General features: G+C 49.8%; 17 protein-coding genes and 1 long non-coding RNA gene across 47 annotated transcripts in view; 11 read left to right on the top strand and 7 right to left on the bottom strand.

Annotated features, from left to right (window-relative positions):
• Positions 1-987, top strand: part of LOC121494855 (zinc finger protein 791-like) — a 21,629-nt gene extending 20,642 nt beyond the window's left edge. Inside the window, exon 5 of the mRNA XM_041761854.1 lies at positions 1-987. This exon is cut by the window's left edge and continues 2,698 nt beyond it. The gene's annotated coding sequence lies outside the window, so the exon portion shown is untranslated.
• A 73,069-nt stretch (positions 988-74,056) lies between these two features.
• On the bottom strand, positions 74,057-85,669 carry LOC121494227. The gene is made up of 3 exons (XR_005988767.1): positions 85,601-85,669; positions 75,519-75,620; positions 74,057-74,107 (listed from the first exon to the last, which is right to left on the bottom strand). It is a non-coding gene; the product is annotated as an uncharacterized LOC121494227 (long non-coding RNA).
• ACP5 (acid phosphatase 5, tartrate resistant) lies at positions 76,137-79,983 on the top strand. Of its 2 annotated transcripts, none has more exons than XM_041760436.1 (6): positions 76,137-76,446; positions 77,551-77,639; positions 77,897-78,193; positions 78,409-78,536; positions 78,629-78,974; positions 79,373-79,983. In XM_041760436.1, the coding sequence occupies exons 3-6, from the start codon at positions 77,897-77,899 to the stop codon at positions 79,643-79,645; spliced, it is 1,044 nt and encodes a 347-aa protein (XP_041616370.1). In that variant the 5' UTR covers positions 76,137-76,446; positions 77,551-77,639; the 3' UTR covers positions 79,646-79,983. The 2 variants fall into 2 exon arrangements, with proteins under 2 accessions (XP_041616370.1, XP_041616372.1); XM_041760438.1 differs by lacking the exon at positions 76,137-76,446 and adding an exon at positions 76,553-76,665.
• Positions 85,670-85,729: 60 nt separating the features above from the next.
• Positions 85,730-91,058, top strand: ELOF1 (elongation factor 1 homolog). 3 transcript variants are annotated; one of them, XM_041763514.1, is made up of 4 exons: positions 85,730-85,832; positions 89,779-89,912; positions 90,072-90,142; positions 90,430-91,058. In XM_041763514.1, the coding sequence occupies exons 2-4, from the start codon at positions 89,797-89,799 to the stop codon at positions 90,492-90,494; spliced, it is 252 nt and encodes an 83-aa protein (XP_041619448.1). In that variant the 5' UTR covers positions 85,730-85,832; positions 89,779-89,796; the 3' UTR covers positions 90,495-91,058. The 3 variants fall into 3 exon arrangements, with proteins under 3 accessions (XP_041619448.1, XP_041619446.1, XP_041619449.1); XM_041763512.1 differs by lacking the exon at positions 85,730-85,832 and adding an exon at positions 85,843-86,052; XM_041763515.1 differs by lacking the exon at positions 85,730-85,832 and adding an exon at positions 85,843-86,085.
• A 3,288-nt stretch (positions 91,059-94,346) lies between these two features.
• Positions 94,347-100,895, bottom strand: CNN1 (calponin 1). Its single transcript, XM_041763511.1, has 7 exons — positions 100,738-100,895; positions 98,532-98,653; positions 96,360-96,426; positions 96,130-96,267; positions 95,836-95,946; positions 95,198-95,344; positions 94,347-95,114 (listed from the first exon to the last, which is right to left on the bottom strand). The coding sequence occupies exons 1-7, from the start codon at positions 100,798-100,800 to the stop codon at positions 94,869-94,871; spliced, it is 894 nt and encodes a 297-aa protein (XP_041619445.1). The 5' UTR covers positions 100,801-100,895; the 3' UTR covers positions 94,347-94,868.
• An 11,579-nt stretch (positions 100,896-112,474) lies between these two features.
• On the top strand, positions 112,475-129,523 carry ECSIT (ECSIT signaling integrator). 3 transcript variants are annotated; one of them, XM_041763415.1, is made up of 9 exons: positions 112,475-112,570; positions 112,783-112,922; positions 120,929-121,047; positions 123,066-123,483; positions 123,840-124,063; positions 128,045-128,102; positions 128,219-128,367; positions 128,546-128,651; positions 129,182-129,523. In XM_041763415.1, exons 3-9 carry the CDS (start codon positions 120,952-120,954, stop codon positions 129,430-129,432), a joined length of 1,302 nt encoding a protein of 433 aa, XP_041619349.1. In that variant the 5' UTR covers positions 112,475-112,570; positions 112,783-112,922; positions 120,929-120,951; the 3' UTR covers positions 129,433-129,523. The 3 variants fall into 3 exon arrangements, with proteins under 3 accessions (XP_041619349.1, XP_041619350.1, XP_041619351.1); XM_041763416.1 differs by having other exon boundaries at positions 112,516-112,598; XM_041763417.1 differs by lacking the exons at positions 112,475-112,570; positions 112,783-112,922 and adding an exon at positions 120,438-120,493.
• Positions 129,524-129,787: 264 nt separating this feature from the next.
• On the top strand, positions 129,788-146,480 carry ZNF653 (zinc finger protein 653). The gene is made up of 9 exons (XM_041763414.1): positions 129,788-130,306; positions 136,455-136,498; positions 138,623-138,838; positions 142,656-143,273; positions 143,433-143,613; positions 143,715-143,826; positions 144,866-144,980; positions 145,559-145,658; positions 145,829-146,480. The coding sequence occupies exons 1-9, from the start codon at positions 130,008-130,010 to the stop codon at positions 146,004-146,006; spliced, it is 1,863 nt and encodes a 620-aa protein (XP_041619348.1). The 5' UTR covers positions 129,788-130,007; the 3' UTR covers positions 146,007-146,480.
• A 2,242-nt stretch (positions 146,481-148,722) lies between these two features.
• ELAVL3 (ELAV like RNA binding protein 3) lies at positions 148,723-167,436 on the top strand. Of its 3 annotated transcripts, none has more exons than XM_041762663.1 (7): positions 148,723-149,146; positions 156,693-156,909; positions 157,229-157,332; positions 160,658-160,811; positions 160,902-161,127; positions 161,883-161,921; positions 163,721-167,436. In XM_041762663.1, the coding sequence occupies exons 1-7, from the start codon at positions 149,138-149,140 to the stop codon at positions 164,070-164,072; spliced, it is 1,101 nt and encodes a 366-aa protein (XP_041618597.1). In that variant the 5' UTR covers positions 148,723-149,137; the 3' UTR covers positions 164,073-167,436. The 3 variants fall into 3 exon arrangements, with proteins under 3 accessions (XP_041618597.1, XP_041618598.1, XP_041618596.1); XM_041762664.1 differs by having other exon boundaries at positions 148,724-149,146; positions 156,690-156,909; positions 163,742-167,436; XM_041762662.1 differs by having other exon boundaries at positions 148,724-149,146; positions 156,690-156,909.
• A 386-nt stretch (positions 167,437-167,822) lies between these two features.
• PRKCSH (protein kinase C substrate 80K-H) lies at positions 167,823-179,141 on the bottom strand. Of its 4 annotated transcripts, none has more exons than XM_041762657.1 (18): positions 179,008-179,141; positions 178,482-178,633; positions 178,157-178,273; positions 177,448-177,543; positions 177,292-177,349; positions 176,082-176,199; positions 174,496-174,625; positions 171,929-172,013; positions 171,257-171,335; positions 170,522-170,608; positions 170,041-170,229; positions 169,870-169,969; positions 169,308-169,377; positions 168,948-169,037; positions 168,719-168,793; positions 168,537-168,636; positions 168,270-168,454; positions 167,823-168,169 (listed from the first exon to the last, which is right to left on the bottom strand). In XM_041762657.1, the coding sequence occupies exons 2-17, from the start codon at positions 178,555-178,557 to the stop codon at positions 168,308-168,310; spliced, it is 1,617 nt and encodes a 538-aa protein (XP_041618591.1). In that variant the 5' UTR covers positions 178,558-178,633; positions 179,008-179,141; the 3' UTR covers positions 167,823-168,169; positions 168,270-168,307. The 4 variants fall into 4 exon arrangements, with proteins under 4 accessions (XP_041618591.1, XP_041618593.1, XP_041618592.1 ...); XM_041762659.1 differs by having other exon boundaries at positions 168,291-168,454; XM_041762658.1 differs by having other exon boundaries at positions 168,299-168,454.
• A 239-nt stretch (positions 179,142-179,380) lies between these two features.
• Positions 179,381-188,275, top strand: ODAD3 (outer dynein arm docking complex subunit 3). Of its 2 annotated transcripts, XM_041762656.1 has the most exons (13): positions 179,381-180,203; positions 181,223-181,344; positions 181,464-181,541; positions 183,303-183,473; positions 183,565-183,666; positions 183,753-183,878; positions 184,090-184,212; positions 184,765-184,917; positions 185,769-185,929; positions 186,011-186,167; positions 186,786-186,941; positions 187,446-187,530; positions 187,690-188,275. In XM_041762656.1, the coding sequence occupies exons 1-13, from the start codon at positions 179,963-179,965 to the stop codon at positions 187,806-187,808; spliced, it is 1,794 nt and encodes a 597-aa protein (XP_041618590.1). In that variant the 5' UTR covers positions 179,381-179,962; the 3' UTR covers positions 187,809-188,275. The 2 variants fall into 2 exon arrangements, with proteins under 2 accessions (XP_041618590.1, XP_041618589.1); XM_041762655.1 differs by lacking the exons at positions 186,786-186,941; positions 187,446-187,530; positions 187,690-188,275 and having other exon boundaries at positions 186,011-186,655.
• A 178-nt stretch (positions 188,276-188,453) lies between these two features.
• Positions 188,454-203,276, top strand: RGL3 (ral guanine nucleotide dissociation stimulator like 3). 9 transcript variants are annotated; one of them, XM_041762645.1, is made up of 20 exons: positions 188,459-188,629; positions 189,080-189,193; positions 189,761-189,984; positions 190,119-190,172; positions 190,290-190,501; positions 195,854-195,996; positions 196,129-196,344; positions 197,017-197,120; positions 197,225-197,309; positions 198,608-198,664; positions 198,774-198,860; positions 199,062-199,094; positions 199,177-199,298; positions 200,009-200,104; positions 200,213-200,281; positions 200,369-200,465; positions 200,981-200,989; positions 201,119-201,271; positions 201,356-201,470; positions 202,607-203,276. In XM_041762645.1, the coding sequence occupies exons 1-20, from the start codon at positions 188,597-188,599 to the stop codon at positions 202,723-202,725; spliced, it is 2,142 nt and encodes a 713-aa protein (XP_041618579.1). In that variant the 5' UTR covers positions 188,459-188,596; the 3' UTR covers positions 202,726-203,276. The 9 variants fall into 9 exon arrangements, with proteins under 9 accessions (XP_041618583.1, XP_041618582.1, XP_041618579.1 ...); XM_041762648.1 differs by lacking the exon at positions 198,774-198,860 and having other exon boundaries at positions 188,458-188,629; XM_041762647.1 differs by lacking the exon at positions 200,981-200,989 and having other exon boundaries at positions 188,461-188,629.
• Positions 203,277-206,913: 3,637 nt separating this feature from the next.
• Positions 206,914-212,346, top strand: EPOR (erythropoietin receptor). Of its 2 annotated transcripts, XM_041760430.1 has the most exons (9): positions 206,914-207,046; positions 207,231-207,488; positions 208,318-208,453; positions 208,849-209,027; positions 209,106-209,260; positions 209,438-209,591; positions 209,674-209,761; positions 211,176-211,263; positions 211,357-212,346. In XM_041760430.1, the coding sequence occupies exons 2-9, from the start codon at positions 207,374-207,376 to the stop codon at positions 211,966-211,968; spliced, it is 1,527 nt and encodes a 508-aa protein (XP_041616364.1). In that variant the 5' UTR covers positions 206,914-207,046; positions 207,231-207,373; the 3' UTR covers positions 211,969-212,346. The 2 variants fall into 2 exon arrangements, with proteins under 2 accessions (XP_041616364.1, XP_041616363.1); XM_041760429.1 differs by having other exon boundaries at positions 207,041-207,488.
• Positions 212,347-213,114: 768 nt separating this feature from the next.
• SWSAP1 (SWIM-type zinc finger 7 associated protein 1) lies at positions 213,115-214,697 on the bottom strand. Its single transcript, XM_041760431.1, has 2 exons — positions 214,439-214,697; positions 213,115-213,822 (listed from the first exon to the last, which is right to left on the bottom strand). Exons 1-2 carry the CDS (start codon positions 214,685-214,687, stop codon positions 213,325-213,327), a joined length of 747 nt encoding a protein of 248 aa, XP_041616365.1. The 5' UTR covers positions 214,688-214,697; the 3' UTR covers positions 213,115-213,324.
• A 4,758-nt stretch (positions 214,698-219,455) lies between these two features.
• On the bottom strand, positions 219,456-228,101 carry PLPPR2 (phospholipid phosphatase related 2). Of its 3 annotated transcripts, none has more exons than XM_041764454.1 (10): positions 227,566-228,101; positions 226,203-226,323; positions 225,284-225,363; positions 224,391-224,579; positions 224,144-224,279; positions 223,073-223,344; positions 221,964-222,140; positions 221,274-221,396; positions 220,913-220,964; positions 219,456-220,779 (listed from the first exon to the last, which is right to left on the bottom strand). In XM_041764454.1, the coding sequence occupies exons 1-10, from the start codon at positions 227,746-227,748 to the stop codon at positions 220,436-220,438; spliced, it is 1,677 nt and encodes a 558-aa protein (XP_041620388.1). In that variant the 5' UTR covers positions 227,749-228,101; the 3' UTR covers positions 219,456-220,435. The 3 variants fall into 3 exon arrangements, with proteins under 3 accessions (XP_041620388.1, XP_041620389.1, XP_041620390.1); XM_041764456.1 differs by having other exon boundaries at positions 220,608-220,779; positions 221,290-221,396; XM_041764455.1 differs by lacking the exon at positions 227,566-228,101 and having other exon boundaries at positions 226,149-227,336.
• Positions 228,102-228,242: 141 nt separating this feature from the next.
• Positions 228,243-234,323, bottom strand: CCDC159 (coiled-coil domain containing 159). Of its 6 annotated transcripts, none has more exons than XM_041764458.1 (13): positions 234,183-234,323; positions 232,510-232,628; positions 232,175-232,398; positions 231,419-231,452; positions 231,030-231,118; positions 230,866-230,947; positions 230,479-230,674; positions 229,800-229,867; positions 229,647-229,723; positions 229,185-229,306; positions 228,891-228,973; positions 228,470-228,583; positions 228,243-228,309 (listed from the first exon to the last, which is right to left on the bottom strand). In XM_041764458.1, exons 1-13 carry the CDS (start codon positions 234,191-234,193, stop codon positions 228,305-228,307), a joined length of 1,224 nt encoding a protein of 407 aa, XP_041620392.1. In that variant the 5' UTR covers positions 234,194-234,323; the 3' UTR covers positions 228,243-228,304. The 6 variants fall into 6 exon arrangements, with proteins under 6 accessions (XP_041620392.1, XP_041620391.1, XP_041620394.1 ...); XM_041764457.1 differs by having other exon boundaries at positions 232,510-232,600; XM_041764460.1 differs by having other exon boundaries at positions 234,176-234,280.
• A 142-nt stretch (positions 234,324-234,465) lies between these two features.
• TMEM205 (transmembrane protein 205) lies at positions 234,466-236,912 on the top strand. Of its 2 annotated transcripts, none has more exons than XM_041764464.1 (4): positions 234,466-234,593; positions 235,156-235,264; positions 235,371-235,534; positions 236,545-236,912. In XM_041764464.1, exons 2-4 carry the CDS (start codon positions 235,165-235,167, stop codon positions 236,848-236,850), a joined length of 570 nt encoding a protein of 189 aa, XP_041620398.1. In that variant the 5' UTR covers positions 234,466-234,593; positions 235,156-235,164; the 3' UTR covers positions 236,851-236,912. The 2 variants fall into 2 exon arrangements, with proteins under 2 accessions (XP_041620398.1, XP_041620399.1); XM_041764465.1 differs by having other exon boundaries at positions 234,566-234,692.
• A 1,312-nt stretch (positions 236,913-238,224) lies between these two features.
• Positions 238,225-248,835, top strand: RAB3D (RAB3D, member RAS oncogene family). Of its 2 annotated transcripts, none has more exons than XM_041764202.1 (5): positions 238,225-238,374; positions 239,783-240,052; positions 240,768-240,886; positions 240,974-241,098; positions 245,936-248,835. In XM_041764202.1, exons 2-5 carry the CDS (start codon positions 239,825-239,827, stop codon positions 246,121-246,123), a joined length of 660 nt encoding a protein of 219 aa, XP_041620136.1. In that variant the 5' UTR covers positions 238,225-238,374; positions 239,783-239,824; the 3' UTR covers positions 246,124-248,835. The 2 variants fall into 2 exon arrangements, with proteins under 2 accessions (XP_041620136.1, XP_041620135.1); XM_041764201.1 differs by having other exon boundaries at positions 238,225-238,427.
• A 4,969-nt stretch (positions 248,836-253,804) lies between these two features.
• On the bottom strand, positions 253,805-270,819 carry TSPAN16 (tetraspanin 16). The gene is given in 8 exon segments (XM_041762356.1): positions 253,805-253,852; positions 257,096-257,118; positions 257,121-257,171; positions 258,775-258,816; positions 258,819-258,918; positions 261,754-261,852; positions 267,081-267,287; positions 270,745-270,819. Coding segments are annotated over 8 exon segments (645 nt in total).
• Between the last annotated feature and the right edge of the window lie 5,751 nt (positions 270,820-276,570).

Genomic DNA, 276,570 nt, shown 5'->3' with positions numbered 1-276,570 from the left:
TACCTTCACAAGTTTACATCAAAGATCCATGACAGTTTGTATTTTCCTGCAAGCCCTCATGTGTCTACCAGGCAACTAATTTGAACTTCATGGTTGTTCAGACTCCCCTCTCTTCTATACTGTATTCATATTTAAGGTCTAATTTGTGTAGTAAACACCTTGTTCTGGTAAGACTGTTAGTAACCATGTATTCCTGATTCCACTATGCTAGCTACAATGATGCAGTCCACAAGAACCATATTGGACTTTGTTCCTCTGCTGGGCTATGCAGCCACTGTTCTGACCCTGTCTTTCCCTATGAGAACTGGTACCTTCCTCATATCAGGCAGATTATGAATGTTTCCCTTTGCTCACAGCTCTGCATAATTCCTCAGTATGTTTTCAGGTATGTTTGATTGTATGTGATTAAAAGTAATGCATTTGTCAAAATCCTCTGTAATCATTTCTTAAAACATTTTATTAACTGTTTTAATACAATTTATATGCTAATACATACGGAGTTTTTCCTTTCCTAAGAGTATATATTAAATCCCATTGTAATTACGAATTTTCAGATCAGTTTTGTAATTTTGTCAAGTTAAGCATACATTGTCAATATTACCTTGTGTATCCATGTTGAGGTACTTTTCATTCTTTTATATGTACAATCTCTGTCATGAAACTTCTCATTTGGTCAGTGTCATCTTACTAGACAAAACCCACTAGGTTCATACCAGCAGTCAGCAGTGGTGTGATGAATTGTAATATGAACTGGCACCTGGGTGTTTCAGTTGGTTGAGTATCTTTCTCTCAATTTGGCTCCAGGCCGTGAGTTTGAACCCCATGTTGGGCTCCATGCTGGGCCTGGAGCTTGCTTAAAAAAAATAAAGAATGCAAACCCTGAATGATTGGATTTATCAGTAAGAGGGTATTTATTAAAAGGACTTACATAACTTGGGTTTTTGCTAGGTGATTTGATTGCTATTCAGTAAAAGCAAGAAATTTCTGGAGGTGTTGGATGCTTTGTGGAGGTGAGCTTTTTTTTTAATAATTTATTTTTTATTGGTGTTCAATTTGTCAACATACAGAATAACACCCAGTGCTTATCCTGTCAAGTGCCCATGTGGAGTTGAGCTTAATTCTACCATTGTTTTTACCTTCTAGAAAATGATTACCAGAGTAGTGGGGCTAAGCCTAATTCATAAGAAGCTCCAGTCAGTTATATTATTGAAAGGAGAATTTTAGTAATTTTTGTGATTTGGAATGGACTCTTCCATTTTGAGAGATGTGGTTACGAAATACCCTTATTTTTGTCTTGATCCATCATGATCACCAAATTGCTTTATTTGATGATGGAAATGTTTGGTATTTCTCTCTCCAACACAAATGAGACTTCACAAGGACAGTGCCAGTCCCCTAAGAACAGCTGCTGCTCTTCCTACTCTTATCTAAACATCAGTATATTTCCTAAAATAAGCTGATGGCCACTGTTTACCTCAGTATCTCAGTGAAAATGTGTAAATTTACTTCCTAGTAAACTATGTTTAGTACCTCCTTTTTGGTGTCATTGAGCCTGTAAGTTTAGGAAAACTGTGAGAGAACAAAACCTAGCAAAGGAGAAAAACAGAATTACTATTCCAATCAAGCCTTTCTTGCTCAGAGACTACTCTTTTTTAAATTATTTTTTTATTTTTAAAAAGGATTATTTATTTGAGAGAGAAGAGAGAGCACGAGGGAGAGGGAGAAGTGGGGTTTGATCCCAGGCATCCATTTTGTTTTGTTTAATATTTTATTTGAGAGCAAGCAGGCACCAGCAGGAGAAGGGCAGAGGGAGAGGGAGAAGCAGACTTCTCTACTGAGCAGGAAGCCCACTTGGGGATCAATCCCAGGACTCCCAAGTTGAAGGCAGATGCTTAACTGTGCCACCTAAGTGCCCCTCAGGGACTATTCTTGATGCTAATTTTTGAACATCCCTTATTTGTCAGACACCATAATACTCAAAACATACCCAGTGTAGCAAAAATAAAGTCCGTATAGGATTTCAATTTAGGGGCATTAAACACACATGTTCTTGCAATCCTGGTGCTCATAGATTTGTGAGCAAGAGAGATGGTTAACAAATAGTAAAATGTTGGATAATAAGATGGAAGTAAGGGCTTTGAAGGAAAGTAGGCAATGACATGAAATAAAAGGCTAGGATTGTGCATATCTATGAGGATAGAAGCCTCAGTGAGTGAGGATGTCCCTACTGACCACTTGAATTTCCACCATGCAATAGATCTTAAACACTTTCAGGAACAACTTGGGGTGTGAAAGTAAACAGAGGACAGTATAAATGAAGTCCTGCATTCCTGTGGTTAACAGTATTCATCTTTTTTGTGGTTTTCTCTATGTAGAGACTTGTCACTGATTTGGGTCACAGATATTTGTGGTATTTCTTCATGTTTAACATCATTTGAGAGCATTTCAATTTACCTGTATTTACAGTTAAATTTTGCTTCTGTACTAACTGCATAATATAAACCCTCATTAAACCCTGGAGTCTCTCCCAGTTTGAAAAAAGGTTATGATGATCTGCACTGTTCTAGCCTACCCAAAGTTTATTCTGTGAAGAGAGTGGTATTACACAAGTCTATGGTGATTTCCCAGTGGAAACACCAAAAATAGCTATGACTGTTTAGAAGGCAGTTATCTAAGGAATAATTAAGGAAAGCTGCAGGCACAAAGTATCATTTTGAGTAATATTCTAATTTTAGGTAAAAATGTGGTAAATAATGTCTTTCTGTAAGGAGTAATTGGAAGCTTTTTGTTTCATTGATCCACCATAGCCCCATAATCCACCTTACTGTCCACAGGTGTCATTTCTATATGCTTACACTTTCAGCACGTTACATACTAGAAGAATATAAAAGTAACTACTTGAAAAAAAAAGTAACCACTTGGCATTTTACTAAAGAGCCAAGGAAAGATAATCCTGTTCATTTTTTAGTACTTAATTACATTTTCTCAGCACCTTGGCAGTAATTTCATGCTTATTCTTTCATTGGATGCTTCACCAGGCATTCCTTCCATCTTAGAAAAGAGAAACTTGAGCACAAAAAAAGAGTCCAAACTCACAGAGCTCTTAGGTATGGAGGCCTAATGTGTGCCACCTATTTATTTATCTTTTTTAAAGATTTTTATTTATTTATTCATGAGAGACAGAGAAAGAGAGAAGCAGAGACACAGGCAGAGAGAGAATCGGGTTCCATGCTGGGAGCCTGACATGGGACTCTATCCTGGAACTCCAGGGCCATCCCCCTGTGCCACCTATTTAACTGAGTATTGTCAAAATTTTAAACTCAGAAGATCACTGCAGGGATCCCTGGGTGGCGCAGCGGTTTGGCGCCTGCCTTTGGCCCAGGGCGCGATCCTGGAGACCCGGGATCGAATCCCACATCAGGCTCCTGGTGCATGGAGCCTGCTTCTCCCTCTGCCTGTGTCTCTGCCTCTCTCTCTCTCTCTGTGACTATCATAAATAAATAAAAAAATTAAAAAAAAATCACTGCGAAAAAATTTCACTTTTACAAATTTTTTGAAAATTCACAACTATGCTTTATATAGTATGTGTGTTCATACTCAAAATGATTAATAGAAAGGAATAAACATGCTTTATGCTGGGAGAGTATTAAATTTTGCTGAACCCTGTCATGTGTGCAACTCTTCTTTCCACCACACTGGGATACTACTGAGGAAGAACTAAAGGACAGATGAAGGAGGACTCAGGCCTTTTCTTACAATCCCATCTGCACCTAGAGTAAATTGAGTGGGAGGGCTCTCAGGATCTAAGACTCTTCAGTCAGATCTTTGGAAATAATGTGGTTCTGAAACATAAGGGTATACCCTGCAGTTATCTCCAAGTGCCATCTGTCTGAGGACATCCTAACTCCTAAGCGTCAATATCCTATCCTTCCATTATCATCTTGAGGCCATTTATAGCTCTCAGGCTGACTTTGCCTGCTGCTTACTGGGAAGCATCTTTAGAAATTCACACCATAGAGGCCTCCTCATGAAAAGATATTGGTACCTACAGGACAGAGCAAAAAAAAAAAAAAAAAAAAGGTATTCTGGCCTATCCCACCTACAAATCAAAGTGTGTTACCCTGTCCTCCGAATGATATTCTGGAAGAGGTCACCCCTTTTCAAGACTCAACCATTTGGGGAGTCCCTAGGGAATGAATGACTAGGAGAGTTCATATACTTTATGGACCCTGTGCCACCACCCTACCTGATGAAGTCAAATGCAGAAATACTGTTTCCAGATCAATAGGCCCTCCCTGATCAAAGACTGTATCAAGCTCAGCTCAGTTACTCAAATCCCAGGCAATGGGATAAAGAACTCTAGGAATATTTTGAATCAAGGTCCCTCCTAACTGTGTACATATTAAACTTCAAGCTCCAGAGGCTTATTTCAATACTCAGGGTGATAAGTTAACTCAAATTTCTGAGACTCCTACATCTCAGACATACTATTAACGTTGGCCCTGTGTGCCCATGAAATAAAAAACCATGGAGAGACCTCTACTCGAAAGCTCTAGCCAGAATGGAAAGGACTTCTCCGACATGGCAAACGTAGTGACTGACCAATGCACCTGTTGTGAAAAATCACAGACAGCACTGGGAATATAAACAATGGACAGAATTCCCAGGCCAAGAAGGAGGTTTTAGCTGATGGAAAATAGACTTTATAGAGCCCCTTATCCCCTATGCTGGGCTATTTGATATGATCAGACCATGTCATATTAGTAGAGACATGACTCACCCTATCAAACATGCCACTGAAGAAACCAAAATGCAAGGACTAAGACATTCTAGACATTGATGTAATCAATTCATTTCTCAAAAAAATATAAATGCACACTGGGTTCCTGAAAAAGGCATTCATTGGAGCTTGCTTCATTAGCCAAGCCTTCATAGAAGCCAGAATGGCTTACTTAGACAAACCTTGCTATCTTCCAAATGGGTCTTCCTGTTGTTTGAGGCATTAGACTCAACCCTCAGACCCATTACTTTGTTCTTATCATGTTTGCAGGCATGTTTTGAGAAGAGGCCTTTCTATACCTGATATTTCAAAATGGTCATTTTCACAGACTTTTTTTTTTTTTTTTTTATTTTTTTATGATAGTCACACACAGAGAGAGAGAGGCAGAGACACAGGCAGAGGGAGAAGCAGGCTCCATGCAGGGAGCCCGACGTGGGATTCGATCCGGGGTCTCCAGGATCGCGCCCTGGGCCAAAGGCAGGCGCCAAACCGCTGCACCACCCAGGGATCCCTCACAGACCTTTTTTATTGTAATAGTGCCCAACAGCCAATGCTCCCACCTCTGGACCTTCCTCTTAACATCACTTGTACTCTGTACCCTGTGTTGTCAGATTTCTTTCTTCCTTCCTTTCCTTCCTTCATGAGATACCCTTTTACACTGTTGGGAATGCAAGCTGGTGTAGCTACTCTAGAAAACAATGTGGAGGTTCCTCAAGAAGTTAAAAATAGAGCTATCCTATGACCCAGCAGTTGCATGTCAACATTTCATTTTAGTCTCCCTCTTTCAAAACAACCTTAGGGCCATCTCAACACAAAAGGGATATTTTCCTACCAACTGCACTCATTTACTCATTGTCCTGGGAGTCACAGGCACTGTTGTGGGCACATATGAAGTCATTCAAATTCGCATCATTGATCCAAATCAGAAAATGTCCAAAACACTCAGCACATGCAGCAGACAGCTAATGTTTTAGTTGCTTTCCACAGACGAAAACTGGCAACTATGGTAGCCGCTGACTACTTGGCTTTGGACTATTTATTGGCCAGGCAGGAAGAGTTCTATTCCCTTAAAGGGGTTGCTTGCTGCATGTAGACAACACTGGCAAAGTGTCCTCAATACTCAACAAATGAGACAACAGATAAAAAGAACCAGTAACATTTAAAATGATTGAACAGATCTCTGAAAGTCTATTGACATGATATTCCTGGATCCCTCCCAAAACCTTGAGATGACTAGTTTCTGGTGAGTTTTCAAATTTTCCTCATCTTTACTATAACATGTTGCTTGTGCTTTTCACGTGGCTTTTAAAATTCATATTCAGGTTGTCTGGATGGCTCAGTCAGTTAAGCACCTACCTTTGGCTCAGGTCATGATCCCATGGTCCTGGAATTGAGCCCCCCATCAGGCTCCCTGCTCAATGGGGAGTCTGTTTCTGTGTCCCTCCCCCTGCTTATGCACTTTCTTCTCAAACAAAATCTTTAAAATTCATATTTCAATTTATGTAAATACAATGTGGCATAATTCAGTCAGCAATCATCAAGCAGTGAACTTTAATAAAGACACTGACTCCTTTTTTGATGTTTGACTACTGGCTTTAGATACCCATTCAACCTGCCTGGCCCACAATGAACAACAGAACTAAGAGGGTTCATGTATGGCCCTTTTCTTTGTGCCTATGGTAGGTGGGTTTAAACCTTAAAAAAAAAAAAAAAAACCACAGCCTCAACTCCTTGACACATTAAAGGCTCTACCTGCTTTCTCCCCCTTTGATCCAGCCACTTGAACCCACTTGTACTTGCCCTACTTTCCTAAAGTGCCTCTGAGTAATAAACCGGGAGCAGAAGCCACTTGAGCCAGTAACCTGTAAGAACATAGACTGTAAGGTAAGTTGCTTAGGTATAGTCTACCTTGATAATTAAATGGTTTGGGGAACCCAATCTTGGGGTGCTTCCCACAGTTCATAAATCCTTCCTGCAGGAGCCAAACCAGGTACTCACCGTGAAGTTTAGAAAAAATTGCCTCATGCTTCATGCAGAAAACAGGAGGAATGATATATATACAGTGCATTCTGTTCTCCATAACTTAGGACATCCTTCAAAGAAAACTAAATTGCCAAAGCTTTATCTGAGTGGGGAAAGAGCAACTGCATAACTCCAGCCTCTTCACCTTTCCTCTTTGATAAAAGGGGAGGAATAAAGGCCAAGAACCTTTTCTGGTTTTCATAGTCTAGGGATTCTATGTCATCAGAACATCACAGGTTTAATCATAATGAATAGAACATATTCCCGCTCAAAAATCTACCCATCATATCAGCAGAGCCCCAGTGTAAGAACTGAATTAAAACAGCTGCACAACACAGACTCTACCTAAGATTGAGTTGCTGGGATACCCAAACACACTGGGGAGAAAAATACAAGGATGCTGGAGGATACTGAAGCCCTTGATACCTACAGCTACAACAAACATTAAACTCCTCTTTTTAAAAAAGACTCTATCTATCTATCTATATCTATCTATCTATCTATCTATCTATCTATCTATCTATCTTCTATCTTTCTATCTATCTATCTCTATCTATCTATCTATCTCTATCTATCTATCTATCTATCTATCTCTATCTATCTATCTCTATCTATCTATCTATCTATCTATCTATCTATCTATCTATCATCATCATCATCATCATCTATCTATATCGAGAGGGACAGAGGGAGAGCAAGAGCACAAGAGCAGGGCATGAGGGAAACGGACCCCCTACTGAGGAGGGAGCCCAATGTGGGGCTCAATCCCAGGACACTGGGATCATGACCTGAGCCCAAACAGATGCTTAACCTAGTCACCCAGGTGTCCCAAACATTAAGCTCCTATTCAAGAACACACAAAACCTCCCATTAAAGGCCTATTTTCTTCAAATCCTAACTGATACACATGTCTGGCTTTCAACCAAAAATTGGAAGGCATACTGAAAGGGAAGAGAAAACCCATTCTGAAGAGATGAAGCAATCATCAAAAGAAGACTCAGGTACAGGGGAGACTTTGAATGACTGAGCTAGGAATTTTAAATAACTATTAGTTTCACACAAAGCCAACTTCAGAACAAGGAAGATTATTTGGGAGAAAGAGGAGCATTACATAGTAAATGTGCCAATTCCCCATGAAAACATACTAAACCTTAATATATATGTGCCAAACAGATTGTCAAAATAACTGATGCAAAATGTACAGAACTGCAAGATAAGATAGACAAATCCACAATTTTAATTGAAGACTTCAGCGTCTCTTTATCAGTAATTGACAGACCCAGCAGGTAGAAAATTGGTAAAGGTATTGTTGAAGGGAGCATTACCATCAATCAACAGGTCCTATATATTTATAGATGTCTTCATCCAACAACAGGATAGACATTCATCTCAAGATAACCTGGAACAGGGCAGCCCCGGTGGCGCAGCGGTTTAGCGCCACCTGCAGCCCGGAGTGTGATCCTGGAGACCCAGGATGGAGTCCCACATCGGGCTTCCTGCATGGAGCCTGCTTCTCCCTCTGCCTGTGTCTCTGCCTCTCTCTCTCGCTCTCTCTGAATGAATAAATAAATCTTAAAAAAAAAAAAAAAGATAACGTGGAACAGATAGACTATATTCTAGGCCTTAAAACAAACCTGTGGGCAGCCCAGGTGGCTCAGCGGTTTAGCACCACCTTCTGCCCAGGGCGTGATCCTGGGGACTCGGGGATCGAGTCCCACATCAGGCTCTCTGCATGGAGCCTGCTTCTCCCTCTACCTGTGTCTCTGCCTCTCTCTCTCTCTCTCTCTCTCTCTGTGTCTCATGAATAAATGAATAACATCTTAAATAAAATAATAAAACACACCTGTAAAGAAGTAAAGCCTTTCTAGAAACTCTACAAGTATGCTCTCAGACCACAATGGATTTAAACTAGAAATCAGTAGCAGAATGGTAGCTGGAAAAACACCAAATAGAAGACTGAGCCATATGCTTCTAAATAACGCATCAAAGGAGTCTTGAGAGAAATTTTAAAATATTTCAACTGGGGCTTATGGCTGGCTCAGTTAGAAGAATATGTGACTCTTGATTATGGGGTCATGAGTTCTACTCCATGTTGGGTGTAGAGATTACTAGAAAAATAAGTAAACTTTAAAAAAATATTTCAGCTAATGGAAAACAAATCTATCTTATCAAATATGTGGGATGACGTAATAGTGCTTAGGAAGAACTTTTTTTAATTTTTAATTTATTTATTCATGAGAGACAGGGAGAGGGAGGGAGAGAGAGAGAGAGAGGGAGAGAGAGAGAGAGGCAGAGACACAGGCAGAGGGAGAAGCAGGCTCCATGCAGGGAGCCCGACATGGGACTGGATCCCTGGTCCCCAGGATCATGCCCTGGATTGAAGGTGGTGATAAACCACTGAGCCACCCAGGCTGCCCCTTAGAGAGAACTTGATAGCACTGAATGCACACATTAGAAATAAAATAATGCAATCTTCCACTTTTGGAAACTACAGAAAGAGGGGTTAGAAGAAATAAAGAACACACAAACCAGTAAAATTGAAAACAGGAAATCAATAATCAGAGCAAATAAATAAAGATGTTTATTTGAAAAAAAAATCAGTTAAGTTGATCAAGCTCTAGCCAGGGTAACCAAGAAAAAGAGAGGAGACAAACTGTTTAATATAAACGAAAGAGAAGCCATCACAACTGCTTTCATGGGAATTAAAGGGATAACAAAGGAATATTATGAACAACTCCATGCCCACAAATTTGATAACATAGAGCAACTGGACCAATTTCTTGAAAGACACAATCTACCAAAAACCACACACACACACACACAAATGTATGAATAGATCTTTATCTCTTAAAGTAACTGGATCAATAACTAATTACCTTCCAAAAAAAAAAAAAAGTACCACGCCCAGATGATTTTACTGGTGAATTCTACTAAACATTTAAGGAAGAAGTATATCAATTCTCTTCCTTCTTTTCCACAAATTAAAATAAAAGGACTTAGGACCACAATTATTTTAATACCAAAACCAGACAAAGACATTATTAAGAAAGGAGAAATTGAGATTAACATTCTCATGAATGTAAACGCAAAAACAGGAATTAACAAACTGAATCTAACCATATACTGAGACCAAATGCAGTTTATCCCAGGTAGGCAAGAGTAGATCACTTGAAAATCAATTAAAGTGATACATCACACCAACAGGCTAAAGGAGAAAAAGAGTCATAGGATATATAGATGGATAAAAAGAATTTGACAAATCCAACATCTGCTGATTTAAAACTTCTGATGTTCTAGAAATAGAGTGGAAACTCAACTTGATAATGAACATAATATCACAATGATATCATAGAAAATAAAAGGAAACATACCTCTTCTTCCTTTTCCTTGTATACTCTCCTCTATAACATCTTGTATTAGTGTGAGGCATTTGTTCTAATTGATGAACCAATACTGGTGCATTAACTAAAGTCTGCAGTTTATATTACAGCTCATTGTGTTGTATGCTTCTATGAGTTTTCACAAAGGCATGATGTATATATAAAACATACATATATCTCCACATTTTCTAGATACTATTTACTATTCCAAAAATCTCTGCTTCATCTACTCACCTACCAACCCCTCTCCCCTGTTTTTCAAATCCTTGGCATCCACTGATATTGCTTCCATAGTTTTGCCTTTTCCAGAATATAAGTTAGAATTATACATAATGCAGCCTCTGGGGATGGGATTTTTAAAAATTTATTGGAGTTCAGTTTGCCAACATACAGCATAACACCCAGTGCTCATCCCAAGTGTCCCCCTCAGTGCCCATCACCCAGTCACCCCAACCCCCTGCCCACCTCTCCTTCCATTACCCCTTGTTCATTTCCCAGAGTTAGGGTCTTTCATGTTTTGTCACCCTCACTGATATTTTCACTCATTTTCTCTCCTTTTCCTTTATTCCTTTCACTAAGTTTTATATTCCCCAAATGAATGAGATCATATAATGTTTGTCCTTTTCTGATTGACTTACTTCATTCAGCATAATCCCCTCCAGGTCTATCCACATTGAAGCAAAAGGTGGGTATTTGTCGTTTCTAATGGCTGAGTAATATTCCATTGTATCCATAGACCACATCTTCTTTATCCATCATCTTTTGATGGACACCGCAGCTCCTTCCACGGTTTGGCTATTGTGGACATTGCTGCTAGAAACATCGGGGTGCAGGTGTCCTGGCGTTTCACCGCATCTGTATCTTTGGGGTAAACCCCAGCAGTGCAATTGCTGGATCATAGGGCAGATCTATTTTTAACTCTTTGAGGAACCTCCACACAGTTTTCCAGAGTGGCTGCACCAGTTCACATTCCCACCAACAGTGCAAGAGGGTTCCCTTTTCTCTGCATCCTCTCCAACATTTGTGGTTTCCTGCCTTGTTAATTTTCCCCATTCTCACTGATGTGAGGTGGTATCTCATTGTGGTTTGGATTTGTATTTCCCTGATGGCAAGTGATGCAGAGCATTTTCTCATGTGCTTGTTGGCCATATCTGTGTCTTCCTCTGAAATTTCTGTTCATGTCTTTTGCCCATTTTATGATTGGATTGTTTGTTTCTTTGCTGTTGAGTTTAATAAGTTCTTTATAGATCTTGGATACTAGCGCTTTATGTGATACATCATTTGCAAATATCTTCTCCCATTCTGTAGGTTGTCTTTTACTTTTGTTGACTGTTTCTTTTGCTGTGCAAAAGTTTATTGATGAACTCCCAAGAATTCATTTTTGCTTTTGTTTCTCTTGCCTTCATGGATGTATCTTGCAAGAAGTTGCTGTGGCCAAGTTCAAAAAGGGTGTTGCCTATGTTCTTCTCTAGGATTTTGATGGAATCTTGTCTCACATTTAGATCTTTCATCCATTTTGAGTTTATCTTTGTGTAGGGTGTAAGAGAATGGTCCAGTTTCATTCTTCTGCATGTGGATGTCCAATTTTCCCAGCACCATTTATTGAAGAGACTGTCTTTTTTCCAGTGGATAGTCTTTCCTGCTTTGTCACATATTAGTTGGCCATAAAGTTGAGGGTCCACTTCTGGGTTCTCTATTCTGTTCCATTGATCTATGTGTCTGTGTTTTTGCCAGTACCACATTATCTTGATGACCACAGCTTTGTAGTACAACCTGAAATCTGGCATTGTGATACCCCCAGCTCTGGTTTTCTTTTCTTTTTTTTTTTAATTTTTTTTAATTTTTTATTTATTTATGATAGTCACAGAGAGAGAGAGAGAGGCAGAGACACAGGCGAAGGGAGAAGCAGGCTCCATGCCCTGGGAGCCTGATGTGGGATTCGATCCCGGGTCTCCAGGATCGCGCCCTGGGCCAAAGGCAGGCGCCAAACCGCTGCGCCACCCAGGGATCCCTTTTTTTTATTTTTATTTTATTTTTATTTTTTTTTTTATTTATGATAGTAACAGAGAGAGAGAGAGAGAGGCAGAGACATAGGCAGAGGGAGAAGCAGGCTCCATGCACCGGGAGCCTGATGTGGGATTCGATCCCGGGTCTCCAGGATCGCGCCCTGGGCCAAAGGCAAGCGCCAAACCACTGCGCCACCCAGGGATCCCTGGTTTTCTTTTTTAAAATTCCCCTGGCTATTCGGGATCTTTCCTGATTCCACACAAATCTTAAGATGATTTGTTCCAACTCTCTGATAAAGTCCATGGTATTTTGATAGGGATTGCATTAAATGTGTAAATTGCCCTGGGTAACATTGACATTTTCACAATATTAATTCTTCCAATCCACGAGCATGGAATATTTTTCCATCTCTTTGTGTCTTCATCAATTTCTTTCAGAAGTGTTCTGTAGTTTTTAGGGTATAGATCCTTTACCTCTTTGGTTAGGTTTATTCTTAGGTATCTTATGCTTTTGGGTGCAATTGTAAATGGGATTGACTCCTTCATTTCTCTTTCTTCAGTCTCATGTGTATAGAAATGCTATTGATTTCTGGGCATTGATTTTGTATCCTACCACATTGCTGAATTGCTGTATGAGTTCTAGCAATCTTGGGGTGGAGTCTTTTGCGTTTTCTATGTACAGTATCATGTCATCTGCGAAGAGGGAGAGTTTGACTTCTTCTTTGCCAATTTGAATGCCTTTCTTTTTTTTCCCCACTTAATGTGTATTTAATGTTCTCCCCATGTTTTTTCTTGATAGCTCATTTCATCACTGAATAATATTCCATTATCTGGAATGACCCACAGTTTATCCATTCACCTCTCGAGGGGCCTTCCAATTGCTTCTATACATGTGTGTGCATGCACATTTTTGTTTGAACATAAGTTTTCAACTCATTTGGGTAAATAACTAGAGGCACAGCTGCTACATCATATGGTAAGACAGGAATCTGCCAGACTGCCCTCCAAAAGTGGGCCTCTCAGGTCCAAGATATATGGTTAAGAATAGATGTAATTAGGGGCATCTTACATCCTCTCCCTTTTAACCCATATCTCTGCTCTCCTTGGGAAGCCTGAGTTAGATTGTTATTTCAGTGTATACTTCCGCTTGTACCCAAGGTGGTTTAATGGAAGTTTTGTACATTTCCAGGCAGAAAAGACCTCTTGTTTTTGTCTTTTTAAGGTATTATTTGTTTATTCATGAGAGAGACACAACAGAGAGAGGCAGAGGCAGAGGGAGAAGCTGGCTTCCCCCAATGTGGGACTCGATCCCAGAACTCTGGATCATGCCCTGAGCCAAAGTCTCAACTACTGAGCCACCCAGGCATCCCATTTTTTTCTATTTCTACCTTTTTTTTTTTTTAATTTTTATTTATTTATGATAGTCACAGAGAGAGAGAGAGAGAGAGAGAGAGAGAGAGGCAGAGACACAGGCAGAGGGAGAAACAGGCTCCATGCACCGGGAGCCCGACGTGGGATTTGATCCCGGGTCTCCAGGATCGCGCCCTGGGCCAAAGGCAGGCGCCAAACCACTGCGCCACCCAGGGATACCTCTATTTCTACTTTTAAAATGTTTTACTTTGCATTGTCATCTGGGAATATTTTATTAATATTTTTGCATTATGGAAATATTATCTTTTAATATAGGATTTTTGTGAATGTCATGTGACTTAAGAAAAACGTGTATTCTTTATTATTAGAGTGTTGTCTTTCGTATATATTCATGAGATATAGCCAATTCAGAAGTGTTATATCTTCATTGTGAATTGTGGATTGTAGATTTTAGCATCAAAAAGTGTCCTCCAAAAAATAAAGTAGAAAAAAGAAAAAAAATTTATTCTAAAAAACAGTGTCCATTGTTATTACATTAAAGTACTTTAGGCTTCACTTCTACTTTGTCTTCTATCAGAAACACTATTTCTGTTCTCTTTTAAAAATATTTTCCTGGTACAACTTGTGTGTTCCCTTATTTTTTGCCTAACTTCTCATTATAGACATGTCTTCTGTATACAATATGTATCTGCATTGTGTTTTAGGAACCATAATAAAAGTATTTTTCTTTTATTAGGTTCGTCAAACCTATCCATACACAAACGGTGTGTTTGGTTTATGCCTGTCATAATTTTCAGAAAACTTGCTATTTTCTAATGATTTCATTTACTTATTTATTTTTCTAATGATTTTAGACTTAGAGAAGTTTTTTGAAATTGTCTACCTGTGTCCATCTTACATTAGGAGGGGAAATGTGTCACACTGAAGGACCAGTACTGATAAGTATTAATAATGTCCATTCAATTTTCCTTAGTTTTTCTTCTTTTTATTTTTTATTTTTGTTTTATTTAAAGATTTATTTATTTATTTATGATAGAGAGAGAGAGAGAGGCAGAGACACAGGAGAAGGGAGAAGCAGGCTCCATGCCGGGAGCCCGATGTGGGACTCGATCCAGGGACTCCAGGATCGCGCCCTGGGCCAAAGGCAGGTGCCAAACCGCTGAGCCACCCAGGGATCTCAGTTTTTCTTTTTTTTAAAAGATTATGCTGAGTGAAATAAGTCAATCAGAAAAGGACAAACATTATATGGTCTCATTCATTTGGGGAATATAAAAAATAGTGAAAGGGAATAGAAGGGAAGGGAGAAGAAATGGGTAGGAAATATCAGAAAGGGAGACAGAACATGGAAGACTCCTAACTCTGGGAAACGAACTAGGGGTGGTGGAAGGGGAGGAGGGCGGGGGGTGGGGGTGACTGGGTGGTGGGCACTGAGGGGGGCACTTGATGGGATGAGCACTGGGTGTTATGCTATATGTTGGCAAATTGAACTCCAATAAAAAATAAATTTAAAAAAAGATTATATTTATTTGAGAGAGATAGCAAGAGAGAGCATGAGCAGGGGTCAGCGAGAGGGAGAAGCAGGCTCCATGCTGAGCAGGGAGCCCAACTTGGAGCTCAATCCCAGGACCCCAAGATCATGACCTGACCCAAAAGCAGATGCCCAACCTTTCATTAGTTTTTCAATGATGCCACTTTTCTCCCCCAGGAGCAGATGCAGGATATCACATTACATGAAGTCATCAATCTGCTCAGGTTCGTTGCTGTGCCAGTTTGCCAGCTTCCCTGTTGACTGACTTGAGAGCTTTGAGGAGTACTGCTTAGGTATTTTTTTAAAAGTGTCCCACTGGCATTTTTCTGAAATTCTTTCTCATCATTAAACTAGGATCATGGGTTTTATGGGGTAAGAACACATAGATAAAGTGTTGTTTTCATCACATCACATCAAAGGTATGGATTCTCAACATGACATCACTGGCCATGGCAACCTAGGTTGTCTTTCTGAGTATCTGTATTATAAAGTTATTTTCACCCCTCTTTCATACTATACACTTTGCAAAGTAGACATTATGCAGAGATCATTCTTAAGAAGTGGCAGTGATACCTCACCCTCTTGAAGGGAAATTAGCTACATACATTATTTGGAATTCTTCCGTATGAGAGTTTTACTCCTCTCCCAACTTTATTTAATCATTCATTTATATCAATATGGATGATGGACATTTATTTTATACTTGGGGGGTTACAACATCCCAATACTACGTTATTTACTCTGTTGCTCAAATTGTTCCAGCTCTGGTCTTGGGGAGCTCTTCTAGTTGGCTCCATGTCCCTTTGTCATACTTTTTTTTAAGCAATTGCTGGGATAAGATGCTCCAGGTACATCTATTATACAGGCACATCTCAGAGATATTCAATAAAGCGAATATCAAAAACGATGTACATACTGCAATTTTAAAATAATTTGTAGCTTAAAAATGTTGACCATCCTCTGAGCTTTCAGTGAGTCATAATCTTTGCTGGTGCAGGGTCTTGCCTCCATGTTGATGGCTGCTGACTGATCAAGGTGGTGTTTGTTGAAGGTTGGGGTGGCTATGGAAATTTTTTTTTTTTTTAAGATTTTATTTATTTATTCATGAGAGACAGAGAGAAAGAGGCAGAGATGGGGAGAAGAAGCAGGCTCCATGCAGGGAGCCCAATGTGGGACTCAATCCCGGGTCTCCAGGATCACGCCTGAGCCAAAGGTGGCGCTAAACCCCTGGGCCACCAGGGCTGCCCTAGAATTTCTTAAAAATAAGACGACAATGACGTTTGCTGCATTCATGGACTCTTCCTTTCACAAATGATTTCTTGGTCTCATACAATGCTGTATGGCAATATTTTACCCACAGTAGAACTTTCAAATTGGAGTCAACCCTTTCAAACCCTGCCACTGCTTTATCAACTAAGTTTATATAACGTTCCAAATCCTCTGTTGTCATTTTAACAATCTTCACAGCGCCTTCTCCAAGAGCAGGTTCCATCCCAGAAACCACTTTCTTTGCTTTTTCCTAAGAGGAAACTCCATTCTTTAAAGTTTAATCATGAGATTGCAGAAATTTAGTCCTATCTTCAGGCTCCATTTCTTTTCTTTCTTTTTTTTAAAAAAAATCATTTATTAGAAAGACACAGAGAGAGGCAGATACATAGGCAGAGGGAGAAGCAGGCTCCCTCTGGGGAGCCTGACATGGGACTCAATCCTAGGACCCTAGGATCACAACCTGAGCCAAAGGCATATGCTCAACCACTGAGCCACCCAGGTGCCCCTCTATTTATGATTCTAGTTCTCTTGCTCTTTCCACCCCACTTGGAGTTATTTCCTCCACTCAAATCCTGAACCCCTCAGAATCATCCATGAGGCTTGGAATCACTTCTTACAAACTCCTGCTTATATTGATGTTTTTACCTCTTCCCATGAATCACAAATGTTCTTAATGGCATTTAGGATGGTGAATCCTTTCTAGAAGGTTTTCAACTTAGTTTGCCCAGATCCATCAGAGGAATCTGTCTATGGCAGCTATAACCTTGTGAAATGTATTTCTTTTTTTTAAATTTTTATTTATTTATGATAGTCACACACAGAGAGAGAGAGGCAGAGACATAGGCAGAGGGAGAAGCAGGCTCCATGCACCGGGAGCCCGACATGGGATTCGATCCCGGGTCTCCAGGTTCGCACCCTGGGCCAAAGGCAGGCGCCAAACTGCTGTGCCACCCAGAGATCCCCCTTTTTTAATTATTATTTTATTATTTTATTTTTATTTTTATTTATTTATTTATTTATTTTAATTTTTTTTTAGTGAAATGTATTTCTTAAATAACAAGGATTGAAAGTTGAAATTCTTTCTTGATTCATCAGCTGCAGAATGGACATGGGGTTAGCAGGCATGAAAACATTAACCTCATTGCATATCTCCTTCAGAGCTTTTGGGTGGCCAGGAACCTTTCGTCTTCTGAGCAGGAGATCTCAACAGTGAGCTTGAAATATTCAGTAAGCTATGTTGTAAACAGATGGGCTGTCAACAAGGTTTTGTTCCATTTATAAAGCACAGGAAGAGTAACTTAGCATATTTTTTTTAGATTTAGCATAATTCTTAATGGCCCTAGGATTTTCGGAATGGCAAGTCAAAGTGACTTCAAGTCACCAGCTGCATTAGTCCCTAACAAGTCAGCCTATGCATTGACTTCTCCTCCCTAGCTGTGAAAGTCCTACATGGCATCTCCTTCCAATAGAAGGCTGTTTTGTCTACATTGGAAATGTGTTGTTTAGTATAGCCACCTACATTAATCATTTTAGTTAGATCTTCTAGATAACTTGGGGCAGGTTCTACATTGGCACTTGCTACTTCGACCTTCCACTTTTATGTTCAGGAGAAAGAACCTCATGAACCAACCTCTTCAAACTTTTCTTCTGCAGCTTTCTTACCTATCTGAATCTTCACAGAACTGAAGAGGGTTAGGGCCTTGCCCTGGACTAGGCTTTGGCTTGAGGGGATGCTGTGGCTGGTTTGATCTTTTATCCAGACCGCTCAAACTATCTCCATCAGCATTAGGCTGTTTCACTTTCTATTATTTGTGTATTCACTAGAGTAACACTTTTAATTTCCTTCAAAAACTTTTCCTTTGCATTCATAACTGGCTAACTGGCCAAAGAGGCTTAGCTTTCAGCCCATCTCAGCTTTCAACATGCCTTTCTCACTAAACTTGATCATTTCTGGCTTTTAAGTGAGAGACATGCAGTTCTTCCTTTCACTTGAATACTTAGAGGCCACTGTAGGGTTACTCACTGGACTAATTTTAATACTGTTGTGTCACAAGGAAGAGAAAGGCCCAAGGAGAGGGAGAGAGATCGGGGGAATGGCCAATCAGTGGAGCAGTCAGAACACATTTATCATTTTATTAATTAAGTTTTAGGTCTTCTGTGGGCATAGTTTGTGGCACCCCAAAACAATTACAGTCATAACATCAAAGATCCCTGATCGCAGATCACCATAACAAATATATGAATGAAAAAGTTTGAAATATGGGAATTACCAAAATGTGACACAGAGACATGAAGTGAGCAGATGCTGTTGGAAAAATGGTGCCAAGAGACTCACTTGATGCAGGGTTGCCACAAAGCTTGAATTTGTAAAGAATGCAGTATCTGCAAAGCACAGTAAAATAAGGTATGCATATAGTCCCATTCCCAGTTCTAAAATCAGTAATTTCTCCAAGAAAGCGTACATATTGTTTTTTTTTTAATGAAATCTGTATTGGTTTTTTTTTTTAAGATTTTTAAAAATTTTTTTTATTTATTCATAGAGACAGAGAGAGAGAGAGAGAGAGAGAGAGAGAGGGGCCGGGGCTGCCCTTCTTTGTTATTTTTACAACTTTAGGCTTCCATATTTGTTCTGGTTGTTATCTTTGTACTTATCCCTTTTTAATACCTTTGTTTCTGTTTCCTTATTTAACTAGTCACTATCTGGTTCATTATTAAGTTTATTTTTAGGTCCTTTCATGCCCTGCAGTTGACTATACATCTATGAGCTTATTCCATTTTTGTATCTTCCTTTCCTCTCATTTATAGTTACATCATTTCTACCTTGTTGGAATATGTAATGTTTGCTTGTATATTTGTCTTCCACTCTGATTCCCTAGTTTGCCTTAGTCTTCTTATGTATATTTACATATCTTACATGCTCGCCATTAGTTCTTTTGCTGTAGTTTACCAACTGTCAACTGTCACTTGGTTGCATGATGCCCGTTCTCTAGTAGAGGTAGGAAACACTGATGGTGCTGAATACTCTATGATCTTACATGTTGCAAACTGTTTTTATACGCAGCCTTGATATTTACAACAAAGCATGTAAAATCCTTGCTTCACACATGCTAAGTCTCATTTAAGACACTGCTTGATGGGGCACATGGCTGGCACACGGCTGGCTCAATCGGTAGAGTATGCAACTCTTGATCTCAGGGTTGTGAGTCTGAGCCCCACGTTGGGTGTACAGATTACTTAAGAAAAATAAATTCTTCGGGATCCCTGGGTGGCTCAGCGGTTTGGCACCTCCCTTTGGCCCAGGGTGTGATCCTGGAGTCCCGGGATCGAGTCCCACGTGGGGCTCCCGGCATGGAGCCTGCTTCTCTCTCCTCCTGTGCCTGTGCCTATCTCTCTTTCTCTCTCTACATCTATCATGAATAAATAAATAAATCTTTAAAAAAAAAAGAAAAAGAAATTCTTAAAACACCGCTTCATTGTTGACTTTTTTTGTACAAGAAACTGATAAATTATCTAGGTACTTTCGGTCAAGGAAACAGAACTGTGAGTTGACATGCTAAGGGCAAATCTTTAGGTAGACTTAACATGTCAGGCTGATTATTTAAAACTTGACATCAATATTAATCTATAATAAACATTTATATTAATCATATAGAATGTTTAATTTTACAAGTGAAGTGAGGTGCCTGGGTGGCTCAGTTAAGCATCTGCCTTTGGCTCAGATCATGATCCCAGGAAGGAAGGATCCTAATGTTGGTTTAAGCTGAATCCTGGGATCAGCCCTGTGTTGGGCTCCCTGCTCAGCGGAGAGTTGGCTTCTTCCTCTGCCTCTGCCTGTTCCCCTGATTGTTCTCTTTCTCTCTCTAAAATAAATAAAATCTTTAAAAAAAAATAATTTTACAAGTCAAGTTAGCTGGGCCATGGTGCTCAGATATTTGGTCCAATTATTGTTGAGCATACTTCTGTAAAGGTGTTCTTTGGAGGAGATTAACATTTAAATGAGTTGACCTTGAGTAAAGTGAATTACCCTCCCTCCATAGAGCGGATGTACCTCATCCAGTAAGGTGAAAGCATTGAAAGAAAAAAAAAGGTGACATACCCTGAGCAAGAAGGAATACTGCCAGCAGACAGCCGCTGGAGTTGAACTGCAAATCTTCCATGGGTCCCCGGCCTGCCCGCCTACCCTACAGGTTTTGGATTTTGAATCATGTATTTCCGTTCCTTAAGATTAATTAATTAATCTCAATCTCAAGTTCTCTCTGTCAGGTCTCCTCCTTCACCTTCTTCTACTCCTCCATTTCCATATATACACATATATACATGTTGTTGATTCTGTTTCTCTAAAGAACAAAGACTAACACAAATATTGGTACCAAAGGTGGTTTTATTTTTTTTTTTCCAAAGGTGGTTTTAAAGGAGTAAAATCTTTTTTTTTTCTTTCTTTTTTTTTTTTGTAGGCTCCACACCCAAAGTGGAGCCCAACACAGAGCTTGAACTCACAACCCTGAGATCAGGACCTGTGCTGATATCAAGAGCCAGTCACCTAACTCACTGAGTCACCCCTAAAGGAATAAAATCTTAAAGAGGAGTTTTCTCAGTTGGCTATGAAGTCTCCAGAATTGGCTAATATGATTAGATTTAAAGAGAATAAGACCCTAAGGTGAGGTACAATGTATGACCCATGAAAAGGTACACTACACTCCAAAAGAACTACTTTTTCAAAAAAGATTTATTTATTCATGAGAGATACACAGAGAGAAGCAGAGACATAGGCAAAGGGAGAAGCAGGCTCCCTGTGGGGAGGCTGATTGGGTACTCAGTCCCAGGACCCCAGGATCACGACCTGAGCCAAAGGCAGACGCTCAACCACTGAGCCACCCAGGTGCCCCAGAATGACTTATTTTATATAACTTACAGAAAAAGAAATCTGGAGTATATGTGTGTGAATGGAGATAAAAAATGTAGGGTAATAGTGGAAGGAACCTAAAGTTGGTTTACGCTGAATTTATTGATCTGGAAGTACTTAGCAGAGAGTCTGCCCTAACACTGCACCACGGGGATTAGCTCTACAGGTAAAGCTCTACCAGTTTTGTTGGCTAAGTGAGCGAGATCAGGTATGGGGCAGGTGCTGTGGACTGAATCTCTTGCCAGTGCCAAAGCAGTGAGCAGCCACAGTCTCTCATCGCTGTGTACAGGTGTGCGGCACAAGTGGAAGGGGGTGTGTGAGCTTTAATAGTGTCAGCAAACAACAAAAAAAGTGAAATAAGAGACTTCTGGTTTCTGATTTGGCATGTAAGGAGCTTAGAATCTGGCATTCTCATCCTCACAGGAAAAAGAAAATCAAACAACTTGAAGTCAACAATATTTCTTACATCCATCAGAAAATTATGGTCAGAAGGCAAACTGCTATCTCCAAAACTGGAAAGAAGGACAGAGAAGGAGGCATCTTGAAATATGCCCAGAATATTATTCTTAACGAGGCCTGTCCCTCAAAAGAATCTGTTACGCCAGAGCCTAATCAACGGGGCCTTTACCAGAACCCAACTGTTCTGGAAGTGAGGATAGCCAACCTGAGTTCCCTCTAGCCTTCCTGTCTTACCTAATGTGGGGGTAGGGGCCTGAAAAGCAATTGTAAAGATGATAGTTTTTTCCCTTTTTGATAGAAAACACGTGATATCTTTTCCAATACCACTTCTCCATCTCTTCAACACCAACCTGGTGTCCTACATCCCAAATCAATTCTAAAACTACCTGGAGTCAGCATCGGACTCCACACATTAAGGGCTCAATCCCACAAGACTGCCCCCACTTCAGATGCCAGCCAAAAATAGAGTGCTTGGGCTACTCACATTTCTGTTCAGTCAACTAAAAATTTGGAGTCTTCCTCTACACTGCCTCAGGTTAGATTGTTCATTAAAATAGCTCCCAGAACATGGGGGCGGGGGGGGTGGAGAACACAGAAAACCACTTTGCTTACTATCACCAGTTTTTTAAAAAAGATACAATTCAAGAACAGTCAAATGGAAAAAAATGAACGGAATGAAGTTGGGGTGAGGTGGGGTGGATACAGGCCATGAGGCATCCATGTCTCCTGCAAGCATGCCACCTGCACCTTGATGCATTCACCAAACCAGAAGTTCTCTGAACCCTGACACTTAGGGGAGTGTTTATGGACGTTTCATTATGTAAGAATGATTGATTAAATCACTGACTGTTGGTGGTTAACCCAGCCTCCTGGCTTTCTCCATTCCCGGGGCGCTGGGGGCTAGGGCCAAAAATTCCAAGCCTTTAATAAAAGCTGGTCTTATCGGTGACCTACTGCCAACCTGAAGCCATCTAAGGAGCTACCAAGAGTTGCCTTGTTAGAAGGAAAGATGCTCTGGGGCACCTGGGTGGCTTAGTGGTTGAGCGACTGCCTTCAGCTCAGGTTGTGATCCCGCGTCCTGGGATTGAGTCCCACATCAGGCTCCCCGCAAGGAGCCTGCTTTTCCTTCTGCCTTTGTCTCTGCCTCTCTGTGTCTCTCGTGAATAAGTAAATAAAATCTTTAAAAGAGGAGGAGGAGGAGAAGAAGAAAGAAGAAAGAAGAAGCAGAAAAGATGCTCCTCTCACCCCTATCACTCAAGACATTCCAAGAGCTTTGGGAGGTCTGTGCTAGGAACCAGGGACAGAGACTAAGTATCTTTCCTATCCTACCACAGAAGGTCACAGCACAGGGACACAAGCTCACTAACAGCCTGAACCCAAATCACAGGACTATAAAACACTTTCCTTCCTTCCACAGGGCTACTATTTAACAACAATGAAATATGCAGAACTTGAACTGCATTTTTCAGACCTTTTAAAACTCCAAAGACAGGGGAGACAAAAGGAAAGAAGAAACCAGAAGAAATTTTAGCCTCTGACACAGGTATAGCAAAGAGTAAACACAGACTAGCCAAATAAACGTAAAACATCACACTAAAGGCCTATTTATCTCAGTTCCTTTTTTTCAGTACTTCATGTTCTTCCAACAAAAAATTACAAGCCGTATTAAGAGAGCTAATCTTGAAAGGAACCAAAAAGGAAAAAACAAAAACAAAAAAACCTCACCTGTTATAGAGAAAGATAAGAAATTAAGTCAGACTTCCTTTTACTTCTTGGGTTTTTTGTTTTTGTTTGTTTGTTTTTAGTTTTTATTTAAATTCCAGCCAGTTGGGGGGGGGGGGCAGAGTTAAGATGATGGAGGGCTAGAGGGGCCTTAAGTCCCTAAGTGTGTTTTATCCCTTGAATACAATTAGATAGTTATCAAATCATTCTGAACACCCAAGAAATCGATTGGGGGTCTGAGAAAACAAAAACTGCAAGTCTACAAATAGTCTACATTTTGGAAGGTAGGAGGTGCGGAGAGTTGACTTGGGGGAGAGAGAAAGCTGAGGGGGGTGGGTGGCGCCGAGCTTAAGGAGGCTACTGCAAAATATTATAAGGAGTGGAGCACAAAATCTGAACTTTAAGAAGTCCTCTGCCACGGGGGAGGTGCCTGGCTTAAAGGAGCTCAGGTGGCAAAGCAGGGCAAAATCCCGGGAGTGACAGCGGGGTCTGAGGATCCCCCACCCCTGGTCAGGAGAAGAACAGGTGCTGCCAAGGTGCTGCACTGTTCCCAGGCAAAGGAGTCAGCGGGCTGCGAACAGCGAGTCTTGGCGCCAGCTTTCTGCTCTGTTTTGCTATAAACCATGAACCACTGCCCAGTCATTTGACATCTCCCCTGGGATGTCAAGCAAACTGCAGAAGTGTGGCGAGACCCTCCCCAGGTGGAACCCATGTCCGGGACATGGGAGTCCCTAAAATTTAGAGTTTGGAAATTCAGTCGTGCAGCTGAGATCAAAAAAAAAAAAAAAAAAAAAAAAAAAAAGCTCAGACACAGGCAGAATGGATGCAGGGTTCAGACAGAAACTGGGGACACAAGAGGGGTGACTGATTGTTCTCCTGTGAGGACTCATGGGGGTGGGGGTGGGGTAGGAACTTCAGCTCCAGCTCCGAAGAGGAGGCAACGCCAGACTCATTCTGCCCAACAGCTCGGAAAGCCTTTAGGGAGCAAAACAGCGCCACCTAGTGGAGGCCAGAGTCGCTTACAACAAGCCTTGCCCAGAGGCGCCCTGAAGGCGCATATCCGCTGAAAGAAATGAGGCTGAGAGTCCTGTAGCAGGCGCCTTTCCCAGAAGACTAGCACAAACAACTCACATCAAGTCTACTGACCATAGAGTGCTGTAAAGCTTCAGCTCTAGGGGAAATAGAATCTAGCTTCCTTTTTGCTTTTGTTCTTTTTTTCAATTCCTTTAAAATTATTAATTTTTAAAAATTTTATATATACATTTTTGGCTATATATATTTAATTTCTTTCATTTCATTTTTTATTTGGGGAACTTATGACCCTCAGATCAAGACCTAAGCTGAAATCAAGAGTCAGATGCTTGACTGAGGCACCCAGGTGCCCTAGAGATCTAGATTCTTCTACCAAGAAGACCAAAACACACCTAGGATCTAGGTTTTCTGCGGTTTTGGAGGGTTGTTTTGTTTGCTTGTTTTTCTTTTTTTCTTTTTTTTTTTGTCTGGACAAAATGATGAGTTGAAGAAATTCATCCCTAAAGAAAGAAGTAGAATTCAGGGCCAGGGATTTGATCAATATAGATATAAGAAAGATGTCTGAACTAGAATTTAAAACAAGGATTATAAGGATACTAACTGGGCTTGAAAAAAAGTATAGAAGATATTAGAGAATCCCTTAATGCAGAGATAAAAGCACTAAAATCTAGTAAGGTCAAAATTAAAAATGCTATAACCAAGATGCAAACCCAGACTAAGGCCATAAAAACAAGGATGGATGAATTACAGAAGTGAGTCAGTGGTACAGAAGATAAAATTATGGGAAATAGTGAAGCTGAAAAGAAGAGAGAAAGATAATGGATCACAAATGTAGACCTAGGGAACTCAGTGACTTATTAAAACATAGTAATATTTGTATCATAGGAGTCCAAGAAGATGAAGAAAGAGAAAAGGGGGCAGAAAATTTCTTCAAATTATAGCTAAAAACTTCCCTAATTTGGGCAAAGATACAGACATCAAAATTCAAGAAGTACAGAGAAATCCCATTAAATTCAACAAAAACCAACCATGGCCAAGGTATATCACAGTCCAATTCAGAAAATACACAGACAAGGAAAGAATCCTGAAAGCAGCAAGGAAAAAAAAGTCCTTAACCAAAAAGAGAAAAAGAGATGAGCTTTCCAGCAGATTCGTCCACAGAAGCTTGACAAGCCAGAAGAAAGTGGCAGGAAATAGCCAACGTGCTGAATGAGAAAAATATGCAGCCAAGAATTCTTTATCCAGCAAGGCTGTCTTCAGAATAGAAGGAGATACAGAGTTTCCCAGGCAAAAACTAAAGGAGTTTGTGACCACTAAACCAGTCCTGCAAGAAATTTTAAGGGGGATTCCTTGAGTGGAGGAAAAAAAGACCAAAAGCAACAAAGACTAGAACAGACCAGAGAACACCAACAGAAATACCGACTCTACAGGTAACACAATGGCACCAAATTCATGTCTTTGAATAATTACTCTGAATATAAATGGACTAAATGCTCCAATCAAAAGATAAAGAGTGGGATGCCTGGGTGGCTCAGTGGTTGGGTCCTGGGATCAAGTCCCGTATTGGGCTCCCTGCATGGAGCCTGTTTCTCTCTCTGCCTGTTTCTGCCACCCTCTCTGTGTCTCTTATGAATAAATAAAATCTTTTAAAAAAAGATAGAGTGTACCAGAATGGTTAAAAAAAAAAAACCTAAAAAAAACAAGATCCATCTATATACTGTCTATATGAGACTCGTTTTAGACCTAAAGACACCGCTGGTTGAAAGTGAGGGGATGGAGAACCAGCCATCATGCTAATGGACATCAAAAGAAAGTTGGAGTAGCCATACTCATATCAGACAAACTAGATTTTAAAACAAAGACTGTGACAAGAGATGAAGAGCATCATATCATAATTAAGGGGCCTATCCATCAAGCAGACCTAACAATTGTAAATATTTATGCCTCCAACTTGGGAGCACCCAATTTTATAAATCAATTAATACATATAAAAAAACTCATTGATAACAATACAATAATAGTAAGGGAATTTTAACACCCCACTTACACCAATGGACAGATCATCTAAGAAGAAAATCAACAAGGCAACAATGACTTTGTTTTTTCTTTTGAATTTTTTTAAAATTTTTATTTATTTATGATAGTCACAGAGAGAGAGAGAGAGAGGCAGAGACACAGGCAGAGGGAGAAGCAGGCTCCATGCACCGGGAGCCCGACGTGGGATTCGATCCCGGGTCTCCAGGATCGCGCCCTGGGCCAAAGGCAGGCACCAAACCGCTGCGCCACCCAGGGATCCTGGCAACAATGACTTTGAATGGCACACTGGACTGGATGGACTTAACAGAGTCAGAACATTTCACCCTAAAGCAGCAGAATACACATTCGTTTTGAGTGCACATGGAACATTCTTCAGAATAGATCACATACTGGGTCACAAAGCAGCCCTCAACAAGAACAAAAAGATAAGATCATACCATGCATATTTTCAGACCACAATGCTATGAAACTTGAAGTTAATCACAAGAAAAAATTTGGAAAGACCACAAAAACATGGAAATTAAAGAACATTCTACTAAAGAATGAATGGCTTAACCAGGAAATTAAAGAAGAAATTAAAAAAAATACATGGAAGCAAATGAAAATGAAAACACAACAGTCAAAAACCTTTGGGATACCCATAGGCATACTTCCCCTAAGAAGGAAGTATATTGCAACACAGGCCTACCTCAAGAAGCAAGAAAAGACTCAAATATACAACTTAGACCTACACGAGCTAGAAAAGGAATTACAACTAAAGCCTGAAGCCATCAGAAGAGGGAAATAATAAAGATTAGAGCAGAAACAAATGATATATAAACAACAACAACAACAACACCCAGTAGAATGGATTCAGGAAACTAAGAGCTGGTTCTCTGAAAGAAATAATAAAACTGATAAACCCCTAGCCAGACTTAACAAACAGAGAAAGGACCCAAATAGATAAAATCACAAGTGAAAGAGGAGAAATCACAACCAAACACCGCAGATATACAATTATAAGAGAATACTAGGGAAAATTATACACCAAAAAAAAATGGGCAACATGGAAGAAATGGACAAGTTCCTAGAAATTTATAAACCACCAAAACTGAAACAGGAAGAAATATAAAATCTGAACAGACCCATAGCCAGCAAAGAAATGGAATCAATCATAAAAAATCTCCCAACAAACAAAATCCTGGGCCAGATGGCTTCCCAGGGGAATTACAGCAGATATTTTAAGAAGAGTGACTACCTATTCTTCTCAAACTGTTCCAAAAAATATAAATGAAAGGAAAACTTCCAAATTCATTCTACAAGCCAGCATTTCTCGATACCAAAACCAGACAAAGACCCCTCTTAAAAAGGAGAATCAGAGATGCGCTTGAGTGGCTCAGTCAGTGAAGTGCCTGACTCTTGATTTTTTGGCTTAGGTCATGATATCAGGGTCACGTCATGAGCTCAAGCCCTGCATCCAGGTCCGTGCTGAGTGTGGAGCCTGCCTAAGATGCTCTCTCTCCCCCTCTCTTTGTCCCTTCTCCCCATTTGTACTCTTTCTCTGAAAATATAAATAAATAAGAATTACAGGCCAATACCCCTGATGAACATAGATGCAAAAATTCTCAGTAAAATACTAGCAAATCAAATTCAACAGTACATTAAAAGAATCATTCACCACAATCAAGTGGGATTTACTCCTGGGCTGCAGAGGTAATTCGATATTTGCAAATCAACCAACAGGATACATCACATTACTAAAAGAAAGGATAAGAACCATATGATCCTGTCAATAGCTGCAAAAAAAAAAAAATCTGACAAAACACAGCACCCTTTCTTGATAAAAAACCTTCAACAAAGTAGGGACAGATGGAACATACCTCAACATCATAAAGGCCACATATGAAAGACCCATAGCTAATATCATCCTCAATAGGAACAACTGAGATCCTTCCCCCTACAGTCAGGAACAAGACAAGGAAGTCTACTCTCACAATTACTATTTAACATGGTACTGAAGTCGTAGCCTCAGCAATCACATAACAAAAGAAATAAAAGAGATCCAAAACAGCAAGGAAGTCAAACTTGCACTATTTGCAGATGACAAGATACTCTATGTAGAACACTCAAAAAACTCCATCAAAAAAAAAAGGCTAGAACTGATAAAGGAATTCAGTGAAGTTGCAAAATACAAAATCAACATATAGAAATCTGTTGAATTTCTACACACCAATAATGAAGCAACAGGAAGAGAAATCAAGGAATCAATCTCATTTACAATTGCACCAAAAACATTAAGATACCTAGCAATAAACCTAATTAAAGAGCTGAAAGACCTGTACTCTGAAAACTATAAACCACTGATAAAAGAAACTGAAGAGGTCATACTAAAAAATGGAAAGGCCTTCCATGCTCATGCATTGGAATAACAAATATTGTTAAAATGTCTATATACCCAAGGCAATCTACACATTTAATGCAATACCTATCAAAATACCACCAGCATTTTTCACAGAACTAGAAAAACAATCCTAAAATTTACCTGGAACCACAAAAGACCCCGAATAGCCAAAGCAACCTTGAAAAAAGCAAAGGTGGAGGCATCACAATTCCAGACTTTGGGTTATATTGCAAAGCTAAGGTGATCAAAAGAGTATGGTACTGGCACAAAAATAGACACATAGAACAGCAAAACAGAATAGAAAATGCAGAAATGGTATAGGGTCAATTAATCTTTGACAAAGCAGGAAAGATTATCTAATGGGAAAAAGTCTCTTCAACAAATGGTGTTGGGAAAACTGGACAGCAACGTGCGAAAGAATGAAACTGGATCACTTTCTTACACCATATACAAACATAAATTCAAGATGGATGAAAAACCTAAATGTGAAACCTGAAACTACCAAAATTCTAGAGAACAGGAGCAGTAACATCTTTGACATTAGCTGTAGCAATTTCTTTCTAGATATGTCTCCTGAGGCAAAGACAGCAAAAACAAAAACTATTGAGACTTCATCAAAATAAAAACAGCTTCTGCACAGTGAAGGTAACACTCAGATTTCCTTTTAGAAATCATGAAAGCAAGTAGAGAGTGAAGAGTTTTAAACAAAGTTTTAAGTGTACTTGATATGTGAAAACAGGAGAAAAAAATGTAATCACATAAAATGCTTCTCAACTAGAAGGCAGAGAAAAGAGGTCAGACAAAAGAGAAGCAAAGAACAAACTCAACAAATATAAAATGGTAATGATTATGGTAATAGTATCAATCCAACTATATCAACAATCATTTTAAACATTAATGGTCTAAATATAAGAAATGAAAAATAAATACTGTCATAGCAGATAAAAAAAATAACAACTAATTAACTGTGGTCTATAAGAAAGTCACTTTAACAAAAAAGATAGGTTAAAAGTAGCAAAATGAAGATAAATGCACCACATTAACATTAATAAAAAAAAGCAGGCATAGATAAGTTTCAGGCAAAGGAGACTCCAGAGGAAGGAAAACTGACAAGGACAAAAATGGGCACTACATAATGATAAAGGGGTCAAGACTCAAAAAAGGCACAGCAATCATTTGTGTGTATGTGCGTAACAGCAGAGTGGCAAAATATATTAGGCAAAATTTGACAAAACTGCAAAGAGAAGTTAGTGAATCCACTGGTGAGGTGAACAGCCTTCTATCAGTAAGTAGGAGTTCCAGCAGGGAGAAAATCAGGACAAGTAGACTTGAACTGAAGAACACCATCAGTCAATTGGATTTGATTAAAATTTATTTAATATCATCCAAAAAGAGCAAAATAAAAATTCTTCTAAGCTCACTTGGAACACTCACCAAAATAGATCACATCCTGGGACATAAAACACACTTTTAAAAATTTGAAAGACTAGAAATCAGATTATACATGCCTTCAAACCACAATTAATCTAGAAACCAAAACATAGTTGAAAACCAGCCCCCATACTTGGAGAATAAACAATATACTACTAAATTACACATGGATAAAAGAAGTCTCAAGAACAATTAAAATTATATTAAACTAAAAAATTATATTAAACTAAAAGCAAACGAAAATAAAACATCAAAATTTGAGAGATGCGGTAAATTAGTATCTACAGAGAAATGTTTAGCATTGAATGCAGACACTAAAAAAGAAGAGCTATAGGCAAAAAAGTCTAAGCACTTACTTTAGGAAACTAGAAAAACAAACCCAAAGTGAGAAGAGAAATAACAAAAGTTAAAGATAAAACTGTGGACAAGAAAGGATAACCAAGAAAAAGAAAAGCAGGTTCTTTCTAAAAAGCAATAAAATAAAAGAGGAAAGACAGATTAATTTCAAGAATGAAAGCAGGGAAAATGAAATAGCATTTAAGAAAATACAACAGCCATTTATGACAACAAACGAGAAATAGAGGGAAACGTTCTCTTCTTGAAAAAGAACATCGACAACAAACCTACAGCCAACACCATATTTAATGGCAAGAAACCCTAATGCCTGCCCCACAAGATCAGGAACAAAATAAAAATATCCTATTGCTTCTTTTATTCAACACTGTACTGGAAATCCTAGATAATGCAATAAGACAGGAAAAGGTATACGGATTGGGAAGGAAGGATATAAAATGGGTTTTTTTTTAAGATTTAAAAAAATTTTTTATTTATTCATGAGAGACATATAAAGAGAGGCAAAGACACAGGCAGAGGGAGAAGAAGCAGGCTCCATGCAAGGAGCCCAGTGTGGGACTCAATCCCAGGAATCTGGGACACTCAAACGCTGAGCCACCCAGGCGTCCCCATAAACTGTTTTTGTTGCATACATCATGTAAGCAGAAAATCTCAATCCACAATAACAAAGAAAATTTCTGGAACAAATAAGAATATATAGCAAATTTGAAGGATAAAAGGTTAATAAACAAATGTCAGTTGCTTTCCTATAGATCCGCACAAATGGAGTCAACCAATCTTTGACACAGGAACAATGGCAATTCGATAGAGAAAACATGGTCTTTTCAGCAAATAGGACTGGAACACTGGATACCTATGTACAAAAAGAAAAATCAAGACACAAGTCTTACACATTTCACATAATTAATTCAAAATGGATAATAGATTGGGATCCCTGGGTGGCTCAGCGGTTTAGCACCTGCCTTTGGCCCAGGGCCTGATCCTGGAGTCCCTGGATGGAGTCCCATGTCAGGCTCCCTGAATGGAGCCTGCTTCTCCCTCTGCCTGTGTCTCTGCCTCTCTCTCACTGTCTCTCTCATGAATAAATAAAATCTTTTAAAAAAAATAAAACAACAACAACAAAAATGGATAATAAATCTAAATGTGAAATACAAAACTACAAAATGGCAGGATGCCTGGGTGGCTCAGCAATTGAGCGTCTGCCTCTGGCTCATGGTGTGACCCCAGAATCCTGGGATCGAGTCCCACATCAGGCTCCCTGCGTGGAGCCTGCTTCTCCCTCTGCCTGTGTTCTTTGCCTCTCTCTCTCTGTGTGTCTCTCATGAACAAATAAATAAAATCTTAGAAATAAAAACCTACAAAATGTCAAAAAGATAACAAAAGAGAAAAATCTAAATAACCTTGGGTTTGGTGAATTTTTATTTACAACACCAAAAGCAAGATCCATAAAAGAAAGAATGTTCAGTCTAACTCGCTGAAATTAAAAACTCCTGCTCTGTGGGGCGCCGGGGTGGTGCAGTTAAGCATCAGACTCCTGGTTTCAGCTCAGGTCATGATCTCAGGGTCATGAGATCAAGCCTTGCATTGGGCTTCTCACTCAGCAGAGAATCTGCTTGGGATTCTCTCTCTCCATCTCCCTCTGTCCTTCCCCCCTTAAAAATAAATCTTTAAAAAAAATAAGCAAATGGATAAACAGTAGAGAAAATATCCACGTAATGAAATATTATTCAGTGATAAGAAGAAATGAGGTAACAAGCTATGAAAAGACAAGAAGGACTTTAAAATCATATTGCTAAGTGAAAGATGTCAATTTGACAAGGCTACATATATACCATAGGATTCCAAGTATATGACATTTTGGAAAAGACAAAACTAGGAGATCATTAAAAAGATCTTTGTTTACCAGGGATTTGACAGTGGGAGGGATGGGTGAAATCAGTGAAGGGGATTAAGAGGTACAGATTTTCAGTTGTAAAATAAGTCATAGGGATGTAATGTGAGGCATAGGGAATATGATCAATAATATAATAACTTTGGTGACAGAAACTAGATTTATTGTGGTGACCATTTCATAATGTATGCAAATATCAAGTCACTATGATATACACTTGAAACTAATAATATTGTATGTCAACTACATACAATTAAAAAGAAGAAACAGTAATAGAAGGTTTAAGGAATGATCAGCTTGGGGTGGGTGATGTTGAGGATGCAGGAGCAAGAGCACTGGAGGGGACAAGGATATGCCAACAAGGAGTCTTAAGTTTTACTTTATCTTACAAGTATTTTTTAACATTCACATGCATTATTTAAAATAGTGGTTTATCACATATTTTATTATTTAATAGCATGCATTTTTAGTTATTTTACTTTGTTTTTTTGAAATTCATTTAATGTCAGGGCACCTGGGTGGTTCAGTTGACTATGATTCTGACTCTTGATTTTTGGCTCAGGTCATGATCTCAGGGTCATGAGATCAAGCCCTGCGTTGGGCTCCATGCTGGGCATGGAGCCTGCTTAAGATTCTCTTTCTTCCTCCCCCCCATGCCCCTCCCTTGACTCTCCACGCAAGCTCTCTCAAAAGAAATAATAATAAAATTCATTTATCTTCATAGGAAACCATTCTAAGATTTAATCCCTTAAACACTTTAAAAACTAAGATTTTAGGGATCCCCGGGTGGCTCAGCGGTTTGGCGCCTGCCTTTGGCCCAGGATGCGATCCTGGAGTCCCGGGATCCAATCCCGTGTTGGGCTCCTGGCATGGAGCCTGCTTCTCCCTCTGCCTGTGTCTCTGCCCCTCTCTCTCTATCATAAATAAATCTTAAAAAAAAAAAAAACCTAAGATTTTAACACTATGTTTTTTTTAACACTATGGTTATAAAAGTCGTAAGGAAGTTTCAAAGTGCTTCCTAATTAAAATAACGAGAAGCAGCATAGTTTGTACTTATATACCAAACTTATATGTGAGCAGCATATTATAATGCACTAGGGTCTTGAGCCTAATCTCATACATGTCATAGGATTTTCAAAGATTTATATAAGATTTGAATTTTCCTCACCTCAATTAAAACAAATGTATTTGCCTTAAGAATGTATAGCTTTTTAAATGTCGAAATTCTCAGGGACATGCACATAGAAAAACTGATCTAAAAATAAAAAATGTGATAAGCCCCAGGTGATATATGAAATGTGAGTCACTATGCTCTACACCTGAAACACTAACTGGGATTAAAATAAAAACTTCAAAAATAAATAAAAACTCCAACCTATGTCTACAAACAGGCCCAAGGGTACCTCAGTTACAGCCACGGAAAGCCATGACCGCCTCATTCATCACCCCACCCACCACTGTGGGTGCATCCTCAACTTTCCAGGGATTTGTAGCTTCTCTCAATAGAAAGGGCTCCTCGAGTAGGTGTGACCAAGTACAACATCTGCAGGGGGAGATCTCCCAGGAAGAACCAAGTGGTACTTCCCTTTGCATCTCATGCAGAGAGGGGGCTTAGCTTAGCTTAGAGACACAGACCTCAGACCTCTGCCCCCAGTCCAGTTGCTTTGTATCACCACTGATATTTTTATTTTTTAGAAAGATTTTATGTATTTGAGAGAAAGAGCATGAGAAGAGGGGGTAAGGTAGAGGGAGAAACAGACTTCCCCTAGAGCACAGACCCTGGGATCATGACCTGAGCTGAAGGCAGGCGTTTAACCGAATGAGCCACCCGGGTGCCCTGTACCACTGACATTTTAAAAGTGTAAGCCCACTGTTTGAAGAATCCAGTAAAACCACTCAAACCCAGTGTTTAAGTGTAAAGGGAAGAAAACTGTAAGCCACTTTCTCTAGTTGAACTAGAAAACTCATAAATATCTATTCCTTTCAGAAAATAAAGATGTCAATTAATTGTTATTTCCATGGCAAGAACTTGCTTGGAAAACATTCCTACTTGAACGCTTCTAGGTGCCGCAAGTCTAAGCCCCAATATTCCATTTAAAAATCACAAAACGAGGGCTCTGGGGTGGCTCAGTCAGTTAAGCATTTGCCGGCTCAGGTCATGATCTCAGGGTCCTGGGATCTAGTCCTGCATCCGGCTCCCTGCTAGATGGGCAGCCTGCTTCTCTCTCTCCACCACCTGTGCTCTCTTGCATTCTCTTTCTCTCTCTCAAATAAATAAAATCCTTAGGAAAAAAAACAAAATAATCAAACCAAAAGAACTTCAGAATATTACCAAAACTTCCCAGGGGGGGAAAAAAAAAGGAAACAAGAATTTTTTAAAACAAATGTAATAATACTGGAATCCATTGTTTCATTTTTTAGTTTTTCTTTAAAGATTTTATTTATTTATTCATGAGAGACAGAGAGAGAGAGAGGCAGAGACACAGGCAGAGGGAGAAGCAGGCTCCATGCAGGGAGCCCAATGTGGGACTCGATCCCGGGTCTCCAGGATCAGGCCCTGGGCCGAAGGCAGCGCTAAACCGCTGAGCCACCCGGGCTGCTCCATTTTTTAGTTTTGAAATTTAATTCTTTCTTGCCCCTTTGAAAATAAATATTTTATGTTGTTCTTGCTTCAAGACTTATTGCCTTAATATATTTTTATTTATTGAGAATAGAACTCAAGTGAATAAATCTTTTCAAGGTGACAAACCTAGGGAGGGGCAGTGCTGGCAGGAGAGATCACCCAGAAAAGTTCACAAAAATCCACTTCCACCCAACGCACTCCTCGGCCCAGGAAAGATGAGGGGGTGGGGAGGGAAGGCACACGACTTCATACAGCGTAGCTCCGGGTGGTTAATTCTCTGCTTCTTCCCATGTAACATTTCCACAAACAAACAAATCTTTTAAAAACAGCTATAGCCCTTGACTGTGGGAAACTGGTAAACCATTAAAACACGGCCTCAGCTTGAAGTGCGGCACGGAGCATGGTTGCTGACGCTGTCAGAGGTTGGCTCGGGGAGGCGAGGAGGGATCTCGAAATTTAGGGATGTACTGCTAGCCCTAGGAGGGGCTAGGCTGGCGGCAGCGTCGTGGATTTGAGACTCTGCTTCCCAAACATCTGGAACACTTGGGGGAAAACGGGCGCCCCTCGGGGGTAAGGATGGACAGGGGACCCCACCGACCACAGCACCCCCTAAGCACGAACCCGGGAGACCGAGTCACGACTGTCCCCTGACGACCCTCCCCGTGGTCACGCGGCGCGCCGGAGGGGACTGAGGTCCGAGCGGCGCCCCCGGGGACTCGGCGACACCCCCGGCCCCGCACACTCACCGCTTCCCGGCTCCTCGGTCCGCGGGCGTCGTCCCTACGGCGCCCGCAGCAGGTGCATCAATCTGCGCGATCGACGCCGCAGCAGAACCACACCGGAGACCGCTACGCGCAGGTGAGATGCGATCGCGAGCAAGGCCCCGGGCTCCACGCGGCTGCGAGCGTCGCCACGCCCACCCGCCCCTGCTCGCCCCTGATTGGACAGAGTAACTGCATCTGGAGGTCACGTGCTAAGCAGAACCCGCTTCCGCTCTCAGACCGGTACTCGGCCGCCCGGAGGTTGTTGGCGCTTAACCGCGCGGGCATGGGACACAGGTGTGCGCAAGGAGTTCAAGGCCGTTTCTAGCGGGACTGACCCCTGGTGGAGGGAGAGGGCGATCATGCCAGGCCAAACTGGATCAGGAGGATCTCTTGTCCTCCAGACGTCAGGGGCTTGGCATATATATTTGATAATTTAAAGACTCCTGTGGCCTCTTAATAGGAAGTTAGAACCACACACCCACCCCCAGCCCTATCCTAGGCACAGGGACTCTTCTCGGAACAACCACGAACTAGGAGCTGTGTTCAACAGGTTCTCAGGTGTACGTTTTACAATAAAAGGAAATTTATATATATATTTTTTGAAAGGAAATTACTTTAGATCAGTTTTTGAGTGTGTGCCTAGAGAACTTTGACCTGTGTGAATGGCTATAATATCCCTAAAGCAATTTTTATTTTCACTGATACAAGAAAAACAAATCATCCTGCAAATTAGGGATGCACTCGGAAACTATTAATATGCTTAACAAATTGGATGGCAAGACTCTTGCACTGTAAAAATTTATCCATTAATTTGAAGTTTATACTATACAATAGACCCCTTTAAGGTGTACAGTGGTTTTCAGTACAGTATATTAAAAATATGTGCAATAATTACAATTTTAGAATATTTCATCATCTCAAAAAGCCCTTACCATTTCCTCCTCCTGCACTCAGCCCTGGACAACCACTAATCTACTTTCTATTTCTATACATCTTATTGATTTTTAAAGATTTATTTGTGAGAGAGAGCACTAGTGCACTAGCAGGAGGGGCAGAGGAAAAGAGAATCTCAAGCAGGTTCTGCTCTAAGGGTCAGTCCCACATGGGGCTCTATCTCACGACCAAGAGATCACGACCTGAACCAAAGCCAAGAGTAGGATGCTTAACTGACTGTGCCAGTCAAGCGCCCCTCTAGCTCTATAGATTTTAATATTCATTGACTTTCTTACAAATGAAATTATGTAATAAGTAGTATTCGTGGTTAATTAACTTCATTTACTCTGTTGACTTCGTTTACATTTTTCGCACAATTTTTTCAAAGCGTATCCATGTTGTAGCAGGAATTAATACTTCATGTATTTTTGCATGAATTTTTGCATGAATAAGAGTCCCCTGTGTGGATTATTAGCCTTAAAAATAAAACTGGCAGTTATTTTACCAGCAAAAGTGATATTATTGAGGATCCCTGGGTGGCTCAGCGGTTAAGCGCCTGCCTTTGGCCCAGGGCATGATCCTGGGGTCCCAGGTTCGAGTCCCATGTCAGGCTTCCCATGTCCTGCATGGAGCCTGCTCCTGTTTCTGCCTCTTTCTCTCTCTCTCTCTCTCTCTCTCTCTCTAATAAATAAAATCTTTTTTAAAAAGTGGGATTATTGAAGAATAGCAAAGAATTGCAATTTGGAATAAGCAAGGTAGGGCAAAACCATAGGCAAGGGGCGGAAGGCTCTTTTATGGAAATAAGGGGAGAGTGGGAGGGCTTTTACTAACAAAAGTCTATCGGAATAAACTGGGAGTTCAAAGTATAGGGACTTTTCATTGGCTGAGTTGTGACGGTATCTCATTGGCTATTGCCAAGGGAGGAGAAAAAACTTTCTCCCTGCTTCTGGAATAGTAAAGCAGCTAAAGTAGTCTGAATGTGCAAGGTGCACCTGTTCCCGTGGCGTTTGCAATTGATCACGAGCGGTAGGGCCTGAGAGCTCCCCCTGCTGGCCTCCTGGCGCCATTGTAAGCGAGGTTTCCTTTTACTAATTTTCACAGGATACAGCAGGTTTTCTTCATCCATTTCATCCATTAATGGTCATTTGGTTTGTCACTATCTCGACTATTATGAATGCTATTGCTGTAAGCATTCGTGTACAAGTTTTTGTTTAGACATGTGTTTTTATTTCACTTGGGCATATGCCTGGGAGTGGAATTGATGGCTCATATGGAAATTCTACATTTAATCTTTGAGGAAATGCTAGACTGTTTTCCAAAGTGGCTGTATCACTTACACAAGTTCCACAAGCAGTATATGAGAGGTCCAATCTATCCATATCCTTGAAAACAACTTATTATTGTTTTTTAAAATGTTTTGTTTATTTATTCATGAGAGACACAGAGAGAGACAGAGACATAGGCAGAGGGAGAAGCAGGCTCCCCGCAAGGAGCCGGATGTGGGTGGAACTTGATCCTTGAACTCCAGGATCACACCCCCAGCCGAAGGCGGACGCTCAACCGCTGAGCCATTCAGGCAACCTGAAAACTTATTATTCTCTCATTTAAGTCTAGCCAGTCTAGTGACTGAAGTTGTATCTCATTGTGATTTTGACTTGTATTTCCTTGACGTGTGATCATGTCCAGCAAATTTTCTTTTTTTTTTTTTTCAAATTTTCATATACGCTTGGCCATTGGTGTATCTTTCGTGGAAAAATGTTTGGATGCCTTGCTATCTTTAAATTGGGTTATTTGGCTTTTTGTTTTTGATTTGTAGTTCTTTACACAGTATATACTTGATACAAGTACCTTATCAGATATATTATTTCCAAAATTTTCTTCCATTCTGTGGTCATGTTTTCACTCTCTTGTTTTAAAACATTTTACTTTTATTTTTTTAAGATTTTATTTATTTATTCATGAGAATACACAGAGAGAAAGAGTGAGAGGCAGAGACACAGGCAGAAGGAGAAGCAGGCTCCATGCAAGGAGCCCGACATGGGACTCGATCCTGGGTCTCCAGGATCAGGCCCTGGGCTGAAGGCAGGCGCTAAACCGCTGAACCACCTGGGCTGCCCCAACATTTTGCTTTTAATTGTGGCAATATACACATATTGTAATTTAACATCTTAATCATTTTAAGTGTACAGTTCAGTAGCATGTGGTACGCTGACATTCGGAAACCAATCTCCAGAACTGTTTTCATTATGCAAAACTGAAATTCTATACCCATTAAACAACTCCCCATTCACACCTATGTCTAGCCTCTGGCAACCACGATTCTATTTTCCTTCTCTCTGAATGTAACTACTGTCAGAACCTCATATAAGTGGAATCATGCAGTATTTGTACTTTTTGGACTGGCTTATTTCACTTAACATATTGTCCTCAAGGCATGCATATTGTAACAGGGTTGGGATTTCTTTTATTGTTAAAGCTGAATAATATTCCATTGTATGTATGTACTACAATTTGTTGATCCATTTATCCCCTCATGGACACTTGGGTTGTTTCCATTTTGGCTATTGTGAATAATGGTCCTAGGAACAAATGTGCATAACGCTCCTATTTTCTTTTGATCAAATAAATCTTGTGCCTTTTACTTAAAAAAAAGTTTATAAATATCTGAGTCCATGTTTTGAATTCTTTGGGGTATATATATAGGGGGGGAATTGTTGGATCATATATTAACTGTAATTTCTTTTTTTAAAAGATTTTATTTATTTATTCATGAGAGACCCAGAGAGAGAGAGAGAGGCAGAGACACAGGCAGAGGGAGAAGCAGGCTCCATGCAGGGAGCCTGATGCGGAACTCAATCCTGGGATCCCAGCATCACGCCCTGAGCTGAAAGCAGCACGAAACACCTGAGCCACCCAGGCTGCCCTTAACTGTAATTTCTGAGAAGCCACCATATTGTTTTCCATATTAGTGATACAATTTTACATTTCCACCAATAGTACACAAAGATTCCAATGGATATGTTCATTGTCTTTTTAAAAAATATTTATTTATTTATTTATTTATTTATTTATTTAGGAAGAGAAAGAGAAAGAGCATGAGCAAAGGGAGGCGCAGAGAGAGAGGGAGAGATTTGCAAGCCGACTCCACACCAAGCATAAAGCCTAGGGCTTAATTTCATGACCTGAGCCAAAATCAATCAAGAGCCACCCAGACACTCTGGATGTGTTCATTTTTTTGATAGTGTCCTTTGAAGTACAAAACTTACTAATTTTGATGAAGTCCAAAATATCTTTTTTCTTTCTTTCTTTTTTTTCTTTTTCTTTCCTTCCTTCCTTGTTTTTGCTTTAGGTGTTGTTGGGGAGGAAAACTTTTTATCTATCCTTTAAGATTGTTCTAGGTGGTCTAAGAATTAAATAAGAGACAAATTAACAAGAGAGAAAACAAAGTTTAATTACATGCACATGGAGGTCCAATAATAAATTGAGACCCAAAGAAAAGACAAAGGTATACAGCTTTTAAGTTATAGACAAAGAAACATAAATCTTTGAGAATTTAAAGTAGAATGATAACTTATTTTGGGAGCCTAATTAGTAAGTAATTCTAAGCAGTATTTGGACTGGAGTAGTAAATAAGTAAGGGTAACAAGATTTGTTTATATAGGCTTTTATATAGGCTAAATTCCTTGTTTCTGACAATAAGGATGTCTCTCTACCTACTACTGCAGGGAGGATACTTTTCACTTGGGAGATTTATTTCACACTTTCTGAAGACAAAGGTGGGTCAGAGTGTTCTTGCTGCACTGGCCATGTCTTAAGTAAATAATTCAAAATAATCAATTGGGGGGTGGCCTGTCCTGGGCCCCTACAATGTCATATCTAAGAATTATTTGCCAAATACAAGGTCATGAATATTTCCTATTTTTTAAAGAGTATTAGATTTGGGCTTCCTGGGTGGCTCAGTCAGTTAAGCATCCAACTCTTCTCAGCTCAGATCTTGACCTCAGAGTTGTGAATTCGAGCCCCACATTGTGCCACACTGAGCATGGAGCCTACTTAAAAAAACATAGAGTGGGGATACCCGGGATTGAGTTCCCCATCAGGCTCCCCGCAGTGAGCCTGTTTCTCCCTCTGCCTATGTCTCTGCCTCTCTCTGTGTGTCTCTCATGAATAAATAAAATCTTTAAAAATAAATAAAAAATTAAATTAAAAATTGGAGTATTATAGTTTGATCTTATGTTTGGGTCTTTGTTTCATTTTGGGTAAATTATTGTATGTTCTGTAAGTAAGAGTCAACTTCTTTTTTGGCATATAGCTATCCAGTTGTCTCAGTACTGGGATTTTACACAAACCTTATCAGAGGCCCACATCCACTTGATCTTCATAGAGTAAATTTGTCCTACCCTGACCCCATGTGGCAGAGGAGAGTCTCCTGGCCCTCAAACCAATGCCCAAAGGTGGATTTATCCAAATGACTTGAAAATTTAGGTCTACACAAAAACTTGCACATGAATGTTTATCACAGCTTTATTTATAATTGCCAAAAGTTGGCTGCAATTGAGATGTCCTTCAGTAGACGAATAGGTAAACAAACTACTACATCCAGACAATGAAATATTGTGTAATGCTAAAAAGAAGTGAGCTATCAACCCATTAAAAGACCTGGAGGAAATTATTTAAATGCCTGTCATTAAGTGAAAAACCAATCTGAATTTTTAAAAAGATTTTATTTATTTATTCATGAGAGACAAACACAGAGAGAGAGAAAGGCAGAGACATAGGCAGAGGGAGAAGCAGGCTCCATGCAGGGAGCTTGATGTGGGACTCGATCCCAGGATCACGCCCTGAGCCAAAGGCAGACACTCAACCGCTGAGCCACCCAGGGATCCCAAAACCAATCTGAATATTATATACTGTATGATTACAACTGTATGACATTCTGAAAAAGGCAAAGCTATGAGACAGTAAAAGATTAGTGGTTAATGATTGTAGGAGGGAAAGAGGGATGAATAGGTAAGCACAGAGGATTTTTAGGGCATGAAACTAATCTATATGATACCTTAATGGTGGTATCATTATTCATATCAATATATTTGTCAAAACCGATAACACATACATCATTAGTGAATTCTAATGTGATCTATAGGCTTTGGGTGATAATAATGTATCAGTGTAGGTTCATTGATGGTAACAAATGTACCACTGGGGTGTAGGATGTTGATATTGGGGGAGGTTATACACGTATGGAGACAGGGGCATATGAGAACTTTGTACTTTCCGTTCAATTTTGCTGTGAAACTAAAACTACTAAAAAAAAAAAAAAAAAAAAAGCTTGTTAAAAGCAAAACAAAAACCAAATTCCAGGCAGTTTCACTGCTGAAATCTACCAAACACTTAAAGAATTAATACCAATCCTTCACAAACTCTTCCAGAAGATTAAAAAAAAAAAAAAAACCCTAGGGACGCCTGGGTGGCTCAGAGTTTGAGCGTCTGCCTTCAGCTCAGGGTGTGATCCCGGGTCCAGGGATCAAGCCCCACATTGGGCTCCCTGAGAGGAGTCTGCTTCTCCCTCAGTATATGTCTCTCTCTCTCTCTCTGTGCCTCTCATAAATAATAAAAAATATTTAAAAAGAAAAGACATTACAGAAACACACACACACCAATTTCTTATAAATATGGGTGTAAAGTCCTCAACAAAGTACTACCAAACTGAATTCAGAGACATATATAAAAGAATTATACAATATGACCAAATAGGGTTTTTTTTTTTCTGTAACCAAGTAGGTTTTATTCCAGGTATACAAACTTTGTTTAACACCCCCAAATCAATTATTGTAACACATCATATCAATAGAAAAACATCACATGATCATCTTCATAGACACAGAAAAGCATGTGACAAAATCCAACACTGTTTCATGATAAAAAACTTACAGCAAACTGGGGTGCCTGGGTGGCTCAGTCTGTTAAGTGTCTGCCTGTGACTCAGATCAGGATCCTAGGGTTCTGGGATTGAGCCCAATGTCGGGTTCCCTGCTCAGTGGGGGAACTGGCTTCCTCTCCCTCTGCCACTCCTTCTGATTGTGTGTGTGCTCTCTCTCTTTCTCTCTCAAATAAAATCTTTTTTAAAAGTGCATCAAACTATTAACAGAAGGGAACTTCCTTAGGCTGACAAGGGACAGCCAAGATCCTAATTAATGGTGATAGATAGGATGCCTTTACCCGTAAGATCAGAACCAGGACAAGAATGTCCACTCTTGCTATTTTATTCAATATGGTATCAGGTGTTCTAGCTAGGTCAGTTAGGCCAGAAAAAAATAATAATTAAGGCATCCAGATTGGAAAGGAAGAAATAAAACAATTTTGACACAGAATATCCTAAGGAAACTTCTAAAAAACTATTTGAACAAATAAATGACTTCAGCAAGATTGGAAGTAGAAAATTAACACATAAAAATCAATTGTTTTCTTATACACTTGCCATGAAATATATTGAAAATGTAATTAAGAAAACAAGCCTATTGTAAGAGTACTGACAACACTGACTCAATCTTTGGCTCTCCCTCTTGTTCGTGTCCATGCAGTGACCTCTCTCAGGCTATGAGTTCCAGACCCCTTATAAGTTAATGTATGCCCTGACTAGAATGTGGGAAGACTTGTTCTGATCTTCCCTAAAGTGGCTCATGGAAGGCCTCACTTTAGATAAGCAGTAGGGATGCCTGGTGCATGGATGGTGCCATTTTATTCTTTTTAAATATTTATTTATTTTATGGAGAAAGAGAACAGGGGGAAGGGCAGAGGGAGAGAGAGAGAATCACAAGTAGACACCCTCCTGAGCATGGAGCCTGATGTGAGGTTTAATCTCGCAACCCTGAAATCATGACCTGAGCTGAAATCAAGAGCTGGACGCTTAACCAATGCTTAACCAACTGAGCCACCCTGACGCCCCTGGATGGTGCCATTTTAGATAACTACCCTGTGGCCTCATCACCATGTCCCTTGCTCTATAAAAGCTGGGGATTAAGGTCCAGGCTTAGCAGAGTACCTGCACAGCACCAGGATCATTTGTCCATCCAATTCCTCCTTGTCAGTAAATTACCCTTAAAAAACCTCTGTGTAAACAGTAGGGAGTGCTTTGCTTCATTTTTTGTTCTTAAAGTACCTTCTCAGTCTGGAGGATACATTACTGACCCTCCTTCACCTTCTAACATCTACTTATAATAGCACCTAAGGAATAAAATACATAGTAATAAATTTAATCAAAAAACTTATACTCTAAGAACTACAAAACCTTGTTGAAAGAAATTGAAGAAGATCTAAATAAATGGGAAAACATTCCATGGTCAGGGATCTGAAGGTTTAATATTGTTAAGATGTCAGTTCTCCCCAACTTGAGCTATAGATTCAACATAATCCCAATCAATATCCTAGCAAGTTATTCTGGATAACGACAACTGATTCTAAAGTTTATATAGAAAGGCAAAAGGCTCTAGGGTGCCTGGGTGGCTCAGTCAGTTAGGTGTCCAAATCTTGATCTCAGCTCAGGTCTTGATCTGAGGGTCATAAATTCAAGCTTTGCTTTGGGCTCCATGATGGCCATGAAGCTACTTAAAAAAAGAAAAGACAAAAGACAAAAGACTCAGAATAACTGACACAATACTAACAAAGAACATAGTCACAGGTATGTCCCAATCTGACTTCAGGACTTATTATAAAACTGCAGTGGTCAAGACAGCGTGGTTTCGCAAAAAGAGAAATAGATGAATGGAGCAGAATAGAGAACCCAAAAACACACATATATAGTCGACTGATTTTTGACAAAGAAGCAATGGCAACTCAATGGAGAAAGTCCTTTCAACAAATTGTCTTTTCAACAAATGGTGATGAAATTCCTGGACATCCATGTGCAAAGAAATCAATTAAACACAGACTTTGCAGGGATCCCTGGGTGGCGCAGCGGTTTGGCGCCTGCCTTTGGCCCAGGGCGCGATCCTGGAGACCCGGGATCGAATCCCACGTCGGGCTCCCGGTGCATGGAGCCTGCTTCTCCCTCTGCCTGTGTCTCTGCCTCTCTCTCTCTCTGTGACTATCATAAATAAATAAAATTTTAAAAAATATATTAAAAAAAATAAAAAAAAACACAGACTTTACAATATTCATAAAAATTAACTAAAAACAGAACCCATAAACCTAAATGTAAAAAGCAAATTTTAAAACTTCTCAGAGTTAACATAACAGAAAATCCAGACGACTTGGGTTTGGCAATGAGGTTTTCAGATACAACACCAAAACCATGATCCATGAATGAAAAAATTGATAAACTGAACTTCACCAAAATTAAAATTTTCAATACTTCAAAAGAGCTTGTTAAGAGAATGAAAGAACAATCCAAAGATTGGGACAAAATATTTGCAAAGTACACATCTGCTAAAGGACTGGTATCCAAACTATACAAACAATTCTTAAAACTCAGTAAGAAAACAAACAACCTCATTTAAAGATGGGCAAAAAATCCAGAAAGACAGCTCACCCAAGAAGATACTCAGATAGCAAATAGGCACATGACAAAATGCACAACACCATATGTCACTGGGGAATTCCAAATTAAAACAGCAATGAGATGCTGCTTACATCTAGTAAAGTCCAAAATAATGACAATACCAAATGCTGGTGAAAATGTGGAGCAACAGCAAGTCTCATCCATTGTTAGTATGAATAGAAAATAGTACAGTCGCTTTGGAAGATAGTCTGGCCTTACTATACAAGCCTTACTATACAACTCAGAAATCTCAGTCCTAGGTATTTTACCCAAATGAGCTGAAAACACACAAAAGTCTTCACGCAAATGTTTATAGCACGTTTAGTCACCACTGCCAAAAACTAGAAGCATCCAAGATACGCCTTTCAATAAACAGATAAACAAACTGTGGCACATCCATATAACTAAATAGTATTCAGTGATAAAAAGAAATGAGCTATCAAGCCACAGAAAACTCAAGGACATGGAGAGAGCTCAAATGCATATTAATAAGTAAAAGAAGCTGGTATGAAATGACTAGACACTGTATGATTCCACCATATAACATTTTGGAAAAGGAAAAACTATTGAGATAGTAGAAAGATCAGTGATGGCCAGGGATTTGGTGAGGCAAAGCAAAGAAGGGGCAGAGAGAAGAATAAATGAAACACGAGGGATTTTTAGGGCTGCAAAACTACTGTATGGTACTCTGATGGTGGGTATATGACTTCATACATTTGTCAAAATCCATAGAACTATAAAACACAAAGAGTGAGCCCTATCATGAACCATGAATTTAGTTAATAATGCTGTATTAATCAACTTTAATCATCATCGAATGTAATACGCTGTTTCATCAGTTGTAACAAATGCACTACACTAATGCAAAATGTTAAAACTCAGGGAAACTGTGAGCCAGGGGAAAGGGGTCATGGGAACTCTGTAAGAGCTGCTCATTTTTGCAGGAGTAAACCTAAAACTTCTCTGAAAAATAGTCTATTAACTTAAAAAATTAACAAATAACCATTCCGTGGATGATTCATAACTGTGTAAAAATGAAACCTGATATATAACAGTACATACATTATGATGCGATTTGTATAAAAACACACAAAAATAAAATATATTGACATAGGGATGCATACACAAGTTATAGAACTATGAGGAAAAGCAAGGAAATTATCTTATAATTCATGACACTAACTCCATCTGGAGAGAGATGGAGTGATTCCTCCCTTAAGTATCATTTTGAGGGCAGCCAAAATGGCTCAAAGGTTTAGCACCGCCTTCAGCCCACGCGTGAGCCTGGAGACCCGGGATGGAGTCCCACATCGGGCTCCCAGCATGGAACCTGTTTCTCCCTCTGCCTCTGCCTCTGCCTCTCTCTCTCTCTCTCTCTCTCTCTCTGTCTCTCATGAATAGATAAATAAAATCTTTTAATCTTTTTTTTTGTTTTAAAAGTATCATTTTAAGTAGGATGGGTGATATGAAACCTTCTTCCAAGTCTTGGCCTGCCTGACATTATACAGATTCCCTTTATGACATTTCAGTTGACTGTGCAATTGTTTCATACATCTTCTACATATGTAATATTCTATACGTTTCTAAAATGTAAAGCTCAATATAAAAATAAATCTTGGAGTGCCTGAAAGCCTTAGTCAGTTGAGCGTCTGATTCTTGATTTTGGCTCAGGTCCTAATCTCAGGGTCCTGGGATCAAGCCCTGGGTCATGCTCTGCTCTCAGTAGAGAGTCTGCTTGAGGACACTCTCTCTCTCTCTCTCTCTCTCTCTCTCTCTCTCTCTTCCTCTGCTATACTCCTATTGCTTGCATTCTCTCTCTTTCTCTCTCAAATAATTAAATGAATCTTTTAAAAAATAATAAATCTCAGTGCAATTTGAATTACTAGCAACAAGACACTGGAAGTAAATTTTTAGAGGATATCATAGCCACAGTTTTAACTAATTTCTATTAAAAATAATTTTCTTAAAATCCTAAAATATGTCTAATGAAAGCTATTAAGTGGTTATAATGGGGGAAAGTATACATTGAAAGGCATCAAAGTATCATGAAATAAGTGTTAGACAGGAGACTGAATATCACAATGATGCAATCACTCCCCACATAGATTTGGTGTTTTAGCAAATTGCTCTGAATTCACAATAAGGTTTTGTTTTGTTTAAAGATTGTATTTATTTATTTATTTATTTATTTATTTATTTATTTATTTATTTGAAAGAGCGAGTGAGAGAGAGAGAGCACACCAGGAGGAGTGGCAGAGGCAGAGGGAGAAGCTCCACAGAGCAGGGAGCACGACATGGAGCCCGATCCCAGGACCCTGAGATCATGATCTGAGCTGAAGGCAGAAGCTTAACCGACTAAGCCACCCAGGTGCAAAAATCAGGTTTTTGTTTTGTTTTGGTTTTGCTTTAAGAAAAATTAACTTTAAGTGATCTTTACACTCAATGTGGGGCTCAATCTTACAATCCCGAGATCAAGAGTCACATGCTTTACCAACCGAGCCAGCCAGGCGCCCCTGTTTTGTTCTTGAACTTAATTAAAACTCCTTTTAAAAACCAACACAGAAGACAAATATCTAAGAATAGCCAGTATTTTGTACAGAACACTGTTAGAGAGTGTCATGGGACTGAATGTTTGTGCCCTCCAAAATTCACATGTTTAAATCCTCCCCTGCTCTGTGATGGTATTAGGAGGTGGAGCCTTTGGGAAGTGATTAGGTCATGAGGGTAGATAGAAACCTCATGAATGGAGTTATAAGAAGAGACACAAGAGAGTTTGTTTCTCCCCTCTGCGCTCTACCATGTGAGAATACAATGAGATCACAGCTGTATGCAAATCAGGAGGCAGGTCTTTACCAGATACCAGATCTTCTAGCATCTTAAACTTGGACTTCTCAGCCTCCAGAACTATAAGAAACAGATGTTTATTATTTAAGCCACCCAGTCTATGGTAATTTGTGATTGAACCCCATCAGACTAAGATTAGGGAAGTATTTTCCCTAGCATACGTCAAGGCTTTTAAATCTATAGTAATCAGGACAATATGATATTAGTAGAGATATGTACAAACAAACCAATGGAAAAATAGGAATTTCTGGAACAAGGACATCTATTTAAGTTACATGAACCCATGACAGAGCAGGTAATGATAGAAATGATAGACATTTTAACACAGAGAATAGACAAGTGTTTATCTACAGTAGAATAATGAATCATCTCCTATCATGTCCATATACAATAATTACTATAGAGCTACCTATGAAAGATGAAAATAGAACACTCTAAAAAATTACAGGCGAACATTCTTTATAGCTTCATAGTAGGGAGAGATTTTTTATATAATAAAATAAAGTGGGCTCTTTCTACCTTTGTGGTGTGTGTGGTTGACTCACCACGTCTTCTCACAAGATTTTTAGAATCAAGTGACTCCTGGCCAAGAAACAAAAGCAGAATTGTCCACTTTCCCAATGGATTCAGATGAAAACTGGTAATAAAACCAGATACAATTCCAAGAAAAGATGGAGAAAAATCAAGCTCGATCAATAAGGAAGCACATGTGAGATTGCCCATGTATTTATGCTGCACCACAGTCACTACATTTTACTATGTCACAATGAAAACATTACCACAATCTCTGAATTGTTGGTCATGTTTTATTGGGGAAATCATTTTTCTCTTTGTTTCTATGCTTCTGCACTAGTAGGGGGTTCAGAAATAAATATGTGAGAACTTTCATTTGGAGGGAAGAAAAAGGAAGAGGGGCGCCTGAAGACATCTGCCTTCAGCTCAGGTCATGATCCCAGGGTCCTGGGATGGAGCCCCATATCAAGCCCCCTGCTCTGTGGGGAGCCTGCTTTTCCCTCTCCCTCTGCAGCTCTCCCTACTTGTGCTCTCTCTCTCTCTCTGTCAAATAAATAAATAAAATCTTTAATAAAAAAGGAAGAAAAGAAAGTAGGCCCAATAGAGATGGACAAATTCAATTCTATTAAAATTAAGAAAAATCTGTCAAGGGGCACCTGGGTGACTCAGTGGCTGAGCATCTGCCTTTGGCTCAGGTCATGATCCTGGGGTCCTGGGATTGAGTCACACATCGGGCTCTGGGCAGGGAGCCTGCTTCTCCCTCTGCCTGTGTCTCTGCCTCTCTCTCTGTGTCTCTCATGAATAAATAAGCTCTTTAAAAATAAATAAAACTACAGTTTTTAAAAAAGAACAATCTGTCAAAATGTAGAATTGAGTGAAAATTTGGGAGAAAGTGAATTTGGGAGAAAACATTTTAATACCTACAGATAATAAAGGATTAGTGTGCAGATAGTAAAGAATGGTAAGAAATCAATAAATGTACAAATAAATTAAATATGAGAAAATGACCTGAAACTTTCTTCAGAAGATGAAAGACCATATAGGAAAAATGCTCAATACCAATGATAATAAAAAAAACAATATATCATCACATACAGATTCTATTTAATGCCACATAGGCAAAAATAAAAGCTGTTGGCAATTGCAAAGAATAAATAAATGCACATGCATGAATCGTAATATAGTAATAGCATTTCCTAGCAAATTTGAATGTATCCATGATTTATAGCCCAGCAATTTTTCCCATGTAAAAAATTTAATAATGCACTAGCATTATTAGTTTTTTTTTTATATGACAGTCACAGAGAGAGAGAGAGAGAGAGAGAGAGAGAGAGAGGCAGAGACACAGGCAGAGGGAGAAGCAGGCTCCATGCACCGGGAGCCCGACATGGGACTCGATCCCAGGTCTCCAGGATCGCGCCCTGGGCCAAAGGCAGGCGCCAAACCGCTGTGCCACCCAGGGATCCCGCATTATTAGTTTAAATCCTAAGCGTCACATAGCTTTCTCTTTCAAGCGATCTGAATCACTGCAGGTTGAATCCACCTATGCCTTTCTAGTTTCCCTTAATTTCCTTCTTTCCTTCCTTCATTTATAGTAAGCTCTATGCCCAACGTGGGGCTTGAACTCATGATCCTCAGATCAAGAGTCACATGCTCTACTGCCTGAGCCAGCCAACCGCTCCTACCTCAATTTATTTATTTTTTAAAAGATTTTATTTATTCGTGAGAGACACAGAGAGAGAGAGGCAGAAGTAGAAACAGAGGGAGAAGCAGGCTCCCTGTGGGGAGCCCAATGCGGGACTTGATCCCAGGACCCCGGGATCACCACCCGAACCAAAGGCAGACACTCAACCACTGATCCACCCCTCCTACCTCAATTTAAATTATTAATTTGAAATGGTCTTCCAAGATAGACTGTGATATCTTGGGTAAGTGCTACATCCATTTTCTTTGTTCCTGTTCTCCCTAACCTGTAACACCACCTGCTTACTGAGGGCACACAGAGAGTATTTTAAACTATCTTCTGCTCTAAGAGTGATGGATAGTAATGTTGCCCTCACCACAAGAGGGAGCACCACTGCCTTTCCATTTTTGGAATATGGTTTAAGGAGTTTCCTGGAGGACTTTTTTTTATAAATGAGCATACAGTTAATAGAAGTAAAAGTAATGCTGTTCAGCTTAATTTCATCTACACTATTTAATTTTTCATAAGTTCTTAAGAAAGCAGTAAACCTTATGAACCTTAACTTCCCTGATTGTGAAAAGTGTGATTTAAAAAAAAAAATCACACTTGGAAAGTAGTCGGAGTAACTGAAGTGGGAGAAAGGACACTATTGGAGGAGTTCACATTAGAGAAGAGACCTGATATAATTGATTAGTATAAGAAAAAAAGAGGATGCTGGGAAGATGGCACAGAAGGAAGCACCAGGAATGTCTCCCTAGTTAGACAACAATTACACTGGTAATATCTGTCTGATATAAGCATTTGAATTCTGTAATCTATTGAAGGCTTTCAAATTCCAAGGCATGGCTTGAGAGGTAAGTTGAGGTAAAGTTAACTTCAGCTCTTAGCAAAGTAGCAGCCATCCATTCCCTACCCCCAGCCTGATGGCAGTAACTGTGCATATGTTCCTGGAGCAGCTTGCACACAGATTGTGGGAGAAAGGGTGGGCAAAAAGGACCTTGTTCCCCAAATACCAGGAATCTGTGCTCTGATGGTTGACTACTGCTTCTGATCACATAGGTGCAGACAAAGAGGCAGTGGTCACTGTTATTGCAATTCCTTGCATTATTGTAAGCCCTTCCCTCTACAGGTGAGATCATTTCCAAGGTATTTGAAGTGTGGGTGCCCTTTTTCCTCTTTCATTTCCCCCCTTTTTTCAGGAGCTGGACTAGAATATTAAAAATCAATTATTTTTATACGGAAAATTAGAAAGTCAGTTGGGCATGCTCAAGGAAAGGCACACACTGAGAAAAGACTTAAATTTACACATGCTGATCCTTGGCACAGAGATAGCTTACAACAATAAAATAACAAAACAGTTTTTTTAATTTATTAAATAAGCTCTATGCCTGATGTAGGTCTTGAACTTACAACCCTGAGATCAATAGTCACATACTCTATTGACTGAGCCACCCAACAACCCCTAAAATATATCCCCAAAACATTATAAAGCAAACCCTGGAAAAGGAGGAGAATCTGATTTCCAGAGTTACAACATTTTTAGATTCAGTTGTCCAGATTTCAACAAAGACATCACAAGGTGTACAAAGAAATGAGAAAGTACAGCCATTTCAAAGGAAAAAATAAACCAACAAAAACTGCCCCTGATGGCAGATCTACTAAACAAAGACTTTAAAACAATTGCTCAGAGGACTAAAGGAAGGTGTAGAAAAAGAAAACAGGGATCCCTGGGTGGCGCAGCGGTTTGGCGCCTGCCTTTGGCCCAGGGCGCGATCCTGGAGACCCGGGATCGAATCCCATGTCGGGCTCCCGGTGCATGGAGCCTGCTTCTCCCTCTGCCTGTGTCTCTGGCTCTGTCTCTCCTTCTATCTCTCAAGAATAAATAAATAAAATCTTTTAAAAAAAAGAAAAAGAAAACAATGTATGAATTAAATGGATATGCCAATAAGAAATAGAAAACATAACTGGAGCACCTGGGTGGCACAGTCAGTTAAGCATCCAACTCTTTATGTCAGCTAAGGTCATGACTTCAGGGTCATGAGACTGAGCCCCAAGTCGGGTTTTGCACTCATTGAGGAGTCTGTCTGAGACTCTTTCTCCCTCTCTCTCTATCCCTACCCCTGCTCTCTCCCTCCCTCTCTCTAAAAATGAATACATTAAATAAAATTTTAAAATAAAAAAAGGAAATAGAAAATATTTAAAAAGTCTGGTTACAATTTTTAAAAAGATTTTATTTATTTATTCATGAGACAGAGAGAGAGAGAGAGAGAGAGGCAGAGACACAGGCAGAGGGAGAAGCAGGCTCCATGCAGGGAGCCTGATGTGGAACTTGATCCAAAGACCCTGGGATCACGACCTGAGTGGAAGGCAGATGCTCAACCACTGAGCCACCCAGGTGTTCCTGGTTACAATTTTTATTTGTTAATTATATGTCAATAAAGATGGAAAAAATAAACCTAGTTTGGAGGAATATTCTGGAGCTAGAAAGTACAATAACTGAAACGAAAATTTCACTAGAGGGATTCAAAGGCACATTTGAGCAGACAGAAGAAAGAATCAGCAAACTTGAAGAAAGATAGGAAAATGGAAATTATTGAGTCTGAGGGACAGAAAGAAATAAGATGGAAAAAAGTGAACAGAGGTTAAGGGACCTGTGGGACACTATTGAATGGACCAACATTCACATTGTGGGAGGCCTAGAAGAAGAAAGAGAGAAAAGGAGAAGAGAGGATATTTGAAGAAATAATGGCTTAAAACTTCCCAAATTTGATGAAAGACACAAATATAAAAAACATACAAGCTGAATGGACTCCAAGTAAGATGAACTCAAAAAGACTCACACCATGACACATTATAATCAAACTATCAAAGCCAAGGGCATAAAGAATTTTGAAAGCAGCAAGAGAGAAGTGAATCTAGGGATCCTCAAAAAAATTGTTAGCAGAGTTCTCATCAGAAGCTTGGAAAGCCAGAAGACAGTGGGCTGATATATTCAAAATGATAAAAGAAAGCAAAACAAAATTATCAATCAAGAATCCTATATCCAGCAAAACCATCCTTGAAAAGTGAGTAAGAAAAAAGTTGTGGGGCGCTTGCCTTTATTCATGGGAGACCCAGAGAGAGAGAGAGAGAGAGAGAGAGAGAGAGGCAGAGACTCAGTCAGTTGTGTCTGCCTTTGGCTTGGGTCATGATCTCAGGGTCCTGGGATCAAGCCCCACATCGCATCGGGCTCCCTGCTCAGTGAGGAGTCTGCTTCTCCCTCTCCCTCAGCCTCTCCCCCTGCTCGTGTGTGCTCTCTCTCCTTCTCTCTCACATAAAGAAATAAAATCATAAAAGAAAAAGAAAAAAGTTGCAAGGCATATACAAAGCAAATAGCAAAATGACAGAAATCCATCCTTATCAGTACTTATTTTACATGTAAATGAGTTAAATGTTCTAACCAAAAGACAGAGATCAGACTTTGAATTTTTTTTAAGTCGGTTCCATACTCAGCATGGAGCCCAACTCAGCACTTGAACTCATGACCCTCATACCAACACCTGAGCCGAGATCAAGAGTCAGATACTTAACCAACTGAGCCATCCGGGTGCCCTTGGACTTTGAATTTTTAAACATTAAGGTTTCCCCATCTTTTTATGAATTATAAGTACCATATATAAAAGCATTGTGAATTGGATGCTGAAAACCATGGGGAAAATAAGGAGACCAAACATCCAATGGTCATTAATTAAAATAATATCTTTAATCTACTTACAATAGTTGTAGCGTTTACTGCCAGGTCAGATGGGCATGTTTGGAAGATAAGACAAAATGACTGAGTTTAATGAATGAAAAATGATCCCATTTCCTTAGAAAATTACATGTGTATGCATGCACACGCACACATGTGCACACACACACACACACAATCTAATATCAGTGGACACTGTACCATCACTGAAGAATAAAATAATCACGCATGCTCCTTTCCTTTCTCCTCACATTAACTGCCTCAGGAATAATGTTATGTTTACTTGTTCTTAGAAAAGTGTTTAGAGAAAGGGCAGTATATCCCGCTAAGTGGAAGGGGATGTTTACTTACGGCTCTTGTATATTTTTAAAGATTCCAACAATTAAATAGCTGATTATTGTATTGACTTAAATATTTATGAAAGCTTTCAGGAAAAAATAAACTTTCGTGTTACCACAATGTGGAAAAAAGGTCAGAAATAGTTATTCTTGGGCAGCCCCGGTGGCTCAGCCGTTTAGCGCTGCCTTTGGTCCAGGGCATGATCCTGAGTACCCGGGATTGGGTCCCATGTCGGGCTCTCTGCATGGAGCCTGCTTCTCCCTTTGCCTGTGTCTCTGCCTCTCTCTCTGTCTCTCTCTGTTTCTCTCTCTGTCTCTCTCATGAATAAATAAGTAAAATCTTAAAAAAAAAAAAAAAGAAATAGTTATTCTTGTGAAAAAAATATAAAATAAATCCAGAAAACCTAGAGAAACTTAGGGAAGCTCTGAGAGACCACATTTTGGTGAGGAATTTTGGGACCAAAACATACACATCAGCATGTGCTTTTGCATTAGGATATTTCCTTTTGGTCTTCCTTTAAAACAAACAAACAAAAAGCTTCTTCGCTACCCCTCAGTCACAAAAATATTCTCCTGCATCTGTTGATAACTTTATATTTTTACTTTTCACCATTTCAGTATGAGTTAATTTTACTGTATGATGTAATTTAGGAGGTCTCAGTTCACCTTTTTGCAGGACAATATGTAACTGTTCTAGCACCATGTTGAGTAGACTTTCCCCGTTGAATTATTTGGGGCTGTATGTCTAAAATCAATTAACCATATTTTGGGATCCCTGGGTGGTGCAGCAGTTTGGCGCCTGCCTTTGGCCCAGGGCGCGATCCTGGAGACCCGGGATTGAATCCCACATCAGGCTCCCGGTGCATGGAGCCTGCTTCTCCCTCTGCCTGTGTCTCTGCCTCTCTCTCTCTCTCTCTCTGTGACTATCATAAATAAATAAAAATTTAAAAAATAAATAAAAAATAAAATAAAATCAATTAACCAGAACACCTGGGTGGATCAGGCAGTTAGGCATCTGACTCTTGATTTTGGTCATGATCTCAGGATTGTGAGATCGAGCCCCATGTCAGGCTCTGTACTGGGCATGGAACCTGCCTAAGATTCTCTCCCTCTACCACCCCTCTCTCTAAAAATAAAAAAAAAATAGAAATTTAAAATAAATAAATTAGCCAAGAAGGTAGGGAATTCTTTCTCATTGATCCATGTCTTATCTTAACGCCAGTCCCACACTGTCTTGGCTACTGTAGCTTTGTAGTATGTTTTGAAATGTCCTACAGTCAATTTCTTCCTGTTCTAGACCCTGTTTATCTCTGAAACCTAGTGACTTTCCTTATCCATACTAGTCCACCCAACTGGGGTCCTGCTCCTCCATCCTACGTAATTCCTCCCACTCTGGTCTCCTACTCCCCAATACTTCAGGATTTTGCTGTTTCTCCTTCTGGGTCTCTATTCTTCCTCTCTCTGGAAACCAACTCTCTGCTTCAACATTATACCTCTTTACTCTCATTCCCATGGACCCCTTTCCTCCTCAGGCTACCGGTCTCCTCTTCCTGGGGTGGTTCCCCTTCCTTGGGCAGAAGTCTGCCCTGGGTTTGCCTCTGTCTAGGTCTGTAGGGGTGCATTTGGTATCTTCAGAATGTCCCAACTGGGGTGGGCATGGTAAGCACTTGCCTCAGGTGCACAGGACTCACAAACATTTCTGGGCTCTTTGCCTCAACTCCTACTTCCTTCTCTTGTCCCTCACAGGATATCCTGGGGCTAATGTGGGGGTAGCCCTAAGGGTTTAGGAGAGGGCACCTTTTATCAAGAAAAATGAAAGGGGATGGAAAAATCATATGAATGTTCTTCTTACAGAAGACAGCACACATGTGAGTTTTTACTTAATAGAACAGTTCATTTGTAACACAAACTTTCACCAGCACTTAATCTGTGCATTGCCACCAACTCAGGGGATTATATCCTCCAGGGAGAGTGGAAGACCATGTACTTATTAAACTACTATCTCTTAGCTTTGATCCCATCCTTAAATGCTTTTTCATGTGTTACTGGAATGGGGCCTCAGAAAATCATGTTTCTGCTTTCCAGAGGTTCCTGGTTAGGCACCACCAGTTGAAGGTGGTAGAGACAGACAGAAAGACTATAGGCAGGAGAAGGGACTCACTCCTTCCTCTTTCCTGTCACACCTGCTTCTTCACTCTGCAGAGGCAATTCCTCCTGGCATCAGCTGCTGACCCCACTTTGCAGCTCTCCCGTCACTTGCAGAAGCAACCTCACGGACACTCCTTAGAAAAACTAGTACAAGCCAAGCTGCACTGCTTTCTCGGGATTCTGATTTCCAGCGCCACAGGACCCACCCTCCAAGATTAACGAGACTTTCTCATCTTCTTCCCTTTGATTCCCCAGTCCTAAAGAGAAGCAAACTCTTCCTATAGTTGCTACCTCTTCTCTACCCTTGAGTTTTCTGTTTTTCAGTTCTTCAATAACTGGTCAATTTTTATATTCAATTCTCATTATTAATGTGACTTCTGACTGGGCCATGGATGGTATGAAGACCATCCTCCAACTCCCTAAAGTTCATGCCTTTCTTACCAGCACAAGATGCCAAGGTAGTTTGAGCTCAGAGATAGACCCCCACCTCTACCAAGCTAATCTCGTGACAGGGGCCTCTGATCCCTTGTGTTGGCCAAACCTGCATCTTGGAAACTTCTTCCCTCTCCATTGTAGCCTCTGCCTCTCCTTGATCTTATACCATGCCTCTCTTCTCTTTGCACTTCATCAGTAGCTCATGTGCCATTTTTGGGAGCTGGCCCTTGAACTGGAGGAACAGAGCAGACCTTGTTTACTAATTGATGTGTAAGACTGTTCTAACCTATTTGGCAGATATCTGAAGGACTGGTGTAAGGTGCTCACATTTCATTAACCAAACTCAAATCTCAAGTGGGAAAAGAAGCAGGCACTGCTCATAAAAGCTGCATGGCATTATAAAGACCTACAAATATCCGGGGCAAGAGTTTAGAAGATTAAGACATAACAATAGACTGCCTAAACTCTAGAGAAGCTAGAGTTTCCTTGAGACTTTAGGACATCTAAAAGCAGCTGCATAGAAAGTGATGTCAGGGCAGATGGTGGAGTGGGATGTACCAGGAATCTTTTTTTCCACCTACACAATTATACTGCCACAAATTGTCTGAAGTTAACTATTTTGAGACTATGGAGTCTATTTGAATTTGCACTTCCAGTTCCAGTTTTTCAACTTTCCAGGCTTTGAACTTGTGGCTGGTAAATTGCAGTTAATTTCAGTCAATTTCAGCCCTTAGTGCAGGAGTAGAGTGACTACCTATTACCCACCATCCACCCATGGCAGACAGCTTTGGAGAAAGTGGCCTATGTTCCAGGTGTGTCTTGCTGGAACGCAGGTAGTTCAAAAAGACTTTGTCTTCCAATTATCTGGGTTCTGCGTTCTGATTGCTGCATACTGCTTTTGATCACTGAGGTACAGACACCAAGGCTGACTGCCATTGTTTCAACCCCTGCCAGATAAAGTGGCTTCCAGATTTTTTTTAATATTTTATTTAATTATTTAAGAGAGAGTGGGAGGGGGGTGGAATCCCTGGGTGGCTCAGCGGTTTAGCGCCTACCTTTGGCCCAGGGTGCGATCCTGGAGTCCCAGGATGGAGTCCCACGTCGGGCTCCTGGCATGGAGCCTGCTTCTCCCTCCTCCTGTGTCTCTGCCTCTCTCTCTCTCTCTCTCTCTCTCTCACTCTCTCTCTCTCTCTCTGTCTATCATAAATAAATGAATAAATAAATAACTCTTTAAAAAAAGAGAGAGAGAGAGAACATGTGCAAGCACAAGCAGCAGAGGGAGGAGAGGAAGAGGGAGAGGAAGAAGCAGACTTCCCACTGAGTAGGGAGCCTGCCTGATGTGGGGCTTGGTCCCAGGACTCAATCCCAGGATCCCCGGATCATGATCTGAACCAAAGGCAGACACTTAACCAACTGAGCCACCCAGGCACCCTGGCTTCTAAGATATTTTAAGGAATAGCATCTGTTGGGTTCCCCCCCCGCCATCTCTTCTCCTTTTGGGAGCTAGGCATTTAAGAATTATGACACTCATAAGCAACCAAATATATGGGGGAATTTGGAAAACCGCTGCACACAGCCAAAGAAAAACACAGGTTCAGAAAAGACTTCTGAAGCCCTTAAGCTTCTCCCTTGGGTTGATCTACAGAACAGACTCCTACCACAATTTAAAAAAAGAGAAAGAAAAAAGAAAACCCTGGAGAAAGGGTGAGGGTCAAATTTCCAGAGTTATCACATTATGTTTCAATCTTCAGTTTCAACAAAACACAGCAAGGCAGACAAAGAAAGAGGAAAGTATGATCCATTCAAATAAACAAAATGAACAAAAAACCAGCCCTGAGGAAACTCAAATGTTGTGCTTACTAGAAAAAAACCATAAAACAACTATGTTAAATATGCCCAAAGAATGAAAGGAAAACACGGTCAGGGATGGAAAAATGATATCTGAACAAAATAAGAACATTAATAAAGATAGAAATTATAAAAAGGAACCAAAGAGAAATTAGGGAGCTGAAAAGTACAATAACTGAAATGGAAAAAAAATCTATGAAATTGGTTTATAGATTTAAGTAGGAAGAAGAAAGAATCGGCAAACTTGAAAAATGGACAATTGAAGTAGTTTGAGTATGAGAAGTGGAAAGTAAAATGAAGGATGCCTGAGTGGCTCAGTAGGTTAAGTGTCTGCCTTCTACTCAGGTCATGATCTCAGGGTCCTGGGATCGAGCCCCAAGTTGGGCTTCCCTCCTCAGCTGGGAGTCTGCTTCTCCCTCTTCCTCATCCCCTCCTCTCTGCTCCTGCACTCTCACTCTCTCTCTCTCAAATAGGTAAATATTATCTTCTAAAAAAAAAAGAAAGAGGGCACCTGGGTGGCTCAGTGGTTGACCATCTGTCTTTGGCTCAGCTCATGATCCTGGGATCCTGGGATCAAGTCCCACATCAGGCTCCCCACAGGGAGCCTGCTTCTCCCTCTGCCTATGTCTCTGCCTCTCTCTGTGTGTCTCTCATGAATAAATAAACAAAATCTTAAGAAAGGAAGGAAGGAAGGAAGGAAGGAAGGAAGGAAGGAAGGAAGGAAAGAAAGAAAGAAAGAAAGAAAGAAAGAAAGAAAGAAAGAAAGAAAGAAAGAAAGAAAAAGAGAGAGATAGATGAATAGAGCCTAAGGAATTGGTGGGGTGCCATCAGGTAGACCAACACCCATATATGGGAGGCCCAGAAGGAGAATAATGAGAGAAAGAACAGAAAGAATCTTTGAAAAAATAATAGCTGAAAACATCCCAAATTTGATTAAATAAATGTATCTATGAATCCAAGAAGCTCAACTAACACCAAGTAGGATAAACTCAGAGACCCACAACAAAACACATTATATTCAAATTGTCAAAAGACAAAGAATCTTGAAAACAGCAAGAGGGAAGTGACTTGTCACATACAAGGGTCATCAATAAGATCACAAGCAGATTTCTCTTCAGAAACCTTAGAGGCTAGAAGGTAGTGGGCTGATATATCAAAAGTGCTAGGGAAAAAAACTTTTTATACAGACTGTCAACTGAGAATTCTATATCCAATAAAAACTGTCCTTCAAAAACTGAGGTAAAAACTAAGATATGCTCAGATAAATGAAAGCTGATGAGAGTCATTACTACTAGACCTGTCTCGCAAGAAATGCTGAAGAAGCCTTCCAGGTTGAAATGAAAAGACATCAGACAGTAACTTGAGTCATATGGAGAAATAAAGGTCTCCAGCAAAGGTACCTATATGGGCAAATATTATAATTACGGTTTAACTCTACTGATTTTTTAAAACAAGATAAATTTTAAAGCAATTATAAATCTATGATATTGGACAAAATTTATGTATTTATGTATGTATGTATGTATGTATTTGTTTTTAATTTTATCTATTCATGAGAGACACGGAGAGAGAGAGAGAGAGAGAGAGAGGCAGAGACACAGGCAGAGGGAGAAACAGGCTCCACACAGGGAGCCCAATGCGGGACTCAATCCCGGGTCTCCAGGATCACGCCCTGGGCTGCAGGCAGCGCTTACCTGCTGAGCCACCCGGGCTGCCCTGGACACAATTTATAAAGATGTAATTTGTGACATCAATAATTCATAGGGTTGGGGCACCTGGCTGGCTCAGAAGGTGCAGCATGCAACTCTTGATCTCAGGGTTGAGTTCAAGCCCCAAGTTGGGTGTAGAGATTACATCATACATACATATATACAGCATAGGCTTATGGACCTGTATAGAAATAGAATATATGGGGATCCCTGGGTGGCGCAGCGGTTTGGCGCCTGCCTTTGGCCCAGGGCGCGATCCTGGAGACCTGGGATCGAATCCCACATCGGGCTCCCGGTGCATGGAGCCTGCTTCTCCCTCTGCCTGTGTCTCTGCCTCTCTCTCTCTCTGTGTGACTATCATAAATAAATAAAAATTAAAAAAAAATTTAAAAAAAAAAAAAAAAAAAAAAAAAAAAGAAATAGAATATATGTACTTTATTAAATTTAAGCTGGTATTAATTCAAATTAGATTTTTATAAATTAGAATGTTAAATGTAACCATAAAATATCTACAGGAAAATACATAAAAGGAAATGAGAAAGGAAACAAAATGTTTCACTACAAAAAAATAAATAAACACAAAAGAAGGCAGGTACCTGGGTGGCTCAGTCCTTTAGGTGTCTGTCCTCTGCTCAGGTCATGATCCCAGAGTCCAAGGACTAGAGTCCCATATCAGGCTCCCTGCTCAGTGGGGAGCCTGCTTCTCCCTCTCCCTCTCCCTCTCCCCCTGCTTGTATTCTCTCTCTCACTCACTCCCTCCCTCTCTCTGCCTATGTCTCTGCCTCTCTCTGTGTCTCTCACGAATAAATTAAATCTTTTTAAAAAACACACAAAAGAAGGCAATAATGGAAGAAATAAAGTACAAAAAAGCTATAAGACGTATAGAACACAAATGGCACAATAGTAGAAATAAGTCCTTCCTTATTAGCAATTACTTCATAAGGAGATGGATTAAGCCTGTAATCAAAAGGCAGAAATAGAATGGAATTTTAAAACCTTTGGCCAGGGTTGGGGGGATGTGTGTGCTGCACGGTGGAAGAGTGCTGGCTCACTGACCCACTCTCAGTCAAGGCCAGGGCATTCTCAGCCCAGCCCCCGACACCCCTTACCTGAGCCTCTCCTGGCTCAGTCCCGCCCCCTTCCCCTGCAGTTCTGGGACCTGCATTGACACCCTCAGTATGTCTGCTCACACTGGTGCCAGGAAACATGCTGCAGCACTTGGAGCACCAGTTCACCTTCAGGGAGAACTCAGGCGGCATCCTGAGTTCTCTGGTGACATTGGACTTGAGAATGGGGAGGGCAGAAGTGGGAAGGAGACAAGGCAGCGGCAAAGAGAGAAGGGAAAGAGGAAACCATGCTTTGCTCCCACTCAGCCCAGGCCACTCACTGCCTACAGGACTTGTTCTCCTTCACCATCACCTACTTGCCAAAGACCACACTGTCATCCACCCAGCTTCAGGCTGGTGCCTCCAGGCTCAATGTAGAAGGGTGAAGTTCTGGAGATGGTGTCTGTGAATTGGTGGAGGAACTTGAATGGTTGGAGTGTGGCTCTGAACCTCAACACAGAGTTTGAGGAATATCTGGTGAGTCTAAGCTCCAAAAGTGGTTCTTGTATCTCTTGAGGAGACTTCCAGACAAGGAAAAAGGTCTTGAAGGTCTGGGTTGGTATCTAGTGCCTCCTTGGTGTGGATTGGAGGGTCTGACTTTATCAAAATCATAAAAAATATTTGCTCTCCAAAAGACCCAGGAAGACATGAAAAGAATCGGCAGACTGGGAGAAAATATTTGTAAAACATGTATCTGACAAAGGACTTTTATCTAGAATATATAAAGAACTCTCAAAACTTGGGGCACCTGGGTGGCTCAGTGGTTGAGCATCTGCCTTCAGTTCAGGTTGTGATCCTGGGGTTCTGGGATCAAGTCCCATATTGGGCTTCTCCCTCTGCCTAGGTCTCTGCCTGTCCCTGTCTCTCATGACTAAATAAATAAAATCTTAAAAAAAAAAAAAAAAAAGAACTCTCAAAACTCAACAATTTAAAAAATGTCCAGTTAAAATATGGGCAAAATGGAGGTGCCTGGGTGGCTCAGTCAGTTGAGCACCTGACTCTTAATCTCAGCTCAGGTCTTGATCTCAGGGTTGTGAGTTCAGGCCCGCATTGGGCTCTGCACTGGGCATGGAGCCTACCTAAAAAGAAAAGAAAAGAAAATGGACAAGATATATGAACAGACATTTCACTGAAAAGGATATAAAGATGGTAAATAAGCACATTCAAAAATATTCAACATTATTAGCCATTAAGGAAATGCAGATTCAAAGGAGACATTACTATACACCTGTTAAAACAGCTAAAATCATAAATAGCAATAACACCAAATGCTGGTGAGGATGCAGAGAAACTTAATCACTCATACTTTGGTGGTGGGAATGTAAAATGATATAGCCCTTTTGGAAAATAGTTTGGTGATTTCTTACAAAGCTAAACATGTTCTTACCATAAGACTCAACAATTACACTCTTAGGCATTTATCTTTAAAAATAGGGGTGCCTGGCTGGCTCAGTGGGAGAGGCATGTGACTCTTGATCTCAGAGTCGTGAATTCAAGCCCCACATGGGGTGTAGAGATTACTTAAATTTTTTTTAATTTAAAAAACAAAGAGAGATGCCTAGGTGGCTCAGCGGTTGAGCATCTGTATTCGGCTCAGGGTGTGATCCTGGGATCCAGGATCAAGTCCCACATCGGGCTTCCTGCATGGAGCCTGCTTCTCCCTCTGCCTGTGTCTCTGCCTCTCTCTTTGTGTCTCACATGAATAAATAAATAAAATCTTTTTAAAAAGTAAAAAATAAAAATAATAAAAAATAAATAAGTTCACATAAATATCTGTACATAAATGTTCATAGCAGCTTTATTCATAATATCCCAAAACTGGGAACAACTCAAATGTTCGTCAGTGGGTGAGCAGTCACATAAACTGTGGTACATTCAAATCATGAACTACTAGTCGGCAATAAAAAGGAACTAGGTATTGATCCGTTAGCAACTTGGATGAATCGCAAAGGAATTGTTTTGAGTGGGGGGGGGGAGCCAATCTCAGAGATTACGTAGGTTATAGTTCCAGTTATATAGCATTTTTCTTTTTTAACAGCTTTATTGAGATACAAATTCACATACCATACAATTCACTCATCTAAAGTAGACAATTCAGTGACTTTCAGCATAGTCAGAGAATTGCGCACCGCTTACCACAGTTTTAGTACATTTTCATTACCCCTACAAAAAAATCCCCACCCCTCTTAGCTATCCAACAGCTCTAGGCACCACTAATACCCTTTCTATCTCAATAAATTTGCCTATTCTGGAAATTACATGCAAATGGAATCTTATAGTACATGGTCCTTTGTGATCGGCCTTTTCGCTTAGCATTGTATTTTTTAAAAAGACTTATTTATTTATTCATTCAGAGGGCGCGAGAGAGAGAGGCAGAGACACAGGCAGAGGGAGAAGTAGGCTCCATGCAGGAAGCCCGACGTGGGACTCGATCCGGGTCTCCAGGATCACACCCCGGCCTGCAGGCGGCGCTAAACCGCTGCACCACGGGGGCTGCCCAGCATCGTATTTTCAAGGTTTACTCATATTGTAGCATTTTTCAGGACTTCATTTCTTCATACGGCTGAATAATATTTCATTGTATGGATATGCTAGAACATTCTTGAAATGGCAAAATGATAGGCAGGGAGAATTGATGGTTTCCAAGCTGGAGGTGATTGCAGCCATAAAAGAGTAACACAGGGGTCCTTGTGATGGAACTATTGTGTACAACTGGAATAATCATGCAAATATAGCCCTGAAAAACTAGAAGCAACTACATGTGCCTGTACACACACACACACACACACACCAATGCATGTAAATCTGAAGAAATCTGAGTAAGGTCAGAATTTGCATCAATTTCCTGGATAGGATATTGTACCTGAGTTATGCTACGTGTTACTATGGGGGGTGGGGGAGGAATGGGTGAAGAGTATACTTGATATCTCTCCTACAACCACATGAGAATCTACAATTATAAGAAAATAAAAAGTGTTGGCTTTTTTTTTTTTTTTTTTTACTGAGTCACTAAAGTCTGGCCCACACTCAAGCAAAGCAGAATTAGGCTCCATCATTTGAAGGAAGGATGTTTTGGGCTAAACATATGTGTCTCTCCAAATTCATTTTTTTTTAAGATTTTATTTATTCACGAGAGACCCAGAAAGAGAGGCAGAGGGAGGAGAAGCAGGCTGCATGCAAGAAACCCAATGTGGGACTCGATCCGGGGAATCCAGGATCACGCCCTGAGCCAAAGGTAGACACTCAACCACTGAGCCACCCAGGCGTCTCCTCCAAATTCATTTGTTGAGGCCCTAACCCCCAGTGTGATGGTATTTGGAGGTGGAGACTTTGGAAGGTGATTAGGTTTAACTGAGGTCATGAGGGTAGGGCCCTCCTTCTAAAAGACACCAGCGGGGCCTACCCTCTTTGTCCCCCCTCCCCCACCATCTCTGTCCCTGCCATGTGAAGGCACAGCAAATGGTGACCATTTGCAAGCCTGGAAGAGAGTCCTCATCAGGAATTGAACTGGCTAGCACCTTGACCCTGGACTTCCCAGCCTTCAGAATGGTGAGAAATAAATGTTTGCTGTTCCATTAGAGTGGGTTGAGTGACTAAGACAGAGGAACAGCAAAGAAAACCCAACACACCAGAGATGTGTCATAGAGGGGACAGAGCGTTGGGGTTAAGCCTGAACTTCGGAGTTGGAAAGAATTGAGTTTAGACCCAGGCTGGACACCATGGACAAGTCCCTTGAGTTCTCTGAGCCTCAGTACACCCTTTTGTAAAATGGAGATGATAAAGCCATTGTGAAGCCACCTTTAAACTACGTAAGACTTGGCATCAGGTACATATAGGTAACTGCTGTTATAATGTTATTATTGTTCATGTAGTTGTCCATGCTAATGATGTGATATACCAAGATGAAGGGTGTGGACTTACTCTCCAAAGCACTGGGGAGGCCAGGGAGGGGGTCCGGGGGTGGAGGGCTGAGCCGGGGAGAGACAGGGAAAGGTCCCTTTGGAACTGCAGTAGATGATTAGGAATTAAAGGCTGGGACAGCCACCCAAGCAATGGTGTCTGGCCATGGGATGGAAGGAATGAGATCAAGAGAGGAATTCAGGACTAAGTGTGGGTCTCAATGGTGACCCCATGAACCAGGCTGAGAGGAACCACCCTAAGGGAAGGGTGAGGGGAGGGGGGATGTATCAGGAATTCAGTCTTGACCTTGCTGTGCTCAGGTCCTTCCTTCTGCCTAGAATAGGGTTGGGTTTTTGTGTTTTTTTTAATTTAAGGATTTTATTTATTTACTCATGAGAGACAGAGAGAGAGAGGCAGAGACACAGGCAGAGGAAGAAGCAGGCTCCCTTCAGGGAGCCTGATGCAGGATCAGTTCCAGGACCCCAGGATCATACCTGAGCCAAATGCAGACGCTCAACCACTGAGCCACCCAGGTGTTCCTGGGATGTCTTTTCTTATTGTGCCTTTCTGATGCTCCCCCACGCCCCTGAAGATGCTGTGATAGACACCTCCTCTGAGAATGTCTCTGGAGCAGATGCAGTGGGCAATTTCCCAAGAAGCCGACTGCTCATCAGCTTCTCCTGAAAGCATCTGAATCCCCAGGAATCTCATTCGAAGTTTCTCTGGAGCAATCCTTGGACGGAGGCACCGCAGGACTCTCCAGGCCCTGCACATGGGAGCTCAAAGGAGCCTTTGCTCACCAAAACGGAGACGCTGCCCGCAGGCTGCTGCTGCAGTTCAGGCTGTGGCCACGCGGAGGCAGAAGTGCACAGATCCAGGGTCTGAGAAAGACACCCAGGCCTTGTCCCCTGAGCTTCCCAGGCAAAGACCTCTGCCATTTGGGGTTGAGGGGTAGAGGAGAAACACCGGCCATGCAGCTTTTTTCCCACCCACCCAGTGTCTGAATCCTATGTCCAACAGTTAGTGGAAATCATGCAAAACCTAAGTTAGATCAGTCCCTCTGCTGAGAATTCTCCATGGTGGCCACCTCACTGTGAATAAGGCCCCCATCCCCGCAGCCCCCAAAACCCCAGACTGTCTGTCCCACACACCCCCTCTTCACCTCCTGGCCCTGCTCTCCTCTCACTTAACCCCTCACTCCCTCTGCTCCAGCCACACTGGCCAATAGGTGCCTAGAAGCCAGCAAATTCAGGGCAGCACCTGGGTTTCAGACAGCTATGGTGCCTAGAAAACCCTACCACTGTGATTACTTTGTAAATGTACAGTCAATGGAAATGATATTTTTAGAAAGTTTCCCTTAAGGCTTTGGTTCCAATTACAGCTATTATGTTACTTATATACCTGGGTAAGTGGACTGCTACTTGCAGAGAGGCCACTGGGCACGCTTTTGGATCCATCTAGAAATGTCGTGGGATGAAATCACTTAAATGCTGTATGAGGCATTTACAAAAGTGATATATCTGATTCTGTAATTTTGTGAAATGCCTCCACCAAGCAAGCTCTTCTGAAATCCTTAGCAGTTATTGTGAATCTAAAAATTAAATATAAACAGGGAGAAATATGTTCTCATTCCGATACTACTTCTAAACCTGGCCAAATCATCATGCAGTTTCCAATTTAGTTATCAGCCTGAAATTAATTAATCATCTCTGCAAGGAGACAAAAATCCGGTAACTCTTGCTCCTTCCAAAGGGGGGTGGGAGATAATATTATATACTCTTAGGGTCTCTTTTGTTTTTGTTTTTTTTTCTCTTTTTTATTTTATTCTAATTTTTATAAATTTATTTTTATTGGTGTTCAATTTGCCAACATATAGAATAACACCCAGTGCTCATCCCCTCAGGTGCCCCCCTCAGTGCCCATCACCCAGTCACCGCCACCCCCCGCCCACCTCCCCTTCCACCACCCCTAGTTCGTTTTTAGGGTCTCTTTTGAATTATAACTATGAGGGTGGGCAGCCCGGGTGGCTCAGCGGTTCAGCACTGCCTTCAGCCCAGGGCCTGATCCTGGAGACCCAGGATCGAGTCCTACATCGGGTTCCCTGCATGGAGCCTGCTTCTCCCTCTGCCTGTGTCTCTGCCTCTTTCTCTTTCCCTCTCTGTGTCTCTCATGAATAAATGAATAAAATCTTTAAAAATAAAATAAAATAGGGGATCCCTGGGTGGCGCAGCGGTTTGGCGCCTGCCTTTGGCCCAGGGCGCGATCCTGGAGACCCGGGATCGAATCCCACATCAGGCTCCCGGTGCATGGAGCCTGCTTCTCCCTCTGCCTGTGTCTCTGCGCCTCTCTCTCTCTCTCTCTGTGACTATCATAAATAAAAAAAAAAATAAATAAATAAATAAAAATTAAAAAAAAAAGACATTTAAAAAAAAAAATAAAATAAAATAAAATAAAATAACTATGGGGGGGGGAGCATTCAAACCTATTTTCTTCTTTTATAAAAGGAAAATGTAAAAAAAAAAAAAAAGGAAAATGTGTATCTGAAACAATTACAACCAGAAGTTAACTTTTGCTTCTTCGTGTAGCGGTACAGGGCTATTTGGGTGATTATATTCTGTCCTCTTCTGTTTGTCAAATTTTAATTTTGGTAAAATACGAGTAACATAAAGTTTACCATCTTTACCATTTCTAACTGTACAGTTCAGTGGCTTTCAGTACATTTCACATGGTTGTGCAACCATCACCACCGAAATCCACCTCCAGGACTTTTTTTATCATGCAAACTGAAACTCTGTCCCTGTTAAACCTTTACTACCCCCCTCACCCTCCCCAGACACACACACACACACACACACACACACACACACACACGCAAACTCTACTTTTGATCCCTATGGATTTGACCACCCTAAGAACCTCCTATGAGTGGAATCATACAGACCTTTTGTAACTGGCTTATTTCACTCACTCAGCATGATGTCCTCAAGGTTCATCCATGCTGTAGCAGGTGCCAGAATCTTGACTGTTTTTCAAGTTAAATTTGAAACAAAAATAAAAGAGCATGTGCACATGATTAAAATAAATGAGATCTTTTGCAGAGCGTGTAATGAATGGCAAACACCTGTGGAATCTGGTCATTTCCACCATTCTGGTTTTTTTTTAATTTTTTTTTTTTTTATTATTTATGATAGTCACACAGAGAGAGAGAGAGAGGCAGAGACATAGGCAGAGGGAGAGGGAGAAGCAGGCTCCATGCACCAGGAGCCCGACGTGGGATTCGATCCTGGGTCTCCAGGATCGCGCCCTGGGCCAAAGGCAGGCGCTAAACCACTGCGCCACCCAGGGATCCCCATTTCCACCATTCTGAATGTGCCGGCTCCCTCTCTTCACCCATAGGTGAATGGAGCTCTTGCCTGCTGATTTTCTGTGGTAGTGGATCAGGCTTTAGCTAACAGCTTCTTCCTTCCCCAACTGCCTCCTCACACAGTTCCTCTGTTGGCCATTTTTGAAAATTTTCAGGAACATACTTACCTCATTATTTCTTCTTCTACAAACTATGGTTCCTTTGAGTGTTCCAACTGGGTAATGTTAAAAGTGGGTATTTTTAAGGCACTTCCTAGGGCACCCCCTCAATATTTCTACATAGATTAATTCATTTAATGTCCACAATAACCATATCTGACCTCAGATAGGTGCCTTTACAAGCCCATTTTACAGATGAGAAGCTGAGGCCCAGAAAGCGTAAGTCACTTGCTCTAAGTCACAGAGCTTAGCAAGTGGCAAAGCCTGAGCTGCCTTTCGTTATTTTGCTTTTTTGTTTGTTTGTTTTCAATCTCACTGGGAGTGAATAAGTTGTTTCTTTAATGACTATAGTGAGGTTTATAAGAACTCAGGCAGTGTACATTTAAGATTTGTCCACATCATTGTATGCAAATTCAACATCAAAGGAAAGAGCTGTAAACAAAGACTGAACTCTATTAATAGTATAACTAGTATAACCCAATACTGCAGTATTGGGAGGGAAGTGTGCGGGTGTCTGTGACATATTAAGATGAGTAAAAAGTGGGGCGCCTGGGTGGCTCAGTTGGTTAAGTGCCCAACTCTTGATTTTGGCTCAGGTCATGATCTCAGGGTTGTGAGACTGAGCCCAGAGTCAGGCCCTATGCTGAGCAAGGTGCCTGCTTGGGATTCTCTCCCTCTCCTTCTGCTCCCCTCATCCCCACTGTGTGCATGCTCTCTCTCTTAAAGAAAAGAGTAAGGATGCCTGGGTGACTCAGCGGTTGAGTGTCTGCCTTTGGCTCAGGGCATGATACCAGTCTGGGGATCAAGTCCTGCATCGGGCTCCTCACAGGAAGCCTGCTTCTCCCTCTGTCTGTGTCTCTGCCTCCCTCTCTCTGTGTCTCTCATGAATAAATAAATAAAATCTTAAAAAAATAAAGAGTAAAAATTAAGATGGATGAATGGGTAGATATTAGAACAAATACATTCAAATGTTAATTGCAGTATCTGTACAATTGTACAATTCTTTTAAGATTTTATTTATTTGAGAGAGAGTGTATGTGCACACAAGTGGGGGGGAGGGGCAGAGGGGGAAGTGGACTTCCTGCTGAGCAGGGGCCCTGATATGAGGCTCCATCCCAGGACCCTGAGATCATGACCTGAACCAAAAGCAGATGCTTAATGGACTAAGGCACCCAGGTGCCCCTACAATTATACAATTCTTTTTTTTTTAATTTTTATTTATTTATGATAGTTACAGAGAGAGAGAGAGAGGCAGAGACACAGGCAGAGGGAGAAGCAGGCTCCATGCAGGGAGCCCGATGTGGGACTAGATCCAGGGTCTCCAGGATCACGCCCTGGGCCAAAGGCAGGCAGCAAACCGCTGCACCACCCAGGGATCCCCCAATTATACAATTCTTTTAGCTTTGCTGTATGTTCGGAATATTTCAGAACAAAATGTGGGGACCTCTGTCCTGAGCTTCCACGGGAAAACCTGTCCTCTCTCACCCAGACAAGCAAGATGTCCCTCAAACTCAATACATCCACATTTGGATTTGTCTACTTCCCCAAAAATGGTTCCTCTCCCTCAGTCTCTTCCTTGGGGTGCTTCCCATTCACGAGGCCCAAAAGCTGAGAGTTGCCAGAGATTTCTTCTTCTCACCATTGGGCCCCAAGATTTATCTTAGTGTGACCAACTGTCCTCCCATTTTACCTAAGACTGAGGGTTCCCGGGCTGTGGAATATTCTGTACTAAAATCAGGCAAACTGAGATGAGCTGGTCTCCCAATCTATCATTTCTTCTTCTTAAACACATTCAGGTTATCCAAATTGCCACTGCCCTAGTCTATACTAATAACACACATAAAACAGCAATGACAGAGGTGCCTGGGTGGCTCAGTTGGTTCAGTGTCTGCCTTCAGGTCAGGTCATGATCCCAGGGTCTTGGAATCAAGCCCCGCATCAAGCTCCTGGCTCAATGGGGAGTCTGCTTCTCCCTCTCCCTCTGTCTCCTCCTTCCTGCTCATGCTCTCTCTCTCTCTCTCTCTCTCTCTCTCTTTCTCATTTGCTCTCTCTTTCTCAAATAAATAAAATCTTAGGAAAAAAAACAGCGATGACAATAAACTGTGGTAACTGCTTATATCGAGTGCTTGTTGTGCACAAGGTGAGGTTCTGCGTATTTCATCCGTGGCAGGTCTTTTGATCCACACAACACCCTGTATTGAACAACTAACTGTAATATCATCTGTGTTAGAGATGAAAGAATAGAGAGGTAAAGTCACCAGCCGCTAGTCACACAGCTAAATGACAGCAGAGGGGCTGGAATCTGAAGCCAGGCAGATGGCCACAGAGCTCCCCACCTCTCCCCCAGGCTCAACCACCTTTGAACACCCACCCTAAATCACTGACTTGATCACACCAGCCCATGGAGGTTCCCCTCACTGTGGGCTCACCCTCAATCAACCCAGTCATCTGTGCTTTCATCACATGAATGATTATTTAGGTAAATATTGTTTCCCTTACCACACACATATTACCAGCTTATAATTTTTAAAGGTAAATTCAGTAAAGAAACAAATAAAGTAGAAAGTAATAATTTCCTATAGCAATCCTCCCCAGGGATATCACTTTTTAAATTGTTTGAGAGAGAAAGAGAGCACGCTCCAGAGAGAGCGCAGGAGGAGCAGAGGGAGGAGAGAAGCAGACTCCCCACTGTGCATGGAGCCTACCTCGCCTGGGAGCTTGGTCCCATGTCCCTGAGATCAGGACCTGAGCCAAAATCAAGATTCAGGTGCTTAACCGACTGAGCCACCCAGGTGATCCAGGGATACCACTTTTAATTGGGTTCCTATTGGGACCAGAATTTCTTCTTGGCATATAGCAACCAGCACATGTAGTTCTGAACCACAATATAGTGTGACAGATGGATGGATATATAGACAGACAGATATAGAGATGGATAAATGAATGGATAGCCAAATGGATAGATACAATCTAATATAGATAAATAGATGATATACATACAGATCTAGCTTTGTCTTGCTTTTTTGCAAACTGATCTTGTAAATACACAACTTGGAATCCATCCTCCAAATCTGTCACCACCAGATCAAATCCACTCCATGGCTCCAAGCCCTTGGTCCTATGTCCCTGTTTAACTCCTTATCTCTACCTCCTGATACTGTCTATTTGCCTCCCACCTGGGACTATCCTCACCACACATGGTAGTCTGGTGCACAGCGTCCCTCCCTGACCCGCACTTGCCAGAGGTCATGTTAACACTGTGCCCCCATTGCCCCCGTTGTGTGTACATTGCCTGACCATTCAAACCTGTTTTCACAGGAACTCCCAGTGGGGAGGTTGGAAGGGGTGCCTGACAACAGTAGAGACTGGGGAGTGGGTGATACGCATAGGCTAATTGAGTCAAGAGGTCAGGATAGTATGAAGAGATGGCATTTAAGCCAAGTACTCATTGACAAAAAGATGAGGGAGAGTGGCCCAGTGGAGGGAACAGCAAGTGCAAAGGCCCTGAGGTGGGAATTAGTTGTCCTTAGTGTCACTTGAGCACTGTGACCTAGACATGAGAGAGATGCAGAATGTAATCAGGGCCATTGAAATTTCTCCAAGAGTTTTGCCCTGGGCAGATTACCACCACCACCACCAACAGCATCAATAATAACAATAACAACAACAAGGTTAGAACTTAAGCAAGCTGTAAGGGAGTTGGTGGAATTCACTCAAGGGATGAAGCCAAGACAGTAGGGGGAGGAGGCTAGACACTCAGACAGGAGGGAAGAGTGTGTCCTGAAGGCATTCCTTCATTCCATCATTCCCCAAATAATTCCTCAGCAATGGCCCTTGTGTGCTCCAGATTCCAGATGCCAAAGAAAATAGCAGTGAACCAGACCAAGAAAGTTCTTGTCCCCTAAGAGCTCATTCTGGTGGGGAGACAGACAGAAAATGAGATAAGCCAGTATGTGGTTTGTCAGTGATAAGGGCTACAGAGGGTGAGGAGAATGAGAGGGGGTCAGCTGGGGGTGGGGTGCATTTTAGATAGGTTACAGGAACTTGGATATAATGGGGAGGAGTCACAGAGTATCTGGGGAAGGAAGGGTCTTTTAGGCAAGTGGAATGGCAAGCGCCAAGGCCCTGAGGCCAGAGTGAGGCTCTATTCCAGGAAGGGTGAGAGGGCCCAGGAGTGTGACCACAAGGGGAGAGGGGGAAGCGGGGAGGGCAGAAGCCAAAGGAGGAACTCAACCATAGGATTGACGACGTTGGTGTTGGGAAGCAAGGCAAGAGTGAGCCAAATCCTGATCCACCTGCATAGAAAATGAGCAGAACAGGGCTCCATTGTGCAAATGGAAAGATAAGAGCTTATTCAGAACTCACAAGGTGACCACAGAGATAAAACCAGGAATCCACAGGTTTCCTGATATGCTCAGCACAGTCTGGTTTGTTTTAATCATGTGCTCATGCTTTTGCACTTTTTGATTATTTTTTTAAAGATTTATGTATTTATTTATTTGAGAGAGAAAGTGTGTGTGTGTGTGTGTGTGTGTGTGTGTGTGCAAGCACGGGGAGGAGCAGAGGGAGAGGGAGAGAGAGAATCCCAAGCAGGACCCACTCAGATGAAGGGCTCAATCTCATGACCCTGAGATCATGACCTGACCTAAAACCAAGAGTCAGACATTTAAGCAACTGAGCCACCCAGGTGTCCTTGCACATTTTCTTTTCTTTTCTTTTTTTAAAAGATTGTATTTATTCATTCATGAGAGACAGAGAGAGACAAAGAGGCAGAGACACAGGCAGAGGGAGAGGCAGGCTCCACGTAGGGAGCCTGATGTGGAACTCGATCCCGGGACTCCAGGATCACATCCCGGGCCGAAGGCAGGTGCTAAACCGCTGAGCCACCCAGAGATCCCCTTCCTTGTACCTTTTCATTAAAAAAAAAAAAAAAAAAAAGAAAATGTTAACACTTGAAAAGGCTACAAAATGATATGTATCACTAGTATCTCATTTTTCTGAAGACAAATGTAGGAATAACAAAATTGAAAGGAAAAAATATATTAATGGATAATGACTCTCAGGCAGAGGTATTACTGGTGAGTGTAATGGTTTTTGTTTTTCAGTATTTTCTAACTTTTTTATAAAGACCATGTCTTTAATAATAAATTTTGTGTGATCTCAAAAAATAAAAATAAAAAAACACAGAAAGCAGAGAAGATAATCATTAAAACACCCTGGGACCCTCCATTTAAAGAGAAGCCAATGTTAACACAGTCCTAAATGCTTCAGATATTTTTTTCCCTTCTCCTTTTCCTTCTACTTCTCCTTTTTTTTTTTTTTTTTTTGTTATTGTTGTTGTTGAAAGAAAACATTTGTGGCCCCTGGGTGGCTCAGTCAGTTAAGTGTCTGTCTTTGGCTCAGGTCATGATTCTAGGGTCCTGGGATCAAGCCCCAGATTGGACTCCCTGCTCGGTGGGGAGCCTGCTCCTTCCTCTCTCTTAGTGCTCTCTCTCTCAAATAAATAAAATCTTACAGAAAATAGTAAGGATCAAGTAGAAGCCCCCTTCCCAGTCCCCTTTGTTCCCAGATTCAATTCCATTCTCTCCCTGTCTCCCCAGAAGACACCTGTTGCCCTGCCTCTGGAAAGGGGTTTTTGTTTCCTGGGTTTACATTTTCACATTTAGGTATGTTAAGAGGAAGTCAAGCAAAGCAACTAACAAGACTTTTCAAGCAAAAATCCAAACAGTACATAAAATATAAAATAGAGAATGCCCCACCCCATCCCCAAAGAAAGTAATTAACAGCTAGAGCATAAATTTCCCTGTCCCAACAGAGCAGGTTTTCCTGTCTGTCTTGTTCATTGCTGTGTCAGCCAGTACTGGGCATACAGTGGGTGCTCAATATGTGTTAAATAAAATTTTAGGTTTCTTGGGTCATGTTTTTTTCTTTTTCTTTTTTGTTTTGTTTTGTTTTTTTCTTTTTTTAAAAAGATTTTTATTTTTATTTTTTTTATTTATTTATTTATTTATTTTGAGAAAGAGAGAGTACAAGCAGGGGGGAGAAGCAGACTCCTGGCTGAGCAGGGAGCCTGATACAGGGCTTGATCCCAGGACCCAGAGATCATGACCTGAGCGGAAGGCAGACGCTTCACCAACTGAGCTACCCAGGTGCCCTGGATCATGCCTGTTTTCAATGTAAACTTTTGTTTAGTTTAGAATAATTTTAAGATTTCCAGAGAAGTTGCAAAAGATGGTGCAGGGCACTCCATGATAATTCAGGCTGTATTTGGATGTCACCAGTTTTTCCATAAATACCCCTTCTCTGGCCCAGGATCTCACATTTCATTTTGTTCTCAGGTCTCCTGAGTCTCCTCCAGTCTGTGACAGCTTTTCTCAAACTTTTCTTCTTCATGCTTGGGACATCTTTGCAGGTCAGGTATTCTGTAAAATATCACCCAATTTGTGTTTCCTTGGTGCTAATTTTTCTCATCCTTAGCCTGTGGTTGCACGTTGCTGGAAAGAAACCCACAAAGGCAAGGTGCCCTTCTCGTGCCATTATGTCAGGGCCACATGATGTCAGTGAGACTGATCACCAGGGATGTCAGCCTGGCCCATTCAGTTAAGGTGGTGTCTCCAAGTGTCACCACTGGAAGATTCCTGACTTTTGCTTTTCCGTCCTATATTCTTTGGATGGAAGTCACTAACTCCTTTGAGTCCAGTCCACACTCAAAAGGAAGTGGGAAGGGTTGAGTTTGATCTCCTGAAGGGGCCTTTCAACTTGGGCTATTTGGTGTTGTTTCTAGGGAAGATTTGATTTTTCTGCCCTCACACCCATTTCAAAGACCAGGAAGCTGGGGTTGAAGAGACCTACTTCCTCACTAGAGGGTGACCCGGCCCAGGATGAGGCCCTACCCAGGTGTAAAGGAAGGGGGCGACTCAGCCTGCCTGGGGTGGAGGGGAGGCGGGAGGAGGCGCAGGGAGGAGCTCTGGTCCCTGGGCCCGGGCCCCAGCCCGAGCTGGAGCCCGATCGCCGGCCTGGGCCGCCCCTGGGGTGCTCAGCCCCATTTTACAGATGTGCCTGCCGCCTGCGCCCCGGAGGAGGCGTGGCGGCACTGGGTGGCCCAGCCGGATCCAGGGCCCGGCAGTCCGGGCCTCGCGCCCGCCCTCCCCGCCGGGGATCAGCTGGGCGCCCGGGTCCCGCACCCCGGGCGGAGGGCCGCGGCCTCCTCCACAGCCAGCCGTCCGCCCAGCGCCCCGCCGACGGCAGGTGAGACCCGCGGGGCCGGTGCGATCGCTGCGGGGGGCCCCGGGGGAAGGGGCTCCGCCTGCCCGGGTGACCCACTTCCTGTTTGTCCGGGCTGCGGGGGCGGGAGGCGCAGCTAGCTGGGTGACCCGAGCCAGGTCACCTCACCTCGCTGAGCCGGTGACCTCCGCGCTCCCCCACCCCCACCCGGGTCGGCCTCGAAACCGACTGGAGGGAGCCGTCGTGAGTGTGCAGGGAGGAGCCTGGGCGGGAGGAGGAAGGCAGGGAGGTGGGGGGCAGGTGGCCCCACTGCCCTGGCGCCCCACCTGCATACCCCTAGGGGCAGCCCGCCATCGGAGGGCCTGCAGGCAGCTGCTGAGAATATGAGGGTCAAAACTCAGTGGTCACATGATGTGTCACCAGCTGCCCCCGCCTGGGTTCCTCCTGTGGGGAATGGGGGTGGGGAGCAGGGGAGGGTGTGGGCAGGACTTCCTGGAAAGGGGAGACCCTGATGTTTGGGGGAAGGTGGTGATCCTGGGACTCAAGCCCAGATGTCAAACACACACCACCCAGCAGGCACACAACTCACGTGAGACACAACACAGCCCCACAACACCACTCCAGCACAACACAGGGACACAAATCAGTTTCCCACACAGTTCCACTTTAGAACCCAGGCAAATGTCACAGGCACACCACTCCGGCCTTGTAGGCTCAGTGCGCACCTCTACAGGGACAAAGGACTCCCAGGCACACAGCAGACATGTGACCCAGGCAGGCACGCTTGGCTACACACAGGAAACAGACACACCCAGACACAAGCAGACAAACACGTCCTGGGAGTACATGGACACACAAGATGTGTCTGGCTGGGGCACACAGATACAGCCCCATCCACAGCACACAGAGGATAACGGGGTGCCTGGGGCCCCGGCCATAAACAAGCTCATATGGCCAAACACAGAGGCTGTGATGGAAGGCACGGCTGCACTCGTGTGCCAGACTCCCACCCGAATCCCGTGTCCGGCACTGGGGAACTCCAAAGCTCACATGACCCAAGGGGAGGGCTTCTGGAACAGTCTTCGGAGAAACTGCATCATCCTCACTAATGATCCATTTCCGCCCCAGGGAATAAAGGCTCAGTGACCCGCCAGTTCTGCCCAGGAGCTCACCTGCCTCTCTGAGCCCCCCGCTGACTGGCTAGTGCCTCCCCCAGGGTGAGTGCTGGGTGTGGGATGAGGGCAGCCAGAACTGGGCCTGCACAGCCACCTTTCCCTGCCTCTGGACCCCGCCTACCCTCTGACCCTTCCAGCTGGCTCTTGCCCTCAAGTCCTGGGAACTAGGGACTCCCCCGGGGCTTCCCCTAGGGCCAGCCCTGCAGGGAGCTGTCTCCCCTGATCTTGGAGCAGGGGTCCAAGGGTCCATTGCCTAAGCCTCAGTCCTGGGCCCTCCCTGCTGCTCTCTCCCTTCCCAGATGGACACACGGACTGTGTTGCTTATCCTACAAGCCTTGCTGATGCTCCCCCTGGCTGACGGAGCCAACCCGGGAGCCAACCCGGGAGCCAACCCGGGAGCCAACCCCGTCCTGCGCTTTGTGGCTGTGGGTGACTGGGGAGGAGTCCCCAATGCCCCGTTCTACACAGCCCGGGAAATGGCCAATGCCAAGGAGATTGCCAGGACCGTGCAGATCCTTGGCACAGACTTCATCCTGTCCCTGGGGGACAATTTCTACTTCTCTGGTGTGCAGGATGCCAACGACAAGAGGTTTCGGGTATGTGCCACTGGAGCGGGGCGGGGGGGGGGGGGGGGGGATGGGAGGGGACCTGTGGAAAAGCTGTTCGACCTTTTGACTTTGGAGAGGGCAAAAGCAGATGTGTGGGTACCTAGAGCACTCAGTGTCTCCCTTGGACCCGGCCCCTGACTTGGTGGAAGCACAGGGGTAGCTGCTTGACCCCGGGGTGGGGGTGTCCCTTCTGTGTGTTGCAGGAGACCTTCGAGGATGTGTTCTCTGCATCTTCCCTCCGTAACGTGCCCTGGTACGTGCTGGCTGGCAACCACGACCACCTGGGGAACGTCTCAGCGCAGATAGCCTACTCCAGGATCTCTAAGCGATGGTGAGCTGGCCCCCAACCCCCTGCGCCCCACCACGCTGACCTCAGGCTTGTATGCTCAAGACGTGTCCCCACTGCCTCTATCTCTTCCACAGGAACTTCCCCAGCCCCTACTACCGGCTACGCTTCAAAGTCCCACGGTCCAACGTGTCTGTGGCCATCTTCATGCTAGACACAGTGACACTGTGCGGCAACTCGGATGACTTCCTCAGCCAGCAGCCCGAGAGGCCCCGTGACCTGGGGCTGGCGCGCACACAGCTGTCCTGGCTCAAGAAGCAGCTGGCGGCGGCCAAAGAGGACTACGTGCTGGTGGCCGGCCACTACCCCGTGTGGTCCATCGCCGAGCATGGGCCCACCCACTGCCTGGTCAAGCAACTGATGCCCCTGCTGGCCACGTACAAGGTCACCGCCTACCTGTGTGGCCATGACCACAACCTGCAGGTGAGGGGTCTGTGGGTGAGGTGGGGAGGGGGTCCCCAGCCCAGCCAGTGTGCCACATAGCGCACTTGGACTTTCCTGCTGCTTGGTGGGGGAGGGTGTCTCCCAAATGTCCCTGAAGCTATATGCTGTCTAACCTGGAAAATAGCCCAGAGTTTCCTAAAAGACATCATACTAGCTACCAGTTGCCAATTGCTCACTCAGTTCTCAGGCTGTGAAGTAGGACCAATGCACTGCTAACAGGTAAAGAAACTGAGGCCCAGAGGGGTTTTGGTCCTTGCCCAAGGTGACTCCATGGCCAGGTACAGACCTGACCCTGGACTTAAGACTCTGCACAAAGCCCATGGTCAGCCTCACTGAGGGGCTGAGACCTCCACTGACCCGGGGCTCTCCGTGCACAGTACCTTCAGGATGAGAATGGTGTGGGCTACGTGCTGAGCGGGGCTGGAAACTTCATGGACCCTTCGAAAAAGCATCTGCGCAAGGTCCCCAACGGCTACCTGCGCTTCCACTATGGGGCCGAGGACTCGCTGGGCGGCTTTGCCTACGTGGAGATCAGCCCCAAAGAGATGAGCGTCACTTATATTGAAGCCTCAGGCAAGTCCCTCTTCAAGACCAGACTGCCAAGGCGAGCCAGGCGGCAGCAACCACGAGTGCACCACGCTAAGGCCTGAGGCAGAGGGGCCTCCCTGCCAGGCAGTGGGTGGGCCTTGCTGGGACCCGTGCCCATGGGCAGGCTTTCTCATGGGCCCACCGTGCCACAGCAGAGCAGAAGGAGAACCACAGATGAGGGGGGCTGTGGTACCAGGTGGCCCTTGTGACAAGGATGCTCACATATGTGAAAGACACATGGACACGTGTGCCAGCTGGAGTGCCATGCCCTGAAGCCAGGCTTGTCCGACCTGCGCTCTAGGCAATGGGGGTGGGGGCAGGGAAGGAAAGCTTTCTCCTGAATCAAGCATCTTTCTATCACTGCCCAATATTCAATAAAAGAATAGTTGCAGAGGCTGAACGTGTGTCTTGAGCGTCTCTTTCCTCCCCTACTGGCACGTCCCATCACCTGGGTCCGAGAGGGGCGGGGCTCTCCCACTTGCTGCTCTGTGCCTCCTTGTCTCAGCTGGCCTCATACATCGATGTGATTCTAATAAAGGCCAAACAGAGGGCACCTGGGTGGCTCAGTTGGCTGGGTGTCTGCCTTTGGCTCAGGTCATGGTCCCAGAGTCCTGGGATTGAGTCCCATGTTGGGATTCCTGCTCAACAGGAAGTCTGCTGCTCCCTCTGCCCTTACACCCCCACTCCCACCCCCGCTCATGCTTTCTCAAAACAATAAAAAATCTTAAAAAAAAATAAAAGATCAAACAGAAAGAGGGGTGACCACGCCACACAGGCCTTCCTCCTATGTGCCCAGCTCCCCAGGATCACCCACCGCCCCGCCCCTCATTTTTTTCCTGTCCCAATTGATGCCTCCATAATAAAAACACCACCCACCAACTTTCTTACACAAAACAACATGATATACACAACACAGTTCTGCACATGCTCTTTCTGCTAACCACAACTCGACTGTTCATAACAATATTCCTTTTTCCTCATCTCAGTATGGAATTGGTAATGCAATCACGTGGATTGAAAATCTAAAATTTAGAGGCACCTGGGTGGCTCAGTGGTGGAGTGTCTGCCTCTGGTTCAGGTGATCCTGGAGTCCCGGGATCGAGTCCTGTATCAGGCTCCCCACGGAGAGCCTGCTTTTCCCTCTGCCTGTGTCTCTGACTCTCTCTCTGTCTCTCGTGAATAAGTAAATAAAAATCTAAAAAAAAATAAAAAGAAAAAGAAAGGTGCAATATCTCTTTCCCTCCCTGTTCTTCTGTCTCCTGCTCTGGAAGGAAATAACTTTTTATCCATGCCTTGTTTCCTTCCAGGATTTCTCTATTCAAATAAAAGCATATGTGAACTTTTTTTCTCCCTCCTCCCACTGATCTGCACCTTATTTGTTGTTTCCCAACCAACTTTATGGACGCGTCATTGACACATCTAAAGTGTGCAGTTCACTGAGTTTTGACACAGGCACACAGCCACAAACCCACTACCACAATCAGATATGAGCATTTCCCACAGCCCAAAGATTCACTTTGCACTGTTATTGCTGCCTGTTATACCTGGAGATCTGCCCATCAGCTCTTAGGGGAGCTTCTGGCTCTTTCTACAGTTAACAGAGGTCTTGACTGATTCCACTGTCTAACTAACCAGCCATCTAGTGAGGTTTGCCTGAACCACTTTCAATAATTTTGCTATCCTCAAATGCGTCGCTGCAGCAAATACCTCTATAAATTCATTTCCTATATGTACAAATACATTTGTAGGACAAATTGGATACATTCCCAAAAGTAGGACAGCCCTTCTCTATGATAGTTTCCACCTTATGCCCCGGGCTCCTGGCTGGAACCCATTGAAATCTTTTCCAGCCTTTCCCTCTTTCCAAAACAGCTTCAGCGGATACCCCTGGACCCGTGCTTGTGTACATCTGTGCAAGTACATACGCAGGAAAACTTCCAGAAGCAGAAATATGTCAGGGCCTGTTTCTTACAATAAGTGCTGAAAGCAGAATGTTCATCCTGAGTCGAAAGCTGCAGAGAAGCCCAGTTCCCCGGGGGGGGGGGGGGGGGGGAGTTGAGTAACACCCACCCACACATTGCCTGAGCCATCCAGCCAGAGGCAGGTCACAGAAACTGCTCCCTTGGCCTGCCCTCAACTGTCACTTCAGCTGCTACCTGGCAGGGACCCACTTGTTTGGCTCCAACTGTCAGCCCAGCTGACTGAAATGAAATAACAACTTGAACAAAATATAACTGAATTACCTCCAGGGAGAGGAACTTGGTGGAAGTGGCATCTTCCATTTGCTACTTTATAGAAGTTGTTGAAGTTGTTACAGATGCCCAGGATCCTATTAACATTAAGCAAAGCGCTCTGGCCAAAATGCCAGTCTTGGGTTCCTTCCAGCTCACGTTTACCTGCCTGGCATTACTACCAGCCAAGCTCTGTACCAAAAAACACCATCACTTCTAGCCCTGACCCATGAGGCAAGGGCCAGAATCATCCTTGCTTCTCTGAGGACATTAGACAAACTTGACAAATTAAGCGATGTGCCCAAAGTCTTGCCCAGGAAGTGGCAGGCCCTCAGTCTTAACCACAACAGTGAAGGTGGTTCACAGCTACCCTGCCTCTTCCCACTGACTCAGAGGCTCCAGGCAGGCAGGGATCTGAATCAGAAGTCAGTCAGGACATTGGTCCTTGTTCACAGGGCCCAGAGTGTGGAATTAGCCCAATGTCCCTGTTCACAGGGCCCAGAGCATGGAAAGGAGAAGTGACACATCCAAGATCACACAGGGAATGAGTGGCAGGGAGCAGGATTGCCACCCAGACCCCCTTCTCCACAACGACCAAGTACTGCTGCCAGTACTAAGCCCTGTGCCAGGCAGCTGAGGACCCAAAGAGCACCAAAAAGAATAAGGCAGGGTGGACACTTGCCATCAAAGGCCTTCCACCCAGCTCAGGGGACACCGCCAGCTAGCACGCAGCCACTGTCAGAAAGATGCCTTCTAAACGTCAAAGAACAGGATGGCAGAGCTCCTCAAGCCACTCACAGGTTCTCACCTCCTCTCACTCTCCCCAAGCAACCTCTTGTGATTCAACCATCATGGATATTATCATCTTCCCAACTCCAGTCTTCACCCCAGGTGCCAGGACAGTCAGTAGCAGCATTCTCTTGCGGCCAGCAGCTTGTCGTGGAGGTCAGGCCACACCCTCAACAACCGTGCAGGCCAAGAATCATAAATAAAAAGGTGAGAGACCTGCCTTACAAAACGCACCATCATCAAAACAACAGGACATGAGCTCAGAGAAAACATCCAGAGGACATCCAGAAACGTATTCAAGAACACATGAGAACGTGATTAGGTTGAAGGCGACGCTGCAACTTCACGGAAAGGTGTTATTTGCCTGGTCAGTTTTCCCAGAAGACAGAGCCTGAGCCCTGCTTCAGACCGTATACAAAAAAATAGAACCCAGAGGGGTCACATGTTTTAGTATAGAAATAAAACACAATAGATGAAAACAAAGATCTCAATGAAATGGTTCAGAGTACTGCTATTTGTAACTGCCCCAAACTGGAAACAAACCCGATGTCCATCAACAGGTGCAAAGATAAATAAACTGTGGTCCATCCACACAATGGAATATAAAACTCAGCGATCAAATGGAATAAACCACTGATAGACACTATATGGACAAGTCTCAAGCTGAATTAAGCTCAGCAAAAGAAGCTGAACCCAAAAGACCATACATAATGTATGATTCTGTTCACAGGACTTTCTGAAAAATACAAAGCTATAGGAACTGAAAACGGATCAGATGGTGCCAGGGGCTGGGGGCAGGCGCAGGAACTGACAGCCAAGAGACACGAGGAAACTTTTCAAGGATGATGGATATGTTCACTATCTTAATTGTGGTGATGGTTTCATGGGTACATACGTATGTCAAAATATGAAATTTCATAGTTTACATACGATTTATTGTCCGTCACTTATATCCCAATAAAGCTGTGAAGGAAGGAAGGTAGGAGAAAGTGAGAGAGACAGAGAGAGAGAGAGAGAGAAATAGAAAGAAGTAGGATGAGAAAGAAAAGAAACAAGCAAACCCGGCAATCCTAAGCAAATATGGGATTGTCCATATTGTCCAACTCCATACAGCCGAGTTGCAACATGAATTGTGTAGCTACTAAAAACGAAAGCTACTTGTGTTTTGACTATTCAAGGTAAATAGCAAGTTGCAAGGTAACCTATGGTAGGATCCCATCCTCCTCTGCAAGAGTCTGTATCAGCTCTGAAAAAGGGTCCGCTAGTCAGTTCCAAAGGTAACACTGCCCTCTAGGGGATATCTTGAAAATAGCTCAACTTAAAATACATCTCATTACAAATTATTTTCCTGAACACTCCAATGAAACAGTTCTAATCAAGGTCACCAGTGACCAAACACTTGCGGAGTCAACAGACTCAATTCACTTTCCTCATCTTAGTCAAACTCTCAACACATGTGACATAGCTGACCACCCTCCCTGTCTTGAAATACCTTCTTCTGGAGGCTTCTGGGAAAGGACATCCACCTCTCTATCCTCCTACCTCACTGGTCTGCCCAGGTTCTTGCAGACTCCTCCTCCTAACATCTAAGGATGGGGTGCCCCTGATCTCCTTATTAGCCCTCTTGTTTTGCTATACTTTGCCCCTCACCCTGAAACCAGGCGACCTCCTCTGGATCCAAGGCTTCAAATAACCTCCATGGGTGAATGATTCCCAAAATCACATTCAGATCCTTCTTCACCTGAGCTCCAGATTTCACTTCCAGTGGCCCATTCCACACCTCTCTGCTTGTTTCATGGCTAGAGCACAACCCTTTATTTCTCCTCCGAATCATCTCCCTGAGAGGCAGCTCCAGACACAGGAGCTCCAGTGGGAGTAATTTTTTTTTTTTTTTATTCCCTTCTCTCCTTCACTCCATTAGACGTTCTGCAGGTACTATTTCTGTGTAACTCCTACTCAGTCTTCGATTTCAACTTGAGGCTCAGCCTCCCAGAGCAGCTTTCCCAAGCCTCTCAGACCAGTTTGGCAGCCCCCTCCACCATCATACCCTCTGAGATCCACACATTCTTTTATGCTGCACCGCAGAGCATAGTAATCTATCCTTTATGTCCAGCCTCTTTCTTAAATTGTGGGAATCATAAAACCTTATTCCTTTCTCCCCCAACTCCTATACAGTCCTTAATATGGCCCACAAGACGTCACGTGATCTGGTCTTTGTAGGCCTCTTCAACCTTTTCTATCATAACTTCAGCACTCAGGGCAGTCCGGGTGGCTCAGCGGTTTAGCGCTGCCTTCAGCCCAGGGTCTGATCCTGGGGACCCCTAATGGAGTCCCACTTCGGGCTCCCTGCATGGTGCCTGCTTCTCCCTCTGCCTGTCTCTCTGCTTCTCTCATGAATAAAATCTTTTAAAATAATAACTTCAGCACTCAGTGTGGTCCACGGACTAGCAGCATAGACCTCATAGAGAGCTACTTAGAAGTGCAGACTTTGAGACCCCGCACCTGACCTAATGGGTCAGACCTAAACTTTACAAAGCTCCGCAAGCTCTTATCAAAGTTCAAGAAGAGAGGCGCCTGGGTGGGTGGCTTAGTGGTTGAGCACCTGCCTTTGGCTCAGGTCATGATCCCCAGGGCCTGGGATCAAGTCCCACACTGGGCTCCCCCCAGGGAGCCTGCCTCTCTCTCTCTCTCTCTCTCTCTCTCTCATGAATAAATAAAATCTCTTAAAAAGAAAAAAGTTTGAGAAGAGCCTCGGGCAAGCCCCCCATCACCCTGACTCAGGCATACTGGTATTTGCAATTCCTAAGCACTGAGATATTGGAATGTGTCCTCATGCGGGGACATCCAGGTGGCCTGCGAGGGGCTGGGGCTCCAACTGGGAGAAAAGACAAGTGAAGACGCTGCGGCCAAGGGCGGGTTGGCCTTTCCAACGCCGGGAGGGCCCCGCCACCACCTCTCACTCCCGAAAGGCGGTAACCGCCGCCCCCGGGAACTCACCAGAAGCGCGGGGGCGCACTACCAGTCAGAAGCGCAGGCGCCCTCGCGCAGGCGCGCTGCGACCCCGCCGCCGGCCCGGAACGCGAGTACGCACGTGCGCTGGGGAGGCGGGGCTGCTCGGTGGGCGGTCCTGGCCGCGGGTGAGAAGAGGTGAGGGGTTTCCGCTTCCGGCGGGAGGCGGAAGCCGCTGTCTCCCGGGTGAACGAGGCCGTCGCAACGAGGGGAGAGGAGTGTAGGTGACGGTTCCCGCCGGTGGGCGTTGGGGCCTGGCGTGACGGGGAGCTCGTCTACTCGGGGGCGCAGCCGGGGCCCAAGAGGAGGCGTCGAGGACCCCGGGTTTGGGGGGTGGACTGCCGGGGAGCTTGACTCCCCCGGACCCCAGCCCGCCAAGCGCCGCTGCTGGGTGGCCTGGCTCCCACCGGCGCCCGGCGGGAGGCGTCGCGGAAGCCTCGGTGAGCTTGGAGGGACCGCTCCCCCGCCGTCTCGTGAGTCACGGCAGGGCTGGGGACTGATCCCTTTTCCAGGCGACTTAGGCGCTCTCGGACCTACGTCGCCACGGGGCAGGCTAAGGTCCTGGAGCTTTGTGTACGGCCAGACCCCATTCTGGTGTGGGGTCGGGGGTACTGCAGCCGCCGGGTAAGAGGAGATTCCGGGACCCGTCCATACCTTCTGATTCAGGAGACTTACTTATTCATTCAACAAGTAGTTATTGAGCGCTTAATGCATACCAGGCACTACCCACGCTGGGGATTCAGCAGAAGGCAAATAGTGCGTCCCAGCCCGTTCCCCTCGGGGCAGATCTGAGATGAGGTTCAGAATTTGCATTTTTTTGAGCAATCCCCACCCCCACCTCATCCCCCCGCAGATGATTCTGTTACAGGTGGTACCTTTCCCAGCCTTTGGGAAAACAAAACACCGCTGGGAGCAGGTGAGAGCGTGGGCTGTAGAACTGGCCACACCTTTGGGGTCCCATTTCCTCTGCTGTCCTATTTCGTACCCTTTTCTCCCCATGGCTCACTGAGCTCCAGCTGTACCAATCTTTCTCTTTATGGTGGAAAAAAAGCTGCCTCTGCCCCAGAGCCTTTGCAGTTGCTGTTCTGTCAGCTTGGACTATTTTGCGTGGTTGCTTTCTCTCATCATTCGGCCTTCAGCTTAAACGACGTTTACCCCAAGGGTCCTTCGCACCCCACTCTTTTTCTTTTTTTTTAATTTTATTTATTTATTCATGAGAGAGAGAGGCAGAGACACAGGCAGAGGGAGAAGCAGTCTCCATGCAGGGAGCCCGACATGGGACTCGATCCTGGGTCCCCAGAATCAGGCCCTGGAGCAAAGGTGGGGGCTAAACCACTGATCCACCGGGGCTGCCCTCGCACCCCACTCTTATATGAAATCGCCAGGTTCCAGAAGTATTCGCTTAGTGCTGATTGATTAATCTTATAGCACTTACTGATAATCGAAACTATTTCACTTATTAAGTTAAGGGTCTTTCTTCCTCTACTAGAATAGAGGTTCCACAGTAGTAGACACTTTGCCTGCCTTGATTGCAGCGTTGCTGTCATGAGCGGAGGGCCTGGCATTGGTTCCTTCATTCATCCATTTAAGGTTTGTTGAGTGCCAGCTCTGGGCCACCAAGCAGTTCTTGGCTCTGTTGATACAAAGGAAAGACAGAAATCCCTGCTACCATAGAATTTACATTTGGAGGGAGGTGAGTGGGGTAGGAGATGCAGGGAGACCAACAGGGAGGCTGTGTGAGCATGACTAGGACTCCGACTATAGTCTTGGTGAGAAGTGGGCAGACTCTGGATGTCTTATAGAGGTAGAGCAGCAGGATCAGGATCAGATAAGGGGTGTAAAAAGGAGAGAAAGGAATTGAGAGTGAGTCGAAGGTTTTTAGATAGAGGGATTTGCTATCTGTTGGCATGGGGAAGACTGAAAGAGCGTTGAGGTGTCAGCAGCTTGGTTTTGAATGGGTTATATATGAACGTGTGTTAGCATCAGGTGAAGGTGTAGCTGAGGCAGTTAAATGAGCCAGTCTACAGTTGAGAGGAGACACTGAGGATGGTAAATTGGGGGGCATCAGTATAGCAGGGGCATTTGAAGCCCTGAGGCTGGGTGAGATCTCCATGCAGGTGAGTGCAAATGAAGTGGACCCCAAAGCTTGAGCTTACGGGCTCATGTACCATTAGAGAAGTTGGGGCTGGAGGGCGGGGGGAACAGCAACAGCAGAAACTGAAAGGAGCCCCCATTGAGGCTTGAGCAGAGTGCAGAATCCTGAGAACCACATGGAAAGGTTAGGACGAGGGACCAGTGTGTCCAGTGCCCTGAGGGTCAGGGGGCCTGCCCCTTGGGGTGAGCAGAATGGTGGGGAGGTAGAGGGAGAACAGGAGGAAACAAATGAACACAGTACAGACAGCTCTACTAGATAAGCCCCCATTATCTATCTACTAGATAGATAATGAAGAGATGGTTGTGTTTTTTTTGTTTTTTCTATTTTTAGAGAGAGTGCGGGAGTGGTTGGAGGGGCACAAGGAGACACAGAATCCCAAGCAGACTCTGCACTGAGTGCAAAGTCCTACATGGGGCTCCATCTCTGGGTCCTGAGATCATAACCTGAGCTGAAATCAAGAGTCATCATCCAGGCGCCCCAAGAGCTGATTATTTTTAATGATGTGTTTAATAGCTGTGTCTGTTAATGATCTAATTGAAAGAGAAAATGTGATGTTGGGATCCAGAAGAGCATGGACATTCTTCCATAGCAAAAGAAGGAGGGGTCCTGGGGGCTTGTGGATGTTCTCCACTGACTACTTCTGTTTACTCAAAGAATTGGGAACGCTCCAAGTTAAGAATGAGGGCGGGACATAGAGAGCAATTGCTAAATCTGAGTGAAAGTCTGGTGGTATTTTTCTGGTAGGCTGCCAGCCTCCCATGTCAGAGTGGGATGAAGCTAAAGCCACCCAGGTAGGGGGTGGAGGGGGGGTGGCAAGAGGGGAAATCACCTTGGGAAGACACTCCCAGGTCTGGTGCTCGTAGAACCCTGAGCACAGTGCCTGGTGTGGGATATGTGCTCGGTGTTAGCCCCTGCTTCCAAGATATCTGTCCCTCGATGTCTCTCTGGCACTTGACCCCATCATTTCCCCCCCAACATCTCGTTCTTCCTGTACATTAGACATCAGAGAATGGTGCCACCTTCTCCCCCACCCACCCTCTCCATCCCCCACCACCTTAGGAGTCATCCTGGACCCCTCCTCCTCTCACCACACTCGCTCCGCTGATGTGTCTCAGTCTCACCTACTCCTTCAACAGCCCTGTCCTAGTTCTGACCTCATCTGCATCCAGATCTCTGACCTGTTCTCCTCGATGCCTTCAAAAGGCAGTGATTCCATCCTTTCTTTCGCTGCCCCCAGGATCCATCTGAATCCCTCCCACCTATCCCTGCTCTCTCCTTAGCCTGCCCCTCACCCCTGCCTGTGTGGTCCCCAAATCCTGGCTGGCGCTCTCAGATATGTGTGCTCAGTCTTGCTATGTGGCGTTCCTCTCCTTCAAGTTGCCTGTCCCCTCTTCTCTGCCCAACAGCTCCTTATCCATGGAGAGGCAGCTCAGGAGTTCTTCTGGAGGATCTGCCGGATGCCTTGAGTGTCATTCCTCCTAGGTGCCACTGGCATGTCCCTTTGACAGGAGGAGCAGCTGCTCCTAAAATCACCAGCTTCTGAGCACTTAGGCCCTGCCCAGCCCTGTGTAGCTGGTCTGTCAGAGTCTCTTATGTCATCCTCACCAGGAGCAGCGGCATCCTGTGTGGATGCCAATGATAAATGGGCCAGGTCCTGTGCTCAGCCCTTGACTTACCATTTGTCGCAGCAGCCCCACAAGACCCCTCTGAAATACTTCAGCTCTATTTTACTGACAGGAAACTGAGGCCCAGGGAGTTTAAGTCACCAATGTGGGGTCACCTAGTAAGTAGCGGGCCGTGATTAGAACTCAGGCCACCTGATGCCAGAGCCTACTCCCATCCCCCCTGCCCAGAGTGCACCTGATTGCCCGCCCACCTGCAGTGGGGACTGGGGCTTCATCCCGCAGAGGCAGAGCCTGAGGGACCAGCCAGGCCTTCTTCCCAGCCTGCCTCCTAGAACCTCAATCTGGGGGGGCCCCCCTAGTTGCTGACTTTTGCCCCTGTCCCACAGGTTTGTCCTCCTACAGACATGGGGCGCAGAAAGTCCAAACGGAAGCCACCCCCAAAAAAGAAGATGACCGGCACCTTAGAGACCCAGTTCACCTGCCCCTTCTGCAACCACGAGAAGTCTTGTGACGTAAAGATGTGAGTGGGGGACAGGGCCTCCTCTCTCCTCCCAAAGTCAGAAGGCAGCTTCCCTGCTCCCACTGTCCTCCTTCCTGCCCCAGGCCATCCCAGTTGGGGGGATCACCACCCATAGATACGGGCTTCTTGACTCACCAGTCCCTCCACCTCCTGTTCCAGGGATCGTGCCCGCAACACCGGAGTCATCTCTTGTACCGTGTGCCTAGAGGAATTCCAGACGCCCATCACATGTATCCTTGGGAAACCAGGCTTTTTCCGGAAAGTGGGGTGGTGAGGGTGGGGGGCAGTCAGGGCTCCCCTTCCCCGGTGGGCTGCCCTAGGGCACCTGGCCAGGACTCTAGTCTCTGCTCCTCTGGCCCTGCTGTTTGCCCTGGTGCATGGCTATGACTGCCCAAGAGAATAGGTGCCACCTGCTGACTTCCATAGGGTGCGGGGCAGGGATCTGGCTGACACCAGTGAGAGGTGTATACAGGGAAGGGGTCCATGCCACCAGTTGCCCTTGACCTCAGCGGCCCAGATCTGTCAGAACCAGTGGATGTGTACAGTGATTGGATAGATGCCTGCGAGGCAGCCAATCAGTAGCAACGCAGAGGACCCACTCCCTTGGTGGTGCCGCCTGCCATGGACCTGCCCCACTGGCTACCAGTCCAGAGACATTCCAGGGTCCAGGGTGTGGGTCTAGGGCCTTCACGGCCCTCTGTGTGGATGGTGTGGGTGTGGGTGTGAGTGTGTATGGCTGTGAGTGTGGCCATGGCAGCGTGCTTGTGGGCACTGACTGGAGGTGAGGTGGACCCCCCAGGGGCCTGAAGTGCTTCACTTGGCTCTGAAAGCCTTTAACTTGCTTGCTCCTCCTCGGAGCCTGTGTCCTGACATTCTGGACAAGGCCAAGGCCAGCAGAGGCTGCCTCGGGACTCTCCAGCCTCCTCACCCACCTCACCAGCACCTTGCCCATTTGAACTGGACTGCCCTCCCTCCTCCCCTGCCTTCCAAGGCCTGTGGCCTGAGATTCAGAGCCACAGTCCCATAGTCCCCTTGGGCCCTAGCAGAACAGCCCCTTTCCCATTTAGTTGCTTTTGTAGAGGAGGACGGGGCGGGGCCAGGGATAGCTGTCAGTCACCAGCCCTTAAATAAAGCAGCGGATGCAAACTCCTGCCTCTCTGTTATTTCCTGGGTTCTGGGTCAGGCCCAGGGGCTCAGTGAGGGAGAGGAGGAGACTGAGGCATTCGGAGGTGGCCTAGCAGGCCATCAGAAATCAGGTTTGGTTAGCCCAAACTGCCCATTTTGTCTACCCAACAGGCATTTGGGGCAAAACCAGGCTAGTGCTGGACCCAGGGAACATGGGCCATGAACCAGCAGACATCTGGCCAGGCAGACATCTTCAGGCACAACAAAATGGGGCCAGCGGAGCCTGGGGTGGGATGGGGGGTTGGCCAGGGTAATTAGAGAAGGCTTCCGGGGTCTGGGGCCGGGGGAGGGGCGGCAAAAGGAGCAACACTCAAGGCCCACCCTGTACCAGAAGCTGCTGTCAGGCTTGCCCACCTTACCCCACTGTGAGGCAGATGCCCCAGGCTCACAGGTGAGGAATTAGGCCGAGATGGGAAGTCACTGGCCTAAGGTCCCACAGCCAGAAGGCTGCAGAACTGGGCCTTGAACCCAGGAGGCCTGGCTTCATAACCCTGAGTCTGTCTTCTGAGTCCAGGGTCCAGGCTGAGGGAACAGCTCATGGCCTCCTTGGGGTAGAAGAGTAAGGGTCTCTGAAAGGGATTTTTTTCTCTAAGGGTGGCGAGAGGTCACTAAAGGCTGGAGGTGGGGCCAGATGCACGTGTGTGATACAATAAATATTGGCCTTTGTCCTTAGTTCCTGGCACAGAGTTCCTCAAATCCTTGCAACTTTCTAAATGATAGGAATGTCTTTTGTCACTCAAAGGTGCCCCTTTTGATCACACCTGAGTTGATGCTGGTCACCAGAAAGAGTGATCACTGCATGGGACCCTCTGTAACACCCACAACCTCTGAGGAAGGGAAGCAGGAGCTACAGGTTAAGCTGTATAAAAACTTCAGCAAGGGGTGCCTGGGTGGCTCAGTCACTTAGGTGTCTGCCTTTGGCTCAGGTAATGATCCTGGGGTCCCGGCATCGAGTCCCAAATTGGCTCCCAGCTCAGCAGGGAGTCTGCTGCTGCCTCTCTCTCTGCCCTGCTAATGCACTTGCTCACTCTTTGAAATCTTAAAAAAAAAAACCAAAATCTTCCAACAAGATTTGATGAGCTCGGGGTTGGGGGCCGTGGTGCTGCTGGGAGAGTGGGCACATGGAGAGGGTGTGGGAGCTCCACACCCTTCCCCACACTGTCGCCCATGCACCTCTTCCATCTGGCTGTTCCTGATTTATATTCTTTTCTAATAAATGATAACCTAATAAAATACAATGTTTGAGTTCTGTGAGCCACTCTAGTAAATTAATAAAATCTGAAGAGGTGGACACGGGAATCCCAGATCTCTTGCTGTTCAATCAGAAACACAGGTGACAACCTGGACTTAGCAATGGACCTGAAAGTGGAGGGACAGTCTCCTGAGCCTTTATCTTATGGGGTCTGATGCTGTCTCTAGGTCGTGTCAGAATTGAGTGAATTGCTTGATGGTTTTGGAAAAAAATGCATTTTTGAACCTGGCTGTTGGTGAACACCTGTGCATTGCATGGTGCCCTCAGATGGCCTTACAGTTATGGAGGTCCCGATGCTCTGGCAGCCGGGCTGATCAGCACCTGCATCTGGCCTCGAGCCAGGGCAGCAGGTAACCTGCGCTTTGCATTCCTTGTTAGAATCGCAGGAAGGATAATGGAACCTTCTGGGGCTATACTGAGGCTAGAGGGGCCTAGCACAGTGCCTGGGTTTGAGTGACACTGAGACCCACTCAGGGCAGCAAGGGGTGTGAACAGCCGAGGGAGATGTCGAGCTGGCTGAAAGCCTTGGCCACTAGGCCCTGGGTCTGGCATGTGCCCCTTGCCCTGACATGCCCTTTCCTGCTGTCCCCACATCCGCCTCCAAAGTCCTGGCTAAGGTCCTCTGGCCCAGGCAGGAACCAGCGGGCATAGGCAGAGCCTGGGTGGAGGGTGTCCTCAGGGGTCCAGCAGAAAGGGGGCTCATGCCTCCGGCTTCCAGGGCCCGCCTACCCCAGTCACACAAGCCAAGTGCTAATATGGTGCTGTTTTCCCGAGGAGGCAGGGCCCTGGGCCAGGCATGGATCCTCCTCAGCATAGCTTCCCCATGCCGGCCCTGGGGGAGCAGGACTTGCACTAGCCAGGCCAAGAGCGCCTGGAATCCCTTTTACGAGGCCCCAGGGGCTGTGTGCGTCTGTGCATGCGGGTCTTCTGGTGTCTGTCTCTGCAAGTCCCTGTGTTCCAGCTTCATCCCCTGTTATGAGGAAAGCAGAGGGACCCCTGTTCTGTAACCACCACCACCACCACCACCCTATCCCACCCCCCTACTCCGGCATGGCTGCATCCTGTCCTCAGGACAGCTAGGGCCCACATCCCGGGGAGGACAGGATCCCCTCTGAAATGTGGGTAAGTTGGGGCTGTACACATTCCTGGGGCCCTGGGCTGGCAGGCCAAGCTTGGGAATCAGCCCTAAGCAGAGGGCAGAGAGTGAGCTGGGCACACAGGGCCACCGCGCCAGGCAGTCTGCTACTCACCTGCTCTGTGCCAGTCTTTAAAGGGCCATTGCTCTGGGCCCCCAATATGCTCATCCTCCACTGCCTTGTGCCCCCTCCCCCCACCTGCCCACAATCCACTTCTGGGTGAAACGGTTCCACCTGCCTACACCGGCCTCCAGGACTCGGCTTGTCCATTTCTCCTTGATCAGTGCCAAATGTCATCCTGTCTGGAGGCATGGTTTCATTTTTAGCTTCCCCATGTCCCCTGGAGGCTCTCTGTCCTCATTTTCCTGAGGGGGAAAACAGGCCTAGGGAGGGCGAGTTGCCCCAGGTGACCCAGCTAGTGGGAAGCAGGACTGTGATCCCATCTAGCCTGTCCCAGTGCTTGGGCTCTTTTTCACAACCCACAGGCTTCCCAGAAAGGCACATGAAGGCTGAGCATGTGTGTGTCAATATTGCGTATGTGTGCAAAGGTGTGTGTTGATGTGTCCTGAGTGGGAGTGCATATTGTATGTGTATATCTGAAGGGGGAATATGTGTGTATGTGTGCCTAAGGCTGCAGAGTATGCACACACCATATACACAAAGTAATGCGTGAGTGCAGATTTTGTTTGTGAGTTCCTGTCCTGGGTCCAGCCAAGTGGCTGTGAGCTCCATAGGTGTATCTCATAAGTTTTTGTGTGTGCCTGTGACAATGTGCATGTGGGAGATGCAGTGTATCTAAGCAAGGCTGTTTGCACGTGTGCAAGAGCCACCCAGGCTCCAGGACAGAGCAGCCCTGAGACAATGATTTTACAGCCATTTATTGTGCTCCAGTGAAATAGAAAAAGAAAGTGCTCGCGTTAACAAACGCCGCTGTCACATCCACATATGCCAGTCGCTGCAAACCAAACCGCGTGTGTCCGCTGGGTCTCTGGGCATGCAGTTTGCTCCCACTGTGGGAATGGGGTGGGGGCAGGCCGAGCCTGGGCTCTGGGGGTTCTGCTTGGGGGGGACCTCTTGTCCTGGGGTACCCACCTGTGAGGGAGTGGGGGGGACAGCTGGGGTAGCTTTGCTCAGTGCGTCCTTTGGGTGCTGTTGGGAACACCCGGCTTGATGGTGGATCCTGCAGCGCTCCAGGGAGGAGGGCCCCCTGCCCCCCCACATGCCCCCCCAGTCTGTCCCCCCGAATGCTAACCCTGTAGGCAGGTGCCAGGGGGCTGGAGGACGCCATGCAGGGGGAGGGGGTTGGCAGGGCCAGCTCGGCCCTGCCAAGAGCAGCAGCCAGCCTCCCTGGGGGGAAGGCGGGGGGGAGGGCTGCCCAGGGCCCTAGGCAGAGTTATAGTAGTTGTGTGGGTGGTGGTTGTGGGCAGGCTCGCCCAGCTCTGGGTACTCAGGCGTCAGGCAGTACTTGGGGTCATAAACCTGGCGTGGCAGCCCATACACTGTCATGCCCCGCTGTGAGGCCCCCTTGTTGCTGCCCATCTGCAGGCTGACGTTGAGTGTGTCACAATGCTCCATGCCCAGCCCTGGCTCGAAGATCTGTCGCTTGGTCCCGGGTGCAGTCATGCCGGCCTGTAGAGGGTGGATCAGTCAGGCTGTGGGGACAGTGGAGGGCAGGGGCACCCCCAACAGCCCCCCAAGGCCCCCACACACACCTGGCTGGCTCCCTTGTTGGTACCCATCTGCAGGCTGATGGTGGCCTGGTCCAGGGGCTGCTCCGTGCCCAGCTTGGGGTCATAGAGGTGGCGCCGGGTGCCATAGGCCGTCATGCCCTGCTGGCTGGCAAATTTGTTGGTGCCCATCTAGGAAGCCAGAAGGAGAATCATCCCAAGGCTTGCAGAGCCTCACCACGGGCCATGAGACATAACATGTCAGCAGAAACTTGCTCGGCCCTCCAGCGAGGCGCTGCTTCCCCTCTCAGGCTCCAGAAGCTGAGGCCCAGAGAAGGCATGTCACAGGACCTGTAAGTGGCTCAGAGCACCAGGGCCTGACTTCCAGGGTTCGAGCCCCAGTCCCGCCACTTATTACCCAGACAGTCCTGGCAACTGACCTAGCTTCTCTGGGTACCTGTTTCCTCATCGGTGTAAAGGGTGTAACGATAACGGCACCCACTCCTTAGAGCTGTCGGAGGAGTAAGTGTACCGAAAATGGCAGGCACGGTGCCCGGCATACATCTGCGTTAAAGCCAAATATCCTGTGCCCCAAAGCCTGCAGGGACCTGGGTGCCCTCCTGGCCTCCTTGACCTCCCCGCTCAGCACAGTGGCAGGACCCAGGTGAGGAAGGGGCCAGTACCTGCAGCCCAATGATGTTCCGTCCTTCTCTTAGCTTCTCGGGCTCAAATTTCCGTTCCTGCTTCTCTGCGTACTTCACCCCCACATTCACCTTGTTCCCTTTCGTCTTGGCCTGGGGAGGGCGAAGGGAGCAGGGACTCGACTAGAGAACCTCCAGGCCACACTGTCCCCTCCTGGCACCTGCTCTCCCCCTGCCACCTCCACCGGACTCGGGGGCACAAGTGGCCCCACTCGCAGCTCAGACTGTCCGCAGCCCCCCACCCCTGCGCCAGACCCTCCTCCAAGCCACACTTACCATGCTGGCCAGGGCCAAGAGGGTGGACTGCACCTGGGTGTGGTTGGTGTTCTCAAACAGGTCGTTGGCCTCAAAAATGTCATGGGGCTTCACCCCATACTTGGTGATAGCCTTGATGAAATTGCCGATGTTTTCCAGCTGGAGGGGGCAAGCAGCAGTCAGCGGAAGGGGGGGTTAGCAGAGGGGGCGCGGGGGGGGTAGGAAGAGTTAAAAAGGATGTCTGGGCTCACCTGGTGCCAATTTTGGGTCGACTCGTTGACCTTCTTCACGGAGCCTGGCTGGAGCTTATTGATGAACCTATAAGGTGTCGGGGAGGGCAATGGGAAAGGTGAGCTCCCCTCAGCACCCACGCCCAACCCCAGGGGAGAGGGGTCAGGATGACAGCGACTGGTCAGTTTTTGCCATTTCCTACCACCTCCAGCTCAGCCAAGGCCCCAGTGATCCACCCCAGTGGGGATCCCCTGCACACCCAGGGAAGACTGAGACAGGAAAGTAAGCCCAGGAGCTGGGCTCCGGTCTCTAGAGGAAAGTCCCCTCATCTCTGCCATGCGGGAGTCTCTCCCTGGCAACTGCATCTCAGTCTCCTTGTCCCTTGGGGGCAACTGCACTGTGGAGAGCCCGCAGCTCAGGGCCCCAACTTCCCTCCCTGGCCTCACTCACCCCCTCAAGCTCCTCCAGTCTCTTGACTTTAAAATGCCACCCATATGCCAACAACTCCCCAGTATTTCCCCGCAGCCAGGCCTCACTCTCCATCCAATCCAGCTCCCTACCTGGCATCTCAAATCAAAGGCACCCCACCCCAGACTCCTGACACCCACTTTCGCCACCTCAATTCTTTCCATCCTCCCAGGCTCAGTAAACACATCCTTCCAGGTGCTCACCCTCAGACTTGCTCTTGACTCTCCTATTCGGTTCTCCCATTCTTTCGACACCCAACCCCACAGCGGGTTCTTTGGCTCTGCCTTCTGAGGACATCCAGAAGCCCCTGGCTCCTTGCCACCTCCATGTTGCTCTGAGTTGTCTGAGCCTCAATCCTGGGCTCTTGCAGGGGCCCCCTGTGGCTCCCAGGTTCCGCCTCGACCCCTGCATACCCTCATAGCTACAATGGCCTTTTCCAAATAACTCCAGCTACTCCCCAGATCAAAAGTGCCCCGGTTTCCCTTCAGAATAAAGATCCTAAAACCTTTAGCATGACTGAAGGGCCCTACAACATCTGGCCCCCAGCACAGCTAACTCCCTCCACTTCCCCTAATCTCTCCTCGCTGTTCCTTGAACACACTATGCTTGCTGCCACCTCAGGGTCTTTGCACTGCTGCTCTCCCTATTACCTACCCCCTGCCTGGCTCACTCCTTCCTCAGATGCCCTCCCAGCTCCCTCACTCACTTCATCCAAGATTCTGCTCAAATGTTACCTCTTCTGAAAGACCTCCTAGACCATTCTCTACGAAGCAGCAAACCTTTTCCCCACCCCAGCCCTCCATCCTTCCCCCCTTGACTCTTCCCATGGCACTTCCCTCCACAGGCAAGTATGGGATTATTTCATGGATTGATCAATCTCTCCCACGAGGACCCAAGCTCTATGTGAGCTCAGAGTTAAATCTGTTCTGTTCATTATCCCCAGTGCCTAGACCTGCACACAGCAGGTGCTCCGTAAATTCTTGGTGCACGAATGAATAACTGAGTGGGTGGGTAATCCTGTCTGAGCTAGAAACATCAGTGTCTCCCTATTCCTTATTCCCAGTGGGTATGCTAGAATACGATCCCCCTACTTTGCCCTTTCCAGCACCTAGATCTTGGTAAGGCTGCACCTTCGGGAAGCTTCCCGAAAGGCACTCTCTGGCCATCACGGTCACCCTGTCCTGGGTCAGACTCAGAGATGCAGACAGGACCCTACTGGGCTCAGAGTCCTGGATCCAGTATTAGTGTCGCCGTGGACTCTGGAACCAGGGCTCAGAGCTGTGTGGATTTTCATTCCTCCTGGTGATTTAAGTTCTGAGAAGAGTAGAAAACCAGGGCCTACTTAAGTTACTGTGGCATAACTCTCGTGTCACCAAGCCAGCAATGAACAGCCAATGTTGCCTTGTTGCCTTTTAGCTGTGACCTCTCTTTCTCAGAACTCTGGAGGCCATAAATGGGCCTGCCCTGTCTGCATGGTGATCAAGCCTAGATTCTGGTCATTTCTGTCAGAACAGCATAGGCCTCTGGGCGATATGTTTTACTTAACTGGGCCTCAGGTTTCTTTCCTGTTAAATGGGCACAATGTTGCTGTGCCAATGCTATTTCAAGGTCTCAGATATCAAGTGCCTAACCCAGCTCTGAGCTCATAGTTATTTGAAGGGTTGAGGGGGTAAAGATGAATGCCCAGGTTGGGGGCACCCCAAGGCAAAGTCTGCCCCACTCACTCGCAAAGAATGATGCCATCTTTGAGACCATCCATGAAGTTGTTCCCAATGCGGCGCCCAGTCACCCCCTCGATCCACTCTCGAAGCTCCTGCTCTCGCTGGTGGTCATACTTCTGGGCCAGCTGGGGATGGGGGACACAGAGAAGGTGGTAAGGATGGAGTGGGGAGCAGAGTTGGTTCCAGGGACCCAATCTGAGGTCCCCTAGGCCTGATCTTCTCATCCCTTCCCAACTAAGGCAATTCTGCTCCAGCATCCATGGGGGGGCTGAGTGGGCAATGGGCCAGGACTGAGGTGGCACCTGCCCAGGGGGCCATTCCGGACATTCTGAGGTTTGGCACCAGAGAATGCAGACAAGGGGGGTGGAGAGCGGGGTACTCAGAGCTGGGGGGGCGGTGCCTGGCCTCTTGGTTCCCCCTCCAGGCCAAACTTGGGGCTTAGCTTCCCCTGGTCCTGCCCCCCACCCCCCTGCAGGAAGCCTGGGCGCCTCAGGCAGGGGAGGAGGAGCCCTAAGGAGGTGGCTCTGAGTACTGCCTTGCAGGGGACTGTTCTGTCTTGCAGGTCTGTCTGCCTCAGTGTCTCTCCAGGTCCTGATCCTCTGGGCTGCGGCTCTGGCTGAAGGCTCAGGGGAGGAGGGGGAAGGGACAGGACAGAGGACAGGACACACTTGTCTTTGTCTTACTCCTGGCCCCATGCATGCTCGGTGGTATTTCTCTCTCTCCCCCCAACCCCGCACCCTCTGTCTCTGTCTCCCCAGCTCCAGCTGTCCTTCCTCGGCCTTGCCTTCCTGTCCCCATCTCCCCGTGTCTGGCTGGGGGGTGGGGCTCGGGGCTCCTCTGTCTCCTCTCTCTCGGCCTCTCCATCCCCTGTCTCGGTCTTATCTGGCTCCTGGCTCACCCTCCCCATCGGTCCCTCTCAAGTCTCAGGCTCCCAGAAGCTCGGCGTCTCTCGCTCGCTTCCCCCCTCCCCATCCTGCCCCCCCCCCACCTCCCTTTCTCCAGAACCCTCCGCCCCAGCCCAGACAGGTTCCAAGACTGCGGGTGGAGGGGGACGGGTGGAGGGGGACGGAGCTGCCCCTTCCCCTGGGGGAGGAGGAGGAGGTAGGAGGGGGCGGCCCCTCACCTGGCCCCGGCCCTGCCGCCCCCCTCCCCACCAGCCCGGCTTTATAAAGCAAACCGGCCCTTATATAGCGCGGCCCCGCGGGCCGGGCTCCCCGAGGCCGCCTTATATGGCGCGGCGGCTTCGCGCGGCTCTAGGGCCGGCGCCGGGGGGAGGGGGGCGGCGCCGGGATCCCGCCCGGGCCGAGCACCCGCCCCCCCAGCCCCCTCCTCCAGCCTCGAGGATCCCCCGACCCAGGATCCAATGCCAGCTCCCCCGCTTCCTCGCTATACGCTGGGGAAAGCCACCCCCGGCCCTCGATGTTCCCCTCTGTCAAATGGGGCTGGGACTCCTGTCCTGGCAGCGCTCACGGAGCATTCCAATGAGTTGGAAGTTCACTGCCCCCGAGAAGCTGAACCCCACTCCGGGATGTGTGTGCCTTGGTGGCCGAGTGGCAGCAGAGGGCGATGCCAGGATCCTAGCTCTGCAACTCCCTTATGTCGAACCCTAGCTACTCGCCTCTCCTCTCTGAACCTCAGTTTAGCCATCCATAGCACAAGGGCGGTACCCGGATGTTTTCCCAGCTCAAAATTAGGAGACCCCTGCCAGGTCCCTAATGCTCACTCTCTGTCTCCCTCTCCCTTCAGGATCTCCTTCGCCATGTGGGCCTCACTTCCCCAGAACCCCAACTCTCAAGCACCCCCCGGTTTCTTTTTGAGATGGGGGTGTGTGTGAGGAAAATCGAGTCCTTTCCCAGCCCCCCAGGAGCACAAAAGGAACAGGGGACGGGTTAACAGGAGACTCTGATCAAGTGGGGGTCTTTACAGGGGACAGATCACCTCAGTTTACCCGTGGTTGCTTGTGTGCCCTCCATTTTACCTGTCCCCCAACAGTAGCTGAGGGCTCTGGGATGCTCAGGATGGGGAATAAGGCAGTCCCGACCCTAGATTTGTCCTTTTTCCCTCTCTGATTCCAAGTCACACGGGATAGGCAAGAGGGGGTCCAGGGAACCCCAAGAGCAGGGCCTCTGGCCTGCCAGGGTCTGTGGGCCAGGCAGAGGCCCTATATTGTTCTTGACCTCAGCTGACAGCCCATAGATGGGAGCCTTACCTTGTTCTTGACCTCAGCGGACAACCCATAGGCGGGGCCCCGGTTGAAGTGAGCAGAGGACATGCTGGCTGGTGGTGGGCACGGGTGGCAGTAGTGCCGAGGACAAGGCAGCAGCTAGGCTCCGTCTGCAACCTCTTCCCTCCTCACACGTTTTTGAAGCTCCGGAGGCGGCCCGGGCCTCTTCCAAGGCCGTCCCATTGGCCAAAGTGGCCTGCCAAGGGGCGGGGCACCCCCCACCTCGGCCACCCTCCCCCCCGCCCCTCCCCCCGTGATGTCAGGGCCTTGGTATTGGGAGCTGATTGTGTCATTGTTTCCACCTAAGGGGGCGGCCTGGTTATTATTGGGGGCGGGGGGCGCTTGGTCAAAAGAGATGAAGCTTTTCCCAACCTTCCTGACCCTCCACTGTTCATTGGCCTTCTAGCTGGGGCTCCTGGTTTCCTCTGTGTCCATTACTGAGCCCATCTCTCCTCGTCGTTGAGGTCATCTTTCTTCCTCTTTCTGCAGTCCATGGTAGCTTAGTGAGCACCATCCTGGGTTTAACTCCAGACACCAACAGTCTATAGTGGGCCTCTGTTGCCACATCTGTAAAATGGACTAATGGATACTGCATGTCCAGCATGCAGTGCCTGGCCCAGGGAAGGCCTCAGGATAACAGCAGTATTTCCAATGAGCATCTGACACCCCACCTCTGTCCTTTCCAGCCCCTCAGAAGGATCTGGGGGAACAGAGATCCTGGATGTTATCCTCTCCAACTACCTGTGGGGTTGCCATGGAGTCACTGTGTTAGCAGGTTTCAGGCCATGGACACCCCTGTATTTCTCTTGTCCCAGCCAGGGGGAGCTTTAGAGGGGACACCTGCAAACAGTCCCATCTGGCCAGATCTCACCCCTGGACCACACAGAGGTGGATGACATGACTACACCATAACACTTATGACAAGGCGATGTTAGGGACACTTGGATGATATGTCAGCAAACTGCCATATACCGAGGATACGTTAAGGACATGCAATTAATTTGGTGTCCACATGCTAGGGGCGCAGCTGTGATATGCTAATGACAGCAGCCCCTTATGTCAGGCCCTGTTACAAGTACTATACCTGTAACAACTCATGCTTCACAACACCCTCAGAAATGGATGCTGTTATCATGTGCACTTTACAGATGGGGAAACTGAGGCACGGGGTGTGGAATCCCTTTCTGAGTGTCACACAGAGTCAGTGACAGAAAATTTGAAGCCAGACCCCTGTCCCTAATGCTACCAGTCTGTCAGGGTTCCGCACCCTCAGCGCTGTCCACGTCAAGGCTGGATCATTCTTCCTGGGTGGAGGAGTCTCTCCTGGCCCTCCTAGGACTTTAAGCAGCATCTCCAGCCTCTACCTATTAGATGCCTAGAACACCCCCTTAGTCTTGCCAAGCAGAAATGTCTCCAGACATTGCCGAATGCCCCTCCGGGGTGTGTGTGAAGCAGATCTATCCTGTTCGAGAACCACTGGGCTAAACCAATATGCTAAGGACAAGGTGACTAAAATAGATCGAATGAGCTAACAGTTAGCTCCTGCTATATTCTAAGTGCATCGGGTCGTCAACTCATTCCTCCCAACAGCCTTCTGGGTTGGGGTCTATATGAGGCACAGAGAGGTGAAGCCCACCGCCTGGCGTTACACAGCACGACAGTGACGCAGCCAGGACTCGAACGCGCAGATTCCGGGATCCCGTCCACGCTGAGCGGCCCCCCGCGGGGCCACAAGCCGCTACTGCGCGAGTGAGAACCCGCGCCTCGGCGGAGCAGGTGGCTGGCGCCCCCTGGCGGCCGAGGAGGGGCGGGGCCGGCGGCGGGGCCTGGCCGGGGCGGCCGGCGGTGACGCGAGGCCCTGACTCACTCGGCTCCGCCCCCGGCCCGCGGCCGCTTGGCCATTTATAGAATCCGCGCGGACTCTGAAGTCACGGCCCAGGCACGACGGGGGCGGGGTGGGGGAGCTCTTGGCGCGTCCCCCGACGGGGCAGCCCGGGGTCTCCCTAGGGGGTGGCCCTTTCTGGGTCTGTCCTGTCCCTCCCGTTCTAGGTCTGTGTCTCTGTCTCTTGCTCTGTCCCTAAGTTGCCATATGCCGGTCTCAACCTTGCCTACTCTTTTTCTGTCTTTGTCTATGAATCTGCCTCTCTCTCTCTTTCTCTCTCTCTCTCTCTGTCCCCTGTCTCTTTCCATGATCTCTCCATCTGTGGGTCTCTATTTCACCTCTTAAGTCACTGCTTTTCTCACTCGATGTCTGTCTATCGTTTCTGTCTTTGTCGGTTAATAGGGGTAGAAGCAGAGAGTCGGGGCTGATCCCATCCGCAGGCCCGGCCCCTGGGGACTTCCCCATTACTGGCTGCCCCCTGCGCAGTCCCCTACTTAGCTCCTGTCTAGTATTTCCTCGCCCCAGCCCTTCTGTGCCTCCCTTTCCCATCTAAATGAAAAGTGGGGGGCTCTTGGAGGACCCAGGTAGTTAAGCATCTGCCTTCAGTTCAGGTCATGATCTCAGGGGTCCTGGAATTGAGCTCAGTAGTGGGCTCCCAGCTCAGCAGGGAGTCTGCTTCTCCCTCTGCCTCTCCCCCTGCTCATGCTCTTTCTCTCTCTGTATCTCTGTCTCAGATGAATAAATAAAATCTTTAAATAAATATATGAAAGGTGGGATCTTGTAAGAAATGGAGTTGCCCCGAATGGTCCGGGATGGTCGTGAAAGAAAACCTCTGCCTCACCTTAGTATTTGGAGACCCCCTAAAACCTTAGTGCCTTTCAGAGCCATCTAACACACACACATACACCTCTGTATTTGGTGTCTCCAGGAGACAGTGGCAGCCCCCTTCCCCCTGCCTGTCTGGGCAGTGCCACTTGGCCAGCCCCCTCTCACCCAGCTTTCCTCTCCTGAAAACAGACAGAAGCTGTTGTTCATAATGGCTTCTGTTTCTGGAGGGCTCACTCCATGCCAGGCACTGTGCCAAGCACAACCATTTAATCCTCACTGCCACCCTCTTGGGGTGGAAACTTGCAGGCCCATTTAACAGACAAGGAAACTCAAAGTTCAGAGAGACCAAACCACTCAACACCACTCCTGCTGCTCCCAGATCCTTCGACATGTATTTCTTGAGCACCCAAACACACTCCCACCTCAGGACCTTTGTACTAGCAGTCCCCTCCAGTGGATACATTTCCAAAGAATGCCTCCATGGCCTCTCCCTCACTTCCTCTGCTCAAATGTCACTGCTTTGGAGAGGCCCTCCCTGACCTCCTGCTCTAAAATAATAGCATCTCCCACCCCTAGACTGATTGGGAGAGGATAGGCATGAAGGAATTGTTCATTTAAGTATTTGCACCTGTTAGTAACCATGTCTGCCTCCATAAAAACCTTCACTTCAGGGCAGCCCAGGTGGCTCAGCGGTTTAGCACCGCCTTCAGCCCAGGGTCTGATCCTGGAGACCCTGGATCGAGTCCCGTGTCAGGCTCCCAGCATGGAGCATGCTTCTCCCTCTGCCTCTCTCTGTGTGTCTCTCATGAATAAATAAATAAAATCTTAAAAATAATTTCACTTTAAAAAGTCATTTTCTGTGGGGCACGGGGTGCATCTGGGTGGCTCAGTCAATTAAGTATCTGCCTTTGGCTCAGGTCATGGTCCCAGGGTCTTGGGATTGAGCAGGAGTCAGTCTCCCTGCTCAGAGGGGAGTCTGTTCCCCTCTACCTCCTCTCAGACTCTCTCTTTTTAAAAATATTTTTTTTATTTATTTGTTCACGAGAGACACAGGCAGAGGGAGAAGCAGGCTCCCTGCAGGAGGCCTGATGTGGGACTCCATCCCGAGTCTCCAGGATCAAGCCCTGGGCTGAAGGCAGTGCTAAACCGCTGAACCACCCAGGCTGCCCTCTCTCTCTCAAATAAATAAATAAAATCTTTTAAAAAGTCAATTTTTAGAGGGGATGCGCCTGAGTGGCTCAGTTAAGCATCTGCCTTCACCTCAGGGCATAATTCCAGGGTTCTAGAAATCCTTGTTTCTCTCTCTCCTTCTGCCGCCCCCCCCCCGTGCTCTCTCTCTCTCTCTCTCTCTCTCTCAAATACATAAAATCCTTTTTATTTTTTTATTTATGATAGGAACACAGTGAGAGAGAGAGAGGCAGAGACATAGGCAGAGGGAGAAGCAGGCTCCATGCACCGGGAGCCCGACGTGGGATTCGATCCCGGGTCTCCAGGATCCCGCCCTGGGCCAAAGGCAGGCGCCAAACCGCTGCGCCACCCAGGGATCCCATAAAATCCTTTTTAAAAAAATAAAATAAAATATTTTTTAAGTCATTAAAATAAATAAATAAATAAACAAACAAACAAACAAACAAACAAACATTTACAGGCAGCCCGGGTGGCTCAGTGGTTTAGCGCCGCCTTCAGCCCAGGGCATAATCCGGGGGACGGGGAATCGAGTCCCACGTCAGGCTCCCTGCGTGGAGCGTGCTTCTCCCTCTGCCTGTGTCTCTGCCTCTTTCTCTCTCTCTCCCTGTGTCTCTCATGAATAAATAAATAAAATCTAAAAAAAAAATTTACAGCTGAAACTAGTAAAACATGGTATATTAAGTGTACTTTAACAAAAAAAATTAAATCAATAAAAAGCCCCCTCCACTATCTCCTTCCCCTGCTTTCTTTCTCTTATCATCTCCTATTTGCTTAAATCTATCTCATCCTCGGAGAATAAAAGCTCCACAGAGGCATATCTGCTTGTTTTGTTCACTGCTCTGTCGCCAGTTTCCAGTATACCACCTGCACACAACAGGTGCTCAAAAAAGGCTCACTGGATAAATGGAATTAAAGTTGGTGAGCCAGGACCCAAACTGCATTTGTTTGAAATGTTGGTGTTTAAGCACACACAAAGGAAGGGCATAATTTCCAGGCACTTCCTGGACTAAGGACAGTTGAACTGAGTGTCTTCTTTGGGTTTTCATTCCAACCTTCCCCAGAAGACAGTTGGAGGGTGGATAGGGGGTTGAGCCACAGGCTGCAGCTGGGGACATGTAGGTCATTCTAAACCTGCCCACTCCCTTGTCCAGCCAGGAGCTTTGCAAAATATCTTGAGGGAAAAAAATCTGGTTGAACAAGGGAGCCTTTAAAAAAAAAAAAGTAGACTGGTGACTATCAGATTGGCAACATTCAGAACACCTGACAACATGTGGTGCTGGGGAAGCTCGAGAGAATTGTTGATGGGTATGGGCAATTTGTTGATAGCCTTTTTTAAAAGATATTTATTCATTCATTCATTCATTCATTCATTCATTCATTCATTCATTCATGAGACACAGAGAGAGAGAGGCAGAGACACAGGCAGAGGGAGTAGCAGGCTCCTCGCAGGGAGCCCAATGTGGGATTCATCCCGGGCCGGGATCATGCCCTGAGCCGAAGGCAGACGCTCAATCGCTAAGCCACGCAGGGTTCCTCTTTTTTTTAAGTTGTATGTATTTGAGATAGAGCAAGAAAGAGAGCACAAGCAGGAAGAGGGGGGCAGAGAGAGAGGGAGAAGCAGGCTTCCCACTGAGCAGGGAGCTTGATGTGGGGCTCGATCCCAGGACCCCCAGGACCATAACCTGAGCCAAACAGAGATGCTTAACTGAGCCACCCAGGCACCTCCGTTTGTAGCTTTCAAAATGACAAGTAGTTTTTACCTTTTCTGATGGTTAATTTTATATATCAAATTGATTGGGCCATAGGATACCCAGATAATCAAACATTATTCTGGGTGTGTCTGTGAGGCTATTTTGGGATGAGATTAATAGCTGCATTTATAAAAAGTAAAACAGATTGCCCTTTCCAGTATGGATGGGCCTCACTCAATCAGTTGGAATTCTGAAGAGAACAAAAAGGTGACCCTTTCCATCCTAAGAAGAAACTCCTCATAGGGTGCCTGGCTGGCTCAGTTGGTAGAGCATGTGACTCTTGATCTTGGGGTTGTGAGTTTGAGTCCTATGATGGGTGTAGGGCTGACTTAAAAATAAAATCTTTTAAAGAGAGAGAGAGAAGTAGAAATTCCTCATATGTGATTGCTTTGAGCTGGAACATTGGTCTTTTCCTGCCTTAAGCCTGGAATTGAAACATCAGCTCTTCTTAGGTCTCAAGCCTGCCAGCACTCAAACTGGAATTTTGACCCATTGGCTCTCTGGGTTCTCAAGGCTTCAGACTCAGACTAGAACTACATCGTCTGCTCTCCTGAGTCTCTAGCTTGCCAACTGCACATATTGGAGTTCTCAGCCTCCACAGTCATGTGAGTCATTTCTTTATAATTACACACACACACACACACACACATACTGTCTTTGTTTCTCTCTATTCTGTTGGTTCCGTTTCTCTGGAGAACCCTGCTATCTAATACACATTCTGATCCAGAGAAACCTCTTTTTTAGGATATACCTAATAAGTACAAGTAGGTGTGAAAAGAACATTTATTGCCGTGGCCTTTTAATAACAAGGTACCCTGTAGATCCATCAACAGAGTGAGACAGACACAGATGCAGGCAGGTGAGCAGCATTTTGTCTCAATGACAAAAAACCACTGTGGTGCTACAGTTAAGAGTAGGGGAAGGGGGGCTCTGGATCCATATTCCATGGGTTTGGGGCATCCTTTGGTGCTTTCTGGCTGTGTGACCTTGGACAGGTATCTTAACCTCTCTGTGATTCAGTTTCCTTCTCTGGAAAATGGGCATATTGATAGTGCCTGCTTCCTCGGTTTATTTTTTAACTTTTTATTTTGAGCTAATTTTAGACTTACAGAAAAGTTGCAAAAATAGCACAGAGAGTTCCCCATACAGCCTACACCTTGCTGCCCCTACTGTTAACAACTTACATAAGCATAGTACATTTGTTAAAACTAAGAAATTAACCTTGGTACAATACTGTTAATAAACTACAGACTTGATTTGGGTTTCTCCAGGTTTTCTACTTGTCCTTTTTCTATTCCAGGACCCAATCTAAGATCTCTCATTGCATTTAGTTGTCATGTCTCCCTAGACTCTTTCAGTCAAGTGACAGTCCCCTTGGTCGTTCATGACCTGACATTCTTGAAAAGAGCTGGTCAGTAACTGTGTAGACTACCTCTCAGTTTGATTTATGTTGATCAGATTGAGGTTTTCACATTACTGGGAAGGATACCAGAGAGGTGATGTTCCCTTTTCATACCAGGAGCTTATGATGTCACGGTGACTCATGGTGACTTTAAACTCCGTCCGTTGGTTGAGGAGCTGTCTGCCAGGATCCAGCACTGTGAAGCTGCTATTTTTCCTCGGGTTGTTTTGAGGACTCTGCGTTAAAGGGTCTACATCGGACCCCACACATACTGTGGTGCTCTGTATTAATAAAAAACCAAAAACAAAACCAAAAACAAAAAACGTAAGCGCCTGTGTTTGAATCCACTACTTCTGCAAGGATAAAAAAGAAAATGAGAGCCATAACTGCCTCAAGAGGAGAAGGGGCACTGGGAGCTCTGAAGGTGGTGGCCAGGTCCGTGACAGCGCCGCCACCACGCACGCGCGCCCTCGCCCAGGTCCCAGCCGAGCAGAGCGAAGTGCGTCTGCGCAGAGCTGGGCTGCCGCGCTGAGGGCCTGAGCCCTCCCAGCAGCTTCCCACGTGGCTTTCAACGTGCTGGGGTGGGATGCACGAGCCCCTGGACCGGCGGCTGATTGGCTGCAGCTCTTCGCAGCCTGGCCAATCACAGGAATCTGGATGAGGCGGAAGTGCTGCGGCTGCGCAGAGTCTTTGAGGCATCCGGCCGGTGGCGGAAAGGAGCCTCCTGTCCCCAGGGAAGTGCCCGGCCTCACGGAGGCCGAGGGACTGCAGATATGGCTTCTCGGGGGTGGACAGCTGTCCTCGCCTGGAGCCTCTGTTAACGGCCAAGCCTCCGTTTTATGAGCTAATCCACTTAGGTTAATAGTTTTTTTTTTTTTTTTTTTAGGTTAATAGTCTTCAACTGGGACTCCCTACCCCGCCCAAGACCAGGAGCCTCTAGTACTTCAATCTGATTTCATCCTATCCTTTGTCTTTAATTTTTAAAAATTACGGTAAAATGAACATAACACAAAATTTACCATTTAAGTGTACATTTCTGTGTTAAGTACATTCACATTGTGCAACCATCACCACCATCCATCACCAGAACTTTTTTCAATCTTCCAAAACTGAAACGGTTGCCATTACATGCTAACTCCCGGTGCTCAACTTCCTCCAGCTCCTGGCAACCACCATTCTACTTTCTGTCTCTGTAATTCGCCTTTTCTAGGGACCCCATATAAATGGAATAATATAGCATTTGTCTTTTTGTGGCTGGTTTACTTCACTTAGCACCATGTCCCCAAGGTTCATCCATGTTGTACCATGGGTCAGAATTTCCTTAATCTGGGGATCCCTGGGTGGCGCAGCGGTTTGGCGCCTGCCTTTGGCCCAGGGTGTGATCCTGGAGACCCAGGATCGAATCCCACGTCGGGCTCCCAGTGCATGGAGCCTGCTTCTCCCTCTGCCTATGTCTCTGCCTCTTTCTCTCTCTCTGTGTGACTATCATAAAAAATTAAAAATTAAAAAAAAAAAGATTTTTCAAAAAAAAAAAAAAGAATTTCCTTAATCTTTAAGGCTGAATAATATTCCATTGTATGTATATATATTTTGTTTATCCACTCATCCATCCATGGACACTTGAGTTGCCTTGGCTATTGTGAATTATGCTATGAATATGGGAGTATGTACAACTATCTGTTCAAGTCCCTGCTCTCAATTCTTTTGGGTATATACCCAGAAATAGAATCCCTGAATCATATGGTAACTCTATTTTTAATTTTTGAGGAAACGCAATACTATTTTTCTTAGTGGCTGAACCAGTTTATATTCCTACCAGCCGTGTACAAGAATTCCACTTTGTTCAAATCCTCACTGATGTTTGTTTAGACTTTTAAAATACATTATACATACAGAAAGATGTATAAATTATAACTCAATGAATCAATGATCATGTTTTAAAACTTTTAAATTGAGGCATTACATAAAATAAAATGTACAAATCTTCATGGAGAGCTCGATGAAATTTTACATACATATAAACCTGTGTAATCATCACATAGCTCAAGCCATAAAATATTTTTATTTTATTTATTATTTATTCTTTATATTTATTTTTAAAAATATTTTATTTATTAATGGGAGACACAGTGGGAGCTCTGGACAGGGCAGCTGCGGTCTGGCATGGAGGGGTCAAGGCCCTGGGCCAACCTCTGCCTTGGCTGGGTAGAGAGAGACAACAGGCTGGCCAATGAGTCTCCTTAGCTGGGCCAGCTTCAATCTGAGAACCTTCCTGAAGAGGTCCCTTCATAACCTGGCTATCCTCAGCAGTGTCCATCCCACTTCCCCATGCTGCCAGCTCCCCACACCCCCAGGGGTGCAGAGCAGGGGCAGGAGTGGAGAATGTCCCCCTCCCCAACCCAGGCCCCATTGACTCTTACAGAGCAAGGCTGATGTAAATGCTGATTGTCTCCGAGGAAAGCGGGTTGTACCTGCTGAGAGTGCTGATGCCCAGGGAGAGGAGGATGAATACACACCAGCAAGGGCAAGTTAGGCCCCGCCCCTCTCTTGCCGGTGGCCCTTTCGGCCCTGCCCCTGGACTACCTGAGGTCCCACTGGAGGCATTTGCTTGAGTCCAAAGCACTCCTAGGCCAGCCAGAGGTTGCTGAATACACGCTGGCTGAGTGCCCAGGGGCTCATTCGGTGCAAGATGAAGTCAGAAGGCTGAACCATGGGGCTGGGGGTGCCATAGGGATGGCCTGGGGTGGCCATTGTGCTGTGGCCAAGTGCACGCCCCTGGTACTGCCTCTGCCAACTGCCCAGGTCCCACAGCGAGTGGGAGAATGCCAGCTGCACTATCTCCAATGTTGCCATGACCCGAGGCAAGGGGATTATCTGGGATCACAGGCCTGTTGCACACAGAGGAAGAGAAGTACAAATCCAGGGATCCAGACACTGCATCTCTCACACACACCTAAGGATACAGCCAGCCAAGTGAAGACCCTGGGGGTTGGGGACACACAGTCACACACAGAGATACACATGGGATGCTACAAACACAGTGACAGCCCCCACTAAGGTGGGTGCGCAGTCATACAGAGAGGCATAGAGACATACCATTGTCAGAGACATGGCCCCGTAGTCACAGAATCAACTGAAACTGAGGCACAATCAAAGACAGTGTCCTGTACGGTCACTGACATGCCAGTGGTGGGGGACAAGCAAACCCATACAAGTTAGAGACACACAGGGTGTTAGAGACACATACCAACAGGTGCAAACAATCACATCAGAGACCGTCCCAGGCTTGGCATAGGCAGACCCATTGCTGGGACACAGAGTCACACACAGAGATACACAGGGTGTCATGAGTACAGTCATGCATATACAGAGTCAGAAACTAATACAGTCACACACAGAGACAGGGGTGAGGTGTCACACTTGCATGTGTGTCTTGACAGTGGACACTACTGATGGTTCATCCACAAGTTGGGAACACACAGAGCATCACAGTCAAAGACTTTCCAGTGTTCAAGTGCAATCGCATACACATTATGGCATGGGAATGGTCACAGAAATGTTGACACACCTACTGCTAGCCCCTCAGAGTTGTGGGACAAAGTCCACACCCTTCCACATGCACAGAATCACAGACACCCAGAAGACTGTACAATTACAGGTGCACATGCAGCCACTGACACGTGGACACACAAGGACCCACATACAACCATGCCCAGACAGGCTTGCTTCCCACTGCCACACACATACCTACACACCTTTGCTCAGTTCTGAAATGCTATAAAAATTTACGAAAACCTCCACACCCTTAACACCCCAGCAGTACAGTACACACATACGTGCACACCTGGGGCCACAGGACAAAATCACAAAAACACTCAGAACCCCACTGGACCCTAGGGCCTCAGTGAGGTTGGCTCAAGGTGTCAAACCAGACTCTATGCCCTCCCAGTGAGGTACGTGAAGGGAGGTGTTAGGGTGAATTTCCCATAACAATGGCACTTACATGGCTGTTTGGCATAGATTAGCTCAAACTTCGAAAAAATCCCCTGAGGTTATTATAATTGGCCCAGGGTGAGAAAACCCTGGGCACAGATGAGTTAGGCACTAGCCCAGAATCACGGAGCCAGATGAGCAGAACTTGTCTCATTCCCTGCTGTCAGCTCTGTATCCTCACAGCGCTTAAAACTGCGCCTAGCAGGGACGCCTGGGTGGCTCAGCGCTTGAGCGTTTGCCTTCGGCCCAGGGTGTGATCCCGGGAGTCCCGCATCGGGCTCCCGGCGTGGAGCCTGCTTCTCCCTCTCCCTGTGCCTCTCATTAATAAATTAAATCTTAAAAAATAAAATAAAATAAAATAAAAATAACCTGCGCCTAGCACACGGTTAGCGCTCAGTAAAGGTTAGTTGAACAAATGAAGGAATCTCATCACTTCTACCTTTAATATTTCATTCCCACATTTCAGGTGGGAAAACCGGAACCTCCAGGTGGATTCACAGGGCCTCCAAGCCCAGCTTCCCAGCGGGAACGGTCCACTCACTCTCCCCACCGCCCGGCTCTCTGGCCGTAATGGGGGTGGGACCTGGCCCGGTATGAGGCGGGACCAAGGTCTTTCTGCCTTCCTATTGGTGCTCCTCCATTTTGGGCGGGATCTCTCTAAACCCGCGTTCTTGATTTGCTGCTCCCTGGTGGCCCGTGACCTGGAAGCAATCTGGGTAAGATGGCGGCGCCCAGAGTCAAGACAGAGCCCGGCTGGAGTCCGCGGCTTGCCGTGTGAGTATGTAGGTCGCGCGTGGGGAAGGTGAGCTCGAGCTGCTGGGTCCAGGGGGGACCGGTTCTGGGCCGGCAGGGCGGGAGGGCGGCCCAGGGCGACGCAGCTGCAGGGCCAGGGCACCATGACCTTTTGAGGTGCGGGGCTGGGACGTGCTGGGAAAGGACGCTTTCAATGTACTCACGTCCCCACATCCCTAATTTCCTATTTGCAGATGAGACAGCTGAGGCCCAGAGAGGTTAAGGCCCTCTCCCGAAGTCACGCCGCTAGTTGGCAGCTAGGCTGGAATTCGAACCCACGTCAGTCCTTTTCTCCTAAGGAACCCAGAATCCTGACAGCCAGCCCAGAGCTGCCGTAAGTACTCCCTGCCATGGGGTTCAGACTTATAAATCATAGACGTCTTGTAGAAATTTAGCTCTTCTCCCCCTTCAACTGATAGGCACCTACCATATACCAGGCACTGTCCAGGTGCTGGAAACACAGCAATGAAGAAGACAAATAAAGTCTCCGATCTCCTGGGGGAGCCAGGCGTTAAAGTCAGAAGTGGAGGGAACAGGTGATTTCAGATGTTAATAATTGCTAGTAATTCATTCATCAGGGCGATAGGGGCTTTAAATTGGGAGTGGAGTTGTGGTCAGGGGAAGCCTCTCATTTGAATATAGACCTGAGTGACCAGAGACAGGTGTGGACTGATCTGGGGGGAGAAATTTCCAAACAGAGGGAAAAGCAAATGCAAAGGCTCTGAAACTAGAATAATTTTAACTTGTTTGAGAAACAGTGTAGCTAGAGCTGCCAGTAATGAGTTGAGTTTGGAGAAGGGGCACCTGGGTGGGTCAGTCGGTTAAGCATCTGCCTTCAGCTCAGGTCATGATCCTGAGGACCTGGGCTGGAGCTCCTGATCGGGCTCCCTGCTCCGTTAGGGGTTGGCTTCTCCCTTAGCTCCTCTCCCTGCTCATGTACTCTCTCAAATAAATAAATAAAATCTTAAAAAAAAAAAAAAAAAGACAAAGAAGAAGAAGAAGAGTTGAGTTTGGAGGGGTAGACCCTGACTGAATATTTTAAGTGTGACACTAGCAATTTCTAGTCAGAGAACACTGAATTTAGTTTACATTCTGAAAAGCTCCCTCTGGCCATGGCAGGGAGAATTGACTGGTGGGAAGGCTGGGTAGGTATTAAGGAAAGATCATGGATTGAGGTGGTGGCTTGCAGATGAAGAGAAATGGATGGGTTTGAAGTACTCATCAGTACTACTTGGTGAATTGAATGAGGGACATAGTGGACTCAGAAATGACTCCTAGGTCTGTGGCCTGAATGACTAGGAATGGTGGTGTAATTGGGTAGGAGGGGAAGAACAATTTTAAGCAGAGACATCATTCTGAAGCAAATTAAGTTTGAGATGGCCAGGTAAATGCTTAACTGACTGAGCCACCCAGGTGCCCCTGGAATGCTTTAAAATGCTGATGCCTGGGCCCTACATTTAGGTACTTTGATTTATTATATACAGGGTATATGGCCTGAGCATAGGGATTTTTTTTAATGGATTTTTATTTTATTTTTAATTTTTTTTTTTTTTTTACGATAGTCACAGAGAGAGGCAGACACATAGGCAACGAGAGAGAGAGAGAGAGAGGCAGAGACATAGGCAGAGGGAGAAGCAGGCTCCATGCACCGGGAGCCGGACGTGGGACTCGATCCCGGGTCTCCAGGATCGCGCCCTGAGCCAAAGGCAGGCGCTAAACCGCTGCGCCACCCAGGGATCCCCCAGCATAGGGATTTTTAAAAGCTCCCCAGATGATTCTAATATGAACAAAGTTTGAGAACCATTAGTGCTGCCTAAAATAATATAGAGAAGAGAGGAACAAATTGAAAGATACCTCAGACAAATCCAGAATGTAGGACTCTTTGCAATTTTACTGCTCAAAGTGTGATTCCCAGACCAGCAGCAGCAGCAGCATTTGGAAGCCTGTTGGATGTGTAAGGTCTTTAGCTCTACCCCAGACTTGCTGAACCAAAATCTTCATTTTAACAAGATCCTGGGTGATTTATCTGCACATTCAAATTTGCAGACATTGCAAACTTTTTTTTTTAAGATTTTATTTATTTATTTATGAGAGACCCAGAGAGAGAGGCAGAGACAGGCAGAGGGAGAAGCAGGTGATGTGGGACTCAATCCCAGGACCCTGGGATCATGAGCTGAAGGCAGAAGTTCAACTACTGAGTCACCCAGGTGTCCCAGACATTGCAAACTTTTTTTTTTTTTTTAAGATTTATTTATTTATTTATTCATGATATATATATAGAGAGAGAGAGAAGCAGAGACACAGGTAGAGGGAGAAGCAGGCTCCATGCAGGGAGCCCGATGTGGGACTCGATCCCAGGACTCCAGGATCACACCCTGGGCCGAAGGCAGGTGCTAAACCACTGAGCCACCCAGGGATCCCCCATTGCAAACTTTAAAGAAGGGAGTGGGTCTTGCTTATTGACTGAGAAAAAGCCTGGATTCTAGGAAAATCTAGAATGCCAAGAAACTGGGAGGAGGGTCTCACCCATGGTGCATATTTCTGAGAAATTGAGCAAAATGAGGCCTAAGAAATAATCATTGGCTTTGGTAAGTGTAAAACACAAAAGGGAACTTTATAAATGATGTCAGTGAAATGGTTGGGGCAGCAGCCAAGCTTGAGAGAGTGAAGAAGCATAGTTTGTATATGTATATACCTCTTGGGAGAAGCTTTGGTGTGAAAGGTGCAGAGATGTGGAGCAAAACCTGGAGGGAGTCTTTGGGAAAAGATGGGAGATGCTAGAGAAAGTTCAAATGGTAATAATAATCCAGACACTTCCCAGCTCATTTTGTGAAGTCAGCATTCCCCGATACCAAATCAGACACTCAAAGAAAACTACACACCATTATCTCTTATGAATATAGATGTAAAACTCCTTAACAAAATAACTAGCAGACCAAGTTTTCGCAACATACAAAAAGGATTATACACCATGACCAAGTGGAATTTGTCCAGAAATTGCAAGATTAGTTTAAAATCTGGAAATCAGTTAATGTAATATGCTATATTAATAGAATAAAAGACAAAAACTACATGATTGTTTCCACAGATGCAACAAAAAGTACTTCACAAAATCTGCTACCCTTTCTGATGAAAACCGTCAACATCTAGGTATAAAAAGGGATTTTTTTTTTTTTTTAAGATTTGTATCTATTTATTCTAGAGAGAGAGAGAGCATGAGAGTGGGTGCAAGCTGGGGAAGGAGCAGAGGGAGAGGGACAAGCAGTCCCCACGCTGAGCACAGAGCCCAATGCAGGACTCAATTCCATGACCCTGAAATCAAGACTTGAGCTGAAATCAAGACTCAGATGCTAGACTGACTGAGCCACTCAGGCACCCCTAGAAGGGAATTTCTTTCACCTTATAAAGGCCATTTATGAAAAACTCACAGCTCACATCATACTTAATGATGAAAGACTGGATACTTTTCCCCTAAGATCAAGAATAAGAAAAGGATATTTACTCTTGCCACTTTTTTTTTTTTTTATATTTTATTTATTTATTTGAGAGAGAGAACATGAGCAGGGGGTGAGGAGAGGGAGAAGGAGGCTCCCTGCTGAGCAGGTAGCCCAACTTGGGGCTCAGTCCCAGGACCCTGAAATCATGACCTGAGCTGAAGGCAGATGTTTAACCAACCGAACAACCAGGAGCCCCTATTCCTGCGACTTCTATTTGACATTGTACTAGAGGTTCCAGCAAGGGCACTGGGGAAAGGAAAACACATCCAGTTTGGAAAGGAAGAGGTAAAACTATATTTGCACATGATGTGATCTGGTATATAGAACATCCTAAAGAATGCAGTAAAAAACTATTAAAACTAATAAGTGAGTTCAACAAAGTTGCAGAATATAAGATCAATATATAAAAATAATTTGTATTCATATACGCTGACACTGAACAATGCAGAAATGAAATTAAGAAAACAATCCCATTTGTAATAGCTTCATAAAGAATGAGACATGAATAGGGGCTCCTGGCTGGTTCAGTTAGTAGAGCATGCAGTTCTTGATCTCAAGGGTTGTGAGTTCAAGCCCCATGTTGGGTGTAGAGATTACTTAAAAATAAACCTTAAAAAAAAAAAGAAATACAAATAAATTTAACAAAATAAGTAAAAGATTCATATGCTGCAAGCTATAAAATATTGTTAAGAGAAATTAAAGATGATTTAAATAAATGGAGAGGTAGCTCATGTTCATGGATCAGAAGACTTAATATTATTAAGTCTTATTATTATTATTATATTATTCCTAAACTGACCTATAGACTCAATATAATCCCTATCAGAATCCCTCTGACTTTCTTCAGACATTGACAACTGATTCTAAAACTTATATGCAATAACAAGGGACCCAGAATAGCCAAAACAATTTTGTTAAAAAAGAACAGTTTGAAGACTTATAGTTCCTGATTTTAAAACTTAACAAAACTAGGGATGCCTGGGTGGCTCAGCGGTTTGGCACATGCCTTTGGCCCAGGGCATGATCCGGGGTCCCGGGATTGAGTCCCACATCAGGCTCCCTGCATGAAGCCTGCTTCTCCCTCCACCTATGTCTCTGCCCCCCCCCTTCTCTCTCTTTGTGTGTGTCTCTCATGAATAAATAAATAAAATATTTTTTAAAAATTAATAAAAAATAAAACTTACAAAACTTATAATAATCAAAATAATCAAAATCAAAATGGTGTGGTGCTGGCATAAGATCCAACATACAGATCAATGGAATTGGGAGCCCAGAATTAAGCCCTTACATTTATGGTCAATTGATTTTTCAGCAAGAATGCCAAGACAAAAGAGTACACACTTATGATAAGTACTGAGTAATGTATAGAATTGTTGAATCACTATATTGTAGCATGAAAACTAATACAACTGTGTTAACTATACTGAAATTAAAATTTTAAAACTTAATTTTAGAAAAAGAATGCCAAGACAAAAAAATGGGGGAAAGAATGGTCTCTTAAACTAATAGTACTAGGACAACTGGATATCCACTTGAAATGAGTACCTTTTCACATCATACATAAAAATTCAAGGTGGATAATAGGCCTAAATGTAAGAGCTAAGACTAGTAAACTCTTAGAAGAAAATATCAATAAATCTTTTTTTTTTTTAATTTATATTATTTGAGAGAGAGGGAGAGCATGGGGGGAGGGGCAGAGGGAGAGGGAGGAGGAATCCCAAGCAGACTCTACACTGAGCATGGAGCTTGATGCAGGGGCTCAATCTCGACCCTGAGACCATGACCTGAGCCCAAACCAAGAGTCAGACACCTAACCAGCTACACCACCCAGCCACTCAAACATACCAGTTAGTATATGACCCTGGTCTCAGCACTGGTTTTTTAGATCATAGCTATGAAAGAAAAATGTAAATTGAACATCATTAGAATAAGACTTGTGCTGGAAACAGGAACATCAAGAAAGTGAAAAGAGGACCCAAGGAATGGGAGAAAGTGTTTGTAAACCACAAGGGTTAGTATCCAGAATATATAAAGAACCCTTACAACTCAATGAATAAAAGGTAAGCAGCCCAACTTGTTAAATGGACAGAGGATCTAAACACACATTTTTCCAAAAGAGAAACCCGATGGCCGGGCAGCCCAGGTGGCTCAGCGGTTTAGTGCCGCCTTCAGCCCGGGGCGTGATCCTGGGGACCTGGGATCGAGTCCCACATCGGGCTTCCAGCATGGAGTCTGCTTCTCCCTCTGCCTGTGTCTCTGCCTCTCTATCTGTTTCTTGAATAAATAAATATAATCAGGAAGGAAGGAAGGAAGGAAGGAAGGAAGGAAGGAAGGAAGGAAGGAAGGAAGGAAAAAAAGAAAAGAAAAGAAAAGAAAAGAAAAAAGAAAAGAAAAAAGAAACCCAATGGCCAATAAGGACATGAAAAGATACTTGGCATCAATTTTTAGGGAAGTGCAAATCCAGCCTTGAGATATCACTTCACACTCACTAGTGTGTCTAATCAATAAGACAACAGGGGCACCTGGGTGGCTCAGTGGTGATCCTGAGGTCCTGGGATCGAGTTCCGCATCAAGCTTACTGCAGGAAACATGCATCTCCCTCTGCCTATGCCTCTGCATCTCTGTGTGTGTGTGTGTGTGTGTCATGAATAAATAAATAAATATATTTAAAAAATCAAAAAGACAAAAGAATTGGCAAGGGTATAGAGAAATCGGAACCCTTATGTATTGCTGGTGAGAATATAAAATGGTGTGGCCACTTTGGAGAACAGTTTGGCAGGGGCGCATGGCTATGTCGGTTGCTAGAGCACGTGACATTTTTTTTTTAAGATTTTATGTATTTATTCATGATATATAGAGAGAGGCAGAGACACAGGCAGAGGGAGAAGCAGGCTCCATGCCGGGAGCCCGACACAGGACTCGATCCCAGGACTCCAGGATCGTGCCCTGGGCCAAAGGCAGGCGCTGAACCGCCCAGCCACCCAACACGCAACTCTTGATCTGGGGGTCATGAGTTCAAGCCCCATGCTGGGTGTAGAGCCTACTTAAAAAAAACAGTTCAGGGGATCCCTGGGTGGCGCAGCAGTTTGGCGCCTGCCTTTGGCCCAGGGCGCGATCCTGGAGACCCGGGATCGAATCCCGCGTCGGGCTCCCGGTGCATGGAGCCTGCTTCTCCCTCTGCCTGTGTCTCTGCCTCTCTCTCTCTCTCTCTATCATGAATAAATAAATAAAATCTTTTAAAAAAAGGGGGGGGGGGATCCCTGGGTGGCGCAGCGGTTTGGCGCCTGCCTTTGGCCCAGGGCACGATCCTGGAGACCCGGGATCGAATCCCACATCAGGCTCCCGGTGCATGGAGCCTGCTTCTTCCTCCGCCTGTGTCTCTGCCTCTCTCTCTCTCTCTGTGACTATCATAAATAAATAATAAATAAATAAATAAATAAATAAATAAATAAATAAATAAAACAGTTCAGCGGTTCCTCAAAATGTTAGACATAGAATTACCATATGTCTCAGCAATTTGACTTCTATGTATATACCTAAGAGGCATGTAAACACCTGTTCACACAGAACTTCCACACAAGTGTTCATAGCAGCATTAGTCATAATAGTCAAAAAGTGGAAACAACCCCAAATGTCCATCAATTGATGAAGGGGTAAACAAAACATAGTTATATTTGTATAATGGAATTTTTTGGCAATTAAAATGAACGAAGTCTGACACATGCTACAACATGGATAAACCCGAAACCCCTACTAGACTCTGTTTATATGAACTACCTAAAGTAGGCAAATTATAGAGACGGTAGGTTAGTGGTTGTCTGAGGGAAAATGAGAGGTACTGCTGATGGGTATAGGTTTTTTTGGGGGGGTAATGAGAATGTTCTAAAATCAGATTGCAGTAATGGTTACATGACTCTTATTATGCTAAAAAACCATTGAATTGGGGCACCTGTGTGGCTCAGTTGGTTGAGTGTCTGCTTTTAGCTCAGGTCATGATCCTGGGATCGAGCCCCACATCGGGCTCCCTGCTCAGCAGAGAGCCTCTCCTTCCTGCTGTGCTCTCTCTCACTTCTCTGTCACTATCTCTTTCTCTCAAATAAATGAACAAAATCTTAAAAAAGGAAAAATTGAATTTTACACTTGAAAAAGATGAATTACATGATATATGAATAAAGCTGTTTGTTTTTTTTTTTAAAGTGTTTGGGTGGCTCAGTTGGTTAAGCCTGTGACTATTGTTTTTTTTTCTTTTTTTTCTTTTTTTTTTTAAATTTTTATTCATTTATGATAGTCACACAGGGAGAGAGAGAGAGAGGCAGAGACACAGGCAGAGGGAGAAGCAGGCTCCATGCACCGGGAGCCCGACGTGGGACTCGATCCCAGGTCTCCAGGATCACGCCCTGGGCCAAAGGCAGGTGCCAAACCGCTGCGCCACCCAGGGATCCCTATTGTTTTGTTTTCGACTGAGGTCAGGATCTCCGGGTCATGAGATCGAGTCCAGAGTCGAGCTCTGCACTGGGCATGGAGCCTGCTTAAGTTTCTCTCCCTTTCCCTCTGCCCCTCCCCCCCACTCATGTGCATGCTCTCTCTAAATTAAAAATAAATAAATCTTAAAAACACAAAAAAGATCCAGTAGGGAGGGGGATCATGGCAGGGGCAAATTCCTCAAGATACTGGAGCGTTTAGCCCCATAAAGTAGGGATGCTTGAAAACAGCGGTTTAAGTCCATCTTGGGGATGAGACCAATGGGGATGGTGAGTTAGAACATGGTCTCTGCCCATGAGGGGACTCATTTCTGTTAGCAGGTCGGGTTCCAGGCTGATGCTGTCTTTCTTCTCTTGGCCAGGTGGCTGTCTGACGAGCAGCGGCATGAGCTGGGCCCAAGCCATCCTGCTGGCCCGGGGCCTCTCTTGGGGCTGGGGAGGCATCTGTGGGGCTGCCCTCACCGGAGCCCCCTTCTCTCAGGTAACCACTGACTGAACAGTTGTCTGGTCCCATCAGCTGGCCTATGTGCTCTGAGGGTCAGATGAACTGCCTTACTCATTTTAAGAAGTGCTGCTGCCCATGTGGGTAAGGGGGTTGAATTTGGAAATGATATATAAGCTAAATAGATTCGGGTGGTGACTGTGGGTAACTCCTATATCCATTTGTAAAGATGTGAGCAGAACACTGAATTTCCATCCCTTCCCAGAGTGACCAGATGGCCCAAGCCCATCAACAGGCATAGACAGCAGCAACAGTGAGGATGGCAGTAATGATAATAATCAGGCATACCTTGCTGTATTGTGCTTCATGGATAATGCGTTTTTTGGGGGGGCTTTGGGCTTTTACAAATTGAGGGTTTGTGGCAACCCTCCATCGAGCAAGTCTATTGGGGCCATTTTCTGACATTTGCTCATTTCACATCTCTGTGTCACATTTTGGTAATTCTTGCAGTATTTCAAACCCCCTCATTATTATCATGTGTGTTATGGCCATCTGCAAGCAGCGATTATGACCTGCTGAGAGCTCAGATGCTGGTTAGCATTTTTAGCCTATTTTTTAGTTAAGGTACATACGTTTTTGTAGAGATAATGTTATTGCACACTTTTATAGACTACAGTATAGTGTAAACCTAACTTTTCTGATGCATTGGGAAGCCAAAAAACTCATATGACACCTTTATTGTGATATTTGCTTCATTGTGGGGGTCTGGAACTGAACCCTCCATATTTCCAAGATGTGCCTGTGCCAGGCCCTGCTCTCTGGTGTTTATTTACATTATCTTATTTGTGGTTGTGATGTCTCCCTTTCCTTTCAGATTTTTGACCTGTGTATCTACCACCTGTAGAGTTAGTTGTGTACAATTTCATTTTAAATGGACACTTTTGGTAGGATACTATCCACACAGGGGTTAGCAAACATTTTCATAAAGAGTCAGATAGTAAATACTTTTGGTTTTACAAGCTACACAGTCTCTGTTAAAACTACTTGACTCTGCCAGTGTAGAGCAAAAACAACCCCAGACCGGACATGATGAATATGCCTGGCTGTATTCTAAATACAACTTTATTGACAAAAGCAGGCAGCTGGCCATATTTGCCCCACAGGCTGTGGCTTGCCCCCAGCAGCCTCCGCTCCCCACTCTGGGGAACAAGGTCTGCTTGACCCAAGGGAAACACCATCATAACAGATGGGGAAACTGAGGCCTGAGCAGTGAAATGAGATGTGGCGCCGCCTAGCAGAGGACAGTCAAGCCAAGATTCCCGCTGACTCCAAAGTCTGCATTTTTTTTTTTAAGATTTTATTTATTTATTCATAAGAGACACATAGAGAGAGAGAGGCAGAGACACAGGCAGAGGGAAAAGCAGGCTCCATGTGCAGTAATGATAATAATCAGGCATACCTTGTTAGCAAGTTGGTAAATTTGCAACTAGTGAATCCACAAATAATGAAGACCTATTGTATATATAAGGTGGTGAGGTTTCCTTACACCTCTGGGAACTTATTCTACACATCGTGTCACATGTCGCTTTTTTTTTGTTTGTTTCATGATATACCTTGGACTTGGGTCACACACAAGACCCTCCTCAGGGGCTCTCATAGATGCAGGGGCTCCTTGTCCAGGTTCATGGCCATTTGCTGAACCATTTCCTTGCTGATGCACATTGGGACCATTTCCACTGCTACAGTGGACATACAGAAGTCATTTGGCACAGGTTTGTTTAGACCTGTCAGATTTACAAACCAGACACAGGGTCACTGCCTCAGAGGGTGTGTGTTTGTCCTGGTGATTGTGGCCAAGTGGCCTCCATAGGGGTTTCACTGTTGTTTTCTCACACTTTGTAACGGTGACTAATCTTAGGCTTGGAACCACAGTACCACACTTCCCCAGAGGCACTTAGGGATGTCCATTGGCATGTCCTCCAGGAGAGAGCCAGCCTGGGAGTCCCCCCCGGGGCCCTGGGAGGTGCCAGATCCCAGCAGCGATTTTCTGTCCCCAGGCACCTCTCTGGGCCCCACGGGGCCTTCACCGCAGCGCAACCGCCTGTAACTCTGACTCATGGCTGGTCCCTCCCTCACCTGAGCCCCCGAAGGGACCCCCGAAGGCCCTGGCCCCCCACGAGGAGCTGTTTACACAGGCACTGGGAGGCACGCGGGACAAGGCGAACTTTGTGCGGGCTGTGCAGAACTTTGGGGAGCATAACGTGTACAAGCGGGGCCACGTGGACTTCATCTACCTGGCCCTGCGCAAGATGCGGGAGTACGGTGTCGAGCGAGACCTGGCCGTCTACAACCTGCTGCTCGACGTCTTCCCCAAGGAGGTCTTCCGGCCTCGAAGCATCTTCCAGAGCATGTTCATCCACTATCCTCGGCAGCAGGAGTGTGGGATTGCTGTCCTAGAACAAATGGAGAGCCATGGTGAGGCCAGCAGGCTCAGGGGTGGGGAGTGTGTTACTTCCTTCTCCCAGGCCTTGGGCCCCTTCACCACTCCATGGCTTTGACTTGTCTTTTCTCTCTCCATCTGTCTGTTTGGCTGGGCTGCCCCTCCTCCCCCTCCCTCATCTCTCCTGTTTCTCATGTCTTTCCTGTCTCCCTCTGACTTTTCCTTTCAATTCTAATTCTGTTCCCCCTTGTCATCCATCCCCTGCCTTCAATTCTTCTGTCTCTGGTTCTTTCCATCTGGCCCTACTCACAATTCCTTCTTGGTCCTGGTTCCTCTGCCCCTCTCCATATCCCATGTCTCTGTCTCCCCTTCTCCCTTCTGCCTAATGCAGGTGTGATGCCCAACAAGGAGACCGAGTTTCTACTGCTTCAGATATTTGGACGTAAGAGTTACCCTATGCTCAAGTTCATACGCATGAAGCTCTGGTTCTCCCGCTTCAAGAATATCAACCCTTTCCCTGTGCCCCGGGACCTGCCCCAGGACCCTGTGGACCTGGCCAAGCTGGGCCTGCGGCACATGGAGCCCAACCTCAACGCCACAGTCACCATTTACCAGGTACCCACCCCTGTCCCACACCTGCAGCCACAGCCGCACTTCCAGGCTGGGTGGGCTCCCTCACTCACCCTGAGTGATTGTGGTGAAACATGAGCCCTCACCAAAGTCCCCTGGCCCTCACTCCTCACTACAGCTTCACCTCTGACCTCTGCTCCTACCTTTCTCCCCACAGTCTATATCTGGGCATCTGTCTTCCTTTCTGGTCCTCAAGCCTTCCTTTTTTTTTTTTTTTTTTTTTTTAAGATTTTATTAATTTTTCTTTCTTTGAGGGTGGTTGGGAGAGGGGGAGGGGGAGAACCTTAAGCAGACTCCATGCTGAGCAGGGAGCCTGACACGGGGCTTGATCCTACAACCCCAAGATCATGACCTGAGCCAAAATCAAGAGTTGACACTTCGACTGAGCCACCCAGGCATCCTGGTTCTCAAGCATTCTAGCCTTAGTGCTCACAGCTCCCTCTGCCGGGAACATCCCTCCCCAGGACTTCATGTTCTTCCAGTCTCAGCTATGCCATCCCTTCCTCAGGATCCCCTTCATGACCACCCTGGCTGGGGCACTGGGTGCCTGGCTTGGTTGCTCATTCTCCATGACTCAGTTTCCCCTGTGTCTCCCAAGGCTCAGCACAGGGTCTGGCACAAAGCTGAGCTCAGCAGCTGTTTGTTGAATAACTAAATGAAATAGTCCACACACACATACACACACCCAGTGTCCTAGGGGCCCCACTCATACCAGACCACATGGAGGATCCTGTGGTCCTGGAGGCTGACCCTAGATAACAGACAGTTTCTCTCAGAGCTACTGGTTCAGAGATGGAGCACTGAGGGCTGTGGGAGCCCAGAAGAGACAGAAGGAAGGGGTTCCTGGAGGAGGTGAGGGCGAGCTGCACTTGGGCGGGACAAGAGAGGCAAGGAGAGCATTCTGGAATGGGGAGGAAGGGGGAGCAGCATGGGCTTGGGTTCAGAGGACAGCTGGGGGATGCAAAAAGGGCTTCCTCTAGCCAGTGCAGGGGGTCGGGGTGGGGGAAAGGGGCATGGTTCCACCAGGCTAAAGAGTGTGGTTTGAAACTGTTGGTGGGGAGGGAACCACCAGGAAGTTTTAAGAAGAGGAAGGACTGGGTGGGAGCCATGTTTCTGGAAGGAGTTTGGGTTTTGGAAGCACCCTCTGGTGGTCACATGGATGGTATTTGATGGGGGGCAGGGGTAGGGGTGGGCAGAGGACCTGAGGGATTAGGACAGTGGGTAATGTGATGTCCAGGAGAGAAAGGACAGAGGGACAGGCTTGGCCTGGAGCATAATGCAGAGGAAAGGTAGTCTTTAACTCATTTTTTCATTTTGAAAAGTAAAGCATTAGAAACCAAACTGTACTCAAGAACACACAATGAAGACTCCTCTCGTAGTCTGGCCCCTCAGTCCCCAGGCTCCTTCCCCAGACATGACCACGTCTATGTCTCCTTCCAAAGAGGTCCTATGCATTTGCAAATAGATATATTCTTTGTATGTATTCTTATCTCCCCTAATTATGAACAGTACATACAAAAAGATTGGAAACATGGTAAAATGATCACCAGCACCACCTAGATTTAGAATGGGAACAATCCAAGACCCCATCAAGAGGGCATTGTCTATGGAGATTATTACACCTCAGTCAAATTGGTTAAAAAAAAAAAAAGTGAAAAGTTGAAGTTCATTCAGTGGTACATTAAGCTTCTTCAGTGTGAAGGGAGGGGAAATAAATGTGTACCTGTTTGCCTATTTTCAGAAAAATAAATAATGCAAAGAAATCTGAAATGGATAGAAACAATTATCTCTGGGCAGGTGAAGAAGATAGATAGAACAGGAGTGGAAGAAAGACATCTATTTAATATGGATTGACTTTTAAACTATGAAAATGTTTTAGTGTATTTTTTTATATCAAAATGGGGAGGGAATTCCATCAAAACTGAAACAAAAACAGAAAACTTCTTCCAAGTCTGTTGTCCAACTGCCCATCCTTAGTAGCTTCTGTTCTAAGAACAAACATATTGTATAGAGAAATCTTAAGCTTAATCTCATAGCGTTACGGTTAGTAGTAATATTTTTTTTTTTTTTTTTTTTTTTTTTTTTTATTTATGATAGTCACACAGAGAGAGAGAGGCAGAGACACAGGCAGAGGGAGAAGCAGGCTCCATGCACCGGGAGCCCAACGTGGGATTCGATCCTGGGTCTCCAGGATCGTGCCCTGGGCCAAAGACAGGCGCTAAACTGCTGCGCCACCCAGGGATCCCAGTTAGCAGTAACATCAAAACTATTTCTGTAGTTTGATGGATAAGTAAGTGCATTACTGTTGATAGGAACCAAGATTTCTAGTGTGAGAAAAAGAGAGATAAAAATATACAAACAAACAAAAAATATATATATACAAACAAATGTTAAAGAAGAAAAAAAGAGAACTCCATAGTGTGAAATTTATTTATTTATTTTCATAGTGTGAAATTTAAAATGAAAAAATCAGTATTGGAGCACCTGAGTAGTTCAGTCGGTTAAGTGTCTGACTCTTGATTTCAGCTCGGGTTATGATCTCAGGGTTCTGAGATCAAACCCCCATGTCAGGCTCTGAGCTGGGTATGCGAAGCCTGTTTAAGATTCTCTCTCTCTCCCTCTCCCTCACCCCTCCCACTCCCCCACCCCACCCTGCGCATGCTCTCTTTCTTCCTAAGAAAAAGAAAAAAAAGGATAGGTGCCTGAGTAGCTCAGTTGGTTAAGCGTCCAACTCTTGAACTCAGCTCAGGTCTTCACCTCAGGGTTGTGAGTTCAAGCCCCGTGTTTGGCTCCACAGTGGGTGTGGAGCCTACTTTAAAAAAAAAAAAATCAGGGCAGCCCGGGTGGCTCAGCGGTTTAGCGCCACCTTCAGCCCAGGGTGTGTGATCCTGGAGGCCCAGGATCGAGTCCCACGTCGGGCTCCCTGCATGGAGCCTGCTTCTGTCTCTGTCTCTGTCTCTCATGAATAAATAAATAAATTTTTAAAAAATCAGTATAATTATATTACTCAGTAAAAAGGCCCAGGAGCAAAACATACTTTTTCCTTCCCCAAGAAACTGATACTTTATTTATTTATTAAGATTTTAATTTATTTATTCATGAGAGACACAAACAGAGAGAGAGAGAGGCAGAGACACAGGTAGAGGGAGAAGCAGGCTCCATGCAGGTTGCCCAATGTGGGACTCATCCCAGGACTCCAGGATCATGCCCTGAGCCAAAGATAGGCACTGAACCGCTGAGCCACCCAGGCATCCCAAAACTGATACTTTAAAAATGTTTCTCTAGTAGCACAGCATTCTACACGTGTTCTCCACCTTGCCTTTTGCTGTTTTCCCTTAAGAATATGACTGGGAGCCCGTTCTATGACTATGCCCGTTGACTCACCTCAGTTCTTTTTAACTTGAAAGGATGGATGATCGTTGTCTACTCTCAGACATTTCAATTAAAGAATATATGCATTTTTAAAATTAAATTTCATTTGGTTTTTGAATCATGGCAGTATGTAAACTCAGAAAGATATAAAAAAGATTTTCTTTCCTCCCTCTTTTCTACAGAGGCAAAAACTGATTTGCTCCTGTGTCTCCTTCTTGGAGTAAACTGTACATGTGAAATTATTCTTTTTAAAACTTCACAGTAAGCATGGAGCATTTACTATGTGCCAGGCACTGTTCTCAGCATTTTAGAACCATCTAAATTAAGTGCTGTTATCCTGATTTTGCATCTGGAAAAACAGGCACACAGGTACACTGACTTGACCTCAGTCACAATGGCAGTGGCAGATCCCGGATTTTAGCACAGGTAGGCAGACTCCAGGGTTCCCTCTGTGTGCACATCTGAAATGTCCGCAGCTAATGCCAAATTGGATCAAAGTGAGGAAGGGATGGGCTTGAGGGATGGGTAGGAGTCCCAAAGGAGCCCTGAATTCATGGGCTGGGAGTCACAAGCTTCCACCCCTACTCCTTGCAGATGCCTTCTTCCAAAGACTCCACAGGTGCAGCAGATCCCACCGAGCCCCACATTGTAGGTAAGGCTCTGGCATGAGGTGGCTGGATTCTCACCAGGCCTGCTGGGTGGGCTCCCTAGGCCTTTGGGCAGAGCCCATCAACCAGGGCCCCCTGGCCATATGTGTCTCCACACCAGGAATCCAGACTCCTGATCAGCAGGCTGCCCTGGCCCACCACAACCCAGCCCGGCCTATCTTCGTCGAGGGCCCCTTTTCCCTTTGGCTCCGAGACAAATGTGTCTATTATCACATCCTCAGAGCTGACTTGCTGCCTCCTGAGGAGAGGGTAAGGGCCCAAAGCATGTATGGGGGGCATAGGTGTGTGTGTGGGGGGGGCATCACCCCAAGGGCTCCTGTGAGGTCTCAGAGGTGCAGGTGAAAGGGGAAAGGATAGCTCCTGGTTTGGGGAGGTAGGCTGCAAATCCTGAGCCTCTGACCCTGCTGTACCTGCCTCCCTGGGGTAGGAAGTGGAGGAAATTCCGGAGGAATGGAATCTCTACTACCCGATGCAGCTGGACCTGGACTACGGAAGGAGTGGCTGGGATGACTACGAGTTTGACATCCATGAAGGTAAAACTGGGATGGGCAGTGTTCCAAACACTGGACATGATGAGGCCTCTGGGGTGGAAGGATGGCACCCAGGCTGATACCCAGAGCAGTTGCCACATGCAGACCCAATAGATGTCCAAGTACACACACACACACCACTCCCCAGGGGCTCCAGGCCTGTCAGCCCTTGGTCATAGAACATCTCTGTGCTGGCTACTGAGTATGACCAGGACAGGCCAAGTCCAAGCTCTTGAGCAGCTCTGGGCCATAGGGAAACAGGCAAATTAAGTTATATTCTTGGAGCCTCAAGGGAGGAGCACACCCCCCAGCATCGGGTGGGATGCAGGGAGGACTTCTTGGTGGAAGGCTGAAGAACCAGGAGGCATCACTCAGGTGAAGCATGGGGTTGGCAGTTTAGGCATAGGGGATATCTTGTGCCAAAGCTTTGACGCACAAGAAACATCCCACCTGTGGCCTAGAAGGGGTGCAGGCATCGGGATGCTCCTCCAATCCACACTGAACAAACTCTGAGCACCTGTTTTTTCCAACAGTGGAGGAAGGCCCTGTCTTCGCCATATGCATGGCGGGTGCCCACGACCAAGCCACGCTGGCCAAGTGGATCCAGGGCTTACAGGAGACCAATCCAGCCCTGGCCCAGATCCCTGTGGTCTTCCGCCTGGCAGGGTCCACCGGGGAGCTCCTGGGGTCATCCTCGGGGCTGGAGGATCCGCCCCCGCCCCCACCAGAGGGCCAGGAAGAAGAGGAAGACAATCAGCAGCGGCAGCAGCAGGGCCAGAGCTGAGCTTGGGCCATCACCAGCACAAGCTGTGGACTGGTGTGATAGCATGAGATGCCTTTTGAGTGTACAGCAAATAAAAGTTTTCCATCTTGGGGCTGCCCTCTCTCTTCTCTAGCAGCGTGGCGTCTCTGTCCCTTTAATGCCTGGTGGCCTGGCTTTTCAAGGGATCTGCGGCATTCTGGACCGACAGATCGGACCCAGGCTTTCCCTCTGCCTTCACCTGACAGCGCCTACCCTTCCCGTCATCCCCAGGATGCATTCAGGATGAGGCGTGGCGAGAGGAGCCCCTACGTCCCAGGGTCTACACGCCCATCTAGGTCTTTCTTCCCGAGGCAGGCCTCAAACCTCAGCCCCTCTCTCGGTCTCAGCAAAGTCAAAAAGTTTAACCGAGAAAAAGAGTAGGGGAAGAATGGGTTGGTGAGAGCGCTTGCGCGCATGCGCAGTTTCTGCTCTCGGTCTCCTCTTGGCGCCGTGGGGCAGTGAAAGTCCGTGAGAAATTTCCCGTCGGCGCGGAAGATGCGCGCCACTTCCGGCCGGGCTCCTAACAACGGGGGAGGTTGGTAACCAGGGAGGGGGGGATGGCGGAGCGGGTGCCGGAGCCCGAGGCGGAGGCGGAGGCTGAGGCGGGCGCAGGCGGGGAGGCGGCGGCCGAGGAGGGCGCGGCGGGCCGCAAGGCGCGGGGTCGGCCGCGGCTCACGGAGTCCGACCGAGCCCGGCGGCGGCTCGAGTCCCGGAAGAAGTACGACGTGCGGCGTGTGTACCTGGGCGAGGCGCACGGGCCCTGGGTGGACCTGCGGCGCCGCAGCGGCTGGAGCGACGCCAAGCTCGCAGCCTATCTCATCTCGCTGGAGCGCGGCCAGCGTAGCGGCCGCCACGGGTGAGGGGGCCCGGCCCGAGGGAGGGAGGGAGCGAGAGAGGGAGGAGACGCCCCCATTCCCCGCCGAGCCTGGTCCCGCCCCCTCGGCCCCCGGCCCCGCCCCCGGCACCTGTGAACCCCGCCCAGTGGCCGGGCTGCTGGCCTGGGTCTCCTACCGCGGGTCCTGGGACGCGCCGGGCTCGCGGCCCCGCCTCCCGTCTTTCCGGCTGCCCAATCCTGGGATGCGCCCAGCCTCTCGACCCGCCTCCTGGCGCTTGGCCCCGCCCGCTAGAGTCCTGGCTGCCCAATCCTAGTACGGGCCCCACCTCCAAGCATTCTAACTGCCCAGTCCCTGGAGGGGCGTCCCCGCCTCCTGAGACCTTAATGCCCCTTCTAAATTGCTGGTCCTTGGGATCTCAATTGCCTCATCCTCTAAAACCCAACAGTGTAGCCTGGGGCTGTGACTGGACACCCTGGGCCACGCAGCCCTGTCCTATGAGGTCCTGGCACTCCTGGGGCTGTGTGTGGCCCCATTCCTACAACCGTCCATCCCAGACATAGGAAGATTCCTCGCAATCCAGATCTCATTCCCTTAAACCTCCTGGCTCCTGGGGAGCACCTTAGCCCATGGAGACCCAGGAAGCCCCAAGTTACCTGCTCAGGTAGAGGACAGAGGCCTTTGCAGAGTCTCGGCCTTGAGAGTGAGGAGTGTGGATGGAATTTTTCCCTCCGTGCCTAACAGGTTGGTGTGATGATTAAATGAGTTAAAATACAGCAAAAAGGCTTAGAACATGGTTGGCACATAGTGAGCACACCAGGTATTCGTTGATATGATGATATTTGTTCCCTGTCACAAGCTCTGCTGCAACAGAATCCTTGCTGTGCCCTGGTTTTTATTTGCACACATTGGAATGTTTCTCTGTGAGGAGATTCTGAGGGTCAAGAATCAACCAGATCCGTCTGAATTGCACCCACTGCCTCCCTGGGGTGTCAGGCTGGCTTATATGCCTGAGAGTGTAGCAGGAAATGCTGAGCATTTAAAAAAAAACCAAAAAACTCAAGCGAGTGCTCCATTATTAGAGTTTCTTTCTTTCTTTCTTTTTCTTAGAAAGAGAGAGCACACAAGCATGGGGAGGGAGAGAGGAAAGGAGCAGAGTGAGAAGGAGAGAGAAATCTCAAGCAAGCTCCACACCTGGCTCAGCATGGAGCTCAATCTCACAACCCTGAACTCATGAGCTGAGCTGAAATGAAGAGTGCCACACTTGACCAGCTGAGCCCCCCCCCCCCCCGGCACCCACCATTATTGGAGTTTCTGATCCAGTTAATCTGGGTAGAATTGCAGACCTTGTGTTTTTTTTCTGCAAAACTTCCAGGGAGACATTATGTGCAGCTGGAGTTGAGACCCACTGGCCAGAGGGAGCCCCTGGAGGTCCCTAAGCTGAAAGTGGTATTTGCAGAAGCTTGGTTTGTTTAGTCCTGCAGGACTGGGGCCAGGACACTGAGACAACCCAGGCAGTGCATGGCAAAAACAGGACCCCAGACATATGGGTGGTGGAGAAAATAACTAACCTGAGTGAGGGGTCTCCTGTGGGAAATGGATATGACCAGAGATGGGGGGGGGTCTCTTATTTCAACTCTTCATTTATTTGTAACTGTCTTGTATGCAGAAGGATTTCAGGTCAACAGAAGACAGAAATGAAAAGAGGGAGGAGGGGCACCTGGGTGGCTCAGTAGGTTAAGTTTCTGCCTTTGGCTCAGGTCCTGGGATTGAGCCCCACGTTGCATCGCATTGGGCTCCCTGCTCAGCGGGGAGTCTGCTTCTCCCTCTCCTTCTGCCTCTCCCCACTGCTCATGCTCTCTCTCTCAAATAAATAAATAAAATCTTAAAAGGAAAAAAAAGAAGAGAAGGGGAAAAAAGGGATGCAGTGGGCCAGGATTGATGCTACTGGATTGAGGCATAAATCACAGGGGACATAACAGGCTTATAGGGGACATGACAAGGGCACTCTTGTTGCATGGTGAGTTAAAAACCTGACCAGAGGAGTTCAAAAGACATGAAGACATGGGAATGGAGATGGGCCATGAATCTGCCTCAGAGCCATCCTAGCTCTTTTTCCCTGGTGGAAAAAGGGAAACCGGTCAATAGTGGAGTCTTCAGTGTCCACTTGTTTAAGGAACGCTTTGCAGCACCTCCTGTGTGCCAGGCCCTGGTATTTATGCTGAAAATGCAGCAATGAACAACAAAAAAATCACTGCCCTATGGAGCTGCCATTTTAAAGGGCAGAAGACAGAGACTTGTCCACTGTGCAAAGGCTTGTATACTGTATTATCATATATTTACTACTATTTCCTATAATAAATTATGTAGTATGTGAGAGATCGATAGGAGCTACATAAAGAAAAAAGTGAAATAGGGAAAAAGGAGTCAGAAGGATGTGCTAGAGGTTTAAGTAGGGTGTTGAGTGGGCCACAGTGAGAGGATAGCATTTGGGGTAAAGACCTGAAGGAGGCCAGGGAAAGCCATGCAGATACCTGGAGGAAGAATGTTTGAGGAAGAAGGAAAGGCAAGCACAAAGGCCCTGAGGCAGGACCCAGCCTGGTTGTGTACATGGGGCAGCAAGGAGGCCCGTGTGGCTGGAGCACAATGAGAGGATGAAGAGTGGGAAAAGGTGAGGATATAAAGGTGACACGGCCTTGTGGACTGCATGGAGGACTCTGGTTTTTCCTCCCAGTGAAGCGGTAAGGCCTGATAGGATTTCTTTTTTTGGCGGGGGGGTTCTTTAAGCACAGAATTTTTGACAGAGAGGTCCCATACCTGGCTTATAATTTTAACAGAAGCATCCTCCAGGGTGTGTGTGGCCGGAGGATTGGATGAAACCCGAAACGAGGTTGGCTAAGAGTTGGCAGTCTTTAAGGCTGGTGATGGGCTCAAAGAGGTCCACTCTTCTTCTAACTTTGTATGTGTTTGAATTTTCTTTTTATATCTTAAAATGTTAACAAGAAAATCAAAAGTATCACACAGACACCTGTGCTGAAGCTATGGGAGGGGAGGGCCGTTGCTCGCATACAGGAAGGAGGTGACTGCCCTGGTCTGGGTGAGTGCTGACATGACAGGGCCGACCTGGGCCCAGGTGCAGCCATGCAGAAGTGGACAGAGTGGTTGAAATTAGGGCCAACAGGGTTTGCTGATGGGAGAGACACCCCTAGGTATGAACCTGAGCACCCGGGAAGTTGCAGGTGCTGTTAAAACTGAGAAGAGACAGGTCAGGGAGCAATATGACAGCTCACGTTTGAGACATCTTCAACACCCCTAATGTTGGGCAGGGGTGGTGGTGGTGGTGGTGGTGGTGGTGGTGGTGGTGGTGGTGGTGGTGCTATATGGTCAGGAGAGGGCCAGGCAGGAGTTCTGGATTTGGGGGTCACCAGGCCAGTGATGGTATGGTGATGGAGGTTGCCAAGGGGGCACAGGTAGACACACAGGTCTGAGCCCAGGGCTTGTGCTCTATGCTTAGAGAAGCCCGGGGGAAGGAGATGCAGCAGCCATGAGGCTGGTGGAGAACCCACCAGGGCAGTGTCCTGGAGGCCAAGGGAAGGATCTGCCATCAAATACTGCTGAGCCGAACACTGCTGAGCCGAGCGCTTGACTCCAGGGGCTCAAGGGAGGTAGAGGAGACAGGAAGACTGAGCAGGCATATAGACAACTCAGAGGCAGGCAGAGGAATGGGCGGAAGTTGGCAGGAAAGCCCTGGCTCAAGAGCATTTAAATCCAGGCTAGAACACACAGCAACTCCACTTCCCAGATGAAGACCCTGAGGCTCAAAGGTGACAAGACCTGCTTAAGGTCACACAGCTGGTCAATAGCAGAGAGGAGACTTGAACTCAGATCTGACTGGCACCCAGGCCTGTCCCCACTGCTAAGCGGTGTTCCCAGCATCCCAGTCCTGGCCAGGCTGTGAGTGCATGGAGGTGGCCATGGGCATATGGACTTGGGTTTGGGTGAGGATCTGGGCAGCCAGCCTGCCCCCTTGGAGGGGAGGGGAGAGCCATGGGAGGGGATGGAGGCATCTGGGATGAGTGAGGGCGGGTAGGGACCTGGACAAGGGCAGAGGGGCAGAGGAACCCAGAGTAGCTGTCCTGGGACCAGATGTGGGGTTTGGGGGCTGAGAATTATTATCAGGCTGGACAGAGCTCAAGTGGGGTAGATGGTGAAGCTAACAGGAGACCTTGGACTGCCTGTCAGGATGACTTGTGGTGAGAGCATGGTCTGGGCCATAGCAGGGAGGCTAGCGTTCCAGGGCCAGGCTCTGTGATCACATTGATAATTAGAATGGTCATCTCTACCACTTGCTAAGTGGCTACTAAGTGCCAGGGGCTGCACCAAGCTTCTTTCAATGCCCATAACGTCATGCCAGTCCCACAAGGAAGGTATGGTTATGATCCCATGCTACTGATGGGGAAACTAAGGCATGGTCACCCAGGGTCTCAGGGCCTCCTGCTGCAGCGTAGGAAAGGAAGGATGGGGGTGCCAGGCTGGCTCAGTCGGAAGAGCATGCGACTTCATCTTGGGGTCATGAATGAGCCCTACGTTGGGTGCGGAGATTACTTCTTTTTTTCGTAAGATTTATTTATATATTTTACAGAGACAAACGCATGTGGAAGCAGGGGGAAAGGCAGAGGGAGAGGAGAAAGAACTTCAAGCACACTCCCCACTGAGCACAGTCTCTTCCCCCTCATGCCCTCTGCCAACTCAAGGCTCGATCTCATGACTGAGACCAGAGCCAAAATCAAGAGTCTGATGCCTACCCAACTGAGCCACCCAGTACTCTGGGTATAGAGAGTATTTAAATAAATTAATTAAAAATAAATAAATAAAAGAAAGAATGAAGAAGCCTCCAGAACTGGTGGGCAGACCCAGAAGCATGGTGTCAGGAAGGCAGAGGGAGGCCCCTAGCAAGTCCAGGAGAGGTTGCCCTCAGCACGTGTAGAGCCAGTGCTGGGCCACAGCCAAGTGGCTTATAGGGGTCAGGATCCCATTTGGCAGTTCCAGTGGCCATCCAGGTGTGGGAGGCCTTGGGCAGCCCCCAGTGTTTGGGTCCGGCTTCGCCCTGGGCTCCCTGAGGCCTTGGTCACTGGGGCACACAGTCCGGGTGTTGGCTCCAGCCAAAGCAGGGAAGGGCCCAGGGGCAGGTGGGCATGATGGCCCCGGGCACGGGGACCTGAGCTGGCTGCAGGGGTAGTTAGGGGCTGGGGCCCACATAGAACAGGCAGTTAGGGGCTGGGGCAGGGGCAGGGTCCTTACCAGGGCCGTCCCCTCAGGACTCTCAGCCAGCATGGGGTGGGGCAGCGCAGGTTTTGAGGCTGACTCCACAAATATCCTATTGCCGTGTAACAAATGACTACAGACTTAGTGGCTTAAAACCACACAGATTATCTCACATTTCTCTGGATCGGGAGTCTAGAATGTTTTAGCTGGATCCTCTGCTCAGGGTTCCCAGGGCTGAAATCAGGGTTTTAGCTGGCTTCATCTTCATCCTGAGGCTCACCTAGGGAAAGAGCTGTTGCCAGACCCCCTAAAGGTGTTGGTAGAATTTGGTCCCACCTGGGCTGGACAGCTAAGGTCCCCGCAGCCTTGAGGCTGTCCACGGGTATTGCTCTCAGCTCCCAAAGACTATTCTCAGGACTCCGCTCCTCAGGCCTCTCATATCCTCAGCCTCCAGGCCAACTGCATTAGGGCCCCTTTAAGAGCTCCCCTGATTAGGTCAGGCCCACCTTGAAAAAGCTCCCCCCTGATTCATTTCATTCCAAGTCACCTAGCCACAGGACCTGTATCCCACCATATTCCCAGGCTGCCCCACTCATAGAGAGAGGGTTATAGAGGGCGGGGGGCCCCGGGGCTAGGAATCATTCTGTACTTTTCTGAGTTCTCCACTCCCTGGCTACGGGCCCCTGGGCAGGTAGGCTCTCTCCTCAGCCTCACTTTCCTACTTGGTGAAAAGGGTGGTGATGCCAGACTGCGGTCCGAGGGCTTGTGTCAGGGGAGGTGAGAGTCAAGCAAAGACCCCCGGGGGAACAGAAAAGCAGCTCCAGTTTGGCCTGGGAGCAGGGTGCTGTCATTAGCTCAGCATCAGCCAGGTCCTGTGTTCACTCCTCCTGCCTTTCTCTCTTACAGGAAGCCTTGGGAGCAGGTCCCCAAAAAACCAAAGCGGAAGAAAAGTAAGTAGGGCCATAGCCAGTGGGGACGGGAGGGGCGTTGGGAGTACGTGGCTCACTCTTTCTCAGGCACCATTTGTGGAGGGCCTGCGAGGCCAGTGCTGTGCAGGCCAGGACAGACCCAGGCCTGCCCTCAGAGAGCCCATGGCCTTTGCGGAAGACGGGTCAGGCCCAGCAGGGCCGTGCAGGGGAAGTAGGGGCACTGGGGGCCCAGGGCAGGGGACCGACCCAGCTGTGTGGGGCAGGAAGGGGTCCGGAACCTGTGCTGTGCCCAGTGTGGCTGCCCCCACCACCCCTGTCTCACACCTAAAAGGCCAAGTCACCACCCCATGCTGCACAGCTGGAGAGTGGCAAGGCCAGACCCCAAACCCAGTGTCACCTGAGCAGTCCCCTTAGCCCCTCCACGGTCTCACCTGGTGCATGGGACTCACCCAGGGAAGAGCTGGACAGGGCAGAGGGAACAATTTCTGTCAGGGTCTAAAGAGCGTGTCATGTGCCAGGCTGAGGGGAACTGGGTGTGAGCAGTCGAAGTGGAGGCCTGGAGCATGTCCCTCCCACCCCTCGGCCATGACCTCTGACCCCTGGCGTCCTGGATCACGGGCCTTGTCCAGCAGGGTGAGGGCCAGCAGTCCGGGAACAGCGATCTGGTGGCAGTGAGTCCTGCCCCTGCTCACAGTTGTCAGAGGCAAGGGCCAAGCTAAATGTGACCTCCGAGTCCCAGAGGGGTGAGGAGGGAGATAAGGAGGCGAGTGCCAGACTGGAGGGGCGGCTAGGGATGGCGCCCATGGTTGTCTCTATTGTCCCCATGGTTGTTACTGGGCTGGAGGCCCCAGACAACATCCTCAGGCCCAAGGACCCTTCTGGGCGCCCTCCTCATCTCCCAGCCTGGAAGATCAGGAGGACAGTTTCCTCCCCCTTGGCTGCAGGACCAGCGTCATTAGACATATCACAGGCTCCATTCCCTGGGCGCTCAGAGTGTGCCCAGCCTTGTTCCATGCCCTGTCCATGTCTTCACTCCCTCCTCTCTGGCAACCCTCAAGGAGCAGGGACTGTTATTCTCCCCTGGCCCAGAAGAGGCAGCTGAGGTTCAGAGAAGCCAAGTCACTTGCCTGAAGCCACCCAGCTACAAAGCGGCAGTCAGGATTTGAATCCCACGGCCTGGCTCCACTGGGCCCACATCCTCAAAGCATTTACTCTTCCAGCAAACATTCACTGAGCACCCACTATGTGCCAGGCCCTGTGTCGGCACCGGGGCTACAAGAGGAGCAAGAGATGAGTGTCCCTGCCCTTGGAGGGCTGGCATTCTAGTAGGAAAGACAGAAACACGGACACAGATAACCACAGATAGCGTCTTGGTGCTACCTTTAGAAAAAAGACAGCAAGTCAGGTGGGCTAGAAGGACAGTGGGGAGGGGGTGGCCGACTGAGGGGAAGATGTGAGTGAAGGGGGCAGGGTAAGGCAGTCATCTGGAAGAAGTCACAGCCGAGTAAAGGCCCTGAGGCAGGACCATACCCTGCTCATTCCAGGAACAGGGAGGAGGCCATGAGGCTGGAATGAAGTGATCAGGGAAAGGGGCAGGAGGTGATGGAGCAGAACATGAAGGGCCTGGTGGATCTGGGGGGGTACTTTTGGCTTTTACCCCAGCCAGGTGGGAGCTCTGGTGGATTCTGGGCAAAGGAGGGCCATGGCCTGGCTCAAGTGTTTGCAGCGGTGCCCTCCATCTACCGCAGGCAGAATAGACTAGTGGGACAAACAGGGAAACAGAGAGACTGGGGCAGAGGGACTCATCTGGTCCAGGCCAGGGACGCTGTGCAGATGATCTTATTAGCAGGAACCTAATAACCACTGCGCCCCTAGCATGTGCCAGGCTCTGTAGTTGATGTGGTTTCACTTATTCAGCGAGGACAGTCGGGCCCGTCTGTGTTATCACCAGGGTGTATCTCACCTCTCAGAGCCTGTTTCTTGATTTGTAAACTGAGGCCGGGCCTGGACAGGGTGCACGAGGGTTCTCAACCCCCCACCCCCCACCCAGGAGCCATAAGGCCGGGGTAGGAGTGTTCTGGGACCCTGGGTGGGGCAAGGGCGAGCACTACCCCTGACTCTGGGCTGTGCCCCGTGTGTGTGTAGGGAGGCGACGCAACGTGAACTGCCTGAAGAACGTGGTGATCTGGTACGAGGACCACAAGCACCGCTGCCCATACGAGCCACACCTGGCCGAGCTGGACCCCACCTTTGGCCTGTACACCACAGCCGTGTGGCAGTGTGAAGCTGGCCACCGCTACTTCCAGGACCTGCACTCACCCCTGAAGCCACTCAGTGATTCAGACCCCGACAGTGACAAAGGTGGGCCTGAGGGGTGAGGGCTCCTCCTGGGGTGGGTCGCCCTGGACTCCCTGTCCTCAGGGGTGGAGGGGCTTGTCACAGCAAGGAGACTGGCACGGGCGCTGGCCTCAGGGGCAGTGTCCAGACCCGGCAGGCTGGGCTGCAATCTTCCAAGTCCTTATGGAGCTGGGGGGGGGGGGGTGGCATTTCCCAGAGGGACTACTGGGAGAAGCTGGGAGAGCTTGGCCCACTTATGTCCCAGGCCGTGCACAGGCAGGACTGGGTGGGGGGATTTGGGAAACCTGGCTCAGGCTGGAGGCAGGGGTGGGTGCTCTCCTGACTTCCTCCTCTGTTTTCTCTGGCCCTTTCTCTTTCAGTGCTGGGCTTTCTCCCAGCTTCATCCTCTTCCCCTCTCTGCCCTGGTCTCCTCCTTCCTCCCCACTCTCCCGCTCTTGAGCCCTCTCTCATCCCCCCTCCCTCTCTCCCTCATCTCTTCTGTTTGATCCTCTCCCTTCTGTGTCCTGCCTTCCCCCTGCTGCCAGCCTCTCCCTGTCTCCCCCCATCTGTCTCTCTGCCCGCACTGTCCCTGCCCCCTCTTCTGTCGGCCCAGGTGGCCCCGGTGGGGGAGCAGAGGGGACGCTGTGGGTGGCAAGGGGCTGCCTGCCTGCCTGCCGGCCAGCCTCACAACCTCCACTTCAGCTGTGAGAAGGAGCATGGGGCCTACTGCCAGGTGCCCTGCCAGGGCTGAGGGTGAGGTCAGTCGCCAGGGCTGAGCCCGTGCTGGCAGGAATCTCAGAGCAGGTGGCGTCCCAGCTGGCCGAGGGGAAACCGTGGGCGAGAGGTGTTCCAGGTGGGCCCCCTGGCCAACGGCTGCCCCGTGTGAGTCAGCCAGACCCCAACCTGAGGCTGGCCAACCCCTCAGCTGGCCGTTCTCTCCTCACTCTGGTCCCACCCCAAACTACCCTAAGTGCTCCCTACAGCTCTTCATTAGCCCCACTTGGCAGTCGAGGAAACCAAGGCCTGGGACTAAGGTGGCTGACCCCTCTGGTGATGGATCTGCTGGAACGGGGAAGGCACGTGGAGGAGCCCCCTTGCATTGCGCCGCCACCCAGCTTTGACACCACTGGCTGCCCCATGTGGCTCTCGGGAGTGAATGCTGGGTGGAGCAGGGGTGGGGGGTAGGGGGGAGGGACTGTGTCCCTGTCCCAGCCCTGTGCCCTCAGCAGCACCCTTATCAGCTCTCTGCCTGGGGTGGCCTTGCTGCTTCTCACTCTGGTGGAGCCTGTGAGAGGCCAGGGGTTGTGCAGCCAATTTTGTGGTTAATGTTATGATCAACAAGCAGGAAGTGCTGTCTGGCCTTCACATCTAGACACTACAGTTGGGGATGCAGGCGCACACCCTGGCCATGCCCCAAACTCACTAGGTGACTGCCGGCTGCTTCAAGGTGGATCCAGGGGGCTCAACCTACCCTGCAGATTACAGGATGTTACAAGGAAAGGCTAGTCCCCCTACCCCACCCCTGCTGCCATCCCAGGGCTGAGTCAGGATTGGGGCATTGTGATGAGAATAATAATAGAAACACTGACAGGGTGCTTCCTCGGAGACTGGTACTGTCCTAGGCCCTTTATATATATTTACTCATTACCCGAGACACCCCTGGGAGGAGGTGCCAAGTTATCCCCAGGCCCAGAGAGGTCACATCAGGCCCCCACATGCACACAGCTGAAGGGATGGACACCAAGATCCTGGCTCTGGAGGCTGTGTGCATCATGTGGCCTTCTGGGAGTGTAGGACACATGATCCCCAGACAATGTGCCCCGATTCTGTCACAAGTGTGTCACTGGAGGGTCATGTCTTGATTTTCCTGTCACGCTGTTTTCTCCCCATGTGCAGGCTTTAGCACAAAACATCTGGGTGAAATGTTGGTGGTCTTGACCTGCATCACAACATCGGTCTGAGATACATTCATTTTTACAACTGTGTGCCTGTGCCTGTGCGCAGGGCCCCCCATCCTTGCAGAGCTTATGATCCAGAGGGAAAGCAGAGAGCAAACAAGATGAAAAATTAAAATCTAGAGTAAAGTGGAAGATGGTATTTGGGGGGGAAATAAAGGAGAGAAAAGATTGCTATTTGAGACAAGGTGGTCCTGCCTGAATAAATACCATTTTAGGAAAGGGTCTGATGGAGATGAGGGAGGGAGCCCCTGCAGGTGTCTGAGAGAACAGTATTCAGGTGGAGCAAACAGCAAATGCAAAGACCCTGAGGCAGGAACCTAAATACATGGGCGTACTGCCAAAGGGTTTGCTGACAGACTGAAGGGGATGTGAGAGAAAGAGAAGTTAGGGGCAGCCCTAGGCTTTGAAAGCCTGAGCAACTGCAAGGACAGAGCCGCCATCATCCCCGGAGATGGGGATGTCTGGGAAGGGTGTGGGCTTTTTCTAAGAGAAGATTCAGAACCCAGAATTGCTAAGCAGACTCTGAGGTGCCTATGAGACCCCCTCCCTGGGGCAGCAGAGGAGGCAGTGGGATGTTAGAGTCCCCAGCCCCACATGGCATCCAGGCAGGGACTGTCCACAGGGAGGCATCAGAGTATGGGTGGTGGCAGTATGATAAAGATCAGTATTCGATCTTTGTCCAAGGTTCCTGGCTCAGAGCTCCTAAAACCCTTGGAGTCTCCCACGTGATGGAAATGTTTTTCATTGTCCATAATGAACCCCTCTCATAGGGAACACACCTGAGGCGATGCTAATGAGGTGACTCAGGCAGGGTCCCCGAGATAGCTTTAGGAGGGGGGCTGGTCACCAGAAAGACCAGACACCTGACTGGAACTGGGGAATCTCAGCCCCACCCCTGACCCCCTGGGAGCAGATGGGCTGGAGACTGGGTTATAAAAACTCTTGAACAACAAGGTCAGGGAGCTTGCGGGTTGGTGAACACCTCGGGGTGCTAGGAGGGTGGCGTGCCTGGAGAGGGCATGACAACTCCTGCCCCAGCCCCCACACCTTGCCCTGTGCCTCTCTTCCATCTGACTATTGCTGAGTGGCATCTTTTGTGATAAAACTAGCCATAAGTAAAGCACTCTCCCGAGTTCTGTGAGTCCATCCTAGTAAATTAGCCAACCTGAAGAGGGCGTTGTAGAAACCCACAATTTATAGCCAGAATTACAATGGCCCGGTTCTTTTTTTTTTTTTTTTTTTTTTTAAGATTTTATTTATTTACGAGAGACACAAGAGAGAGGCAGAGACATAGGCAGGGGGAAAGGCAGGCTCCCTGTGAGGAGCCTGATGTGGGACTCGATCCCAGGACCCCGGAATCACAACCTGAGCCAAAGGCAGATGTTCAATCACTCAGCCACTCAGGTGTCCCAGTGGCCTGGGTTGTATGACTGGGTGCCTGAAGCAGGGGCAGGCAGTCTTGTGGGACCTGAGCCCCTAATCCGTGGCATCTGACACTCTCTCCAGATAGAGGGTGTCAGATCCGAATTAAATTGTCGGACACCTAGCTGGTGTCAAGAATGAGGGTAGCATTTAACACCATCATGCTGGCTGAGACCCTGGGGTGGGTGGAGCACTGTGAAGAGCCCTGACTAGAACCTTCCAGACCTGTAAGAACCAGCAAGACTAAGAAAGAGCCACCAGGGAGGGGCCAGAAAACCAGAATTCAAGTCTGGATGCTGAGAGAAGAGAGTATCTCTGAGGAACAGGGTGGTCGGGGGACAAGGAAGGCTGAGAAATGACCAGTGTTTGTGGCACTGAGGGGGTTACCATGCCCAGCCCTTAGTGATACTGTTGCTGCCACTGTTGCTCTTGTGACTGTCCCCTTCTCTTTGTCATCACAGTGGGCAATGGCCTGGTGGCCGGCAGCTCTGACTCTTCCAGCTCTGGCTCGGGCTCTGACTCTGAGGAGCCCCCTGAGGGCCAGCCGGCCAAGGTGGCAGCAGCGGCAGCAGCGGCGGCGGTTACCCCCACCAGCCCGGCAGGCAGCAGCGGGCTCATCACTCAGGAGGGCATGCACATCCCCTTTGACGTCCACCATGTGGAGAGCCTGGCTGAGCAGGGCACCCCGCTGTGCCCCAACCCTGCAGGCAGCGGGCCTGAAGCCCTGGAGACAGTGGTGTGCGTGCCAGTGCCTGTGCAAGTGGGCCCGGGCCCCGGCACCCTCTTTGAGAACATGCCCCAGGAGGCTCTGGGCGAGGTGGTAGCCAGCTGTCCCATGCCAGGCATGGTGCCTGGCTCGCAGGTGATCATCATCGCAGGCCCCGGCTATGATGCCCTCACAGCCGAGGGCATCCACCTCAACGTGGCAGCTGGCAGCAGTGCCCCCGCCGGGGGCCTGGGTGATGAGGTGCCCTGTGCCATGATGGAGGGTGTAGCAGCCTATACCCAGACGGAGCCCGAGGGCAGCCAGCCCAGCACCATGGACCCTGCCGCCATGGCAGGCATCGAGACCAAGAAAGGTCTGGGGGTCGCGCTGGTCCAGGGGGGCAGCCGTGATCTCTGGCAGGGGAAGGGTTGGGGCCTGGGAGGAGGAGGGAGAGTGGAGGGATGGCCCTGGACCCAGTTCCTCGATCCCAGAAGTCCCCCCACGGACACCCGCCCTGTGTCCACCCCCGTAGAGAAGGAGGACCTGTACATGCTTAAGAAGGAGGAGAAGGAGGAGCCCGTGGCCCCAGAGCTTGCAGAGCTGACGGCAACAGTGCCTGAGAGCGCAGAGCCCGAAGCAGAGGTGGATGGGGAGGAGTTGGACGGCAGTGACATGTCGGCCATCATCTACGAGATCCCTAAGGAGCCGGAGAAGTGGGTGCCTGGGCAGCTGGGGGCTGGGACGAGGAGCGCCCCATGGGCACATAACCTGCCTGGTGGGAGAGCCCTGATGCCATGGGCCCCTTCCCCTCCAGGAGGCGGCGGAGCAAGCGGACTCGGGTGATGGACGCCGATGGCCTGCTAGAGATGTTCCACTGCCCCTACGAGGGCTGCAGCCAGGTGTACGTGGCCCTCAGCAGTTTCCAGGTGAGGCCACCACCCAAGCAGGCTGAGCAGGGCCTGCTTCTGTTTTCCGCTGCCTGTGTGCTGGCATCTGGGCAGTGTGGCTCACGGAGCACCCCACTTGGTCCTCCCAGGTGCCACTGGCTTGCCTCCCACATGCCCACCTCTCAATAGCTTCTCACTGACCCTGCCTCGGCCACAGGGCACCAGGCATCACCTCACCACTTCCCCTTCCTGCTCTCCGGTACAGTTGCCTTCTCAACCGGCCTGAACTCATCCTGCTTTGGCCGAGGCCACCTTCTTGGCTCCGGATGCCTCGTCTCCAGGCTCAGCTCAGGAGGCCCCCTCTACCAGGAAGCCCACCCTAGTCCCCCAGAGCTGGTGGGGCCGGCGAGCCCCAGGTCACTGCACCACCAGGACATACCTATAGTTTGTCCTCTGGAGCCTGGACGGATGCCCCAGGGGCAGACAGGCTCCCGTCACATTCCCACTTGTGGGAGGCGGCACCAGTAGGCCTTTGAATCTGCTGAGTTTCATTTTTATTAAGCCACGTGTTGAGCACCTACAGGGTACCAGGCCTAGTGCTGGGCGCTGAAGCTATGGGTTTGCTGGTGAGTTAAAGAATAAAAGAGCAAAGGAATGACTGACAGGAGGTGCCTGTTCCAGACATTGGGAACAGTGTAGCTCCGTGGCAAAGCGTGCTGTGGGACTCCCGGCCCTGGAATCCAGGGCCTGCCCCTGCCCACCTGTGGGACGTGGACCACAACCTAACCCTCTAGAGCCTCCTCCCCCATCCATAAGCTGGGCGAATAGCAGGGCCCCACCACATGGTTATGACAAGGCCCAGGCCCTGGCTATAGTAGGTGCACGCCGAAACTGCGGTGCCCCTGGGCCCTTGCTCAGAACTGGGAGTCCCTCCCAAGGGCAAGGGCACCCCTCTTCCCTACTCCAGAGAGGCTGCTCCCAGCCTGCCTCCTAGCTACCCTTCTCTGTCCCCACACTGGAGAGTCCTGGAGGTGGGCCCAGGCACCCACAGCCCCACTCCTGCCCCTTTTGCCTACAGAACCACGTCAATCTTGTGCATCGGAAGGGGAAGACCAAAGTGTGTCCACACCCTGGCTGCGGCAAGAAGTTCTATTTATCCAACCACCTGCGGCGGCACATGATCATCCATTCAGGTCAGGCCCAGGACGGGGCTGGCAGCACAGGGCGTAGGGCCATGGGCGTTGGATCTAGGGCCGGAGCAGCCTGGCTGAAACCCCAGCGAGCACTGGGTCCCCAGGCTTAGGACTGCTCCCTCCCGCTTGGGAGTGCCACCCAGGGCATGGGCGGCTGACTCAGTGGGTAGCTGTGCTGCCTGTGTCCAGCGGGAGGGGACGACTTCAGATTTTTCAAGAGGCGGGAACTTTGAATTTTTACATGAAATCGCCCCGAAGTTCATACATTGGGGTCATATTCAGACCCACTTTGGCCTGAGGGCTTGCTCTGCGTGCCTCCCATGGAGCCTAGCTCCCATTCCAGCTCCGCCCCGACGCCCTCCCGGACGGACAGCCTCTGAGCCCCACACGGGGCCGTCGGTATTAACCGCCCTCGTTATCAGCGTCGTTATCAGAGTCGAGGCTTCCAGGGCTCCCGGGGCTGCCTGCGTCCAGAGGTTCGGGACACCGCCGGGGACACCCGGGTTCGGCTGCGCCGGGGCGACGTCCCGCAGCCTCCGCCCCCGACGGCGGTGTGCTCAGCCCCGCATCTCCCCCAGGTGTCCGTGAATTCACCTGCGAAACCTGCGGCAAGTCCTTCAAGAGGAAGAACCACCTGGAGGTACACCGGCGCACGCACACGGGCGAGACGCCCCTACAGTGAGTGACCGGGGGCTGACAGGGAGGGGGTCTGGGCCTGGGCGGGCAGAGGGCGGGTCCACCCCTCGGGCTCCGGGAGGCGTCGGGTCTTCGGAGCTTGGGCCCCGCCCCCAATGCGGCCCCACCCCAGTCTGACCCCGCCCCCGGTGTCGCCCGCCGGCTCCCGGCAGGTGCGAGATCTGTGGCTACCAGTGCCGGCAGCGCGCGTCGCTCAACTGGCACATGAAGAAGCACACGGCCGAGGTGCAGTACAACTTCACGTGCGAGCGCTGCGGGAAGCGCTTCGAGAAGCTGGACAGCGTCAAGTTCCACACGCTCAAAAGCCACCCGGACCACAAGCCAGCCTGACCCATCCAACCACTGACCACCCCTATTTATTAGTCCGCTCGGACACCACGCCCGGGCTGGCCGGGGCCGGACAGCCGCGGGGGCCTCCCGGACCGCGGGCCGGAAGGAGGCGCCCCTGCCCTGCCCCAGGGCTGGGCCCCCGGGGCTGGTCCCCCCCAACCCCGCCCTATTTCTGGAGGTGGCGCCTGGGGCTGCTAGAACTGTGTCAAGAGAGCAGAGTGAGATTAAAGAGCGAGAAAGGAGACGCCCTTCCCCTAGGCCTGGATGATTTGGGGGGCCGGGCCCCTCTTTGTCTCCATCCTGGTCCCTTCCTGAGAAGGCCGAGACAGGCCCTACCTGCTGAACAATGCCCTTTCCTGACAGCCTCTGCTATGCTTCAGCTATCCGGGCCTGGTAGCTCTGAACACTGTCACAGGCCCAGGGGCAGGAGGTTGGGAGCCCGGGAGGCCACTGGACCTCTCCCAAGACTCAGGATCCTGATGCCCACTCCTAAGTCCTTCACGGAACATACATTCTCCACCCTCAGAGAGCTCAGGGACCAGTTGGGAAGATGTTCAGTAGACCCCCGAGGAAGACCTCTACAGCCGTGACAACACGGCTATTTCCTGTGCAGGAAATAGAGTGATGTGTTAGTTTCTGGCTGTTTAAATCGGTGGTCAGGGAGGTCCTCTTTGAAATGGTGGCATTTGAGCATAGACCAGAATGACAAGGAGGTTCCGTCCCTGAAGAAAGCTGGAGGAGGCAAATCCCAGGCCGAAGGAACAGCCAGTGCCAAAACCCCGAGGTAGAACGGCTCGGCGTGTTCCTGGAACAGGAAGCCGAGGTGGGGGAGGGGGGAGTTGGCAGCGACGGGGCGGCTGCCCTGGCCCCATTTCCCGGAGGAGGATGCTGAGGTCGCCGCCGCCTCCTGCTGGCCGCCCGCAACAGAGGCGGGGAGCAATACGAGGCCGGCGGCCGCCAGGTGGCGCGCAAGCTGCGTGGGCCCTGGTGGCCGCAGCCACGTGACCCGGGGGACCGCAGCCGCGAGCCCGGGCACGTGCCCGAGGGAGCCCTGTGGCGCCACGCGCAGATTGGCCCCTTGGCTCCTCACCAGCTCGTGGGGGCGGGGCCGCAGCTAGGCTTTATTTTACACTTTGGACCAGGGGTTATCCAAAGCAGGGACGGGAGTGTCGGCGAGGATGAGCAAGTCCGGCCGCTGGGGCCACCCACGCGAGCTCCCTAAGTCCCCCAGGGCTGAGTCCCCTTCGCTATCCCCGCACATCCAGAGCCAGCAGTTTCCATGGAAACCGCAGCCGGGTCTGCGCGCCCCGGAGGAGCGCCCCTCCCGGCACAGGCACAATTTGCAATCCGGGAGGAACACCGGGTGGGGAACAAGTCATCGCTCGGTGTCTCTAGGTTCGACAGCCAGGTCGCCCGGGCAGAACCAAGAGGGGCCACCCGGGGACCTGCAACGCCACCGCCCAGACTGCGCGGGCCACTGTGATTGGCCTGTTTTCTCCTTTGGCGTGTCAGTGCTCTCTGCTGCGCGCTCTCTCATTGGCTCAATCTCGAGGGCATCCTCCCGCAATTGGTTCTCTCGAGGGCAGTCCCTGATTGGTCCAATTAGGCTCTCCTCGCTGGGTTTGATGGCATTCTCCCTACAGTCTGGAACCTAAAAGGGCGTGCGGGGACGAGGATAGGGTGGAGGCTGCGACTCCCAGATAAGGGGTCCCGTGCTACCGAGCCCGCAGAGTCCTCGGCCAGACCGTCGGGCCGCTGTCTGTGGTGCTGAAGTCTCAGTCGAAGGCGACCCTGCCCTAGTAAGAACACTTCCTCCCGCCTGACAGCCGTCCAGACGACGTAAACGTGCCCTTGAGCCCGCGCACCAAAGGAGGCTGCGCCAACCGCTACCTCCTAAGAGAGAAGCCAGGTTCCCCCTAGCTGAGAAGAAGTACGACTCCACAGGCAGGCCAATCACGAGCCCGGAAAGCCAGGACGTTTATACAACAGATCCGCCCACCCAAAATTTATGGGGCCTGAGAAGAACCGGTGCTTTCCCGGAACCTCAGGGCGCCAGTGGGTTTTGCCTGGAATCCTAAACCCCAAACTTCTTTACCCCCTTTGGAGAAGTGCCGAGTGCCCTTGGGTACCAGTCCCCACCTTTCGAGCCAACCTTTGGAACCTAACTCACTCAAAAGCCGCAGGGTCCCAGTTCCTTTTGCAGGCAGATGAGAGCCCCTGCCATCCCCACCTTTCTCCATTGGGAGGCTACACCTGCTGCCCCCAAATCTGGGGACCTGGCCTCTGCTCATAGAAATCTTGGTTCCTCGACCCTTTCCAGTCTTCTTGGTGGACAGCAACTCCGGAAGTTCTTACAATCGGGCCACCGGTATCTCCTCGCTCTCCTCGCTCCAACCGCTCAGGGTGTTGGACACAGGAGGGAGCCGTCCCTGTCTTTCCGGCAGAAAGCCCGCCCGAGAAGGGGCGGCAGTGCAGGAAGCAGGGCTCACGGGGGCAAAGGGGCCTGAATCTGGCAACCCGGGCCCCCAGGGCGTGCTTTCTGGGGGTGCCGAGTCCCAGCCAGCGCGCGCTCGCTTCCACCTGCCGCGCCGTCGGGCGCCGCGAGGAGGCGGGGCTCAACTGCCGCAGCCAATAAGCGACGCCGGCTCTGGCAGCTGCTCCTATAAAGGGCTGGGGGCGGCGGCGGCGCGGCCCAGAGCGCGGAGCGCGCAGCGCGGGCTGGAGGGTGGGAGGGAGGGCGGGCGAGGGGAGCGGACTGAGCATCCAGGACCGGACAGGCCCGGCCGAGGGGCGGCGGCGAAAGACAGAGCGCCGCGATCTCTGTCAGGAAGCGCAACCTCCCCGGGCCCCGCGGGGCCGCGCAGGGGGCGTTCTCAATCCCGCGCCCGCTCCCTCTTTCCATCCCCTGCCGCCCGCAGGCCACCCCGGGGCCCGGCTATCCGCGCGCGCGTCCTCGGGCTCGGGCCCGTCCCCGGCCCTCGAGGGAGCCGCCGCCTTCATCTACACCTCTGCAGCGGCCGCGCCAGAGGCCGCCCGGGCAGGACCCCGGAGTGAGCATCGAGCGCCCCCCAAGGAGTGCACGACCCCCGGAGCCGCCCTCAACACGGACCGCGCCCGCCGGGCACACAAGAATGGTCACTGTAGGTATTCCCTTGTCGCTGAGATGAGATGGAACCTGGTTGGGGAGGGGTTAGGCACAGGCTCCGCGGAGATGGCGGGGGGGGGGGGGGGGTAGGACCAGGCCTAGCTAGGCCCCGGTGGGGGGGTAGGACCGAGCCTCGGGGCCTGAGAGTGGGCAGGGCCGCACCCAGAGTGCTGGGGGCGCATAGAGTCTGGCCTGAGAGGCCTTAGGGAGCCGAACTCCGATTCGGGGAGGCGTCCTACAGCGCCCTGGGGGCGGGATTGCCCCCTTCCAGCAGGCCTGATGGGGGAGGGGCCGCAGCAGCGGAGGATGCCTTCTCCATCCAGGCCCGGACCCCGCAGGCCGCCCAGGCAAACGCAGGGCCCCAATCACTGGTGCTGGGCCAGGACAAGGCGGCAAGCCGTCCCCGAGAACCCCGGGAAAGCGGGTGGCGTCGGATCGCGCGCCCTGGGCCGTGGCCGCGCCCGGGGAGCCGGGCGTCTCGTCCTCGAGCCCGTCGACCTTGCGGCAAGCGGGGAGGGGAGAGGAGGGGGCGCGCCCGGAGGCCCCGCGGGCCCGCCGCCGCTGCCGCCGCGTCCCTTTGTTTCTCGGAGCTTCTTAGCGGGCCGTAGCCTCGCGCGGGCGCCTCAGGCTTCGGGGAGGGGGAGGGGAGAGGAGGGCCCGCGGGGGGGCTTCCTGACTGCTGGGCCCCCGCCCCACGGGGGATGGGGTAAGGAGCTCAGGGATGTCCCCTAAGCCAGGTCCAGGCGCCCCACCCTGCCAGGGCTCTGGGCCTCGGGGTGACCTTGAGAGCGCCCGCCCGCCCGCGCCGCTCGCCCCACTCCCGGTGCTTTCAGCAGCCACCGAGCTGGTCAGCTCCCGAACCCGCGGCCACGCCCGGCCACGCCCTGTATAACCACGCCCCTGCCCCGCCCATCTGGACCCCGCCCCCTGGGGCCCCCAGGGCCCGGCCTCGCCCGAGCCCTCGGATTTCCACTCGGCAACCCGGGCGTATCCCGGGGGCGGGGCTGGCCAGTTCTAGCCCCACCCCGGCTCCACCCCCGCCCCCGCCGCGCGACTCCGCTCCCCGCGCCGCCGCGCGTCCTTTGTCTGGTCCCAGCGCCCAGGCCTCCTTCTTCCGTACTTACTGCCTTTCCGGTCTGTGTGTGTGCGCGTCTCTGTGCACTGTGTCTCTTTCTGGGCCTCTTCTTGGAGTGGTGGCGAGCACAGTGGGTGGAGGGATGCTCAGCGCTCCCTCCCTACAGGGGACCCTGGGACCCGCCCACCTGGCTCGGAGAAAGGAGGCAGGAGAGGCCATGCTTCTCTGCTGTGTGACCTTAGGCCGGCTCCCTCCCCTCTCTGGGCCTCAGGCTGCCAACCCAGGTGCAGGAACGCGAGTGCAGCCTCCTGAGGACTCTCAGAACCCCCACAACAGCCCAACATCCATTCCTCTGATCTGTTCCTTCATTTGAAAGAGGGAAACTGATGCACAAAGGGGCAAGGGTGTGGTCAGAGGTCACACAAGGGCCTTGAAGCCCTGAAAGGCCTGGTTACTCCACTGGAGGGCACTCAGGCAGAGGTCCACCATGCGGACAGGCTGGGAGGAAGTGAGGGGATAAACTGAGACAGTGAGGGCCCGACATGGAGGGAGAAGGACCCAGAAGTGGGAGGCCTAGTTAGCACCACGTGGTGGCCCAGCCTCACCATGCATAGCCACTCAATGCCCTATTGTCGCCAGCATCCAGGCATCTATCACTGTGGCTGAGGCCAGGGGGCACAGCTGGGGCCAAAAGGGTCAGACACAGGAGGATCTACATGGCAAGTGACTGTAGGTGTTCACTGCAAAATCCTTATGTCATATGTGTGTGCAATGGTGCAAAAGAGTTGAAGAAACAGTGGCAGAGAAGGGGGGAAGACAGACGGGTTCAGAGGGCAGAAGAGGACAGAGAAATTGGCGGAGGGGGGGGGGGAGGAAGAGAGAAACAGAAAGAGAGATCCAGAGGAAGAGCTGGAGAGACTGGGAGGGAAGGTTCCATTGCCCCCAGTTGGTCTCTGCCTCTCCATCCTGGATCTACCCTCCTCCTCTCTGAATTCACCTCTTCACTCCTGACCTGGGACAGCCCTCCAAGGTCCCTGCGATCCCCCCGAGTCATCCCAGGCCACGCGTTTGCTGTGGGCTGGGGCAGGGCGGGTGTGGTCTCCACCAATCCGATCCCTATTAGCGGCTCAGCCGGCTGAGCTGCAGAGGAAACGCGACACTGATCCTGCTAAGCTCTGGCACAGATGGGAGGGAGATGGGGTGCTGGGGAGATTAGTAGGCTGGTTCTCAAGATCCCAATTACCTTTTAACCCCATCCAAGTTGAGGATTTTTGGGGTGGCTCTGTAGGCTCTGGGGTAGTCAGATCAGTAGTCAAACTTCATCACTACCACTGCCTCCCATCACTCCCCAGCAAATCACAGGTCCCTCTGACCCTCAATTTCTCCATCTAAGAAGTGGAGAAGATGATCTCCAGCTTTCAGTGTGCTTGTGGGAAGTCAACGAAACCTTTGCACCTGCTCAGTGCCTGACACATAGTCGGGGTTCCAAAGCTGGAACCTGCTGTGTCCTGAAACAGTGGCTTGTGTACTGCTAATTATTGGGGGAGGGGGTTCCCATAGAAGACGTCATCAGCCAATCACAGAACTCTAGTTTGCTGAGCCCAGAAGGGAATTCAGAATCCATCTTTGTGTTAGGGAATCTCTGTGCCATATCCTTAGTGGAGGGACAGAGGCTCAGAGAGGCAGTATGAGTGTCGGAGGATACACAGTGAGGAAGGTGGAGCCAGGAGCCGGCATATGGTGGCACCCAGTAAACATTTGTTGAATTGAATGGGTAGACTCGGCCAACAGAGTGAGTTTAAATGTAGTCATGCCTGGACTAGGTGTAGAGTTAGTGCTTGGTTTCACTTTGCTGTTGTTTTTACTATTATTAGCCTTTTTTGTTAGTAAAGTAGGTTCTGATGTCCAAGCTCCAGATCTGAATTCTTTTCTTTTTTTTTAAGATTTTATTTATTTATTCACGAGAGACACACAGAGAGAAGGCAGGGACATAGGCAGAGGGAGAAGCAGGCTCCCTATGAGGAGCGTGATGTGGGACTCAATCCCAGGACCCCAGGATCATGACCTGAGCCAAAGGCAGACGCTCAACCACTGAGCCACCCAGGGGTCCTCCAGATCTGATTTCTAGATACGCCATTTGCATGCCACCCAACCTCGTGGAAATCCCCACCCCTTCACTGAGATCGTTTCCTCTTCTGTTAAATGAAGAAAAGAGTCCCATAGTGTTCAATGTTGGAAGAATTGCCCGGAAATTTTCACATAAAGAATTTTGTCTGGCACATAACAGGCCACCCATACGTGGCCATTGGTGAAGTATGAATCTTATGAAACTGGATGCAGACCGGTAGTGTGCGTTACTGCTTTATCACAGGCACCCGGGACAGACATTGCTAATCAACCCAGTGTGTGTTCCTGCTCAGTCTGGACGAGGCTTCAGAATAACTCTCCCGGAAGCCCCCAGACAGCCACTCTCAGCCAACTGGAGATGCAGGGGAGTTGACCCTCCATTGCCATCCTTTTGATAAGAGTAAACGGAAAGGAAACAGAGGTCCAGAGAAGAGCTAAGATCATCCCTGAGGACACACACCTATGAGGTGGCAAAGCTGCCCCCAAGCATTGATCACTGTCTTTAAAACCAGCTCTGAAGTCCATCAGAGCCAGGTTTGAAATCGAATTCCCCATTCATATCCCTTGATGTCTGAGCTCAGTTGGCCTCACTTATAAAATGGAGAATGTGTTGCTGTCTCTAAAGATGATTGGGAGTAATAAGTGAAATGATGCCTTTCCAGGCATCACTTCACACAGTGCCTGGCACACAGAAGATGTCAATGGAGCAGGACCAGTATTAATAGCAGTATTTACGAGGCAGGGATGACAGACATGATAAGCTGCTTCCTGTGATTGTGCCCATGGCAGACCTGATCCCGAATGCTTTGCAGCTGCACCCATATGTGACTTTAGATCCTTCCCTGGGGTCACTGTGCCAGTAACTTGGAGTTTGCCGCAAAGTGGAGCTGAGGCCCAGAAGCTTTGTGAAGCCTACCCAAGGACACACAGCTGAGAAACGTTAGAGCTAGCACTATTCTTCATTGGCAGTGAAAGTTGAAAATACAGACTGTAGGGATCCCTGGGTGGCACAGTGGTTTGGCGCCTGCCTTTGGCCCAGGGCGTGATCCTGGAGACCTGGGATCGAGTCCCACATCGGGCTCCCGGTAAATGGAGCCTGCTTCTCCCTCTGCCTGTGTCTCTGCCTCTCTCTCTCTCTCTGTGACTGTCATAAATAAATTAAAAAAATAATAAAAAAGAAAATACAGACTGTAGATCAGAAAAACTCCTGTGCAAATCCCTGTCACGCCATTTATAACCTGCGTGACCGTTAGTAATTATTTATTTATTTATTTATTTATTTATTTATTTATAGAAGATTTTATTTATTCATTCATGAGAGACACAGAGAGAGAGAGAGGCAGTGACACAGGCAGAGGGAGAAGCAGGCTCCTTGCAGGGATCCTGATGTGGCACTCGATCCCAGGACTCCAGGATCACGCCCTGGGCTGAAGACAGGTGCTAAACCACTGAGCCACTCAGGGATCCCCAGTAATTTTTAAAATATTGCTGAACTTCGCTTTCCTCATCTGTTGTCTTAGCTCGGGCTGCTCTAACAAAATGCCGTAAACTGGGAGACTTAAACAGCAGACATTTATTTCTCATAAATCTTCTTCTGGAAACTGGGAAGTCCAAGATCAAAGTAGCAGCCAATTTGGTTTCTAGTAAGGACTTGCCCCCTGTTTTGCAGATGGATATCTTCTTGCTGTGTCCTCACATGGTGGAGAGATCATCTCTCTCCTGTCCCTTTTTGTAAGGACATGAATACCATTCATTCGGGCTCCACCGTCATGACCTAATTACCTCCCAAAGATTCCACATCCAAATACCATCACATTGGGGATTAAGGTTGCCACATATAAATTTGAGGGGACACAGGCATTCAGTTCACAGTGTCTGTTAAGCAGAAAAAATTAAGAACTCTTTTCAGGGCAGTCGAGAATAAGGAAAAAAAACAACAACAACCTTTCCTGTAGAGGGCTTTGCACGGTGCCTGGCACACAGTATGCCCAATATTTGGGAACAAGTATGGTATTGTATTTTGGGTCAGGGATGGCTGAGATGAAGTGTACCTGCTGACACTTTCTAATTCTGTGGTCACAAAGATGTTGCTAATCAATCACAGTGATCTCTCCTGCTGAAACTGAATATGGCTTCTAATCCTTCCTAATTCATCCCTTTGTGAAAACCCTAGCAATCAATTTGATTTTTCAAGTGAGGGTAACCCATCTGCCAACAATGCCATAGGAGAAAACCTAAGGAAATGGCTGGGTACTTTACCTTCCCATGCCCATGACAGATAATCCCAGCTCTGTTTCCTGCTGAGCCCGGATGTGGCTTTAAAAGTCTTCTCTGTGTGGTCCTTATGTGTAAAATACATGTAGAATGTTTTTGAAAATTGCTAAATACTTCTAAGAAAGTAGATCTTAGAAGTTCTCAACACAGGAAAAAAATTATAACTATGTATGATGATGGATGTTAACTAGACTTATCATGGAGATAATTTTGCAATATATACAAATATTGAATCATTGTGTTATACACCTGAAACTAAATGTAACATTATATGTCAGTTGTTTTAAAACTAGATGTAAGAAAAAAAAATAGATGTAAGAAATAAGTTAAATAAAATTCAACATCTAGGGGATCCCTGGGTGGCTCAGTGGTTTAGCGCCTGCCTTCGGCGCAGGCCGTGATCCTGGAGTCCCTGGATCTGAGTCCTACATCGGGCTCCCTGCATGGAACCTGCTTCTCCCTCTACCTGTGTTTCTGCCTCTCTCTCTCTCTCTCTCTCTCTGTGTGTCTCTCATGAATAAATAAATAAATAAATAAATAAATAAATAAATAAATAATCTTTTAAAAAATTCAACATCTATTCTTAAAAAAAAATCTAGTTAGGATACTAGGAATAAAATTAAACATTCATAACATGAAAACCCACAGCAAAAGTCAAATTTAGCTGTGAAATGTTTAAAGCATTTCCTTTAACATTATGAATAAAGAATCCATTACCACAATGTAACCCCTGCAATAAGACAAGAAAAATAAATAACAGGTATAGATTGGAGATAAATAAATAAAACTGTCATTATTTGCTGGTGTTATTATGTTAGTTATACATTTAAATAGCTCAAGGGCACCTGGCTGGCTCAGTCAGTAAAGCATGCAACTCTTGATATCAGGGTTGTGAGTTCAAGCCCCACACTGGGTGTAGAGATTACTTAAAAATCAAACATTTTTAAAAAGTAATGGGGGGGGGAACCCTGGGTGGCACAGCGGTTTAGTGCCTGCCTTTGGCCCAGGGCGCGATCCTGGAGATCCGGGATCGAATCCCACGTCGGGCTCCCAGTGCATGGAGCCTGCTTCTCCCTCTGCCTATGTCTCTGCCTCTCTCTCTCTCTCTCTCTCTCTCTCTGTGACGATCATAAATAAATAAAAATTAAAAAAAAAAAGTAATAGGGACTTCTGGGTGCCTCAGTCAGTTGAGCACCTGACTCTTGATTTCAGCTCAGGTTGTGATCTCAGCGTTGTGGGGGATTGAGCCCGTGTCAGTTTTAGTGCTGAGGGTGAGAGGGACATCTCCTTGAGATTATCTCTTTCCCTCTCCCTCTGCCCCTCTTCTCTCCCTTTCTCTCAAATAAATGAAAAAATTTTAAAATAATAAAAATGAGGGACTCCTGGGTGGCTCAGCAGTTGAGCATCTGCCTTCAGCTGGGGGCGTGATCCTGGAGTCTGGTGATCCGGTCCCATGTCGGGCTCCCTGCAGGGAACCTGCTTCTCCCTCTGCCTATGTCTCTGCATCTCAACCTGTGTCTCTCATGAATAAATAAATAAAATATTAAAAAATAAATTTAAAATAAATTAAAATGATAAAAAATAGCTCAGTGGAAAACCTGGGTATGGGAGGGTAATGAATGCCTAGTGGGAAAATTACGGATGAAGCAAAAGAAATACTAACACATTTGGGATAGGAATTACCTTTGGTGGCAGGAGGGCAGTATGTGGTCAGGGAGAAGCTTATGAGGACTTCAAAGCTACTAAAAATATTATATTTTTTATTCTGAAAACAAAAGTGTTCATTTTATTATTCTAGAAATGCACAGATTGATTTTAGACAGGCAAACATAGCAAACAAATATATGGCATCTATATATGGAACTTCTCACAGTAAAATCACATGTAAGGTGCTTGCCTAATGCTGGAGGAATGGTAGGGATTATTAGAATAATACTTGTCCTCTCTCCATGTTTAAGCCCATGTCAGACATGACTGATCCATCACCACTGAGCCCCTCCTCAATCCCACTGATCCCTGAGTAGGGACTGGGCCGTGAGCGGGTGTGGCCTGTTGTCTCCAGCAGATACTCGGGGCCATGGAGTCTCAGGTGGCGGGGGGCCCGGCCGGCCCGGCCCTGCCCAACGGGCCACTCCTTGGTACAAACGGAGCCACTGATGACAGCAAGACCAACCTCATCGTCAACTACCTGCCCCAGAACATGACCCAGGACGAGTTCAAGAGTCTCTTCGGCAGCATTGGTGACATTGAATCCTGCAAGTTGGTTCGAGATAAGATCACAGGTGTGGCTGCTGGCAGGTGGGGAGGGAGGAGACAGAGGTGGTAGTCTCAGGTGTGATGGGGGCAAGTAGCACCCTGGGGGATCCGAGGTATAATGGGGAGACAGGTGTGATCCCTGGTGGGGTATCTCAGGGGTGATGGGGGCAAGCAGGACTCTGGGGTATTTGAGGTGTCCTAGGGACAGGGTAGTACTCGGGGGGGAACAGTAAGATGGGGATCTTAGTTCTCACAACCTTGAGCAATGGCAGTCAGCCTCTCAGGACTGGGTCTGGGAGGACACGGGTACGTGTGGGGAGGTCATCATCCTGGTCCTGCCCACAGGGCAGAGCCTTGGTTATGGGTTTGTGAACTACTCTGACCCCAACGATGCAGACAAAGCCATCAACACCCTCAACGGCCTCAAACTGCAGACGAAGACCATCAAGGTTAGTGCCCTCCTCATCTCTCTCTGCTGCCTGTCCCCCATTACTGCCCATCTATACTATCCCCAATCTCCCTTATTACTGCCCACTTGAATCCCCCTTCACTGCCACTTAATGCCTACAGCCACCTCCCCTGCCACAAACCCCTTTTCCCACCCACCCATCTTCTCCATGGTTCATCCCCTCAGTGGTTCAAACTCTCCCCCAAGAATTCCTAGCTGGGCACCCAGGCCCAGACTCTTCCTCTCTGAAACTCAGTTTCCTCATTTGTCAGAGAATATGAGCTCCACATTCTCTGGTGGCTCAGGGAAGTAGCCATCCCATTGGCAATAGAAGAGTGACCAGGGTCTGATGGGCAGTCCCCTTGCCTTTGTCATGGAAATGGAGGAGGGGTGGGGGCCCATCTGCCATCTGGAGCCTAATTAGGGTCTGGGAGGGCGGGATTAGGGGCGAGCCCCTCCCCCACCTTTGTGCAATGCCCCTCCCCCCACAACCTCCCCTCTCAGCAGCTGCAGCTGGGACTCTGCTAGCCCAGGTTCCCTGGGGGGGGTCGCCATGGAAACCCCCCTCTCTAGGTTTGCCTGGGGGTGTCTGGACTCCGCCCCACAAATCTGCTCTGGAACCTTGGGGGAGGCTACACTGGGGGTGCCCATCTGGCCCCAGTTGTCTCTGGGAAGTGAGGTGCAGGAATCTCTTCCTCTTATTCTGCGTGGTGGGGGAGGATGAGGTCATGACCTGATGAGTCTCTCTCCATGGCCAACTAGACCCAGAAGCCCTGGAGCATGAGGGTGACAAATCCAGAGGCCATTATGCATGTGATGCAGTGAGCGTGTGTGTATGTGTGTGTGAGATACCCTGGGCTGTGAGCCATTGTGTTTGTGGGACACCGCGGCTATGTGTCTGTTGTCGCATGAGTCTGGCTGTTAGAGACTTCGAGTGTGTCACTGTGTGTCTGTAGGATGTGTTTATTTCACAGGTGCTTTGTGACACACTGGGACTCCGACTGTGACCTGGTGGGGCTGTGTGGGTGTGTCTGGCTGTGACAAGGTGTTTGTGTGGCAGAGTGAAGTTGTGTGGGTGTGTCTACCTGTGCCCTATTCGGGATGGAACGGGTGTGACGTGGGCTTGTGCAGTGGTGACAGGTGTGTGGTTCTGCAACTCTTACTGTAATTACTGAAGACCCCCAGAGCTTCTGTGAATGTCTTAGCAGCCTTGAGTCACTGTTTTGCTGGTGCAGTCACTGGGGCTGTGCAGTGGGTGGCACAGTGTGGCCTTGTGTCTGTGTGTCTGCCTGGGTGGCACTGTTGTATGGCTGGTCCCAACTGGGTGCTCTGGCAGATTTTGCCCTAGTCACGTCTGGCCAAGAGCACACCCAGGTGAGGGACCTGGGTCAGCCCCCATCATGTGGGGATGGAGAAGACCTCTGAAGCCTTACTCGGTGCCTCAAGTGACTTCTGACGCCAAACACCCACTCAGAAGCTCAGGCTTGCCTTCCCCTCACCCCTAACTTTGATTCATCAACAAACCCTCACCCCTCAAAACTCACAGCCCCACAGGCCAGAGTGGAAACCATCAAGTACATGGCTATGATTTTTAATTATTACTACAGGAAAAAGAGCAGCTGCAGTGTTTGTGTTTGTTTCCTGGAGGACCCCAGGTGCTCACAATTGCATTAATTAGAACCCCTCTACCTCCAGCCCATGAGGCTCTCACCCAGACCCACCCCTGGCCCCATTGACTCCTTTGGTTAGTTTTTTAATTACTCATCTCTAATGAAATGATATGCCCTCACAACTCACCACCCCAAACGAAAGCCAGACCCTTGACAATGACCCTTATCTACCTAGAGGTTAATTTAGAAAGAGACAGAGAATAGACCCTGGCAGAAATAGAGACGCTCATGCCCCAGCCCGGTGCCCCTGGAAGCTATAGGTCAACCTGTTAGCATCTGGGGGCCCCTCCAGACTGTGTTTCCAGGACACTGATAAGCACACAATGAGATGGGGTCACACAACTGGCTGCTCTGTAAATGGACTTTTCTTTCCCTCAGTTTACAATACTCGCCACTGTTTCGGGGAAATAAATATACACGTCCAGCATTTTTTAAACAGCTGCAGAGAGTTTCATTGTTGGGCTGGACCATAATTAATGACACAAATCGAAAGATTATACTAAAACGTGTCCAATTCACGACTGAGAGAAGTGCTTGGAGAGAGTGACGGGGGCGGGTGGGTAGGGGCGGAGGACCAAATTCAGATGGGAGAGGACAGGGAGGACATTTGAGCTGAGACAAAAGAAGAGCGGAGAGGAAGGATGTTCCCGGCCGAGGGGAACAACCAGAGCAAAGGCCTTGTGGCTGAAGTGTGCCTGGTGTGTTTGGGGAACACAGAGACTGGTGTGGCTGAAACACAGCGATCTGGGCAGAGATGGGAGTGAGGGGGTGGTGTGATGGGCAGGTTGTGTGGGGCCTTGTGGGCTGTGAGAAAGACTTTTACTCTGGAGAAAGTGGGAGCCACAGAAGGTTCTGAGCCATGGAAGGATGTGCCCTGACTCAGTTGCTCACAGGCGCCCTCTGGCAGCTGTAGAGGAAAGAGATGGGAGGTTAGACTGGGGGGTGGGGACCGGGGTAGAGGCTGCTGTACTGGTCTGGGCGAGCGATAGTGGGAGGTGGGCCAGGGTGGGGCAGTGGAATTGGGAGTGTGTGGATTCCAAGTAATGAGGAAGGATCCGTGGTGGATTGGGTGTCTATGTGAAAGACAGGCACTGGGGATAGTTACTGAACTGGGACAAGTTGGGAGCAGTTGGGAGCTGGGTGCAGCCTCACAGAGTGTGACCGCCTGTGAGACCTCGTGGGGCGCCCAGAGGCAGGTGTCACACAGGCCCACACTAGAGTCGGATGTTTGGGAGTCATCAGCATGGAGCTGGTGGGTAAAGACCTGGGTGGCCCTGTGGGCCCCGATGTGGTCAGAAAGAAGGGCCACAGTCCTGGGCTCACCTTCCCAAGGAGCAGGAAATTTCATGTTGATGGAGTGTACGGCGTGAGCTCAGGGGCTGGGGGCTCGAGGTCCTGGGGAGACATCTGACCCCGAGGCCCAGCGGATGGGTCTCTGCCACCACTTTATGCAGGCCGGGCCTCATTGTTGGCCAGGGCCACGTCCCCTCCCCCAAGCCCTGGCCAGCACCACCCAGGGAGGTGACTTGAGAGATATTTGTTGAGGGACCAGATGAGGCACCTCTGCAGCTCCTGGTGGTCGGGACGTGGCCTCCCTCTCCCCATCTGTGAACCGGGTCCTCCCCTCACCTCTGCCCACCTGGGCCCCCACTCCAGGTGTCCTATGCCAGACCCAGTTCTGCATCCATCCGCGATGCTAACCTGTACGTCAGCGGACTCCCCAAGACCATGAGCCAGAAAGAAATGGAGCAGCTCTTCTCCCAGTACGGCCGCATCATCACTTCTCGCATCCTGGTGGACCAGGTCACAGGTAGGCTGCAGGGACGCTGCACCTGGCAGGGCACTGGGCCGGGGAGGGGCGGGTGACGTGCCCTCCTGACGCGCCCTCACTCCCTGGCAGGTGTCTCTCGGGGCGTGGGGTTCATCCGCTTCGACAAGAGGATTGAGGCCGAGGAGGCCATCAAAGGACTGAATGGGCAGAAGCCGCTGGGCGCGGCCGAGCCCATCACGGTCAAGTTCGCCAACAACCCGAGTCAGAAGACTGGGCAGGCCCTGCTCACTCACCTCTACCAGTCGTCGGCCCGGCGCTACGCAGGCCCCCTGCACCACCAGACGCAGCGCTTCCGGTGAGCGCCCCGCCACCCAGCCCCGGGCACCGAGACCCCCATGCTGGGGGCCCCAGCCTTGCAGCCACCCTCCCTGAACCCCGTTCCTCCAGGGCAGAGGGACCCTGGGAGGGGTTCCACGCTGAGGGCAGCAGATAGGAAATGTGTGGGCCGGTCAGAGGCTGAGGCCAGGCCCTTGTACCCGGCAGGCCCTCAACGGACGGAGCAGGGCACTAGGAGTGGCATTATCGGTGTTGGGAGTTTTTAGAGTCAAAGAACAAAAAAAAAAGTGCTTTAGAGTCACCTGATGGGGGCCCCCATCTGTCGGGGATGGGGCTCCAGCCCTCTGTGCCTCCTGGTGTCTAGACCTCATGAGCACGGAGCTTGTGTTGCCTGTATTTTACCAACAGGGACCCTAAGGCACAGAGAGGTGTTGTCACTCGCCAGGCCGGGCTCTGCCGAAAAAAGGCTTGAACCTTCCCTTCTGGGGCCCCGAGCCCCGCAGGGTGGGGGCAGGCGAGTGGGGCTGGGCAGGCTGGGATGGGGAGGACAGGACGCGGGCACAGGCCAGGCAGCGGCAGGGCAGGCGAGAGGCAGCGCCCGAGTGACCACGGTTCCGTGCCAGGCGGTGTCCAGCCGGGCGGGGAGCAGGCGGGTGGGGGCAGGGCTGGGCTGCTGGCCTGCTGGGTGGGGGCAGGGAGGGCAGGCCACCAGCCAGCGTCACAGCTGGGGGTGTGCCCGGAGGCCACCGGTGACCACCCCTTTTGCTTCCACAGGCTGGATAATTTGCTCAACATGGCCTACGGAGTCAAGAGGTAACAGTGCCCCCGCCCCGCTGCCCCCAGCCCCCCAGTGTCCCTCCTTGGACTGTTGCCCCAGTGGGCCCCCTCCCCACCGCCACCACCAGGACTGCCAGCTCAGCTGTGCGTCTGCCCCTTGCCCCAGAGTAGCGTGTCCATTTAGAGAATTAGGGGCTACGGAGCCTAGTGAATGCCTAGAAAGAGCTACTACAGAACTGGGGCCCTGGGAGGGGCTGTCCAGGGGGACCCACTCCAGCCCAGGGAAGGGTGGACCATGTTGCCTGGTCACACCCATGCCCCCTGGTTCCCACGCTGAGTCTGAGTTGCATCTGCCAACTGTTGATGGTCTTTGCTGAGGGTCACAGAATACCCCCCTTCTGCCCCATAGTCCAGGATGGACCTTGAGGCTCGCACAACGTTGTCCACCTCCCCGACCCTGTGAAGGTCCCTGTGGGTTTTTTGTTTTGGGTTTTTTTAAGATTTTATTTATTCATGAGAGCCACAGAGAGAGAGAGGCAGAGATGCAGGCAGAGGGAGAAGCAGGCTCCCCATGGGGAACCCAGTACAGGACTCAATCCCAGGACCCCAGGATCACGACCTGAGCCGAAGGCAGACAGTCAACCACTGAGCCACCCAGGTGTCCCTAGGTCCCTGTGTTTCTTGATCGTAAGCTGTTGAGCACACACTGAGTGCTGGCCACTGGCCTCGGGCTCGGGGACCCAACAGGGCCCAGCCGGACTTGGTCTCTTCTCGCGGAGAAGAAAAAGCATTGAGCACAGGGCTTGGCACATAGTGGGCGCTCAATAAAAGGTAGCCACTCTCATGATTATCATTACTGTTATTAATTATCTCAGCCTAGGGGGGGAAAGAGACACTTTTCCCCTGCAAGTGAACAGGGCTGTGAAGCGGGCCGGAGATGGGGTGATGGGGACCCCGCAGAGACTCCTCACCTGTCCAAGGTGCCAGAGCCTGGGCAGAACGGGGCAGGAGGGAGCAAGCCGTTAGTCCTCAGTGGTCAAACTGACCGAGTCAGACTCTGGGGCTTCCCCTGAGCGAGCAAGCGAGGCCTCGGGAGGCAGGGAGGCCCTGAGGCACATGGGCAGAGCAGACCCTGCGTGTTCATTCATTCAGTGGTTGGTCAGTCAGTCAACAAACCCTGCCAAGTGCCTGCTGCGCTCAGAGCTCTTCTGGGCTGGAGCACCTTGGAGTGGATCATCCATATACAGCTTGAACAGGAAAAGTCTGGCAAGGGGCAGGGGCAGCAGCGGCCCAGTTACGAGGCGAAGACCTGGTAGTGGAGGGTGGTGCTTGGCCAGCTGCACTCCCCTCCTGGCCCCGAGCACTGCCCTTCGGGCGGGCCTCTAGCCTGGAGGGGCGGCCAGGGGGCAGGGGGGGAGCGCTGCTGAGGGCAGGGGCAGGGTGGGATCAGTGGAGGGAGGGCAGGAGTTGGTGGGAAAATGTGCCAAGGGAGAGGTTAGTGGTCAGGGGTGGGGAAGGGGCCAGGGTCAACTGGAGCTAGCGGGGTCAAAGGTTATGGGGTCAAGGGATAGATAGGGGCTCTCGGCAGGATTGTGGGTGAGGACCCAGTGTTCAGGGGAGGTCAGAGGTCAGGCCAGGGCTACAGCTCAGGATGGAGATTGGGGGCCAGCATCTCAGAGCAGCAGGTCACAGTGTCAGGTGGGGTCAAAGGTGGAGGTCATGAAACTGTCCTGGTGGGGAGCATGGCACAGCCAGCAGTCACAACGGTGTCGGGGTTCACGGGGGTCAGGGGTGTGCCGGGGGTCAGGGCAGAGCCCGCGTGACCCCCAAAGTAGTCCCCTGTCGCTCATCGCCAGGTTCTCGCCCATCGCCATCGACGGCATGAGCGGCCTCGCGGGTGTGGGCCTGTCCGGGGGCGCGGCGGGCGCTGGCTGGTGCATCTTCGTGTACAACCTGTCGCCGGAGGCGGACGAGAGCGTGCTGTGGCAGCTGTTCGGGCCTTTCGGGGCCGTCACCAACGTCAAGGTCATCCGCGACTTCACCACCAACAAGTGCAAGGGCTTCGGCTTCGTCACGATGACCAACTACGACGAAGCGGCCATGGCCATCGCCAGCCTCAACGGCTACCGCCTGGGCGAGCGCGTGCTGCAGGTGTCCTTCAAGACCAGCAAACAGCACAAGGCCTGAGCCGCCGCCGCCCTCCCCACCCTCCCCGGGCAGCAGAGAGAGAGAGAAAGAGAGAGAGAGGGGCCCCGAGAGAGACAGCGCAGGCCGACCACCGACGGCACGAGGGCCCCGCGTCCCTGCGGAAGCCACAGGGTGAGCACTTGGGGTGGGAGAGTCTGCAGGGAATGGGGGGTGCCTGGGGGTCCCCCACCCCGTCCTCCTGCCCCCACCCCAGGCTGGGCTGTTCACTCTCTCGTCTTGGTTTTGTTCACGGCGATGGTTTTTGTTTCTTTTTTCGGCTAAAAAGAAAGCAGAGACGTGCCCCCACCCCACCTTCAACCGCCCTCTGCGGGATGGCTTTGCGGGGGCGCTGGGGGTGCCCTCCCAGACCCCCTTGTCCAGGCCTCCCCAACACCTAGATGAGCCTGAGGGGAGGGGGAACAGGTTTAAAAATCCCCAAAAAAGCAAAACGGAGGAGGGGTGTGGGCATTCCTGGCCCAGAGCCCCTGGATAGAGTGTGAGGAGCAGGGGGAGGGGCTGGAAACAGAAACAAAATGAAAAAAAAGGGGGGGGTGGGAGGGGAAGAAAAACTCTATTTTTGTAAAAAGGGAAAAAAGACCTCGTGGAGAATTTTTACTGGGGATTCTTGAACTTGAAAAAAAAAAAAAACACAAAAAAAGACAAAAAAAAAAAAGAAAATATTTTGGCAGGTTATGTTTACCAACTGGGGCAGGGGCAGGGAGCAGGGCTTGGGGGCCGGGGGTCCACGGGGCCACACAGAGAAACACAGCCACGCGAAGACACGCGGGGGACACGCGCACACACACACACGCACACACACACCCCACAGGGACACACAGAAGCACGCACGGACAGACCCAGAGACACGTCCCGGACACACCTTCAGGAGCTCGTTGGCCAGACCCAGACAGGCAGACAAACACGTGGATAATCACAGGAGACTCGGAAGCGTGGGCTTACACAAATGTGGCCACGGGCAGACATCATCGGGGGCTAAGGCGGCCGCAGGTGGCTGCGGAAGGCGAACATTTCCACGTGGACATGGGAGAGCGGAGACAGACACAACTGGACACACAAATCTAGACACCCAGTCCCGGAGAAACCGGAGCTACGATACCCAGGAGACAGACACGCGCATAGCATCCCTTAGGCCCAGGGGAGACGTGGTAGCCCAGACCCTGGCCCAGTCCACTTCCTCCAGCTAGGCCACCCGGGGCTCCCCCGGACGCATGGCCCCCCTCAGCCCAGCTCCAGGTTCTCTGCTCTCTCCTGGCTCATCAGTGGTCCCTGCCGCCCACGAACACAGGCGTGCACACACAGCATCCATGCATCCAAACACACGATACCTCGTTTCACTTTTGGCATCATTGTGGGCTGGAGGCAGCCCCCGCCCCCCAACACTTGAGGCCAAAGGACCCCCTGTCCCCGGGGCTGAACCTCCCTGGGCCGAGGCCCTGGCCCAGAGGCTGAGGGGGGAGGCTGGGCCCTGAGCCTTCCCCCTCCCCACCAAGGCCTCCCCAGCAGGAAGTACCCGCTGTTCCCTGCAGGCCCCCTCCAACCTCCCCCTACCCCGGGGGTGGACGGGGGCCCAGGGGCCCAGCCCCGAATTCCCTCCCCACCTCCTTGTCACCCCCTTTCGGTTTGTTGGGTTTTTCCGTCTTTCCAAACTCCTGAGGGCCATGGATGCAGCCCCCATCCTGAGGCCCAGCCCCGGCTTCTGTCTGGAAAGTCCAGACGCTTTCCATTCCCCTAGTTTTCATTCTTTGTAAAAAAAAAAAAGAAAAAAAAAGAAAAAAAAGAAAAGAAAAAAGAAAAGAAAAAGAAAGAAAAAATTTCCAACAGAAGCCGATGGCCGGAGCCCCTGGGAGCCCTCGCAGCCCCCCACCCCCCGCAGCGGGCCCAGTCAGAACTGAGAATTGCAAACCCCAGTTCAGCTTCAGTTGCCCTTCCTCCCGTGTCCCTGCGTTTGGTGTCCGGCCACGGCCCCATCGGACTGCCCAGCTCTCTCTCCCCCACCCCTCCCGGTGTTTGTTAGTAAACGTCTGTGGAGCTTCTGCTGCAAGGAACAAAAAGAAAAAAAAAATCAAAAAAGCGACAAAAACACACAAACAGAAGAGGAAAAAAAAAAAGCGACAAAAAAAAGGAAGAAAAAAAAACACACAGAAGAGATTAAAAAAAAAAAAAAAAGGAAAAAAAAAAGACATAAACTGGCACCAGTTAACTTTCTTGTACTTTTTTGCCGAATTTAGCTTCTTGTAGTTTTAACTTATTGCTATGTTAACTATTTATTCTTGTTGCCCTGTAAGGACATTTGTGTATATTTCTGTTCCTTCATCCAGTTTGCAAGTTTAAAGGAACCACGATGTTCTCTTTGTTTCTTTAAGTTTTGCTGAGACGTGGTTATGCCTAATTTATTTATAAAAGGGGAAGTGGAATCATTAAAGTAATAATAATTATTAATAACAGTAATGGTAGCCGAGCGGCGCCCGGGGGGCGTGTGCTCTGTGGGGCGTCCCCGCGGCCAGCGACGTCCGGGGTCTTAATGGGATTATTTTTGCTCGTCTTGAGAATTTTTTCAGTCCTCTTTAGCTGGTGAAAACCCTAGCTTGTTCTTGATACACGAACCTATTTATTCTTGTGGTTTTTAAAGTCCTTCCCAACCTCCCAGCACCCCTCCAGCAGGGCAGGCACCCCCAGCGGGTCCACCCCTCTCCCTCTGCTGTTTCTTGGGGCTCTCTCCCCTCCGCCCTCCGAGCGCAGGGACACGTGTGCACACGTGTGCACACGTGGGCAGCGTGCAGGGGGCGTCTGTGAGCAATAAGGGCTGGGTCTGTCCCCGACCCTGGGGCAGCCAGGCTCTGCAGAGGGGGCACCTCCCCACACCACCCCCCTCCCCACTGAGGCCTAGGCCCCTGACACCCCAAAGTCTGGGAGGGGACTTCTTTTTCTAAAACACAGAACTCAGCCCAGCCAGGCTCCCTCCCCAGAGGCCAGCCCCTCACCCCAGGGGCCAGGGGGCCTGGGGTCTTCCACAACCCTGGGGGGCAGGGGCAGGGCCCGTGGGATGGGGGCTCAGCCCCCTCCAGCCCTCCCTTCATCCTGTTATTTATTCAGAAGGTTTCAAATCACGACAGAGTCCATGTTGGAGGTGATAAAGAACTGTAAAAAAAAAAAAAAAAAAAAAAAAATCGAGAAAAAGACAAAAAAAAAATCACAAAAACCCAAAACCCAACAAGAACACTTTGCGTTGCGTTTAGACTATTTATTACCGGGATTACAGGCCTGGCCGCGGTAACAGACTTTTACATGGAATTGTTTAATTATTTGTACTTTTCATGCCAGAAAATAAAAGTTCAGAATCTTACGGCCTCGGCTGTCTGTGTGCTGGCAGGTGGGGAGTGCTGGGAGTGTGTCACTGGTCCTGGCCGCGGCCACACCTGGGCCTGGCTCTCATCGGGAGCCCCCGCCCCTCCCCACTACACACACACACACACACACACACACACACACAACTTGGGGTGGGTGAGAAACCAATGCAGGCGTTAGCCCAGATGGAAGTGGCCTGGGGGGTCCATCTGCCCTGCGGCGCTGGGCTTACTCCAGGGCCCACCGGGCAGCTCAGATGTAGGCTCTGATGAGACCACAACCCTGACAGGGGAGGTGGGTGCTGGACCTGCAGAGAGCCGCCTCTCCTGCATTCCACCCTCTGCCCATCCCATACCTGAGGAAAGCAAGGTGGACATAGCCTGGTTGGGGAGAGGGAATCATGTTTATTGTTTTGAGGTCACAGGTCAAGTCACTCATCCCCACCAGGGAGGGAGGCAAACACCCTGGGCGGGGGCGGGGGGCAGGCGCCCAGAGGGTGCGGAACTCCTTTATTCCACCTTTGGAGACCACCGGGGCCTGGGAAGGCGGCTGTGCCCTGCCCAGCCCCCCTGAGAGCAGGGCAGAGCTCCACACGGATCCCGCCCCTGCCCCCACCCCGGGCCCCGCCCCCAATGCCAGGGTGAGGAGACTGGAGGGGCAGGCCTTGGTCCCCTGGCAGAGCGCTGGGTGGGCGGGTGGCACCGTTGGGGATGTTTCTGAGCCTTGAGGTTCTGGAACCAGAGAGAGACCAAATGAGAAAGATGGAGAGGGAGGCGGAGGGGTGAGGAGAGAAGAGGTGCCTGCCTAGCTCTTCTTTAGAGCGTGCTGTACCCCCAAAGTTGAGGTGGGCACCTCCGCACCCAGGAGGGCTAGAGCTCATCGTGGTCACCATCAGTGGGCAGTTCAGGTGGTGGCTCTGGGCAGGCGGCTGGCGTCATCAGCTCCATGAGGTACTCGCAGCGACTGGGCTCCGTGGTGCTGGTCACCACTGTCTCCTTTCCACACAGCAGGCGCACCTGGGGCAGGCAGGTGAGCGCTCAGGGGGGTTTGGGGGGGGCCTGGACCCCCACCCCCAGCCCACGCCCTGCCAGCACTCACGGTGGTGGAACGGTTGGGGCCCTGCCAGCAGCCCGTGCCCTGCTCGTACTTCATGGCGCTGAACTTGTCGTGCTCGGGGCCAGCCCATGAGCCCCAGGTGCTGTAGGAGAGTGAGGTGCTTAGAGTGGGGCTGGAGGGGACTGGGGAGCTGGGGGAAAGAAGTCTGGTCTACACCCACTCACCCGAGGCTGGTGGGGGAGCCGCCAAGTTTGGGCTTCTGAGAGACGAGCTTGAAGGGGCAAAGCCGGTAGATGTACCTGTCACAGGATGGGGATGGTGAGCGGGGGACATGGGACCCCAGCCTCCTCAAACTCCCCTGACTGTCCGTAAGCCCACCCCTTCACCCCCCTGTCCTTGCCCAGGACCCCACAAGTCCACCCCACCCGCCCCGCGGGCCAGTGGGGGGCGCACTCATTGGTGGTGAGCTCGTAGCACTGGCTGTACAGGTAGGCAAACTCTCCGTTGGGGCCAAAGTCAAAGGAAATCTCCTGCTCCAGGTTCCTGGAAGGGGAGGCCAAGCAGTTAAGGGGCAGCTGGGGACGCCACAGCCTCGTCGGGATCACATGGGGAGGCCCACTCCAGCAAGGGAGGGCCACCTGGGGGCTGGGCTCAGGCTCCTCGCTGTCTGGGGACCCTCCCTGCAGGAGCCGCCACCGCCTCAGCAGAGGTAGCCTCGGCAACTCCCCATTACCACCTCCTCTGGGGAGCTCGGGGCAGGCGGCTACATGGCAGGTGCAAACATGGCCTTGTGTGGCCAGACACCCGCCTTACCTGATGGACTCTTCCATGTCCCTCAAGGACCGCTCAGCCTCCTCAAACTTGTTGCGGGCCTCCTGGGCGGCTGGAGGGGGTGGGCAATGTGGGAGGAGGTCAGAGGTGCCCCAAAGCCCCATCCAGGAAGAGGGAGGGGGTGCCACGGACACACCCACTTCGCCCAGCTCCCAGCCTGCTCCGAGTGAGGACTGGGCCCAGGAAGGCCCTGCAGGCCTCCAGTCCCAGGGCAGACCCCACTCGGCTGCCCAGGCTCTGAACTCCTGAGGGAGGAGGAGGGCCAGGGCTCTTGGGGCCTAGCTGGCTCCTCACCCCAGCCTGGGGTGGCACAAACAAGCAGCAGCCTGAGGCAGGAGGGCCCCTGGGGCTGACGAGGCTAGCGATGGTTTCTCTAGGCCCCAGACACCCCCTCCAGGATGGCCCACACACCCCAGGTTTGCTTGGCGCCAACGCAAGCCCATCTTGGGAACCAAGTAAGGCCCATTCCATGGGCCCAGGCAGGTGCCAGGCACGGGAGCTTGGATTCGGGCAGGGTCCCCTCCCTCCCCGGCTTGGCGCGCACCATCAATGAAGGCCTGCGTCTGCTCATCATACGGAGGCATTTTGTCCTCTTCAGTGGGGCTGGCCGCAGGCTGCGGGGGCACCAGTGGGGGTGGGGCCTCCTGGGGGAGGGGCAGAGTTAGCAAGTGACCCAGCCCCCACCCGGTCACCCCCTTCTCCTCCAAACACACACCTTGGGCTGCTCCCTTGGCACCTGGGAATCTTCTTCCTCCTCTTCCTCCTCCTCTTCCTCCTCCGGCTCCTCTTCTTCCTCCTCCTCTTCCTCCTCTTCCACTGGTGGTGAGGGCACTGGAGGCTTCTCCTCCTTGGGCTCCGTCAGGTCAGGCTCCGATGGTGCAGGCGGGGGGCTGGTGGGTAGCACCTGGCGGGTGTGTGGGTAGCAGGTGCCGTGGGCTCCGTGGTCCACCCCCGCCTCCCCAAGGCTCAAGCCCAAGCTCACACCATCACCCAGTGGGCAGCCTCTGTCTCCGCCCCTTCCAAGGGGCCTGAAGGGAGGGACAGACAGCTGGCAGGGGGGGCCCTCCACAGAGGGTGCTTGGGTTACCCAGCTGGCCAGGGTGGCCCTGTGCCAGAACCAGAGGCAGTTCCTTTGTGAGGCATTTGGGAGGGGGAAGGCTGGGAGGGGGGACTGCCTCTCTTCTCCCCCGACTGACCTCAGACCGGTATTTGTCCCTGATGGCAGCCCAGAGGCGGTCAGAGAAGGCAGTGGCGTCGGCGTGCACGTCTCCCCCAAGGAGGGCCTGTGTACATGTTGGGGGTGGTGTCAGGATTGGGGCCTCCATGTGCCCCGCTGTGTGCCAGGCACGGATGTGCCCTGACCACCCATGACCAGGCCCAGAAGGGGGCAGCACAGGCCTGTGGGAATAAGGAGGGGGCCCAGAGGAGGGGCGCAGGCGGGGGCAAGCAGCCAGGGAGAGAAAGTGAGAGACACAGAGGAAGAAAGAGCTAGAGGGCACTGCAACCAGAGGTCGCTGGGCGCTTGGGAAGAGGCGGAGGCCCAGGCAGGACAGGGAAGAGGCCAGCAGCAGGGATCCGGACTGGTGAGGACAGGAGGCCAAGACCCACACCGAAGGACGAAGGATGGTGGGGCGAGGGTTGGGGGGACGAGGGGGAGCTGCATCTGGGGCCCGGTGGGCAGGAAATCTGGCGCTTTCCTAACCAGATGCCCCCGTGGCACCTGTGCGCTGCCACTGGGTCCCCAAGAGCAGGGAGGAGAGCTGGGCTGTTACCCTCTGGCCTCACCCAGGCAAAGCCAAGTGGCGTCAGCCATGCCGGGCTTCCCAGCGACCCTGGGAGCAGTCCATAACCAGCCTGGCCCCGCCGCCTGGCCCTACCGTCACCCTGGGGCAATGCCCTCTCCAAGTCCCGGGGCAAGAAGGATGGGGTACCTGAGCTTCCCCTTCAGAGAGAACCCCATCACCATCGGTGTCCAGCTCCGGATGGGTCTGCAGCTCGGTGACCGAGACCCTGCAGGGGCGAGGGCAGAGGCCCAGGCAGAGGCCCAGAGAGGTAAGGCCCACTGGCTCAGGGACCCGCTACTCCCCCTCCCCGTTCTGCCCCAGAACTTATTTTAGGACCTCAAAGGGACAGGCAAAGAAGTTGGGAGAAGTGAGCTCTGGGGTTGGGGTTGGAGTGGGGCCCAGTCTCGTCTCCTACCCAGTCCTGAAGACCCCACAACCCTCAAGGGTCTCAGAAGAGACAGAGACTCCATGTTCCCACAGCCCACCCTGCCTTCAGCCGTTAGCCTGGGCCAGCCAGCAAGGGCAGGGCCACGGCAGCACTGAAAGGGGTCTGGCTGTTGTCAAAGTGACCCAGGCCACAGAACGGGCTTAGGAAAAGTAATGGGGCCCCCCAGCTACCTCACCTGGCTCCTTGGTGTTGCGGGGGTGGTTTCCCTCATCTACCCTCAGATTTTTCTTTACACTTGAGCAAGCAGAGGCTTGTCCAGAATTGGTTTAGGACTAGCTAAGGACTCACGCCGGGGAGGTGGGGCTCAGGCACAGGGTAGGGGGAGGTGGGAGGAGGGAACCCCAGGCCCAGGGCAGGATGGACAGACTCACGCCCCATCCTTATCGTCGTCCAGCTCCTGGAAAGCATTGGCTGCCAGCTCCTGTTCCCGCTGGGCCTTGGAGGCAGCCTGCTGCTCTGTGGAAGAGCCAGCTCCATCACCCGCCACCCTGAGGCCTGCCCTGCCCCGACACCCCATGTGGCCCACTGTGTGCGAGGCCCTACACTGGGTGCCATGTTGGGCCAGTGTAGAGCACAGTCCGGGGATGGGAGCCAGGAGACGCCAAAGGCCGGCCAGGGTGGGGGCCAAGGCAGAGTCGAGAAGTGCCAGATAGTGGGGAGACTGAAGCAGGGAGTTAAGAGGTTTTGCAAGCATGGGGGCTGGGCTCGAGAACACCCTAGGACTTTGGGTCTGAATAAGCAAGGGGCTGGCAAACGCCATGCCAGGGTGGGCGGGACATCATGCATAGGTCGGCCACGTCCAGGAGGCCCCCATGAGAAGCAGCCCATGCACCCCATATGGGCCCGCTCTCTGACACAAGGGTCAGGATGGAGACTGGAGTCTGGTGTGGCCAAGTCAGGAAGGCTTCCTGGGGGGCTCTGGGGAGTCCCAGGAAAAGCGAAAGCCAGCCGCACATGAGAGGGAACTGGGCTATGGCCACCAGGGAGAGGCCTGCAGCTATGCCTCTGCTCTGATGGTGCCTCCTCTGCTGGCCTCATCCCCACCTAGTCTGGCTGGAGGGGACAGCAGCTCCGGTGACCAAGCTCAGAGCATACACCGGACCTCAGCTCAGCCATCTACAATGGGGTAAGTGGGGCTTCCTCTGCCACGCTGCGGCTCAGCCCGGGGATCCCACAGCGCCCCAGCAGAGCAAGCCGGCACTATAACCTCTCACAGACGAGGGCGTGAGGCTGGCTGGCTGCAGGGACCTGCCCATGGTCACCCAGCTGGCGAAGGGCAGAGCCGGGGCAGAGCCACAGAAAGGTTTAGGAGGTCAGCCTCCATCGGGATGAACAGAGAGACTTTCCAGCACCGGAGAGGAAGGCAGAGCTTGGGGCGGCTGTTTGAGTAGCAGAGCCTGAGTGTGATTCTAGGTGGAGGGAAGGTACCAGCTAGACACCACCAGGGAAAGAGGGGACATAACAAAGCCCGGGGTCTCTGAAGAGCAGCAGAGGGTGGAAGTCAGAGTCTGAGGGCAGAAACAGCCTCTGCAGAGGGAAGGAGAAAGGGAGTCTACAGGTGCCACTGGGATTCTGGACTGGAGGCGCCTCTGCTCACCTGACCCAGGGCCACAAAGCACCAGTCTGCTTTCAGGGAGTATCCAGAAGCTGCCCACTTCTCTCTACCTCTGTGCCCCCTACCCTGGTCCCAGCCCATCGCTTGCCTGGACCAATGTGGCCCGCTCCTCCCTGGTTTCCTGGCTTCTGTTCCGCCTCTGCTCAGAATCCTCTATGGCTTCTACCTCACTTGCGGTGAAAGCCTAAGTCCTCCCCATGATCCCCAAGGCCTGCCTTTGTCTCCACGACACGCATACTCCCTCTGTCCAGCCACACGGCAGTTAGCTGCTCCTTAAAAACCAGACATGATGCGGCCTCAGGGCCTTTGCACCTGTGCCTTCTGCCTGGCTCACTCGTCCTTCAGCAGGCAGGGGCTCTCTCCGTCTCGATCAGTGCTAAACTAGTGGCACCTGGGGTGTGCAGCCACTCCATATACACTGGGTGACCTACTGGATTATGGATTCTGAGAAATGAGGGCAGAGAGAGGAAGGGACAGAGAATGCAGCAGGTGCCCAGGGAGACGGAAAAGACCAGCAGTGCGGACTCAGAGACGGGCTGCCCGCAGCTCCTGGTTACCAGCCCATCACCAGGACCACGCTTCCCAAATCCTGCAATGCTTGGTCCTTTAGCTAGTCTGGAGTGGGTTTCTGCCCCACCTCACCCTTCTAGCCTGCTGCCCCAGGGTGACCCCCACTGGAGAGTCTGAGGCCGAGGGCCAAGGCTTCCGATTTCCCAGAATGCAAGTATAACCTGCCAAGGGCAAGACAATGCTGGATGGAGCACAAAAACCATCTTCAACCAACCAAAGTGATACTAACTGCCAAGGCAAAGAGCAATTCGGGAAGATAAAAGAACTTGGAAGCACCTGGCAAATTTGGACATCTGATCTGATGAGAATTTGTAAGACAAGGGAGAGAAAAATCAAAGCCCCAGGTGGAGAGAATGGGAGAGCCCCCCCCACCTCATAACTATGCTATGACTCTGGCAGGGGCTGTCCCCTTACAGAGGCTGGACCAGAAATCACGCAGCCTGTGCTCACACCTGAGCTCCCATTGCCTGACAGGTTGGAGGGACCTCCAGCCTTTGCTCTGGATTCAGGGGATCCCCCAATGGTTCTGTCCCCACGTGGCTGGCAGGAAGAAGAGCCGCTCCTCTCAAGAGAAAAAAAATCACTTCTGCTAGACTGCAAATTATTCCTCCAAACGACTTCTGAATACAATGACCGATGCACAGGGCAAGACAACTAGATGCGTGGGGGTGCTGAGGTGCTGTGATCAAAAGTCAGGAGACATAGGAGCCAATAGGTCATGAGCGAGGCTCCCGGGGCCACCCCATGACGTACCTTCCCACCGCTTCTGGTGCTGGTCTTTGGCCTCCTTCTCGGGCTTCTCGGCCTCCTCCTTCACCATTCGCAGCATCTCCACCTGGTCCTCCAGGGACTTCTTCCCGGCTTGTAGCTCAGTGAGCTTTTCCTGGGTGGGCAAGAGACCAGATGCCACTTCTCCTTCTGCCTCTACGCTACAGGGTGGCCACCAGGTGACCTCTCCAAAACACACAACCCCCTGGGTCTCCCCCTCCCTGGGGTCCCCCAGAGGTCACTAGAGGGAACCCTGAACACCTCGATGTAGCCCCCACAAGGTCCTGCATAACCAGGATCACCTCTCCAGCCCCGTCTGTGCCACACCTCTCTTAACCTGTAGGCTCCAACTACCCCAACATTTAGGTCCCCAAATGCTCTGCTTCCAGTTCGTCACACGTGGTGTTTCTAGAGTATTTCTAGAATACTCTGCATGGCTAACTCTGAATTATTCTAAGATCTGAGTTAAGATAGAGGCCTTTTCCAGAAGCCGTCCCTGCTTCCTGCCCCCACAACAGGTGGGGGAAGGAGGGAGACTGGGGCACAAGTCCCCTCTATGCCATATAACCCCAACCCAGATACCCCTTTTCCCAGTGGCCCTGGGTGTCACTTTGTCACCTGTCCCTCTCAGCAGACAATATGCCCCTGAGGCAATTCCAGGTCTGCTTCCAGTCTCATGCCCACTATACCACACCCCCTGGGCCTCTGTGGATATTGCAAGAAGGAATGAGTGTGTGTGTGGATGGGGCCCCAAGCTGGAGGGTCTTAGCCCAAGCCCCGCCACAGGATCATTTTCCTCCTATGACCTTGACCCCCACCTCAGCCTGGCCTGCTCCCATGATCCTCCTACTGCCCCAGGAGGGCAAAAGTCACTTGGAACCAACCTCACTCCATGGCTCCCCAACTGTCTTCTGAACTCAGAAAAGACTTCACTGCCTCTCCACCTCTGAACTCAGGAGGGGCCTCACCAGCCAGGGCATGGAAGTATGAAAAACCCAGAACTTTCCCTGGGCAGAAAAACAGAGCTGAGCCCTCCTATGGAGGATCTGGCAAAAGTCCACGAGCAGTGTTAAGGACTCTGACCCGTCTAACAGTCCAGGGGGTGGCAGGTAGGGGAGGAAGAGACACATGCCTAGGCACACAATTTCTTCCAACCTCTGCAGAACTCACCCTGTTGAACTAACCCTGCCCCTCTGATGTCTTGAATCCTCCCCCAAAACTGGGAGGTCACATGGTCATCAGCCTCATCTTACAGATGATGGCACCAGGGAACCAGGATGCAGAGAGGTGTCCCTCCCATTCTGGGATGCAGGAGGGGAGCTCCTCTAAGCCCACTTCAAGCTGCCACCCAAGGCCCTGGTCAATACCTGTGCTGCCCACCACCTGGTAACAACTTAACCAATGACTAAACAGCCAGTGGACAAATGAGTAAACCACAGCACACACAAACAGTAACTGGCCCTAGGACTCCACTATTCAGGGGCATGTGTCAAGGCCACCCAACCTCACTGGCCCCTGACTCCAGGCCTCAGGGCCCAGACCATCTTCGGCCAGCCCCACAGGGTCCTCACCTGCTTCTCCTCCCGAGCCTTCTTCCAGTCCTCAATGAGGATCTTCTTTAGGCGGAACCCCTCTCGCGTGACCTCTGCCATCTGTTGCAGTGTCTCTCTCTCCTTCCGGCCCTTCTCTCTAGTGTGGAGAGAACACACAAGCACCGCCAAGGAGGCCTTTAGGGCTCACCAGGTCTGCCTCTTCGCAAAGGGCTCAACCCACCTGCTGCCCGCCCCCTGTATTAGGAAACATGAAGAGCAAATCCTCCTCCCCTGACTTCCCTGGGCTCTCTTGGCCTCAGAGCCCTTCATCCTTGTCCTTGAGAGGAGGGACAGCACTCAGAGTTCGCTCATTGTAGGCGTCCAGGAAAGGGGCTAGGAAATGTCTGGATGTGGGGGTTAGAAGCTGCTCCCGAAAAAGGAAGAAAAACACAGAAATCCCAGACTCTCAAGCAAGAAGGCCAAGGGTTGTCCTTGACCTACCCTGTAGTTAAAAGATTTTCCATCAGGTGAGTTTAAAAAAGTATTGGGACTTTCAGGTTCCCTAAAAAATGAATCTAGCCTGGCCACTTGCCCTTAAGACAGAAGTCAAGGGACAAGTGTTCCTTCAGATGCCACAATGCCCACCACACCCTACTGCCTCAGACTCAGCTGGCTTCTGCCGTTTATACTACTTGCCTATGGGCGATTCAAGTTTTAGGTCCTGCCACAAGAGCATAGCAATGAAAAGATTGGAGTCTCAGGATCAATCAGCCTGGGTACAAGTCCTGATTCTGATGTGTCCTAGCTGTGGGAACCTAGGGAAGTCACTTTTTATCCTAAACTTGAGTTTCCTCATCTATTGAACAGGCAACAATTGCACCTGGTTCTGGACCAGAGATGAAGTGGCAATGTGTTCATTCAAAAGGCACCTGGCACAGAGTGAGCACTCGACAAACAGAAGCAGAAAAGAGGGACACCTGGGTGGCTCAGTGGCTGGGCGCCTGCCTTCCGCTCAGGTCGTGATCCTGGGATCCGGGATCGAGTCCCACATCAGGCTCCATGAAGGGAGCCTGCTTCTCCCTCTGCCTATGTCTCTGCCTCTCTATCTGTGTCTCTCATGAATAAATAAATAAATCTTTTTTAAAAAAAAAAAAAAAAGGGCAGAAAAGAGAAGGGCGCTTGGTTCACTGGGTATAGTGAGGAAAGGGCTGGGGCGTGCGGTGGGGAGCAGCAGGTGCCAGCCACATACTTGCAGGTGTTCTCACAGACGATCCCGCTGTTGTACTCATCGGTGCCGTCACAGCAGTCTAAGAGCACAAAGCAGGGATGCGATGAGACCGGCAGTGGCTCCTCCCTACTCCCCCACGACCACCTATTTTCCCAACCCCAGTGTGATCTCATTCACCACAAACTCCATCGTTGACCCATCTGGAGGAGATGTACAGGGGCTTGTAGCCAGTGTTGCTGCAGTGGAAACTGCCATTAGGACAGGCGGCTGTACCTGTGGGAGGAAAAGAGTTTCTGGGGTGTGCTCAGGAGAAACATGTCACATTCATCCACAGGCAGATCCCCGGACACAGGTGTGCATAGACAGCCTGGGAGCACAATCAACGCTGAGAAAGGGAAGGAAGGGCAGCTGCCTACCCAGAGCCTGAAGTAAACCCCTCCAATGTCCGCTCCTGCCTCTCCCCAAGGCCCTCAGAACAGGGCCTGGCCAACTGCTCCAGCCCTTGCCTCCACTTCTGTCTTTGCTTTTTGACCCTACCTTGTCTCCCATCTCAGGGTATTTGCACATGCTGGCACCTCCATTTTTAGCACACTTTAGGATTCAGGAGAGATCTCACTTCCTGACCCCCAGGCTGGGGCCAAGGGGATGGGGGGGCTCTTGGGGCTCCTCTAGGAGCTATGGTCTTCCTCACCAACCCACAAACCACTCGCTTCTATGCCTGCTTTCCCCCACTCAACAGAGAGCCATGTGAAGGCAGGGCTGGATTTGTCTTGGTCACCACCATGCGGCCTGGCATTTCCCAGGCACTCAAAACAACGTCAAATGAATGAATGAATGAATGAATGAATGAATGAATGAATGAATAAGTGAACAGAGAAAAACTCACCTGGCTCATCTGAGCCATCCTTGCAGTCACAGTAGTCATCATTGACCTGATCGAAAAGGATGGTGGCAGAGCCATCCAGGCAAGTGAAAGGCTTGGACTCGTCATAGAAGTGATGGTCTGGGGACAGAGGCAAGCGGCTCAGCCCAGGGCAAGGAGAGGCCCGCTCAACCGAAAGGCAACCTCTGTCCCCACCTCGCAGCCGAGCATTGCCATCTTCCCTACCCGGAGGCCAGGAAACTGAGGCAGAAGGCCCAAAGCATCTATCCCGGGGGCCAAGTCGGCCCCTCCCACACCCTACCCTGACCACCTCCAGTGGGGGACTCACTGGTGAGGGAGACGCCCCGGGGCCTCTTGACCTCCACGGCCCAGCACTGGGGCAGCAGCAACAGCAACAGTAACATCTCGCCGGAAGCTCGCAGACCGGAAACAGGTTCTGGGGAGGAAGCGGGCTGCGGGGAGATGTGCTGTGCCCCCACGCTGCGGCAAGAAAGGGACGCCGGTCAGGGGAGAGGGCTGCTTGCAGCCAAAGGAAGTCACCTCTTCCTCCAGCCAATTGGACTCTTCCATCGCTTCCCGGCAATGGGAGCTCACTTTGCCTCCGACACGGTGGGGGCTGGGGGAGGTGGTCTCCCCGGTCTTGCCCAGAGGGAGCCTCACTTTGCTCTTATCAATGGTGGGAAGCTCAAAACCTCCACTCCCAATCCGGGGGGTGGTGGTGAGCTGTCCGATTCCCGCCAATCGGCGGAAGGGGTTAACAGTCCCCCACTCTACGGACGAACACCCTCCAGCTGCCCCCAATAAGAACCTGGGGTCACCGCCTCCCCCCGCGCGCGCGATAGTTCACCACCTACACGAGGCTGGGGCAAAGGTCAATATCCACCGCGCCCCCCAGCCCAGCAGCCAACCGTTCCTCCTGAAAAAAGAAAGCGGAAATCGGTGGGATCCGTCATTTCCGGCATCACGCCGCGCGTGCGGAGCGGCGCCTCAACGGTGCCATGTTGGGAGTGGCGAGTGGGGGAGGTGGCAGGGCTGGACCCCAGGCGGCCATCTTGGATAGGACTGTGATGCCCTAGAGGGGCATCGTTCTCACGGTGCGCGCTTAATGGCGGCGCTAGGCTCCTCCATCTTGGGAGTGGCAGGTCCTACAGCCGGAAAAAAAGGTTCCTGAAAAATGCCCAGGAAACCCAGGGGAGTGGTGGTGGTGTAGAGAGTGCTTTAAAAAAAACAAACAAAAAACAAAAGTGTGTGTGTGTGTGGGGGGGTGCCTGGCTGGCTTAGTCCAGGAGCGGGGCTCTTGATATTGGGGGTTGGTTGTGGGTTCGAGCCCCATATTGAGTGTGGAGACTACGCAAAAATAAAATCGTAAAAAAAAAAAAATAGGGGCGCCTGGCTGATTCTGACTTAGAGCGTGTGATTCTTAATCTCAGGGATGTGCACTCCAGACCCAAACTGGGTGTGAGAATTACTTAAAAATAAAATAAAAAAACATTTTTTAAAGATGAGCACGTGACCCTAAAGTACCCTCCCCCCAGCATCCAGCAGAGAGGCTGGGCCCCTGGCTATTGGACCGCCCCCTGCACAGCGCTGGCCAATGAGAGAGGTGGTGTGGAACGCGGGTGGTTTCCATGGGAACACGGGAAGGAGGGGGCGGAGGTTACCGAGCAACCGGAGATGCTGCGAGGCCCCGCCAAGCGGTGGGAAAGTGCATTCTCCCAGAGCCGGAGGAACTCACGCTGACGAATCCCAGATAGGGGCAATGGCTAGTTGCCTCCTTAATCCTCAGGAACCCTAGGCCTCAACCCCGTCATGACGTCTCCCCTGTGCTGGCCGGCCTCCACCAACATCCTGCCTCCTCAGGACCAGGCTTTGACTTCCTCCAAGGCCAAGGGCAATCCGACTCAGACCCAGCGCCACCACTCCCAAGGGAAGATTGTGGCCCATGCCTGGCCCCCACACCATTCCAAGTCAAGACCCCTCCATGCCCACAGGGGGAAGTCTGCTGTGCAAACGCAGGTGGCAGAGTTACAAAAGAAGATACAACTGTTAGGTAAGATGGCTGGAAGAGGAATAAAGAATCAGGAGTCAGCAGTGTCCACCCAGCCCTCTGACCAGGCACGGTGTGACAAGGGCCTTTCACCACCATTCATCCAGGTGACCAGTTTCTGGAAGCAAAAACTCGTACTTCTTCGTGGTTTTCCTCATCTCTCTTATAAAATCTTTCCTGGACGCAGAACCAACGGGATTGTGTTTCATACATTTGTATGATTTCAGCTTTTCTACCATGCATGGGGGCAGGGGTGGTGGTGGTAAAGAACAAAGATTCTAGAGCCAGATTTTCTGGGTTCAAATCTTGGCTCTGCATATACTGTTTGATCTTGGGGGACTGTGAGTAGCCTAATTGATCTCAGTTTCTCCATTCGTAAAATGGGGTTAGTGAGAGTACAACCCTATAGGAAGTTGAAATATATAAAGTGGTAAGAACAGTGCCTGACACATAGTAAAGCACTATAAAGGGTAAACCAATGTTTCTCAATGGGAGAGGGCTATTTTGCTTCTCAGTGAACATTTGGCAATGTCTGGAGACATTTTTGATGGTCACATTGTTGGGGAGGGGGTGCTGCTGTCATCTAATGGGTGGAAGTTAGGGATGCTGCTCACCATCTGACGGTTCATGGGACAGATCAAAACAAATAATTGTTCGTCCCAAATATCAGTCATGCCAAGGTTGGAACATTCTGATGTGACCCATAATTATTACTGTTTTGTCATTCTTAGAAGGTAATCTTGCACAGTAGTTGAAGGTTTGGGCTCAGGAATCAGACTTCTTGAGACCATGAACGTTGTAATAAGCCTGAGCCTCATTATTCTTGTCTGTAAATGGGTAGGATATGGATATGCACCTGTTAACATACAGCATTTGATACCTGGAAAGTTCTTTGTCCAACATCCAGCATATACTAAGTGCTCAAACTAGTGTATTGTTATAATATTAAGTTAATGATAACAAAAACAGCTTCCCTCTGGGAAGACCCCAACACCCTGCTTGTGTACCTTACATGACCTCAGAGGGTGACCGGAAGGCCTTTTATGAGAACAGCCAGTGGAACATCAAGAAGAATCAGGAGACCATCAACCGTCTTCGTGAGGAGACCAGGGCGTTGCAAGTACAGCTGACAGACCTGCTCCAGGTGAGGGTGCAGAAGTGGGTGAAGGGTTTCCAGGAAGCAGGGCAGCATCCCCAAGGGCAGGGTGCTGCCTCAAGTGGGAGTGGTCTGGGTGAGCGGTGACTGGGCTCCTGTCCTTGCAGGGAGATGAGAAAGTGGTCCAGACCGTGATTCGGGAGTGGAGGTCAGAGAAGCCATACCTGAAGAACAGGACAGGACAGGTTTGCCCCACCCCACCCCACTATCTCCCTTCATTTCCAGCTTGTGTCCCCTCCTTGCTGGACTCCCTGTCTCATCTCATCTTCTCCAGTCCTTTCTCCACACCAGCTGGCATTCATCTATTCATTCATCTATTCATTCAGTTAACCTTTATCACACACCGACCATGTGCTAGGCATGGTATTAGGTATTGGTGACTATGCAGTCAAAAAAACAGACCAATCTGCACTCCTCAGAACTTCATATCCTCCTGGGGAAAAGACAATGGGGGGGGGGCACAGGAGGGGAACAAGAACAAATACAGAAAGTAATTTCCAGTAGTGATAAGAGAAATGAATAAAAGAGCAGAGTGACTTCCTAGAGATGGATGGGGCAGAAGTTTGCACTTTTTTTTTTTTTTTGAAGATGTTTATTTGAGAGAGAGAGAGTGCACACACGCAAGCATGGGGTGGGGAGAGCAGAGGGAGAGGGGAAGCAGACTCCTGCTGAGCACAGAGCCTGCTGTGAGGCCCTGGATTCCAGGGCCCAAAATCATGACCTAAGCCAAAGGCAGACACTGAACCAACTGAGCCAACCAGGTGCCCCAAGGGGTTTGTACTTTAGATTGGGGTGGGGAGTCAGCAAAGCCCCCTCTCTCTAAGAAGGTGATACTTGAGCTGAGAATGAGACAGGCAAGAAATGATTTTGGGAAAAGTGTTCTAGGCAGAGGGAACAGTGAATGCAAAGTCCCTGAGGTAGAAACAAGGGGTGGAGTGTTGGAGATGATAACATCTCCAGTGCGGCAGAGGAGTGTGTGAGCGGGGCTCCATAGGAGGTGAGCATCAGGAGAGTCAGCAAGGGGGCACCTGGGTGGCTCAGTCAGCTAAGAATCTGACTTCGGTCCAGGTCATGATTTTGAGGTCCTGGTGTTGAGCCCTGCTTGTTCCTCTGCCCCTCCTCCTACTCATATTCTCCCTCTCTCAAATAAATAAAATCTTTAATTAAAAAAAAAAAAAAAGGATCAGCAGGGGCTGAATCTTCCAGCAGGCTTAGCTGGCCATGATAGAGTGCAGGTTTTATGACAAATCAGAGAAGTGGGAAGCAGAGAGTGAGGAAACAAGAATGGAGGTCAGATGGTGAAGATGGTGTTGGCTGTACTCAGACAAAAGTGGTGGAAATAGGAAGAAAAAGGTATCTCTGGGAAAACCTTTGAAATAGAACAAAGCATTGCTAATGAATTGGATGTAGGTGGGAGAAGAAAAGGTGAGGACATTGAGCTGTTGGACTGAGCACCTGGAAGGATGAAGCTGCTATGAGCCGAAATGGAGAAGATTCAAGGGAGGCCAACTTCGGGGAATCTCACACACTCAATTTTGGACATGATAGTTTCGAGATGCCTGTGGAGATGCCTGGAAGGCAGTGTAGATAGATATGGGTATATGACCCTCTAGTTCTGGGAGTGGGGCAGGGCTGGGGGGTTAAATCTGGATGTCTTCAGCCTGTGGTCCAACCATGAGCCTGGATAGGTCCATCAAGGTGGTGGGTATGAACAGAAGTGAGAAGAGCCTGAGTCCGTCCCTCCTGGGGGCCAAGGAAATGGAGAAGGGACAGCCAGGGTGGAAAACTGGCGTCCTGGAAGCCACCAAAGATGACGATCTGCAGGGGATCAGCTCGGTCAGATGCTGCTGAGACCCCGGGTGATAAGAAACAAGATGTGGGAGAAGAAAGGGAGGAAGGATTAGGTGGGAGGGTTGAGACTGCCGCTGGGGCTCACCTCCCCCCAGCAGGCCCTGGAGCACCTGGACCACCGACTGAGTGAGAAGGTGAAGCAGCTGAACACTCTGCGGCACCAGGTGGGCCTGCGGCAGAAGTGGCTGGATGAGCTCCAGCTGCAGCACAGCCTCCGCGAGCTGGAGATTGCAGAAATGCAGAATGGCAACACGGAGGTGGCCAAGGTGAGGCTACCCAGGGGCGGGAGGAGGGCAGGGATATCCTGGGAAGAACTTGAGAGGGGAAGAGACTCAGCCCAGCCTTGCCTCCCTCTAGACCATGCGGAACCTGGAGAACCGCCTGGAGAAGGCCCGGATGAAGGCTGAAGAGGCTGAACACATTACCGGTGTGTACCTGCAGCTCAAGGCCTATCTGCAGGTGGGGACCAGCAGGGCTCGGGGGGCAACGTGGGAGGGCCAGCTGCAGAGGCACAGTGGTCACAGGCCCCCCACCCCCACCCCCAGGAGGAGAGCCTTCACTTGGAAAACCGGCTGGATTTCATGGAGGCTGAGGTGGTGAGGGCAAAACGTGAGCTAGAGGAGCTGCAAGTGGTGAACCAGGAGGCGTTCAACGCCCAGGATATCGCCAAGGTGCCAGCCCGCCGGGCCCCGGGGTTCCTGCCCAGACGCAATGGTCTCCTGGCCCCCAGAATCCGGACCCCAGCTGTCCCCGAGCTCCTCCCGCCTGTCTCCCAGATGCCGCAGCCTGGCCCAGCTGCTTGAAGTTGTTGGGCCAGGCTGCTCCGGCCCTGAGCCACGGTGGGTACCAGCTGGTCCCCCTGTCGCCCTGCTCTTCCTCCAGAACCAGCTGCAGTATCTGGAGGAGACCGTGTTCCGAGAGCGCAAGAAGCGTGAGCGCTACATAACTGAGTGCAAGAAGCGGGCGGAAGATAGGAAGCTGCAGAACGAACGCATGGAGCGCAAGGTGGCCCTGTCTGGGGGTGCGGGGTGCAGGGGGCGTTAAACCCCAGCCTGCCCCAGCCTAGACCTGGCCCGGCCCCACCCCTGCCCTGCTCTTAACATTTCTCCGGACTCCGCCCAGCGCCACCTCCTCTTGATGCCAGGGTTCCTCCGACGAACCTGCCCTCGCCCTCCTCCCCTCAGATTGCCTGTCTGGAGGAGCCTCCAGATGTCCCCTCACTCGCTGGTGGTCCCCATCCTTACCCACCTGATTACCAGCCCCCCCAACACACACACACTTAAATCTGATTCAGCCTCTAGCCCCCCCCCCTTACTCGAGGCCCCGCCCCTGCTCTCTTGACCCCGCCTCTTTGCGCAGCCCCCGTGGCTGCCCCTCGCTGACCAACCCTTTCCTGCCCTCCTGACCCCTAACTGGGTGCCCCAAGACTTTACTCTGGCTCCCCAGTCAGGCCCTGCCCCCTCGCGGTCCCCTGTCCTGCGACCCCTCTCTCTGGCCCCTGCCCTCAATCCTTGCCTGAGAGCTGACTCTCCCGCCCTGGCCTCAACCTGTGAACAGACCCAGCGTGAGCACGTGCTGCTGCAGTCGGAAGATTCGACCCAGGACAGCCTGCGCCTCAAAGACAAGGAGCTGAAGCAGCGCTGGACCATGTACCAGACAGAGATGCTTTTTGGCAAGGTCAAGGATGCCACCGGTGTGGCCGAGACCCACGTGAGTGCTGCCGGCGGCCCGCAACGCTCTCCGCCCTCTAGTTGCGCTCAAGCTGAGCCCAGGCCAGTGAAGCCAACCCAGCCGGCCTCCCCATTCCCTGGGCTCAGTTCCTCAGCCAACACAAACCTGCTCTATTCGTAAAAGACACTTCTTCTGCCTCTATCTACTGCCCCGTTCTCCTCACAGCAAAACCCACATGAGCTGTCTACCCTCGCCATCGTTCCCTCTCCTGTTGGCTCTAACACTGGCGCTTTCCTTGGCATGTCAGCTCTGTGAGAAGTGTGACCTTTGTCTCTTCTGTGTTTACGGCGCCTGTACCATGGTCTGGGGCACTGCTGACTGCCCACTGCCACTCTTGGACCCTAGCAAGCCAGACCCCTGTCCAGTTTCTGCCTTTTGGGCAGTCTCCCAGTGCTGCTGCTTTCATAGGATAACCCCCGAGGAGTTCTGGGAGTCATCTGGGGCGCTGTGGCCAGGCACCTTTCCAGAAATTGGCCTGGTGGGCAACTACCTCTGAGATTGGCCATATTTCCTCACTGGATTGGGTGAGATTCACAGTCACAAGGTGGATGGCAGGTTGATTTTGAAGAGCAACTATGCTCACTGCTACCCTGCACCACACGCTGATTTTGGCTGATTCAAATTCCTCATATAGACAAGGACCTTGCAAAAATTATGTGTCAGGGGCTTAACATCCTTGAGGCACCTCTGAGTCTGACTCACAGAGTCCCTAAACATTGCTGTGCAGAAGCCACCGGCTTAGGCCATCTGTCCTGCACACCCAGGGGAAAGTAGGAGGAGGTGCACTCAGATTTGCCCAGGCCTCCCTCTGACGGGCTGGTGGCCTGCAGGCGGTGGTGAGGCGGTTCCTGGCACAGGGGGATACGTTCAGGCATTTGGAGACACTCAAAAGCGAGAACGAGCAGTCGCTGCTGAGGCTGAAGCAAGAGAAGCAGCAGTTGCAGCGAGAGCTGGAAGACCTCAAGTACTCAGGGGAGGCCACGATTGTGAGGTGAGACCCCGTGCCCAAGGAAGAGAATGAGGGGTCCCTGGGCTCAGGTTTCTCCAGTGGTGACCTCCCCATTGCCTGTAGTCAGCAGAAGCTGCAAGCTGAGTTGCAGGAGCGCCTCAAGGCCGAAGAGCTGCGCCTTGCTGAGGCACAGGATCAGTTGGAACGGACCAAGCGGGCAATGCAAGTGACCAAGGAGAGCCTTGAACACCTGGCGGGCAAGCTGAACTGCATCACAGTGGTAGGCCCCCCCCCAAGGAAGCTCAGCCCAGAGCCTCCCACAACCCAAGAGGGTGTGGTTCCTGCCCCTACTCAGGGGAACCTGCTTGAGAGGACCAACCCTCTGCCCTGTCCAGGACTTCAGAAGCCTGCCTACAGAGGACACCCATCCCCCCTCCTCAGAGTCCCCACCCCCATCTCCCTAAGGGAAACCGCCTTAGTTCTCAAGAGGCTCAGGACTTCAGAGACGCTGTCCCATCTTCATGGGAAAAATCCCACCTTGCCTCTCCATCCCAAACCTCAGAGACCCCACTGCAATCTTTGGGCGGCCCGAGACAGGGGGAGCCCCACCGTGCCTGCAGCAGAGTCCCATTTCTTCCGAAAGTCACCCCTGAAATGGCTTCTCGAGTTATTACCCCCTTCCCTCCACTAAAACCCTTCATTCCACCCATTGCTTTTGTCTCTGGAGTTCGGAGGCTCTGCCCTCACCCGGGCGTGGGCCTTGACAATAGAAGCCCCACGGGGATAGATAGCATCACCCCTGTTGGCGGTCCCTCACCTTCCAAAGGTCCTGCATGGGTGGAACGAGTCCCAAAGGCCCGCCCCCTCCAGGCTGATTCAGCTCCGCCCCCGGCCGCAGGTGGATGGCCGCTTCGCGGGAAAGGAGCTGGATCCCAAGGCAGAGGACTATCTTCCAGACCTGCTGGGCCTCGTGGAAGAAAAGCTGCTGAAGCTGCAGGCACAGCTCGAGAGTCACAACGTGCCAGGGATGCTGCGCCACCTCAGCGACGACGAGGTGCGAGTACAGCCGGGGGCGGGGCTGAGGAGGCGGGACTGGGGCCGAAGAGCAGGGAGGGGCGGGAGGAGGGGGACACCAGGGGGGAGGCCTATGGGGCGGAAATGAGTTCCAGGGACAACGTGTGAGGTTTGTAGAGTGAGGAAAGCTTCCAGAGGGTCCGGGAGGCCAGTAGGCAGGACTGGGGAGTGAGTGAGTGAGTGAGTGAGAGAGAGAGAGAGAGAGAGAGAGAGTGTGTGTGTGTGTGTGTCCCCGCGCGCGCATCAAGGGACTGGCCCCCAGAACCAGGGGCGGGCCTACGGGCAGGGGGGCGGGGCTGGGTATCCGGGTACGCTCTAAGAACAAACAATTCCGCTGGTCTCGAGAAAAACTAAACTGGAAGAATGGGCAGAAGTGCATTTGGAATCAGGGTGTACCTTGGAATGGGGTTAGGAGGAAGGGCCACAGGACTTCCCTGCAGCCTCTACACCACCGTCTTCTCTCCCGCTCTGCCCCCCCCCCCAGTTCTACTCCACCCTAGAGGGAAAGCTGCCCACGTACAACACCCGCATCGCCCTGCCCCTTGCCAGTCTCAAGGACAAGTTCTTCGGTCAGTATGGTCATGGAAAGGGGGCGGGGCTGGGGGCCGAGCTGACCAACGGAAAGTGGTCGGAGGCCGGGAGTGAGGCCAAGTTGGGGGGTGGTAAAGGCTGGGAATGGAAATCTGAGCCAAGAATAGGAACCCGGATCCCCTCATTGCCCTGCGCAGACGAAGAGGAGAGTGAGGACGAGGACAACGACGTGGTGACCCGTGCGGCGCTTAAGATTCGTTCCCAGAAATTAATCGAATCCCGCAGCAAGAAACGCAGTCGTTTGAAGAAGTCCTAGACTCACCCTCGCGCACACCTGGCGCTGCCGGGCCCCTGAGGAGCTCCCAACCCCTCTGGGCCCAGCCTCAGGCCCACGGGGCCCCCTCAAGGGCTAAACGCGGCCGGGACAAGGGAGCAGAGCAGGGCCCGTGGCGCCGGGAATAGAGAAGGGGGCCGGACTGCCGGACGTTCCCATAGTAAATCTTACAAGGCGAGCCCGAGCTGGCCTCAGGATCATGCAATAAACGTCACCAACCAGCCCCCTGGGTATTTGCCTCTCCTTGATTCTGCACCAGGGCAAAGACTGCCGCCCCTAAAATCCAGGGCCCACACTCCACCTTCTCCGTCAAGGGGAGTGAGTACTCCCCATCAGCTGGGGATGCAGGTTGAACACTCCCCCGACCTCCAGGAATGAGAGATACCCCCACACCTGGAATGAACCACCCGTCCCCACTTGAAGACAGGATACTTTCCTAGGGAGGCAGAATGGCCCCCACTTAACTATACACACTAGTTCACCCACCCCCGTTAACAGAAAAAAACCCTTCCGGGGAGAGAGGAGTGTCCCTTCTCCTGGGCACAGATTGATACACACCTACGGGGAGAGCCGGGACCTCACCTCTGTGGGGCCTGGGCTGGGCGCTGGGGTCCAGCTGGGGGCATCCGAGAGCCGCGGGTCCCGCCCCGCCCCCGCACAGCCGGGTCGCCCCGCCCTGCCCCGCGGGCCCCAACGCCCGGCCACTGCCCGCCGCCCGTCGGCCCTTCCGCCTCATTCAGCCGCGCCGCGGAGCGGGACAGGCACGGGCCATGGATCGGACAGCGGGCAAGGAGCTCGCCCTGGTAAGGGGACCAGGGGGCCCGGGCCCCACATCCCTGGCACCCTGGGATCCAAAAACTCCATGTCCCTGCCTTCTGGACCCTATCTCCCCGCAAATCGGACCCTTCGTATCGGCCCAGGGGTCCCAACCTTGAGCCTCCCGGCCCCTGCCCCGGTGAAGTGGCTGGTACCTCTGAAGGATGGGGGGCGTCTCTGAGCTCGTCTACAGGGACAGAGACAGGTTCCGTGAGCCCGGACCCTGGGACGTCCCCAGATGCCACTCCATCCTCTCAGGACCGGGGTGTAGGGTCCCCGCGGCGGCGAGGGGATCGGCCCCAGCCCCCGAGCCTCGCTGGGTCTGATCGGGAAGGGAGATGGTGCTAGAAGGCCCTCTCGAGTCCGCGCGGGACAGGTGGGGGCGAGGTCCCGGGGCCCGTCCCCCCGCGGCGCCCTGAGCCGGTCTCCGCGTCCAGGCGCCGCTGCAGGACTGGGGCGAGGAGACCGAGGACGGAGCAGTGTACAGCGTCTCGCTGCGTCGGCAGCTCAGTCAGCGCCTGAGCCGGGGGCCGGGGCCCGCGGGCAGCCAGGTGAGGCTGCGGTGGAGGGTGGGGCGGGGCGGGGCCGAGTGCGGGGACCTGGAGGCAGGAGGCGAGGGACAGCCGGGGGGCGGAGCTGAGGCCCGAGGGAGGGGCGGGGTTTGCAAGCGCCCAGGTGAGGGTAGGAAGCGTCTGACGGCAGCCGGGTGAATCGGGTTGACCACTGCGACCGCCCAGTGACCGCGTGGTTCCGGACTGGGACTTGGGGACTAACCCGGACGGCGGGGCCTGGGTCGGCCAGGTTTAGTGGGGCGGAGCTGGAGGGAGGGGTGGTCTTTGGAAGCAGCCGGGGGAGAGCCGGCTGGGGACCTGGGAGGCGGGGCTGGAGAGCTGGGAGCCCTAAGGACACGGGCGGGGTGGGGCCTGGGAGGACCGTGGTGTCCCGGGGGGGTTTCGAGGATCATTTAGGTAGGGAGCAGAATAATGAATCCAGGAGGCAGGGTTCAGAGAAATGGGCAGGACCAGACGCCAGAGTGGTGTTTAGCGATGGGCGTGGTTGGAAAGGGGGTGCTGGGGGGCCACTCCTCGTGTCTCTTTGCCGCCTGCCTTGCCCCGCAGGCCCCCCGCCCCGCTGCGGACGCCTTCGTCCACTACCGCACCAGCAAGGTGCGGGCGCTGAGGGCGGCGAGGCTGGAGCGGCTGGTGCGGGAACTGGTGTCTGGAGACCGTGAGCAGGACCCCGGCTTCGTGCCTGCCTTCCTGGCCACTCACAGGGCTTTTGTGTCCACTGCCCGCGTGCTGGGCCTTCTCCTGCCGCCACCGCCACCGCCCTTGCCTCCAGGGTCAGTACCTCCGGGGACCGGCAGCCTCCAGTTCCCACCCGACTCTCACCTGGGTTATTGGATCCTGCAATCCCTCCTCCCCTAAGCGCCCCCTAGTCTCCCTCTTTACCTGATGGGGGAGTTGCTTTTCCCAGGATAGAGATCGAGAAGACAGAGGGAGGAGGTCTGCGTGTCAACAAGAACTTAAGGTTGGTCGCCGGGAGGTGAGGGTGGGGGTCCTAGAGGTCCAAGGTCACATCTGGGGTGTAGGGGCTCCCGAGGTCCAGAGCTCTGGGCTGGGCTCTGAGGCCCCCCACTCTGGCCAGGGCTGTGGTATCCGTGCTGGGCTCCTGGCTTCGGGATCACCCTCAGGATTTCCGGGATCCCCCTACCCACCCGGACCTAGGCAGCGTCTGCACCTTTCTGGGCTGGGCAGCCCCAGCAGGGCCAGAGGCCCAGGAGGCAGAGAAGCTGCTAGGAGATTTCCTGGAGGAGGCTGAGCGAAAGCAGGAAGAGGAGCAGCCTGAGTCACGGACAGGTGAGGGGTATTGGGACACTAATTGTTGCCCAGAGCAGGCCTTTTCCTGCATGATCCGTCCCCCAAACAGGTTCTCCCCTCACAGAGCAACAGACCTCAGAGCCTTAGTTTCCCCACCTGTATAATGAGGCTAATGACCCTTTGTCTAACATATTAGTGTTCGTCTAGCGCTTCGCCCTATGGTTCCATCCTAACTACAAAAATACTTTACCATTGGGTCAGGATGCCTTTTGTGTCTAGCTACAACTATTTCCATTGCTACTTATGTTAGGAGCCACCAGAGACCTGGGTTCAAATCCCAGTTCTGCCATTTGCTGACTGTGTGACCTTGGATAAATCACTTCCCTCTCTGAGCCTCCATTTCCTTATCTGTGAAACAGAAATGATAATAGTCTTTACCTCGTTGATGTCTTTTATTTATTCAAAAAAAAAAAAAACAGCTACTGGCAAACAACTAGACAGGAGCTCCCACAGTTCCCTAGGAAAGACAGCAGGATATAAGTAAATAATAAGGAGGACTGTGCAAATAGTGTTATTTCTATCTTAGTTGTTATCACTGATTCTTATTAGAATCTACCACTTAAAATGAAAAGACATAGGAACCCATACTAATAGTTTCTTCCACCTTTTTTTAAAGATTTTATTATTTCTTTAAGATTTTATTTATTTATTCATGAGAGACACAGAGAGACAGTCAGAGACACAGGCAGAAGGAGAAGCAAGCTCCCCACAGAACCCAACGTGGGACTCGATCCCAGACCCCGGGATCATGCCCTGAGCTGAAGGCAGACGCTCGACTGCTGAGCCACCCAGGCATCATCCCTCTTTCTTTTGTTTTTAAAGATTTACTTATTAAAAAAAAAAAAAAAAAAGATTTACTTATTTATTCGTGTGAGACACAAAGAGAGGCAAAGACATAGGCAGAGAGAGAATCCTGACTGGGGACTCGATCCCAGAACAACGGGATCATGACCTGAGCCAAAGGCAGATGCTCAACCACTGAGCCACCCAGGTGCCCCTTGATATTTTCTTGTAAAGTAGGTATCAGCAAATCTGATCCTTTATAGAGTTTTCCAATCTCTGTCGTAGAGAGCTTTTGGGGGGAGGGAAATATATCTATGTACTTCATTCGGGTCTTTGTTCAGTTTGTCACTTCTCCAGACATGCTTTCTCTGATCTCTCAGCAAATATATCTTCCCACTCTACATCCTCGCCTGCCTTATTTTTCTGCCTAGCACTCATTGGCCTTGTTCCTGACTCTGTCCCCAGGGGCGGGAACAACCAAGATTTGTTGATTGAATAATTGCATCCTGCTTATAAGGTATCATCTTTCACCCATCTGTGTTGGACCTGATCCCTATCACAAAAGCATCTAAGTCCCTAATCCCCATCCTTTAATCCTCAGATTAAAGTGGGCATATTCCTCTCTGCTTTACAAAGTAGCAGCCACTTCTTTCTCCCTGGTGACAAATATTTCATTTACGTATATTTTATTCCTCTGTCTTACCCCCTTTTTTTTTTTTTAAGATTTTATTTATTTATTCATGAGAGACAGAGAGGGGGGCGGTGGGCAAAGACACAGGCAGAGGGAGAAGCAGGCTTCACGCAGGAAGCCTGATGTGGGACTTGATCCTGGACCCCTGAGCCAAAGGCAGATGCTCAACTGCTGAGCCACCCAGGCGTCCCATTTCCCCTTGGTTTTTAAGTGTCTTTCTTCCTCTACCTGCAGGATTTCACCAGCTGATTCCAAGTCACTTGAGCTGCACAGTCCAATGAGGTAGCTGCTAGCCACATGTATTTATTGAAATTGAACTAAAATTTTTCAGTTCTTGCTCACACTAGCCACATCTCTAGTGCTCAGTAGCCACACTGGAGAGCATGGGTAGAAAATATCTCCACCAGGGGCGCCTGGGTGGCTCAGTGGTTGAGCATCTGCCTTCTGCTCAGGGGGTGATCTTGGGGTCCTGGGTTGGAGTCCCAAATCAGGCTCCCTGAGAAGAGCCTGCCTCTCCCTCTGCCTATGCCTCTGCCTCTCTATGTCTCTCATGAATAATAAGTAAAAAATCATTTAAAAAGAAAAGAAAAGATCTCCACATTGCAGAAACTTCTATTGAAGGTACTGTCCTAGGCTGTGAGGTCTTGAGGTCAGAGGAGTATATGAACATTTATTGAACATCTACTGTGTGCTCTGCTCTGGATTACACTTTAACATTTTTGTTTTGGGATGACTTTTTACTATGACTTTTTGCTATGAAAAATTGCAGGCCTACAAAAAAATAGAATAGTATAAAGAACACTCACCCATTGTTCATTTTCAACCATTATGAATTTCACCCAGAAATTTTTTTTTTCAGGATGATTTGAAAACAAATCTCAGACTTATGTCACTTGACCCATAAATACTTTGCACCTTAACTGACAAGGACTTCTTTTTAGTTTTTTTTTTTTAATAACAAAATCTCATGTGCACAATCATCTTCAACAAAATCAGCAACAATGAGACACCTGGGTGGCTCAGCAGTTGAGCATCTGCCTTTGGCTCAGGGCGTGATCCTAGATCCTAGTCCCGGGATCAAGTCCCACATCGGGCTTCCTGCATGGAGTCTGCTTCTCCCTCTGCCTGTGTCTCTGCCTCTCTTTCTCTCTCTCTCTCTCTCTCTGTCTCTGGGTCTCTCATGAATAAATAAATAAAATCCTTTTTTAAAAAATCAGCAATAATTACTTAATATCAAAAAATACCCAGTCCTGGGGCACCTGGGTGGCTGAGTCAGTTAAGCATCCAACTCCTTTTTTTTTTTTTAGATTAAGATTATTTATTTATTCATGAGAGACATACACAGAGAGAGGCAGAGATATAGGCAGAGGGAGAAGCAGACTCTCTAAGGGGAACCTGATGTGGGACTCATTCCTGGGACTCCTCCCAGGATCATATCCTGAGCTGAAGGCAGACAGTCAACCACTGAGCCACCCAGGTCCCCCTAAGTGTCTAACTCTTGATTTTGCCTCAGGTCATAATCTCAGGATCATGAGATGGAAACCCAAGTAAGGCTCTGTGTACTGGGCATGGAGCCTGCTTAAGATCCTCTCTCTCCCCCTCTCTCTGCCCCTCTCTGCCCCACTCCCTCTCTCTCTCAAAACAAAAACAAAAACAAAAAAAACCCAGTCCAGATTCAAATCCCCTCCCCCTGTTGTCCCTAAATTGTCTTTTTTATGGTTGTTTCTTTGAAATCCAAACATCTATTCAAGCCACTTGGTCTTTAATTTCTTGTCTCTTCTATTCCATGACAATCTCACTTTGCCTTTTCTTTAATGTCATTAGGAGGAAAAAAATGTGTCATTTGTCCTGAAGAGTGTCTCACCTTCTCCATCTATTCACCTGTTTGCTGTCCCATGGTGACATGTAGCATGTTCCTCTATCCCCGTATTTGCTGGAAGCTCCACAGATTTGATTAGGTGCAATTTTTTTTCCAATGCCAACTTTTTAAAACTAGTATTTTGCAATGCCATCTGTCCTAATTTGAAATGAAAGATAGATAATTGGGGTACCAGGGTGGCTCAGTGGTGGAGCATCTGCCTTTGGCTCAGGTTGTGGCCCTGGATCCTGGGATCAAGTCCCGCATCGGGCTCCCCACAAAGGAGCTGGCTTCTCCTTCTGCCTATGTCTCTGCCCCCCTCTCTCTCTGTGTCTCTCATGAATAAATAAAATCTTAAAGACATAAATACATGGACTTACAAAGATAATTTAAAAATAATAGCATGGTGCTGTTACTATCATATGAAGGAGAAATAAAGTGAAAGCAGGTTACACAATAATAAGTCATGCTTGTCGCTGTGTCAGCACTCGGGCATGTCTTACTAGGATACATGATGAAGTCGTCCAGAGCCTTTGTCTCTTTGTCGTCATGGTGAATATGACAGCCAGAAACACCAACTAATGCAGGGGTGAACAGTGGCCACACAGGTGTAGTAGCATAAACATTGGTGACATCCCTTTCTAGAATGGTGAACAACACTCATAATTTCCCAAACAAAACAGAGCCCAGACTTTGACAGTTCTTGTATTTCTGGAGCCATGTTAATGAGTGTTTATGCGCACAATAGTTGGGTTCTAGGTGCAGATTATTGTAAACAGATTTTCCAAGGACGCAAATGTCTTGGAGGGACACTTGGAGGCTGAGTGGCACAAATTTCACTGTGCAGTGGCCCCCTTGTGGCAGAGTTCAACTTCAAAATGTTCCCTAGGGGAGGTGGGTGGGGAAAAAAAATGTTCCCCAGGGGGCGCCACCATAGAATCCCATTCTTTATAGCAGTCTAGTATGTGTGATCTCAGTTGATCTTTAAAAATCCAGATGAAGGGCAGCCCCAGTGGCTCAGCGGTTTAGTGCCGCCTGCAGCCCGGGGTGTGATCCTGGAGACCCTGGATCGAGTCCCATGTCAGGCTCCCTGCGTGAAGCCTGCTTCTCCCTCTGCCTGTGTCTCTGCCTCTCTCTCTCCTCTCTGTGCATACTCATGAATAAATAAATACAATCTTTAAAAATAAATAAATAAATAAATAAATAAATAAATAATAAAAATCCAGATGAAGAAATCAAGGCACACAGTGGTTAAAGGGTTTGCTTTAATTCACATAGCAAGCCCGGGGGACAAGTTTGGATTTAAACTTGGGCCTTCCCTTAACTATAAAGTTCTACTACCTCGTACCACAGGAATAGGGCAGACAGGTCTTATTTTAATATAGGTTCAAAAATTATATATATATATATATATATATGTTCAAAAACAAAAACGCCTCTCTGTTCTACTCTAGCCCTTTAACGTCTGGCTTCAAGTCCTTTCCCTGCCATTTCCTGAAGGTGTGACCTAAGGCAAACTGTTCCTGCCTCAGTTTCCCCATCTGTGGAAGGCTGATAATAGCACCTCCCTCACCGGGTTAGTGTGCTGAATCACCTAGGATGGATTACCACCTTAGATGCTAAATGAACATTGCAGTTGCTCCGAGACACTTAAAAATACCCGGGGACAGGCAGCCTGGGTGGCTCAGGGGTTTTAGCACCACCTTCGGCTCAGGGCCTGATCCTGGAGACCCGGGATCCAGTCCCACGTTGGGCTCCCTGCATGGAGACTGCTTCTCCCTCTGCCTGTCTCTCTCTCTCTCTCTCTCTCTCTCTCTCTCTCTCTCTCTCTCTCTCTCTCTCATGAATAAATAAAATCTTAAAAAAAATAACGAGGGACGTTTCCATTTTGCATATTAGGAAAGTGAGACCCAGAGACGCTAAGGAACTTGTCCAAGGTCACACAGCTAGTCCCCAATCCCAACTTCAGAGTTTTTAACCCGTTCCCGTTCTCCCTCAGGACCTCCTGGCGCTGCCCAGACCCCTCGCCCCGACTCCCCGGAAGGCTGCTTGGAAGAGGAGGAAGGACTGGCGCGGGAAGGCCCTGAGCTCCTAGACTTTGGCGTAGATGAAGTGGCCGAACAGCTGACCCTGATGGATGTGGTGAGCACCCAGGCAGGCCGGGGGGGGGGGGGGGTGGCCAGGCCAGGCGGGGTGCGGCTGTGGGGCAGATACCATGGGCACAGATCCTCCTCACTCCCCCCACCACCACCCTCCCCACCTCCCTCCGCCCAGGAGCTCTTTTCGAAGGTGCGGCCCTGTGAGTGCCTGGGCTCCGTGTGGTCACAGCGGGACCGTCCAGGGGCCACAAGCACTGCGCCCACTGTGCGTGCCACTGTGACCCAGTTCAACATGGTGATCGGTTGCGTGCTGGGCTCGGTGCTGGGAGAGCAGGGCCTGGCCGCCCCGCAGAGGGCGCAGCGGCTGGAGAAGTGGATCCGAATCGCCCAGGTATGCGTAGATGGGGAAGAGAGGAGGTGAAAGCCTGGCTTGGGTGGGTGGCTGGGAACAAGGCCTGGTGAGAGGCAGGGGACCAGGGTCTGGGAATGACAGGAGGGTTGGGGTTAAGAGATGCCCCTAAGGGAAGGCCCTGGGCCCCTCGGCTGCAGAAGGATGCTGGGTGGGTCTAGGGAAAAGAGGGTGGGGTGGGAGAGGGTAATAGGGAGGGGGGTGGATTGGAGGAGGAACCCAGAGAAGGTGCCCAGAGAAGGGGGCCACGTCCTGAAAGAGACTGGATAGGGGCCGGGCAAGAGTCTTAGGGCTGAGGGAAAGAAAGAAATGGGGGCCCAGGAGGGTGGGAGAGTGGGGAAGTGAAAAGGGGAAGGGGGTGGTCGATACCCAGAGTGAGACATAGATTTAGGAAGGAGAGGTCTGGGTCCAGGAGAGATCCTGTGGGCACGTCTAGGGCCCGGGGGAAAAGTAAGGAGTAGGGACACAGGTAGCCAAGGTGAGAGGTAGGGAATGGAGGGGCAGCTGGGGGAGAGGACCTGGGGCTGCAGGTGGGGAGGGGGGCGGGTCCTGAGGGAGGAAGAGGGGAGGCAGAGTTCATACCTGGGGTGGGAAGGTGAATGGCAGCTGGGGGTAAGGCTAGGCGTGTGACCCCCCCACCGCCCCCCCTCGCAGCGCTGCCGGGAACTGCGGAATTTCTCCTCCCTGCGCGCGATCCTGTCCGCCCTGCAGTCGAACCCCATATACCGGCTCAAGCGGAGCTGGGGCGCTGTCAGCCGGTGAGGGGCGTGGGGGGAGCCGGGGCAGGATGTCCTCCCGGGGCAGCTCCGGCCTCCCCAGCCGCTGATCCCTGACGCCTCTCCTGCCCCCCTCCGATCCCCAGGGAACAGTTATCCACTTTCAGAAAACTTTCGCAGATTTTCTCGGACGAGAACAACCACCTCAGTAGTAGAGAGATGCTTTCCCAGGTAAAGATGCGTGTGGACACGCCCCCCCCCGGGGGTCCCAGACCCAAAAAGGGGACCTGGGGCCCGGCTAGGGCGCCGCTTGTCATTGTGAAAACATTCAGTGTCCTTTGCACTTCAGCAAATGACCTTCCCCTTGTTTGTGGGCAGCCCGCTGGGTTTTACTGCCTCTGCTGCGCTCATGTTAGCTCACACTCAGCAACTGCCTTATTTATTCATTCAACAAATACCAGAAGTTACATGGAAAAGGTCACTTAAGGCCAGAGTCATAGCAAAGAGGTAAAAAAAAAATGCAATTTTCACTAGGACTCGACTTTGACAAGCAAAACTAAAAATCGTGTGCCAGGAAGTCTGACTTATTGTAGACAAGACTTAGATTCTCGTTGTAATTAGGCGCCGCTTCTTAGGGTGAATCCAGAACAGATGGAATGTGAAGCCTGTTCCTTCAGCCCAGAACATTCTTCACATTCATCTTGTGCGGGTCTCGCTCCACTTGCTTCTGGATTGCCCTTACCTCCGCCTGGTACATGTGTAGCTTGGCTGTTGCTGTCTCTCCCCCGCTAATGTCTGCTCTGTGAGGCCAGGATTTCTGCCCCTTGCTCGCTGCTGCCTCCCTAGCACTCAGAACAGTGCCTGGCCGAGCAGCTGCTCAGTAGAGAGTTGTGAGGGAATGAAGGTCTCAAATCAAGATAAGGGGTCAAGGAACCCCTAGCTCTGAATTCAGCACCTCCTGTGTGCCAGGCAGTGGGCCAGGAGACTCCACTGTGATCCAGACGGACAGGGTTCCTGCTCTGGGGGAAATCAGGCCCTAAATAGGGAGACGCATCGTGCATTAATAACTGCCTGGCGGGATCCCTGGATGGCGCAGCGGTTTGGCGCCTGCCTTTGGCCCAGGGCGCGATCCTGGAGACCCGGGATTGAATCCCACATCGGGCTCCCGGTGCATGGAGCCTGCTTCTCCCTCTGCCTGTGTCTCTGCCTCTCTCTCTCTCTCTCTGACTATCATAAAAAAAAAAAAAAAAAAAAAAAAAACTCCTCAGAGAATTAAAAAAAATAAATAAATAACTGCCTGGCAATTATGTAGTTAATTACCAGACAGAGCAATGCTATGAAGGCAAGGTTCAGGGCATCTCCAAGAGGGTGGATGACAGGCCTGTTGTTCAGTTTTCCTTGAGTTTGACCTTTACAACTGGCTGGTGGTAACTGAAAGCAAAACAGGTATATATGGTGGGTCTTGAGGCATCTTCCCAGTGGGAAGTGTAAAAGAGATCCCAAGACTGCTCAGTTCTTCCCTCCCCCAGGAGGAGGCCGCAGAGGGCCCCCAAGAGGAAGACACCATCCTAGGAAGCCTGCCCTCAGTGAGTGAGATGGTTTGGGGGGGGGGCGGAGCAGGATCCTCACAGAATGGGGTTGGGACATAGTGGGGTCAGTGATGGCTGACAGTGACTGAAGTTCTGGGGACCACAGAAACTGCCCCCGGGCCCTGTCCCCTACCTTGGCACCTTTCTCACGGACCTGGTTATGCTGGACACAGCCCTGCCGGATATGCTGGAGGTCTGACCCCTGACCCTTGACCCCTGACCCCAGTACCACTTACCCTCAGCATAGTGGGCCTCCTGACATACCACCCTTGACCCTGTCCGCACTCCCTACACCATCCCCCATAGCACAGTGGGCTCCTGACATCCTAGCCCCTGACCCTGACCCTCAATCCTTGATTCTGGAGGCTCCAGTTCAGACAAAGTTTGCCCCCAGGGGGATCTCATCAACTTTGAGAAGAGGAGGAAGGTAGGTGGCAGGGGGGAGGGCATGGGTCAGGGGACAGGCTGGGGGCAAGGCAGGGGTGGGTTCTGAGAGGCCACCCCCTCAGGAGTGGGAGATCCTGGCCCACATCCAGCAGCTGCAGAAGCGGTGTCGGAGCTACTGCCTGAGTCCCCGTGCACCCGTCCTGGCTGCCCTGCGCGACCAGCGCCAGCTCAGCGAGGAGCAGAGGTGACCATCCTGTGGCCCAGCCCAGCCCCGCCCTGGCTGATTCTGGATGGCACACAAGACCCACTTACCGCATGTACCTCTGCAACTCCTAAGACACCCTCCTGAGCCCTGACTCCCAACCTGTGACCTTATATTTTCTCCAGCCCAGTGAGGGCTCCAGTTAACCTCTGACTTCAAATTCTGACCCCTTCTGACTTTCTGACTTCAGCCTTCAATGTACAGCTGGCCATTTCACACCCGGTCCCATCTGTTCTCTTCCCCACCACCTGACCCTGTCTGACCTATGACCCCACTTCTAACCCCAATCTGAATCTCTGAGCCCGATCATTGACGCCCAGTTCTGAATAACTGACTGCAACTTTGATGTATATTTGACCATCCAATTCAACTATTCCATTTGTTTCTTTTCATTCTGTTGAATCGTTACCCTAATCATTGACCCCAATGATTACTTGACCTTGAACTCTGCCTTTGACCAAATTTTACTCCTCGATTCCTGTGTGACCTGCCAACCAGGCCATTCCATCTCATCCCTAGTAAGACCCTGATACCATAATTACCACCCCCTTTGCTACCCTGACCCTGACATTCAGTACTCAGCCCCTGCTGCTTCCTCTACAAATGCACAATGCAGCTCCCAACTAATTCTAGCTTTCATCTCATCCCTTGCCACTTCCTGGCCTCAATCCACCCCCATGTGCATTGCTCAGCTACCGTGTCTCCCGTGTCATTGAGCCACCCGCTGCCTCCTGCCCCAGCTCCCCACGTATCCGGCGGCGAATCAGCCTCACCAAGCGCCTCAGTGCGTGAGTCTTGGGGTGTGCCTGAGGAGTGATGTGGGCAGACATGGAAGGCTGCTCCCGGGACTGAGTCTGGGCTCATCCTCATCCCTCATCCCTTGTCTCTGTCTTTAGAAAGCTGTCCCGAGAGAGGGGCTCATCCCCTGGTGGGAGTCCTGGAGACCCCTCATCTCCTGCCTCCAGGTGAGCATCCCAGTTAGTGAAAGGACTAGACATGGCAGGGTCAGAGGTCAGGGCATCGCTTGACCTCAGGCTCTACATCTCCCCCAGTCTTTCCCCAGGGTCCCCCCCATCTAGTCCTAGAAGCAGAGACCCTCCTCCAGGCAGTCCCCCGGCCTCTCCAGGGCCCCAGGGCCCCAGCACCAAGGTACTAGGACTACCTATATGAATGTGGGACTGTGGATACTCAGGGCTGTGTGTGTGTGTGTGTGTGTGTGTGTGTGTGTGTACATACATGGGATTTCATGGCCAGGCATATACGTAAGAAGCTGTACCCATGCCTGCCTGAGCACTCTGGGGGTCCGTGCAGGATACCATGTGCACGTCACGGCCCTATTTGAGGGATCCTCCTTCAGTAGTCTGGCTTGCATTCAGATCTAGACCCCCATGAGTCGGCTCACCCACAGAGCACTCCAGGGTGTGATTATACCTTTTGCAAGGAGGTGTGTGTCCCCAGGAATTGGTGTACCTAAAGAGGGACACATGGGCATAAATCTCCACAATATCCCTGGGACCACGAATGGAGCTGTTCATGGACTGGCAGATGTACAGCACTTATAAGCATATGTGTATACCTGCTGCTCTCTGTGTACATAGGATTGCTTGTGTGTCATCATAGCTTTGTGCGTTTATGGGTCATGCGTACATTTGTTTTTGTAACAGGGCATGAAGGTCTGTATGTGATGGGATTGCATGGAGGTGGGTCTGTGAGTGTGCCCTAATTGCCTGTCCCCATTCTCCGCTTGTGTAGGGGGACATGTAAGTCTCCCACTACTCAGTGCCCCCCCACACTGCCTACAGCTGCCCTTGAGCCTGGACCCGCCAGGCCCCCGCCCCTCGGCTCTGCCCCTGAGCAGCCCTCACATCTCCCTACCGGGGCAGCAGGGATCAGAGGCTCGAGTCATCCGAGTCAGCATTGACAATGACCACGGGAACCTGTATCGGAGCATCTTGGTGAGGGTTTGGGCCAGGAACCTGATGGGGTGCTCCACCCTCCAGGCTTGGCAGTCACACCTCACCACCCACCTTCTTTCCCAGCTCACGAGCCAGGACAAGGCCCCCAGTGTGGTGCAACGAGCCCTACAAAAGCACAATGTGGCCCAGCCCTGGGCGCGTGACTACCAGCTCTTCCAAGTCCTTCCTGGGGACCGGGGTGAGCAGGGACTGCTTGGATGCTGGGCTAGGGGATTAGCTAGGAGGGCAGCAGACTGATTAGGGTTGTGGCTGGCGTAAAGGGCCATGAGGTGGTTCTGACACAGAGTAGGGGTAAGGTGAAACAGGGTGGGGGTAAGAAGCAGTAAAATGCTGGTGCCTCGATCTTGTGGGGTCATGAGGCTGCCTTGGTCATGTAAAAGAAAGGGTCACTAAAGGTGTCTTAGGATTTATGGGGAAATGAAATTGTCCAGGGCCAAAAGGGAGGGGGAAAGGAAGGAGGTTGTCTTGGCTTAAATTTGTAGGACCAAAAAAAAAAAAAATTTGTAGGACCATGAGGTTGCTCTGGCTCAGCCTGGTGGGGCAGGTGTCTGAAGGGGGTCTGGGCTTGAATTTGTGAGGAAATGAGTTTGTCCCAGCTCAGAACAGGGGCTTTGAAGTTGTCTGAACTTGGCACAGGAGAGGGCCACGTGGTATTGAAATACAGGGTAGGGGAGCATGATGTCATTCAATACAGATGCAGGGGGATGCCTGGGTGGCTCAGTGGTTGAGCATCTGCCTTCAGCTCAGGGCGTGATCCCAGGTCCAGGGATCAAGTCCCACATCAGGCTCACCGCAGGTGAGCAGGTAGGAGATCCCCCAGATCTCGAGAAGGAGAGGCAAGAGGACATGACCTGAGCTTGGTGGGACATTAGGAAGGAAGGAATATATGAGGCTGTTCAGCTGTCAAGAGTGAGGGCTGCAGATTGTTCAGGCTGGATGGAGGAAGTCAGAAGTTGCCCAAGTCCGTGGTGAGAGCAGCCTGAACTTGGCTGGGAATTGGCTGGGGGGAAGGGTGAGTGAGCAGGAAGTCATTTGGGATGGGTGACCGGAGTTTGCCCAATCTTGCAGCCCAGGTGGTCTAGACCCTAGAAGGAAATAGCAGGACACTCCCAGGTCCGTGGCGGGAGAGCTATGATGCTGTGTAGGCTTTGAGTGGGAAGTTGTCCTGGTTCCCAAGGAGAGGACGAGGTTGACTTTAGTGTCAGCCGAAGGGACCCATGGTTGTTGGGCAAATAGCAGAAGGTTACCTAGGTCTTTTGTGGGGTAAGTTTGAGGTTGTGTACGCCTTTAACCATCACATCCACCCTTGGCCAGAGCTCCTGATCCCTGACAACGCCAATGTCTTCTATGCAATGAGTCCAGCCGCCCCTGGAGACTTTGTGCTGCGGCGGAAGGAGGGGGCCCGGCCCACAACCACAGTCTCCACACCCTGAGGGGGCCCTCTTCTCCCTCTAGGACGCAGGCCCCACCAGCAGCTTGGGGCCTGGCTTCTGTCACTATGGGAGAGGGGAGAGGGCTCCTCTCCCAGAAAGGTCCCATTCTCCAGCAGAGCCTACTGTGCTCTGTAACCCATGACCCCACCCCTGCCCCCAACTTCAACCCATTGGACACCATCTCTCTGACCCCCATGGCACCGGATCCTTATTCCAAAGCCCAGACCACAGGTGAAGAGCTTCACCCTGTAAACAGAGAAAGCTGGTATGGCGCTGGGAGGTGGGGGTGGAGTGGGGGGTGCAGTCAGACCCTTCCCCCTGAGAAATCTTGTAACTGATGGAGACATATCAGAACTGATAGAAGTGGATTGTCCTGAGTGATGAAGATGAAGCAGGAGGTCTGTCTTGTCCGTTCTGACCTTGTGCCTCATGCTCTCTCTCAAGATAGAAATTAAAAACCAAAAATAAGGGGGCACCTGGGTGGCTCAGTGGTTGAGCGTCTGCCTTTGGTTCAGGTCATGATTCTGGGGTCCTGGGATCAAGTCCCACATCAGGCTCCCCACAGGAAGCCTGCTTCTCCCTCTGCCTGTGTCTCAGCCTTTCTCTCTGTGTCTCTCATGAATAAATGAATTTTTTTAAAAAACACAAACTGAAAAAAATCTAAGAGCCTTCTGAAAGGGTTTGACATGACCAGTTGTTGGAGGCTGGGGGCTGTCACACACAGGGTTGGGACTCCCCAGCATTTTGGGGGGCACTATGCTTCTTTTCTGCCATGTGTATGGGAGAGTGAAGAAATGAAAATCCATGGGGCACCTGGGTGGCTCTGGGTTTTGGTTGAGTGTCTGACTCTTGGTTTCTGCTCAGGTCATGAACTCAGGGTCCTGAGATTGAGCCCCACATGGGGCTCCACACCCAGTGTGGAGTCTACTTGAGCTTTTCTCTCTCCCTCTCCCTAATCCCCTCCTGCTCTCTCGCACTTTCTCTCAAATAAATAAATAAATCTTAAAAAAAAAAAAACAAAACGAAAATCCAATGGGATCAGAGACAAATATCATCAGCACCCATAAGTCAATAGGGTGTGGAGACAAAAGGAGAGAGGTGCACAGTCTCTCTGTTCTGGGAAGAAGAGGAAACAGAGAAGGCAGAGACAAAGGGAGCCACAGGGCCACCTACAACACAATCATAACAGTAATGTGTTCACGAGGAACTTCTACTCTGTGCTGAACATCAACTAGGGGCTTTATATCTCACTGTTAATCAGGGTTCTTTGTGCTTCAAGTGTCCAAAACCCCAGATCAAGCAGATGTGCAAGCAGGAAACTAATGACTCACACAAATGAAAAGTTCAGTGGGCCCAGCTTTAGTCACCATTGGATCCAGGGATTCGAAAGATGTCATCAGGATTTTGTTGCTGTCTCTGGGCTCTGATTTGCTGAGAATGAGACTGTGTCTCCCTCCCACCGACACCCCCCCCCCATACCTCACCAAATCCAATCACCCTCTGTGGCAATAGAACAACCCCTGATTTTTTAGCTGGCCACCCAAAGTAGAAAAAAACATTTTCAGTCTCCCTGGCAGCAAAGTGTGGTCAAGTGACTAAGTCTTGGCCAATAGGATGTAGGCAAATTCTAGACCTGCCCTTAAAGAGAAGGGGTGTGCCCCCTCCCCCTTCTCATTAGAACAAAGCAGTGGAGTGGATCATCTTGGATAGGAGGGGTTCATGCCCTTCGAATAACTGAGCAACAAACTTGAAGGAGCCAGGCCCTCTGAGACCAGGCAGCAGCCATATGGTGATGCTGCTACTTGGATTGTAACATAAGAGAGAAATAGATGCCTATCTTACTTTAGTCACTATTATTTGGGTCTCTGTTACAATAGCCAAAATAACATCTAAATTAACAGAGCCCCACTCCAAGGCAGGCTCACACCTTCTGGGGGCAGTGCCAAGCTGATATCCTACCAGTTCCACCTTCCCAGGGAAGGAGAGGCCCTTCTTCCCATCAAGTCAAGCAAAAGTCCCAAAGCAGATGCCCATTGGACCAATTCGTGTCACGTGGCCACCCCTGACCCAATCACTGTGCTCAGAGAAATGTAATATGCAGATTGGCCAGGTCTGGGTCCCACGCCCATGCTTTGAGCTGGCAGAGAAATTTCGAGTCACATGACTGGAGTCTGGGGACGGGGCACATAAGTGGAAATTACATTTGGGTACTGCTACTAGGGGAAGGGAGAGTTCTGGCAAATGTGGGGGGAAAAAAAATCCTTAGAGTTCTAAACATTGTCCCATGAGCAATGACGGGGGATGCCCTGGCACTGTGTGAGCTGGGAAGGGAGAGAGAAGAATCTGAGCCTCATGTACAATCTAGTAAATGACAAATCACAGAATATGACAAGATATTTTACAGGCTGTTGTCACTTTGAGTATTAAGACCTCAGGAGCAGGGATCCCTGGGTGGCGCAGTGGTTTGGCGCTTGCCTTTGGCCCAGGGCGCGATCCTGGAGACCCGGGATCGAATCCCACATCAGGCTCCCGGTGCATGGAGCCTGCTTCTCCCTCTGCCTGTGTCTCTGCCTCTCTCTCTCTCTCTGTGACTATCACAAATAAATAAAAATTAAAAAAAAAAAAAAAAGACCTCAGGAGCAGTCAGAAGAAAATAACTTATTTTTACTGAGTGCTTACTATGTGCCAGGTACTGTTTTAAAAACTTGACTTTATCTCATAGAATCCTCCTATTAGCTCTGTGGAGTAGGCACTGTCATTACGCCCATTTTACACATGAAAAACTGAGACTGGGATCCCTGGGTGGTGCAGCGGTTTGGCGCCTGCCTTTGGCCCAGGGCGCGATCCTGGAGACCCGGGATCGAATCCCACGTCAGGCTCCCGGTGCATGGAGCCTGCTTCTCCCTCTGCCTGTGTCTCTGCCTCTCTCTCTCTCTGTGACTATCATAAATAAATAAAAAAAAAATTAAAAAAAAAAAAAAAAAGAAAAACTGAGACTAGTGAGGACTAGTAATTTACCCAGGGTGGCATGGTAGGTGGCAAGGCTGGGGTGCAGACCTGAACTATGGGTTATGTGCCTGAACGCGTGCCCTTAACTGCTGGGCCACTTTGTCATTAGCACAGCTTACGCTTCCTGCCTCTTTCACTCGCCTTCACACACAACACAAGTGCCAACTTCCTGAGGAAGAGATTACCTTGAATCAGTATTGGTTTTTGAAAGTTCAAGGGTGCTCAGGCACAGCTGTATCCAGGGACTAACAGTATCACCTGCCTCTTTACATCTCATGGCTGAGTTTTTCTCTGATCTTTTGCTCCACAAATATTTCTTGAGCTCCGACTGTGTGCCAGGCCCTGTTCCAGGCGCTGGGGATGCAGAAGTGAACAAAAGGAACTAGCGAGAATCAGTGACAGAACATTAAAGATATTTTAGGTGATAGTAAACAGAGGAAATGCAAAATGATCATCATCATCATCATCATCCATTTAAGGGCGATAGGAACGTGGGATGCGAGGGTTGCTCTTTTCAATGAGGTCACCACAGAGGGCTTCACTGAGGAGGTGACACTGGGGCAGAGGCCTGACAAAAGGGAAAGAGTGGGCCTGTGGATATTTAGAAGAGTTCCAGCTAGAGGGAACAGACGGTGCAAAAGCTGAGGTTAGCTTCACCTTCGGGCAGTGTCTCCCCACCTTAGGAGGGATGATGTCTCCGGATACGCCCTCACAGCCCAAAAGAAAGGGCCACCGTCTTCCCAGTAACTCCGGGGAAAGTCCCAGGGTGGAGGCTCATGGGATCCATTTGGGTCACACGCCCACCCTGAGCCAATCGCTGGGCTCCAGGAAACAAAGTGTTCTGACTGGCTGGTCTCCGGAGGGCAGGTGCAAGTACCCACCCCTGCCCCAGGCAGGTACCCCTCTGGGGCTGTTTACCCTACTTTGAGCAGCTCAACCCAAGCGAATGGCTTTCCCGGTATGTACTATAATTACTTCCTAGATTATTAAAAGAACAGCACTTTCCTTGTAAAATAAAATCCCAAGGGGAAAAACAAAACAAAACAAAAAAACCTGTTTTTTAAAAAAAAAATCACAGATCTTGACATCCAGAATATGTATTATTTTACTAGTACAGGATCACATGGTACATTTCGTCTGGCCACACTGCCTAGCATCGTGCAAACGCTCACCCGCCAGTCAGTTATGATCATTTATTCCTACCCAAACTCGGAAGAGATGTTGATTAGCACGATAATACCAGCGTCTTACATTTTTGGAATGTTTGCTGAGCACCCAGCCCGATTTTACAGATGAGAAGGCTGAAGCTCAGGTAAGTCACCTGTCCAGGGCGACACAGGAAGAAAGTGTGTCTGCCACAGAACCCGGTGCCGTTCTGACCCCCAAGGGGCCGCGGGGGGCCCCTAAGGGCCCCTACCACCTCCCGCGGGACCAGCAGGACGGCCTCCCTCCCCCTTATCTCAGCTCAGGCTGCGTGTGGTCCCGCCCCCTCAAAGGAGCTGCCACTTGGAGGCGCCTGGCCGGGAAGGGCCTGGTCAGCTGAGTCTGGAGGAGCCAGCTGCCGACCCAGCTGTGGACTGTGCCAGGGGCGAAAGGGGGCAGGGGCCCTGGGCCCCCCGTCGCCACGGGGGGCTGCATCATGAATCACCTATGGGCGCACCTGTGGCCTGGAGTCGGCTCTCTCTGTCTCTTGCTGGCTGGGGCCGCCTGGGCTTCCCTACCCAAACCCCTGGACCCCAAGTTTGAAAGTAAAGGTAAGGGTGGATCTGTGTGGGATCCCCGCACTAGGTCCCGGAGGGCGATGCTCAGGCCTGGACTTCCAGCCTGGGGCCTGGGGGTCAGGTCGGGTTCTGTGCCTCCAGCGTAGGTCCTGGGGGCCAAGCCGGTTTCTGAACCTCTTAGACGGGGACCGCTGTATGCAGCATGCTGGGATCTAAGACTCCAGACGGGGTCTGGAGGGGAGACGTAAGGTGCCCGTTTTTCTCTTCTCAGGGAGCCTGGGACATGATAAATCCTAATGGGGCGGGGTGGGGGGGGGGTGCTAGGTCTAGGCCTTGCCATCAGTCCCCGAGGAGAGGGGACCTAGCCGACCCTTCACTGAGGGAGGACGAAGCCCGGGTCCTGGCAGAGGGGCCGGGCTGCTGGCGACTGTAAACACGGCTTGTACGCGGGCGCCCGATCCCTGGCCCGCCGGCTTGAGGGCAGGGGCGGGGGCGGGTGTCACGGTTGGCGTTATCGGGCAGCCGGCAGCCTGCCGGGGCCGATAGGGGGCCGCCACCTCCGCACACATCCAGCGGCACGCCTGGCCTGGCCCGGGGCGGGGCCGGCCGCGGGGAGCAGAGGCCTTGAAGGCTGCGCGCAGTCCCGCGGGTCGTGGGGTGGGCGGGGACGCGCTTGGCAGCTCGGGGGGCGCCACCGCCGTGGACCCTCCGAGGGGGCCCGCTCGGGGTAGAGAGCGAGGTGGGGCTTTTTTCTTATCGGTTCGCGCAGGCGGCGGGAAGGGGAAGGACGCGAGGGAGGGGAAGGACGCTGTGGCCCGAAGACTGGGCTCCCCTGACCCCCTCCCCTTGTCCCCCCCGCCAGCGGCCCTGCTGGCCGCCCGCGCGCCCGAAGAGCTTCTGTGCTTCACCGAACGGTTGGAGGATTTGGTGTGTTTCTGGGAGGAAGCGGCAAGCGCCGGGGTGGGCCCAGACAACTACAGCTTCTTCTACCAGCTGGAGTGAGTGCAACGGGGCAGGTGGAGTGGGCCTCCGAGGAGGGGGCGGGTGCGCAGGACAGAGCGCCCCCGAGCTCACGCTTTGGGGTGTCCGCTCGTGTCAGGGGCCGCAGGGCACCTTCCCTGGTGGGGTCACTGGTGCGAAGGCTGCGGGGTCAGGGCTGACACGCCCCCCCTGGTGGCGGGGGCTGGAACACTCCCGTGACTCCGTGGGAGAGCGATCCCAAATAGTAGCGCGGGGACACCACCCCTAGAATAGGCCTAAGGCGTCGCGTGCGTCGGGGCTGGGACGCCCCCTGGTGTTCGCGTCCAAAATGTGTCCACGGTCCGGGCAATACGAACCCTCGCGTCCCCACCCCCAACTTGCTCCCTTGCCTCTCTGGCCCCTTGGCGCACAGGGGTGAGCCCTGGAAAACGTGCAGCCTGCACCAGGCGCCCACGACTCGCGGCGCTGTGCGCTTCTGGTGCTCGCTGCCCACGGCCGACACGTCGAGCTTCGTGCCCTTAGAGCTGCGAGTCACAGCGGTATCGTCGGGCGCTCTGCTCTATCGCCGCATCATCCACATCAACGAAGTGGGTGAGTGCTCAGGGAATGGGGACTTTGTCCGGTGAGGGAGTCTCGATCACCGCCCACCTGATCGACCCCCCTCTGCAGTGCTCCTGGACCCCCCGGCGGGGCTGCTGGCGCGGCGGGCGGACGAGGGAGGCCACGTGGTGCTGCGTTGGCTCCCGCCTCCCGGGGCCCCCGTGGCCAGCCTCATCCGCTACGAAGTGAACATCTCAGGCAGCGTCGCAGGGGGCTCACAGAAGGTGAGGCCGCCCTGACCGCCAGCCGCGAGGGCTCCACTGGGGCGGGCAGCCCCGCCTCCTCCCCCAACTCCCCCCAGTTGGCCACCACCGCACGCCCTGGCCACGCCCCCTTGGGCCCCGCGCTTTCTCCGCTCGCCCCGCCCCTGGCCCCGCCTCTCACCCAGGCCCCGCCCCCAGGTGGAGATCCTGGACGGGCGCACCGAGTGCGTGCTGAGCAACCTCCGGGGCGGAACGCGTTACACCTTCATGGTTCGCGCGCGAATGGCCGAGCCGAGCTTCGGAGGCTTCTGGAGCGCCTGGTCCGAGCCTGCGTCGCTGCTGACAGCTAGTGGTGAGGCCCCAGGCAGGCGTAGGAGAGGCTGGGGCGGAACATGGGGCAATCCCACCGCCCTGACCGACTCCCTGCCCCCCAGACTTGGACCCCCTCATCCTGACGCTCTCCCTCATCCTCGTGCTCATCCTGCTGCTGCTGGCCGTGCTCGCCCTGCTCTCCCACCGCCGGTGAGCGCCCTGTTTGGGCACCTAGCCCAGACTCCTCCCCACCAACTTTCTCCTTTTGCTGTGGAAAGCTAAGCTCGGAGACAGGCAGGCACTTGCCCAGGGACACACAGTGAGGAGTCAGTGGCAGGGCTGGGGTGCAAGCCAGACCAGACCCAGACTCATATTTAAAATCCCCTGGGAACGTTCACCTGGTTTACCTTCAACTTCAGTGGCTACTTCTTGAATTCCTTTGCTGGTTCCTTTTCCCAATTGCACCAACTTTTGTAAAATCCCGGGATGGGCTTAATGGAAAGATTTAACACCTTGAGTGCCTCCTGCCCTTGTCATGAAACGCCTTAGATTCTTCATGGTAGGACCAACCATCCTGAGGTTTTTATAATTCCCAGCACATACCATGTGGTTTCACACCCTCAAGGCTTGGCACATGCTGTTCCTTTTGGCCAGAATGCCCTTCCTGCCTTGTCTGCCAAGCAGTCTTCTAGTGGTCTTTCAAGGCCTTGTTTATTTACTTGGTTGGAAAACACATGGGAATGCCAGCTGTGTGCTAGGCACTGGGGAGAAAGTGGAAAACAAACATGTCTCCATGACCGTATGGATTTCATAGCTGAGTCAAATTACAAGGGAATCAACAGATTTTTTTAAAGATCTTATTTATTTGACAGAAAGAGAGAGAGAGCACAGCAGGGGGAGCGGGAGAGGGAGCCTGGCATGGGGCTCAATCCCAGGACCCTGGGACCATGACCTGAACTGAAGGCAGACACTTAACTGATTGAGCCACCCAGATGCCCCATTATCAAAGATACTTGATTATGCATTGTGATAAGTGATATCACAGAAACAACTAGAGTAGGGGGACACGACAGGATGATCAGAGAAGGCCTCTGGGCATTGACATCAGAGTGGAGACCTGAATGTTGGAAGAAGGCAGCCACATGAAAATGGAAAAGAAAGAGCAAGTGCAAAGGCCCTGAGGCGGGAATGAGCTCGAAACACTGAAGTAGCTGCCAAGATGGGCTCTCTGGCTAGAGCAGAATGTATTAGGAGGAAGTGGTAAATGATGAGGTGAGGGAGGTGACAGGGGTCAGAACATGCCAGACTGCTGCAGGGTGGTAGGGACATGTTTGGATTTTATTCTGAGTACAGTGGGAGAATATTACAGAAAGGAGTAAGAAGGGAAGTAACATTAGTGATATTGAACTCCTATGCATCCTTCAAAACCGGGATCTAGTCACCTACCTGTAAGCCTTGCAGATGCAAGCCAGAGCCTCTGTTCCTCTGCCTCTATGCACCTCTCTGCTTCCACCGTCATCGCAAGGGGCTAGGACTATCTGTGCCTCTGTGATTCCTCCTAAGAGGGTACTGGTGGGTATTCAGTGATGCATACCCGTGTTTGTGGTCCTTTTGGCTTCACCAGGACTCTGAAGCAGAAGATCTGGCCTGGCATCCCAAGCCCTGAGAGTGAGTTTGAGGGCCTCTTCACCACCCACAAGGGTAACTTCCAGGTAGGTGGCATGGTTGTCCCCTCAGGGCCTGGCGCTTCCCTGCTCCTGTGGCTGAACCCCAGGTCTCTGAGCAGACTGGTGCTATTTCCCCAGCTGTGGCTGTACCAGAACGAGGGCTGTCTTTGGTGGAGCCCCTGTACTCCCATTGCAGAGGACCCACCCGCACCCCTGGAAGTCCTCTCTGAACGCTGCTGGGGGGCACCACAAGCAGTGGAGCCAGGGGCAGATGATGAGGGGCCCCTGCTGGAGCCAGTGGGCAGTGAACATTCCCAGGACACGTACCTGGTGCTGGACAAGTGGTTGCTGCCCCGGAACCCATCCAGTGAGGATGTCTCACAGTCTGGTGGCAGTTTGGACATAGTAGCCATGGATAAAGGCTCAGAAGCATCCTCCTGCTCATCTGGTTTGTCCCTGAAGCCTGGGCCAGAGGGGGCCTTGGGTGCCAGCTTTGAGTATACCATCCTGGATCCCAGCTCCCAGCTCTTGTGCCCAAGGGCACTGCCCCCTGAGCTGCCCCCCACCCCACCCCACATAAAGTACCTGTACCTCATGGTGTCTGACTCTGGCATCTCAACTGACTACAGCTCAGGGGGCTCCCAGGGAGCCCAGGGGGACTCATTGAACGGCCCCTTCTTAAACCCTTATGAGAACAGCCTCATCCCAGCCCCTGAGCCTTCACCCCCCGGCTACGTGGCCTGTTCCTAGGACTCCAGTCTTCAGATGCTTGGAGACTCAGCATGACCTCTAGTACTAGTCCAGGCCTAAGACTTATGGAGCAGGGTTGGTGAGGCCTCCCTCAGGACTAGGGACATGGCTAACCCTGGCTTTCGCCCAGCCCATCCTGCTCAGTACATCCTTGCAGTATTTTGAAATGTATAGAGTTGTGTGTGTGTGTGTGTGTATATATGTGTGTATTTTTTGTTCCTATCATGACTTCTACAAACACCCTGTAAGCCCCATCCTTCCCTAGACCCAGGCCATAGGGGCAGCAGTAAAAGGTCTCGAGCTCAGTCTGAAATTCTGGACCTGACCACCTCAATAATAATCATAATAAAATGAATTAGTCAGTATATGTTATACTAGCTGCCATAAGAAAAAACTCCTAAATGTGACTGCTTAACACATCAAATGCTTTCTCTCTCATATTTCAATGCAAACAAGTGGGCAGCCATCTCTGGGATGAGTCAGCAGCCCAGACTCTCTTGGTCTATACCTTCACCATCCCCCGGGACCACCCTAAATGGATCCTCTGCATCTTGCCAACCAATAAGCAAAACAAATGGCAGAAGATTTGGTGGGCCATTTTAGGGACTTAGCCTAAGAAGCAGTATCTATTTCTTTTTTACAAATGCCACTGGCCAGAAATAGTCACAGGACCTCAGCCAGAACCATGGACAGCAGGGGAAAAAATGCAGTTTAGCAGTACAGCCCAGGAGAGGAAAGTCATTGAATGAGCCTCTAGCTAGTCTCTGCCACTACGAATAACAATAATAATAATTTGTAAGGCTTTATTCTGAATCAGGCCCTGTTCTAAGAAAGTACTCTGATGGGACCAATGTCATCAGGTGGCTCACTGGCAGTTCTGGTTTAACCACTTTTTAAAAGTTTGACATAACCAAGGGAAGATGAACACATGCAGAACTTCTTTCCCAATTCCACTTCTAGGTATATACCCTAAAACCCCTCATACACACGAACCAGGGCATGTGTGCAAGAAAAAGTGAGAAGCCTGACCTGGGGCTCGATCCCAGGACCCAGAGATCATGACCTGAGCTGAAGTCAGATGCTTCACCCACTGAACCACCCAGGTGCCCCTGAACTAATCGTAATAATAATGCTGAGTGGGAGAAGAAGTCTTAGAAGATTATATTTATCATGAAACATTTTATAAAGTTCAAAACAGCAAAACAGTATGTTGATTGGGCATAATAGGTACATGGTAATGCTCTGTTTCAAGAGAAAAAGCACTGTTCTTTAGGTCTTTGAATCTGTACAAGTCCCTGAAGTAAGTATTCCAGCCAGGGGCAGTTGAGGCACAAAGAGGGTGTCACACATCAAAGCTCAAGGCTGGCCTCCAGAACTTGAACCTTTATCTGAGTTGGGGTTACCAGCCTGGGTAGGCCATGGGGTGATTGTCATCTTTCCATCTGGTCGGAAAGCCACCCACCACTCTGCTCTAGGGCCCAGCCCACCTGGATCCAGGCAGGCTCGGAGGCCGTGCTGTCCTGGGCCTGGTGCATCCACCTGCAGCCAACACTGGGCAGGGAAGTACCGCTGGAGCAGCGACAGCTGCAGGCCATCCCCACTCTCTTCCTCTTCCTGGATCTGGAGGGCCACAATGAGCCCACAGCCCTGGCCAGGCGCAGTCCGGTGGCTGAAGTGGGCAGCTGTGTCTAGAAGCAGGGCAGCCAAGTAGGCCGCTTCTTGAGAGTCTTCCACTAGGTACTCCTCCAGGCCATCCAGCAGCAGGAGGGAGGGGGCTGGGCCCTGGGCCTCATGGGCAGAGCACAGAAGCTGAAGGAGTTCATGGGTTGAGGGTGGGTACTGGAAGCGTATCTTCTAAAGTGAGTTAAGAGAGAAAACACTAGGTTCAGCTCAGGAAGCCAGGCTCCCAGCTCCAGCTGCCCTGCTTCCCTGTATTTCCTGTGCTCGGCGCTCACACCCCACCCGGGTAGCTGGTTCCAGAGTGAAGCAGCTCAGAATTGGTGGAATACTCTTCCCTTCATCCCCGTCCCCCTTTTTGGGACGGTTTCCCGACCTTTTAAAATTTTTAAAAAAATATTTTATCCATTTATTTATGAGAGAGAGAGAGGCAGAGACACAGGCAGAGGGAGAAGCAGGCTCCAGGCGGGGAGCCCGATGCGGGACCCGACCCCGCGACTCCGGGATCACCCCCCCCCCCCCCCGAGCCAAAGGCAGACGCTCAACGGCTGAGCCACCCAGGCGTCCCGCTTTAATTTTTTTTTTTTTTTTTTTTGATGGTTTCCCAGTCTTAGCAACGCCTGCTCTGGTCCCGCCCCCGCCCTCCCGTCCCGGCTCCTTCCTGACTCCGCCCCACAATGGCCGCCCCGCCTCGCTCTCCCGTCGTCCCTTCCATTGGTCTGTCTGACTGTCACTCGAGCCTTGATCCGCTCAGGTGCGAACTAGGCCGCCTCCGGTCCCACCCCTCGGTTACCTGTAGCCGCAGGGGGTCGAGCGCCGCTCCGGTCCCGCGAGGCAGGCTTTGGAGAGGCCTCCGGGTCAGGAAGAGGACGGGGCCTCGGCCCTCTCCTGCCGCTTCCAGGGCCGCCGCGAATAGCAGCGCGGTCTTTCCGGAGCCTGGGCCGCCGAGCAACAGTAAAGGCGGCCCGACCTCCGCTGTGTACTCCTCCCCGGACTCTGCCGAGCTGCCCTGGTTTAGCACCCGCCTCAGCGTCTCCGCCATTCGCAACGTGCCTCTGTCCAATCAACGACCCGCCCCCGCCCTTAGTCCCGCCCAACCCGGGTCCTCATTGGTTACAATGCACTTAGCTTCTCCATTGGCTCATGGATCTGCCATCAAAGTTAGATTGGCCTGGACTAGCTTCTCCCCTCGTGAGGGGGCAAATAACAACAGTCCGAGGGAGGAGGAATGGTGGCATTTGAGGGAGAAAAGACCCTTCCCTTGCGCAAGTCGGCCGAGGGAGGCAGCACGACTATCATTATTGTGAACTAGTCAGCTAATCAAACAAATATAAGTGTTGGGAGTTGAAGGAAACAGGCCCTAATCAGTAACACATTACTTAAAGTCTCCTAGCCTCAGTCTGCTCATCTGTTAAATGGAGCTCCGGACATCTCAGAGGAATATTGTGATGAACGGGTCTGTGTGTGTTTCTGCTGATGTCACCAAATGACAATTGGGAAGGTGAATAATGGAGGAGCTTGTGTGCTTCCTTTTCTGCACCTTAGTATTGGCACAAGCTTGTGTTGGAGGCTGCAGGCTCAGGAACATCCTCGTGCAAAACAGCAGCAGCCACCTCTGAGGGTCTGTGAGAAGAGGAGTCTCAGCTGGCTTTCTCTTTGGCCTGGGAGCTGCTTGGGTTTTACCTGGGGCAAGGGGGTCGGGCATGACCATCAACCAAAGAAAGTGCAGGTAGACAGTCACACAGGGTGGGAGATTGAGGGACAGCCAAGGCAGAGATCTTGTCTTGTTCACTTAAGTGTTTCCATCGCCCAGAACAGCGACTAGATCGTTGTAAATTTTCAATATATGCTTGTTAAACGAATGAATGAAGAAAGGAAGTAGGACTGACGAGAAACTGGGAAAGGAGGAGGAACAAGGTGAGTGGTTAAGTGATGGCTGGCTAGGTCTCCTCACCCAGACTTCGCCCTAGAGCTGCCACTCAGCCCCGTTGCTCTGGCAACTCTGTCTCCTGGTAACTTCAAAGTGGTGCTGTTGCCAGGAGACCCAGGGGCGGCGGAACTGATATTTCCTGGGCTCTCTCCCTCTGGGGCCAGAAAACAGATCTACAACATCCCCCAATACACCCACCCACACAGCCAGGCACCTCCACAGCCCTCTACACACATGCACGAGTGCTTGCGCGCGCGCACACACACACACACACACACACACACACACACACACCATGGCATCTCTGCATATATTCTACTTTCAGAACCCCCATCACCCACATGCTGACAGTCCTATCCTACCTTGACACAAAGCATCCCATATCCACTTCCTCCCACATTTACGTCCCCACATCCTTTCCCTTGTACACAGATTAGGACACACTCTGATACAACCAAACAATTGCTATTACACACACACACACACACACACACACTTCCTTTCAGCTAATGTGCCTGCAGCTCTTTTGATACACACATACACAAAGCACACTGTTACACTTCTTGTGAAACGCAAAACCTCAATCCCCCCACCAAGAGACGCACAACCCATGTTTCACCTCAACTTGCAACACTCCAAATGCACAAGCACCCAGTAGTGACACCGGTATCACATGGTCGTGCAGTTACATACATGGGAGCATGCCCAACACAGCCCCACTGGACTCGATATTCCTTTGCTGGGAGCACTCAGCTCCTAAATTTCCCTGTGGCTCATTTTCCAACTCCATTCAGGTCTTGGTCAAATATCACCTACTCAGAGAGGCTTTCCCTAATCACTAGTGTAAAATTGCATGCCCTACACATTTTAACTGCTTATCTATATTTCTTTCCAAATTACTTGTCATTTCCAACGTTATGTTCTTATTGCCTCTCTCCTCACTAGAATGTCAGCTCCACCAGGGAGGTTCTTTCTTTTGTTCATTGCTGGGCCCCTAGCTCCTGGAACAGCATTTAGCACGCAGCAAGTGCTCATAAATGTAGACTGAGTACATGGGCAGAGATGCAGATGTTTGGCATATTTCTTGTACACATAGTACTCCTCTCACGTCTCAGAAGCCTGTCTTCATGTCCTGATAGAAGGACCCTTACCGTAGAGAAGGTCCCAGGAGGAGGGAGGATCAAAGTGTGAAGGGACAGGGGAGTGGACAGCTCAGAGATAGTCTCTGTTTCTCACTTGTTTTTCAGCAACAAGTGATTAAGTAATCCATTTCATAAAATTTTATTGAGTACCTATCTGTGTGCCAGGCCCTGTTCTAGGCACTAGGGCTTCAGAAGTGAAAAGACAATTAAGTCTCTGTCCTCGTGGAATGGACATCCTAGTGAGGGAGAAGATAATGACCACTAAACATAATGAGTTTAAATAGCCTGTGAGTGAATGACAAGTGTATGCAAAAAAAAAAAAAAAATTGCACAGGGGATAAAAAGTTGGAAGGACCAGTTGTTTGGTTTTTGCAATCTGAAATAGGGTGATAGGGGCAGGCCTGAGAAGGTGACACTTGAGAAAAGGCTTGAAGGAGCTGAGGGAGCAAACCATGTAGATGTGTGAGGGAAGAGAATTGCAAGTGGTGGCACCTTTATGTGCAAAGGCCCTGAGGCACCGGGAGAACTTTGGCTTTTACCAGGATGCATGGTGGGCAAGCCACAAGAGGGTTTGAGAAGAGGAGGGTTGTGGTCTGACTTACATTATAAGCCAGAACTCGGTTTTTTGTTGAGTTCAGTTAGATTCTGTGAGGCCTACAGGGGCACGTCAAGAGGTCTTTTGAATAAGCACATATACCTTAGTCTAGGTTTTCTGCCTAAAATTATCCCTGGGTTCCTAGGATGAGGGTGTGGACTAGGTGAGGCGGGCCATCACCACCCTCTCTACAGGCCCTAACGTTTCTTGTGTCTGGCAACCCCTACTTTATTTACCCTTTCGTGGCCAGCATTTAATTTCAGGACCGCGGACAGCGCTGGCTGGTTTGGCTGGAGCGCTGTCCGCTGTGCTGAAGTTTTGCTTCTTTCCTGGCCCGCAGAGAGGTTAGCATGCGACAGAAGGAAACATGGCTCTCAGGGGTGCGATCCCTCGAAATAGGAGCTCTGTTTGGTGAAGAATGGGGCTCCGTGTCCTATCCCTCCTCTACCTTAAGCCCTCTCATTATGACCTTCCATCTCATTTCCCATGGCCCACAATCAGACCCACCACCCACCCCACCTCCTCACCCTCTATCAGCCTCCTTCCTGGCTCGAGCTGAGCTGCACAGGCCTCCTCACTGTTCCCTGAGCACAGTGGGCTGGTTGCCACCTCAGGAATTTCATGCTTGTTCTCTCTGCCTCTAATGTCCCTTCCCCCCCTGACATATTTACATGGCTCTCTTCTCCCTCTTTAATGTCTCTTTATTTTTTTAAAAAAGATTTATTTATTCATTTATTCATTCATTCATTCATTCATTCATTCATTCATTCATGAGAGACACAGAGAGAGAGAGGCAGAGACACAGGGAGGAGGAGAAGCAGGGTCCTCGCAGGGAGCCTGATGCAGGACTCGATTCCAGATTGAGTGATCTGAGCCCCAGATCACAACCTGAGCCGAAGACAGGCGCGCAACCGCTGAGCCACCTAGGAGTCCCCTCTTTAAATTGCAAGCTGTCCCCATCCCAAAGTTGTCTCATTGTCTTTTCTAGCTGTAATTTTCTTCTCTCACTTATCCGTATCTAATATATCAGAGGTCCCAAACCCTAACCTAAACCCTTGATCCTAGAGTTTGGAATTCAGAACTTTTCAGGTTTTTTGAAAGGTACTATGGTATAATACTATGCATTACATAACATCCCTAGTGGGGCCTGGGATAACATCTCAAAATCAAACACTTTTCTTTATCTGCAATGACACATAAGAATGTTCACATCAAATTCAGTAGATAACAGCTATAATAACCTTATGTCAGTAAAGGTCAGGTTTTGCCACAAATGGGTTATGAAAAAATTTTGGTTTTCAGGCCTTTTTGGAATTTGGAATTGTGACTCTAGCTTATTTACCTTGTCTGTCTCTCACATATTAGAATGTTAGCTCCCTGATGCAGAAATGTGTGTCTGTTCTGTTCCCTGCTACAGCCTCTTGTGCCTACTACACAGCACCTGGCACACAGTAGATGATCCACAGTGTTTGTTGAATGAATGAATGAATGAATGAATGAATGAATGAATGAATAGAATGAGGGGGGAAGAGAAGTACATAACTCTTTCCTGGTTCCTGAATGACTCCATGCCCCAAATGGTCAGTCTGATACCCCTCAGACCCACCAGTTGGTTGTGGGGAGGTCTATGCCTCTGTGCCCTTCCTACCATCCTGGTTTCCACTGGGTCCTCAAGGGTTGGGTCTCAGCACAATGTCACAATCAGAACCCTTGCTCTCATCCATGCAGCCCATGTGGGGTTGGCATGGGGGGTTTCTAGTGCCCTCGCCCTATTCCCTGTGTCCTCTGCACCCTGTCCACAGTCAGAAACAGGCCAGCTGCCTGGAGGAGACAGTCAGGTGAGGTCTCTCACCATGTGTTTGTGTGTCTTACATGTAGCTTGTGGGGCTATCTGCATTTGACTGATGAAGAAACAATAGAACAGAGAGGTTAACTAACTTTCCTGAAGTCATGCAACCAGGAAATGCTAAGCCAGGATTTAAACCCAAGTTGCTGGCTCAATGACCCCACACTGCTTTTCCATGATCACCTCATATACAGTGACAATAAACACACTCCCCATCTCACCTTATCTACGTACCCATAATTAAATTCTTCCACACTTCAACACCTGGGGGAGGAGGAAGGCAGGTGGCCAAACTTCTGTTACAAACAGGTCTTTATTAAAGTTAAGGATGGGGCAGGAAAGGGGGGCAGTGTCTCCTCTGCCCACTGCCTTTGGCTGCCTGGAGCAGGGGAGTCCTCTCTGCTCCACCCATGCCCCCCACCAAGGTGGCACATCTGCACGAGGCTGGGGCCCAGGGTGGGGGCAGTGTAAAGAACAAGGGGAGATTCCAAGGCAAAAAAAAAAAGTCCCTTCCCATAGCCCTAATAACAGAAGGGTTTGGGGCAACCTGGGCACAGACAAGGGGAGACACAGCACCCTGAACCCCAAAACCTCTGAACTGGGGCAAGCCCTGTATAAGTTGGGAGTTGGGAGGGACTGAGCGAGAGGTTGCACATGAGGGAGGGGCTGAGAGAGGAAGGGGTGCCCCAAGGACCCTGCCATGGGGGAACCTGCCCCCATGCTCCAGCTGGACTCTCTGACTTGGAGAGAGGATTCGATGACAAAGGATGACCCCATCTCCCTCCTCTCCTTTGCTCATGCTTGGGCATTGGCGGTCCCCCATTGACTGGAATCATACCCACCCATCCTAGAAATTCTGAAAACCAAGGACTCCTATTGGTTGTTCAGACGCTGAACACTAACTGGAGTTACCCTCTAGCCTGAGGAGTCTAAGATGTGAGGGGAGGCCCCCATTGGTTGGTGTAAACGCCTTTTAAGTAGAAATTTTAGAACTGGGGGCTCCCATTGGTTGAACAATGGCCAATGGGGTCAGGTTTTGGCCCTTAAAAGAGCAGTCCTGGGGCAAGGGCCCACCTCCCAGTTATGCCCACTTGGATGTCTCAGAGGGCAAGAGAGGCAGGGGGCGCCCCCCCCCATATGTCCTTCCAGCCAGCCTCTAATGTCCAGGCTTGGCTGGTTTGTGCACAGAGGGCTTTGGCACTCACATGGCACACGCACACACACGTGTGGCAGGGAAGGAATGGGGGCCTGGCTGATTCTGGGAGGGTGGTGGGGCCTCACAACAGGTGGTCACGGCTGGCAAACAGGTAAGGACTGAAGTTGTCCCGATGGAAGGGGGAGGGATAGAGTCCACTAAGGGTGTACAGGTCCCGAAGCAGGGGCGTGGGCAGCAGTAACTTCCGACCACGTCCGCCACCCCCACCCGGCCCCCCAGGTCCAGGGGAGGAGGGTGAGGGGCCCTGGCTGGGGGCTGGTGCGGGCAGGGGCAAGGGCAGGGGCAGGGGCGTCGGCTCAGACCTCAATCGAGGGCGGGGCACACGGGGCGACGAACACATGGCTGGAGCCCTGGAGGACACGCAGCTGGGGATCAGGTGGCCACGGCGGGCACAGTTCTGCGACTCTGGGGGTCAGGGTCAGAGGTCAGGGGATCAGAAAGCTTGGGAGAGGGCCACGAGAGCATAGGCGAGACCTCTGTGGCAATGACTGCGACCTGGAAGTCCCCCCGGTTATCCCCCCACTCCCTCGACACTCACTGGATGGGGTGAGCCGTGCCGGTGTCGAATGCGGCCTGCAGGCCTCGGGTTCCTGAGACAAAGAGGCAGAGGGAAGGGGCTAGCGGCCCCCTGGGCCCCACTGGCCACAGCCATGGGGGGGCTCATCAGGCGGAGAGCCCGGTGGAAAAGGCAACTTGAATTTTCCCGGATTAACCACAACATATCCTTCTCTTTGGGGTGATTGTCCCCCAGGACCTAGGTCCACAGAGATAAGCAATCCCTCTATCTCCCCATGGCCTGAAGAACCCCTCCCCCCAACATTTTGCCTGACTTCCTGTCTCCTTGGCCCCCCTCCACCCGCCACCCTCTCCAGCCGGGAGGAGACCCCGGCCCCCCTTACCTGGGCCACACTTAACTTTTCGAGGGGGCTGTCCATGGTGGGGGCTTGGCCCAGGTCCTCCCATGGGGAGAGCCTTCGGCCAGAGGGCCGCCGGCTCTGGAAGTTGTGTACGACACAGGTGACCTGGGACAGAGCGAGAGAGACATGTGAGGCCCAAAGCCAATAACGTAGGAGTTGTGTACATACCATCCCCATTTTTCAGATAAGGAAACTGAGGCTCAGGTTTTTAGTCAACATTTTCTCAGGACATTTATGTGCCATTTTACTAAGAGGTAGGTACTACTGTTATTTATTCCACAGGGCCCTGACTAGGGGGAGGCAAGTAAAGCCAAATGGTACAAAGCAGGATCTGATCCTGTCATTAAGTTTTTGATATTTTGGACATTATGTTTTTGCATGAATTTTGGTTTTTAAATATACCTCATTCAAACATTATTAATCTTGATTACGGAGTGTTTGGGCAGCCCTTTAGATTCTGCCCTCAAAGCAAGGACCTCAGTCATCTTGCCCTGGTCCTGGCCCTGTCACCCCACTTCTCAGATGAGAACATCTAGGCAGACTAGTAAGGCTAAGGGACTTGCCCAAGGTCACCACAGGGTCCACACCCTTCACTATCATGTGGTCCTGCTTCCAGGGTCAGAGAGCTGATAGAGGGTCTCCCACACTGGAATGGATGGCGAGGTGGCTCACCAGAAAGGTTGCGATGGCAGCACCCGTCAGGAAGCCCGCCAGCACGTCAGACCAGTGGTTGCGGTACTCGGCCACGCGGACCACGCCCACCAGGAAGGCAGGACACAGCAGGGCCAGGCAGAGCGAGGGTTTGACTAGGCGGGAGCCCTTCACGCGGAATACCAGAGTCACGTACATCTGCGGGAGCCAGACCAGTCAGGGGACACACAGCAGCTCAGTTGCGGAACCCAAGTGGACACTGCCTTCCAGGCTAGAGGCCGTGGCCAGAATCCCTAGGAGTGGCATTGGGCCTGGAGGCTGTGGCGAGGGGCTCCAGGGGACAGGAGGTTGGGGATGGAATCGTGCACTCCAGTGGGCCTTTCAGGGATGGGGGCATGGCCAGGGCACCAAAAAGCAGTGGACAGAGTTGGGGACCCAGGTGTCCCCAGGACCATTTACAGATCGGGAAAGATGTCTGCTAGGTTAGACACAGCTTCAGAAACCAAGAGGGTGGAGTCAAAGCCCAAGGGGCTGGTCCAGGAACTCCAGGAGGTGGAATCCCCAAACCCCAGGAGACCACTGACAAGAACAGAAGCTAGTCCTGGGCGCCAGAAAAAGAAGTCAAAGCCACAGGAGGTGCAAACCAGGGAAAAGCTGAGAACAGGGGATATCCCAAGTGGGTCAAGTCAGGGGCATGGCCAGATCAGGAAAGGGCAAGGACAAAGCAGGGGCTCCTCCATCCCAGGCTCCAGGGGTTGAAGCTGGAAGCCCACCCATCCAACCTCCCAGCCAATGGCTAAGACCTGCAGCATCGTGGGGACATGGGTAGGCTCCAGGGAATGGAGTCCAGTGCTCCAGTCCAGTTTTGGTCCCACAGGGCAGAGCCAACAGCCTCCTTTGGGTGTGGCATTCCTAGGCCAGGAGGCACGGCCAGACCCAAAAGAGATAGTTAAGAACACAGCAACAAACTCAGACTCTGGGAGGCCAGCAGAGGAGTGGGGCCACCCTAGGGACAGTGTCACAGCACCAGGGAATGACTTTACCTTGGGAAGGAATCAGAGGTTCCATCCTAGAGTGGCCTCCTGCCCACTGGCCACCCCCCACTTTTGTGCCCCTATTCTGGGGCTCACCGCTGTGTAGGTGACTGCATAGGCGCAAAGGGCGGCATCCTTGCAGGGGAAGGCACGGCGCGCAGCGGCCACCAGGCTGGGGCTGCCGGCACAGGCACCCTGGTCAGTGACGAAGCGGTCGGGCCCTGGCCTGTCCGGTGAGGGCGGTGGGCAGCCCAGAGCCGTGTAGTTGGGGCGGCACACGGACAGGAAGTGCGGCGTAGGGTTGCCAGTCACCACCTGCCCCGCATTGGCGAAGATAGTCGTGGTGAAGAGGCCGAAGGAGTAGACCCCTGGGGGTGGGGTGGGAGAAGGAGTTCATGCTGGGCCCCTGATAGTCCAGGGCCCTTCTCCTGTGAGCCCCTATGTGGGCACCTTGTTCCTGTGACCATCATTAACACAGCTGGGAACCCCCCTAAAGCCATATACCATTATCACTGGGTCAAGGTCCTCTCCTCTTGGGACCACCATGAGGGTACTTTGAGCCTCTTGCTTCTGTCCCCCTTGGACTACTATGTCAGGAGAGGATGCTCCCTGGGAACCCTAATATAGCTGGGATATGATCCCTCAACAGCATTACATCAGGATTGGGCCCATGTCTGGAACTTCCTAGGACCATCCTGATGGCATTTCTGGGCCTCTTTACACCTGCCCTGGACTCACTAATACTGAGTTGATCACTTTTTCCCTGGACCCACAATCAGCCCTTGGTCACAGGAACTACCATTTTGTATGAGCTCTGCCCTTCTCCTGTACCATGGCCACCAACTGTGGCTGTGACCGCACAGTAGGGTCTCCCCTTCCTGCTCGGGGTGAGGTGGAGGGTGGGCTGGTGTTTGGCCTGGGCCTGCGTTCCCCTTTTCTGCCTTGAGACTCTCCTTGTAGCAATCTGGGGCCCTCACAGTTGCCACCAGTGTTGGCTTAGGCCCGACCATTGTCCCTAGAACCTCCATTCTGCCTGGCCTTTGCCACATCCCTCTTTGCCTCAAGAAGTCACCATCATGGCAGTTCTAGGCCCTCTTCCCTATAAAATTATTATGGCTGAATCTGACCCATATCTCCTCTGCTGAGCCCCCTGGCCGCATCACTCACCCAGAAAGCGGACCAGCCTCCGCAGTGGGGGGCTGAAGCGGCAGCAGGCCCCAGACACGATGGTGCTCTCCCCGATGATGGGGATGGCTGAGGGTGGCGCGGGGGAAAAGGCACGCGCCAGCTCCCCCAGCAGGATCTGTGGGCAAGATCAAGGCAGGGTCTTCCTGGCCTTCAAATCCAACCCTCCTCCCACTTCCACCTGGCCCTCCTGTCACCTGGGTCTGACCAAGGCTACCCCCAGTCTCACCGTGAGGGTGGGTCCAGCAGTGACCAGGGCATAGATGAGTGCAGGAGGCACTCGGCTGGCAGCCTCAGGCCCTGGGTAAGGCTTGGCATAGGTACTGTCATAGCAGAAGAACCCTTGGGTGTGTACGGGGAAGGTGTCCGTGAACTCCAGGCGGTAGGCAAGCAGGACCACGATGCCCAGAAGCACTGACTGCCACCCAGTCACGGCAGGGAGACAGAGAGAGGAGAGACAAGTTCAGGTCCAATCCAGGGCCATGGTGAGAGAAACAGAGATGGAGAAAGACAGAGATGGGGAGGAGAGACAGAGAGATCAAGACTGGAGATACATAGGCTGAGAGAGAGAGAGAGAGAGAAGTGGGGAATGGTCTGGACCTGGGAGGCACAAAGAGAGAAACAGAAAGAGAAGACAGGAGAGGAGGAGGGGAGAGGAGAAGAGAAAGAGAAGGGGCTAGTAGAATGGAAAGGAGAGATGGGATGGGAGAGAGCAAGGGAGGACTGGGCCAGGGCTCAGATCAGAAAGAGGGATTAGCAGGTTTTGGGGCCCAGACCAACAGGGGGAAAGATAATACTACTAGTAGAAGTGCTAGCAGCTCCCAGAAGTACAACCGTTAGTGGGGGCAGGACATATTAAACGTCTTCCATGAATTAATACATTTTACTTTCATAAGTGGCCTGGAAGAAAGGGACCCTAATTATGCCTATTTGACAGCCAAGGAAACTGAAACTCAAGAGGGTACGTGAGGTGCCCAGAGTTCTGCGGTCAGGATGCGCAGAGAGGGATTGGAACTCTGGGAGTGTCACTTCTAAACACTCCTCCTCCCTGCTGAGGGTCTGGGAGGGAGCCTGGGGGTGTGCGGGGGGGGGGGGGGGGGGGAGAGTTACTGTGTTCCTCACCTCCACGAAGACAAAGCAGGGAATGATGGAGAAACTCCTCTTCGGCTGGGGTCTCCCTCCTGCCATGGTGAAGGCCGGGCCTGTGGAGGTGGGGAGGGAATGGGACGGCCAGGGAGGGGTCTAGGGGGAGGCTCTGGTCACCTGCCTGAGTAGAGTCCTCTGGCCACATCAGGGCCCCAGAACTACTACAAAGGAGCCTGAGCTCCACCCACTGGGCCTTCTGGCCATGACTCTGAATATCCAGGCCCCTGCCCGTAGGAGGCCTCCCCTGACACCACCAGCTCAGCTCATCCTCCGCCAGGGATCCCAGAGATTCTATAGTGGTGTTCTCCCCCGAGAGCCCACATAGGAGATTCGGACCCCAGGCCTTTCAGGAGGGCCACTCCTCCTTACCATACAAGTCACCTCCCCTCAGCCTTTAGAAGACACTTCTCCAGCTTAATGGGACCCCTCCCATTAAGAAGGGCCCATAGAGAAGGACCCACTTAGAAGTTTTCACAAACCCCATGGGTTTTTAGGGGACCTCGTCCTCTTTCCCCGTGTGCTTTACAAGGCATCCCATGTTCTGTGTACCCCATCCCCCCCCAGGGTCCTCCTCTGAGTCTCTTCCCCCATGGCCCACAGGGGCCTCTCTCTCCTGTCCCCGTGGGCTACACCTGACTGGTTCGGGCTGATGGCCAGGCCCTCCCTCTATCCCAGCTGCTTCTCCCTCTCCCCCTCTTCCCAGCCTGTCTGCCTCTCTGTATCATAAGGGGGCTATCTTCTCCCAACAAGCCCCCACACCCCCCAATCTAACCTCAGTCCCCGGCACTGATGGGCCAACATAGACACACCTGCTCGACCCATTCTCCCAGGCTGACCTCACCTGTGAAAGGGCCCTATGGCTTCCCACAGGCCTCCGCCACACCCACAGACTCACAGCCGCTCCTGGCGGCCAGCAGGGCAGGGATGGTCACCCCCATTGCACAGATGTGGAAACTGAGGCCCAGGAAGGTGAGGGTAGGCACTCTGGGTCCAGTGCCCCATCCACGCAGCTTGCTCTGCAGTGTGACATGTGGGGTGAGGGTCACCAGAGATCTCAGATGCCCACCTGGCCACGGCCCCTCACCCTTCCAGAGACACAATAACACATGCTGGCATCCCTAGAATACACAACTCAGCCACAACTTCCATCTCAAACACCACACACACACACACACACACACACACAGTATAGCATGTGTCCATCCCACCAACAAGGATCCAGTGCCTGCTGGGTTCTAGGCACTTTGCTTGTGGTGAACAAGACAGGCCTGCTCATTCAGACAGGTGCCCAACACCCACTACACACAACTGTACACTCACACACATGGCACAGTGTGCACACGGCCTGTCACTGACACCCACACAGATCAAACAACCTCCCCCCCACACACACACACAGTCACAGGGACACAAGAGGAGGTCCTTCACACACTTCACAGCCCCGCATACAGCCCCACACAAGCACCCACCTCACTATCATCAGGGACATAGCCTCAGGGCTCCCGACACACTTAAGAGTTACATCAAAAAGAGTCACCACACACAATGGGGGTCACAAACCGGTCACAGAGTCACACCCCCAATTACCAGGCACTCAATGACAGCCATACACATTAACAGTCTCTCATCCACACACTCATAGGAGAGACGATGTCATCCACAGCTCAGCCACATGGCCACACAAGGGCACATATGTGGACCATGACACGGATTTGCACACCAAGCCACACAAGAAAGGCGCATGAGCACAGCCACACACAGAAACATATAAATGGGCCCCCACACACCATCAGAAGGAACACACAATGGCAGTCATATGCACACAACCGTACAGACACACTCACAGGGAGAGCAGTCACAACAACACAGCCACACACACCCTCAGAGTGACACCCATGATGACAGCCACACAATGACAGCCACAGGAGAGTCACACATACACCACACAGACCACACAGGCATCCCCAAAGCCGCACAATTACAGTTATACAACCACACAGGGACACAAAACGACAACCACACAATCACAAGCACCCTCACCACCGCCGCTCGGCTTCTCGGGCCCGGGGTCCCCTCTCCACGCTCCCCTCCCCGAGCCCGGTTCTCAAGCCCCAGCTCACGGCCTCCCCTCCCCCTCCCCGCGCCGGACCCACAGGGGACCCGACCCGCAGGAGCTGAACCCTGGCCGGACACACAGACCGAGGGTCGGTAGCCCGCGAGGGGGGGTGCCGGGAGCGCCCCAAGCCCCTCTCCCTCACCGGGTCGAGGCTGTCACGGTTTGAGGCCCCGCTCCGCTTAGACGTCACCCGGGCGGCAGGACGAACCACCGGACGGCAGGCCCCGCGGGCGGACGGAGCGATGGGAGACGCCGTCGGCCCGGCAGCGCCGCGCAGACTCAGCGAAGGGGCGAGGGGCGGGGCCTCCGAGCGCCTCATTTGCATAATCCGTGGGGCGGGGACTCGCGGCGTCTCATTAGCATGATCCGGGGCGGGGCCTCTGTTGCTCTTGGGCACCCGAGAAAGTGTTAAGACAAATTTGGGAGGGAATGAAGGATGCAGGTTGAGGGAGAACTAGGCGGTGGGGGCGCTGAGGGGAAGAGGAGGGCAGGGTGAGAGCGTGACCCTGAACCTCGACCCTCCCTTCCTGTGCCTCAGTTTCCCCTTTTGGGCAGTAGACTAGAGCGCCAGGGCCCCCCCAGAAAGGATCCCTGCTGGCCAGTGTTCAAGAGCCTGTCTGTATACCCATATCTGGACCCCTGACCTTGTTATATATGAAATTTGGCCTCACACTCCCCTGACCCTAAACCTACACATCCTGAACAGCCTCTGGGGCCCCCACACCCTCCCCAACACTGGAAAGTAAACCAGATGTGTGTATGTGTGGGGGGTCATTCTCAGGCACAGGAAGCATCAGGAGCAACAGTCCACAGGTGGAAGAGGGTCGTGGCTAGTTTATTTTCTCTCTGGAGGGGTCTTCAGGGAGAGCAGTCCCCGCTGCTCAGGCTGTGGAGAGAGTGGATGAGGTCCCAGCTTAGTCCAGAGGACCCCAGGGCTGGAGGTCAGGGAGCAGATGCCCAGGTTGGGAGCTGGGAGGGTCCATACTGCAGCATTCCAGGGTGGGCCAGGAGAGGAAAGGTGGGGTGAGGCAGGGGAGGATCTGTACCAGGTGGGAAGGAGCGGCTCTTGCTGAACGGTGGTTGGGATGGGTCCTGGTCTGAGTCTGAGTCTGAGTCCCACGAGGGGAGCTGAGGACACAAGCTTCGGTGCCCCTTATAGCCTGTGGGAGGGACAGGTGCAATTCTGGCCTTTCACCCACAAACCTGAGTGTGACCCATGAGTGGGATCATGATCAAGGGCCAGTGTCCCTTATGTCACTTGAATGTGACCCAACATGATACCAAAGTATGACCTCAGTGACCCTTGAATTTTACCCCACTGGTCCCCAAAAAGATCCCAGTGACCTTGAGTGACCCCAGAATGGAAATCCTTGAGTGACCCTAGAACAAGACCCAACATATATGACCCCCAAATACAGCCTCTGAACATGACCTCCCCACACTCCAGAGTGCATCATCCCCCCTCACCCCTGATGTTCGAGGCCCTGAGGCAGCCCCCTGTGGACATGGTGAAGCCATCAAAGGAGTTCTGCAGCAAGTGTACAGCGGACCTGCAGGGAGATGGGGAGCTGGGGATCCTGGGAGACTTCTGACTGCTCAGGGCTGGGTGGGGGACATGCTGGGGATCAGGGGCTGGGGGTAAAGGGAGGCCTGGATTCAGGTGGGTTCCAGGTTCTGGTAGTCATTGCTTGATCTGATTTGTAGAAGGGCAAGAAAGATGAGGTTCAGGAGTCAGAGGTTAGAGTGGGAACAGGACATCACCATATGTCACTCAGTTCCTTTTGGAGGTCATCCCTCCAGGAGCCACTGCCTCCTGGTGGCATCTCCTCAGTCTCCGGCCAGTTGGATGTCTCATACCCCTGCTGCTTCATCTTGGTCAGGACCTGAGGCCAGGGGGTAGGAGGTGTGTGTGAGACGACAATAATAATAACAATAATGGTGAAAAGTGATCCTTACTTAGCACTTATTATATGCCAGGCTGCCCTCAAACTGTATAACATACAGTTCACGCAGCTACCCCTTCAGGTAGGGATGCCAAGTCATGCCCATCATACAGATGAGGAAACTGAAGCCCAGAGAAGTGAAATGACTTGACCACAGTCACACAGCAGTTAAGTGGCCGAGCTGAGATTGGAACCTAGCCCTTCTGGCACCAGTCCAAAGGTGGAGGCCAGCAGAGTCCCATGTCCCCAACTCACACAGGGTCCCACCTTCTCTGCTCACCTTGCGGCACTTCACCTGTGTCTTCTGCATCTTCCGGATGTTCATCAGGTTCTCTGTGATCTCCTCCTCCTGAGCCTCTGTGGGGGGAGGGGACTCAGGGGGGCCAGAGCTGCAGAAGAACCCCCCTCCTGGCCGTGGGCTCCAGGCACTCACGGAGCTTCTGATAGATGAAGGTCACCTCCTCCCGCACCAGCTCCAGCTCCTCCCACAGGAACTTCTTGCTGAGGGGATAGTGCAGCCTAGACCCACACTCCCTGCTCAGCCTTTGGCCTCACATTTGCCAACCTGCCTCCTCAAGTCTCCTCCAACTCTCCTGTTCCCATCTGTTCCCATCTCCTGTCCCAGCTACCCATCCCCCCAGGGTCTGTCCCTTCCCCCAATCTGCCGGCCCAGCTTGCCCCTCCTACTGCTACTCCCACACCTCCACTCCCCCAGCCCTGTGTTCTCTCCTCCTGACCTCAAGCTTCCCATTCTCTCAGCCTCTCCTTGCCTGGCCCCTGTCACCTCAGACCTCCCATACTCCCCAGCCTCTGCCACCCTCAATCTCTCCTCCTTCCAACTTCCCATATCACCTCCAGTTTCCTGAACCCCTGGCCTCCCTCCCTATCCCATCTCCAGCTTCCTGTCTTCCCTGCCTTCTGGCCTCCCAGATTCCCACACCTCTCCACCGCCTCCTCATCCCCCAGTCTTGTCCCTCAAGCCTTCCCTGACCCCCTGGCTACCTTACTCAGGCCTCTCCCATTTGCCTCATCCCACATCCCACCTTTGGTTCCCTCTCCCCAGCCTCCCTTCCCTCCCACAGCTTCCAGGCTGCCCTCCTGCTGATGCCCACCTGTCCCGGATCTCCTGGGCCAGCAGCTGTAGGCAGCGGGTGGTGCGGGCCCTCTGCACCTCCTCGCTGTCATGCAGGGTCTTTTGGAGCCCCTGAAGGCCTTGAGCCAGGGCCCCATACAGCTCCTGCTGTCCCTGCTCCAAGACCCACTTGTGTCCCTCCTTCTCTGCAAGGCGGCTCATAGGGCTCAGCACCTCTGCAGATTAGATGGGATCATGACTGAGCCCCAACCACCCCTGAGCCCAGCTTTGAACCCAACTCACCCTAAACCTGGACAGACCTGACTCTGAACCTAGACACACTCAGCTTCTTTCGCCTTGGGCTAATCCAGCTGACCCCAACAGCATCCAGCCTCTAGCCTGACTTTGACCCTTGGCCAGTTCTCACCTTCAAGCTGTTGGATCTTGATTTGCTGCAGGCAACTCTCCTTCTCCAACAGGGTCACTGAGTGGTTTAGGAACTCAAAAGCCTGCAGGGAAGAGAACAGGCTTGGGGGCAGGAGCAAGGGAATAGGGCCAAAGGTTGCTGAGGGCAGGGCAGAGGAGCCTCACCTTGGTCTGGGCCTGTAGCTGGCTCTTAAGTGACTCCAGTTCGCATCGCAGGAGCTTCTGGGAGTCAGGAATCATCATGGTGGACTTAACTATGAGCAGAGGTAAGGGTCAGCTGAGGCTAGGAGTGGTGGGGCAAGGGGTGAGGTCAGGTCAGAGGTCAGCAGAAGCTCAGAGGAGGGAGAGGGGTGGGCACAAGTAAAAAGCTGGGGTCTGTTGAGGCTAAGGTTGGGACAGGAGTGGGTCACAAGGTCAGGGGCAAGACTCAGCTGAGGCTGGGACAGGGCTAAGTGGGCAGCAATAGTGTGGCTCCTCCCAGGCGAGGCCAGAGGGTGGAAGTAAGAACTGGCAGGTCATCTGCACATAGCCTTGTTGGGAGGGAGGGTTCTCACCTTTGGTTTTGGAAGAGTTGGTCTCCAAGGGCTTCTAGGAAAGGGGGACATGAGGGTAGTAGAGATTCATCCCTGTGCTTCTCCTTGCACATCCCAACCCATTGTGTGGGGGGTGGGTAGGAGTTGGGTCTACAGAGTGCAGGCAAAGCTGCCTCCATGCATGGGCATGCCACCCCACCCCGCCCCGACTAGCCCACACATGGTCAAAAGTATGCTTGTGTGGTTTGTTCCCTATGTGTGCAGGCCTGGGGCTGCCCCTGACAGCACACCTGTGGAGCCCTGTCTCTGGCTTGGGCTCAGGTAATGACCCTCCTCCTTAAAGGCAAATAACATAGACAATGTCTCCAGGAAGCTCCAACAGCATTGAGGCACAGTGACACATGATAATCAAAACACAACTATGGCCACACAAGCTCAGACACAGCCATGCGTGCCAGGTGGTAAGGCCCAGGGCATCCACTTACACCCAACTCAGACACACAAGCACGACCACAGCCACACAGGCACTCATACCCACAAAATATCACAGACAAGACCGACTAAGAAACACAATCGCACATCCCTTCATCCATTCATTTAAGATGTTTTTAGTGTCGGCGGGCTGAGCGTTGGGTGCTGTTCTTGGTGCTGAAGTCACACATTGTGAGGGTTCCTGAGAAAGACCCCCACACGCCACCCACTGCGACGGCCCCCTCCCTAAGCCCCACAGTAGCAGATTGTGGTGTGGCTGGGAGGGGTTTCCCAGGTGGGGGTGACCTTAGCGATGTTTTGATGCCTCTTCAGAAGGTCCTGGTCATTACACTCTTCCTGTGAGTCTGGGTTTTGGATGATGGGAGACCCAGACGACTGAGGCTCCAAGTCTCTCTCTAGCCTCCAGTCTATACCCGGCACTGTGTTCTCAGGAGCTGGCCCCAAGATCTCTGGCTCTGGGGTCCTGGACCAGTGAATCGTATAATCCAAGGTCTTGTCTGAGGAAGAGCCTGGACAGGGGGTGGGGTTGGGAGAATGGGGGGGGAGGCTTTTCTGAGGACCAGCCCAGAGCACTCCAGCCCCTCCCTGCTCCCCAGCCCCAGGGAAGCCCCTCAACAAACCCCAGTACTTGTCACCCTTCCTGTTAGCAGGCAAACACACGTTGGAGGGCAAGGGAGATGAGCAGCAGCAGGGCAGAGAGTAGTCAGGGTCCTGGGGTAGGCCAGCCAGAAGAGGGTCGCTTCAACAAGGGGGGACAGGGGGCTGCACTGAGACCAGCCCTCATGTCCTGACACTCCCAGACCTTCCCCTAATACCCCCAGAGAGGCCTCAGCCTTGAACACAGGGCCTCCCAGTTATGGCAGGAGCAGAAGCTGGATGAAAGATGATCCCAGCCCTAGGCATTGGGCGGGGTAGTGAGAAGGATCCAGAAGACCCTCACAGGAGTGAGTGAGGCCTCAGAAGAGCCTAAAAGCAAAAAAGGATCTTAACATTGGGAACCAAAGGAAGGGCATTCCTGGCAGGAAACAGCATGGGCAAAAGCTCAAGGCATGGAACCACATGCTCTATGCTAGTAAATTCCCAGATGGTAGAAGGTAGGGTCCAAGAGGAACCAGTAGGAGGCTAGCAGGCCGGTTCAAGCAAGGGATGGGAAGCCAAGCAGGGAAGTTGAGGTCTGGCTCCCAAGTAAGTGGGAGCCATGGAGCATGAGCAGGAGGCGCAGGGCATATCTATCCAGTAAATGTTAGCAGAACTGGAGCTGAAGCCCTGTCCTAGGTGAGGCTGGGAACGGGAGAAAACCCAGTTCTGGGTCTCACATTCACACCCCCTGTTCAACATTCCAGTGTTGTCAGGGCTGGCACAGATGGGGACCTGGGGCAGGCCTGTCTGGAAAAACTTCCAGGTGAAGGGCATTTTGTCCTGATGCACACTCAGCTAGAAAGCCCACCCTCCAGGGCTTTCTCTTCTGCCCTTGCTGGGCTGTCTGGTGTCCTCCCTCTGGCCCAGTCCTCCTGGAAGTCAGCAATGCACCCTTCAACACTCTCCTCAACGTTTCCTCTGTGAAATCTTCCCTAATCCTTTTTTTTTGTTTTTAAGTTCCTATTTTCTGAGCACCTTACTGAGTGCTGGGCACCATCCTAGGCACTCCCTGTGTCTTCACACCCATGTCGTGATATAGGAGCTTTTCCTCAGCCTGAAATGTTCTAGGCCACCCCTTCAAGAATCACTGTCTTGGAAGGCCCGCACTTCCAGAGACAGTACAGCAGGATGATTAAGCGAGGGGCCTCTCCACCTGGGTGGCCTGGGTTCAAATCCTAGCTCCGCCCTTTCCCGGCTGTGTGATGTTGGAGAGTTACCGAATGTCTCCATGCCTCAGTGTCCCCAACTATAAAAAATGGGATGTCATACGATCCACCTCGCTGGGTTGCTGTGATTAAGTAAATTAATCTATGCCAGTGCCTGACATACAATAGTGGGAAACTGTCCTCGGAATGTCACACTGGCAACCTGGGAAACTGGGGACCCCAGGAGCCCTGGGAGGCTTGAAAGGGAAGAGGGAAGATGTGCTTCTGAGCTCCAACTGCAGACTGGTACCCAGTCGAGCCCACCCCACCCCCCACGTCTCCCCCTTAATCTTCCCCCTTCCGCTTCCACATCAGCTGCTTCTCCCGCTGTCTCCGGGAGAATTCTTGGGGGAAGGGGGCGGAGCCATTACCCTGAGCCCCGCCCCCCGGGCCGAGAATCCTGAGCCCGCCGGGCTCCAGACCCCCTTCCACCCCCACCTACCACATACCACCTGCTCATGCTCTCCCCTCAGGGACCGCGAAGCCAGTCCCCAGCTGTGACGCTGAAATTTGATCCCGTGGGGACACCATCGCATTAAAACGCGCAAAGCCTAAAGGTAGAGTCACAGAGAGGGGTGTGGCTGGCATTTTAGCTCCGCCCCCGCCGATGCAGCCCAAGACCTTATTGGCGCCTTCCCGTTTCCGCAGATCTTAGGAGCCGCGATGTAATTGGATAAAATCCAGACGAGGGGGCGGGATTCCAGCTGGTTTCCGCTAATCGATTAGTCAGTATCTAAGGAGGGCGGTGCGGGAGGCGGCAGCTCTACCGTCCAATTGGCTTCAGGCTTAGCTGGGAGGCGGGATGAATTCTTGGAGGTGACTGAAGAGGTCCGCGGGCCACCTGGGAGCGCCGGAGCGAGGTAGCTGGCCCAGCCCGCCCGGCCCCCGAGATCTGGCCCTGGCACGCCTGTTCTCGGGTTCCTGGGTGCTGCGGGTTGAGGTCTGGGTGCAGTGATAGGGTCGGTGTCCTCGGCGTGAGATTTGGGGTTTCCCAGCATTAGATGGGGGTGTCCAGGGGTGCTTTGGGGACCTTCATAGTGATATCTGGGATCCTGAGATGACAGCAGGCGTCCTTACGGTTACAATTAGGTCCCTGGGCTGATTTTGGGGAGTCCCCGCGGGGAATCTCTGAATACCCAGGGCTGGGAGTTTGAGCTGCTGGGGCTAACTGAAATTTTCGAGTCTCGGAGACGGCGCGGATGCTGGGGGTCCTGAAAGCCTGAGATCCTGAGGGCTGACATTTGGAGAGACTGGGCTAGAGGTTGTCTCGGGATTGTTCTGGGTCTTCCCCACCCCCATTCCCCGGCCTGGTATCCCTTGATCTCTCCTGGGTTGGCCGTGATCCTGGCCTCGAGCAGGCTCACAGGCTGAAGACCATGGGGCAAGGGTAAAACTCTGGGACACCCGGTGCCTTTTTCCCAGGCCTGCAAGATGGAGGAAGGCGGGAATCCTGGAAGCCTGACTAAGATGGTCCATCTACTGGTCTTGTCAGGGGCGTGGGGCATGCAAATGTGGGTGACCTTCATCTCAGGTAGGGACCCCCCACCTGGACATCATGGGTACCCAGGGTGGAGACAAGAATGAGAGGGGTACTGGGAAGCGTCCTAACAGGCATGTGGCTCACTGTACCCCCACAGGCTTCCAGCTTTTCCGAAACCTTCCCCGACATACCTTCGGCCTGGTGCAAAGCAAACTCTTCCCTTTATACTTTCACATCTCCATGGGCTGTGCCTTCATCAACCTCTGCATCTTGGCTTCACAACATGCCTGGGCTCAGCTCACATTCTGGGAGGCCAGCCAGGTATGCGGGCTTGGGCTCCACTGCCCTCTGGAGACCCGTTCCCAGGACCCCACTTAGTACCTATGGCTACACCTTTGTGAGAATTTAAAAAACAAAAAAAGCAACTACACCTTCCTGGTGGGTGCCAAACTGGGCTCTGGATACCCTTGAGCAGTGCACAGCCTGCACAACCATCCCTAGCAGCCCTTTCTATCCCTCAGTGTGTCTCTGCTGGTTGCTGCTCCTTCTCTTTCCCCTGGCTGGGCCTGCTGCCAAGTTGTGGTGACTCAGCTGGGTTCGGGCAGTGACCCCAGCTCTTTGTTTAAAAACCAGCCTGACTGGGAATTTACAATACCCCACTCCCATCGACACATTTTCCTAGCCACAAGGCAGGGGAACCATCTCTGCATCTCATATTTCTGCATCCTGCCCTCCTCCTGCCCCTGTTATGTTCCTCAGATGTGGGCAGGTGAGGCCTGACAAGGATTTCAAGAATAATCCCCAAGAGTCAGGAGAGGATTATGGGTAACTGGAACCTCAAGGATTTTCTATTCACTCCTGTGGGCCCAATCTCAGTTTCTGGAGTCTGGGCAGGGACCATAGAGGAGATGGGCCCTGTCTTAGGCTCTTTTTGGCCGGTGGTGGGGGACAGTTCTGGTGCTCTGCCCAATTTGGGGAAGAGAGGTTCTGCCCTGAGATGCCCCCAGTTTGGGGCAGCAGGAGGGGAGGAGGTAAGGCTGTGTTGTGGAAACTTCCAGTCTGGGTATCAGAGGAGGAGAGGCTCAGAAGGTTTTGGGAGAGAATAGAGGACATGGTGCTGGAGCTGCTGGTTTTAGGGTATGAAAGCTAGGAGCCGGGAGCTCTGCTTGGGGCCTCTAGACTGGGTTTGGGGAAGGACAGGGAGGCCTGGCTTTGACCTAATACTGTCTCCCACCCACCTCTGGGCTTTGAGGATGCAGGAGGACCCTCCCTAGGATCCCTCCTGCCCCCTCGGCATGATTCACCTTGTCCTCCTTCCACCACCCTACCAGCTCTGCCTGCTGTTCCTGAGCCTCACATTGTCCACTATCAACGCCCGCTGGCTGGAGCCTCGCACCACAGCTGCCATGTGGGCCCTGCACACAGTGGAGAAGGAGCGGGGCCTGGGTGGGGAGGTGCCTGGAAGCCACCAGGGCCCCGACCCCTACCGCCAGCTGCGAGGGCAAGACCCCAAGTACAGTGTCCTCCGCCAGACCTTTTTCCGCTACCATGGCCTGTCTTCCATTTGCAATCTGGGCTGCCTCCTGAGCAATGGGATCTGTCTTGCAGGCCTTGCCCTGAGCCTCAGGAGCCTCTAAGCACTCACTTCCTCTCTGGCCCCGCTGAGGCCCCAAATGTTTAATAAACACTTCTTTGGAAATGGCTGCTGTCATTCTTCTCCCAACTGGAAAGCAGGAAGAGGGGTGGGCGAAGGTAGAGCTGAGGGCCTTCGTCACCATATTCATGTGGCAGGATTTGGAGTGTTAGTCATTACAGACCCTAAGCTCTTCCTGTAAAGTGTCCATTTACTGAGTACCTGCTGTGTGCCAGGCATGGCACTAACCATCGTATGTACCATGTATTATTATAACAATAGCTGATTTGATCATATTTCCCACCCCATTGACACTGGGGATGGCTGCATGACTTGCCAAATTGGCCAAGGAAATGTGAACAGAGTCACTTCCAAAGAGAAGTGTACAAGCCAGTGCATGATTAGCTACATTTTTCCTTCACCACAATGACCAGTGTGAGTGAGAAGAACACCTTGGGTGTCGAGTGCCATGGAGACTTTGGGGCTGCTTGTTACTGATCATATGCTGGCCCTTCCTGATGCATGTCCTCTCCATTCACCCATGTGGCAGCCCTTGGAGGGAGCTACAATTGTTCCCATGAAGCAATGGGGATTCAGAGTTCAAGTTGCTTTAGGTGTAGTTGATGGGATTTGACTCCAGCAAAGCCCACAGATGTTCTCATGGCTTGAAGAAAATTCTGGAGCCTCATCTGAGCCTGGATGTGAGAATTTCCTCATTGTGTGGCCTCAGTCAAAGAGGTGCCCTTCTCTGAGGCTCCATTTCCTTACCTGTAAACGGTTTAATTCTAAGAGCCCTTCAGGGTATTTCGCAGGGACCTAGACCACTTTAGGGTGGAGCATCGCACTTTCGAGATCCTAACTCAGGTCAGAGCCTTCACACAGTCCTGTGAGGTACCAATTTTTTTAAAAAAGATTTTATTTATCCATAAGAGTACATAGAGAGGCAGAAAAACAGGCAGAGGGAGGTGCAGGCTCCCCGCAGGGAACCCGATGGGAAACTCGAGGACCCTGGGATCACCACCAAGCGGAAGGCAGACGCTCAGCCACTGAGCCACCCGGGTGCCCCGGTAGGGACTCTTATTATGCACCACTGGACGCCCGGACGCACCAGGCTCCCCGGGAGGTTAAGTAACACGTCCAAAGTTAAACCGAGTTAGGAAGCGGTGGAGCTGGGATTCGAACCTGACTCCAGAATCCGCTCCCTTAACTTCCGTGCAGAGAAGGAGCCCTACGTACCGTTAGGAAAGACGAAGTTTATCGTCGGGGGGCGGGCCCGAGGCCGCCCCAGCGCGGGGCGCTTCCAGCCCCTCCCCCAGGCTCCCGCAAGCCCCGCCCCGGACTCGGCCCCGCCCCGCCCCTCCCGGGAGCGGCTCCTCCTCCCCCGCCTGGGCGGAGCGGGAGCGGGATCCGGGTGGCTGCGGGCAGCGGCGGTGGCTGCGGCGGCGGCTGCGGGGTCGGCGTCGCGCCTGGGGCCAGGCCGCAGCGAGTTCGCAGCAGGAGCGCCCGCGGGCAGCGCCCCCCACGCGAGGTGACCCCTTCGGAGGGACCGCACCCCCGCCCCGCACCTCCGCGTCCCCGCAGGTCTGGGGGCCGGGGGCTAGAGGGAGGGCCCGGGGAGCGGGGAACAAAGGCGGGCGGAGGGGGAACGCCTCTTCCCTCGCCCCCACCCAGCTGGGCTCCTTGGGGAGCGTTAATGGGGCGCGGGCGGGGCCGAGAGCCCAGCTGGGAACAGGAGATGGGACCATATGGTGATGGGAGGAAGCTCCTGAGCCCCCCTGCACCGGCGGGGGCGCCCCAAATCCACCAGGGAGATAGGGCCGAGGCCCCCGAGGACCCTTCTCTAGTGCCAGGTGTGAGGGAGGGTGGGCAGATGGTCGGCAAGAGGTGGGACCGGCTGACAGGTGGGCTGGGGCTGGGGCTGGGGGTGGGGTAAGGGCCCCAGCCTGGCAGCCCTGCCCAACATGGGGAAAGGTTTCCTGCCTCTTGTCTTCCCCTCCTCTGAACTCGTTCTCCCGGAACACCGGGTGGGGCCCAGGGCTGGGCAGGAAAGCGGGCTGGTTCGGTCCTCTTTTAAAATGGAAAAAAGCCCCACAGGCAGTTGAGAAATAGCTTTGCTCAGGGTTCCTCTGCCAGCCAGTGTGCCCTCCATTCACCCAGGCCTCCCTGTGCAGCTCAAGGAGAAGCCATAGACGGCTGGGGAAACTGAGGCCTAGGGAGAGAATGAGGGCTGAGGGGGTGTCCCAGACCCAGATAAAGCAGCCTAGCCTTGGGGACAGATTGCCAAGAAAGGAAGAATCAGGAATTAGAGGGGTATGGTGGTGGTAGGGTGGGGGGGTTCTTATTAGGTGGCTTCCTTAGAGTCGAGGACTGTCATTGCAGCCTCTGTGGGCTGGGGCCGGGGTGAGTCAGCCCTGCCCGGAGGGAGACAGGCCCACCCTTTTAACAAACAGAAGGTGGCAGGACCCATCTGGGGGTAGAGCTGGGCTTTAAACCTGGGTTGTATCCAATGAAACCCCCGTGGAGGCCAGGGATGGGGTTAAACTCAGCATAGAGGTGGGGGGGTGGTCAGGGCAGGTGTCCTTGCCAAAGTCAACAGCCAGGCCCTGAGGGGGGGCTCTATCCAGCTGGCAGGCCCTCCTCCCCCCAGCTCATACCTGGCCCCAGCCAGCTGCTCACTCCCGGGCAAAGTCCACACCTGCACCTTCTGCAGGGTCTGGTTCCTCGGTGGCCAGAGGAGGCACTGCATGTGTCTCCCCTCCACAACCTGGGCCCTTGCATTTGATAAGCAGCCCCATTTTCCAGAAGAGGATACAGAGGGCCAGAGAGAGCAAGTGATGCATCTGAGGCCACTTGGCCTCCTAGTGGCAGAAGCAGGATTTGAACCCGGGTCTGGTCCAATACACTGGAGCCATTCCTGGTGGTTTATTTTTCTGCAGGGCCACAGCCCCTCCCCGCACCCCAGGAGGCTCTCTGCCACGATGGCATCAGCTGGAGACCCCCCCACGGGCCCTCGGGATGCAGCAGACCAGAACTTCGACTACATGTTTAAGCTGCTGCTCATCGGCAACAGCAGCGTGGGCAAGACGTCCTTCCTGTTCCGCTACGCGGATGACTCCTTCACACCTGCCTTTGTCAGCACTGTGGGCATCGACTTCAAGGTCAAGACGGTCTATCGTCATGACAAGAGGATCAAGCTGCAGATCTGGGTGGGCCAGGCGGCTATGGTGGACCTGTAGCAAGGGAGAGGGGCCCTGGAGGGGCTGGGGTTCCTCCAAGGAAGTCCATGATAGGGTGTCGGGCTGTGGGGAGGGGCCTCAGGTGAGGGAGAGTAGCCCAAAGACAGGGTGGGGGCTTGGGGTAGATGTGTAGAGTAGGGGGGATTATCTATGAGGTGACTTCATCAGGATGAGGATATGCACTGCCTTGTGGGGTCTGAGGGGCAGACAGTGCTAACCCAAGGCGGGTTAGAAGTCCTGGTGACCAGTGGGGAAGAGGTTGGGGTACCATCGCAGGATTCCCTACTGGGCCTCTGTGCTCCTCAGAGGCATGCTCTTGCTCCCAACAAGGGTGCTAATAATGATTCTCATGGTATTGAGCACCAGAGTGTCTGCATCAGGATGGCGCTCTCTGACCCAGGTGGCTCTTGTATGTGGTCACTAAGTTTGTTCTTGGAGGTGAGGTCAGAGGGGCTTACGAGTCTGTGAGAGGCCGCTGACCCACGGAAAGCCGTGCCTCCCATCAGACTGGGGCTGTGAGGGCCGGCCCATATTTCTCCCATCAGACAGAGATTATACAGGCAAGGCCATGTCTCACCCATCAGACTGGGGCTATGAGCACAAGGTGGTGACCCGCTTAGGGCCCTGCAGGGGTTGGTTGGGGAACAGGATAGCTTCTAGTGGCCTGACCCTGCTGTGTGCCTAGGACACGGCGGGCCAGGAGCGCTACCGTACAATCACCACCGCCTACTACCGCGGAGCCATGGGCTTCCTGCTGATGTATGATGTTGCCAACCAGGAATCCTTCGCCGCCGTGCAGGACTGGTGAGTGCTTGCTGACCACGGACACCTGACCTTCCCCCTCCTCCCCTGACTCTTAATTTCTAGCCTAATGGCCCTCAAACTCCACAGGGCCACACAGATCAAGACCTACTCATGGGACAACGCTCAGGTAATCCTCGTGGGGAACAAGTGTGACCTGGAAGATGAGCGTGTCGTGCCTACCGAGGATGGCCGGAGACTCGCTGATGACCTTGGTTAGTGCCCAGCCTGGACCCCAGGCCCTGGACCTCCCAGAACCACACCCTTAATCCCCACCCTTGGGTCCCAGGTCCAACCACAGTCATCAACCCTCTGCCCTTTGAGGATCCGCTCAAAAAAATACCCACAGGTATGCCACGTTCTGCATTTAATCTCGGAGAATTCAGGGACAGATACTCCCCACCTTCCCATCGCTCTGGGAACCCAGACTTGGCAAAAATATTTCTGGAAATTTATCCTCCAAACATCCCACCCACATGGGAAGTGGGGAGTACAGCAAATCACAGCACTGTTGACAACCTCCTAAACGTCTCGCCGTGGGGAAAGCAGCTATGCATAAAACACAGTCACACAGTAGAATACTACACAGCTGTGCAAAGGGATGAACACGTTCTTTGTGTCCTGCTATGGCAAGATCTCTGGGATGTCGGGTTTAGTAGAAAAAGCAAAGTGCAAAAACGTGGGTTTGGCTGCTTCCTGTAGTCCGCGGCTCAGCAGATGTTTTCTCAAAGGGCCAGATAGGAAATAGCTACAGTCTTAGGGTCTTTGTCCCCACACTCAGCTCTGCCTGAAAGGGGCCAGAGAGCATATGTGGCTGTCTGTCAGAAAAACTCAGTTTACAAAATTAGGTGAGGGGCCAGATCTGGCCCATGACTCGAAGTTTGCTGGCCCCTGCAGGAGTGTGTAAAAATGTATGCAAATAAGAATATATACTTAGGTTTGCCCAAAGAAACTCCAGAAGGACACAGAAGGATCTACTAACAGTGATGACATCTGTGTGTCTGAGAACTGGGGACCAGGGCACTGGGATGTGAGGAGGAATTTTCAGTCTACCTTTTTGAATCAGGTAAATGGAAATTTAGGCTAAAAGGAAATCTTTTTTTTTTTTTTTAATTTAAGATTTTATTTATTTGAGAGAAAGTGTGTGTGTGTTATGCACACAAGTGGGGATAGGGGCAGAGGGAGAGGCAGAAGCAGACTCCCTGCTGTACGGGGAGCCTGAGGACACAGGGCTCAATCCCAGGACCCTGGGATCATGACCCGAGCTGAAGACAGATGCTTAACCCACTGAGCTACCCAGGTACCCCTAGGCTAAAAGGAAATCTTGCCTGGAATATTCTAGGATTCTAAGCTCTCCACAAGACTTTCCTTGCAGGAGGCAGTATAACCATCACCATAGGGGAGGGTGGGTTAAGGACCCAGCCTCAGGAGTTAGAGTCCCATCCTATAACCCAGTAGCTATGTGACCTTGAAGACATCACCTCCCCTCTCTGTGCTTCCATTTCTCCATCTGGAAAACAGTGAAAATCATGTCTCCTTCAGAGTGCTGTTAGATGAAATAAGGGACTCCTGGGTGGCTCAGTGGTTGAGCGTCTGCCTTCGGCTCAGGGCATGATCCTAGGTGCAGGGATCAAGTCCCACATCAGGCTCCATGCATGGAGCCTGCTTCTCCCTCTGCGCCTATGTCTCTGTCTCTCTTTCTGTCTCTCATGAATAAATAAATAAAATCTTAAAAAACAAAAAAGATGAAATAAGTTAACACTGGCCCTGATTGAACATTAACTTATATTATTTCTTGGTTGCTTTGTGATTTCATATTGGTAGCTTCAGCTTTCTGGGCCTGCACTTCCTCCTGTGTGAAATGGAGATTATAACAGCCCCAGCTCATCAAGCTGTCTTGGGGGGCAAATGAGTTTTTGTTTTTGTTTTTTAAGATTTTATTTATTTATTCATGAGAGACACAGAGTAAGGCAGAGACATAGGCAGAGGGACAAGCAGGCTCCCTGATGCAGGACCCGATCCTGGGACTCTGGGATGACGACCTGAGCCAAAGGCAGACACTCAACCACTGAGCCACCCAGGCATCCCAGGGCTAAATGAGTTCTGACATATAAAGCCGATATCACAGCCTGGCACACATGCAGTTGCATCTAAGTGTTGGCTGGCATGACGGTGAACTGTTGTTGACACTTGCACACAAAATTCTAGGCACCACATAATGACCCACAAATCCTAAAATATTTACTATCTGCCCCTTTATGGAGAAAGTTCAGGGACGCTATATTATAAACAGTCTTTTTTCTTTTTTTTCCTTACCGTCTATTTGTTAGACAAACTAGGTCTTTGTTCTATGGAACATCTTCCACTTGAGATTTGGCTCTTTGCTCCCTCATGGTGTCATTAACCTGTTCCTCTGTTTTTTGTGTTTTCTGGGAACTCCACCTTGGAGTTCTCATTTCTAGGTATGCTGGGGAGTCAGCTTTTGCAGCTGGGGCCCAGATCCCCCAGTTTGCCTGGAACTGGTGAAATTAGCTATTGATTTCTAATCGTGGGCTGGAATACTTGTCGATGTTGCCCCCACCTTGCAGAGAACATCTAGAGACTGGGCGTAAAGGGGCTTCCTACTCTGTCATTAAGTTTAAAATACTGATGTACAGAGCAGGAGACATAATTTGATCCCAGTTTTGTAGGAAAAAAGCAACACACACATACCCCCTACAAACCCAACCCCAATAATTATGTATTTATATTATCTTAAAAATGAAAAATGAGAGCAGCCTGGGTGGCTCAGCGATTTAGCGCCATCTCCAGCCCAGGGCATGATCCTGGAGACCCTGGATCGAGTCCCATGTCAGGCTCCCTGCAGGGAGCCTGCTTTTCCCTCTGCCTGTCTCTCTCTCTCTGCGTGTCTCTCATGAATAAATAAATAAAATATTTAAAAAAAAAAAAAAAAGAAAAGCAAGGGACGCCTGGGTAGCTCAGCAGTTAAGCATCTGCCTTCTGTCCAGGGGATGATCCTGGAGACCCAGGATCGAGTCCCATATCGGGCTCCCTGCATGGAACTTGCTTCTTCCTCTGCCTGTGTCTCTGCCTCTCTCTCTGTGTCTCTCATGAATAAATAAATAAAATCTTAAAAAAAAACCATGAAAAGCGAAACACCAAAACACCAATGGCAATTGCTTCTGGATAATGAGGTTACAAATAGCTTTTATATCTGTCTTGATATTTTTCAGTGGTTTCTAACTTTAGTGAATTTCTCCACTGAATATTTATAATCAGGACAAAAAAAAAGTATTAAAAAAAGAACTCGGATGCTTTGAGGCAGAGCCGCACACAGATAAGGAAATGCCAGTTTTGCCTGGGAAGGCAGTGGGGGTGACATTGATCAGGAAGCTTGGAGTAAGAGATCTGAGTTCATGGCCTGCCTCTGTCATTCAGTCAATCATTCATTCATTCAGTTAGTAGTTTCCGACACCTGCTCTATGCCAGGCACCAAACAAGTCAGACAGTAATCTGCCCTCCCAGAGCTGGCATTCTAATAGCAGAGACCAATAGGAAATGGATAAATACACACATAATTATTTGATTGTAATTACATTTTTATGGGACAGCATGACTAGTGCTGGGATAGAGCCGTTTACCCTGTGCTGTGTGTAGTATAGGGGGTGTTTGTCTGAATTTCTGGCCCAATTTCTGGCAGGTGTGGTGGATATGGACATATTGGGGACCATTCAGGGGTAGCTCCCTGTAGGCCGAGCCTGAGCCAATCTTTTAGGGGTGCGGGAAAGATTGTCATGTACACCCACCCTTATTTTTAGGTCGGCAGCCCACTTTTTGTAGCTGAGGAACCATGGGCAAGTCCTCAGATCCTTTATACTACCTTCCATCTTTGGGAGAAGAAGCTTTTTAAATTAAAAAAGTTTCAAAAATTATTTTATTTTATTTTATTTTTCTTATTATTTATTTATTTATTATTTATTGATTGACCGATTTAGATTGATTTAGATTTTTATTTATTTATTCATGAGAGACACAGAGAGAGAGGCAGAGACACAGGCAGAGGGAGAGGCCACATGCAGGGAGCCCAATGTGGGACTTGATCCCAGGTCTCCAGGATCACGCCCTGAGCCAAAGGCAGGCGTGAAACCACTGAACCACCCCGGCTGCCCTATTTTATTTTTCTTTTTGAGAGAGAGAGAGAGAGAGAAAGAGGGAGAGGGGGAGGGGCAGAGGGAGAAGGAGAGAAAGACTGTCAAGCAGGCTCCATGCCCAGCATGGAGCTCCACCTGGAGCTTAATCCCAAGACCCTGAGATCATGACCTGAGTCGAAATCGAGAGTCGGATTCTTAACTGTCTGAGCCACCCAGGTTCCCTGGGACAAGCTTTTTTGTTTAAATGAGAGACAAGTTAGGAGTGTTTGGGTGTCTGCTACTGCTTATTATTTATTACTATCATTATTACCACCTCTAGTACTTTCTGTAGGTCAAGACTGTGGGCATCACATATGCCCCATGGACGCTGGGAAGCCTTGCCGTTCGTTACATGCCTGCCAGGCACCAGAACATCACTAGCTGGACCCTTGTAGCCACTGCTCTGTGAGAAAGAGATTCTTGGAATAGTCCAAACTGGGACTGCTACCACAGACTTTTTTTTTTTTTAATTATTTTTTAATTTATTTTATTTTTAAGATTTTATTTATTCATGAGAGAGAGAGAGAGAGGCAGAGACACAGGCAGAAGGAGAAGCAGGCTCCATGCCGGGAGCCTGTCGCAGGACTCATTCCCAGGACTCCAGGATCGTACCCTGGGCCAAAAGCAGGCGCCAAACCGCTGAGCCACCCAGGGATCCCCTACCACAGATTTTTATTGGCATCAGCGTCATTCCCTTTTTACAGATGCACCAACTGAGGCTTCAAGAGACTGAGGTTCTCAGCCAATGTCTCACAACCTCATGAAAGGCAAACCTGGGCTTAGAAACCAGGTTTGGATGATGCACAGCCCAAGCCCTACCCCTGGGGGGTCTCACTGGTGTTCCCACCTTGTGTCCCTCTAGGTTTTGAGTTCTTTGAGGCCAGCGCCAAGGAGAACATCAACGTGAAGCAGGTCTTTGAGCGCCTGGTGGACGTCATCTGCGAGAAGATGAACGAGTCCCTTGAACCCAGCTCCAGCCCGGGGAGCAATGGGAAGGGCCCAGCCTTGGGGGACACCCCACCCCCCGAGCCCAGCAGCTGCAGCTGCTAAAGGTGGTCCCCAACCCCTGCCCACCCCTTCTGGCCTTGGCAGGGACTGTGACAGAGGCATGAGCCACAAGGGCTGTTTCCAAGCTCAGGGCACCCCCTTCCCTCCGGTCAGCTGCCCCGACTCCCGCATGGTCTCCAGCTTGCCCAGGCAGCCTTCTCACAAGCTCCAGACCCTGGGGATCCTGCACTGCAGGCAGAGTCTGGGGATGCTGACATGCACGAGCTTGCTGCTTTTCAGGAATTTGAACGGAGGGAACATGGGCAGCATGTCCCACCCCGCCTGGTGGAGGGGTGTCCACAGTGCCTTCGGGGTTGAAACTGTTGTCCTCGTCCATTCTGTTTGGGCATTGCCTGGCGTTCACGAGCTGGTCAAAGATGGTTCGTTTTCTTCGTCCTGCGGTGTGGGTCCTCAGAGTTCATCCCTGGGGATGTCAAAGGCAACTCCTTTCTCAGGGTCCCCTGGTGTGGTCCCAGGCCCACCTGTGAACCTCCTCAGACCTCAAGCTTCCAAGGAGTGAAGGTGATTATAGCCCTTGCAGACTCTTTCCCCCTGGCCTGCAGATCCCCTGCCTGTGAAAGCAGTATTAAAACAGCTTTTCCCATTGTCAAGGGACAGGAAGTCAGAGACCTGACCCCCCCCCCAGCTTCAGGGACCCCAGAAGTGCCTTCAGAGCCTCCCCAGTGTTCCACATCACCCACACCCCTGCCACTGTTTTGGCTTATCCACTGCATCTCTGATCCCTGGATTGAGTTCTGGAACTATGGTCCGCATCAGCCTGGGCAGAGAACATTGCAACTCTTGGCATTCCCGCTGGCGTCTTTTTGGTAGAAGTTAACCCCAGAGCCAGGAGCCCGGGCCCTCCGGCCCGTACCTGCCTCTCCCAGGCCCCATTTAGCTGGTGATGTTTTAAGCAAGATCTTTCCACATCTTATATCCTGCTAGAAAAGGAAATTGAGCAATATTCCAGTCTCCTGCTCTTGCTGGCGACTTGCTGCTAGAAGGACTGGGCTCCTCCCATTCAAGAGCCCTTGAAGACCCAGAGTCTTGTTTCCTGAGCCAAGTCATTGGTGGGGCCCAGGGAGGTGATGTCTCCTCCTAATGGAGGAGTCACTCTCAGGGAGGCTTTAGGGTTGGGCTGAAGGGGCAAGAAAGCAGAATTGGGTAATTGCTGTTGCCACATGCCTTTCACTGACACAGCCTGGGAGTGGCAGGCTGATGGGGATACACCGGGACTCAGTCCCCAGTTGACACACCATCTGGGAGCCCACAAGGCTGCGGTGCCCAGCTGGCAGGGGCTCCTACTGGGAGGTTATGTGCAGTTTGGGGAGCTCCGTCTTGATCTCCACCCCCCACCGCAGCTCAGTGCCCTTCCTGCCCACCAAAGTCCAAACTCCAGTGGTATGGGGCACCTGTTTCTGCCCCACAACACCAACTAACATCCCATAACATGACAAACACAGGGAAGATGGTCTAAACAGATGGTTTGTGCTCCACTCCCAGCCCCTGCCACCAAAATGACTTGCTATAGCCTTAAAGAGCTCAGCCTCCTTCTGAAGGGAGGAAGACCTGGTTCGAGTTTTATTTCACTTTTACCATTATAGAAGCTCTAGATTGGATTCTTTTCTAGACAGGCCCTGTTCACCCCTTACCAAGGGCTGCCCTTAGAGCTTCAAAGGGAGCGTATCTTTGCAAGCCAACAAATCATGTGACTGGTCAAATGGACAAGTTTCTGGGAACACAATGAGTTTGAGGGAATGTTTGGGGCAGTAGTCAAAAATGTTAGTTGCTTTGACATAAAAGATTAAAGCAGCCATTAAGAAACAAAAACAAGTCTGTTAAGATGTACTGTGGGCCATCAAGATTCTGTTGGCCAGTCCATTTTTCTTAAACTGCTTGCTAGAAAAAAAAAAAAAAAAAAGATGGACCAAAGTGCCCTTACCTAAGGGACTAGCCAACCTGTCATAGCCCACCTGATAAAAAACAGCTTTGGCTGTGTCTTGTGCCTGACATGAAGTGAGCCTTGTGTCTACACGTGATTTTTGAACACTTGAGCTTTAAGTAGCAACTGAGACAGCTAGCTGCCTCTGGTTTTCTCAAAATTAGGAATAATGTAGGAGAGGGTTTTTTTGGGTTTCTTCTAAAAATAATGCAGGTTTTTATTGTATAATTTTGGGTGGGAGGCTTCACTCACGATGGAACCCAAACCAATGTCCTGGAAGATCATGGGGGTGGGGGGGACGGAGTGGGGGAGGGATGGCAGTTCTGAGGGATGGAGATATGTTGAGTTTACAGACAGCAATGAAGCCAAAGCCTGGGGGTGGGGGTGAGATTTCTCAACTCCTGGGAGATGGGTCTGGAGAGGTGGCCTGAGGCTGGGTCCTGAATTCTTACCATTTGCTTTAAGCAGCTGGTCTTTCCACAGGGTTCTGCTTTTTCCTTTTCTTCTTTGGCTTCCCCAGGGTTCATGTTCTTTTGTTTTTCTCCTACTCCACTCCAAAAGGCAAGTAAGGGGTGAAATTTGGTCTCAGTGTTGAAGTGCTAATTCCACGAACCGGCTTCTCCCCTATGATCCCAAAACACTACGGAGTGAGCTTCTCGATTTGGTCATTTATATACTGGATGCAGTTCTCCTGTGTAAGCGATTCTTTGATGTCCACTCAGAAAGACGAGCACTTTTATCCACAAGAGAAAATAAAAGCCGTTATGCCCAGATGCTGGTAGTTTTTTTTTTTTTTTCCCATTAGTGAAATGTGGTTTCCAGGAAGAGGGTGGTTGATTTACAGCCAAGTAGATGGCTGGTCGAGGGCCATGCGTAATGCAGCAGAATCTGAATCAGGCCAGGGAGGCTCGGGTCTGGAGCTGCCTCTAACCAGGTCTCATGCCAACCAACCTTGGCCCTGGAAAGTTTGCTGTGTGGTAGGGAGGGTGACATTGCCCCAACTAGTCCTAGTGAGATGATCTGTCCTCACAGCAGCCAGAGGGAACCTGCGAATACCCAACTCACCCCATTGCTCCTTTGCTCAGAGCCCTCTGTGGCTCCCACTCAGTAAAAGCCTGAGCCTTCCTTCCAGCTCACAAGATCCTGCATGATCTGACCTGTCACTTCCCTTACTCCCCATTTGCCCTGCTGCAGTCACATTGGCCTTGCAGCTATTTGAACACACCAGGCCCCTGCCTCAGGGCCTTTGCCCTGACTGTTCCCTCAGCCTGAAGTCAAATGGGTCCTCTCATTCACCCCCTCTTTCAGGTCTTTGTGCAAATCTCACCTCATTGACTCCCCTTTCCTTCTCCCCACCCCCTCCTTTTAATATGGCTACCTCATCGCAGCATTTCCGATGTCCCTTTTCCTGTTCCCCCTTCCCATAGCCCCTAGAAGCTACTATATAATTTACTTGTTTACCTGAAACAAGTGTCTTTCAATATAATATCAGTTCCTCAAATGCAGAGATGTTTTATTTTTCACCACCACACCCAACTCAGTTCCTGTTTCATACAATAAAAAAGAAATATTTGATTTTGGTCCCTGGTTCCTGGCACACAGCTCCTAAAACCCTTTGAATCTCTGGAATGATAAGTGTCTTTTGTATGCTAATGAGAGGCCTGCTGGCTGGGAGTCCCTAGGTGGTGTCAGGATAGGGGGCGCTGGTCTCCAGAAACACCAAGCCAAGATTAGAGGGTAAGGAACTATGAGGCCAGTTGCCTGACCTTAAGGGAGGGGAAGGGAGCTGGAGATTGAGATAATCACCAATGGCCAATGGTTTCATCCATCATGCCTAAATAATGAAACTTCCATAAAAAGCCTAAAACACAAGGGGCACCTGGGTTAAGTGTCTGCTTCGGCTCAGGTCATGATCTCAAGGTCTTGGGATCTGCTCAGTGGAGAGTCTGCTTCTCCCTCTGCTCCTCCTCCCCTTGCTCATGCATGCTCTCTCTCTCTCACACACACATACACTCTCAAATAATTAAAATAAATAATACCATCTTTAACAAAAAATCTAAGCAACGAGATTCAGAGAGCTTCTGGATTGGAAACACATCAAGGTGCTAGGAGGGTGGCGGCTGGGGAGCACAGGGAAGCTCGGTGCCCCTTTTCCATACCTTGCCCTATGCATCTCTTCCATTTGGCTGTTCCTGATCTCTACCCTTTCATAATTAACTTGTAATAGTACTGAAATGCTTACTGAGCTCTGTGAGATTCTAATTATCAAGACTGAAAGGGAAGGGGGATTGTGGGAGCCCCCTAATTTTGGAGCCAAGTCAGACAGAAGTAGGGGTCACTTGGAGACTCAATACTTGCAGCTGGCATCTGAAGGGGGGGCAGTCTCGATGACCCCAGTCCTCAAGTTTGTGGTGTCTGCCCCAAACCCTGGGTAGTTAATGTCAGAATTGAACTCTAGGATGCCCAGTCGGTACCCGGAGAGAATTGTTTGGTGTGAAATCCCTCCATAACCCACATACATTTGGTGTCAGAAGTGCTGTGAGTAGGGGCACCTGGGTGGCTCAGTCTGTTAAGCACCTGCCTTCAGCTCAGGTCATGATCCTAGGGTCCTGGAATCCAATCCTGCCTCCAGTTCCCTGCTCAGAGCTGGAGTCTGCTATTCCCTCTGTCCCCATCTTGTGCTCTCTCTCTCTCTCTGTCTCAAATAAATAAAATCTTAGAAAGTGGGGTGGGGGAGTGTTGTGCGTAAAACAGTTCATTTTTTACTTCGAGCAAGCGCTCCACAGATGTTTGTTGAGAGAATGAATGCTCTGCAGAGCTCAAGTGTGAGCTGGATCCAGGGACTTACACACGGTCCCAGGATCCTCAACGGCTGTCTGAGCCTTCGCTCTGCAGCCTCACTGTCAGGCTGCGAGGTGAGCTTCAAGTCAACCGATCACCTTATCCCAAGCCCTCAAGCCTACTGTCCAGGGACCAGCTTGGGTCCCACGCCCACACCTGAACGGGTCCCACAGATGGAACATGCTGATTGGCTGTCAGAGACCATGAGGCCCGGGCTTAGGGACAGAAATCTGAGAGGTGGGCTGTCTCCAAAGGAAACCCATGTGTCCTTTCCTGAAGTGGGAGGTGATTGCAGCAATGGCAAATACAACACGTGCTCATTTTAGCTTTCTCAAAATCCGCCCCCCTCCCGCCCCCCAAAGAAAGATGGAAAGATTAGTTAAACTGGCATTTTGCAATCCCCAATGAAAGAACGGATTCAGGTCGCTGGGGTCATTGGATGAAGCCCTTGGTTTATGCTTTCTCAGCAGTGACCATGGCCAGCCCTTAGAATCATCTGGGGGAATGTCAGAGTCCCCAAACCCAGGCCACAGTCCCGTCCAGTTAAATCAGAAGGTGGAAAAAATAAAATAAAATAAAAAATCAGAAGGTGGGAGGGGCACCTTGGGGGGCTCCACATATGAGCGTCCTCCTTTGACTCAGGTGGTGATCCCGGGTTTGTGGGATCCAGTCTTGGATCCAGCTCCTTGCAGGGTGCCAGCTTCTCCCTCTGCCTATGTCTCAGCCTCTGTCTGTGTCTCTCATGAATGAATAAATAAAATCTTTCTTTAAAAGATCAGAAGGTGGGGGATGGGGTGCAGGCTTGGGTACTGTTGGAAGGTTTGGGGGCTTCGGATGTGCAGCTAGGGCTGAGAACCAGTGACTCACAGGAAATATGGGGGGGGGGAGATAAAGGGTTCAGGGTAGAAGCAAGGAGTAAATCCATGCTTTTTTTAAAGATCCCATTTATTTATTTATTTATTTATTTATTTATTTATTTATTTGAGAGAGAGAGCACAAGCAGGGGGAGCAGCAGAGAGAGAGAGAGGGAGAAGCAGGCCTCCCCCTGAGCAGGGAGCCTGATGGGGGGCTCCATCCTAGGACCCTGGCTGGGTTCATGACCTGAGCCAAAGGCAGACATTTAACTGGCTGAGCCACCCAGGCATCCCCACGCTCTTTCTGCAACAAATCAAAGGTTGGTGGGGTTGGAGAAGAAGAGGAAGAACCTGGAGCAGTGGTTTTCTGAGTATGTTCTGGCAGCCTGGCCTGAGAAGTTGTTTGGAATTCAGATACGTGGGCCCCACTCCAGAAGCCCTGGGGGTGCCTCCCCCACCCCCAGCATCTGTGTTAACAGAACATTCAGAGGACTCCAATGCATCCTCTAATTTGAGAACTACTGGATTAGAATGAAAGGGAATTAGGAGACATGACGAGCAAACATGATGTGTGGACCTTATTTGGATGCAATTCAAATAAACCAAATGTGTTAAGTCCTGGGGATGTAACGTACAGCATGGTGGCTATAGTTAATAATACTGTATTGCATATTTGAAAGTTACTAAGAGAGTTGATCTTAAAAGTTCTCATAAGGAAAAAATTGTGTGATGATGTATAGTGATGTTCATTACTTATTGTGGTAGTCATCGTGCAAAGCAAACTACTATCAAGTCATATGTTGTAGACATGAAACAAATATGTTAGATGTCAATTATATCCCGATTAAAAAAATACAAAGAAATCAGAGCACCTGGGTGGGTCAGTGGTTGAGCGGCTGCCTTCGGCTCAGGGCGTGATCCAAGGATCATGGGATCGAGTCCCACGTCAGGCTCCCTGCACGGAGCCTGCTTCTCCCTCTACCTGTGTCTCTCTGCCTCTCTCTCTGTGTCTCTCATGAATAAATGAGTAAAATATTTTTAAAAATACAAAGAAATCAATATAAAAAGACATTTTTGAGCCCATCAGAAAAATTTGATGGTGGGCTGGGTTTGGGTGATACCAAGGAATGGTTGCTAATTGTCTTAGGTGTTGTCCTGGTCCATTTGGGCTTCTATGAAAGAACACCATAGACTGTGTGGCTTATAAACAATAGACATTTCTTTCTCTTAGTTCTGTAGGCTGGGAAGTTCAAGATCAAGGCACCAGCAGATTCAGTGTCTGGTGAACACCAGTTTCCTAGGTCATAGATGGCTGTGTGTGTGTGTGTGTGTGTGTGTGTGTGTGTGTGTCCTCATTTGGAAGAAGAAGCAAAGGAGCTTTCTGGTGTCTCTTTTAAGATACTAATCCCATTTGTGAGGGCTCAGCCTTTAGGACCTAGTCATCTCCCAGAGGCCCCACCTCCCAAAAGCATCACATTGGGGATTGGGTTTCAACATGGGAATTTGGGGGGGACACAAGCATTCAGTCAGGTGTAATGATAGCATTGGGGTTGACTCAGATGAATACATTTTTAGAGATGTGTACTGATGAGGGGGGGAAATGACATTGTTTGGAACTTGTTTCTAAATACTTCATCAATGGGAAAAAGGGATCATGAAACAAACATGTCAGACTCTAGGTGATTGTTGAATCTGGGTGATGGGTATATAGGAGTTTCTTTGGACAAATTCCTTTTTGTATGTGTGTGAACATTTTAGGGTTTTTTTTTTCCACAAAATAATTTACAAAACAAGATAATTGCGTGAGAAAAGAGGCCATGTCATCCCATTCAGGTACTTAGGGTTAAGATCATGGCCAACTGGCATAAAAAGTAAAAGGAAGGAAAAAGGAGTCAGGATAACAGAGCTCTCCCAAATCTTTTATTACCAACCTCCCTTCCAAAATCAGTGAGTGTCACAGAGGAATAATAATGAGACAAAATCTCCAGCAGCCATGTGGGCCAGATGTCCTGTCTTCCCCCCAACCCCCCACCCCTCCCGGGGTCTGTCAGCCTAGTTTGATGAACAGCAGCAAAGTGGCAAGAATTCCTGGCAGCTGAAATGGGAGAAGAAAGAAATATTGAACCAACCTGAGGGACCTCTGGAACCCAAATCAAATTTGGATACACTGAGAGGGGGAGAAGAACATTTTCTTTCCAGAAAGGGGAAGGGTAGGGTTCTACAGAGAGCCAAAGGTCCCTCATGGTCAGGCTGGAGCCACTTTGGCCCTGTTTCCACAATCAGTCTCAGTCATGAGCAGCAGGTGGAGGCCTATCATGATGCACGTGGGTCTTTTTCCCTTGGTTTCCCATAGATCTTAGATCCATCCTCTCGCTGCTCCCCACCACCACACACACCGGGTCCCGCAAACTACATTTCCCAGAACCTCCTCCCCTTCCACTTCCTGTTAGTTTTCCCTAATAGGAAACACCTGTAGGAGATGGGAGGGCTGTTGGAAAAGTCGGAGTATTTCTTCCCCGCTGCCTCCTCTCTCTTACGCCCACCCTGAGTCCTTCAAGACTGCGGCTGTGGGCAGGTGCTCCTCTTCCATGGCTCTTGCTTTTCCCACCCCTTCTGGCCCAGGGGAAGGTACAGCTCCCCATGTTGCTAGTGCCTCATCTCTCATTTTTCTTAACCCTGCCCTCACCTCAGCAGCGAAGCCCCTGAAAACCTGGCTGGGATCTGGACTATTATGACCTCCTTGGAGAAGACTGTGGTATAGTTTGCATATATTCAATATAAATTTGTACAATGAAAAAAATACCCGTTTTTAAAATACAGATCAGGTACGCCTGGTGGCTCAGTGGTTGAGTGTCTGCCTTCAGCTCAGAGTGTGATCCTGTGGTCCAGGGATCGAGTCCCACATCGGGCTCCCTGAGTGGAGCCTGCTTCTCCCTCTGCCTGTGTCTCTGTTTCTCCCTCTGGGTCTCTCATGAATGGATAAATAAAATCTTTTTAAAGAAAATAAAATAAAAAAATAAAATACAGAACAGTTGGATGAGACTTATCTGTATCTCAGCTGGGCAGTGATCTCCAGAAAAACACTATTGCATCTTGAAAATCAATCTGGTGGGCAGCCCGGGTGGCCCAGCGGTTTATTGGTGCCTTCCGCCCAGGGTGTGATCCTGGAGACCCAGGATCGAGTCCCGCATCGGGCTCCCTGCATGGAGCCTGCTTCTCCCTCTGTCTGCCTCTGTGTGTGTGTGTATGTGTTTCATGAACAAATAAATCTTTAAAATAAATAAATAATGCATGTGTTATTCGTTAAAAAAAAAAAAAGAAAGAAAATCAATCTGGTGGTGGGGGCACCTGGGTGGCTCAGTTGGTTGAGCACCTGCCTTGAGCTCAGGTCATGATCCCAGGGTCCTGGGATCTAGCCTTGCATCAGGCTCCCTGCTCAGAGGGGAGCCCGCTTCTCCTTCTGCCTCTGCTTGTGCTCCCTCTCTCAGTCTCTCTGTCAAATAAATAAATAAAAATATAAAAAGGAAAAAAAAAAAGAAAGAAAATCAGTCTGGGGGAAGCACATGAGAAAAACTTCATGAGGGCTCAGAGGGATGGAGGCTTTTTTTTTTTCTTTTTACAAAATAACAGCTTTATTGGGGAAATTCGTGTATCATACAATTCGCCTTTCTAAAGTGTACACTGAAGTGGTGTAAACCCTTTATCTTTAATGCAATTACTGAGAAAGCACGATTTATATATGCCATTTTGCTATTTGTTTTCCATTTGTGTTTTGTCCTTGTTCTGTTGGCTCACCTTAACTTTCTTTCATGTTAAATACTTTCTAGTGCAGCATTTTAATTCCCTTGTTTCTTTTACTGTATTTTAAAGTTCTTTTCTTAGTGGTTGCTCATGGGATTACAATTAACATTTTTTTACAATCTAGTTTGGATTAGTACTAAATGAATTTCAGGAGCATACAAAAACGTTGCTCCTATATGTCTCTTTTCTCTCCACCCTCCTTTGTGCTATTGTTGTCATGTGAATTATATCTTAATATCAGTCTATAAACACAATTTTATAGTTATTGCCTTAGGCAGTTTTCTTTTACTATTTCTTTTTTTTATTTATGATAGTCACAGAGAGAGAGAGAGGCAGAGACACAGGCAGAGGGAGAAGCAGGCTCCATGCACCGGGAGCCCGATGTGGGATTCGATCCCGGGTGTCCAGGATCGCGCCCTGGGCCAAAGGCAGGCGCCAAACCGCTGCAACCACCCAGGGATCCCAGGCAGTTTTCCTTTAAATGAGGTAGAAAAGGGTCACCTGAGTGGCTCAGTTGGTTGAGTGTCTGACTTCAGCTCAGGTCATGACCTGGGATCAAGGGTCCTGGGATCAAGCCCCACATCAGGCTCCCTGCTCAGTGGAGAGTCTACTTCCTTCCCCTTCTCCCTCTGCCCCTTCCCCCTACTTGTGCTTTCTCTTTCTCTCTCAAATAAATAAGTAAAATATTAAAAATAAATAAATGAGGTATGAGAAGAAAAGTTCGATCCTAGGATCGAGCCCTGTGTTGGGCTCCGTACTCAGCCCATAGTCTTGGGGTTCTCCCTCTCCCTCTGCCCTGCCCCCTGCTCATGCTCTCTCTCTCTCTCAAATTAAAACACACACACACACACACACACACATTTATCACAATCATACAATAAATTGTCCATTTGAAAAAATCATGTTTCTTGTCTTTCCCTGCTGATTAGAATGCCTATGAGGGTAGAGATTTTTGTCTGTTGAGTTCATTGTTTTATCCACAGTGGCTACACTGTGCCTGGTCAAAGTAGGTGCGTAATAAGGTTTGTGGAGTGAAGAAGTGAACATTAAAATTTGTCTAACGGCTTTCCATCATATTCAGAATAAAAGTCAAACCCCTCTCTGCAGCCCACAAGGCCTTGTATGATCAACCCCATCAGTTCCTTGCCCTCATCTCCCCCTACCACTCTTCATGCTCACCCTGCTCCAGCCACAAGGAACTCCCCGCTGGTCCGTGAATAAGCCAAGCCTATTGTTACCTCCTAGCCTTTGCACCAGCTGTTCCCTCTGGTTTCTCCTATCTACACACATGATTTTCCCTCATTTTCCTCAGGTCACTGGTCAGATGTCATCTCCTCAGGAAAGCCATCCCTGATTCCCTTCCCTATCCTATCATCCTGCTTTACTTCCTTCCCAGAAGGGATCTTTAACTGAACCGATCATCCATTTGAACGTCACCTCCACCATAGCAGGGATCTCTGGTGCCCAGAACAGTATTTGACGCAGAGTAGGTGCTCAATAAAAGAGCTCAATGTGTTCCTAAGGGTCTAGGCCTTACCTGTATCACTGCTGCACCCAGTTGAAGCTCTGAGTCTTGGTTATTTTCAAGAGCTTGGGGAAACAGCCCTGAGGATACAACTATCAAAGCAGGCAGGACCTGGGTAAAGACTTCTGGATTCCAAATTCCCATCAGCCCCACCCATTGGGCCAGTTTTTCTCAGATTCAGAAAGGAGCAGGGGACAAAGCCGTAAGGATACTGAGTCCTTCCCACTTCTCACTTCCCCTAACCCAGCATCTTCCTGGCCTCCTCTTTCCCTCACCTCACCCATAACATACAACTTGCTCCCCAATATCTGTAGTGACCTCCAAAGTGTGGTGAATGAGAGTATGACCAGATGTCCCAAGTTATTGCTAGCTGTGTGATCCTGGAGAAGTCACACACCACTCTGTGCCTTGGCTTCCCCAAATGTAAATGGGACCAACTGAATCTGCTGCCCAAGGTTATGGCAAGGATTAAGAGAGAAAGATCTACATGAAGTACATAGCAGTGGCCTGACACATAACCAGCATTCAGTAACTATTAGTTCTTTCTGAATGCTCTTTATATATGAACAGAAGGGCTAACATGTATCCAGCACCTTCTCAGCCATTTACATGTATTTTCTCACTTACTTATCCCTATAACTCCAGGAGGTGGGTAATCTTCTTTGCTGTTTTGTAGGTGAAGCAACAGGTTCAGAGAAATTAAGAGACCAGACATGATGTGTGGGTACAGAGATGGGCCCTCCACTTTCCTTCCTGCAGTTGCAGAGATGCTCCCCTTTCTAGGCCCCTGGCAATTCTTGCTTCTGGAAGCTAGAGTTGCCTTGAGCTTGCTCTTGACAGGGTTCAGTTCCCCTTTACTTAATATGCATTGATTAAGTGTGTCCTGTGAGCTAAATCTTGGGAACCCAGCCACATACAAAACAGACATAATTCCTGCTTTGGTGGTGCTCACATTTGAGTGGTGAACACAGGTAATGAGTACAGCAATAACAGGTGGTGAGTAAGTAAGTGCTGGGAAACTCCCTGGGCCTCAGTCTCCTCACCTATAAAATGGGAGAAAAGCACTCCCCACCTCGGGATGGCATATTATGGGGACTGAATTCACAAAGTGAGTGCCCAGTCCTGTAGCAACTGTCACTATCCTAGAATGATCATCGTTTATCATTATATTTTAAGCCCTCTGGGGACACCTGGGTGGCTAAGTGGTTGAGTGTCTGCCTTTGGCTCAGGCTGTGATCCCTGGGTTCCAGAATTGAGTTCCTCATCGGGCTCCTCTCAGGGAGCGTGCTTCTCCTTCTGCCTGCGTCTCTGCCTCTCTCTCCAGATCTCTCTCATAAATAAATAAATAAAATGTTTTTTAAAAAACAGCCCTTTGTAAGACAGGCAGTGTAGCCCAGGGAATGGACTCAGACCCAAACCAGCTTCAAATCCAGCTCTATCAAAACCATGTGACCTTGAACTGGCCCCTCCCAACCCTCAGTTTCCCCATGTGAGAAATGAGGATGGTAACCCTAATTCCCCAAGGCTGTGAGGTCAAAATGAGCTGAACACCCAATGACAGTTGCTTTCTTTCTCCCTTGACCCCTCTCGCGAGGGTTCCCGCAAATAGGCAACTTTTCTAAAAGTCACCAGCCCTAGGGGGCTACCTAGGTGACATCCAGCAAAATCTTGAGTTACCTCCCCCAACCCAGGAATGATGTCTGTGGACACGTTGCACCCATCACAGGCTGTTGTCCTGATGATTTATGGCAGCTCCTGGGGTGGGAGGAACCAGTTGTCATTTCAAAGGAGGAGCCACAAAAATCCATGTGGTTTTTCACCCCACAGCACTTTAGCTACAAAGAGGAGAATAATCATTTGAAGTCTCCCTTTCAAATATCAAAATAATGAAAACAATAGAAATCGTGGTCACCATGGCTACTGTGTCACGCTATACTGGGGCCTGGCTGAATGCGTTCTTTACTCCAGCCCAGCGTGGCTCAGAACCCTCCATGGCTCTCATCTTACTTGGGTAAAAGCTGAACACCTCCCCATGGCCCCCAAGACCCTGCAGGATCTGCCCAGTCACCTCCAGGCCTTCATTCTCACCCCCACTCTCCCTCTTTCTCACTCAGCTCCGGCCACACTGGCCCCCTCATTGGCCCTCAAACACACTTAGCAAGCCCCAGCCACAGGGCCTTTATACAGGCTGTTCCCTCTTTCTAGAATGCTATTCCTTCAAATATCTTTGTGGCTCCCTTCCTCACTTTATTTAGCTATCTACTCAAACGTCCCTCTGTGGGAAGGCCTGCCCTGACCCCTCTTACCAGGTTAGCCACAGCCCCTGTATCAGTCGGCTGGGTTAAGGGATGCTGCGTAACAAATGATCCCAGAAACTCAGCAATTCATTTCTCACTCACACTACCTGCCCCTCACAACTTGGCAGGGGGACTCTGTTTATCAAAATCACTCAAGGACTCTGGCTGATGGAGAAGCCACCATCCAGATAGTTCCACTATTGAGGCAGGAGGAAAGAGTATTCTGGAGGGTCTTGAGCTGGCAGTCAAATAATTTGGCCCAGGGATGCCTGGGTGGCTTAGTGGTTGAGCATCTGCCTTTGGCTCAGGGCATGATCCTGGAGTTCCAGGATGGAGTCCCACATCGGGCTCCCTGCATGAAGCCTGCTTCTCCCTCTGCCTGTGGCTCTGCCTCTCTCTCTGTTGCTCATGAATAAATAAATAAAATCTTATAAATAAATAAATAAATAAATAAATAAGCCCATAAGTGACATGCACTTCTGCTCACAGCTCATTGGCCAGAAGTCATCATGTGATCCTCCTCCAACAAAGGGGCGGGCCATCCCATTGCAAGGTGCCAATAAGTGACAAATAGCACCGTCAGATAAACAAACCCTTACTGTCTATGCCCTTACCCTGCCCTGTTTCACATCTAACACTTAGGCTTACGAAGTGGTTTCACGTCTATGTCCCCACTTACATGTCAATAACTCATGGCAAGGGTCTTGTTTTGTGCACTGCTGTGTCTGTCCTTGGAGCCCTGGACAGTGGCCGGCACACCGTAGGTGCTCAATAAAGATAGTGGAAGGGCTGTTTGAATGAGTGAGAGATGTTCTTTACCATCTGAAGCCTCAGAAGCCAAAACTGGGATGCAATTTTGTGGCACTACCCATCATGTGCCACCTCCCAAGCCTGAATGTGACCCCAGGGAAGGTCCTGGGCTCCAAAACTCAGATGTGAAACATTTCTAGAAACAGGCAATGCTTTTTTCCTTCCAAACCCTTTCTGGCCTCAAGGACCCTTTGAAACTACCTGCCCCAGGAGCTTCTGATGACACATGCAGGCTGGTCCTGACCTTTAAACACCAAGACTCAAGAAGGAAAGGTCACCACCTCCCACCCAGGAGGATGGTTATTTAAAAAAAAGAGAGAGAGAAGGAGAGAGAGAGTGGTACCTAAGTGGTTCAGTGGCTGAGCATCTGCCTTCAGCTCAGGTCGTGATCCTGGAGTCCTGGGATCGAGTTCCGCTTCAAACTCCCTGCAGGAAGCCTGCTTCTCCCTCTGCCTGTGTCTCTGTCTCTCATGAATAAATAAATAAAATAGGGATCCCTGGGTGGCACAGCGGTTTAGCACCTGCCTTTGGCCCAGGGCGCGATCCTGGAGACCCGGGATCGAATCCCACGTCGGGCTCCCAGTGCATGGAGCCTGCTTCTCCCTCTGCCTATGTCTCTGCCTCTCTCTCTCTCTGTGACTATCATAAATAAATAAAAGTTAACAAAAAAATTAAAAAACAAAAAAGATTAAAATAAATAAAATAAAATCTTAAAAAATGAGAGAATAACAAACGTTGGCAAAGGTGTAGAGAAACTAATACCCTTGTGCCTTGCTGATGAGAATGTAAACTGGTGCAGTTACCATGGAAAACAGTATGAAAATTCCTCAAAAAATTAAACCAGGGCAGCCCCGGTGGCCCAGCGGCTTAGTGCCACCTTCAGCCCAGGGCGTGATCCTGGAGACCTGGGATCGAGTCCCATGTCAGGCTGCCTGCATGGAGCCTGCTTCTCCCTCTGCTTGTGTCTCTGCCTCTCTCTCTCTCTCTCTCCCTCTCTCTCTCTCTGTGTGTGTGTCTCATAAATAAATAAATAAATAAAATCTTAAAAAATTAAACATAGAATTATCAGACGACCCAGCAATCTCATTTCTATATATACACCTAAAAGAAATGAAAACAGGAACTTGAAGAGATACACGTACACCATGTTTATGCATCATCATTCACAACAGATGAAAGGTGGAAGCAATCGAAGTGTCCATCGATAGGGGAATGGATAAATAAAGTGTGGTGTATCTGTACGATAGAATAGGATTCAGCCTTAAAAAGGAAGGAAATTCTGACCCATGCTACAACCTGGAGGACATTATGCTCAGTGAACTAAGCCAATCACAAAAGGACAAACACTGTAGGATTCCACTTATATGAAATCCCTAGAGGAGTGATGTCCACAGGGACAGGTAGGAGGATGGTGCGTTTAAGGCGATGGGTGGTGATAAGAGTCACCTAACAATATGAATGTACTTAATGCCACTGAACTGGACTCTTAAAAATGGTTAAGATGATAAGTTTATGTTATGCGTCTTTTGCCACAAAAGAACACATCCGGGATGTGGATCTCACCTTCTCCATGGCTAAGCTCCATTCTGTGGAATAGTCATCTAGGTCACTGTAACCTCTGTAATTCTTCCTTAGTGTCACGAAGATGTGCTCCAAGGCCCACTTCTTGAACCTCAAAGATGACACAGGAAGTGAAAGGCACATAAAACAGCAAGGTGCCCCACGTGGTGAGGTTTCTTGGGGACAGAGCAGGGAGGTCAAGCTCCCCTTCTGTTTTTGTTCCTTGTTTTAAGATGTTATTTACTTATTTTGTTTTATTTATTTTTTTTAAGTTTTTTTTTTTTTTTTTTTTTTTTTTTTTTTTTTTTTTTTTTTATGATAGAGAGGGAGAGAGAGAGGCAGAGACATAGGCAGAGGGAGAAGCAGGCTCCATGCACCGGGAGCCCGATGTGGGATTCGATCCCGGGTCTCCAGGATCGCGCCCTGGGCCAAAGGCAGGCGCCAAACCGCTGTGCCACCCAGCGATCCCTAAGATGTTATTTATTTATTTGAGAGAGAGAGAGAGAGAGAGAGCATGAGTGGAGGGAGGGACAGACGGAGAGGGAGAAGCAGACCCCCACTTGCTGAGTGGGCAGCTGGATGCGGGACTCAATCCCAGGACCCCGAGATCATGACCTGAGCCAAAGTCAGGCACTCAACTGATTGAGCCACCCAGGTGCCCACCCTCCTGCTTTCTTTGGCTTCCTTCACAGTCCACCACCCTCCCTCAGCTACAGGTCTGCACTGGAGGAGGACAAATGCTGGCTGCTGTCACCCCCGAGAGAGGGACATGGGGAAGAGCGTGGGTCTCGAGCTGAGTGCATCTGGTTGTACCCATCACAAACTTGAATCATCTGCTCTTTTGAATCGCCCACATGCCTGCTACACCCCCGATTTGGCTGGAACTTGATTAAAGACTTGAATATCATCTTTAGCAACTGAATCAGGCTCAGCACAAAAGGGGCAAATTTAATTTTCTATTTTTTAAATCAAGGTCTAAATAAAAAAAGGTTTTTTTTTGGATGAGGTTAAACAGTCACGTGGTTCGAAATTCACAAAGCACAGAAGGGTAGACCATGAAAAGTCTCCCTCCTACCTTTTTCTCCCAGCCAGAAAGGTCCTCCCACTCCGCCACGGTGACTGTTACTGTTTCCTGTGTCCCAAAAGAGATATTCGATGTATGTCAAAGCAAAGCATATTCGCATCATCCTTCTCCTTGCTTTATACTATTCTCATTGTTCTGCATCTGGCTGTTCTTAGCAAGAGTAGCGATTGCTCCTGGGGCTCTGCTCACATCCCGTGAGCATTTGTCATTTCTGTGCACGCTGGCCTGGCTTCCGCTGCCAGCCACGGAGGGCTCTCTGTGGCATCTCAGCCCACATGTGCCCTGCGAGCAGCCCTCAGGCAATACTGATGGGAGGTAGATCAATATTGCAGCTCCCTCGCCTGCTTCCCCTTGGGAAAATAGACACACATTCGAAACTGCTCCCAAATCTCCCCAAGCAGGACAGAGCCCAGCTGCCTGCAGGGTCACCCCTTATGGGCTGCATTCCTCTCCCTGCCTCGCTTTGCCTCTTGGGATCACCTCTCAAATAAACCATGAGCCTTCAGAGCCTTGTCTCAGGGTCTGCCTCCGGGGGGTGCAGGGGACACAACTGAAGAGAACACTGTGTCCTGGAGAATGCACCATCTCCTGCATGGGGAGGCTTCTCTTTCCTTCTTTCCACCTGCATTTCCACTTTCTTTTTTTTTTTTTTTAAAGATTTTATTTATTTATTCATAGAGATGCAGAGAGAGAGAGTAGCAGAGACACAGGCAGAGGGAGAAGCAGGCTCCACGCAGAGAGCCCGACGTGGGACTCGATCCAGGGTCTCCAGGATCACGCCCTGGGCTGCAGGCGGCGCTAAACTGCTGCACCACCGGGGCTGCCCGCATTGGACTTTCTTATATGCATTATTTTAAATTAACCTCCCTCTTACTGATGGCAATCTTTTTTTTTTTAGATTTTATTTATTTATTCATGAGGCACACAGAGAGAGGTGGAGACACAGGGAGAGGGAGAAGCAGGCTCCCCACAGGGAGGCCGATGTGGGACTCGATTCCAGGACCCCAGGATCATGACCTGAGCTAAAGGCAGACGCTCAACCACTGAGCCACCCAGGCAACCCAGCCGGTGGCAATCTTTTGCACACCCTGGAGTATACCTCCTCTTCAGCACCTGAGCAAGCAAATCCTTGGATGAGTCCTAGAGATGGGAAAGCTGGGTCCAAGTATCCGTGCTTTGTCATTTGGATGGATTTTGCAAAATAGCCCTCTGTGTCTAACACATTTCAAAACCACAACAGCTTTTACAGCTTTTTCCATTACTTCTTAACACCTTACCACCAGAGGCAAGAGAGATGGTGAAGGAAATTAACTCAGCCAGTCTCTTGAGGACTTTGAGGGGATGGCTGAGGTTTTTGGCTCTTCACCCCATTTCTGGAGACCCAATCTCCAGCCCTGGGGACCCAAAGGCCAGGTAGCACTGTGTGGGTGGCTCCTGGGGGGAGGGGGCAGTGCTCCTACTGATTTGACTGATTTCTAAAGCAGAGTGGGAGAAGCAGCACAGTACTTACAATGCAGAACAAGGCAAGGACCACTTGGCAATCGTGATTTCAACGGTGAGCATGTTAACCGTGAACAGGAAACACTGGAAGACACAGAGGGGCTGGAGGGGGCTGGGAACCCGCTCAGCCACCTCCCTGCAGGGTGTTGACTGTACCTCCGTCACCCTCCCCCCAAAGCCATGTGGCCTCTTCAGTTGAAAAGAACTCAGCCCAGGTGGGGGTGGGGCTTATTTCTTTCACGCGTTCTCTTCTTGCCTGTCATCCAGGATGCTGGAACTGAGATATTCTTTTTTTTTTTTTTAAGATTTTATTTATTCATTCATGAGAGTCACAGAGAGAGGGGTAGAGATACAGGCAGAGGGAGAGGGAGAAGCAGGCTCCCTGCAGGGAGCCCGATGTGGGACTCGATCCCAGGACCCCAGGATCATGACCTGAGCTAAAGGCAGATGCTCAACCACTGAGCCACCCAGGTGCCCCAGGCACTGAGATATTCTTGGAGCGACTGGCTGGAGCTCCAGTTCATGCCCAGTACTTTCTGGGTGCCAGGGAGACCTATTGAGGGGACCTCCAGGTCACCAAAGACTGTGTGCCCTGGCAGCAGGCGCCTGTGGGGAAAGAGGAGGGATGGTGGTGAGGACAGAACAGAGGCAGGAGGAGGGGAGGAGAAGCAAGATGAGAATCCTTGTAGATGGGAGGAGAGGTGAGGGGGCTGTAGAGAAGATGCAAGGTGACAGGTCATTGGCTACAGGGTTTGTGTGTGGTGGTGCTTATGTTTGCTGGCTTATGTTTCAGATAAAATTCACAAGTCCAATGGAAAACCATGAGAAAGACAGCAAGTAGAGAGAATGTCTTGAAATTTCCCATCAAGGAGAAACTGCTGCTCAGTCTGGGCCTTGGTTTCCCCATCTGTACACTGTGGGCATGAGACCAGCTCAAGAGGCGTCAGTAAATTCTGTAGAGCTACTGGAGGCCAGATGGGGGCAAAGTAGGTCAGCTCCTGGCTCTCCTTCTGTTTTTTATTATGATTATTAAAATCTGATTGCTCATCGAGACTTGGAGTTGCCAGACCAGCCCATGGCTGGGCTTATCTAGTCCTCATATGGAAAGGTGAGAAAACGCAGTGAACACACTCCTGGGGACCCCAGAGCCCACAAGGACAAATATTGGGACAGAGCTTAGCAGTTGTGGGAGTCCAGACAAGTGAGTTATGTAGCAGATTGTGAGGATTAATATTAATATGACTACTCTCCCCAGCTCTGGGTGACTGACGTGGCTGGAGGACAGATATCCAGGCGTCCATATAGCCTACAGTTTCCATCTTCAGAATCTATGCCTAATCTGCTCATTTCTCCCACCCTGTCCACCGCCTCACACAGCACAGCCCAGCACCCACTATCTCCCACCTGGACCAGCACAATCCCTGCACCCTAGTCTCAGTCCCATCCAGGTCACTCACACTCTGTTCCCTCAATGGCCACCAGAGGGCGCCCATGAACACCTGAGTCAGGGCACATCTCTCCTCTTCTCAGACTCCTCCGTGGCTCCCAACACCATAAAAAAACGATTTTGCTTTTCTGAGGAGGTCTCAGAGGCTTTGGAGGGACAGATGAGAAGGGTAGAATCAATTGGATTTGCTAATGGGTTGCACGCAGGGTGTGATTGGATTTTCTTTGATTCCTCCAAGCTAAACAATGAATAAAATAGCATCCACATCATATTGAAAATGAAATATTTCAGGTACAGGACCTGTCGAATAAATATTTGTTGAGTGGAGTAATTAAGAAAGAAAAAGAGATGATAGAACTTTAGGGAGGAGAAGGGTGGGGGGAGAGTGCTTTTAACAATGGAGGTTGTTTAGGGGCACCTGGGTGGCTCAGTCGGTTAAGTCACGATCCAGGGCCCTGGGATCAGGCCCTACATTGGGCTCCCTGTTCAGGGGGGAACCTGTTTCTTCCTCTCCCTCTGTCATTCCCCTCACTTGTGCTCTCTGGCTCTATGTCTCTATCAAATAAAATCTTAAAAACAAACAAACAAAAAACAATGGAGGTGTTTATGCTCTAGGAGATGACCATACTAAGGATCTCCTGAAACCCCTGAATTGAAGTAACCTGAATTTTGTAGCAACATAGTGAAGGAAAACAAAAAAATGCTGGAGACAAATTTTACCAAATCCACTCAGACAAGATTCTAAGGCGAATGGGAGTGGGGAAGCTGGGAACTAGCTTCTGGGGAGTTAACCAAGGTCATATGTAGAATGAGCAAGAGGTGCAAAATCTGTGATATGCTGTCTGCATGATCATGCTCAAAACTTTCATACCTCATGTACTTGAACATGTAATTGTGCGTACATGATGATAACCACAGTGTTGTGTTAGTAGGATCATATACATGGGCTGAAGGAACAGAGCAGTGTGCCCAGAAAAGACCCAACCACAATGGAAATTGCTGTAAGTAGAAGAGGACAGATCCCTACCTCACACCACGCACACATAATGAAACTCCCAAAGCCAAAGAGCTAAAAGTGAGACATCAGACTTAAAATTATGGGAAGAAAACCTTGGAGACTATGATTTATGGCCTTGGGTGGGAGAGGAGTTCTAACTGGGATGTATCGTAAAGGAAAAGATGGGTGCAACTCATGCCATCAAATGAGACACCACAAACACTGAAAAATAAGGGATGGTGATGGCAGGGGTTTGTAATATGTGCAAAGAAGGATTCACATGGAGGGGGTGGTATGTGTGCAGATCCAACTTACATACAAGAGAGTGCCCTGCTTTCTCTGGTTGCTCCATACCACCCAGTGAAGCTGAAGCCAAGCAACACTGTGATGCAGCCTATTGCCAGGCACAGGTAGCCAACATGAATGAGGTATGCAGAGGACAGCCCAAGGACCCTTGTCAGGACAGCTCCTCTGAACTTGACATCGATCCCAGGCCAATGAGGATCACACTAGACATCTTTAGGACAGAAATCAGACAGGAAAAAACAGTCTGTTTGCTGTATACAAATAGAACGTTCCTGGGTGGGGAAGGAGGAGAGACAAAGGCAAATAAAATCAGCAAAAACATCTAAAAATGTTAATACTTGGAGTTAGTGAGGATGTAGGGAGACACTCTCATATATTGTTGCCAGGCAACAAACTTTTTTTGGAGAGGGACGCCTGGGTGGCTCAGTGGTTGAGTGTCTGCCTCTGGCTCAGGGTATGATTCTGGGTCTAGGGACCGAGTCCCATATCGGGCTTCCGTGAGGAGCCGCTTCTCCCTCTGCCTATGTCTCTGCCTCTCTCTGTATGTCTCTCATGAATAAATAAATAAAATCTAAAAAAAAAAAAAAACAACACAAAACTTTTTTGGGGGGAAGGGCATGAGGGAGAACACTTTGCAATTTGTATTTAAAATCTTAAAGGTTTTTACAATAAAACCCTTTACCTAGAAATTCCATTTGTAGATATTCAGCCTAATATCTGATATCTTTTTTTTCTTTTTTAAGATTTTATTTTAGTGTCAGAGTGCTCAGGGATGAAACTATCTGAAGCAATCAGTAATACAGATTGGGTAGGTAAATAATGGGACAGCCATGCAATGGGACTCTAGACAGTTATTTTATTTTATTTTATTTTATTTTATTTTATTTTATTTTATTTTAGGTTTTATTTATTTATTCATGAGAGACACAGAAAAAGAAAGAGGCAGAGGGAGAAGTAGGCTCCATGCAGGGAGCCCGATGTGGGACTCAGTCCCAGGTCTCCAGGTTCACACCTGGGCTGAAGGCGGGCGCTAAACCGCTGAGCCACCCGGGGCCCTAGAAAGTTATTTTAAATGTTGCTCTAGGATAAAGGTTGGCAATTTTTTGTTGTGTGAAAAGCCCTAGATATTGTGAATTTTGCAGGCTATAAGGCCTCTGTTGAAACAACTTAGCTCTGTCAGTATTGCTCAAAACAGTCATGCTCACTTCGTAAACTATTTTATTTACAAATAAGTAATATCTATCATCTATATCTACCTACCTACCTACCTATCCTTCTATTTACCTACCTTACCTATCTACCTACCTACCTATCTTTCTATTTACAAGGGTGTAGTTGGCTGACCCTTATTGTAGGAGGAGAATGTATATTGATATGGCAGTCATGTTCTTTGGTGGAGATGAAACAACTGAGATGAAAACTGATGTTTGCATAAAAACCTGCATGTGGATGTTTCTAGAAGCTTTATTCATAATTGCCAAAGCTTGAAAGCAACCAAGATAGCCTTCAGCAGGTGAATGGACAGACTGTGGTACATTCAGGGGAATATTAGCACTAAAAGGAAATGAGCCATGAAGCCATGAAAAGACATGAAGGAAACTTATATTGCTGAGTGAAAGAAGCCAATCTGAAAAGGCTACATGGTGCATGATTCCAAGTATATATCATTCCAGAAAAGGCAAAACTATGGGGACAGTAGAAGGACCAGAGGTCTCCAGGGGTTAGTGGGGCAGTGGGGAAGACAGGTGGAGCACAGAGGATTTTTAGGGCAGTGAAACTATTCCATGTGCACTAAAATGGGGGATACATTTTAGTCAAAAGCCATGGAATGTGCAACACCGAGAGTGAGCCCTGATGTAAGCTATGCATTCTGGGTGATGATAATGTCCACGTAAGTTCATCAATTATAGCAAATATACTATTTTGATGGGGATGTTGATGATGGGGGAGGCAGGGCATGTGTGAGCAGGGGTATATGTGAAAACTCCGTACCTTCTGCTCAATTTTCTGTGAACCTAGAACTGCTCTAAAAGATGAAGTCTATCCAAAGGGAGGGGAAGATAAAATTTTTAAAAGGGGAAAAGTGGATTGTAAAGACATAGCCTCCTGTGTTTGTTTCACTGCTTTTATTTTTATTTTATTTTTTTTAAATTTTTTTTTTTTTTGTTTGTTTGTTTTTTTTTTGTTTTTTGTTTCACTGCTTTTAAAAGGCATATAGAAAAATCTAGGAGGATATAATAATGATGATGGTATTTATTGAGCAGTGTTCCCCTGATGGGCATAAGCCCTTTAAATATACTGTATTTTTATTTATTTTATTTTATTTTATTTTATTTTATTTATTCATGAGACACACACAGAGAGAGAGAGAGAGAGAGAGAGAGAGGCAGAGACACAGGCAGAGGGAGAAACAGGCTCCATGCATGGGACTTGATCCCCGGGTGTCCAGGATCATGCCCTAGGCCGAAGGCAGCACTAAACCACTGAGCCACCGTGGCTGCCCTAAATATACTGTATTATTTAATTCCCATGAAAAGGCACAAGACAGGTAACAAGATGAAGAGTGATATGTAATATCCTTTTTCCTGGCAGCCTTTCCTTAATGCCATTCTGTTATCAGAATAACTGCTTCTCTCTTATTTTAAGGTATATTTTAGGGGTGCCTAGGTGGCTCAGTCGGTTAAGCATCTGCCTTCAACTCCGGTCATGATCTCAGGGTCCTGGGATCGAGTCCTGCGTGGGGCTCCCCACTCAGCAAGGACTCTGCTTCTCCTTCTCCCCTGCCCCTCCCCCATCCCACTCATGCTACCCCCCCCCATTAAATAAATAAAATCTTGGAAAAAAAGATTTATTTATTTCGAGAGGGGAAGGGGCGGAGGGAGAGGGAGAGAGTCTTATTAAAGATTTATTTATTTATTTGGGAGAGAGAGCGAGCACATATGAGTTGGGGAGGGTCAGAGGGAGAAAGAGAATCCCAAGCCCACTCTGCCCTGAGCCCTGAGCAGAAACCAAGAGTCTGATGCTTAACCGACTTTGCCACCCAGGCACCCCAAAACAATTTTTTCTTAACAATGCACATTTTGGGTCACTTCTATAGTAAGAGCAGTTTTGGGGTGCCCGGGTAGCTCAGTTAAGCATCTGCCTTCAGCTCGGGTCATGGTCCCAGAGTCTCCAAATCAAGCCCCTGCATTGGGCTTCCTGCTCAGCAAGGGAGTCTGCTTCTCCCTCTGCCCCCATCCTGCTCCTGCTCTCTCTCTGAAACAAATAAAATCTTTAAAAAAGAAAAAGAAAAAAGAAAAAAAAAAAGTGTTTTGAAACATTTAAAGGACCAAACCCATAACCTCTGCCTCTTGTCCTTCCCAAACAATTTAATGTTCTGCAGGATTTGGCTTAGAGTCAAGCTCCTCCACCACCAACCCCCTCCCCCGCCCCTCCCCCCTCCCCCATCACTCTCAGCTGTGCTTGATTTTCCCAACTCTGGGTCGATACCCAGTGTGTTCCCAATGTGTCCTGCTCCTCGTCAGTCTGCCCTACATCCCTCCTGCTTCCCTGGGGACCACCGATCCGGATGCCAGTGAATTTGGATCAACTTATTTCTGTCTTTGAGGGAGCCGGCTATGGAGGAAGGGCTGCAAAGCCCCAGGGCCTGGGTGGTGACACACTTAAAACTATGAAGCCATTGAAGAAAGATAACAGTCTCTTCAGAGAAGAATACAGAGTGTGCATTTCAGCCATGTCCGCCAGACTGGGGTGTTCCCTACGTTCCTAAACCTCAGGCTACTGTTTCCCCAGATGGCATAGTCTGGGGTCGGGGGCACCAAGGCCGACTTGCCCCTCTCTCTCCTGGGTGCCTGATTGCTGGAGCCCCAGCAGCTACCCCTCCCCAACATAAGCCTCTATCACATCACAATCGGATGCCCGAGCAATGCTCCCAGTGCCAGGGTAGCAGGTGCCCTGACCTGTCCTTGCTGGCTCCCCGTCCTCCAAATAGGTTACCCCAGGGATGGAGAAAAGTCATGAAGTGCTGTCCCTGGTACTCCCCAGATGCCATCTATGCCCACTCTCGTGGTTAATGCCCCCACTAGACCGGGAGCCCCAAGTCGGCAGGGTCCCAGACTGTCCTTTGTGTTAACAAAGCCTGGTACATGGTAGGTGCTCAAGAAACTGATATGGAATGAATGGACGAAGAAGCTCCATGAAGCAGGATCTAGCTACAAGCCACCAGGACCCCCAAGCCTCTGCCTCTTCATGAGCTCACTTGACTCATCCTCAGCTTTCTCACAAGGCTCAGAGGCTCAGGTAACTAACTGCCCAAGGTGACACAGGAAGCGAGGTCCTGGCTGGGTTTTGAAGCTCCAACTGTGACGAACATGGGGACCTCTGACACTCCTCCACCCTCCCAACTCCAGCCCCACTCCCCACTCCTGCCAAACCTTTCCTTTGTCCTTCTGAGGCCTGCTCAGCCATAGCAGGTGAAGCAATTTTCCTTGAGCTCATGTGTCATTGATCAGTGGGACTTGATGAGACATGCATAGCAGGCATAGCAGCAAAAATTGTGCACGTATTGAGGACCTCCCCCCCTCCTTCTGCAGCCCATAGCATACACTGTCTCCTTGTTCCCACCCCAATCAGGTCCAGGTCCAAGTCCATGCTACCCCGGCTACATGCTCTCTTTATCCAGCCCTGGGCTACAGTGTGTCTGGGACCAGGTCTTTTTTTTTTTTTTTTAATTTTTAATTTTTAATTTTTTTTTTTATGATAGTCACAGAGAGAGAGAGAGAGAGAGGCAGAGACACAGGCAGAGGGAGAAGCAGGCTCCATGCACCGGGAGCCCGATGTGGGATTCGATCCCAGGTCTCCAGGATCGCGCCCTGGGCCAAAGGCAGGCGCCAAACTGCTGCGCCACCCAGGGATCCCTGGGACCAGGTCTTGGAGGGCTCCCGGCTCTCAGAATCTTCTGTGCCCCCCCACCCCCACCCCCCACCACGGGCTCAGCTCAAAGAGAGGAAAAACTTCACATTTCAATTAATTAACAAATGTTTGTCCAATTGTCTGCTTCTTGGAATATGTGGAACTAAAAATGTTCAGGTAGGAGTGACCGTCTCCTCCCTGGACAGGTAGGAATGTGTCCTTCCGTGACTTTCTCTAAAAGGTCATTTGAGGGCAGCCTGGGTGGCTCAGCGGTTTAGCACGCCTTCAGCCCAGGGCGTTATCCTGGAGACCCGGGGATCCAGTCCCACGTCAAGCTCCTTGTATGGAGCCTGCTTCTTCCTCTGCCTCTCTCTCTCTCTGTGTGTCTAAATGAATAAATAAATAAAATCTTAAAAAAAAAAAAAAAGAAAAAAAAGGTCATTTGACGTAAGGAGCCTAAAGACCCAGGGGCTGAGGGCCTGAAAATGGGGACAGACAGGAGGGTGAGAAAATAGGGATGCAAGGGAGCATGGGAAAATGCAGAAATGCAAAGGAGGGCGTGAAAATGTGGGCAAAGGTGGACAGGAAAGTGTCGGCGCGAAGGAGGATGGGAAAATGAAGGCCAAGGAAGGGCGGGGAGGCTGGGAGGCCCAGAGGTGGCTGAAAAAGAGCAGCCCAGGTGGGGGCCTGAGGACCCTTTGGGGCGGGAGGGACCTCCTCCAAGCCCCGCCCCCGCGGCAGCCCCGCCCCCGCGGCAGCCCCGCCCCTCCCCGCCTGGCTTCACTGCAAGGCCCGGGCTCCGGTGTCGGCCTCTAGCGCCCCCTAGGCGGCCATCAGCGGAAGCGCGGCGCTGCGAGGGCCCGTCCGGAGTCCCCCAGCCAGCGGCTGCCAAGGGCGCCTCGGAGCCCAGACCCGCCGCCCTGCCCCCGTCCGTGGGAGGAGACAGAGTGTGCCTGTGACGCACCCTCCAAGTCCCCCTAAGCCGCACCTACTGAGTTGGTGCGAAGAAACAGAATGGTGTAGGCATCCGGCGAATCCAAATGTCAGATATTTGGCAAAAAACCCCAGAAAACTAATGCAATCTATCAGTAATAATTCAGAGGTTCTAGAAAACAGTGAAAAACCTCTCTTGAAGGGAAGCTACAGGGCCATTAGGAAGACATTTAAATATTGTAGAAATAGGGACGCCTGCGTGGCTCAGCGATTGAGCACCGGCCTTCGGCAAAGGGTGTGATCCCTGAGTCCCGGGATCGAGTCCCGCATCGGGCTCCTTGCGTGGAGCCTGCTTCTCCCTCTGCCTGTGTCTCTGCCTCTCAATTTCTCTCTCTCCATCTCTCATGAATAAATAAATAAAATCTTTAAAATTTTGTTTTAAATAAATAAATATTGTAGAAATAGAAGAGCTACTCCAGTATTTGCTTAATAGAAGAGCTTAGGGTATGTTAAGATAGTCCTAATTCATTTCTCCCTTGCTTTGTCTCCTTCCTTATACTTTAGGAGATGTGTTTCTTTTTTAAGATTTTATTTATTTATTTGAGAGAGGCAGAGTGAGAGCACAGGCGGGGAGAAGAGGGAAAGGAAGACTCCCAGCTGAGCAGAGAGCACAACGTGGGGCTGGATCCCAGGACCTAGATCATGACCTGAGCCTAAGGCAGATGCTTAATGAATTGAGTACCCAGGAGATGTTTTTTAAAAGCACTGTATCCAAGAAAATCAAGTGTCTTAAATACACAGATGTTCACACATACACACACAAAATATGTCAATAGCCCATGTTGGCCTATGAACTATTCTTAAATTCATGCACTTGTCATCAACAACACCAAATAAAGGGCTCAGGAGATAGGTTCACCCGGTTGATTGTTCGTGTAAAATTTGCAGCATTGGTATATTTGTGCATTTAGTTCCTACAAAACCTGGATGCAGCTCTGAAAGGGGACATTTTATAGTTTAAGTTATTTTAGTAAAAATCACTGGGGGGCAGAGGTGGGAAATCAGAAACTACTCTCCAACCAAAAAGTCTGGAGAGCAGGAAAGAACGGGGTTGGTTTTTCCGGAGGTCTCTCTCCTTGGCTTGTGGATGGGCATCTTCTCCATGAGTCTTCACATGGTCTTCCCTCTGTGAGGATCTGTCTTTTAATCTTCTTCTTATAGAGACACCAGTTATAATGGATCAGGGCCCATCCACAAGGACATCATTTCACCTTTACGTATCAATATTTGCCTATCAGTTGTAACAAATTGATCCACAGATGCAAGATGTTAATAATAAGGCAAACTGTGAGTGGCAGGGAGAGGAGATATATGGGAATTCTCTGTACTTTACATTCAAATTTTCTTCAAGCCTATGACTTTTAAAAAATAGACCCTGTTAATTAAAAAAAAAAAAAAAAAGGGACACCTGGGTGACTCAGTCATGTAAGCATCCTACTTGGGACTTTGGCTCAGGTCATGATCTCAGAATCATGAAATGGAGACCCGCATCAAGCTCTGCACTCAGCAGGGAGTCTTCTTGGGATTCTCTCTCTCCCTCTCCCTCCACCTTTCCCCCTCACTAAAATAAATAAATGAATCTTAAAAAAAAAAGAAAGAAAGAAAGAAAGAAAACACTGGTGGTAGCATCTGTTTTTTGCTCCAAACTCATTTGCACTATTTGACATTTATTTTTGAAGTCTTTTTTAAAATGAGGAAATAGAACAGAAATGCAGAAAAATCCATAAAACACATATGTCTTTTGAATGTGACAAATGAATCATGACAAAGCAGACAACACTACAAGCATGTTTTGTAACTTTACATTAAAAATATAGTACCGTAGGTGTGATTTTTATAACTTGCTGGGAAGGCAGTGTGGTATGATCCTTAAGAACATGGAAATCTCGGCAGCCCCAGTGACCCAGTGGTTTAGTGCCGCCTTCGGCCTGGGGTGTGATCCTGGAGACCCGGGATCGAGTCCCACATCAGACTCCCTGCACAGGGCCTGCTTCTCCCTCTGCCTGTCTCTCTCTTTCTCTGTCTGTCATGAATAAATAAATAAAATCTTAAAAAAAAAAAAAAAGAACATGGAAATCTGGGGTGGGGGATGGGGTAACTGGGTGATGTAATGAGCATTATATAAGAATGATGAATCCCTGAACTGTACCTCTGAAACTAATAATACACTGTATGTTAATTAATTGAATTTAAATTAAAAACAGAAAATAAGCAAACAAAAACCCTCGAAAAACAAAAGAACATGGAAATCTCTTGTCTGCTATTTATTCACTGGGGGGCCCCAGGTTGTTTTGAGATAAATGAAATAATAAGTCCCCATTTTACAGATGGATAAACTGAGGTGTGAAAGTTAAAACACCTGGCCAATGTCACAGATAGAAAGGGGTGAGAATCAGACTTTGATCCCACCATCTCAGTCTTAATCACCACATAGATGTTTTGGTGGTTGCAGGAGAGTCGTTCAGCTCTCTACCCATGAGCATATACATAGTCTTTCTTATTTCAAAATACAGAATCCAAGGGCATCTGGTGGCTTCATCATTTAAGCGTCTGCCTTCAGCTCAGGTCATGATCTTGGGGTCCTGGATCGAGCCCCGCATTGGGATCCCTGCCCAGGGAGGGTCTGCTTCTCCCTCTACCCTTACCCCCACTCATGTTTTCTCTCACTCACTCTCTGTCTCTCAAATAAATAGTCTTTAAAAAAAAAATATGGAATCCATCACAGCCTTGGAAATTAATGGTGTGGAAAAACTATCCCAACAATGTTGCCAGGAGGACACAGCAGATTCCAAAGTTGGGTATTCAGAATAGTCACAATTCTGAAAAAGCAGAGCAGATATCTATTCTGTAGGGAACAATGACCAGAATGAAAGCCATAAAAACACCAGCATTGGTGAGCTTTTGAACAACATTTTTTGTTCTTATGTGGCTTTTTCTGAAAACATTCTCAAGTTGTCTATAATGAGCATGTATTCCTTTGGCAATCAGGAAAAAATGTATTTTTTTAAAGATTTATTTATTTATTTATTTGAAAGAGAGGAAGGAAGGGAGAGAGACAGAGTCTTAAGCAGAGTCCATACTGAGTGCAGAGCTTGGATGTGGGGCTCGATCCCACCACCTGAGCTGAAACCGACTTGACCTGAGCCAAAACCACTTGACCGACTGCTACCCAGGTGCTCCAGGGAAAAAAAAAAGTTTTTTTAAAGCAATTCATTATTTTTATTTATTTTTTAAAGGTTTTATTTATTTATTCATAAGAGACAAAGAGGCTGAGAGAGAAGCAGGCTCCCTGTGGGGAGCCTGATGCGGGACTCAATTCCAGGACCCTGGGATCATGACCTGAGCCAAAGGCAGATGCTCAACCACTGAGCCACCCAGGTGCCCGGAAAAAAAATGTTTTTAAGAAAATGGAAGGATGTTGCAGTTTTAAAAGGAGACCCCAGGGGGACCCAAGGACAGGTGCCCAGGCTGAATGACAGTGCTGCCTTCCACCAGGACCTCTGCATTCTTTTTTTTTTTTTTTTTTTTTTTTAGGACCTCTGCATTCTTGGAAGGGTTTTCTCATCGTCTCAGTGGATGCTC

This window comes from Vulpes lagopus, chromosome 7, assembly GCF_018345385.1.
Source record: "Vulpes lagopus strain Blue_001 chromosome 7, ASM1834538v1, whole genome shotgun sequence".
Lineage (NCBI taxonomy): Eukaryota > Metazoa > Chordata > Mammalia > Carnivora > Canidae > Vulpes > Vulpes lagopus.
The sequence above is the reverse complement of the archived record's forward strand: the minus strand, read 5'-3'. Positions and strand labels throughout refer to the sequence as shown.

Coding starts and splice junctions, on each gene's coding strand:
- ACP5 (XM_041760436.1), top strand. CDS start 77,897: ATGGACACACGGACTGTGTTGCTTATCCTACAAGCCTTGCTGATGCTC. Junction 78,194..78,408: donor CCAACGACAAGAGGTTTCGG/GTATGTGCCACT, acceptor TGTGTGTTGCAG/GAGACCTTCGAGGATGTGTT. Junction 78,537..78,628: donor TCCAGGATCTCTAAGCGATG/GTGAGCTGGCCC, acceptor TCTCTTCCACAG/GAACTTCCCCAGCCCCTACT.
- ELOF1 (XM_041763514.1), top strand. CDS start 89,797: ATGGGGCGCAGAAAGTCCAAACGGAAGCCACCCCCAAAAAAGAAGATG. Junction 89,913..90,071: donor AAGTCTTGTGACGTAAAGAT/GTGAGTGGGGGA, acceptor CTCCTGTTCCAG/GGATCGTGCCCGCAACACCG. Junction 90,143..90,429: donor ATTCCAGACGCCCATCACAT/GTATCCTTGGGA, acceptor TCAGCGGCCCAG/ATCTGTCAGAACCAGTGGAT.
- CNN1 (XM_041763511.1), bottom strand. CDS start 100,800: ATGTCCTCTGCTCACTTCAACCGGGGCCCCGCCTATGGGTTGTCCGCT. Junction 98,654..100,737: donor CCGCTGAGGTCAAGAACAAG/GTAAGGCTCCCA, acceptor CCCCATCCCCAG/CTGGCCCAGAAGTATGACCA. Junction 96,268..96,359: donor CGACCCAAAATTGGCACCAG/GTGAGCCCAGAC, acceptor TGCCCCCTCCAG/CTGGAAAACATCGGCAATTT.
- ECSIT (XM_041763415.1), top strand. CDS start 120,952: ATGAGCTGGGCCCAAGCCATCCTGCTGGCCCGGGGCCTCTCTTGGGGC. Junction 123,484..123,839: donor AGAACAAATGGAGAGCCATG/GTGAGGCCAGCA, acceptor TGCCTAATGCAG/GTGTGATGCCCAACAAGGAG. Junction 124,064..128,044: donor CCACAGTCACCATTTACCAG/GTACCCACCCCT, acceptor TACTCCTTGCAG/ATGCCTTCTTCCAAAGACTC.
- ZNF653 (XM_041763414.1), top strand. CDS start 130,008: ATGGCGGAGCGGGTGCCGGAGCCCGAGGCGGAGGCGGAGGCTGAGGCG. Junction 136,499..138,622: donor AAAACCAAAGCGGAAGAAAA/GTAAGTAGGGCC, acceptor GTGTGTGTGTAG/GGAGGCGACGCAACGTGAAC. Junction 143,274..143,432: donor AGGCATCGAGACCAAGAAAG/GTCTGGGGGTCG, acceptor CCACCCCCGTAG/AGAAGGAGGACCTGTACATG.
- ELAVL3 (XM_041762662.1), top strand. Junction 157,333..160,657: donor TGCAGACGAAGACCATCAAG/GTTAGTGCCCTC, acceptor CCCCCACTCCAG/GTGTCCTATGCCAGACCCAG. Junction 160,812..160,901: donor CCTGGTGGACCAGGTCACAG/GTAGGCTGCAGG, acceptor ACTCCCTGGCAG/GTGTCTCTCGGGGCGTGGGG.
- PRKCSH (XM_041762657.1), bottom strand. CDS start 178,557: ATGTTACTGTTGCTGTTGCTGCTGCCCCAGTGCTGGGCCGTGGAGGTC. Junction 171,336..171,928: donor GACGACGATAAGGATGGGGC/GTGAGTCTGTCC, acceptor TCGCCCCTGCAG/GGTCTCGGTCACCGAGCTGC. Junction 169,378..169,869: donor GACGCAGGCCTTCATTGATG/GTGCGCGCCAAG, acceptor CACCCCCTCCAG/CCGCCCAGGAGGCCCGCAAC.
- ODAD3 (XM_041762655.1), top strand. CDS start 179,963: ATGACGTCTCCCCTGTGCTGGCCGGCCTCCACCAACATCCTGCCTCCT. Junction 181,345..181,463: donor AGCTGACAGACCTGCTCCAG/GTGAGGGTGCAG, acceptor CTGTCCTTGCAG/GGAGATGAGAAAGTGGTCCA. Junction 184,213..184,764: donor ACGAACGCATGGAGCGCAAG/GTGGCCCTGTCT, acceptor ACCTGTGAACAG/ACCCAGCGTGAGCACGTGCT.
- RGL3 (XM_041762645.1), top strand. CDS start 188,597: ATGGATCGGACAGCGGGCAAGGAGCTCGCCCTG. Junction 189,194..189,760: donor CGGGGCCCGCGGGCAGCCAG/GTGAGGCTGCGG, acceptor CTTGCCCCGCAG/GCCCCCCGCCCCGCTGCGGA. Junction 201,272..201,355: donor ACCTGTATCGGAGCATCTTG/GTGAGGGTTTGG, acceptor CTTCTTTCCCAG/CTCACGAGCCAGGACAAGGC.
- EPOR (XM_041760430.1), top strand. CDS start 207,374: ATGAATCACCTATGGGCGCACCTGTGGCCTGGAGTCGGCTCTCTCTGT. Junction 209,028..209,105: donor CATCCACATCAACGAAGTGG/GTGAGTGCTCAG, acceptor CCCCCTCTGCAG/TGCTCCTGGACCCCCCGGCG. Junction 209,762..211,175: donor GCCCTGCTCTCCCACCGCCG/GTGAGCGCCCTG, acceptor TGGCTTCACCAG/GACTCTGAAGCAGAAGATCT.
- SWSAP1 (XM_041760431.1), bottom strand. CDS start 214,687: ATGGCGGAGACGCTGAGGCGGGTGCTAAACCAGGGCAGCTCGGCAGAG. Junction 213,823..214,438: donor TCGACCCCCTGCGGCTACAG/GTAACCGAGGGG, acceptor AACTCACTTTAG/AAGATACGCTTCCAGTACCC.
- PLPPR2 (XM_041764454.1), bottom strand. CDS start 227,748: ATGCAAATGAGGCGCTCGGAGGCCCCGCCCCTCGCCCCTTCGCTGAGT. Junction 224,580..225,283: donor CCTGCTTTGTCTTCGTGGAG/GTGAGGAACACA, acceptor ACTGGGTGGCAG/TCAGTGCTTCTGGGCATCGT. Junction 223,345..224,143: donor GAGGCTGGTCCGCTTTCTGG/GTGAGTGATGCG, acceptor CCCCACCCCCAG/GGGTCTACTCCTTCGGCCTC.
- CCDC159 (XM_041764457.1), bottom strand. CDS start 234,269: ATGCGATGGTGTCCCCACGGGATCAAATTTCAGCGTCACAGCTGGGGA. Junction 232,601..234,182: donor GGGGAGAGCATGAGCAGGTG/GTATGTGGTAGG, acceptor GGCCTACCCCAG/GACCCTGACTACTCTCTGCC. Junction 229,307..229,646: donor CACAGGTGAAGTGCCGCAAG/GTGAGCAGAGAA, acceptor CCCTGGCCTCAG/GTCCTGACCAAGATGAAGCA.
- TMEM205 (XM_041764464.1), top strand. CDS start 235,165: ATGGAGGAAGGCGGGAATCCTGGAAGCCTGACTAAGATGGTCCATCTA. Junction 235,265..235,370: donor GTGGGTGACCTTCATCTCAG/GTAGGGACCCCC, acceptor GTACCCCCACAG/GCTTCCAGCTTTTCCGAAAC. Junction 235,535..236,544: donor CATTCTGGGAGGCCAGCCAG/GTATGCGGGCTT, acceptor CCACCCTACCAG/CTCTGCCTGCTGTTCCTGAG.
- RAB3D (XM_041764202.1), top strand. CDS start 239,825: ATGGCATCAGCTGGAGACCCCCCCACGGGCCCTCGGGATGCAGCAGAC. Junction 240,887..240,973: donor TTCGCCGCCGTGCAGGACTG/GTGAGTGCTTGC, acceptor CAAACTCCACAG/GGCCACACAGATCAAGACCT. Junction 241,099..245,935: donor GAGACTCGCTGATGACCTTG/GTTAGTGCCCAG, acceptor GTGTCCCTCTAG/GTTTTGAGTTCTTTGAGGCC.